Source organism: Colletotrichum tamarilloi, assembly GCF_030869305.1.
Source record: "Colletotrichum tamarilloi strain Tom-12 chromosome Unknown Scaffold_32.1, whole genome shotgun sequence".
In the NCBI taxonomy this organism is placed as follows: domain Eukaryota; kingdom Fungi; phylum Ascomycota; class Sordariomycetes; order Glomerellales; family Glomerellaceae; genus Colletotrichum; species Colletotrichum tamarilloi.
Genome location: NW_026849415.1, coordinates 1 through 269,184, shown reverse-complemented (window position 1 = coordinate 269,184; position 269,184 = coordinate 1). Strand labels below are relative to the sequence as shown.

Below are 269,184 nucleotides of genomic sequence, written 5' to 3'. Positions count from 1 at the left end.
GTGAGTGGAAGAGACAGGTGAACATACACTGACACCGCCGAACTGTTGGCCTTTTGCGCCACCAACCCTCCCGCCACGCCGCCGGCGATACTCCCCGCAAGAACAACTACCAGCGCAATTACCAGGCCCCAGAAGACAGGCACCGTTAGACCGAGAACGCGCCGTCTCTCTGGCGGCGGCGCGTCTGCCGCCGCGGCGGAAGCATACGCCGGGTGATGGGCCTGCGTGATTGTCGTCCACGTCGACTTTTCCAACGGGCTCTGGAACTCGGCGGGGTCATACGGGATCGGCGCGGTGGAGTACCGGCTCGGTGCCGCTTCGAGGCCCGGCTGGTCTGGCGCCGTCGCCTCCGCGTGGGGACGGTGTTGGATTCGATCGGCCATTCCTAAAATACTCTGTCGTTTTCCCTCCTTTTTTTCTTCTTTTGCTCCGATATCCTGCCAGGAGAGTAGAAAGAGACGAGGCGAAAGGCCAACGCGCACGACGATCACAGATTGAACGGAAAGAATGGCATCAAGATCAAAAGGAAACCAAGAGCAAAAATGAGATCGGGCTGCCAGCCGAGTACTTGAATAAGAGCTCAGCTCGCAAGGGTGAACACACCGTCAGACCCCGGCTACGATGGTACTGTAAGCGGCAACCGAGCTTACCATGCAGCGCGCCACCTGGGGGGTTCGCTTTTCACACGATGCCTCATTGAGCTGAGAAACCCATGTACGAACAAGCTTGTTTTGGGGATTGGAGACAGCACGAGCCTTACCTTCCCTTCTCCTGAGACAATTCTCTGTCTGCCTCCCTCGTGGTAAGCGCAAACGCGACCGCCCGGCGACGCCACGTTCCATCCCATGCAATTTAGCCTCAGCCCTAAAGCGCGAACAGTGAGAAGGGGGACGAGAGGAGGGGGGCCAAGCGTATGATGAACGCTTCATGTGCAAGCTGTCGCGACGGCAGGAATCCGTCTACGGATACTAACGAACCCTTTTCGAAACGGCGCCCGATGGCGATGGTGGTGAGGGCGGGTGAGCGGTGGTTGGCTGGCCTTGGGGTCGTAGCCGCCGGGGCGCCTGCATGTGCTTCGCCTCGTTGGCGCGTCAACCGAAATAACTCTTGTCTAGCCTGCGTCTGAGCTGAATCGCAACTGCAGCTGTGTAGAAGTCTGATTTGGTTGGAAGGGATTCTCGTGGTCGAGTTGTACTTCGCGGTAATTCGGGATTTCCGAGGTTGAAATGACGGGCGACGATGAAGAGATCTAACTTTCCTAAGGGAGTTACAATGACCCGAGCAGCAGGCATCTCATCTTGAATAATCATCACCCTATATGGAAGCAAGACGACTGATTACAACGACCGCGCCGATTTGGCTACCAACGATGTCCTTGGACATGAGATTGAAGCTCACGATGAGATTTGATTCACAATAGTGTCTTTTGCATCTTCTCAGCCACCTTTGAGGGCTTCAGACTTACTCAATAATGGTATAACTTGAGAGTCGCTATGTACCATGGTCTTCAAGAACATATCTTAGTTTCCATCCACCGAACCCTACCAGGTGTCAGATTCGACAAAATTGGATGACGTGACAGACTAAATCATGTATCTTGAGCGGTAGTGATCTGGGAACATGGGAGGTGGCCTATCGGCCAAGAGGATCCAGTGCACGATATCGAAGAGAACTACAGATTCATGGATTTCATAGCTATGGCTACGTAGATAATCTTCCAGTCTCAGAGTCTGCGGAACCCATTCATACTCGAATATTCACACTACCAACCCCTCCAGCCACCATCAAGCCTCGAACATCAAGAAAGCTCATGTCTCCTATCATGGTTACTAGACATCTCATTCGGCACAGGCTGTCCATGCATTTCAACCGGCACATATGCCGTCCGCTCGGACTTGGCCCATGGCGACGACGGCCCCGTTCCGGAAGAATCCACCTGGCTCGACAGCGCCGCCCTCGTCTTCCTCTTCTCACGCAACAACATGACGGTCAGCGCCGCGATCGCCAGCGCCAGCGGGGTGCCGATGCCCAGCCCGATTCCCGCCGCCGCGCCCGTCGAGATCCCGTTGCTACTACTGGACTCTGCCGCGGTCGCGGAACACGTGGCGGCGGCCCCGGTGCTTTGTCCTGCTACTGCCGCGGTCGCGGTCACCGTCGTCGTCGCGAGGTCGCCGAGGTCTGATTTCAGATACTCGTTGAGCAGCATCCGGCCCGCGGGAACGCCAAAGGTGTAGTTTGCGCAGTTGCCGGAGTTTTGACATGCGAATTTCTTGTCGCCGCATAACGCGACACCGCAATGCCGGCCGGGGACTATCGTAAAGGTCAGTCCATACCAACCAAAGGCACAGAACTCCCCCAAAACAAGAGAAGAATCTCTTCCCCGTCTTCCTACCAAGAAGTGAGTTTCTTACCTCCGCCGGTAATCTCCTCCTTGTCGCAGTACTTCGGACACCCGCTCCTCGACCAATTCTGATCCGTACACGCGCCGCGGTAGAAGCTCAGCTCCGTCTGCGAGAAGCAGAGGCCGTTGCTCATGCAATAATGATTCTGGAAGCAGCACGCCGCGACCTCGGTACCGCCGGCGACGGGACAGGCTACCGCCTGCGTCGCCTCGACGCCGTTGGGCCAGTAACACGTCTGGCCCGCCACCGCCGTGACCAGCGGCACCGTTGCAAGGAGAAGCCGCCATTGCAGCAGGGGCAGATGCATTGTCAACGATGGGTGCTGCGCCGAGCAATCTTGGAGAAAGGTAAGAGCGAGCTTCGGCACGACGGGAAGGGAACGCGAGGAAAAGTCTTGGGTTGGTGCGGGACGGAACGCCGCGATTAATAAATTTCACTCCATGCTAGGCACAATGGCTATGCTTCAAGTTCCTATGCCCAAGCTGGGCATTCAAAGTCACCTTGAAGCCAGGGTTCTAGAGACATGCAGCGCTTGGCGAGTGATTTTGGGGTCGAGGGATTCGAATCCCTGACCAACTTTAGACGCCTTGAACGAATCACGCCGCACACTGGCTTGGCTAGATGGGTTTCGCGCCGCATGGAAATGACCGCAATACAAGACTCTCCAGCCCAGTTGCCATTCACTTATATAGTGTAAGGACTGCCAAAACTGTTTCGTAGAGGAGCGCTATGTGAAAGGTCTGCTGCAAACACCTGCAGGTCCCTCTCCACCAGCTCCACGGACACCAAGGGTTAATTTTGTTGCCTTGCGGCCCTTGCCGGAATGGCTGCGATCGTCATCGATCCCCTCATCAGAAAGAGACGGCTTTCACAGGGGTCGTCTTTTACGAAACGCAAATTGGGAATAGCTCAACAAGGGGGAAAAAAAGCATAGAGATAAGCTTGTTGCAAATCATAGTCAACCATCTCGCTACGCTAAGTGACGTGCTCATTATAATCAACCCCTTCTCCATCTCGTCGCCCGGACTATCATACAGCTCTCGCTCTGTTTACAAATTTCCATTCCATAAAACAAGCCGCAATGGCCGAAACGGCAGCCAATGGAATCGCAGCAGTAAATGCCACGCGGAGAGCATCATTATACACAGAAACCATCATCGGGAGCGCCTCAGCCGGCACAACCGTGCGGAACGCCGTCACCCCGGCCCCGATCACTGCCGGGATATCTACCCCGGGAGCCGAAGCCCGCAGCAAGTGATTCTGAAACAGCGCATTCCCGATAGACACAAAAACGGCTCCGCCCAGCGCCTGCGACGCCACGACCGCCGCCGTCCCGACGGGCACCTCATCCGGCGGCAGGACGGCCTGCACGGCGGTGAATACCTGCTGAATCGCCATCCCGAAACCCGCCGCCACGAGAATCTCGAACCCGATCCAGTGCGGCGTCGGCGTGTCGGACGAGAGCGCAAGGAGCTTGCCGCACCCGGCTGTCGCGATCATGCCTCCGATTATGGCCGGGGCTGGGGGGCGACCCACGACGGAGACGAAGATGCCTGCCAGGAGGGAGAGAAGGGCTATCGCCGCGACGTAGGGGAGCATGTCCACGCCGGAGGATACGGCGCCCTCGCCGCGGACCGCTTGGAACCAGATTGGGAGGAAGTAGAGGTGGACGAGGAGAGCCCCGTACGTGGCGAAGGCTGCGACGCAGGAGGCGGCTACAGTTCGTTGGGTGATGATGGCTGGTGGGAAGAGCGCGCCGTCCTGTTTCCACCACTGCCATGCCATGAAGACGATGGCCGTTGCGCCGGTGCCTGAGAGGAGGCCGATGATTTTTGTGCTTGACAAGGCTTCGCCTTGGGTGATGTACTGGAGGGCTAGGAAGAGCATTACGCAGGCTCCGAGGAGGAGTACGTTGCCTATCAGGTCTAGGTCAAGAATCTTGTTGAGGAAGGTTTTTTGGTGTTGCGGTTCCTGCCGAGGGTGGAAGAAAAAGAGAAAGACGATGAGGGTGAAGCCTGCGATGGGGAGGTTGATGAAGAAACACCATCGCCACGTCTGGGAAGGGGGTCAGTCACTTTCTCTTTTTTTTTTTTTTTCCTTTTTCTTTTGCGGACATTCGGAACTGCGGGATCACTCACGACAAGGTCAGTGAAGGTACCTCCGAGCAGAGGACCGACCGTGGCGCCGAGGCCGAAGCTGTCGTTGCATAAGCGTCAATACGTCTTGAACTTCCCTCTCTTTGGATGGAGGTTTCTTACATCAATCCGACGATGGCCGTACAAACCGGCCGCACTCTCACGGGGACCGCCGTTGCGATAATAACAAAACTCCCAGTGAGGACCCCAGCGCTTCCAAAGCCAGCCACGGCACGGCCAACGATGAGCGCAAGAGAATCGGGGGCGAGGCCACAGATGAGCGATCCAGCAAGGAACATGACTATGGCTAGGACGTATGCCCATTTCACGGAGAAAAGCGAAAAGACTCTGCCAAATACAGGCTGGAAGGCGCATATCGTGAGGAGCTGAGCTGAGCCGTACCAGCCGATGTCTGCGGTGGATTGAAAATCTGATGTGATCTGCGGTATGGCCTGGTACTGTCAGTTTGGGAGGTTCGTCAAACGAAATGGCCACTTACGGTTGTGAGAAGAGTTCGATCTGCCGAGATGGACAACACCGCGAGACAAATCCCAACTACCAGAACCGCAAGCCGCCATCCTTCTACCCATTGCTCCCCTTCAACCTGGTCGCTCAAAGACGGCGACATCACGGCGCCATGCTTCTCCGCCCTCGCCATATCGAGATACGTCACTTGGCGCTGGTAGTCCCCGCCATCAACATCGTCAATACCCGGCTCAAACTGTCTTGTGAAACGGCTGATCCGAGCATCAGTCTTGCCAGGATGTCTCTGTTCCGTGACAGGCGTGAGACCCTGCTGCCCCATCCCCCGCGGCTCACTACTCGATGTGGACCCGTGGAGAGACGGATGGCTCGCGAGGTGCCGGAGCTGCGGGGCGAAGATGGACGAGATGATTGACACGGACTTGGATTGCGGTGATGAGGAGGCGTTTCGTTCTACGTCGTCTGTTCTAGAGAGCGTACGTGAGTCTGAGACGGTGTGTGACGGGACTCTCTTTGTGGCGAAGGGGGACGCGCTTTGGATTTGCGTGGGCGAGATCGAGTCTTCGCTAGGCATCATGCGTACGGCGCCAGGTCGTCGTAGAGATGATATCCGTCGCGGGATCGGTGGCGGTCGTGGCCCGTCGGTTAGGGTAACTGAGGATCTGATGGAATCGTGGCGGCGGCATTGGTTTTCATTGTAGAGGCTCTGATATGCCATCGAGAGTTCGCTGTTCCTCTTGCGTGTCTCTTCGTCTGTCACATCCGTCGCCCTCTTCGCCACGGTTCTAGTGGCAGAGGGATGGTCCTGTGATAGGCGAGCCCTTTCTTCCCATTCTTCCGTCACGGATTGTGGCAGAATGTCCTCCCCATCGTTGTCATTCTCCTCTGAGTAGGATGAACGTAGATTGTCGTCGAGGCCAGGTAGTGGAGTAGCGTGGGAGTGTATGACTGAGATTCGCGAGCGCTCCTCGCCGAGGAACTCTGAGGATGGCCTAGATCCGAGTGAGGGCCTTTTTGTCTTGGGTGCACCGCTTTCAGCTACGGGCTCTCGCTTTCCGGCATCATTTTCCATCTTCTTGTCATCTCGCATGCTGGAAGAGCTTTGGAAGCTAGTGTATCGGACGGCACAATGGTCTGTGTACTTGATGTTTGGGTAGGTTCCGAGTTCAGAAAAGAGGTGCTGTTGGGCATCGCAGGTCGTCCACATATATTAAAGCTGCCGCCTTCTGCTTAAGAGGAGGGGCCAGAAACCACCCACAGTCTCTATTTAGCTTCATCACTAGTTCATACCCTGCAGTTGATTGACTGTCTAGATCATCGGCGGCGCCCGAAAACACTGGTAGAACATCCTCAGCTGCGCGCGAATTGTCATTAGCTCGATTTAGGAATAGCCTCGCGTTGAACGCACTTACTACCGAGGCGTTCTACGGAGTAGCTGAACGTCAGACTCCAAAGTGATGGGCTGAGCTAGCAAGCAAGACTGCCCGATGTCGGTAGGTATGGGTCTGTAGAGAATATCGGTTGTGAGACAGGAGGCAGCATGCCATGTGGCTCACGGGCAAGACTGGCACCGCTTGCCAGATCAAGGACTAGATCGGCCAAGTTTCAGTGCCATTACTAGCACACCATTTCTGACAGCCATCATCTTTTGATGAACCGCGGGGATCCCCCGTTAGAACCATGGGGCTGGTGAGCTGTTGTTGAGGATCGAACAAAGCACAAAGCAGCAGCCGAGGGGGCGCTAGCACATGGTGAGGGGAAGTGTGGCGGAAGAGGGTGCCATTCGCGGCGCCGTCGCCGTGAAATTTCTAACTAGACGGGATTCCGGGGCCGATGTCTTTGTTTGTCGGGACCTAAGACAATGAATTGGGATGGGAACATGAAACATGGAGTCCAGAGAAGGCAGTTGGTGGCCTCGTCATTATCGGAGAGAGATAGGAGTCTGCAAATTCATCGCTTGCTTGGCCTATCCGTGCAGTTGCAGTGCTTTTCGTCCACGGAATGAATCATGGGAGTCTTGTGTATCCGTATGTCGTTTCGGGTCAGCAGTGGGGGTAGACTTCGATGCGGTCCTGGTGATGAATCAGAGTCGAGGACAATGGGTGTTTAAACGAAATATCAGACATGTTCCTTGTGGGTTATAGGGAACATTTAACCAGCTTCTCGTCAGTTACAGAAACAAAAGGGACTTCTGCTCAGAAGCTTAAGATGGTTATACCCCTAATCCTGAAGTGCAGCGCTACCGCTTTCTGTAACTTTTGCCTTCGAGTCCCTATGCAGGCATTTTTTTTTCTCTAAACTCTTTTCATCTTATCACTCCATTGTTGCTTCATCATCGACATTTACCTTGCTTCAGTCAAGTAGCCGACGGATCCCGCTACGCCATCCGTTCATTAGTGGCTGGTATTGTCACGATTGCCCATGTCTCATAAGCCATGGCACCTGCTTGTTTATGCCATATTACTGAATTATTGATCACGATCTTGGTGTGGGAGGTTGAAAGAAGTTCAGGGTTGAAACAAGGGGAGGCTTGCCCGCGCTTCGCCACTTTGATGCTGCCCACCTGGAGCAAGCCGTCCTGCTGCCGGCACTTAGGCCAAGAGCTTCATCGGTTGAACTCATCGCAAATACAACATACGCTTGGCAAGACTGAACATACCTCCAGCATTAATTGCACGTGATGTCCGTCAATTGTCTCACTCCGGACTAAGGCGCACACCACTTCCATGGCTGTGGCATCATGGCAGTATGTCAATAGTCCCGGAGGCACGAGGCAATTAATCATGCCAGTAACACATTTTCCATTCATTCTTAGTGCCACGCATGAGCCAAACTGATGGACAGAAATCCAGCAACTCAAGTGCTCGAGAACGCTTGTTGAGTGAGAGGAAAGGAAGAATGGCCTCGAGAGTCAGCATCTTGGATTTTGGTCGTATTCGTACTAGCGTGATCTGCGGACCAGGATTCCCCAGACGATCCGACCACACACCTTGAAGGCCCGTAATTCTAAATCCATCGACCCGCCTCACTCCGGCAGACCGCAGCCCGCACGACTTCAGATGTTTCCTCCCCATCTCACCCTATCCCACCATCTTTCACCATCAGACATGGCATTTCACTTTTGCATACAGTCAGACATGGGCACACTCTTGCAATAAACTCATGTCATTTGTTCCACAATCCGGAGTAAACTCCCGCCCTGCTTTCGAACCTCAACCAATACTCAAGCCCACCAACATCACCGTCACCGTCACCGCCACCAATAGCACCAACAAGGTATCTCGTCTCCTCTCGTCTCCCCCTCACGCCTTGAAGACTCTGGCCCGAGCACCGGGCCCAATTCAAGGACCACCCGACCAACAATGCTTTCGTGTCTATGGTATTCTATGGGTTCATGCTTTGTCCAAAATAAAAACGCAAAAAGAAGTTAAGCTGAGTTGTGAAACTTTATCAGGTCTCGAGCTCAACCGTGGCGTTTTTACCTCCCAAGGTCACTGCCGCCGCCAAAGTCTGCTTTTCGTTGAAGACGGCGGCCGGGTTGGACTTTTTCGACGCAGATGCGGCCGCCTTGCTGCGACCGCCCTTCTTGTAAGTTGAAATGTAGAACATGATGAAGAGGATCAGGTACGACGTCAGGATGGCGCCGCCGGTCACGGCTGAGTAGAACTCGCCGCCGCACCGGCCGACGTGGGGAAGGATCTCCTTGAAGTACGTGTCTGCGAAGACGTCGTAAAAGCCAAAGTAGACGAAACCTGTCGGCGCAGATTAGCATCGGTATGATCATTATTTGCGTCAATGGCATGTCGAGTGAGCTGGGGGGGGGGGGGGGGGCCGGGTTCGACCCCCAAGGGCCCACCACAAAGGGGGTATTCGGCAAAAGTGTGATCCCCTCTTCCCCCCCCCCTTTGCCCCCCGCCGCGGTCGGGAGGAAAAACAAAAACATGAAAAGGGGGGGGGGGGGGGGGGGGGGGGGGGGGGGGGGGGGGGACCGGTTCGACTCACCAAGGTCCAGCACGAACTGGGTAATCTGCAAGACTGTGATCCACTGCTTCCACCACACCTTGACGCCCCGCGCGGTCTGGAAGTAATACCAATACATGACAACGTGCACCGTCAGGTTGAGCGTGATGGGCACCCAGGATAGCGGGGTGCCTCCGATCAACTGGCTGAAGCAGAGGAGCGCAGTGGCCGGGTGGTGGTAGCAGTGGAGGAAGGTAAGGGGTTTCTTCTTGAGCATCAAGAAGACGGTATCGATGAGCTCGTAGTACTTTGTGAGGTAGTTGATCTGCCAGGAAGAGTTAGCTTATGTTCTTAGTTAGAGGTGGTTTGAAATACTACTCACGTAGTAGAGAACGACTAATTGTTGTGTCCAGCCTGTGGGTCCGCAGATGCATTCGTAGATGCCCTTCTGCCACAGGCTTGGTGCGATCTGTTCGACGAAAAGAACCAGTAGAGCTCCGCTGAGGAGAGACAGGAAAAAGTTGTGGATTTTGAAGAGCGTGTCCAGCTCCAGCGGTTTGCGGTTGCGCATCACCTCCCGGCCGCCAAAAACGACTACGAGATACAGCACCACCAGAGTCATGGCTTCAGTGAAAGTCGAGAGCGGTGTCTGTCCGTAAACGAATTCGAAATCGCTGGCAGGGTAGCCCATGACCGACTTGTAGACCTTGTCGAATGTCGTCCATGGCGAGAGAAGCGCTGCGGATGCATCTTTCACCACCATAAACCCGGAGATGTTGCCGCTGGAGGTGAGATTATCGGGAAACATGATGATAACTGGGGGAGAGAGTTTGAAGAGTCTTGAAGAAAGAAAGAGAAAAGATTCTCACGTAGAGAGAAGGAGAAGAATTGCAATCGATTTATGCTAATGTGGATGAGTACCTCAATGCATGACCAAGACTTTACCATGGGAAAATGGGGCCGCCGCTCTACGCCCCAAGCTCGACCATCTCGATGCCTCCGTTTCAGACCACCAACTCAATTGCTTTAAGCACACCAGCCTATGACGGCATTTCTTTTCTTTACGGTCCTCGCGGGTACCCAATGCATGATGAGCGCGAGCCGCAATTAGATTGTTCATTCCCCGTAGCTACCCAAGCTTTTGCCAGCTCGGTACCAATGCTCCGAAAGCTCGTACCCAGCTTTACGTGGAGCTACGACGGACCTTGACGGACGTGTCTGATACCCGGGTTCGCTTACATCCCACACGGGTTATGCCTTAGCTTTGAGAGGCGTTACGTGGTCCTCTAGCGTGTACCCGATTTTAACCCCTCATCAGAATCAGGCTTTTTCTATTGAAGTTAAAGATGGTATTTGCTTCTCGCTTTCAGACACTAGGGGCAGTGCAAACTAACCAGTGGAAACGACCTTGTTGGTGTAGCTATCACGCCAGATGAGAACAGCGTTGAGAAGGAGATTGAATTGGTACTGCCAGCGTTTGGCCTATGTTAAGTCACCGGCCATCATTCAAGCCAACTCTGCTTTACTCAGCAGTACACTCGATGGGATCTCAACAAAGACATCACTTCAAGATGGAAAGTTATCTCTCTTTAACCGCTGGCACGAAAATGTTGGAAAACCCCTAGCTCTAAGCTCTGGCCCTCTACGATAATGGCTACAGTTGAGGTGGGAACTGCGAAAGTGTGTCGGAGAAACAGCGTCCAGATTAGCATACTTTATGGTTCCTGCATGGTTTCCTTTCATCCGAGTGGAGCTTGGTTCATCTGACTCCCTCTAGTGTCTCAAGAAACGCTTCGTATGCACATCCCTTCACAAGAAACAACGAACATCTCTCTCACGCTATCATGAGTTTTCAGCTCTAAGACAGAGATGATGATATCGGACTCAACGCAACTGACACTTCACTCTCTGGCTCTGCTTGCTACCCTGTATCCAAGGTCTCTTCAGCTTCGACGACTCAACCCCTGTATAATTGGCCCGCCCCTTCAAATGTTGGGGGGTGGTCTATCCATCCACTCCCACCACGCGATTTCTACGTGTAAATACTCAGTATTGAGCTTTCATCATCCACAATGATCCTCATGCGGCGGTGTTTTCGAAGAGACTATAATATCACGCTTCTTCGCAGCCTGTGTGCTCGTCCGCCATCTTTTAAGTCAGTTCAGCATCGCCGTCGCCTTCTCAATCCTTCATATCCATGCTCGGCATCATCTCTTCTTGACTCATGTATCGGGACTTAATGATGCTGACACCATCAGCGAACTCCTCGGAGACAACTCGAGAGCATAGCCTACAGGCGCTGCGAACTCTGCTATTATTTGGACTGGTAGTACGTCCCTGTACGAAGATGGGATCTCGAAGAAAAGCTGTAGCTCTGTTTCAACGTCCGATCAGGCCTTTGAGACCTCCAAGATGCTCAATCTTGACAGTATCGTAAGTTCTCGATGCGGCTGGCTATGCATCAAGATGAGCTGTAGTGTGGATTAGACGCCACATTGCCCAAGCGTGGACCTCGAGGTCTAAGGAGCGATGTGCTAGGTATTTAATAGGCAGAATTTACGACTTACTGGCCCTTTATATCGTTTACACATCCCTTATCTCTTCTTTACACGACAAACCTACCTTATCATGTGGGGCTAAGGGTATATATATCATCCCAACGTCGTTCCTGTCACCATCACAGCGGTGTCCGTTTAGGTCGACGGGTCAGGTCAAGCTGTGTGCCTAGTGTAGTGATCAAACAAATGCTCCAATGAAGTCAAAGTAGAGGTTGTTTGAGGGGCGCGCTGTTCGAGTCCGGACAGGGGCGTGTATAACATGATCAATATTCCCCCTCCTTCCGTCCTAATTTCTTTTTTCTTGTTTTGCCGGAATTTATGTCTGGCTTTCCGAGGTCTGAGAGACTTTAAGGTTATCAACGCCTTTGTGTATTTACTCTGGCAAAGCCAGTACGTGTTAGACATCCTGAATGGTACTTTTCCTGATCAAGTAGATGGCTCAGGAGCGGACGCTTCTTAGATGCAGAAGTAGCGACTGGGTCAGTGACGGGCTGATCACGTCGAGCTGAGCGCTCGTCCAGAAGGCGGTGCTTTTAAGCGGAGGAAGAATGGGATATTTACACGTCGAGACTGATCTTCTGGCCTATCGAAGTGACTTTTGTTGGTCATAGTAGCTTTAAGGTCGGATTTCACTTGGGCAGATAGAACAAGCAAGAGCGGGCAATATCGGAGTGCAGATTACGTCGAAGGCCCTTCTGGTGGCATATATAAGCAACCCTTCTCCTTCTCTTCGGAGTTATTTCCAAGAGGGAGGAGTCATCGTTATAAACATCAAGAAGCGACAATACAGACGTGCTGCATGCTTTGGAAGCTACCGGCTCACACGCTTTGTATTCAAGTGGTTTCCGTTCCGGCAGGCAACATAACTTAAAGCCATCGTTAAATCTACTTTTTCTTAACATGTCAGGTGAGACTAGCCAGCGAGGATCACGAGCTGAGCTTTCATTCCTCCTACGTGCACCATTGCAGGGAAGCCTTTGCCAAATGCTGTGATAGTGAACCATAAGATTCAGTTCGCATTGGCATCGTTGGTCTTCGAGAAGCCAGCTTACGTTGCCCTCACGGTCATCGAAGACAAAGAAGTTGATGGAACTCTTCGCACGGAGTATGCTGTTGCCAATCTCGACGAAGCGTGACATGACTAGTCTTCATCGTGGAACAAGAATACATCCCGGAATACTACACAAGACGCTCTAAGCTGAGTAGGACGCCTCTGAACTATTATCAAATTCAGCAAGAGACGGTCCTTCTGCCCATCTGATAAAGCTTATCAGAGACCCCGATGAATACTTTAGATAGTGCAATTGCTTCAATCAACAATATGCCCTCATCCAATGCGAGACACTTCACGACGTTGGAGGAGATTAGACAGTTCTTTGCATTGATGGACGCTCTTTTATATTGTGAAATCGTGTACTATGCCACTTGGTCAAGACGTTTCTGCTCATAAGTTTCATCAGCAGTCGCATGATACGCAACTTGGTGTTTCAGCAAGACTTTCCGGCTTTGTCCACTCAGCGCCCAAGAATGGTGTCAAAGACGGAGAACAAATTTGGCTTGAGGCCTTCGCTACTCTGCCGTTAGTGTGCAAGCGAGCTAGCGGCTCTGCGCCTGAGATAACGTCAGCTGCAGAGCATCCAGCTAGCGCCTGAGAACGCAACAGGTCTCAAAAGCTAGTCTGTGTCACGACTGGCCCTGTCTTTAACGGCGTCGATCTGGCAGATCGTGGCGCCACGAGTTCCCGTGTTAGCCTGGTGGAGACCATCAACTTTCCACGTGCGAAACGTTCTTCAAGACGAGCGGCGGATTGCAATCTTGGAGAAAACGTCTGCCCATTAGGAAGGGTTTGGGCACATGAAGAGTTGACGATATGAGTCACTCCACCGTGGCATTGAAAGACTCGTCCAGGCTCGGCATTCACTTTGGCATGTTCATTCCGAAGGCGAAGTAGCTAGGGGACCTACCAGAGAAGCAGCTTGTCAGCGAATCGACATCACGTCTAGATATCTCGAGTCCGCTGGTCCCTGATCTGTGCCTAGGGCCTTCTAGCCTTCGCTCCGATGCCCAGGCGTGCCAGGCAAGTCGTCTCTGATAAAGCCAAAGTAAAGAAAGAGGTCAACATTGCGACCAAAGCTCCATATTGTTCCGCATCCACCACTCATGCAAATCACGTATCGATGCATGGCTCTCTCGGAATATCATTGGGCGATGGGGATGACATCAGATAGAAAGCCCGGCAGAGAACAAATTCACATGCGCATGGAGGGAGGCTGCCCCATCTGTTAGGACCAGACTATATCCCATCTACTCATGTCACCCTCCTTGAATCCCAGAGCACTGCCACAGGAGAACACATCGCCAAAAGCCCTGCATAGCTGATCCCGAACTCAAAACTACCCTCCCCAATCACACGAACCCCATAAACCCATGCCTCCGTCACCAGGAATCATAGCTCCAAGAAAGCCGATCTTCAACTTCGGTATGTGTTCCCCAACAAGCTAGAACAATGTCGTCAGCCCCGGACGGCCGCATATCCCTGTCTGAGACGACGTGGTGCCAGCGATGTGTGATGTCAAATCTGACGACGAAAATGTGGAAAGGTGGAAGCTTTGATAGGTGCGATTCACACCCCCGCCTGCCTGATCAGATACCGGTACCTAGGACAGGGGGGGTGGTCCCTGAGCTTTCCATCCCGCACCTGCACCTCTGACGTCACACTGGAACAGCCCAGACGGGAGCTCACATCACCTTCCTTAACCACAAAGCGATCCATCAAATCATTCATAAGAAGGGGCCTCAACCACCTCAACCTCGTTCCCCATCTTATCTGATACTTCTTTTTACAATCAAAGGCAGACGAACCAACCGCATGCCAACCTTCAACAAACAACACAACCAAACCAAAATAAGAGACGTCCCCCTCTTAAACAAACTCGCACCCACCTCCCAACAACACAAACCAATCTTCCCCAAAATGCCCGTCGGAAACAGCGATCAGAACGCAGGCGTCACGGGCGGCGCCAAATTCGTCACATCGGCCCTAGGCAACACCGTCGGCGGCGTGACCCGCACCGTCGGCAACGTCACCGGCGCCGCGACCCAGGGCGTCGGCGACACCATCACCAGCGCGACCGGGTCCGCTGGCCGCCCTGTAGGCGATGGGATTGCCAACCTCGGACAGGGATTGTCGGGCGCGCTGAATTCTGTTGGCAAGGGCGCTGAGGATGCTGGGCAGTGGAAGAGATCCTGAAGAACGATATAGCATCTGGATGGGATGTGATCATGGAAAGGAAAGGAAGACTGAATTAGGATGATGATGACTTGGAAGGTTCTTTTGATTGTGTTATTAGGAGCGTTCACGCCATGGAGTCACCATGATGAATATGGAATACAATAATATCCCCTGATTCAACTGTCCAAATCCTTATAAGTGGTGTTCTATCGCGTCTATCCACACCAGGCGCCCACGGCCGTAGATATTGTTACAGTAAGATGATTTTACAAAATAGTACAGTATGTGACGGTGAACGCGATACCGCCGCAAAATGGAGGAGAGTGAGAGTACCTCAACCTGCTCATTCCTTCTTGCGGAACTGCAGGTTATACGTCAGCAACTGCTCCTTCGTCATCTTGCCCGGCCCGCCAGCAAACTCGTCCACGCCGTTATTATTCTTCGGGAACGCAATCACGTCCCTGACGGAAGACGAGCCGCTCAACACGGCCACGAACCGGTCGAACCCGATGGCGAAGCCCGCGTGCGGCGGACACCCCGCCCTTAGCGCCTTGAGCAGGTGCGAAAACTCTTTAATCTTGTCCTGGCTCATCTTGAGGATGTCGCGGAAGATGAACTCCTGGATCTCGGCAATGTGGATACGCCGGCTGCCGCCGCCGAGCTCCACGCCGTTGAGCACGAGGTCATAGTGGTCGGCCTTGGCCCGGAGCGGGTCCTTGAAGAGCAGCTCAAAGTCCTCCTCGGAGTGCGGGGACGTGAAGGGGTGGTGGGTGGCCGAGAAGCCCGAAGCGCCGCCCTGACCGACGTCGCCTTCTTCTTCCGGGGTGAACATAGGGAAGTCGGTCACCCAGAGGAACTTGAAGGTGTCGTCCCTGTCTAGGAGGCCGGCCTCCACGGCAGCGTGGTATAGGGCGATTCTCGCTTCGCCGAGTTTGGTTGAGCCTCCTTGCTGGGGCTGGTTCTTGCGTGCCTGGAGGAGGACGATGTCTCCGTTCTCGAGCGACGAAAAGCCGGCTTCCTCGGGGATAGAGCCTAGGATGCTGTCTAGGCCTTCGGGTCCAAGGGCGGAGAAGCCGTTGAGCGGTTTGCTGCTGTCGAACATCAAGGCTGTGGGAGCGCCGTCTGGGTTTTGTGATAGGCTTTTGGGCAAATTCTCCATGAACTCCGTCACGAACTTCCACACGTCTCGCCTATCAGCGTCTTCGTGTGGGCTGATCTTCCAGACTTCGACGATTGGTGCGTCGAGATCTGTGATCATGCTGACAAAGTCCTTGTTGAGGCTTTCGTCAACGCGACATATCTGGACGCTGTTAGTCTTGTGATGCTTAGGGGCGTCTATGGGACGCAACTGACCCTGTTGGGAATGCGCAGATCCGGCTTGTCGGATCCGTACAAGTCCATGCAGTCGGTGTACTTCATTCTGAGGAACGACGCAGAAATGGCAGGGTATTCTTGGTAAAGAGGTGCTTTGGCGTCGTCTTTCATACTGTCCTGAACACATTGTTTCCAGTCCTATTCTCTGTCAGCTCTTAACTCTACTTTGCTGCATTAGGAATGGAGAGCGATCGCATACCTCGATTGATGCCTTCCTGACCGGCGCGAATGAGTCTTCTCCCACTTGCATGACGTACTGCTCTCTCACAGCATCCCACGCACGGCCGACGACATATTCTACGTCCTCCATGATGGTCTTGCCCGTAGCAAATGACTTTTCCATATCCAGCTGTCATCATGTTAGCTACCTGTACTCATTAGCAGCACGAGCCACGCACCTGTGTGAATTCGGGTTGACGGTCTGCACGATGATCTTCATCACGGAAGCACCGCGCAAATTGGTAGTAACCCCCCATTCCAGAAGCCATAAGGACCTGCTTATACTGCTGGGGGCTCTGGGGCAGCGCATAGGCATATCTGGGTCGCCGCGTCGGCACGATGAACTCTCTTGCGCCTTCTGAAGTCGACTTGAAGAGGATGGGCGTCTCGACGTCCATGAACTCCCTGTCCACCATCGCCTGCCCCATGGACGACTTGAGCTGCGCACGGAACCGCAGCCTCTCCTTCAGCTCCTTGTGGAAGCGCAGCTGGAGATGACGTTGCTCTGGCGGGAAAACGGTATCGGGACCAACGATGATGTCCTTCGGGAATGGGTTGAGGTATTGTATCGAATCCATGTCAATTTCGAATCGTGTCGCGCCCGATGCGTCTGTCGTTACGCCCTTTGCCAAAACGGCGCTGAAGGGGCGAATCTTTGCTAGTGTAGCCGCATTGTCGCCCTTGGCACAGATTTGACCAATTCGTTCTCCGTTGCGCTCCAGGTGGGCGAATGCCAAGTTCTTGCCGACCTTTCTCGTTCGGCCGATGTGTCCGCTCACGATGATCGAGGAGCCTGGTTTACTCCATGTATCGGGCGACGACATTTGAGGGAGTGCGACTGTTGTTTTCGAAAATTAGCAGAAGCTTCAGGAGTTACATTGGTATTCTTGAACTTGCTCACAGCACTCCTTGAACTCCTCTGACAGCTGTGTGTGTTTTGATTCGTCTTGCGCCTGCTGAGGTTTCGCCGTTGACAGGTGACGAGCCTGACGGCCGGGAAGACTTGTCTGACTACATATTGAGTTTTGAAGAAGAGAGAGACTTCGGCTAAGGGATTGCGATCGTGATGTGCGCGGACGCAGCGCAGCCAACGCTCTACTGCGACAGCATTGGCGAAGCATCGGGAAGGTCTAGCAGGGCTAATTGAAGACAAGCGACCGCGCAAAAGCTTGAGGTAAAATGTGGAAGGTGTGGCGATCAAATTGGAGCTCCGACAGGGCACAATGGCGTGATCAGAAGGAATGATGAGTGGGTTGAGATCAGGTATGATTTTGTGACATTTGAAGCTATCACAGCTTAAAGTCCCTAGCTCACTGCAACAAGACGGTGGAACGATGTCGGAGCCCACCCATCCAATGCGACACAGGTGGGCTGCTGCAGCATGGCGCCTTCCTCAGGTCCCCCAGCCGGCGCTTGCTGGCACCTCAGGCAGAAGGTCCCCACCAAAAAAGTGATTAGCGCGGGGCAGATCCTCGCGTCCGTATAAAAATCTTTCAGAGAGCTCCCAAAAATTTCCTTCCCTTCCTCTTTATGATTTCTCCATTTCAAAAAAGTGTATGTTTGGTCTCCCCCCAATCTCTTTCTCAGCGCAACTGCGCATACTCGAAAAAGGAAAAAAAAAAAAAACGACGAGAATACTAATTGGATATTTTGCAGGTGATGATAGCCACGTGGATAACATGATGCTGCTGCCTCCGTCTGAAGCATCCAAGCTCTCCCCTTCTGGTGGCTTCAGGGCAAAGGTGTCGAGGGCGGAGGGGGCCATGACATAGGCGTTCGACACGACCTTGTTACTAGTATCGGACGCGATGAAAGGCAAATCTGATTTTTCACGAAATGGAAGAATTTTGTGGGCTTGGCGCCTATTTGTTTGTTCGACGACAACCGGGAGCCTCGAGGCTTCGAGTGAGGCCTAGGGGGTTTCTCTGCCTTGGCGTTAACAACATTCTACCCTTGTGATGGCGCAGCTCGTGGTCGGATACGTCGATACGTTCTTCCTGACACGGCTACAGCCAGAGATTTTGCGGTCGGCTGGGAGCGAGAAACATCGGATGGTCTACCGCGTCGGAGAAGCTTTCGGGCTTTGCAGGCGCGGTATGAGAATGGACGAAGTTGAATCGCGACTGGCCGCCGTCGGTGGCGGATGGGATACACCAAATCTTGGACAATCTTTCTGTATGGTAGACTTTTTTTTGACCTCGTCAGTGCATACACATTGACGGGGATGGCGCCCTGAGCGGCTCGCCAGCCATTCCCAGACTGGAATGAATCAATCAAGACCCCGATGACGGGCGAAAGAAGAAAATAAGGGGTCCGAGAACTGACCATCGTGCCGCTACGCTCTACTCCGTACATGTGAAGGAGATGGATGTCTCCGTTTGATGATTCAGCGAACCCCATGTTTCCCCAAAGTGTTTCAATAACTCATGGTGCCGTTCAAAGTTTTGCAGTTGCGCCGAGCACGAGGGGTGAAGATTGAATCAAGAGCGTTCAGTATAAATCGTTGGATAGGAACGTACTGAGGTACACAGCTGAAGGTAGGCTTACTGATGAAGCTATCAAGAAGATCGGATCAGTGAAGCCATCATCAGACCAGATCCATCATCAGCAATGGCGGAATACAATCATGCTTGCTTCTCCAGGCTCGGTCTCTGTTCCCCACACACACCCACAGCCTTCAGGTCGTTGGAAGATCCCGGCTCATTGGGACTGCCAGTGTTCGTCCGTGTCACGGAGCATGGAGCATCGAGGGGGAAAGACGGGACAATGGCAGCATGCACCTCACAGGTCACACATTTCTATAATTCACAGGCTTACAGCTGCATAGCCTCGACGCCGGTGGAGGGTTTAAGGGTGAGATGGCTTGGCCCCTAGGTAAGGGCCAAGGCAGATGGTGTTCGGGATCCCGTTCTGCGGTCCACCTCACACACGCCAAAAGAGGCGCTAAACTGAATCAACTCGCTTTCTGCTGTCTGGCGTCTGCAAGAGTGATGGAATCGATTGAGTGATATGCAGGAGACTGCCTAGGGAGAATGGAATCTGCCCTTGGAGAATCTCTTTAGCGGTCATGTCGCAGTCCCAATCGCACCCATCAACGCCAAGGCCACCTCACTTTGATACGTGCAAGTTATACATTTCATTGTTGCCAGTTGGAACTACCTAGAAGCTGCCACGGGGACGTTTGCCGAGTTGCCAGCAGCATCGCACTTCAATCCGCACTTCAGTACGAACGCAAGGTTCCAGGATTCCCAAAGTAAGGTATCAACCAAGAGGTATCACCGGCCTAACCGAAGGTACGTACCCTTCACCTGCACTTGAGGTGGCTTCCCGTTGGATCAGCAGAACTAAGGTACCCAAGAACTGAAGGTGTCCCAGCACAACTTCACCAGCATCGCGGGCTGTCAAACGGAACTCGCTAGAGACAACGCCGGCCACTCACACCCGAACAAGCGCACGTTGAGCCAGCAGCACGGCCAGCACAGCCAGCGGCGGCACCTCCTCTCTCTCTCTCCCTCCGTCTCTCCATCCTCCCGCCCACCTCCACTACCACGACACAAGTGACCACTGTCCAGCAACCTTACGTAGGCTCAGCCCAGCCCAAGCCCGACCAGCCGACCTCTCCAAATCAAGACCGTGGCCCGTCCTCCTTCGCGGTCCACCCCATCCATCTATCCCACCACTTCCCGACCAACGTGGCCATCGTCAATACTGACGCTGTCCGTCCTTCATTTCCCGGCCTACCCAACGAAGCCAAATCAGGCCTACATTACGATAAACGATATCCAATCCTGTATCCTTAATCCGCTTCCCCATCCGCAGGCCCTCCGACACCTTGTCATGGCCATAGGTCCATACTCCGGATCCGAACTATCCCTCTCGCATTGAAGCTTGCTGGGACCCAATTTCGCCCAGTTGAGGGTTTCCCTGGGCTGCAACCAAACGTCGTCGCGCCCCCGTCACCACCGACGCACCCACACATTCCTCCTCGCTGTCGCCAGCGACCCAATATCACCCTTTGTCGAGCTCGTGGTTTCTGCTTGTTGGATTACCCATTGAAGGGGTCAGCTCTATCAAGGACACTTGATCGAGGCCCGTGACGGCCGGACTCTTCCATCGCCGCTTTCCACTTTCGTGCGACTTTCATCCGATCCGCCAACCACGACTACCCTCCTCTCTGTCGCCAACCTTGTCGACCCTGATTATCACAGAATTTCAACTTGATTGAACTGTTTGACCGAGCGACAAAATGTCGAGCTCATTCGAAAAATCCGTCAAAGGGGCCACCAAGATAAAGGTAGGTCAAAGGGATGCTGAAGCCCACGTCGGGCAGCTCAGCGCGTCTCTCCCAGTCATAGTGCTAATCCCATCTCCTAGGCCGCGCCGCCCAAGACGAAATATATCGAACACATTCTCGTTGCGACACATGCCGGCGAAGCGGGCGTGGGGGAGGTCTTCCGCGCCCTGCAGTTCCGTCTACGAGACTCAACATGGACCGTCGTCTTCAAGAGCTTGATCACCGTCCACCTGATGATCCGTGAAGGCTCGCCCGCTGTCACACTTGCCTATCTGTCGAGGCACCCGAACACGCTTGCTATCAGCAGCTTCACCGACGGTTAGTCATTCCTGCAAAAATCAAGTACTGGCCGAGGTTTGTTGGACTTGTTTTCTAAACTACCCTACAGCCCAGACACAAGGACGGAACATTCGGCATTACGCCGGCTACCTCGCCGCGAGATCCAAAGCCTACCGAGAAACCAAGTGCGATTGGGTGCGGACGAAGGAATCTAGACTGGAGAAGCTCTCGGTCGACAAGGGCCTCCTGCGAGAGACGGAGATTCTTCAGAGTCAGATTTCGGCCCTTTTGAAATGCGATGTTAGTCCCCGACTCGGTTTCGCGAAGCGTCTCCAAGCGCGACAGTTGCTGACGTCACACAGGTTCTCGAGGGCGAAATCGAAAACGAAATTACAGTCACCGTCTTCAGACTGCTGGTGCTCGATGTGCTGGCTCTCTTCCAGGCATTAAACCAGGGAATGATTAACATTCTCGGTAAGGCGACCCATACGCCGTAGCATGTCCTTGTAACTAACATGAAAAGGCACCTTCTTTGAAATGTCCAAGGTCGATGCCGAAAGAGCCATGGCAATCTACCGCACCTTCACCAAGCAGACCGATTTCGTAGTGCAATACCTCAGCGTCGCACGCCAATACGAGCACCAAACAAGGGTCGAGGTTCCTAAGTTGAAGCATGCGCCGGTTAACTTGGGCCGCCAGCTGGAGGAGTACTTGAGCGACCCGGACTTCGAAGTCAACCGGAGACAATACATTGCTGAGCAGCAGGGCAAGAAGAACAAGGTGGGAGGAGCCTCAAAGCCGACTAGCGCATTCGACTCAAAGCCTGCGGCAAACAACCCTTTCCCGAGCAGCACGTTCCCGAGCACGAATGGCCTGTCGCAGCCGAAGACCGAGACCGCCAAGGGTCCTGCCCCCGATCTTATCGACTTCTTCGAGTCTATCGAACAGAACCAGACGACGATGGCGCCGAACGCACAACAGCACCAGCAACAGCAGCAAATGCCGATGCAGACCGGTTTCGCCAACAACAGTCCCTTCCAACCGCAACCCACTGGATTCCAGCAGAATGGCTTTGCGCCTCAGCCGACAGGATTTATGCCGCAACAGACAGGCTTCGCTTCTAACCCGTACCAGCCGCAGAGCACAAATCCGTTCGGCCAGCCTCAGCAGCAACAGCAGCCGCCCCAGCAACCACAGCAGCAGCCAGCGGCTCAGCCATTGCAGCCCAGCTTCACCGGAGCTGGGTTCGGGGGCTTCTCGCCTCAGCCGTATCAGCCAGGCACACTTGGTTCAATACCGCAAGACTCTGTGGCAAGCTTCCCGACAGGCAATACAGGCATGTTAAGCCCTCAGGCCGGCCAGCAAATCACCAATCCTTTCCGGGCATCCATGTTGATGGCCCAGCAAACGGGCATGTCTACAAACACGGCATTTTCGACCCCGGCGAGCCCCAACATGCAGAGGCAGTCTACAAACCCCTTTGCCAGATCCTCACCTCAAGCCCAGCAGCCATTTTCACCGGCTCCTAGTAATTCACCATTCCAGACTCAGCCTCAACCTCAGCAACAAACACAGCAACTTCCCACGATTGCTCCGTTGCAGCCAATGATGACTGGTACCAACCCATTCGCTAAGAACTTCACCGGCTCTCAACTCCAGCAGCAGCGGCCTGCAACCAGCTCTGGAGCCATCGTGCCCCAACCAACAGGCACCACAAACCCCTTCCGCCAGGGCTCCTTTGTCAACCATCAGACCGGCATGGGCTGGCAACATAATCAACAGCCAATGGGTGGCGGACTGGATAATCTCGAGACGACGCCCGTCTTCCCTCGACCCATCCAGCAAAGCCCCTGGCAGACATAATAGCAGTGCTCTCCCAAAAGCTCTAACCAGCTGTTCCCAAATACACCAGCCCAGTCCAACCCCGGGGTCACAATTTCTTCAAATCTCAAATCAAAGCGTGGCGTTCACAAGGGTCTTTTTTCTGCTTTGTACAATCGAACGATGCTTAAGGTAGACGGGCAACAGGGTTATCACACGAAAACTAAAAGCTCCAAAGTTGGGATGGTGGGACCGGCGGAGGCCGGCGACCGTCGCAGTACGAGTCTGAAAAGATGTATTATTTAGTGAGCCATAACTTAGATGTAATTCTTGCATACAGGTACACACTTTCCCGTGGCCACACAACTTGCTTTGCTACCGATTTTGGGTATTTATCGCCCCTTTGACCCGTCTGTTTCTCAGATATTTATCCTGTTTTTGCATGTAGTGCCCCAATGAACCCCAAACGCCATCGCTATGCATCCCAATCCGTTCCAAAGCCAGTAGAATAAGAGGTCAAATGACAGAAGAAAAGTGCAGAAGCTGTCTTCGTATTCTTCAAAAGACGTCGTCCACATCCATCTTCTGTGTCGTCTGGCCCGTACTCGCGACCAGAGCCGCCTCGGCAGTAGCCACCTTTTCAGGCCCCTTTTCATCCTCAATAAACACAGCCAACCCGGAAAAGGCTTCGAACATGGCCCGACCGAGGTACTCGTCGGCGCTGTACCCGCCGACCACGATATCGTCCTTTTTCCTCGCCTCGTCGACCCACTGGTTGCGGTACTCCTCCGACGGCCCCATCTTGTACCTCTCCATGTCGAGCCTGAGCCCGCCAAAGGGGTCGTAGGGCTTGTTGTCCTCGACCACGCGCTTCTTTTGCTGCTTGAGGCCGCGGATCGACAGGCCGCCTGCGCCGGTGGAGGTGGCGTCGGAGAGGGATCCCACGGCGGACTGGAGGCGGTTCTGGCCGCGTTTTTTCAGGAGAACGCGATTGAGCGTCTGCTTGGCCTCGCCGGCGTCGCTGCTCGCTAGGCCGTTGAGCATGTCCTCGCGCATCCGCTGCTCGTTGCGCTTCTCAGCCGCGTCTTCCTGCATCGCCTCGGCGCGACGGAGACGCGCCTCTTCTTTTTCGGCTTCGAAGCGCGCGACGCGGTCTGCTTCGGATTCTTTTGCGAGTCTGCGGTTCCGCTCGATTTCGGCGCGGTGGGCCTGCTCCCACTCCATCAACCTCGCCTCGGCCGCCTTCTTCTCCGCGTCGGTTCCCGAGATGAGGTCAAACGTGAGCGTCTCGACCCATTCCAGGTACTCGTTGTAGTCGGCCAGCGTCTCGAAATCGTCTTCGACCTTGTTGAGGACGGCGGCGACGCGGCGGCGGATGTCGACCTCGCGCTCGACGGTGAGGTCGCCAAAGTAGGCCGACTTGAAGCCCTTTTTGCGGAGGGTCTTGTGGCAGCCGGCGTAGGGGCACTGGTTGGGACCGTCGGAGAAGATGCGGGCGACGCAGTTTGCGCACATTGGGTGGTAGCATTCTGGGTTGATGAGGAATTCGAGGTCTTTGTTGAGGTAGCGCATTGTTTTGCAGACGGGGCAGATGTCGTTTGTTGAGGAGGGGGCTGGGGCCGCTGTTGCGGAGGTTGATGCGCGGCGGGTGGCCATTTTTGGAGGACGGTGGTGATGTGTCGTCTGGGAGGAGGGTTCTTCGTGAACGGTGGCCGGGGAGATGTGGTCTCCCGGGGAGGAGATGGAGGAAGAGAGTCCGGGCAATTGAGGCCTATCTCAAGGTGGCATCGGACATCAAATTCGATTAATCCGATCTTTTCAACGGCAGGAAGGAAGATGTGGCAGGTGTCGAGAAATGGAGCCTCTTGCTCGAGCAAAGACGATGATGCTTTGTCTGCAACCGCGATAAAACTGAACGACAAGTTGACGTGCAAGGCTGACGGGGAAGGATATATTAAGCCGAGGTGATTGGTTGGAGCTTCTAGGTAGACCACAGCAGGGGTGGGAGGGGCAGGGGTCTCACAGCTAGCAGCTACCCCTCCAAATATTCCATCAGCCTTTCTTGCGCTTGCGTTCCACTGCCTTCGACTGTCAACACCACTTCAAAGAATTGCAACAAGATGGCTGACAACGACAAGCCAGGTACGTTTCTGCTTACTAGAACATATTTTATCAGATATTCAAACTCGAAAACAAATCATCGTTACGAATTCCGTGCTGACAAATGCTGTTCAAACAGAGCTCACACCCGCCGAGGAGGCCGCTGCCCGCGCCAAGGAGACGGAGGAGCAGAATGCGCTGCCGTACAAGTGGCAACAGACCATTGCCGACGTCGACATCACCTTCAGCGTCCCCGGTAACTACAAGAGCAGAGACCTCGTCATCGACATCAAGAAGACCAAGCTCTCTGCCGGTGTGAAGGGCCAAGAGCCCATCGTCAGCGTACGCCACAGTTCCTTCGTCCTTTCTTCTCTCCATCTTCCCTTGTGCCTACGTAGCTACAGCAAGTACGATGCATGATAGATAAGTTCGCTTACACAACGATAAAATCACAGGGCGACCTCTCCCACCCCATCCTCGTCGACGATTCGACCTGGACCTTATCCTCGGCGCCCGACGGCACAAAGACGGTCGAGATCCACCTCGACAAGGTCAACAAGATGGAGTGGTGGGCGCACGTCGTCACCACGGCGCCCAAGATTGACGTCTCCAAGATCACCCCCGACACGAGCAAGCTGTCCGACCTCGATGGCGAGACCCGCGGCATGGTGGAGAAGATGATGTTTGACCAGCGCCAAAAGGAGCAAGGGCTACCCACCTCGGACGAGCAGAAGAAGTTTGACATTCTCAAGAAGTTCCAGGCCGAGCACCCGGAGATGGACTTCAGCAATGCCAAGATTAGCTAGACATTAAGAGATCCCGCTTTTTCACGAGAAATGAGTCTAAATCAATAAAAGTACACACATGTTCATGACAGGCTGATGTAGGGAAAGATGTATGCTTTGAACCGCGATGATCTTGTATTGAGTCATATCTAAATGCTTTTCTGAGCTGAATAGCTATGTCAGGGGTGAAACGAAGAGCCAAAACCACCGAATGGCGAAAGCCATAGGTTACGGCATCAGAGAGCCCATGCGTAGACCATTGCTCTTGGATCCGCTAGTAATGGTGAAGCAGATTGATTGCTGCGACCCATCAATTGTCAGATTGATAAGCGGTCCGTTTCGCAAACTAGACCAATTTCCTCCCAATCGATGCACGCTAGTTGGGGGGAAGACGCGCAACAAGTTTGCCCACGACATCACAAGAAACCAACACTGTAAGAATTAGTGGATAGTAGCAAAGTATGAGAAGCAAGACACGACAGGATTCATGAACTACAGAATCGCTGATCGCGTGGGGAGACCCAAAGTAAGATCTCTATCAATCCAATTTGCTATCCGTTCTATCCACCTCTCCGCGTCCGAATGGATGGCGTTGCAGGGTCAGATCTGGACGGGAACAATGGATTGGGGGACAATCAGTCAGTGTGATCACTGGATTCGGGAACTGCAACGTTTCGTTTGTTAGCCGTGACTCTTAACGATGAAGTGAAGTGCAAACAACAACGAAGTAGCAATAGCATCGAGATCAGAAATTAGAACCATATCCACACATTGGAATTGAGATAGGGATAACTGTATTAAAAATTGTCTTGGTCATCAGGTCGAGGGGACGGAAATGAAAGCTAGTAGATATTCGTCTTACCTAGCATGATGTGTTACGGCGAGCTGAGCTTAGGACATCCAAGGAGGTACGAATGGTGAAGCTGGCGTATCCTGTGGTAACTTTGCGTCTTGTTAGCCAGATTCCTTGGACAAGATCGTCAAACGTGAGTAGCAGAAAGAAGGAAATCAGAAATTAGAACCGTATCCACATAATGTTATTGAGATAGGGATAACTGTATAAATAATTGTCTTGGTCATCATTTTGGGGAGGGAGTTGAGGTTAAGAAAACAATCAGCCACATACCTATTCTTCTTGGGTCCGACCAGATCACTGCTTAGAGAGACGTGCAGCTTTGAACTTGCTGATACGCTGACCACCATCAGCTTCATCAAGAGGCCGGACCACGGACGTATCCTCTTGGAGGAAGCCACCCTGTTTCTGGATGAAGTTCCGACGTTGTCGGTGATACTCGTCGGCGAGATCCTGGTCGATGAAGTCCTCGTCAAAAGCGTTCTCGTTCTGAGGTTTGCTCTCCTTCTCGACGACTGCGTCTGCCAGTGTCTTCCCCTCAGGTCCCGTCGGGGCGGTGGGCCTGTCTTGGTCGATGAAGCGTGACGGCACATCGCGCGGGCCCATGGGAACGAAGCCATCATCAACGACCGTCGGCGCTGCCTTCTGCTTCTTGAACCGAGACACCTTGCGGGTTGACTTGGCCTCCGCTTGTCTGGCGGGGCCGGTACGCTCTACAATGTCGCTGAGAGGCTCCACGATGGGCTCTGGCGGTGGTTGAGGAACAGTCGGCGGCGCGGCAGCGATGTCCGGAACGCTATCTGGGGCGACATCCAGGCTCTGTGCGAACCGGACGCTCTTCTTGCTCTCGTCCGCGTCCGTCGGGGAAGAGGTCCTCAGGATGGACGTCGTAGGGACAGGCGACGGCTTGGCAGCTTCGACCGCCTTGCCCTTGTCACCTGAGTTAACGATGATGCGACCAATGCCCTGTTGGTCTTCGTCTGACTCCTGGTCATCTGCTTCTGACTTCTGAGTGAACCGAGACTTGACCCCGAGTCGCTTTTCGAGCTCTAACATCCGCTGATGATACCCGTCGTCTAAGACGCTGGAAGTAGACCGACCAAACTTGTCTTCTTCATCGTCGTCCTCGAGATCAGAGTACTCATACTCCCAGTCCTCGTCATCATCGGCAGAGCCATCGCCATCCTCAAGGTTGAGTTCAGCCACGACTTGGCCCACCTCTTCCATGCCGTATTTCAGCATCTCTCGGCGGAGAAAGGCATCTTCCTCAGACTCGTCTTCGGGAATGACGGGCGCTTCGCGGCTGATGTTTTCCTGGCTCCTGGCGGTTTGCATGATCTCTTCAACTCGTTGAGCGTTCCTCGACACCTGTTGCTCTGCAGAGGGCTTGGTGTCTTGGGCGAATGAGACGGACTTCTTGGCTGGCACAGAGTCGTCAACCTCTGCTTCGGGTAGCGACTCCTTTACAGATTGCGCGGGATCCGGGGCTGGTGATGTTGACTCGGATGCCTCAGCCAGAGGCTCGTCGGTGACGTCTTCCACGATGGGCTCTGTCTTCTCCGTCTGCGAGGGTTGGCCGGCCGGGATGCCCTTGACGCCTGCCTTCTCCAGGATCTCCCTGATCTGAGCGCTCGAGTCGCCAGGCTGCTGCAATCGGCTGGAGAGCACATTACCCTCTTCGTCGAGCTCCTCGATGATCTCCGTTATAGGCAAGCCATCCTCATCCCGTACGTCAGGGTTGCTGAGAACGCTGGCGGCAGCGTGCTTCTCTTCCGCAGTCTCGAGCTGCTTCTCAAGAGTGGCGATGTTCTTGGAAACATAGTCGATGCGACGCGAAAGCAGGTTGACAATTTGGTCGGCAGGCTTCAGATCAATGCGCCCAAAAAGGTCGTTGATCTCTTTCTTGTCGACAACCTCGCCCTCGAAGTCTCTGCGAATGCGCGCAAGAGCCTCCCGACTGGCAGGCTGGGGAACCGACTCGATTTCCTCTCTCAAGGACTCGTATTCAGCGTCCCATTTTTGCCAGTGCTGCAAAGCCTTCTGCAGCTTAGCAACAGAGTCTTCAAGCTGCAGGCGATGCTTTTCCAGGTCCAGGAAACTGTCTCTGACTGCTGCCATGGTGAAGGAAAAAGAAGGGGAGAGAAGGGAAATTGAGAAGTTCTTGGAAGCAAGATCAGGAAAAGGAAAAAAATTCCCTGTCGGAAGGTAGGGGTTCGGAGCTCTAAGAAAATTAGGTAATCTTCTCAAGTGCAGGTTGTTACGTAAGGCCCACTTAGCTTTCCAGCAACGCGCCCCTGTACATACGCATACCCGTAAGGTACTTTGGATAGGGGCCCTCACCTCCCCTGCAAAAGGCAGTGCCGCAGCTCTTACTGTTACCCGTTGATTCTCGGCGGCGATAGATACCTCACAATTCACTAACGTATTCAGTTCTTATGAAACAAACACGCTCAGCTATAGGAGAACCTTGCCTTTATTATACCGTGAACGCGCCAAAAGGTCGAGATTGAAGTCAAAACGGTTCAGACTTTCATTCTCACCTGCTTGAGCCATTCATGATGAGTGGATGGATTCGCGCCTACTGATATCAGGGACTAAGATAAAGAAAATGTGTTACATCAAACGACTATAATATCATCATTTCGATTCATATGGAAGGCTTTGGTATTCCGAATCAGAATGCTAAGATCTAGGTCTGATGCCAATCATGTACTTTCCCGCTTTCAGATGAAGGACTGTGAAATGAACAAGTTCATGAGACTGATTGGGGATTAGAGACAGGTCGTACCGCCGAAGTAGAGACACAAGGGTGAGCCGCAGCTCCGTCCACGCGAATCTTCTCACTTGATTAGTACCAGGCTGAAAATGAGAGCCATCGGGCGACTTACTGTTTTCCAATACAGTTCCGCGATCCCGCAGAAAAGGGGTAGTATGCCGTTCTTTCGTTGGCGGCCGTGCCCTTGTAGTCAGACAGCCATCTCTCGGGAACGAACTTCTCTGCGTCAGGCCACTGCTTCTCATCCCAGTGCAGTACGGTGGTGTTTGCAGTCACTCTAGTCTGTTCGATGTCAGTCAAGCTCTGGGAAAGATGGACTTTGACTTAAGTGTCTCGTAGGAAAGGCGGCTTACCCCAGCTGGGATCAAGTGATCAGACAGAATCACATCTTCATCAGTCTGTCTTTGAAGCCCTGATAAACTGTCAGTAAATCATACGTTCAGACTTTAGGAAAGAGGGATCCTACCGCCAGTTGCCGGAGGAGCAAGCCTCATTGTCTCTTTCAAAACAGCGTGCAAGAACGGCAAGTCCGTCATTTGGTCGTCTGAAACCGGCGAATTCGATAACGGAAACCTCCCCCGAATCTCGTTGACAAGGTTCTGGTAGGAAGGAGGGTCATTGAGCAAGAACATCATTGCGAATGTGAGCGTGCTAGCGGTCGTCTCGCTGCCCGCTAGCCAAAAGACGAGCATCTCGGAAAACACCTCGATACGCGACAATGTCTCTGGGTTCTTTTCATGCGTGTCGAGGAGAAGCTGTAGCAGGTCAGGCTTGGCCAGCTTGTCGGTCGACGCTTGCCTCTTTTCGATGATATCACTGATGAGTTGAGCAAGTTCGGGATCCCGAAATTTGGGTAGGAAGGGGATATACTTCAAGAAGGGCAGGAGTTGATACTTTTCCCCGCCAATCGTTAGCCATTTCGTCTCGCCACCAACTGGAGTGACACTTACAATTGTGCCCCTCTTAAAGCTCTCAGAGAACTTCTTGCGGATAGGATGCTCTCCATTCTTCACCAACTCAAACGAGCCCCCAAACGCAGTTGCGCTCATGATGTCGGACGCCAGGCGGCCCATGAGGTTCCAAGCATCAATGACGGTTTCGCCTCCATCCCGGGCGCACTGATTGTCGATGAACTCCTCGAGCGCCTCGATACAACTCAGCTTCAGCGGCTCAAGGCCCTTGAGGTAACTGATGGAGAAGCCATGAGAGAAGAGCCTTCGCCGGGTGCGGTACTGCGACCGATCTCGCATGGTGAAGAGCGTGACGCCGTCTTCGTTTTGGCTGAACTTTTCATACAGGACGCTCTTTCGGAGGTCCATTCCTACTAGAATCTGGTGGACGGACTTTTCGTCGGAGACGAGAACGAGATCGGGGGCTTTTCAATTAGGTGTCGGCAAAGGTCATCATGTTTAAGAGACGTGTATTACAACTCACCGACTCGGACAATGTCACCGTATTTACGGTTGTAGTTGATCCCCTTCTCAAACGCCTTGCCTCTGACGACTGCCACCATCCAGGGCAGAGCCGTGAACCTATTGAGCCACGGCCCAGGTATCTTGGCCAACGGGCCTGTGAGGCCATTCCATAATGCCTTGAGGACCTTCAATGCTCCGAAGGCAAGTATGAGGAATAGGCATGCTGATAAGAGAGTCTTCACATCCGGGTTGCCCAGCCGCACGACAATCAGTTCGTTGGAAATTCCCATCACAGTGTAGAGCTGGCTTGTAAGGTAGCCGGTGTTGATGTGCAGGAATATCGACAACCTTTCCCTCTTAATCGACTTTTCGAAGCCAATGCTGACTTTGTTCAGTAATCCATAAAAGTTGTTTGAATGAGTTCTTTTAAAGTTTGCGGTTCCCCATCCCATATATACTTATCGAAGGGTTGCTATTAAAAGGCCGGATCTGCTCATGGCTGTAGCTTTCCGCCGCCCCCGCTCCAGACCGGAGGTTCAACATGAGCTGGAATGTCTACGTCCGTGTAAGACAAGGCCAAAGCAGAGCCGATTTATCGACCTGCAGGCATCCTTCGTGGCGTAGACTCCGTAAACACTTGGTTTTCCATCAATAAGCACTAAAACCGGCCTACCATATCTTCTTCCTTCTTTCTACACATGACACAAATGAAGTCATCTCGAAGAAACTCACGAATTTGACAAGTCCAATAGCCCCGATCAGTGGAATGTGTATACTCGTTCCTTCGACGCCCATTGTTTTCGAGGATCGCATCATTTTGCAAATCAAACTGTCGCGCCAAGTCTGTGGTTCAATTCACGTCGTACACGATACCCGAGACAAATCTAAAGATGCCTAAATCGAGTCGCCGAGCATACTTCGCGGCCATGAAGTAGATTGCACCCCCGACCGCCAACATAGAGACGGAGACGAGCCACAGATCCCAGTTCCTAGCCTTCCGCACCGGCATCCGCATGTCTGCCGTCTGAAGGTGCATCGGTCGCAGCGCTCTTCCGCCTACCAAGCGCAACTCGTGATCAAAGATGACCTCCTCGACTATGTCGACAGCAAGTTCCTTACGTCGGGATGCTACGCGCGCTATCCTCTTCATACGCTCAACGTTCCTGCCAAAGGATCCGTCAACGTCGGATACGATTCGGCCGATCTTTTCTGAGATCTCAGTGGTAGTCAAGTCAAACTTGTCCAGGGCGAGACCGACTCCTGCTTTGACGAGTCAGGCGCTGTTGGCGAGCTGGTCGAAGAAGAAGCCCAGCATCAGAGTGGGAGTTCCGTGAAATAGGGTCTCATTTGCGCTGGAACCGCCTCCGTGAGTAAGATAGAGCCTGGTGTTGGGATGATCGAGAACGGCTCGCTGGGGAGCGAAAGATGGGACTCGGATATCGGCGTGCTTCTCATCCATGATATCACCGACTGGAAGCTTGTCACCGTTGGGTGATTTGACATGTGCTGATCTGTCGAAATTCTGCCTTGCTGACTTCCCAGTGGACCATATGACGCCGTTGGTATGCCCTGCATCTATAGCCATGACAAGACCGGTGAGTATCTTCAGGAGTTCTGCTGGTGGAAGTACAATATGGATGCCTAGAGCGACATACACCGTCTTATCATAAGACTCTAGAAACGCTCGGTAGCTTTCATCGAGCGGAGGGTACTCATCCCCCAAGATCGGCCCAACCACTTGCATAAGTGGTGGCAAGTCTTTGGCCGGCTCAAGTCCAAAGAACCAGTTGACAAACACAAGGTGGTTCGGTTTAGGCGCCACTGGAACCGAATGCTTCACGACTTGTCGTTTCCGCATCTCCCGTGTCCAGCTGATCCACGCAAAAACATGCGGCAGCGCCCAGAACAAGACAATCTCATTCCTGATACGGAACCAAATCGAAGCCTTCTCCGACGTGGGCGTGAAATCGACCTGGAAGCCCGGCTGGCCGGGGATATAACTCACAGGCGCCAGGAGATACGGCATCTGCGGCCGCATGACGGCAATGGGGACGTCAAACTCAATCATCATATCTTTGGCCGCGGCCTCGACAAAAAAGTCTGCGATAATCATGTCAGGCTTGATTTCTGTGTCGAGCATGAGTTCGCGTAAATGGAACCAAGTGTCCGGCCAGTAGCAGTCAAAGAGATACTTGGATTCCATGATGGATCCGACGCCGTCGCTGGGCCGCCACTGTATCATGTGCGCGTAGTGCGCTTCGGCGTCGGCGTCTGGCATGGCTGGACCGAAGCTGTGGACGCGGGTGATGGATGGATAGTCTGACGCCCAGTGCTCCTGGCCGGAGTTGGTTCCGAAGTGGACTTCGTGGCCGCGGGCTGCGAGTACAGCGCCGAGCTCGAGGACCGGGGCGGCGTGGGTGAACCCGCCGACAGTCGAGCATAGCAGGATACGCCGCTTGAAGGAGCAGTCTGGTTGTTACATGACTGTGGATATAGTTTCGTTCATATATAGAGGAGTTCATACTGTTTCTAAATAGACACAGCTTCTGGGTAGCAAAGCGTTTTTCTATGTCTCGACGAAGTCATTGTAAAGTGGGCTGATTGTTGGTAAGATCGAGCTTATTGTGCTGCAATGCTTCGATATCCCTCTTTCCGATTTGTTGTCCCTGGAGCAGCATGGAAAAATAAAGCTACATGAGTAGTCAGGATCCATTTCAATTTCAGTTTGAGGTAGGTGTCATTAGCAGCTTGACCAAATTGCTGGTCGGTATAGTTGATAGCGAGTCATCATATTGCGCGAGGAGTATCTCAAGAATTGAAAACCACAGGAGTACACAGAGTCTTCGGTTCCAGGTGAAAGTGGTCTCACTGCTTATCATGCCCATTTAGGCCAAAAAAAAAAGCATGATTGTGAGACGATCCTGTGGTTTGGTCCAGTTGATGTGACTTATAACCGGCTGTGGTCAAACGCTGTGCCTCGGCTGGCACCAGCGATGTTCGCCTTTGGCCAGAATGGAGATCCTTCTTGGTACATCCTACCAACGTGCTGTGTTATGCATCCTCTATTGAAACCTTGCCGAAATTTTAATGTTATTTTCTTGCATTATGTCTCTGTTGACATAGCATCCGTTGGCTGCCGGAAGCCGGACTGTGTAAGTAGTCTCCGAATACGGACGGCACTCTCTCTAGGCAACAGTTATTGATACCACCGAGTCGACCTTTTTCGCGTCAATCTTTTACTTCTCTCTTCAACAGATGGTCCAGGGTGACAATAACCCACCTATTATCACTGAGACAAAGTTGTAGGCTCAGAGTCGTTCATGAGGCTCAATTGACTACCAAGTACTTGTTGCACGGCGTCGGCTACTGCTGATATTATCTAATAACTTGGTCCAACTTTGGCCATGAATGACTATTAACAGCAGATAATCGAGCCAATCGACGACATGAGACCGGTCTTCAAGAGATACAGAGCAGTATTCCTCGTCTCGACCGCCTCACAGGAACTCAGCCAAATCAACACCGAAACCGAATTAGCGTTAGGAGAATCACGTCTCCCAAGTACCTTACGTATCAATACTCCTCCTTTGGACGGTTTGAAGTAGACTTTCCGTAAGTTGTTGATATCTACGTGACCAGAGTACCAAGTCCAACACCTCTGCGACCCCGAACGATACGGGGTCTCTTCAAATCTCACGGCGTTTTCGAGGAGGGTCCTGTGCTTCCTCATGACCAGGCTTTGCCTTGATCCCCGTCACCATCTTGTCTCTCTCCCGCTTCAGGCCTCTTGGCTGATCGATGGTGATTTGCTGACCAACTGAAATCGCGGGGAATGTCTGCTGGAGTCCGTGTTGTATGATACCAAGATGCATAGGCATCTGTGTTTGGCCGTTCTCACCGTGGACGTTGAGGTCCAGTACCCTCGGTAAGACTGCCGAAGGCGAAGGAAGCCCTTTTCTTAAATTGGCCATGTCAGATTGTATGTTCCCGGAGATGGCCTGGCCTTGAGTCTGCTGCGCAGCCGAAAGTCCCGTATTTGAGGGCTTCAGATTGTGCTCCTGGAGTAGCATCTGCGTCAGTCGAGTCTGTTGGGGAGCCTCCTTTCTCCAGAACTGACAGCCCGATGATGTCCACGTTACGCCCAATTCCTGCGGGCATCCCAGGAAATGTCGTGGCCATTTGTACTGATCACCTCCAACTTCGTACGAGAGTACGCCAAGACCCAAGTACAGGGCCCTGTTACCACCGGTTATGCCATATTTAGCCTCCGCCATCTCCTGGAACTCTTTAACTAATCTTGGAGTGTACGCCTCGAATCCAGGTGCCTTGGAGACATTTTGATGCTGACACCAACCCCCAAGTCGAGCGGCTTCCAGGCGTGTGAGAAGCATTACCAGCTTTGGGCTGTCTTCCCATGGCGATAGGGTCTTCTCTTTCCACGCAAAATGCTTGAGATACTCCTCATTCACCCAGTGACAGAGAAATGTGTCCGGCTTGGATGGCTGAATAATGTCAGCGAAGCACTTCGCCATAGCGGCATCGGTGAGCATTGTTTTGAGTGGCCAGGCCAGGAAGACGTAGTGCTTGGGCTCTGCGTACATATCCCGCGTCTCGATTTCGTTGAGAAATTCCAAGTTAGTTTTCGAAGAGCTCGGTTTTGTTTCCATTTTTTATGGATTTTTTGATAAAGAATAGAATATGACTCAAGTAATGGCTTCCGTTGTTTTTCTTACAGATCTCACTGCTTCTCGATTGCTATTCTGGAGTGTCTGGCACGAAGTATTGCGAGAGCGGATGATCTTTAACCACTGCGCAATGCTTTCTCCGGTAACTCTACGAATGTTCATACCCCAATGGCATTGGAGATACAGATTCCCAGACATTGCTTCTCAAGGTAGCGAAGGTTCATGTCCGAACAACTAGCTAGCTATTTCGACCTCATAACTGCGGTTTCAACCTTGATGTCCCTATACCATTGACTGGCGACCCCATAGTCACGATTCGCCGGCGCATTGTATAGCAAAAGAAAAAAGGCTTTCCAAGGCAGCCGCTAGGCTCCAGATTCATAGTCTTGTAAGAAGCTCATAACACTTTTTGCCGGACTCATATCTCAACTCGTAGACTACTGTCAGTTCCCTGAGTCAACATTACTTCAACGGTTTGTCATTGTATTCAGAAAACAGTGAGTAGCCCGGGGAGTACCCCACAAGCCGGTGAACCCAGCAGTTTCTACTCACCTCCAAGGAGAAGAATCCCTAGCCAGCTAGAAGCCCCAATGGTTTGCTGCAAGTCGATGGAGCTCACAAGGGCAATTTCAGCGACTATTTTATCCAATCAGTATCTGTAGAGGCAGCACATTCAGGTATAACTGTGAGGTCGCGACAAGCAATTCACTTACACGCTGGCGGGCGCTTCTTCGGCGATCGACAACCCCATGGGACGATGTGAGATGGGGAGAGCCGCGCCGTCTGCGTCAACTCCGCCAGACTCCGCACATTTCCCCAACTTCTGGCGCCATTCCGTCACCACATACACCAACATTCCACCACATTAGCTTCCTCTCCCATCCCACATCAACCGCTTCGCGATTAAGTTCGCACAAACTCAGGCCCTACGGCCAACCGTGGCTTCCTCTCTTTACCCCAGAGAACGATCTTTCCTCGGGGCTAACCGTCATTCCATCTCTCTCCCCCATCTTTACCCCCGGCATTCGTCTCTCCCCTCCGCATTAGTCTGTGCGGGGAAGCTTAAGCTACACCGCAGTCTGGCCGACGATTTTCTTCTCACGATGATGATTCGTTTTCTTTCTTCCTGTAAGACCAATTGAAGCAGGTATTCGTTTGGTAATCAATTGACTGCGACTACAACGCTACACTACTCTCACTATCGGTAGAAAAATGACGCTCATCGACTGGATGGACTGGGGAGGATGGAGGGGTATAAGAACGGCGGCGAACGCCTTTGTCTCGACGACTACACTTTGTTGGATCGCCGCCTTCCTCATCTTCTCTCAGTGTCTCTGGATGCTCTACACCCGCCGCTCAAAGCAATACCCGAGCGAGAAAGGAGAGAAACGACACGACACACAGCGCAACAACGGCAACATGTTCACCCGCGTGCCCTTTCTCCTGTCGGCAGTCGCCATCATGGCGCTCTGTGCGATGGCGAGGGTCGCGGAATTCGGGAAGCCGTTTGCACGGCAGTACCTGGCCTCTACCACGATCAGTAGCGGCCACTCGCAGTTCACCGTCCCCGCGTCGGCAGACGAGGGAGCGCATCTCATTCCCAACATTGAGGACCCGGAGGCCAAGGACCCGCAGAGCGTATGCCCGGGATACACGGCTTCCAACGTCCAGACGACATCACACGGATTCACCGCCAACCTCGACCTCGCCGGCTCAGCTTGCAATTTGTACGGGAACGACGTCGAGGCTTTGACACTCGTTGTCGACTACCTCGCAACGGACCGTCTTCACGTACAGGTGCTGCCGCGGTACCTGGGTGCTGAGAACAACACTTGGTTCATTCTTCCTGAAGAGTTCGTCCCGAAACCCGCTGCAGACGGGAAGGCGAGCTCTGATGGCTCAGACAGCGATTTGGAGTTCAAGTGGGCAAACGAGCCCACTTTCGGCTTCAACGTGTCCAGGAAGAGTACTGGAGATGTTTTGTTCACGACCACAGGAACTAAGCTTGTATTTGAAGATCAATTCTTCGAGTTTGCTTCGCCGCTTCCTGAGAATTACAACCTGTATGGACTTGGTGAAGTTATCCATGGCTTCAAGCTGAACAACAATCTGACTCGTAAGTAACCGCTGTACAGGACCAAGGCGTACCAAAACTCACAGGAATAGGCACACTCTACGCGGCTGATGCCGGTGACCCAATCGATGGAAACATCTATGGCTCTCACCCGGTCTATCTCGATACCCGCTACTACCAAGTCGATGCCGATACCAAGTCGGCCGTCTACGTCGCTAATGCCACGGACAAGAATGCCGACTACAAATCCTACACCCACGGAGTTTTCCTCCGTAACGCTCACGCCCAGGAAATCTTGCTTCGGGAGTCGAACATCACCTGGAGAGGCCTGGGTGGCACCATTGACCTCTACTTCTACGCTGGACCGACTGCTGACGCCGTGATGAAGTCCTACCAGAAGACCACCGTCGGCTTGCCTGCCATGCAGCAGTACTGGACTTTCGGCTTCCACCAGTGCAGATGGGGCTATACCAGCTGGGACAACCTGCAGGAGATTGCAGATGACTTTGCCAAGTTTGAGATTCCTCTGGAAACTCTCTGGGGTGAGTTAACCCGTCTCAAAGTCGCCCACAATTCAGAACTAACTACTCCCAGCCGATATTGACTACATGAACCAATACCGCGACTTCGAAGACGACCAAAACTCCTGGGGCTACGAAGATGCTGCCCGTGTCCTCGGTAACCTGCACAAGAACGGCCAACACTTTGTCCCCATCGTCGATTCCGCCATCTACGCCCCCAACCCAGAAAATGCCAGCGATGCCTACCCAACATACGACCGCGGCGTCGAAGCCGACGCCTTCATGCTCAACCCAGACGGATCTCTCTACGTCGGCGCTGTCTGGCCCGGCTACACCGTCTTCCCAGACTGGGTCGGCGCCGTCTTTGGCCGCAGTAAGACGTTTGAGTGGTGGACCACCGAAATGGTGACCTGGTTCCAAAAGGTCGCCTTTGATGGCATCTGGATCGACATGTCCGAAGTCTCCTCCTTCTGCGTCGGAAGCTGCGGCAGTGGGAACCTCACCCTCAATCCCGTCCACCCTCCCTTCTCGCTCCCCGGCGAACCGGGCAACGAAGTCCTCCAGTACCCCGAAGGCTTCAACAAGACCAACGGCACCGAGGCCGCCTCCGTCTCCGCCCTCTCTGCCTCACTGGCAGCCGCCCAATCCACCTCCTCAACCGCAGCAACCTCAGCATCTGCCACTCCCACAACGACATCAACAACCTCATACCTCCGCACCAAGCCCACACCAGGCGTCCGCAACGTGAACCACCCCCCCTACGTAATCGACAACATCCAAGGCGACCTCGCCGTCCACGCCGTCTCCCCCAACGCAACCCACCATGGCGGCACCCAAGAATACGACTTCCACAACCTCTTCGGCCACCAGATCCTCAACGCCACCTACAACGCCCTCCTCTCCGTCTTCCCCGGCAAACGCCCCTTCATCATCGGCCGCTCCACCTTCGCCGGCTCCGGCAAATGGGCCGGTCACTGGGGCGGCGACAACGCCTCCCTCTGGGCCTACATGTTCTTCTCCATCCCGCAGGCCCTGTCCTTCAGCATCTTCGGCGTGCCCATGTTCGGCGTCGACACGTGCGGCTTCAACGGCAACACCGACATGGAGCTCTGCGCCCGCTGGATGCAGCTCAGCGCCTTCTTCCCCTTTTACCGCAACCACAACGTCCTCGCCGCCATCCCGCAGGAGCCCTACCGCTGGTCCGCCGTCGCCGAGGCCTCGCGCTCCGCCATGGCCATCCGCTACGCGCTGCTGCCGTACATGTACACGGCCTTCTACAAGGCGCACACCCTCGGCGACACCGTCATGCGCGCGCTGGCGTGGGAGTTCTCCGACGAGCCCTGGCTCGCGGGCGCGGATCGGCAGTTTCTCCTCGGCCCGGCAGTCATGGTCACCCCCTGCCTTGAGCAAGGCGCCAGCACCGTCGGCGGTGTATTCCCCGGCGTCGGTAAGGGCACCGTTTGGTATGACTGGTATAACCAGTCCGCCGTCACCGGCGTCTCACCCGGACAGAACGTGACGATCGATGCGCCGCTGGGTCATATTCCGGTCTACCTCCGTGGCGGATACGTTATCCCGACGCAAGAGCCCGCCTTGACGACAACTGAGAGCCGGGCGAACCCTTGGGGTCTACTTGTTGCGCTGGACGGCGAGGGTGCTGCTGCGGGTAGCCTCTATGTTGACGACGGCGAGAGCTTGGAGCAAGAGGCTACTCTGACTGTAGAGGTAATGATTTTCCCCCTTCCATCACAATTCAAAAACAAAGAGGTCAAAGTAGGCGCTAACATGATAAACAGCTCTCCTCTTCCGACAAGTCGCTCAAGGCCACTCCATCTGGCGAGTTCAAGGACTCGAACCCGCTCGGAAACGTCACCGTTCTGGGAGTCCAGAGCGACGTTTCTTCGGTATCTCTTAACGGAAAGGCCCTGGACGGAGCGAATTGGTCCTTTGACTCGTCTTCTCGCGTTCTCCACGTCACTGGTCTGCAGTCTTTCACATCTGCCGGTGCATGGTCCTCTTCGTGGGAGCTTACTTGGTCCTAGAGGCCTTGAGGTAGAAAAGAACACACCTCGGGCTCGGATCTTTGGTGTGTTGAAGAGTATCTAGATAATGTTGTGGTGTGTAGGAGCGAATGAGCAGCGGACGTCACACCAAAAAAGGGGGGTTAACTGTACCCAAAGAAGACTGCAGATATCAAGAAGCAGCCGAAAGGAAGAAAAGAGATGCTCGCCCCTTTAGCAAGATGAAACCATCTAAACGCTCAGAGGCCCTGGATTTACTGTATTGTTCAGTATCAAATGAAAACAAGTTGTATGCGCTTGTGATATTTGGGATCAGCGCAAATGCACCTGCTACCCAGCGGCATTGAGTGAACAATTCTTAAGATCCCTGAATCTAGGGCAGTATGATCAATGTGAATAATAAATTTGGTATCATTGAATCCGTTGTGGCCCAGCATCCGAGCAATGCTGCCACGTTCAGCCAGCTATCCCATAGCGGCCCCCAAGCCCTCGCAGACTTCCCTGGACCTCGCAATCCTAGTCGAAGCAGCAAAGTCGCACGTCCAGACATGCCCCCATCACCTCGTCCATCAAAGCCTCTCTCAGTGGCCACCACGTCCACGGTATCTCTTATTCCCGCCGCCGCGCCACCGGCCTCCACGACCACCATGCCTCCGATCTCCACCGTGCCCCCGATCATCATGCATATCCCGCTGCCTGTCCCCCCGATGCTGCTGAAACATCTCGCCATCCTCCCTCTCCCCATCCTTCTTGATCTCCCCTTCCTCGCCCTCAACCTTGGCACTCGGCTTCTCCAAATCCGTCCTCCACCGCGGGTGCGCACCATACTTGCACCCGGGACCCTCGGGACAGAACCCGACGAGGTAATACACACATAACTTTCTCCTCACGTGCTTCTTGCTACACCGCGGACCGAGCGGACAGAAGCCCTTGTCGTAGTGCGGGCACGGCGGCAGCTTGGACTGCGGGTCAATGTGCAGATACAAACACTCCTCGCCGTTGGAGCAGTAGCCGTTGCGCATGAAGAAGTTGCACTCGGGCATCTTGCGGAGGTTGTACTCGTGCAGGAACTCGCACGACTCGCCCTTTTTGCAGAGGCCGCGGAGCCAGTGCTTGCAGACCAGGGACGGCCCGCCCGTGGGGTTCGAGGAGCTGGAGGAGGCATGGCGGTCCGGGCAGGCGGCGCCGAGGGGGCAGTGGCCCGCGAGGAAGGGCTTGCATTGCGGGCGGTCCGAGGAGAGCTCGTGGCGGTAGGTTTGGCGGAGGAAGGGGGTGAAGGCGAAGGAGGTTGCTGTCGCGGCGTGGGTGAGGATGTGGTTTGTTTCTGGACGGGGGGCGACGGCTGTCATGGTGGGCGGGTTGCTGGACGCCCCGGAGAGCTGCAGGGTCGGTGGTTGAGCTTGAGGATTGTGTCGCTGTCTAGGCTTGTGGAAAGTCGCGAGAAAGTAAGGTGTTCGTTCAAATCGCGTTGTCGCTGAGGTGTGGTTTGCGAATCGGATTGAACTATAAGTGCTGGGTCGTATGGGGGCTCCGTGGAATTATCGCAGCTGGGTGATGTAGCGTAGGTGTTGTGATTGGATAAATGACGAAGAGCGTCAGCAGCTTTGGAAGAGTTGTGCTTGATAGCTTGAATTGAAATGCGACACAATCAAGAGGAAGCTTGCTGGAAGCTTCAATCGATTGAGGACCCATATAATTAGTCAGCTGGCTCTGTGGTGGGGCATGTGTCTTTCGGGTCCGAGTGGGCCCGGCCTCCGGCGAGGTAACTCGGCTTCCCGTCCCGCATGTAGACTCATTCCGTCTTCTGACAACCTCGGAAGTTAACAATCATTTATGCCTGCTTTAGTTTTTTTTGAAAGTGACTGCAGCGATAGTCTTATGCCTATTCTGCAGATACGGAGTCTCGGAGAAATGTATGAAAACGATACCTACGCTATCTGGCTTAAGCCGATTACCTCTGGCCTCCTTTAGGTTTACAATCCACCTCGTCACATTGATCCGAATGCAAGCTGGCCACGGTTCATTTGTAGGACTAGTAGTGTTTCCTTTGAAGTCTTCTTCTAATTAAGAGAAGTTGAGCTGCTACATCGGCATCTGGTGCCCTCAAAAAATCAAACAGATACGCATAACATATATCAAAGACATGTCATCAATGCATGCCACCCAACCCTTTCAAGCGTCATCCTCACCCGAAGAGCCTGCGCCAGCATCATGCTCGGGAGCGTCTTCAGGCTTTTGCGCGTACCAGAAGTAAAAGTTGAGGTACCGGTGCTTAGTCCTGTCCTCAAGCTCCTTCTTGGCCGTCGCTTGCCACACTTGACTCTCGACATTCGAGATGCCGTGAGCCTCAAAGGGTTTACCGGCGAAGGCCGGGATAGCATCGGCAACGACGCCCTTCATGTATTGCCCAATGAGCCGCATGGTCTTGTCCTTGGGCCAGGTCCCGACAGGGATCTTCTTCACCTCACAGTGGATATCCTTGAATCCTGCAGCCTCGAGATGGGGCCGCAGGTCTCGTGCAATGTGAAACATGATGCCGAGGCCAGCAAAGGCTTCGACGGTAAGCTCGTAAAATTCCTTGAGCTTGTCATCTTCAGGCATGGTACCGTCGTCGCAGTGGACTTGGCCGTGAAGCTCTTGGAACTCGATCCAAGCACCGGGCTTCATGTGCCTGTCATTTCTGTGAATATGATGTCAGGAAGAGTTTTGGTACTAGACTTACTCATATGCCTGGGTCAAGACACGGTCTAGCTTTCTGAGCGCGGGGGCTACAGAACGCAGGTGGACGTAATCAAAGTCATCCCCGTTGAGCCATTCATCCTCGGCATCGTCGACAAGGAATTTTACATTCGGGGGGATCCAAGTAGGTTGAATTGGAGACAAATCGATCCCAAGAACTTCAGCGGCAGGGAAAAGGTCGGCAACTTCAAAGCCCGTATTAGGGGCCATCATTGGTAGTTCAGATAAGAAGGTTCCGGCATACCTTGAATTGCCCAAGTTCCTAAGTAACATATTAGTCAGGATTCGGAGACCGTGGTGACTTGTGGAGCTTACCAGTTCCAGTTCCGATGTCGATGATTCTCTGAGGGGTCTCGCCAATGGGTGCGTAGATCAACTTTCCATCCTGGGTATCTATCGTCAGCTATGGGAGGATCACCAGACGAGCGGCAGGGCGTAACTAACGGTCAGCTCGAGCAACATGGTATGTTTCATGTCCTCGCGACTTTGCTCTGTCTCGTCATTGGGCATGGGATAGCGCCCATGGCGATAGCTGTGGTAGCGACGACCATTTTCGTACTCGTGCGCGTAGACGCTGGAGCTGAGCGAGACAGAGTCGACCGAGGACGCATCCCAGTTAACAGGCTCGAATTCACTCTCGTCAGCTGGTCCATCGGCCGCCTCAATAGCAGCAGCGGGGTGCTGGGAAGCTGGATCGTCGTTGCTGGACATGGCTTCAGGTACCTCCACGGATCCACGATTTCTTTCTGGAAGCTAGAAAAACAGTGGAGTTAGCAAGGGGGTCCCAGTCGCGAGTCAGAAGGCATCACGAAATCTTACCGCTAATGCACGGCGTAGAGCAATCAGTTCTTGGCTATCTCACTGCAGTGGCCAAAAGCATAGATTTCTTGTAGGATTTTGGCGTCGTCGCAAAATCAAAGTTGTTGTAGCAAGCACACGTGGTCAAAGTGCCAACGCTCGTCTCAACGTGACAGAAAATGAGACGTCGGAAGGGTGGGAGAGCCGAGAGTATCCTGAAGAATTACATTTGATCGGTTGGTTCCATTTCGCTCGGGTGTGCTCCATTTTACTGCGTGAGGAGACAGCAATATCAGGCAATGCTCCAACGGACGAAACAACTCAATTGGTTGCTGGCCGAGGTCCTCGAGACCAATCGAGAGCACAGATTGGAAGGGGAACAAGTCGATAGCAGGGGGTCTTTGCTCCGCTTCGAAAAGCGGCACAGTTCAATGTTTGTCCCAAGCTGACAGGCCTGTTGGCCCGAACTGATATCCATCTGGGCTACATGCCCAGGAATAAGATGGAGTTGGGCTCGCGGCGATCCGGCGAGGTGCAGCTTCCAGCGCTGGAGAAGAGCAGCATACTAACTTCCCTTGCGAACAAAGTGTGTGCAAGGCGACGGTTTCATAGGTTCCAACTCTTTCGATCAGCAGCATTTTGATAGCGTGGAAATGTGTGAAGCGGTCCGCAGGGAACATAATACCCACTTCTGTCTGACTGGCCATGTTCTCATTACGGAGACAGTGTTGGCGACGGAGAGTTGTGCAGTGGCTCAGCAGAAAGAAATCGATTGTTCTAGGACAAGGAGACAACAACGATCGCCAAGATCTAATCGGCTGCAGGCAATGGAGGGCCAGAATACAATAAATATGCCATTACCCGAGGACATGCCAGAGCCAGAGGATAATGCGATTGGGAGGCGGCATTGCTGTCGTGGATTTTGAAATTACCCCTCCTGTTCTTCAGCAGCCGGCCCGGCGGGATCACGCAATGAGATGGGTGCAACCTTAGGAATTAGGTTTTCTCCTGCTGCTTGAATGGAAGCGGCCGGCAAAGCAACGGTAAGGAACGGATGCTGAGTGAGGTAAACGGCAGCAAACGGCAGTAGGATTGATACCTAAGGATGGACCGTTTTAATGGTGGGATCTACATAGGCATGGAAAGATCGGAACCTGGTGAGGACCTGCCAAATGCTGATGAAGAAAAAGAGTTTGAAGTGGGATGGAAGGAACGAACAACCTTTGGAACACTTCCAATTTAGTCAAGTAGGGAGGACCCACCTTCTTCGGCCGTCCTTTCCTCCAAAGCTCCAAATGTTCCCAGGCCGGGGTTCAAAATCGATCCATCACGGACGGCTTAGCTCCAGGACGTTGACCCGTGCATAATGACATGCGCCTTCCTTTTTCTCTTCTTCTTCTTTTCTTTCTTCTCTTGCATTCGACTCCATCGCCGGCTCCTCTGTCCCAGTCTGTCCCAGATGGAGGAGGGGCTCTGCTTGCCGATGGTTCCTCATTGTGTCCAAAAGGTAAGGTACCTTCAGTGAGGTGTATCGAGTTTCTTTCCATCTTTTACCCAATCGCTTGACTTGCTTCAGTATACAGGTATCTTCATTAGGTAACTAAGGTAAGTTGAGGAAGGCGAGGCGAGGCAGGTACCTGCCGGTCCTGCCCACCTGCCCACCTGTCTGAGAACTCGAGACAGAGATGGACCCAGCCTGCGGTACTTACACCTTCCCAACTTTCTTTCCTCCGAAATCCAAACTCCAACCTCCTCCTTCCTGCAGCTGCAGGTGTGGAAAGTCACACCTTACAGGCAGGCGGAGACAAACCGGACCCTTGGTCTCCTTCCACAGTACTCCGTACTTGCCTACGGAATACTGTGCCTCCAGGTTCTGGCATTTGGGACATGGAATGAAGTGGGAGCAAATCCTGACCCCGCCCCCTTTGCCCTTTGGCCGATGAAATGTTTGCTCCAACAAAGCCACAAATCCAACGACATCGTTTTTGTCGCTCTCTTCTCTTGCTTCCTTCGGTCACGCCCCCGTCTCCTCTGCCTCCTTTCAAAAGCGATTCCAATCAATAGCTTACCTAATCACTCTTCAGAGCATTTCTCCCGTCGCCTTACCCCCTCATTTCCACTCGCAGGCACCAGTTGTTATAGCGCGCTTCTGCCATGTTTTCATCTGCCATACCGCCAAGTTTAGAGGCGTGCGCCTTGCAATCGTTTAAACCAGGCCAGAATCGTCTTGGCGTCTTCTCAACCTCGAGTCTCTGACATGCTTCGCTCCGATACGGAGGAGACAGAACGCACAATACGATGCCTTCTTCAGGCCCTGACTAGAGGTTGCCCGGGATCCATCGACTTGTGCCCTCATGGCATCCAATGGCTGAAGCCGACTACTGCGACTGACTTACATATGGAGCCCTGCCCGCATATCTTCGTACGTACAGACACCAAAGACAGGGTGCTGCGTGGGCACACGAAATGCCTACGGTAGGGTCACGGAACCACATCACGGATCAACGTTTGAGACCTCTATTTCACTCTTGATCTGCATGCCAGAGACAGTATGGGCACACACAATACAGACGTCCTCTTATAGCACTGTGTCTTTCGTGGGCCCATACGACTTGCCCGGCGACGCAACTCGACAAGACACGACCAGTGCGCCGGACGCACATCAAAGACAGCACCTCCATGTCCGCTTCGTCGTCGACTTGCCATTGGCCCCGAATGGCACCAACAATGGGCAAACAAGACAACAATCCGCCCTCGCATATCAGTCACACCATGCAACTGTCACCTATTCATCGATACCCAACTCGGCCATCCCTCATGCAATGACCTCATTTATCCAAATCGTCGGATTTCCCAACAGTCAGGGCCGCTTCCAATGTTCCGTCATGTGCTGCCAGCGTGGCATGCAGTCCTTCTGCACCCATCCTCCACCTCAACCCTTCGACTCTGTCGGCTGTTTCCATCGTTTGGTGGGGCACATCACGCAGCCAAGCTGCTGCTACATGTCCCCCTCGACGACCCCTCCCCTGCCCATCAACTCTCGCAACTATGCTACTGGTCAAATCGCACACAGAGACGGCCGTCCTGAGAGACACAATTCCAGTTTGTCACTTATGCTCAAACCTCGACGCAGACGCTCCCTCTGCCCAGCCCGGCTTGCTCGACGCTCAACTTCACCGCCTGAAGTTGATTCTCCTTGCGTGTCCGTGTGTGATTCACTGACCAGCCCCCGGCCTACCGGCGCAGGAGCTGGGATCTACCCACTTCAAAAATAACAGACACCGCCGTGCCGCCCGAAGGTTTCAGTGCATATCGATTCGCCAGTCGATCCACTCTTTGCACGTCAGTGTGATGACCACTGTCTGTAATGGCTCAATTCAGTCCATAGCGAATTCGGCCCTCACTCATCCGGCCACGGGCAGCAACTGACCCTGGGAGATCGGGAGCGAGTGCGGGATACACTCCTCGGAAACGTCGGTGGGAGCGTGGCACAGCATGCTACTCGGCTCATCGCAGGGAAGCAGGTTGTTTTAGAGTTTTGGTACACCACAGCAGAAATACCGCCTCGCTGTCTTGCCGCACGTCTCGTCGTCTTAGCCTGGCAACGCCTCGTGGATTCTCCAGCCATGCTTTCTTTTTTCCAGGCCGGTTTCCCTGCTTAGTTGCCTACAACTAATACGGTACTCCTAACCATGGATTCGATCAGTTCTACAGCTCGAAGCCACATCCAGGGACTGGGGTATTTTCCCCAGCCTCGGCATCCTGGCTTCAAAGGCTTCTCACCTTTAAGCGAAAATCTCCCCCAGGTTACCAGAAATATCAAATGACCGAGGAATGACCATCGGGTTCCAATGTCGCTTCGTGGCTGACGGTGGCGCTTTCCAGAGCTAGTCGGAAATAACAAGCATGTCTCGAATCTGGTTCCAAGTCTTCTGCCAGTTTCATGCCGAAATTAGTCTTGCTGCAAGTGTTCATTCACATCGCTTCTTTCCGTGGTTCGGCAACCTGATCCGGTTACGGCAATATCAACGTCCGTGTGCAAGAGCCGAACGAACTTCCTACGCAACGAGGCTGGATGGCCGGCCGTGGAGCACTCAAGATCCTCCTAGAGCGTACCTAGTTTGCTGACCAGCCCGACGTCTGATTGTCAGAGAAACAGGCACCACAACTGCTGAGCCCATCATTGCAGCTCGCTAGACCAAAGCTCTCCCCCGCTATTGCCCTGCCGCCCTGCCGTGGGCACAACGGCGATGTTCGCATTGGCGACCGAGAGTAACCACGGCAGGAATGCGGCTGTTCACTACTCTGCTCGCGCCTGAACAATAACACAACAAGGCACGGACATGGGCGTCGAGAACTTTTGGGGCGCTGGCCTGGTTCCCTAGGACCTAGGTACATCACAGCTAAGACCCGCATGCAAGGCCGGGCGAGCGTGGAGAATCCAGCTGGAAGACGCAGAAGAAGTGGACGAACAAAAATGAGGAGGAAGAGGAAGAAGGACCAAAGTAGCGGTGCGATGCGCAGGGATCATTCCTGTTCGTTGCAACCCTGATCGTCAACTGCCGCCAAGGGTCGGTGGTCGTGGCCGAAGGCCGGCTTTGAACTGAGGGAACAGACTCGCGCTGGTGCTAACTCACAGACATAGAGAAGAGAGAGTCAGGACGCCGACGAGCGAGCGAACTAATCAAAACAACGGCGCCAGTGGCCGGGCATGGCCGCCCTACTATTACGGTGCCTTGCAATTTGGCTTTGGCAGCCATCTCCTCATCCTTCTCCGCCTCTTCGTCTCTGGTACATGGACGTTTCTCTCACTCGTCCAGATCTCTCATATATGACTTGACAAAAAGTCTCAACACCATCCATCCCCCTGCAAGCGCAAATGCATCCAAGTACTCACTCCCTTCGCACCCCCCCATGATCCATCCTTCACCCCCAACCCAATTATGTCATGCATCATGGCTTCAAAGTATCCTGGACCCTCTTGTAATTTTGATACCCGTCCCTTGGTCTCCACCGCCTCGAACAAGGCCTTATACTACCTTGCCCGTCCCGCGTTCGCTCACCGTCGCATTTGGCTTGTCACTCCCGTGCTGCGGTGTCTAGCTAGATATATAGACACTTCTCCATGCTGTTTGGAGCCACAGAGGTTCGCGCTTGCTGCCTGACCGAACAGCTCATTGCTCAAACATGCAGCTTTGGGTTCAAGTCCTTTTCTTCATATACTGTCCTTACTACCGTTCCCTTGTCACATTGACTGCCAGAGTTGCTTTTCTTTCCGACTTTTCGAACCCTGCCTCTCTTTCTTGAACAGTCTTATGGCAACCAGAGTCAAGATGAGTTCTTCATCGTCTTCGCGCAAGTCGCGCAGAACAACTAGCATCTCCAACGTCATGTACACCAACGCGGTCTACTTCCCCAACGAACGGATATACCAAGGCGACACGCCGGGCGCCATGAACTATGGCTGCATCAACCATGTGTATTACGCCTTTGCCAATATCTCGCCTGATGGAGGTGTTTTCGTGAGTATACCCGGTTCCGCTGTTCGTATGAGTTGACTAACTAACCCTTCGATAAGCTGAGCGACGAGTGGGCCGATGCCCGCGCACCAGTCGATGGCGTCCAGGGTGGCCTAGGGTCTCTCATGCACCTCAAGCAAAAGCATCCCCATTTGCAAGTGATTCTATCCATCGGGGGCGGCAATTCCAGTGCCGTGTTCCCCGTGATAGCTGCGAACACACTCTACAGAGACAACTTTGCCCGGTCTGCGAGAGGCCTGGTCGACGCGTCGGGCTTGGATGGCATTGATAGTGAGTTTGCTCGATTCTTCCTGCCTCTGCATTAGTGTTTTGTTAGCTCACATCGTCGATCAGTTATGTGGGAGTATCCTTGTGATTCTCAGCAGGGCCACCATTTCCTGGCTCTGTTGGCGGCTGTTCGCCTTCATATGCCCGAAAGTCATTATCTCCTTACTGCTGCGTTACCTGCCAGCCGAGCGATCTTGCAATACATCGATCTGCAACGAACGGCCGACTACGTCGACTACCTCAACCTCATGGCGTACGACTTCGCCGGCACGTGGACACACAGAAGCGGCCATCACGCGCAATTGTATGCAATGAGCAAGGACGAAACCTCGGGTGCATCAACCGTGCAGTATCTGGTCTCGCAAGGCTTTCCCTCGCAAAAGATCCTCCTCGGCATTCCCCTCTACGGTCGCAGCTTTCTTCATGCCACTGGGCCGGGACAGAAGTTCAAGGGAAGTGGCGGGAGCAATGGGACATTCGAGTACAACCAACTTCCCCGTCGGGGGACGAAGGAAGTCATTGACAAGAAGTCTATCGGGGCCCAATGCGTCGGAGCAGATGGCGGCTTCGTCACTTATGATAACCCCGATACGGTGAAGATGAAGGCTGCATTTTGCAAACAGAAGAGCCTAGGAGTATGTTTTGCCCCAATCATACCATGCAATGATACATGTGCTAACGAGTTGATAGGGACTATTCTACTGGAGTGGACCAGCAGATGCAAAGGAGAGCTCACGGAGTCTCATAGCCACCGGATTCAGAGCTCTGCATAGTTCCTGATGGGCTAATTTTCCTCAGAATGGATCACCTAGAGTGCGTCCAAGACATTCAGCAACAGTCCGCCGACACGTGTCGGCAAACCTCGGCCTCACGGGCCGGAAGGCAGTGACAGACAGACGATAATTGCATTTGCGCGGAGTAAGGGGATCGACAGCATCTGACAAGGGGGGCGACATGGCGTTCTTTTTTTTCCCTTTTAATTCGGCGACCTGCATCACGGTCTTGTTTCTTACTCGATTTTCGACATTTGCTCAGTTTTTACGAATGATTCCCCCTTGGATCTTTTTGATCGACGCATCACCAGGCGGCGGCGGCATGACTGGATTTTTGGGGGCGGGGAAAGGACACTTAAAAATTGGGGGCGGCTGATGATATCCCACGCGTGGACCAGGGGTGGCGGTGTAGCTGACTTTGCATGGCATCATATGGCTTCTCACGATTTCTCTACCCTCACGACGGTTTTGCATCATGACTCACATTATAGAAGAGAGCGAGATGAGGAGGGTGTGGCATTGGGCGGAAATATCTGGTGGATGGGAAACCAATTTGTATTTCTTGGTAGGCGTCTGGGCGCGTGGGACGCCGTTGACTCGCGTGGGCGACTCTGGTCTCTCAGTCTCTCACGGGCTCTTACGACGATAAAGCCGGAGGCCTGGAGCAAATTCAATGGAGCACACAGAGACCTTTTTTTTGGTTCAGAATTTCTGCCCCTCCTTTCACCATCGTGAGATTTTTTGTGTGTGGTGGGTTGTGGGTTGCAGTGCTGCAGTATTGCACCCACGCACGGCATTGTAGGCTCGTAGCAGTGGGCGGTCGTCCCTCATGGAGGGGTCTTTGAGGGGCACAAGGGCACCGAGGGGAAGTCCCCCTCGGATGGGCCAAGAAGGAGTGGTGTGGAGGGTCTTGATGTGAGGTGGGTGTGTGGGTAATCATTTTCTTCTGCGGGCAACCATTTTTGCGTGGGTGTGCGAGTGAGGCAACCCACGCAGATCGGCGCGGGGCAATGATATTCTTACTGTACGTACGTCCGCAGTACATACTGTCGCGATGCCTCCAAGTGGGAATTGGGAGAAGTTGCTCCAAGGGTGAAAATGGAAGGGCAACAAGGGATACGATACCCATACCGGTACCACTTGGAGGGGGTCGGATCATGGATGGGGGTGAAGGGGGGCGGCAGCAGGGCAGACTTCGCAAAAGGGAAACAGCCGGGGTGGGGAAAGCCCGCTGGATCGGAGCCCACTCCGAGATACGGGAGACGGAAGCGATTCGGTAAGCCGTGTCTGGGCTGGGGGTCTGCGCAACCGCAGGCATACTGCGTACCGTTACCGTACCGGGTGAGGTGGGAGGGAAGGGAGGGGGGGGGGGGGAGTGCAAGGGCCAATCCAGGGTTTCTTGTTTGTCGATCAACAACCGGGATATTGTACGGGATGTGTGTGTGTGACCGTGACGGTTGACAGAGTGTGAGAGCCACCATTGCTATTCTGGAGTTTAAGCGTGGATTTCGCTCTAAGGTAATGGAATTGGAGGACGCTGGCAAGCTGAGTGCTACGGCATGCGATGTACGTTAGGGTGGGGGGACTACCGTGCAGGTATATCCATCCAATGGAGGGTTGTGGTGGTGGGATGGAGAACCATGCAGGTCGACCGATTCGGAATATGATTCCATCATTTTCAGCCCGTTCGTCGTGCCCGTTTCTGCGACCTCTTGTTGTTTACGGGCGTTGTAAGAACGCTCACTTCCCTTTTTTGAGATGCAGCGTGTTGCTAACTAAGGTAGTTGGTAGGTCTATTTGGTAGAGGGGTTTTACTCTTTTGGTATCTTTCGTATTCATTCCATGTAACATCCAATCCAATGGCAGTACAGAAAGGTCAGTCAGATGTTTTGATACCGAAAGGTGAATGCGAACCAAGTAAAAAAGTGGGTGGTGTGTCTGAGCTGGTAATTCTTCGGTATTTCTTGCTCCCGACTTCGTGTGGCTTTTTGTCGTGTTGTGACCACACACATACACACATACACACACCCTGGCCTGTTTGTTGGCCTAGCTTGGCTTGCTGTCACAGATGGCTGAGTTTCTTTTTCTAATTGATTCAGCTGTGTTGGTTCGACATGATTTTGAATGGGAATTAGATCAATTGTACTTTTCCTGCACATTCAGGACAACTATGTAGGAGAGAGTCATGGTCCTGCATATGAGGCGCGCATCAACACTTCTTTATTCGACGGGGTGTCAAGAGAGCCCTGCTGTGCTGTAGGATGTGTTGGGACGTTAAATGCGTGCGCATGCGTGTCTTTCGCGGTGATGAATCTGCAATACCCATTCGGGATCACCCAAATGGGGTTAAATGTGAGAGGTTGGATTTCGGGGGGAGAAGAGGGGTGTGGGCGTCGAGTGGTACCCAATGGGAGAATGCAAGCCAGGCTGCTCTGTCGATCGGAGATACAAGAGATTGATAAGATTGGTTGCTATTCGGGGGTTTTCTTTTCCAAGTTTTCATCTTGTTGTCGTACTTCTGTCCTATTTTGCCCGTAAGGATGGTGTGCTTATTCTATTTGCCCGATTGAGGACGTCGACCAAGTAGGTATGCGTTGTACCTTACCATATGTAGTCGCCGCCAAAGTCACAACCAGGGGTTGGGTTACAACACATTAGAAGAGAAAGTTCCATCAGTATTTTTTCTTAAAAGTGACTTATCCCAATGCTGTTCCAACGCAACAGTTGAAATCTGACCAGAGACACACCATGGTGGGTGATACAAAGACTGCGGGCTGCTGCATCGGGATGGTGTGTAATGGCTTGACAGGGGGCATGGTTCACTTTCAGGTTCGGATTTTGAGTGCACAGCAGGCTCCGGATGGGATTCTTGGAAACGAAGGGGGGGTAGCAGAGATGACGGCAGAAAGTGGGTGTGCTGCACACGTGGGTTCACATCACGGGAACAGGTACGGGGTCGTGCTGAACCAGACAGTCCACGGTCGATGACGATGGACTATCGCCTCGTGAATTCGTGGTCCCGAATAACATGGGTGTCGGTGAAGGGATGAGGTGAGATGAGGTGAGATTCCTCGACGAGAATCAATGTTGCGGTGTATTTTGCGGTCTGGATCATGCTTCATGTCCAGAGTTGTGGTGTGGTGTATCGGCGACGGAGTAGTCGGGACGCTGGGGCACTTGGGGTGTCGGTGTGTGCTCATTAGTGTGCCTCGTGGGAAAACTTGTTCGTGGCTCGGTTTCTGCTCTTAGTCACGGCTACCATCTTCAGAGGTCTTTCTAGCCTTTTGGGCCGGTCCCAGGCGCAATTGTCTTACGTGCTAGTTTGTCGATGGCGTCGTCTTAGGTCCAGGGGGATTGAGGAGCCGTGACGACGACGGTATGTTTGAGGCCGGATATAGCACTCGGGCTCTGACGCGCGCCTCCGCCCGGGAAACTTGGTCAAGGGACGCCTCGTTTCTGTCCGTCGTGCTTTTCAGGCCCATCAATCCGTACTGCCCAGGGTGGCTTCCTTCAGCTCCTGACGCTCTTCTTCTGCGTGAGGCTGCCTGGCTCCCCACTAGCCTCGACGAAAGCACCGCCTTGAATTCATCAAGGGTATGGAAGGCACCCAGCATGCCCGCCTAGCACGAGAGCGGGAAGCCGATGCGGCGCACTGACTCGAGAGAAGGCGGGTTAAGTTAGATGGCCTCGATTGTGTTTTGCTTTTTTCCACGTGGGAGAAGGGCGGGCCGCCTTGGTCTGGCAGCGGTGCAGAATCTCTGGTTTCTTTTTTCTTCCCGAGATGCGACGGCGCGCTTTTTTGGTTTGGTAGTATCGTGGTAGAAGTGGAGAGCGTCCGCGTCCGTCATGGCCGCCCGGCAGGCAAAGTGCGGTGTGTTGTAGAAAGTGGTTGAGTGGGCATCTTTGGACGTCGGGCGTTGGCCGCCCGGCCGATTGCGGGATGGCGGGGATGAGGGATGAGAGGAGGGGGAGACCACAGGATCTACGGTGCTTCTCGGGGTTACGAGGGTATGAGAGGCCCAAGAAAGAATGGGAGGGGGGCGAGGAGGGGCGGATTTGCCCAGATTTACATGACTCGGTTATCGGGGTTGAGCCTTGACGGGATGATGTGCTTTTTGCTGAAGAATTTCCTCGGGAAGACCAACCCGGAATGCTTAAAACGACGTATGCGTGACGGGGACGTGGCAGGTGATATGGCAGGTGACAATAATGGGGCGATATAGGACAGGGGAAATGCTGACTTGCGGCACAATGGAACCTGTTGGAGCAACAAGTCCATTGTCAGATGTGAGGAGCTGGATGCCTGCAACAAAGGTAACTAGTGCCTGTTTCCATGTTTGCGCCGGCTTGCAAGCAAGCCTGAAAGTGCAGTGAAATGCCTCGTAACCGAGGTACTTTGTGCTGACTGCTGTGTAATCTGTTTCTAGGCTCCCGTTCGTCTCCGGAGTGACGACGCCAGGAGGGTCGGATCGGAAATATCGGGGGTCACGGGGGGCGGCGGGGATGTTGGGTTGTGCCGAGCAGAACCGGGCGTGGGGGCCCTTCTCGAGGATATCGGGAGGCTGGGCTGCTCGGTCTCGAGAGACACGCTTGCCGCAAAGACCGAGATGGTGTCGAAATGAAACGGAGTGCATGTGAACGCCTCGCTCTGACAGAGTTCTGACAAGTCAGACAAATGTGTTCGTCACCAGTCGTTCTAAACTGGTGCCATAAGCGGCCGCATGAGCGAGTGTCCCCAAGCATCCTTCCTGGCTGACGACTCTAGCCAGGCGACAAAGTTGACGTTGAATAGGTGGTGGTGTCCGACTGTCATCCGTCGTCTGATGTTAGCCTCCATGGTTGGTCAGTTATCAGATCGAGACATCCCTGAAATGGTGGGCAGAAACTTTTACTATCGGAACATGCGTTGGTCCGTTGTTTGGAGGTCCGTGGCTTGAGTCGGGATATCCAAGCACCAGGCAATACGGCAAATGGTGAGCCGCGTTATCTGGTGGCTGTGGTCTCCAACCGATTTGTGTGGCAAGGAAGGGGTGTTGCATTTTATCGTCTTTCCTGTTGGCTACTCATGCGAGTAGAGACTGATGCGACACGGGCCTTTGCAAGTGGCTGGAGAGCTCCAATGTGTTGGCAGAGTAGCACCTCATCTCCCAGGAACCCCCACCATGACATGAGTTGGAAGACATGGCGCACCCCAGTCTATAGGTTGTGGCGTTGCTTCCAGCAATGCGGATTTCGGTCGATAGAGTTCCAATTGCCCTTTGTCGCGATGACATGGAGGTACTTGCAATGGATTCGACATGGATTGCAGGATGTATTCGAGAAGTTTGCCATATTGGCTCATATTGGCTTCCGAGTCGTCAGCGATTATAGCATCTGTTTCCTCTGTCGAACCTTATCCGTGAGGGTTGGACTGGAATGACGATAAGCCCATGATCAATTTCTTCGACGTGGCAGCGAAACAGTGCGGATGAGTCTCGCTTTAGTTAAGATGAGCTTGACGCACTCTCAAGAAAGCTGTTCGACTGCCTCCTAGGTTAAGCCAACGCAACGGCCCGCTTGGAGGTAGTTCAAATTACCGTCTGACGAGATACCGTATTACGGAAAGCCCTAGAAACATACCAATTCGTCAATGTGGCGTGTTCCTGAAGGTTGGGCCGCTGGTTTGGTGGCACAGAAATTCGTCGCACGCCGAGTTTGTTGTGGATAAACATTCTGTGGTCGTTTGTTTTGATAGTGTGCAGACCAGGGCATATCGTCATTGAAACGGCGTGGAGGTGGCGAGAAGGAGACATAGACTGAGTGCGTAGTACTTCGTTCTCATCTGCCCAGGATAGCAAGCAATGCATGCTCATCACCAAAGAAACGGTGCACGAGAAGCATGACGGAGAAACCTCGTGGGTCAAAGATTGTAAGAGGAAGTGTGCTTGTTGCAGAAGTGAAGAAGAGAAATTGCTGCGGCCAGTACGTATTGCACGCGCCAATGGCCGATGTTATCCCAATATGACTACACAGTTAGGTACTACTAGGTAGGTAGGTACCTTAGGTAAAGTAAGGCAGGCATCATGCAAGGGGTAAGGTAGGTAGGAGCGATCCATGTCTACCCGACCTTGGTCCTTTCCGCATCTGAACGTCGTCTTTAGGTTTGCTTGAAGAAGGGAACAAAAGTCGACCTTTCTTTCCCCAGACTTTCTCGAGGTGGGCCGATCCAGAAAAAAAGGGACTGCACAGCGTCTGGCGCCTGCCGCCTGCGTCCAGAACCTGAGGAGCTTCTCGGAGCGTATTCCGATTGGTCACGGTAGGTCCCGTCGCAGATCCCCCTGCGTCCTGTCCTAACACGTGACGCCATTTCGACTCGGAGCTCCCAAGACACGCAGCTCAACTCTTCAGGGAATCTGACACATGCAGCAAACTGTCCCGTCCAATCCCGCCAGATCACCATCTTCTCACGCAGACCAAGTCAACACGGGTGTTCAGCATGAACGGGACATCATTTAGCGGGAAAACATCACTCGATGCTGGTACGAATTCCACTCCCGCTCTCGCTAGGCGCAGCTCATATCTGACCCTGAGGCAGCCGACTATGATCCTATCGAGCACCTAAACCACCTCTTTCCACATCCCTCAACCGTAACCTCAATCAGTCGCGTTTCCGATACACTACAGACCCATAAAAATGATCTCGCCGTCGAAATCTCCAGCCTTGAGGTCGCCCAGGCATACGGTCCCGATTCGAGCCTCGAGCGCATGCAGTCTGCCCAAGCCGAACTCGCCCAGCTCTTCCGCAAGATCGAGACCGTGCGATCCCGAGCAATCCAAACCGAGCAGAACATCACTTCCATGACGGCCGATATAAAACGATTGGATGGCACGAAACGGAACCTCACATTGAGCATGACCGCGCTGAAACGACTGCAAATGTTGACGACGGCATACGAACAGCTGAGAGGTTTGGCCAAGACGAGGCAATACCGAGACTGCGCGAGCCTGCTACAAGCTGTGCTGCAGCTTATGAAGCACTTCAACAGCTACCGGAGCATTGAACAGATCGCCACGCTGAGCCGAGGCGTTTCGGAGCTGCAGCGGGAATTGTTGGAGCAGGTCTGCGAAGATTTCGAGATTGCGTTTGCTAAGGGAGAGGTCGCACAGCGCAGGGGTACACTGGTAGAGGCCTGTCTGGTCATGGATGCCTTGGGCGACATGGCTCGGACGCGACTGATGAACTGGTACGTCAATACGGAACTACGCGAGTACCGCCAGGTGTTCAGGGGCAACGACGAGGCCGGGAACCTGGACAATATCGGTCGCAGGTATGCATGGTTTAAACGCATGCTCAAGACTCATGAGGATGAGCACGCTGTTATTTTCCCGGCCCATTGGCGCGCGAACGAATTACTGGCCATGGCTTTCTGTGACGGCACTCGAGACGACTTCAAGGGCATCCTCGAAAGAAGCATGCGCAAGACGGATGGGCAGAAGATTGACGTAAACCTTCTTCTGAGCTGCTTACAGGAGACGTTGGACTTTGAGCATGGCCTAGAGAGGCGGTTTGCCAACGAACCGCGCGCCAGTATCGATACCCTGAGCTCATCCGACGACAGAGCATCGAATTTCCATGGTTCGATATCAACTGCTTTCGAACCGTATTTGAGCTTGTGGGTGGAGTCGCAAGACAAGCAACTTGCTACAATGATACCAAAATACCGAAATCAGCCTCTGCTTCCGGAAGACGAAGAATTTTCTACGCAAGCCGTCATTTCCTCAGCCATTGAACTGTTCCACTTCTACAAACTCACATTATCACAATGCGCCAAATTGTCTACGAGTGACAGATTATTGGACCTTTCCAAAACGCTGGCAAAGTACCTCGACGAATACGCACAACAAGTTCTTCTGCACATTTTGCAAAGGGCTGGACCTCAAGGTCCGCCAATTCAAGACGTCATTTTGGTGTTGAACACGGCAGATTTCTGGTCTACGAATACTACCCAGTTGGAGGAAAACATCAAAAAGCGCATCGACAATGATCTTATTGGAAAAGTTGACCTATCATCACAAGCCGACGCCTTTCTTGGCGTGGCCAGCGCTGCGGTGCTGACGTTAGTACGTAACGTTGAGATCGCCTGCGAGGGATCTTGGCGTGAGATGCGTAACACAGGCTGGAGCACCATGGAGACTGTGGGCGATCAAAGCTCATATGTTGGTGAGCTTCTATCTTCCGTGAACGGTAAAGCCGAGGAGATCCTAGGCCTTTTAGTCAAGCAGCAATACGCCAGGGCATTTTGCGATAATTTGGTGGACCATCTCGTCAACGCCTACATTAGCAACATTGTACAATGTCGCCCAGTTTCCGAGGTCGGCGCTGAACAGGTATGCTCCAACCACACACGAGTCCTCACACACATACTGACCCCCATTTAGATGTTGCTCGACAAGTACGTTTTGACAAAAGCATTCGAAAATCTGCTGTCATATCACAACAAGTCTTCTTCAACACCGCACGCGGCTCCAGCGGGCTATGTAAAACGAGTGAACCAGACAATGAACCGCATAGACCCTCTCCTCAAGACGCTGCAAGTCCGCCCTTCGCCACCAGAGGGCTTGGTCCAAGCATACTTGATCCACATTGCCGATCGCTCCGATACCAACTTTAGAAAGATTCTCGACCTCAAGGGCGTCCGCAAAGCCGATCAGGGCCACCTTGTGGAACTATTCGGCATCCACCGCGAGGGCAACCTCAGCGACAAACTCGTCCAACAATCTCCGCTGCTCACGCCGTTGATGGCAACCACAGGACTCGGCAGTTCCGGTCTTGGGGCCATCAACGCGAGTACCGCTCTCACGAGCGCCAGCAGCGCCATGCCGGGGTTGCCGAGCAAGTTTGACGCGACCTCGTTGGGTGAGAAGCTTCTGAGCGCGGCGAGGGACCTGGGGCAGGGAACCGGTCCGGGCGGCATCGCGGGTACGGAGAAGGCGACCATGAATGAGAATCTCAAGAACTTTGGCAAATTCTTCCGGAGGGACATTGGAGGTTTCGGCGCCAGGTTTGGGAAGAGGGACGATAGTGCTGACGGCCAGCGGTGATGTGATTAAGGATCAACGGATAAGCAATCCGAGTCGGATAGATGGTTGAACAGAATGATCCCAACTGCCACAGCCACTGTGAGGTCCTCTTCGTCGTGACATTGGTTCCCCTGATATATCCCACTCTCGTCATCATCACAACCCATCTCATTCGTTCCTTTCTCCCCCCCTGTCAATGGCCCTCAATCCACCCACCCACCTCATATAAATCCTCCTCAACCTCGCGCAGCAGCTCCGAATACCTCTCAAGGCAACGGTGATTAATGCCATCGACTCCCTCGGCACCGGGGAGAAGCCCTTGGGCTCTGGGGTTCACCCAGCGAACAAACGTCTCGTTGTCTTACTATGTCAGCTAAGGTCCATTACCCCACAAACGACCCCCATTCTCTGTCACGCACGTTCATCGTGCAAACATCGTCAACGAATACGAGTAGGCAAGCATGCGGTTCTAAGGAACAGGACTGCCTTTAGGTTGTGAAGAACGTGAACACCCGGCCCTGTAATTTTGCCACCGTGTGGCAGGCAACGGGCGGACAATGAGCCATTCTAGTCTCTTCTACCTTATGCCTTCATTTCTTAGCCCTCCAAAGCATAAGGTCGCTTATCTCCCTGTCTCTGGTTCGTCTTGAAAGTACATGACACTACGTAGTATAAAAACGCCTAGCCTCACGCAGCCGTTTTGAACATTCCCCAAGGTGATTAATGCTATCGACTCCCTCAACCCCTCAGCATGTTCTTTCAAAAGGGTTTAAAAGCTAGCAAGTCCCGTCGAGCAAACAGCTCTTTGTCTTAATATACGGTTCAAGGTCCATAATATGTCAACGCCCATTGTTCTCCGTGACGTACGTTCATCGTGCAAATATCGTTAACGAATACGAGCGAGCGGGCGGGAAATGGTCCAGAGGACATGATCCTTCCAATTTCGAGTTTAGTGGACGGCCTTGATGAGACGGTCTTGATGATAATGATCTCTCACTCTGACGAACCCCCTCTTCTCGAACTCCTCAATAGGAATTCAATTGAGGTGGCGTCATGTCGGGCGCGTTGTCTAATGATGAGAGGCCTTTGTCGGGTTGCTTGTGTCCCGTCTCTCATAATCACGAGGCAGTTGAGCACGACTGTTGACTATCCCATGCCGTTTCCCGATGGCTCGCACAAGGCCGTCAGCCTTTGCCCCTTCTCCTGTTGGTCCAGAATCTACCAGACCTACCTGCACTGATATAAATACCGCCCAACCTCACGTAAACATTCAAAAGAATTCCCAAGGCAAACCGGCGATTAATGCCATCAACTCCTTTGCTCAAGCCTTGTGATTCCATGTCCTGTCTGACCGATAGTGAGAATTTGCCATATTCATGTCGCTGTTCCCAGAGATCATTCTAGCGACAACTATCTCTTTATCTTAAAATAACCACCGTCATCTTTCAGACACGTTCATCAATTCAGCAATCGTTGACAAATACGAGCGGGGATATAAAGCCTGATGAATAGGGATGCTAAATGTGACGAACGAGAATAGAAAGCATGATAAATAAGAATGGAAAGCGTGATAAATGGGGACACGAAGTATGACGAATGGGGATGTAAAGCATAACGAACGGGGACATAAAGCGAAACGAATGAGGGTACGAAGCGTGACGAATGAGAACACAAAGCTTGAAAAAGTGTTATGGTTCCTTCAGGCAAACCACCTCTATTATTTCAACATACAAATGCTTCTCTCATTATCTGTCCTGTATGTCTATCATCATGATCAACATTAGCAAATATGGACGGGGTCACAAAGCATGAATAGCACGTTTTTCATCAAAGCTTTCCATCCCCTTTACTCAACTGCTGTGCGTATGCGAGTCATGAGAGACTTGTAAAAGATACTGAAATAAGCTCCTTTAAACGCTTCCGAAGGATCAGCTACCCTTCCCTAGGAACCAGCTTATCACGTCTTTGCAAGAAGTACTAGATAACGCCTCCTGGAAGAATGGCACATTTAAGAGATAAATCATTTCATCATCAGCCCATTCGGGAACAAGCAAGAAGGAACCTGGGCAACGCAGAACATTCATGATGAAATTAACCTTAGGAGGCCGAAGTTCCTCCTAACACAGTTGACACAGAAAACAATCACAGAGGCTAAGATATAGGAGTAATTTGAGAGAAGGGGTGTAGAGAGCCGCAGGCTCAACCACGATACAACGTTGAATTACTATCATGATTATGTACGCTTAATCCAACGAGTAGTGATACGGATGTCATTCCATTTGGATACGAGTGGAGTTCGTCAATCATAAGCCTTTTGTGAGCAAAGTCTCGGTTTCGCTCGCTGACGCAGGCTAGATTGCTCATAACGCTGTCGCCTAAGCGCGTCTCTCAATAGCCCGAATCGTCGGCCATGATCAGCCGGCTAGGCCATTAGCCCCTATGCCTAGTTAAGCATCTTGTCATTCAATCGGTTTCTTGCACCCTCTGTGAAGGTACTTCCCGATGTGATGCAAGAGACGCTAGCCAAGACCAAGTCCTTCTAAGACGACTTCCACACGTTGCTATCCAACTTCTCATCAGGCACAGCGACAAAATCCTGGCCCTCGTCGTTGTCACTACCGTCGAGCGACCCATCATAAGAGCTGGTCTGCCACGCCGACAGCTCGTCCACGCGGCGGATGCCCATCATCCACGAGACGAGACCGCGAGGCACCCAGCGGCCGACGAAGCCGTAGACGCTGGCGCCGAGACCGACGCGGACGGTGCCGCTGGTGATGGACCCGTCAATGACGTCAAAGACTGCGTTGTGGAGGTGGCGGAGGGAGCTGCCCTTCAGACCGCGGATGCGGCCGGCCGAGATGGCGGAGGTGCTCTGCATGACAAAGTTGCGTCCGTAGGCGTGGCGGGCGTTCTCGGGCCACATGAGGGTCTCTGTGGCGTCGGCGTCGATGCCGGGTCCGCCTTCGAGGAGACCTCTCTGGGAAGGGTGGGTGTGCTTGGCGGGTTGGAAGCCGGTGAAGTCGAAGGTGCCCAGTTGCATGTGGGTCACGGGGATGCCGAGGGGTCGCAGCTCTGCCGTCAAGACCTCGGTGAAAGCTGATAGGGCGGAGGAGACGGTTGCCTCGGGGGCGTGGAAGGGGGGGTTGACGGAGGAGATGATGGACGGCGTGAAGACGAGAACCTTTGGCGGCGTCCACTTCTCTCCAGGCGGGCTTAGGCGAGTCGTCAAGAGCGGCAGGAAGGCTTGGATGGTCAGGATGGGGTGGAGCAGGTGGGTGTTGAAGAGGTCTGCAAAGCTGGAGGGCGGGATAGTGGCGATGGGTGACGTTTGGTAGTTGAGCGACGGGATGAGGATGACGGACTTGAGCTGGAGATGGTTGGGCCTCGTCCGCGGTACCGGGGCGTGTGGTGATTGAAGGTACTGCGCGAAGCTGTCGATGGCAGCGCCAGCTCTGGGAGGCTATTACATACGTCAGTGAAGGCCTAAACTGCATACCGACTCTGCTCACATCCGTTGTGTCAATGGTCAAAGGCAGAATGTCGGGCCTTGCCAAGCTGTGCACCATGCTCTCATCCTCCTCGGCGTTGCAGACAATGTAAACAATGAATCCTCTCCTCTCGAAATCGAGTGATAGCGACCTTGTCAAAGGTAGTGTCGGTGAACCAGCGATAACGACAACCTCGAGACGGCCGCCGTTCCTAGCCCGTTTCGCCCGGCGCGTCTTCTTGCAGAACCTGCTACTCCTGTATGATCGGTATGCCACGACTCCCACGACGGCGACGATGGCACCGGTGAGCAGCTTGTGTTCCTTTACCCAACCGTGCAACCTCTCGTACCGGCTCATAGCTATCACCTCAATAGGAATATGGCGGACGGGGGGCTTCGGCCGCACCGAGTCGGGCAGCCATTCTGAGGAGGAGAGCGTCTCTCGTACGGCCTGTGCAGCCTTATCGACGGTAGGGTTGATGAGGTTGGCGAGGTCGTCGGAGTAGCCCCGGATCTTGTTGGGCAGCGAGGACAGCTGTGGGAACAAGAGGGCGGTGTCAGTAGAGAGCTCTCGTGATCACAAGCTTGGAGGTGTTTGGTGTGGGGGCGGATGATGCTTACAACGTCCAAAAACTGCTGGTCGTCCGCTGACATCTTGTCGGTTTCAACCCAGTTAACAAGCCAAGAAGTACTGCTGGAGAGAGGGGAGTGTTGAAAATTCCTGATCTTTGACGTCCAACAGCTTCTGGGGAGATGGGGGTCAGATAGCTCGACTCTCAAGACGAGGTCAGGTAAGGTAGGTCAGAAAGTGGACTCGCGTCGGCGGCAAAGAAAAAAAGGTCAACGACAGACCGCAAAGAGGCAAAGCACTCGAGACCAGCGCAGCAGTGCAGCTTCTTTCCACCCAAAAACGACGTGGGGAAAAGCCTCCGCCGTGTGTGGATCCACCCGTTGGCGTTTCACTGGCTGCAGCAGCACCGAAGGGTCCGGGCTTGATCCGGCCGTCAGCGGTGATTGGTCGACGTCATCACCGAGCCCACCCGTTATCGACCGGTGCCCGTGTACCGTGTACGTACCTCGAGCTTTGTTTTGTTTCCCGCCGGCTTGCAACGTCACTGCCGATGCCGTCCACACCGATGCATGAAATCCCATTTCAATATCAATACCCATCTTCAAGCAAACCCCCTTTTGCGCCCCTTTCCACATCGATGTCAGTTTTCAGGGCATAACAACAACATAGCCCATCATTCTTACTCCGTACTGAGAAGATTGATTCGCGGTTGCAACAGTTGTCCATATTTTGTACCAACTTCAATTTATGCATTCATCATTTACTTCATATATCTATCTCCTCAGCCCCCATTTGATGCTCACCAACTTGATTTAGTCAATCAAGTCATACACAGCTCATGAACTGACAGGTCTTTCTGCCAGAGCCCAGATACAGCCGGCTCTTAGAACACAAGACCCTTGGTCTGCTTCATCTCCTTCAAGTTGTAATTCTTAATCATGAAAATAGCAATGAACCCGAACACCATCACCGAAGTTCCAGCGGCAAGCATCCGCGTCTGAGCATATCCGTATGCGTTCTGGATAGCGAGTCGCTCATCGCTGCCCACGGGATAGCTCAGCTGCGTATCGAGATCCGCATAGATATCCGCCAGACTCTCCAGCGCAGACTCGGGAAGGTTCCGCTCCAGAGCCTTCTCAAACGTGTTGGTCCAGATGGCCGCAGAGATGGTGTTCCCCACAGAGCCGCCAATGTTGCCGCAGACGCTCAGGAGCGCGAGCGCGGCGGCGACGTGCTGGTGGTCCACGGCCGCCAGGATGGCGACCTGCATGCACAGGATAAAGACGCTGCCACCAATGGACGTGAAGATCTGGCACATGACCAGGTATCCGACGCTCTGACCCGGCTGGCGGAAGTAAATCATGAGCCCCTGGCCAAAGGTATACAGCGGCACGCCGACCATCAGGAGCCAGCGGAAGCGGCCCGTCTTGGAGATGGAGAAGCCGACGATGAAGAGGAGCACGCCCGAGACGACGTCGAAAGTGTTGCCGACGTAGCCCGCGTTGGAGACGGAGAGATCGTTGACGACTTGCAAAAAGGAGGTGAAGTAGCTGTTCCAGCAGTAGTAGGCGACCTGGTACGTGATGTCGAGGACGCAGACGCCGATGACGGTCCTGTCGGAGAAGAACTCGAACTTGAGGAAGGGCTTGGGCGCAAGGTAGAGCTCGTTGAGGAGGAAGAGGGCGAGGACGACGAAGCCTGTGACGATCATGGCGATGATGTATGCTGATTTCCAGCCGTCCGGGGCGGTGCTTGCGAGGGAAAAGGGGAGCAGGAAGGTGACGAGACCGCAGGCGAAGAGGACAATTCCCAGGACTGAGTGAAGCTAATCAGCAATGTCCTCGAGGCTTGAGCAATGGCGGGAAAGAAGCCCTCATTCAAAGGGGAAGAAAAAAGCATACCATCAAACTCGATCAGACCCCACCAAACATTCTGCACAAAGTTACGGCCGCTAGGCTCGCGCACCAGCGTACCGCGCTTCTTGGCCTTGTGAATGTTCCACTTCAGGATGCTGTACATGGGCACGGCAACGACGGGCAAGACAATGGAGAAGCAGCCAAAGCCCCAACGCCAGTTGACGTTGTTGAGAAAGCCCTCGGCGGCCTTGGGGCCGGCGAACGCCGTGATGATGTAGGGCGAGGAGGTGAAGGCGAACGCCAGGCCTCGGTTCTTGACGTGGGTCGAGTCCGCCGTGATCACGTCGATGCTGTACGTGAGACCGGACCAGCCGACTTGCCAAAAGACCTACAGATTTCTTGCATGAGTATTTTGGTTGTTTTCTCCTTCTTTGCGTGGATTTGGCGATCAAAGTGCGGGAAGGAGTTAAAAAACTTACGGTAGCGGCACAGTACGTGGCAAGGTTCTGGCTGGCGGCCAACATAATCATACCCAGCGTCGCGAAGAGCACCATGAGCAAGAACCCCTCCGCTCGGCCCCAAAGATCCAGAATCTTGGCCAGCGGGATGTACACCGAAGCCGTCATGGCGCTGGACACAATGTCGATGACGGGGAGGAGCGAGTGCGACTCAAAGTCGCTGGCGGCATACGGCGTCAAGCTAGACAGCACGGAACTCTGGAATCCGTTGGTGAGGTACAGAAACCACATGCTGCACAGGGGAGCAAATCCCCCTAATATCAGTCATGCCGTTTCTCATGATGCGAGTCTCGCCAGGGTATGCGAGAGGTTCGAGGGAAAGAGTCCTTACAAGATGAAGATGGCAATCAGCGAGTTCTTGCCCCACGTCAAGGTCAAAGCCTGCGCCAACTTGACACCATGCTGAACCTCCTGGCTGACCCTCTGCTCCTCGCCCGGCTTCTCGTCGTCAGGCGGGATCTCACCCAGTTCTTTGTCATCGATGTTGTTGGCGGTTTCCGGCGCCGTGGTGATGGTCATGGGTGAGTGGTCGACCGGGGCCGGCTTGCGGCCTAGGGCCTCACGAAGCTGCGAAATCACTGCCATGATGCGCTTTACACCAAAGACAAACAAAGCGGAAAGCGGCAGAAAGAGGTTAATGACCAAATATAGAGTAAGAAGAGAAAAGCGGCCGATGGTTTGGGGGGAGGTTCGCCTTGTAGTTAAAGACCCTTCCAGAGGAGGGCGCAAATACGTGCCGCCTTTCTAGCGTGCCACTTTTTGCGACCTCGCTAAGTTCTACACCATCCCATCACGAAGTTAGCGGCCGGAAGGATTCACCTTTGACCCACGCACACCACGTCCCCCTTTCAACAGCAGGCTGTGATCTGATAAGATGCGGCTACTCGTCCATACTTGCAGAGATCAGAGTGGAATAACGGGCACACACCACCACCACCAGCGCGCAGGAGACCGAAGCCGGGGCCGCTTAGTGTGCTTTCTTGCGCCCAGGAACCGAGAGGTCGGGAGGCGACCCATGATGGCGGCGGATGAGGGGCCAGATAGATCACAGGATGGATGGTGTTGGGGTGGGAAGACAAGACGGGACGGAAGAGCCCTGGAGGGGACTTTTTGCGAAGGATCCTGCGAAAAGCACAAAGCAGCTGCGGGCTTGGCGAGAGCAGACCCGTAGTGCCGGGTTCCCGACACCATTTCAGTGGGATGGGTGGGTGAAGGATACTCGGGATGGTGTTATCTGATTGATTAGATTAGATGGGCCAGACTGCAGACTTGGCCGGACTTGGCTTTGCGGGCCGGGGCGCTATCGCGGAAGGGGTCTGGCGCGGGGAGCTATTGGTAAGAGGGTATCCGAGCAGGAGGCAACAGAATTTTTTTAAAGTCTCATCTTTGAGTTGCGCGGTTGCTTGGCGAGCTAGAGTCTAGAGGGAGCCTGACTGCTGGGTCTTTTCCGAGGTTAGCTCACCGGACGTCTCCCAATAACATCTCTTCTTCTCAGTGATTTAGCAGCTGCCCTCGAACCTGGATGCGCCTGACGACCCGGTCTCGGCCTCACGACTTGGGACTGGGAAACAAAGTCGGCCCCGGAGAAAGGTTTCCGGGAGGGAATAATCGATATCTGATTTCTGACTCGCACGAGATTCTCCCAAGCAGGGCCAACATGCCCCGGCCACATCTGGATGAACTCTTGGCTTCCCAGCCCTACGAGCTTTTGGCCCCCAGTTCTTGCATGGCAAGTCAAAGCTTCTTGGCAGATGGAGACCCAGGACCACGCGCAGCAATGACCGTAGAGGACTTCCTCCTCTGAGATAACTCTTCAAAGGAAGCAGGCATGTGAGTCGTGAGTTGGCGGCAGAGAATTTGCCGGAAGATTACGGGCTCATAAGGAATGGGCTGCCAGCGGGTCCTGCTCCAAGCGAATGTGATACTTCCCTCTAGTAGGCACCCATTACGTGATAAGTCCGAGAGAGCGATCTCCTAGTCTCACTCTTTCCTGAGGCCGGCCTTGAAGAGTTTTTGCCTCTGGGGAGTGCCGGTCGGTGTATTCGGTATTGCTTTCCGGTGAAGGCCTCCTAAAGGCGCCAGTACCTGAAGTTAGTATCTTTGCTCTCTATGTAGCGATGTTTGATATGTCGAAAAAATAATCCAAATCCCAAATTTATTGACTGATTCAACAAGATTTTCGGGTCGTCTTCGGAACGTGGGGTTTGTAGTTCCGCCCAGGTGGCGTGATCTGATCATTTGGTGCACTGGGATCCCGCTCCTTCAAGAATGTCAGCATTCACCACGTCCGAGGTTGGCAAGCTGATTGTTGAGCGCAGGATCGGGGAGATGCTCTTGGTTTCGTTTATTCGTATAATAAATCAAGTAGACAATAAGACGAGGGGCAAGCTATTTCCAGCAGATGTATCTTGGGTGTTTACTGGCTAGGAGTTCGAAGCAATGAGATGATAGGTGGCTACATGTCTCCATGCTCCTCGAGAATGCCATTGTATCCATTCTTCTTCGTCTTATTTACTTTACAAAACTCTGTCAGAGCAACCCTGACTACGGTTCCTTCTCTCTACATAAGCCTGAAAACTGGAGGCAGGCTGAATAACCCTTCCAGGCTTGAGTGTGGTCCCTTGATCTCGACACCCAGTCGAGGCCATGTCCTAGACGTGTAGTCAATGATGCCGAATCATAGATTCTCAAGACACCCAAGCCCTTTGAGTTTAATTGTGAGAAGGGTAATGTTATCTGGTCCGAGAATGGGCGAATGACCGACTTGGGGTACTATTCTGGACAGATACTCCGAGATCAGTTATCAACTCGTAAATCACCGTAGGAGTAGGTCACTTAGGGAATCCCAGCGTCTTAGAAGGGACATGAGATGTTGGTGAAGTGGCAAAGGGGTATAGACATTCTGGCTTCTTATCTCTCACAAATCTAGGTCCCCTCGCTTGGTGTATGGGTCGGCTTCCAATTTGCTATAGCTCGTCTTGCGAATAATTTGCGTGGTCTGATACCCAAAAGCTTGACCACCTGAATTCTCATGACCTCTCACCTTTTACATGTACCTTCGTTTGCTTCCACGCCTCTTGGATAGTTTTCCCCTTAAGACCCGTTCTAGTTCGCCCTGAACCTTGTCTCTATTCGATGCGAAACGACGAACCGTCATTTGTACATGAACTACCCAGCATTAAGCTTTATATCTGAGTCCATGAGGTGTAGTGTGCTTGAAGTTAATAAGTTCTAATCAAATCTCCACAAGTGAGCCTCTTCCGTGTGAATATTTTTCTCATTTGTCTTTGGATGGTCATAGCAAAACGCTGACCTCGGGTCATCTTGATTCACCAGAATCTGGATTGAGCATTCTCAAAGAAGCATCAAATCGGTCGTTGCAACACTCGCAGAGCTTCCGGTCAAAGTGCTACAACATAGACTTGCAGATTGTTGGGTGCAATGATACTGGGGATAGGATTGCACTTCTTCAGGCCTACCCGTACATTACAATCACGCTGACATGATCATGTCGGCTAACCATGTTGATCATCTTGGATGCTAGCCTCGTAGAAGCCTCTATGGCTACTTTCTGTGGCATTTGTCACTTAGTACGAAGGTATGCCCCATGGAACCTTTGTAGGTACGCGGCTGCCGTCATTTGTTTGTCTCAAAAGACTCTCTCCAGACACGCGTATCCGAACTCACAAGAGAAGCCGTCAGATCACTAATGATCTAACCAAAACATGCAGCCATGGGCAATCATCACCAAATCTGGGCGCATATCTGGCGGCCAGGGGCATGGGCAGAACCAGACATCTGGCTATTGCCAGGAAATAGGAGCGGCGGTTTGGTCATGTACCTTTCAAGTATGTTTTAGGAAGTTGCGCTGGAACAAGCACTCTGGAATTCATCATCTGCTGAAGTCTGCTTTCATGCCTCCACGGACATTCGCCTCCCCATATCTAGCATCGAATACCCTCAAGGAAAAGCCATTCCCAAGACACACCTTTGCACCAAGCAGCTTTCTTGGTGTCATATTCTTCCAAGACGACGATCAGGACTAGTTTACGTCTCTTTAGGTATGATCTGGCTACTACGTAGTATCTGTTCAGTCCCGATATCTAAATACGCAAAGAAAGACGTCGTCGCGCTTCAGCGAAGTCAATCTATCGAGTCACCTTCCTGTACTCTGCATTTCTTTGCGCAATGTCAATGCTCCGTGATAGTATTTAGCAATCAAGAGCGGTACACCATTGCCTACTCGCAGATATCAAGGTGTCTTCCTTCGGGGTCTGCCGCGGACATCAACAACGTCTCCTGGTCCTTGACCTTTTACAATCAAACGTCTCCGACAATTCAGAGTATGAGCGTTGAGTCTGAAAGGTTTCTCTCTCGTAACTTGAAGATCTCAACGGCAAACGGGAACGACGGCATAGCACTTTCTCCTAGTGCCATCCCGCCTACTCGAGAGAACCACAACAAATAGGAGGCCAAACTCGACGAGGCCAATGGCACATCTTCCCAAGTCGAGAATCATTCAGACAGATTGCGTCGCCATATATATTCAACTTGAAATTATCAACTTGTCTGAACTGAATTTCACCAATTATCAACGTAGGAGTAATGCTCAAGCGGTCCAACCCGGTCTCGACGTCAAGAAGAAGGCCATGACGTTGACCCACACATCCTCCGTTCTACCGTCTTATCCAAGCATCGATATGCTCTTCTTCTCCGCCCGAGGACACGGAAACAATCGGCGCCGGGACTCGATCAGGTTCATACCCCAATCGAAGAAAGGCGGCACAAGCAACCCTCCCATCCAAACCCTCCTCAAATACTTTGAAACCTCCTTAACTCTCCAGCTTCACACGATCCATGGGTTTATTGCCCCTTAACCACAGGCCGTTTTCTATTCCACGGATATGAATGCAAGCAAGTACCTACCACCACGAGCGAAAAGACGGTTTAGAACCTGGTCAGTTTCCTTCCAAAGCAATCACAGGCGACGCTGGTCCATGTCGACGGTAGACCCGTGCATGGTAATGTGCCTTGGCCAGGCACCCTGATACAGCGTGGGACAACGTGAAGAGCGTCCCGTCGAACAGCAAAGTCATCTCTAAAGCGAAAAGGACAAGAGTCTGCAGCTCATAACAAACGCCAGAACCTGATGCCGGCTCGCCATTCGAGCCATGGGCTCCCCTGAACGTAGTCACCAATCGCCTTCCCACAGATGCCGTTCCCTCTTTGAAGGCGCAGGCACTCCAATAAGATCAGACGAACGGGGACCGAAACCATGTGGAGAATACGGCATACAACATCGATCATCTCATCTCACGCGCGTCAACCCGTAAAACGGTCCAGCACGGCTCTCCTCCAACAACGAATATCCCCGTCCCGCAAAGCCTCCCGACCTCTCAAGATCCAAGGCCCGAGAAAAACGACTACATTGAAAAAGACTATCGTCCGGGATCCCCCCAACCCTTCTCGCCGTTACGCTCCAGCCGCCCCGGGTGGATTTTACTTCTGGATCTCGCATCATGCCTACGATGTCCCGAATGTGACTCACCACCACCATTCAAATCCACCCACATCGCCACACATATTCAAGACGCAAAAACCCAAGCTCTAATTCACAACCAAAAAACCAGTCGGTCGTCAATGAAAAGGTCCAGGCCGAAAGACATAGGATCACCCGAAGCGCAACATCCCGCACCACAAGGCCAACGCATCAAACATTCAGAGTTGTCCCTTGCTTCCCCCCCCCCCCCCCCCCCCCCCCCCCCCCCCCACCCACCACACCACCCCCCCCCCCCCCACCCCCCCCCCCCGCCACCACCCCCACCCCACAAGCCACCCCCCCCCCAAACCCCCATTCGCCCCCCCCCCCCCCCCCCCCCCCCCCCAACCCCCAACCCCCATTGCATAAAACCCGTCAATGCGCAAACACAACCCCGCTCTCCTCCCTCCATCGTCGCAAGGCAAGCCCAGATGAAGTGAAGGCAAAAAGGGAGGAGGTTGGAAACCTTGGAAGGCTAGAATACCGCAATCCATCAACTGTATCAGTAATCGAACCGCTATTCTCTAGTAGGGCTTCATCTGAGTCCAACACTGGCAAGAAGGTAAAAAAAAAAAAAAAACCAGTCCCCAGTGATGCTAGAATCGTGAAAACTTCTCAATAATTAAAAAATAATTCCACAACAACAAAAAACAACACCCACAAACCGAAAACACACCCAACAACAACAAAAAATAACCCGCAAAAAGGAAAAAAAAAAAAAAAAACCCGTCTCCAGTGATCACTAAACCATGAAAACTTCTCAATCATTCGAAAATATTTCAATCATCCCTCTTTCCCCCCCCCCCCCGGCGGACATCCCCTCGAGGGCCTTAATGCTGCCTATTCAATCTTTATTTCAGCAGGCCTCAACCAAACCCTTTTCAAAAAGAAAACGCTTACCGACAGAAAAGAAAAGTCCTCCCTGAGACGTGCGCACCTCACAACCGTTACACAAAAGGGAGAGAGACAACACCACCACCACTTACCAAACTGACCCTGACAACAAACCCAGCTTGAATCCCACGCATCCCAAATCTCCAACCTCCCCCCTTACCTCTACCTCAAATACCGAACCCAGAATAAGCCAATCCAGCAAAACAATCTCACAAGACATCAGAAGCCAGCAAAAAACCATGCCCCATGCCCAAATGCACAGCTCACATCCCGACCCCCGGCCCCCCATCAAATGCTCAAGCCCACAAGTACCTCCGTACCTTCCCGTTTCCCTGCATCGAACGCCTTAGGTAATCCACCAAAAAAAATTACGATTATCCACCCCCTAAACAGGCTTAGCCCCGTCCTCCATGTCTCTAGTAATGTCACTCCCAAGCGAAAAAAAAATATATCACTCCCACATTTTTCAGACGAAGATCAATCAATCAATCAAAAGTAAGCTTTCCCAGCTTCAGATGAACCAGAACACGTCGGGTCCGGGAGGAAGGGATCCAGGAGCTTTTCCGCATACCAATTTTTTTTTTCTTCTCTTCTTTCGTGAGGAAAGCAGAGAAACGATAAAAGCATCTACACAAGGAGGGACGCACCCACTACGTAAGAATGCGTACTCCAACAAGCCAACACACAAGTGACAAGGAACCCCCCATTCAAAATCACTCGCATAATGAAGTGACATACCTTATCCAACGCATAAACCTACATCATAACAAAAAAAAGTCCAATAGTAGGCCTCCCGCCGCTCCATCCCGCGTCACTAATGCAACAGCTATGATTAGCCCGGGGAGGAGGGGGGCAGGGGGATGGACGTGGGTGGGCAATTCATTTCCCGTGTGGGCTTTTCAAGGAGCTCGACCCTCCCCCTTGTGTGTAACCATCACGGACCATGTCACACAGAGGCCCAGCACCAGGCTACCAGCCAAACCATATTCATCATTGAGAGACTTCATCACAGGACACAAACACAAAGACATGGCACACAATAATAGAGGGACCAGAAGATATGACGAAAAAGTAGCAGAGAATTTTTACTCTTTTTTTGTGCCTTTGTACAACTACCTTACACGTAAGGGAGTCCAAATGCGGGTATACGAAAGTCTCGAGGGCTCTCGCCCCGGCTGGGTAGGGAGATACCGTCTCATGGTCGTCCCCCCATTTCCTTCTCTCCATCCAGAAATTTCCTTCTGGTCATCGAAAGAGAACGAATCCAGCCTTGTCTCCAAAAGTAACGTGCGGACCAGAAACTGATTCCTTTGGTATCCCTTTGCATCCATTGTCGGCCAATTAGGGGATATCCGGCCTTCAATGATCAAAGAAAAAGGAAACAATCTGTCCACCACTCTCGAAATGGTTGGCTCCAAGGTGCGAAAAAAGTAAACCGGCCAGGAGGTGTTCGTGTGCTCAGTGGCCGCATGTTTCCCTTCCTTGAGCGAGTCCAAGAGTCCTTTTCCCTAGGGTTAAAGTCCATCGAGGTCCCACCAATCCGTCGAAAAAAATTCACTGTGCTTCTTTTTTTTCCTCCTTCAAGAATTCCCATTCGGGTCGAATCTCATCCTGAGACCCTACAATCTGACCTTCGCTGGTGTCCCTTCATTGGTGTGTTGTGAATGATGGGTCGGGGGTGTCGATATCTCGTCGCCTGGATCCCAACTTCAAATTACCGTGAAGGATGACCGCTGTGATTCCAATCCTTCACCCGTCCTGGGGTGACCATCTCGCGAACGTAAAAACTCTTCGTTGAGGTGTGTTGTGTATGTAATAAAAAGCCGCTGAATGCTGTTGAGAAAAAATAACTCGGGGGTTGTTTGGGGTATGATCCGTATTCCTTTTTTTGGGACACTTCTGCTGAGTGAAAATGGACTTTGTTGCATAAAAATCAAATCGCTCGATGCCATGACGTGTTGATGAAAAAAACCATTCTGTATGCATGCGGCAAACAATCTTTTTTTCCTTTTTAATCCACTTCCTGGGAGATCGCTCAATTGCCCTGCCACGGGTATAATGAGGGGAAAGCTTCGATTGCCCGTATCGCAGCGTTGGTTCGCTGTGTGGGACTCCGCGGGGGGTTCGACCCGTGTTAGTCGACGTTTAGGCCATGTGGTGACCCGTCGTATGTTGGTGTACAAAGGGGGCGTATTGCTGCTGCACTTGTTGTTGCGCGTACGCCGCTGTGTTGGGTTGCGGTGTCGGGGTGACCGGACATCTCGGCGGCATGGGGTATGCGTCCTTGTTCACGGTTCCATATGCGGCGCCATCAGGGGTGATGGGCGGGGTCATGTATCCTTCTACTACTCCTGCGACAGCTCCGTGGCCTTTATGGGGGGTGCTGTAGATGTTTGAGTGTTTTGAGGCGGACTCAGAAGGCGGACTCGGAGGGACCCCCGACTGGGCTCGCGCGATGCTAGCTTGGTGAGCCATGAAAGACGCAAGCTTCTTCGCGACGCCGGAGAAGTGTGATGATGAGTACTTCCTCGCGAGGGCGACGGAGGGGCTGTGCAGGTGTTGAGAGAGAGTCAGCAGGGTGACGTTCTCAACGTGGTCCCACTCTCCATCGTTGATCTCGGGCTCGCCAAGGATCGCTCTTGCCAAGGCGAGGGATGAGCGAGCCATGATGGAAGGCTTGGTGGAGACGAAGTCGCGGTGGTACAGGGCGATCTCGCAGATGTAGGCAGCCATGTGCTCAACCTCAACCTTGTCGTGCTCCTCAGCGACGATGAGCTGGGTGAAGAAGTCGACAGTGGGGTGGCCAATGGTCCACTCGAGGGTGTTGAGGACGTGCATCTCCATCTGGGTGAACATGCCGGCGTCGTACAAGCCACAGCACATGTTGTTGAGTTCGTGGATCTGGGGCACGCGGTCCTTCTTGTCACCATACTTGGCGGCGATCAGGAGAGCGGCACAACCGACGAGCTGGTAGTGTTGCTTGTAGACGACACGCTTTGAGCAGTACCGGTCGAGGAGGTTGACAGTGAGGAAAAGAGTCTCGGGGAGGAGGGCGAAGGCAGCATGGGCTTCGATGAGAAAGTCGATGAGGTAGGGTCTCATGTACCATTGAATCTCTCTTTGCATGTCGATGAGATTGGCATCAGGCATCGTCTCATCCTGAAGTCGGGTGTCAGTAAAGCCGATCCAACTGAGGCCAGTGGCTGCTCCTTCCTCTCATTCTTACCTCCATGTGCCTCATGTGCTTCATGATATCCTCCAAGTACTCGTCACCAGCTATCCGGGAAAGCTCGCTGGCGATAATCTCCTGCCGTTGCCTCGCAATCATCTTGGCGGCGTCCCGAGTGCCCATTCGCGGCCGTTGGGGTTCGTCGTGGTCCTCTGTGAAGAAGGTAGGATCGGAGTGCTGCTGTTGTTGTTGTTGGTAGTACGCCATTTTGAATTGTGATGTAGTGAGTCGAGGGCGGGTATGAGGGGGGTTGGCTGACGGTCGAAGTTCCGAAACGGGAAAGAATGACGATTAAGTTCTCCAGGAAGCTTTTTTGGTGGTCGGAGACGGAAGGACGTGAAAAAAGAAACGGTAAAAAAAGTCTTCAGAATCGGTGCTGTGAAAGAGTGGAATGGTGCAACCGAGAGATTAGAATATTAGTATTAGAATGAGCGTGTTGAAAGCGAACAGGGTCCGGCAAAAGAGTGACTGTGGCTGGATGAGAAGCCGAAATGATGCGAGACCGAGTTCCTCGTGTGAGATTGACGGACGGAAAGGTGGCCGGGAAACTGGCCGTTTATGAGAGAGGTCGAGTGGATGGCTCTAGAAGAAGAGAAAAGATTGGGTTAGCTCGCGGTTCGTTTAGACGATTGCAGGCGCTCGAGGGAGCCTAGAGTAGTGGACGAAGTGAGACAAGCAGCTGTTTGAAGGTTGACGACGGGCGCGATGAAGGAGCAACCGGCTTCTGTAAATACCGCTTGGTGCCGATCTAAAGGGGGAAGATCTCGAACTCAGATAGAGTCGCCCTGATTCGACCAGTGGGTGGTGGGGAGACGGATTGGCACGAGGGGAGATGGAGAATCATCTAGACTGGCGTCTCTTGACTGGGGGGCTAGGCAGTGAGAGGACCGTAGGGGCAGAAGGGAGCGAGTAGAGGGCAGAGGCTCAGGAACTGGGAAGGGAAAAGGGCTGGAGTGTGAAGTGATGGCGAGGCTTACCGCCACGGTTGTTGTGCAACTTTGACTGTCAAGACAGACGAAATTGAGACAATTCCTGAGGATGGGATTGGGGGAGCGACGAATGAACGTATCCCCTCGAGCTATCCTAACCTCGGACTGGTGGTGGTTTTGGTTTCTTGGTAAAATGTGGGGGGAAACTTTGTGTACGTGGATCGCCGAGTAGAAATACTACAACGGCACGCAAAAGCTCTGGAGGGAGGGAAGATGTGAAGTTTAGACACCGGGCTCTTAACAGATGCGGTAACGTGAAGGGGATGATGAGTGCTTGTAGTGGAGATGGTGGTGAACGGAGAAAGCTCTGGGTAGGGGAAGGTTTGGAAGATGGAGACGAAGGTTCATCCCGTCATCAGGCTGGACTGGTCAGGGCAGGTGGATTGATGGTGGTGAATAGGTAGGCCAGGCGCACATCTTCATCTGAATTACATTGTTGTAGTAAAAAACGTACCTTTTCACAGATGGTGCCCGAAGGACAAAAAGGGATGATCTATAATCCTGGTGGGATCATGTATGAGGTATTCTCGATGGTCTGACAAGCCTTGAGAGAAAGCAATGGTGAACCAAAAAAAGATTCTCCTGTAAATTTCTTTCCTTGTCGAGGGAACCTGAGATTGGGAATCCACGGGGATGAAGAATCGGGCTTCTGGAGAACGGGGTTGCTCGAGAAGCTTTGGGGCCGACACAATCCAAGATCGCAAAGGGGCTCTTGGAAGGAATGAGGGCGGGATGGCAGGCCGGCGGAACGAAAGGGAGCTTTCGTGGTAGTCGTCGGAGGGCCGAGGATGGGTGTGTGGGTTTTGTTGCGTCGTGGAAGTTGCACGTCTGAGTCGAGTTCCTTTGGTCGTCGTGGAGGCGAGGAATTCTTCAGGGGGTGATGGGTTGGTCGGATTGGTCGTCGCGGGAAGGGCGGACGGTCGGGAGAGGGATGCAAGGAACGGGAGGGACGTGGGAGTCTTTTTTTCTTGTCTTGTCTGATGAAAGAGCAGTGTAGAAAATACCAATCAAGGTCTTCTTCACTATATCTTTAAATCGAGTTCCAGTCTCTTTCTCTTTGTTGCGGTGGTCCTGCTCTCTTGTGGCTTTTCCGGTCACACTCTGCAAGCTCGAAAACCTGGGAATTGGCGAACCGTTTCCAACTGTCGAGGATTGTCGGGGAGTTGATGGGAGAAGAAGGGGGGCGTGTGCAAGATGAAGCTGGTTCGACCTTGACAGCTTTGGGCGTGGTTGGTGGTGGTGGTGGTGAGTTGGGAGTCGAGGGAGACGAGTCGGTTCAGTCAGGGAGGGGACGTCGCCAGATTAAGTCTTCTCTCTTTCTCCTACCTTCCTCTTTTTTCCTATTCTCAATTGGGGGGGTAGAGGAGTAGAGAATGGAAAGACCCTTTATTCGTTTTCGGCGAGCAAAGGAGTCAGGAAGGACTGTCTTCGGGGAGAGAGGAAGAGGAGGGAATGAATGGATGGGGAGGGACGAGGAGGAGGAGAGAAGGGGGAGGTGAGGGTAGGTAAAGGGTTGGAGGAGGGCCGAGGAGATGAAAAAGGATTGGAAGAGAACCAAGGTGTTTTAACAGGCCGGCCGGCTCGAGTACTGCGGTACGTCTGGGACTCCTCCTTTGCAGTAAGTTGGGAGGGAAAAAAGGTACTTTGGGGCCCGCTGCTGGATGGGTACAAGGACCAAGTACCTACGTAAAGGTACAGCTTTGGCCCTTTTTCTGAGGATGTGTGTGTGTGGGCGGGAGGTGCGAATGTCTGGCTGCGGTAGGTGTGTATTTCGTGCCTGCCTAGGTATTCCCTGACGATTATTACCTTCCTGTCTACTGCATAGTATGTGTGAGAGAGAAGGAGCAGGAGAGAGGGTGGGTGGGGCGGATGAACGAGGGAGGCACGGGAAGGAAAGAGAGAGATAGAGAGACAGAGAGACAGAGCGAGAGGAGAAGGGGGAACGGGAAGGGTGAGGTGGAGAGGGAGGACGGAGGGGAGGGGAGGGGTGTGTGAGAGAGCAGGTGCGAATGAGCAGGTGGTCCTGGTGCGAATACTTGGAAAGGTACGAAATACTTGCTGCTGGTGCTGGCGCTGGTGCTGGTTTTGGTGTCGACCAAAGTGCAAGTGCAAAGTCCCCCCCAGGTGGATCCCAAGAAACGGCGCGGTACTTTCTATTGCCGCCGCTCTCGCATATACAGCCAAAGTATCTTGTTGTGATATCGACAGGGAAGAGCCCAGGCTAGGCACAGGGAAGGGGAGAGACTGGGGGAAGCGTGAATGACCGAGAGGTAGTTCCGCACCTAATGCACAGCATAAAGATACATGGAATCGACGTGTCTCTTCTCCAAGACCGCCTGTCCTACCTTACCTTAGTATGACTTTGTACGTAGTAAGGTAGATAGCTTCCTGCCTGCTGAAGTTACTATTGCTGTTGGGCTGATGCGCCTTTTGTTACTTTTGATGCTGGCTGATGGATACAATCAGGAAATCCAGCAGACGACTACTGTACAAACACCTCAGGTCAGCAATTACCACTCCATACGAAGCACAAAGTCACGAAACTGAGGCTGCCCTATGCGTCTGTTCTGTAGCCCGCGCACTGGGTGGTATTACTTGCCTGTATGGAATCCGCATACGTTACGGATACCGAGGAACGGACTGGACTAGATGGAGACGCTGGACTCACTTTACTTGCAGTGAGCTGACCCTCTTTCTTCCTTGCAGATGTGCCCTGCAAGTGCAGCTGCGCGAAGCAGGCTGAGTGAGCTAGGTTCCTTGCCGACCAGCAGTAGCACCACAATGCTGTCTCTCTTCTGTCTCTGCTTCGTCTGCCTGTCGCCGTGATGGATGCCTTGGTACGGGGTACCTAATAATGAAGCCCGCAGCGAGGGAAGAAGCGAGGGATGAGGATGACTGCGTCGACGCAGCAGGTATACAATCCAATTGTCGACACCGCTCGCCGCTCGCCTGCCTGCCTGCTTTGCTTGTTCTGTCGACTGCCTCTTCTCTGACGATTGTCTGATTGTCTTGTCTGCCTTGTCCAAGCACGTTTAACAAGTACGGTACGATCTCCTGCTGCTCGCCGTGCCTTTCGTCGTGTCTCCTGTCTTGTCTCCCGGTCGTCTGCGCGCGCCACCCCCAGCAAGCCGAATGCCTGTCGACAGCGCCGCCCGCCGAGAAAGAGTGAGCGCTGAGCAGTACCTTTTTGCTCAAGTGGATCGTCAGAAAGTGTGAAAATGAGCGAACTGGTCTTCGATTGGATACGTCTGGTGGTGCTTGTGGTGCGCACCAAGTAGTGGTGGTGCGCAGCAGCAGCAGCTCCTGACGAGCTTTGGTCCTAGTTTGGCCTGGCCCACCCCCGCGAGACCTTTGACACCCTTTCTCTTCCCCGAATAATACAGGGCAACGGGGGCAAGCTAGGTACCGTACAGATACAGAGTTCCAGTGGCAGTGGTGGTGGTAATCCGTAACCGTAGGCTGGCTGGCTGGTAGCAATGCCAATCCGAAATATCAAATGTCCGGTTTTGTGCAGCAGCTCCGCGCGCGTTTTCCTTGTTCTCGAATAATGCTTGGGCTTAGCGCAACTCGGTACCAATGTGCCTTTGGTTTATCCTCAACTTGAGTCTTTTCTGTCTCTGCCTCTGTTTCTTTGTGTGTCCGAGAATATGGTACGTTTCCACGTAAGGTATCACCCGTAAGATACGGCCCGCAAGAGGAAGCAGTAGCTTGTACAGGACAAGGTTGGGCAGGAGGCGTCAAGACTTCAAACGAACAAAGCCAACGGATCGAGGTTCTGAAGTGAGAGGGGAAGGGGATTGGGAGGCAATGGGGCAATGTCATTCGACGGCGCCGACCAAGTTCGATCAAAGGAACGGCCTGATGGACGGGGTGGACTGGGCCGGTCGAGGAAACCAACACCAAACAATACTGATGCTGATGCTGATGCTAGTGCTAATTGCTGCGGCAGTTCAGGAGTGAAGCATGCCAAATGCAACCAGCGCCCGTCTTTGTTCGTTTCGTAGAAGCCGGTTCTGGGGCCGTTCCGTTGAAGGAACTCTAGAAGCCCGAGATGGAGCTTCGGTAACGTTCTCTTTCAGGGCTTACGGATTACCCAGAGCGAACGGAGTACAAGGCCAATTCGCTGGATGTCAGAGTCAGACTTGGCCCAGGCTGAGGCAGTGGCAGACTGGCAGCAGGGTGGTAGTCGCGCTCGGGACGGATGATTGGTGCGTATGGAATCGCCTGTTGAACAAGGTAGTTGGTTACTGCGTTGTTCCCACTGGACCAGTGGACGTCACGGAATTGAGTTGTGCTGTGCCGTTGTTGGTATGAGGTGGGAGGTTGAGGAGTGAGGACTGTGCCAATGCGTGCCGAGCGGGTGTCAGGTAGTACGATGAAGACCCGTATGAAGTACACTCAAGCAGGGAGAGTTACGTGAGCGGTGTATGGTGTGTGTGGACTGCGGGCGAGTGGACGGACGGTGGCTCTCGGGACCAGGTCCAATTCAGTCTCTTTCTTGGCGTAGAAAGAGATAACCCTGGGATATGAAAAGCAACACTGGAGCCGCTTCTTCCTCAGATTCTATCTACACCAAGCTTCTGCGTGTAATGGGTCGTGTTTGTGCCAGGCAAGGCGAGGCATGGATAGGTGATGGAAAGCCAGTGATACCACGCAGAGGCGTGTGTGCGTGGTGTTGGGAGCAGGGATTAACGGGAAGGATAGAACGCCCCGCTGGGATTGGCTCACGACGCGGTACGGATTCAGATGGTTTTTGCAGGGTTTCCTGGTTCGTGTGTTCAGTGTGGTGTGGCGTTCGAATTTGCTTTCACGGCGTAACCCGTGGGCTTGGGACCAAGGTACCACGGTATCCGTACACTTTGCAGCGTCGCCGGTGGATAACACGCAGCAATGGTGGGAATACTTCGTGGGACCGCCCCAGCACTGGTTTTTGGCGATATGAAGCGTTGGAAAATGACGACGATATGCCGTCTATGTGGTCCACTTCTCGAAGCCCGGGTGTACGCAGTATGTATGAAGTACTGTGCAATAGGACCAGGCGTGGATCACTTTGTGGGTTTAGTTTAGTTGAACTATTCGGAATCGACAAAGTGAGGTACGAGGTACGGAGACGCAGCTGAGAAAACGAGAAATGGAAATAAGAGTGGCTTGTGTGTCTCGCTCGTGCATCCGGGATCGTGTCAGGCGTGTCGTGCAACGGGATGCGCAAGGTACGGAGTACGGATACAGTATTCGTAATGTGCAATAATGAAATGGGTGACATGAGCTTTCGAGGATAATTCGCATGGCATGTCTGGATCCGATGCCCTGGACGGCGATTGATATAATGTCCGTCATTCCACATAGCCCTTCAACGTGGCCTCCTTTCCCAGGGCCCGGGTCGTGGTCGAGCCGGCCATGCTGTTGTTATCTTGGTGGGTCGTGAGACTGTTTGTTGTTTATTATTTGTTATCGACATCTCGGACATTGCGAGAAAAGAAAGCCACATTAGATCCAGGCGGTGTGTGTATGTTTGTTATGCACGTCTGTCAAATCCTCGTGCGTTGTGCATCGTGCGCATAAATTTCAAGCGCGGGCCTTGGTCGGGACGGGCCTCCATCAGAGAGAAATTGATGGGAATTGATTGAACTGAAGACATAACTAGGTATCCGTTACGTGAGATGAGGTGGTCTGCCGTAAGAAACGCGAGGTGGACAACGGAGAAGGCAGACCCAATCAAGGCTGCAGTTGTCGTCAAATGTCAACAGCACCCGCACCGGCCGTCATCCACTCAGCGGTCGAGCTTCTAGAAGGAAACACCCAACCCCCCAGCCACACTTTTGCACCTTCCCACAGTTCCCAGTGGTTGGCGGTTTCGGGACGGAGGACGGGCCACGGCGGCCGCGGCCGGGCTGGGAAAGAAGGGATGACGATGTCACGATGTATTTTTCTTTGGTTGTTGCACTTTTTCTTATTTTTTTTTAATGGATTACGCTGACATATCGTCGCCAACCAAACCAGCGATTGTGCAATCATATTGCGTAGGATTGAACTGCCTCGACTGCTTCGGACGCACAATACTCTTGTCTCTATCCACTCAGGCAACCCAGCATTTTTCCTCAGATCACTTACCAGAAACGCAGATGAAGAGACGATCAATGGCAACTCACGGCCGAATCTAATCATCTACACCTGTACCCCGTAACGGAATACTTCCCACCGGGCTCGTGATGACTACTGTGTAAATTTCACCTGCCTTGTCCCGGTCTTGGGCTTGGCTCTCAAGCTTCAAGTAAAACCTACCGCAACCTCCGACTGTCCACCACCACAAGTCATTGAGGTGCATGCATGCTCTTACTACAAAAACGCGAAAACCACACGTCCGTCACGACACTCGGACGTATCGAGATTCGAAAACGGCCCATCGTAAATGGAGTAGGGGTTCGATTAAATGATGCACGGGATTTCTTGTCTGGTGTGTGTGTGCTGTGTGATTCAAGACTACCTAAACCTGGGAAAAGCCAGTGCAAGTGCCAGTGCTGCAGTCTTTCTCACAGTTCAATTACCCATTCTCGGCACGTGCGCCCGGCCTACGCACCCCCAGGAAACTTGATACTTCCGGCCTTTGCAGGAACGGACGCTAAGGGGGCAAAGGGGGGGAAGGATTGCTGAGACTTTGCAACTGTGCAAGAGACCTTTTTTTCCAAGCTTCCATCCTGCTTCCCCTGCTTCATGTCAACGATTGGAAACCGAAAAAGGGCTAGCAGGAGACTTGTCCGGTGTCATCCAACTACCCTTTGATCGATCCATCGTACGGTCTGATCCTCGTCGCGGTATCCATTTTCGGCGAGCGCGTCTTCGGAAATCAATCTCACCACGCTCACTTTCAGCCTTCCAGACTTCAGGGCGTGGAAAGCTGAAGCTTCCCGCAGCGCGCGTCCGACAGAAACCCAACCAAACGCCTAGAGCCGCCAATTCGATACTTTTTCAATCGCGGTTGTGTGGAGCAAAGCGTTGGCTTACCTCATTAATTGGATATGCTTTGGGTTATCCGGATGCAATGGGCGTTTTTATGTTCCTCCCTAATGGCCCCAAGAGGCGCAACCACTTTACCAAGTTGCATGCACAACGATGGGAACGGTTCAAGGCGTACCGGGGGGTGAGAACACAATTGGTCGCCTTGAAGGTTGCCAATTGGTTCTTCGTTGGAGATTGGCTCTGCAGGTCCAGATCCAGCTACAAGAATTGAGGGCTTCTTGTGACTTGTCATACTTGTCCAAGTTGTCCTGGAACTCTCTGGTCCTCTTCCTTTACGGATGCAGTTGAATGCACCGATTGCCTGTACAAAAAAGCAAGAAACCAGATGCATCGTGCATATTCTCTCATTACGCGCCTCTTCTTGCCAGTTAAGAGCATGGAACCTCCCGGCCGTTAGGTACATACGTTGTACGTAGTAGGCATGTCCATCAGTCCATCCTTTTTGCGAGGCTATCCCCTGTCCATGGACCTGTGAAATCCACACATCCTAATCCTAGGGCTGGGCACGCTTACGCCGGAGTGGGATAGTTCCTGGTTCTTCCAGCTGCTACAGCACGGCGCAGTTATGCCGTGAAAATCCACCCGGCGCTAGATACGTTTTCGGGTACCTTCTCCACCTGGTCCTTCAATGTGAGTATGTGTCCCTTTCCTGCCGAATAGAAAGGTGGAAAATGTTCGAGATGAATATTGGTTGTTCGTCAATGCCTCGAGGCCTGGAAGAGTCCCTCAAAGATCTATGCGTTCAGAATTATATGTGTATATATATGGTATATCAGAGTAATATCATATTTCCCACATGGAGGGGGTTTTGCGTAGGGAGAGACACGACTCGTCGCGGAGGGAACGGACAGGAAACGCCCGACTTTGCTTTTTTCTGCTTCTGGTTTCTTTTCTCTTCTCGAGTATCGAAAAGTCTCCACGTCGGAGGATCCTCACGCTTGCAAGCTCGCCAGTGCCTTCCACCAAACTCGGCACCACCACACTTTCGTTACCATTGTCCATCGCGATCGCTTTCCTACAGCGTGAGGTAGTTTCCATACCTTACGGCACTCACTTCCTTAGGCTCTTCCCAAAGCCCAGTTCAATATGCCATGTACCACTCTCACCTACGTAGTAATCTCCAAGCCTCAAAAGACGCCCTGCCCCACGCTTCCACTAAACTAAAAAAGACACGCTTTCCTGGCCCTTACAGGGGAAGGTCTTTCGATGTCCAATCAGCTCCCTCCAATTAAGCCCCACCACGAACCAAGGAAGGGGAAGAAGGAAAGGGCTTCCCGAGCTCTCGGTGGCTCTCGCACTTGCCCACCAGTCACAGCGCGCCTTCCCTACCCCCAGTCGAGCAAGTGCCCCCCACCCCGGATCCAAATCTCCAAAAAAGACTTTTACCCCACACCGCGACAGTCCAATCAGACATGCCAGAAACGCGGGAGCACGCGAACGTCAAAAAAGACGAAAAAGAACGGGCAGACGGGATTTTCTATTAAATATCAATGCGTCGTGTTTCCGTCCAGTCAACGGCCTTCTATCTTTTCTTAGCATCGCCCGTTGAACGCGCGTGGGCACTGACTCTTCTTTTTTTTTTTATTTTTTTTTTATTGTGCCTTCCTTTAATGATACAAACTCACTGACTTTCTGCGGGTTGCAAATCTCGCCTCAGAAAAGGGGACCTGACGATCCTAGGCGGTCAGACTTATTACTGCAAGCGAGATGGAACAATAATTCGTCATGGATGGAAATGGAGGATGGGAACCGAATGTGCCCATATGGAATAATTCCAAAGTTACCGTTGCAGCGAGTGATTCTCCAATTCCATGACTGGGAAAGTCTCAATTCGCAGATAGTACCCGCCATAACGCTACTGAAACCATTCTGGCCAGACAACTGCCCCAAAAAAAAAATGTCATGATTCCTTAATTGCCCTGTTGGCTCCGCAAAGTCAATGACGAAGATACCATTGGAATGATTGAGTTCCTAACCTCCTAACCACCTCCTAGGCCCCGTCCCAGAACTCAATGGTCTGAACACAATCTCAAAACCGAGGAAAAGAACCCGCTCTCGTGCATCGCGTTTGAGCATTCCAGGTTTTCTTCTTCATCAACCTAGACTTTCCCCGCGCGTCAAGATCGTGTGTCGCCGATGGTGACGGGCGATGGCGTTTCGATCCCGTTTCTCGCGAAGAGGCTCCATATAGACCAGCGGATATCACCAAAAAAAAAAAACCACTCAGCCTCTTACTCAGTTGCCTGCATACAGCCCGCGCTCAACCGTCAACGTCACCATCGTGTTCTCTTTTACCCCATCTCAACCCCTCTCACACTGACAGACACCCGTACTCCGTACACCATTCAGCCTTGGCACAAAACCTATTCCCCTTCTTCACAGCCGCATGGCGTAGTCGCAACTTAGCCTTGGTTCCCCCTTATTAAACAACCCCCCCCCCCCGCGCCGGTCCAGCCGACATGGAAACGCTTCTCCCGTTTCGGCGGGTTTGGGCTCTTACTCCTCTGTACGCGTGCCACGGTACATGCCCCCCCCCCTCCACCCCCCCCCAAGCCCCGGGCCCAGGCCCTCGCCAGGTTGGGCACCAAAAAACCGACACAGGGGGGACCCCGGACGCCACAAACAACCCCCCCCCCCGCGGTGCCCCCCGGTTAGGTGCCACGGTACATGCCCCCCCCCCCCACCCACACAATGGCCAGTGCCAGAGTCTCGACAGGTTTGGCAACTAAAAGTCGTAAGACTGTGGCATCTCGGAAGCCAGGAACAGCCCTTCCTGCGCGGATAGCCTATGGTTAGGTACCCTCCAGGAACCACACAGGCACGACACCAGCCAGCCAGCCAGCCATCCGTAAGCAATCGAGGCTAGGAGCGAAACTTCGTTCGTCAACAGGCTCCCAGACCAGATCCGCACAAGCGCTCAGCGCCAAACGAACCCCAAAAAATCGCCAATCCTTTTGAGCTTTGGCGTCACCTATGCAGCAGAGTAGCGATTGTCTCCGTTTCAAAACCCTCAACCCGCAAGAAAGAAAGACGCCACAAAATCTTTCTTCTCATTGTTCCTCTTTTAGAGCATCCATTGATCTTCCCTTTCCCCCTCCCGCGCTTCCCCTGAAATGCCACGAGATCGTCGCTGTTCCTTTCTTTGAGCAACCGTCTCTGTCGGTCCACCGTTCCCCACGCGAGTCGGTCTCTGAGATGGACGTTTCTTCGACTGATCAAGGGCACCGGACAAGCAGCAGTGACCACCAGGAAGCAGTGACCAGTGCCTCGACCTGCGAAAGTTCCCTTAGTCGTCAACTAAAAAGCCATAGCTTCTCTCTCTCTCTCTCTCTCTCCCGCTGCTATTCTCCCCGTTTTCCCGTCCAAGACGTGGTGGTTGCGGACCCTCAGATAGCGTTCAACAAACCTCTCTCTTACTTTGCACTTTCTCCCCGTGGATAGTTGAGAATAGCGGAGACCGGTTCTAAACATGCAGACACTATAAGCCGGCCACCCAGCGGACCGCGAGATAAATGCAGTTCCCTTTCGTAAAAAAGACAAGCTATAACTTCCGGAATGCCGCGCGAGACAACCACACGGCTCATAGTACAGAAAACGAAGAGCCAAGTGCCAAGGCGATTCAAAGGAACAGAGACTCGAACCAATGGTACTGATGAAAAGAAACTTTTTGCAAAACCCCGATCGCAGCCCGTTCCAGCGGCCAGCATTGGTCCATGGAGCACACGTACAATAAAGTTGCTTTTTTCCATCTTTCTCAGATAACCACTCCATCAGAACTACCGCCCCACGCGGGATCGTCACCGCTCCAGGTCTCAGTCCTCCATCGGCCATCAGATTTCCCACTCGTGGAATAGAGAGCAGTCGGTAAAAGAAAAGAGAGAAAAACCGGAGCCACTTGGTTTCCCTGCCACTCGTCGCCCAATGTCTCAACCGAGCAGAAACAACTATTCGAGACCAGCAGCAGCGAGCGAGCGAGCGGCCGGGACAAGCAGCCATTTCCGCGCTGAGCTTGCATCCCAGATGCTCTAGATAGTCAGTCAGTCAGGCATTCGTACAGCCAGAACGTGGTGAATGAACACCATCGTCGTCATCCGAATATCATACCCGCGTCGCCCGACACACCAAACCACATAACCCGGCCCTCCACTGACTCAGCACAGCCAATGCATATTCCATCATCCCATCCCTATCCCGATCCGCGTCTCATCCCCGGTCTCCCCCCTTCCCCTACCGAGTCCTCATCTCGGCTCTCCTGAAGCCAGCAGGCGCCCGTCCACCCCCGATTTATGCAGCAAGCGTGTCCGGCGTCTAGATATGCCGGGTTGCGGCGGCAGTCCCGACACGCGCCTATAGAGCCATACAAATTCTACGGGGGTGATTTCCTCGCATTCCAGAAACATGGAATCATGATACCTATCTCGCCTCCTTTCCCCTACATTGGTTGATTCGGCTGATTTGATGTTGGTTGGCAAAGGTACACACATTCCTCTCTCATCCTTAATACTGGTCATGAAGGGCCAGGTGGGAGCCCTCCTCACCTCCGCGAAGACGAAAAGAATCGGCTGATGATCGAGCAATCTGCCCCGGGCCGTGCTATATTCCGTGTCTACTAATAGGGGCGGCGGCTGACGAACGTGCCTGTCTCACAAAGTTGCAACACCTGAAAAAAGTATCCACTTTCGCCTGTGTCCGATATGAGCATCGTCAAAGCCGTGACCGCAAAAGACTTCAAGTCCGAGATCACTTCCATGTGGCATTCCCCCTTTGACAGTGTCTCGTGATCTAAGAGATTCCAAAATCTCAAATCTACTCTCAATCCTCCCTTTCCCGACTCTCGTTCAAGCTCTAACGCCAACCGCAAAACCCCCCTGACCACCCCCTGAGCCGCGGTTCCGCTTTACCGGCGCCGTTGGAGACGGAGAGCGCACAGAAAAGGCGCCAAGCGTCATCCGCGACTCAGGGCCCGCTCCTCTGTCGACGAAGCGCCTCCCAGTGACCAAAAAATGATCTTCAATGATGCAAGTGGCCGCTGGAATCAAAGACCTATCAAGAACGTAAGCAAGATCGGCTTCAAAGCGTTTTGGCTTCAAACTATACCGAAAATACTTCTAGATCGGTTCTCTCCCTCTCACAGTATTCACACCCGCTTTGTCCCTTTAGAGGCCCCCAAAATGTCAAAGAAAAGCAACAGCCACCTGTAACATCAGACGAACAAAGGTCAGTGCAAGGCCCTTGCTTCTCACCCGTGCCCAATGCCTCCCCGAACTAGGTCTGAATCACCTAAGCCTAGCCCCATCCAAGAAAAAGTTGATGATGCTTCTCATGGCGTGGTCTCTGTTGGCGAATGACCACTTTACGCGGTCCTCGAAATACCCCTCGACGCGATGTCTATCGGCCGCGTTCCCCTCCCCCTCCCTCCCTTTCGCCATTGTCACCAAATCTAGATGTCGATCCGCCATCCCCCAGATTCACACTAGGTAGGCTACGCAACCTTCCCGTCGGCAATGACCTCCCCCTTTGGCCAGAGTGAGAGACCATCCGCGCCCTGAAGATCCCCCAATTTCTCTGGCAGCCTATTTTCAGAGTTGAAAGGAAGAGAAAGTCATGTGTCCAATCATTTGCCCCCAGGCCGTGCCACACAACCGCGGCCGCAATCCAGTCGTCCTGTTCCCCAGGATCTGGCCGTTCTCGAACCGTTCAAACACGAGCAACCGTTCTGTTCCATGGCCGCCAAATACGGTTTGCGTCGCCTCCAGGTCCATCGCCCAACTGCCAATGGAGCCGTCACATGCACTGCACCCATGAAACCTGCCTTCTATCAACTCGACCGGGCTCTCTGCCAACACAGCAGCAGCAGTGGCATCAGTTAGCGAGCTATTCGGTTGCATCAAGTAGCAATAGGTCCTCCCGATTCGGCCAGGCCCAACCGTGGCCTTGTCAGTTCGCGTAAGGTGGCTGGACGAGTAGAAGCGCGCAGACTCCAAATCCCCAGAGACGATGGCGACAAGGACCCCGGTCCGACAAGGGGGCCTCTGTCCTCGTTTACCCCTCACCCGCAGCACCTCTCCCAACCCTGTTAAAGAGAGGCACACACACTTCCACATCTTCAGCTCAGGAACGTCGCGAACCAGCATCAAGCTCCGTACACCACCTCGAGGAAACCGCAAATCAAGGAAAACATGCAATTATTTCCCCGAACCAGCTCACCACCACCACATGCTAGCATGTCCACTGCAACTGGTGCCACGCACACCGAGGCATACCCGGCCAACTGATAGCCCGATACGCCACAATTGGATCAAACTTTCGTGACCGAATTCTGCAAGAATCCCACCTGCTCGTCTATCGCGAACTCTGGGATATAGCGTCTTGTTGGTCGAGAGATAATGCGCTTCGCTCTGCCGTTCCCACTCCACCACTTCGACTTCCCCAAGCTTCCCCCCTCGCGCCATTGGGGAGCCTGGGAGCTCCTTGTATGGCCTCTTTGGTAATTCGAGTCTATTGGCCTTTGATGATTATTTGATTGTTGCATGCGGCTAAAGCAAGACAGGATGATGTGGTGGATTGCGTGATGTTGGATCCGTCTCTCGTTGATCCCTACAGGATACTCTGTGCAAAACGTCGCGGGGTGTGGCCCGGATTGAACGCGGAGTGAAGACATGTTCGAGGTTAATGGGTCCTCAGATGCAGACGCGCCGATACGCGACATTCAAACCACCCCTACGCGATGGGCGACAGCGATCCTCGGACGAGACCTCGCAAGTTGCCGGAGCACCGGGTCCGTGGAACCCCCCGACCCCTCCCCTCAATCAATTCAACGTGGTGACGCTGTGGTGCCGCCCATTACCAATCTGGAGGGGCAGGTAAATCAAGCATCGGTCTTCTGCACGTCTTCAGCCTGGAGAGTTGACAGGCGAGCTGGCCCCATGGTTAACATGTAGTCTCCGTGGATATCAAGGCACGCAATTGACCAGTGTGTCATTTGTGATCAGCAGGGCCGTCATTTTGGGGCTGGTTGGTGAATCCAAGCCTTTGATCTGCAGTTTGCAGAACGTGCCCGCACCCGTGTCGGTCTCCGTGATCTCGCACCGACATAGTTTCGAACCGCCGACGTTGCTACTGCAGCAATAGACCGCGTTTCCAGCCCCAGCAGTTGGTCTTGCAGAAATCTCGCAACTTGCTCCAATGTCCCCCCTCACTTCGCCTCGTCACCATATCTCGCGTATGGGGCTTTTGCTCCCTGTTCTCCTCCCTCGTCCTTGCTTGCATGCGAGCCTTCGATGCATGTACAAGTGGTTGCATGCACCGTCCTCACTGGCGTCAAAATCTTGTCGCCCTGTGTGCCCGCCTCCAAGGTTCCCCGACTCCACGTCCACGGTCATGCAGGTGTGGATCAAGTTCGAAGTTCCAAGGTGTTTGCTAACGCTTGTCCGGGAGCGTTTCTTCTACAATGCGTCCCCGCAGTGGGGCCTGCCAGTATCCATCACGAACTGCAAGTTTTTGAAGCCTCAAACCGGGGCCAAGGACCATGGGCCCGTCGGGAAGGCCTGGACCCTGGATTTTACTTTTGCGGGTTGTTCCAGTATGATGTTGACTTTGAGGCTCTGTCCAAAGAGCTCCATCAATGTATCAATGTGAAGCATGCGTCGTCTTGTCGAGAAAGTCATGGTCTGAGCGAAGTGTCCAACGAAACTATCACGACTCGGGGTAGCAAACGCGGTTGCTCATAAGCCACACATCCCTTCTTCGGCGCCGATCCCCGATTTGCAGGCTGCGATCATCGCGACCCCATTCGGATGTTGGGCAACAACCCCTTCAAACCCTTCTTGGTGCAGAAGTCCCTGAGCCATTTTGGCTTCAATGTCCATCACCGCTGGTTGCCGTAGGCTGCACGTCGTCGGTGACCATGGAAAGAATCTGTTCAGAGACTCCGTTTTTTCAGCCACCCCTCCAGCCCCTCATGGGCTCTTCGCTCTGCTTGGTGCTTCCGCAAGCTTCGGCGATGATCTCGACGCCAACAGGCAATCCCCAGCCTTAACCTCGCAACGACCGGATGCCACCAATAATCATCTGTGATGAACACCGGCGGGATGACTCGTGGAATGACCTCACGCGAGCGTGCACCCCATGGTGACCCGGAGCTTCGGAGGTGCCAGAAAGGAACCGGTGCGCTGCTGCACGACGCCAAAAAAGACTGGGGACAACCCGTGCCGCCGTCACGACCCTGGTCCGCCCCGCGATCGCGTACCGAGTCCCGCATCGTGACACTTTTTTAGCTTCTTTGCTCGCCATCTGCTTCAATATGATTTGTCAATGGCTGACGGCCTGCGGCAGCTGCGGCTCAAGTGTACACTCGAGTTTCCATATCAGAAGAAAATTTCTGCAGTTTTCTCCTCAGTGTTGACCCCATCATTCCACCGTCTCGACAGCAACGACATGCAAGCACTCCGCACAGTCTCTCAGAGATCGGGAACGAAATTTTCTTTGCCTCATGCATATGCGGCGGTTTGACCGCCGTTGTGACTCTTGGAAGTGTTGGAAGGCCCGAGGCTTGTCGGTAACTCGGTGGTCCTCCCCAACCACCTGGACCCTGGTTTTGCCGCAAACTTGTCCACTTGGGCGGCGAAAAGGCAAAAGTCTTAAAAGGCTGGAACGTAGCGGTCAGTCCGTGGGGTCTGGTAAGCCAATATTTCCTGCAATGGTATGCGTGAGGTTGCCTCGAACACCGCTGCGACTGGCCCAGAATGGCGGAGAGAACCGTGTATCCGTAGACGTCACGTCATGAGGGCCTCTGGTTTTGGTACGGTACTTCCCGATACTGTGTTAAGACGTCCACTTCTAGTACCGCTCGCTGGCTGAATGACAATACCGTGGCACGTTTCGCAGAATACAGGATTCTCGGTGGATTCAGGTCTTAGCTGGCGGCTTGAAGTGCACTGATACTTCAAGGTATTTCGCCTAAAATCGTAAATGATAGGTTTGGCGGCAGGCTGCAACTCTCGTTCAAGCTGCCGGCCAAAGTGGGCTGAGACCACAGCAATGTGGCTTGCCGGCTCAATGCCGTGTGGCGCGACGGCCTCGCAGCCCGAAATTGCAGTTTTCTTTTCGCTAGCAATTCGGCGTTGGGCGGTCACGGATATGTATCGGCTGCTCGGAGGAAGGCTTTAGTTGTCAAGGAGGTTTGTTGGGCGATCCGTATCGGGCCCTGGCTCCTAATTCCACTTGGAGCAAAGGGATTGTTGACGTTGAATTCTCACATGGTTTATTCGTGATGGAGCCGGTGTCTTGACTAAGTGCCTTAGACTACGCCCTTGTGGACAGGCAGGTACTGGGTATCCGTAGTACGTAGTAAAACGAAATGATGGGTTTGCCTCAGGGCGTCGTCGAATTGACAAGGTTGCTGCATTCGATAGTGTCTGGAGTTTCGACCTTTTGCCTACAAACGAGAGCGGTGGTGATGGGTCTCCGACATGGCGAGGCGGACGAAAAGAGAGAAATTGACAGGTCTGGATGCAGGGGTTGCATTGCTCGTGGAGTCGGCTAGAAGGTTTATGGAAGGATTGAAAGAATTGTGTATGGACAGGAATGCACTTGCATGGAATCAAGACTGACAAGTGAACGCAGCTGTCAAACAGAGACGAAGCCATGTCGTTGATTTTCCGCCATCCCGTCAGCCACACTTTGAGGCTTCGAGCTGCCATTAGGTAAGCCGTGGAGGAAGTGCCCCGGCGCAGATCCACAGCTACACAAAAGACGCGAGGCTGAACATTAAGGCCTCAGGCGCGCTAAGCAAGGTACAAGTTCCGATTCCCGTCCCCGGTTCCGTCCAATCGGCCGAGCCATCTATCTACTTTCGGACTAGCGCCAGATCTTGTGCACGTTGTGTCCTTCGATCCCTGGATGTCGTGTCTTAGTAATGCAAACCTTATCCTTTGCATAGGGAGCTATGTCTTGTGCAACTAAGACAGCTCTGCACCTGCACAGTAATGTTCTCCACAAAGTACGGATACCAAGCAACCATACGGTCCATCTATCCCATTGAATTCAGCTGTCAAGAACGTTCTCGCCAATGTGAGAATTTCAATTGCTACGGAAACTCTCGTCGTGACAAGCAACTTCCCTACTCTGAACCATTCTCAACTGACCATCATCTGCCCACGGACGTCTACTCCGAGCAGGATCAGCACGGTGTCACTGACAGCTTGTGGTTCATCCCATGACACGCAACACCGAACACCCGACGTCTCCTCTCCCCCTATGCTCTGCTGCGGACCCTGTCCCGGTAGCGCCTTCTCTCGCTGGAGCTCTGACATTGATAGTTGCGTCTCAGGCCAAGAACAGCTTCCATTTCGTTAATCCAGTTGACCCTTCGCGACCCCATCAGAGCAAATCGGATGGCACCGTCACGAAGAGATTTTTGCCCATCGAGCTTCCCCTTGCTGCCGTACCGTCTCTCACAATATCCCACACATCCCGTCTCTGCCGGACATGTCTATCCGGGCCATGCTAGGCTCAACAAGATAGGAGAAAAAGCAACGACCATCGGCGAAAAGACACTTGTAGTATTCCAGCTTGGGCCTCAGCAAGCTTGGATCCTTACTACGGCAGCTATTACTCCGTACTGCCAACGCTCTACCATTACTCCTTCGTCTGGCCTCTCAGCAACCAATCGACAGGCCTGTCATTAACGGAGACTCAATAAAAGTCTAGCTGTACAATCCGCACTTCCAAGTGGTCAGACTTGGAATCAGATTTCTACTATTCCGTAATGAACGACAATCGATACGAGGAAGCAGCAAGGACATACGGATACAGAAACACGCAATTGCGAACTCGTTTGGGCTAGGTAACCGTGGCCGCCGAGACGGACTTCGTCTCAATCTTTTTGTAAGCATCTACCATGCTAGCGACGGTTGGCCCATGAACTCATCGTGCAGAACACTTTCGACAATCAAAGCGTCACACGCTACCACTAGGAATGGGTTCAACGAAACAGCTGCACTTTGACCACCTGCCATCCCATCCATTCGACCCAATGTCAGGTTGTCAACCCAACGTAGGAACCATCTCATTGCACGCTACCCATTTGGAGCAAGCGGCGTATGCATCGTCGCCAGGAACAGGAACAGGAAGAGGAAATGCCCAAAGCTTCTCAGCAATCACCACCACTGGTCGCCCACGCGAGCCTGTAAGGAGAGCCGTGCAAACTTAATTCACCTGCCATCCACATCCAAGTGCCTTGGTCGTATTCGCCGCTGCAACGCCTTGTCTACAATCACAATTACGACTCCATGGCGTTTCAAGTCTGATGGACATTCCAAAACGATTTCGTTAACAGCGAAGAGTTGCACCACCTCCCCATTTCAGATTCTTCCAAGCCGTATCTAGTGTCCATCGGTGCATCAGTTCGCTCATCGACCCATCCATATCACATGCGGAACCCTACGTCGAGCTCGGCACCACATCAATCAATCCGGGAATTCAACATGACTGGATTCCATGGCAGGGAGCCAGAAGCTTGGACCAAAATCGTTAGCATCAGCGAAATGCGAGCTGTCCGAAATGCCGGGTCTCTCAAGTGTTCGTCATCTTCTGATTGACTTTGGGCCTAAATGATCAGACAGATCTCGCAACTATTTCGCGTGGCTTCTTTGTCTGAATCATCACTTTTGCTTTGGGTGAAGCATCTCAATCTACGGGACCATCACCAACCGCCCAAATAGCGACTTACCAACGAACCCTGTCGAGCCTCCTAAGAATGCCTCGAATCATTGGCTAGACATTGCGCTCGGGCTTCACCAGAGAAACTCTCGAGTAGGCTAGCACGGATTGTCTCGCGTGTCACTGGCCATTCCAGCCACAGTGACATATCATCGGCGATGGATGATCAGTCGCCCTTGCAAACTACAACTCGTGATTACTTCCGAAAGTACGAACCAAGCACCGGCAGACACGGTTTCCTTGGCTATCCCAAATTTAACAGATTGTAAAATTCCTCCCTTTCCTCACACAAGCGGTAGCAAAGCCTCACATCGGGCCGTCCAGGGTCTACGACGGGCTACATAGGGCCAGGCGAGTTGCATCGAAGTCCATGTAATGACGCGAGCCTGCATAGAATTTGCGCGAGCAACGACCAGCTGCCGAAGCTCTGAGAAAGCTACAATGAGGTTTCAAAGCAGTTCTTGAATGCGGCCATGCGGATACAGATACGGATGACACTGGGCTTGTTGACCCAGACAGGGCGACACTCAGTCGAACACTTGTTTCGAAGGAGAGACACCTTTGCCTTTGGGGATGCGACACAATTGTACACTTGAGCCACTTGGTCTTCCTTGCTGGACGGCCAACCATGGGGTTCAATCGGGGACGATTGCGAAGCTCCTTAAGCTCCCAAGAGCTATATCCCCAGGACCAGGGCACAGTGGAGAGTTTCCTCGGGGACACCTGCATCCACGCGAGGCGTCAACCCGATTCTTGACCGACCGGCAAACGTTGATAGCCGACACCGTTGCCCCGTGCCAGCGGAAGCGTCGGTAGCGCGCAGCTCTAATATTTCGTACCCATCAATTGCAGCATTTCAAGATGCAGTTCTGACGGTTCGTTATCGCTCCTCGCTTCACCACGGAAACGGTAGATGAGATCTGCATCAAGCTCGCGCGCCGCTCCAGGTGCGGGTGCCGAGCGCACAAACGAACGGCGCCTGATTCAAATCTCCTTCAGCCTTGAGACTCCAGCCACCTTACTTTTGGAAGAACGGACGTCCGCCTCAAAACTTGGTAGTCGCCGTCATCAATCTTGACACCTACTGAGCCAATCATCCGTAGCCAGTGCTCTTCCAGAGGCTCTAAAGACCAACTTTGACACACGTGCATTCATCATCAATTCCTACGAACATGTCACTTGGCACCTAGCTCAGCCCAAAAGGCATGTGCGGTGACATCTCCCAAATTGTTCAGCATGGGGCCCCCGTAGAACAGTCAGGACTTTTCACCTTTCTAGGAGAAACGATTGTCTAATTATGCCTTGGTCTGGTCGCACACGATTACGCTGTCTCAGGCTCCGTAGCAGGCTGTACGGATAGGTAGGCACGAACAGATACCACATCGTTCGCTATGGACCACGGCCCAGTCACGAGATATAGTCTGTCCGTCGACATAGAAGGTTGGCTACCCCTACTTACTCCACGGGAGTTACGAACTGGTTTGAGTCCTCCGAGACTGCCCTCAGCAGCTGGTTTCCGGCCTTGCTCAGCATACAGGAAGAATATGAACCATTGATTTGGCTGCCGACTCTGATCGCCAATTCCTACGACCCTCTTACCCTTTGATCCTGCCTGCCTGTAGGCATCACGCAGGAGTTGTTGCATTTTTACATACCCCTCGGTCCGTGATGGATTTCTCAAGGGCCCGAATCCTGCAATGAAGACAAGCTGCATCCCCGTCGCATCCCCACATACGGGGTACCGGATGCGCCGACCGGCCTGCCTATTCCGGGTCCTTGAGGAGGGTGTCAGCCGGGTCTACAGCGCTATTGTGTAGCCAATGCTGGGGTCATCGCCTAGGCGAATTTGCCTCGGCGGCTGCAAGGAGCAATCAGCGGGCTCAGAGCATGTCTAAAGCACCGAGCATTGCGGGTGCTTGAGCAGCTGAATGGCCTCGAAGGGGCATAAGATTCGCGGCTGACGACTTCGTTCTGGTTCAACTCTAGGGCACGGATTGCGGCACTAGCCAACAAACCGCGCAACCCCCTATCGCGTTGTCGATTGCTTGTTGTCAGAAAGCATATCATCTCGAAACACAAACACGGCCTCTCGCCAGGTCTTATTATGTTTCTTCACCCGTGGCAAGTCAATCACCACTCGTTCGTTGAGCCAGCCATGTTCCGGTGCACGGGGCTGAGACATTCTGATGCCATATCGCTCAGACCAAAGGGGCAATGGAACACTGCTCGGATCTGTTTGCTAGAGAAGGCTACCACGGGCATCGCTTGAGACTAGGGGCATTACGGTGATATCAGCGCTGCGCTGCACAACCGGGACATCGACTTCGGCATCTATCAAAATGGTAATGTTCACGAGCATCCATACAGAGTGATAAAGATCGCTCTGTAGCCTGTGAGGCTGGGGACGTGTCCAGTCAATGCCGTTGCAAACATCGCGACTTTGCTATCTCTGGGTCTGAGAGGCACTCACACTAGCTCATGCTTCTACTGCAAGCAGGCAGTTTGATTGCTTATGTCTGCCAGTTGTTCAATATTCCCAGGGGTCTCCCCTCGAGATCTCGGATGGAAATTAGAACTAGTCCGAAAAGCCCATTCCATTCCTCGCCCGAGTTGCACACCAACCACACGCTAAGTTGGCGACGAACACCCTCCCACAGGGCCACAGGAAAGGACTCAATAGGGAGAACCAAGAGAACAACAAAACCACTTTACGCGTTCCCCCTCCACATCTCCGCGCGACACGGCTCCCACAAGCCGACTAGGCGGCCCCCTTGGACTGACACTGGACGGGGACGCTGAGCTGGAATTGGCAGATTTGCACTCTCGCATCTGCAAGCCACCACGCATCGTCTGGCTCCCCCACCGTAAGCCTGCACGCAAAACAAGATTTCGCGCGAACGGCATGCCTGGTTGTTTGGGAAATACGGCCATAGGGACGCCTGGGACGGGTGCGAAATGCATTGTCCAAGGCCGCTTATTGGCCACTGGGCCATGAACTCAGAACCAGCCCCAGGCCTAGCTCAAATCGCGTCAATCCCTCTTCGCGGCCTACAATCTCCTGCGTCTGGGGCCCTTGGGGGAAAAGACTCCGCCCTAATTCTCCGATTGCGCGATACTTTGGGTGGCCGGGTCTCGGCGAGTGAGGTTCCTAGGCTTCCAGCTCTTTACTTCGGCGTTGGCGGGCTGGTCCAGAGACCAAAAGACGCATTTACTGATACTGGGGAAATTGGGCGGAGTGACAGGACTCGAGTGGATTGGAGTCCGTCTGGCTTACTCAGTCATTGTTCGATTTTCTGTGATCACTAGACCGGGGAACGACTCAGGAGCAAGCAAGGCGGGCGATTCGTATTCGACCAACAGTGTGCAAGTGGGTTTCTTGGGGGGGAGCTTCGAGCGAATCGAGCCTTCGAGGCCGCCTTTCAATTCGGCCGTTGGCGTTGCTGTACTCCCCCCCGGCAGATCGCGATGGGCAGGCCGCAGAGGCATCGATATTCCCATGTCGAAGCCCAGCCCGCCGCCTCGAAAGAAAGAGAACGTCGGACTCGAATCGGGCTGTCATCTCCGTTCCCCCTTCCGAGTCGCCCTATACTAGGAATCCCGTTCCGAACAGCCACCCGCACGCACGAGCAAGTGGCCTAAGGCAGCCGGACGGCCCCAAAAAGCAATTGGTTCTTTGTTGATGCAAGGAGGCATGGCAGAAAGTGTTTTTTTGTTTCTTTCACTGCTTACTGCGTCTGTTTGTCGGTGGATTACGGATATTATCGATGCTATTGATAGCAGAGATAACACGAAGCGAGTGCCTAGCTAGTCACGTTTTGCCAACTCTATTCGTATATCCCTGGAACATCTGTCCCCTTGATTTCTTGACCGCCACGCAGAAGCCTCGTTTTCTTTTCTTTGCCTTACGGACACATCGAATTATCGATAGACTTGTCATTTTTTGGCATTGCGTTTCCACTTTGTTCATGACACGCGGAACTCACAGAGTCACAATCGAACCCCGTGCAGCAACAGGGCGAGGCGAGATGACGGAATACCTATTCGGGGACCCTTGAGGGCGGATGCTGCCGAGATTTGCATGAGAACAGCATCAGGGGGGTTGTCGACACTCGACAATGCTTTCGGGGTAATGATTTGCGGACCCCCCTTTTCTGAGTCCTGACAGCTTCACCGCTGGTTGATGTTGACGATGTGTAATGATGGATATATGAGTGTATGAAGAGTAGTTTATGCTATCGGTATCAGCAGATTGCGGACGTGGTACAGAGTACGGGCATCCACGCAAACTGTGTTATTTATGGAAGTTCAATGTGGACTTTTTCTTCCTCGGGTGTTGGATGTTTTTATGCCACTACCTTGGGAGGCTGGAATCATCCAAGTCTTTTGATGAAAGCAAAAGGTTTGGGAAAAGAGAGTTGGCACGCACTGTCATGAGGGAAGTGAACGGCATGTGGGCATAAAGCTATTACTCAGTATTTAATACTCCATAAGCATCTATCTGATCCATCGTTCACTGTCCCGTCGAAGATCGGGATTGTGAGGATCTATGACCTGACGAGCCTGACGAGCCTGGTTGCGAAGAGCTCGGTGTTGCTAAATCGAACCAAATTGCAGGGTCGACGGGAGGCTCTGCAGTGTTGTAGTCGTCTTGATACTGTTTGTATCTCTTTTGGCATTGGGACTGAAGACTGACTATAGCATCCCATGCTTTCTTTTGACGTTTGAATCTCTCATCTTGTTCGATGCGTTCTGCGTCAGTTCTTAACCGAACGAAACTTTGACAAACCTAATCCTCCTACCCTGATAGAATCCAGACTTCAAGGTCACAGAATAATGGCGCTGTTCTTTAACCACCTACTGAAATAATCTAACTTTCTTACGTTGCTTCTCTCGCTGCGAATCCAATGTCCTAGGCTCAATGACATGCCTCGCCCTGACGCCATTCTCATCCGTGACTGTGACCTCACTCCGTCCCTTCCATCCCTTCTCCTCAACATCAACCAAGCTTACCCCTTTCTCCCCATAACCAGAGATCGCCGCCGCCTTTCCATGTTCCATACGAAGCACCGCAGGCCTCCCGCCATCATCTCGACAGACTGTCTTCCACACTTCCCTTGGATGACCCGGGTCACACACCTTCCCCGTCCCCGGCGCCCACCGCATCTGGCCGGGCATCCGATGCGCACCCAGCACATCACGCCGGTCCTCACCCATCCAAATCGTCCGGAGCCCAGGCGTGCTCTGCACATAACACACTTTGAACGGCAAAAGCCCAGAGAGCCGGCCATAATCGCGGCCCTCGGCCATATCAACCAAACTCGTCGCCTTTTCAAGAAACGTCGTGCCACCCTCCGCCGTCGTCTTGGCCACAGCGTCCATGCCTCCACGAAGCGACGCAAAAGAACCAGTTCCGGTCTTGGATGAGCCGTTTACCATCACCAGCGTGATCCCGCCTAACATAGGCTCCTCCGCCGGCCAGACGGGCGACGACGCCGAGACGAGGGGCTCGCAGGTGACCGTGTCAACGACGGCGACTTCCATCTCGTACAGCCATGTCGCCACCGTGTCCGAGGCCGTCTCGATCGAGATGCGGGAGACGGCGGCGTAGGAGCCGCGCTCGATGCCCAGGGCGCGTGCGTCGCGGTTGTAGAGCATCGGCAGCGTCGCGCCGCTGTCGAGGAGGGTGCGGAAGTGGAGGGTCGGCGCCAAGGGGTCGCGGGCCATGTGTGGGTGGCGCGACGGGCGGTTTCGGCGGAGGGCGGATGGGGGTTTTATACCTGCTCGAGAGGAAGATGATGGTGTGCGCGATTTGGGATTTCTGGTATAGCGAGGAGGGAAGCAAGGCAAGTCCGAGTCTGAAGCTGCGTCGAGATCGTCGTATTCTTCGTTCTCGGCGACGACTGGCCAGTCTTTCAAGTTTGCCATTGCCGCCTCCTCGTCGTTGTCGTTGCACTCCTCGTGCTTCCTTTTCTTGGACACGGCCATGCTTCTCAGTAGCGGCTCCGCGCCGCAGTACGCGAGGGACTTCATCCTGCGGAACGACATGGTGACGCTGTAGTGACCCATGTCGTATGTCGAGTCCGTCTCTGGGAGAAAAGTACTCTTGCGCGCGGAGAAGAAGGGCGAGGGGCCGCCGCCGGCGTCACGGGCCAGAGGCGGCTCGATCCAGAGCCATCCTTCGCCGTGAAGGCGGCTGTAGTGTGCTAGGCGGGTGGCGCGGTCTGCGGTGAAGGAGGCGTAGGTCGGCGCAAAGTCGACGAGGTGGCCCGCGTAGATGAGGGTCCAGTTGGCAGAGTATGGGATGCGGGAGGCGCGGTAGAGGGAGATTGCGGCGGTGATGTTGGCGTGCTCCGGGGGATAGGAGGAGTCTTGGAGGGAGTCTGTGAGGAACTTGATTCTGGAGGCGATGGCTTGGTCCTTGTGTGCTTGGAGCGAGTTGAGGGGTGTCGTTACTGGGTCTTTGTCTAGGAGAGGGATGTGTGTGTCTTCTTCTCCGTGATGCTGTTGTTGGTGGGCTGTGAGAGCATCGAGTTGGGCGCGGGCTTGTATTAGTTCTTCGAGGATGGGGCCGGCAGCGTCTGGGGTCGATGAGAGGGTTGACTCGTGGATTGCTTCCCATTGAGCGACGAGGCGACGCGCGGCTTCTACGACGGTGAGATTCTTGCCCAGCGGTGCGCCGATGACGAGAGGTGGTGTTTGGGATGATGCCTGAGAAGTTTGGGGGTTGTTCCTGGGACTCTCGGCTTGCATTCGGCGACGCCATAGAGCCTCGCGTCCTTGAGCCTCTATCTCTATGCGGATTTGCTCGTCGAGCTCTCGTTCGTGAGCTTCAACTTCTAGACGACGGGCAGCTTCTTCTGGGCTGCACACGTCAGCCTCTTCGCGGCTGCCATCTTCGACATGGGCTGAGTTAGACTCTGGCTGTGACGGGAATTGCGAAACGGCAACAGGCGAGTTGCGAATGTGAGCATCCATGCTGTCGGAGCTAGAATCATCGGAACTCTGCTGACGAGACATTGTTCTTGCCGTGAAGGGAAAGTTCCTATGGCAGAAGAAGGAACGAGTCTTTGCTGCATTGATTTACTTGCAGAAGTCTGCGAAAGCCTTTTCTACTTTTGCTGGAAGCCCATTGCTTGGAGATGACAGGAGAGAACCAAGGTTTCTCCTGTTCGATCCTTAGTACATGCGACCTGTCAACATCCGAATGTCTGGTCTCAAACCTCATGTCATAGTTGCTGGGGTTCGCGGCTTCGCGCCAACATCAGGTAGCCGCTGTTGCGACAATCACAAAACCACACGTCAAAGAAACAGACCGTGTGCTCTGTCGCAAATAGAAAAGCTATTCTAGCGAGAGAGCACGACCGGAACAGGCAATGCAATATCGCGTCCCGAATGCATTGTTGAAACATTGACCATCTATCCCTTTCCTCCCTCTGTCAGTTACCTTTCTTTGTTGTCGCCGTTGTTGGAGGTCTTTGTGGTCGCATGGAAAGACCGCAATGCCTCCTTGTGATGCGCTCTTTACATTGACCATAATGCGACAGATTAAGTCATTGAGAGAATCTATCTGGCTCTTTGAAAATCGTAAAATGGAAGTGTTTCGCAAGTCGGGCGGAAACTCGAGTTCCCTTCAACTTTCTGCTTTCTCAAACTTCCCCGTTCCTTTTGTCAGGTTTTGCTCCCCAATGTCCCTATCTTGCGCAAGGTGACCCTTCTTCTCAAACAGTTGCCTGCAGCGTCACAGCTCCTATTTACCTGGGAGCTTGGGCTTTTCCCTCTCAAGTCTGGCGTTCTGTTCTCTCCCCATCCTGGGTTGTTCCCTTACCTTTACCGTTGTTGATTTCGCAAGTCTAACAAGAGACCTCTGAGCACAAGCAACAGCAGCCAGGATGGCGCAAGCAAGGATGCGTGAGTGTCACCTTAAGCCAAAATCGGGATGTCCACAGTCTAACCGTACTGAAGCTGAACTGGCCGATATGGTCAGAAGGCAATATCACAGGTTCCCTTCCGATACGTGGGAAGCTACACGTCTCGCACTCGATAACCCAGAACCCCATCGCCTCTTCGAACACATAGAGACACTCATCTCCACACGCAAGATCGATGCGATTCTTCATAGTAATGCGGACTTCCGCGGGCTCATGGCAAGTCTGTACGGTCAACGGTACGAGTGGCTTCAAGATGCGGACCTCGGAGACGCTCGTTGGGGGGTGACCCAAGAAGAGGGCGTCGAGGATCTCGCCGCGCAAGCCAAGGCAGCCGAAGACGACGGTCGGAGTTTGGAAAACCGGAAGAGAGATATCATGCTCAGGAAGCTTGTCGAAGGCGGCGACGATCTAGAAAGGTGGGCCAAGGTCCTGGGCTTCGAGGGCACCAGCTTCTCCCGGGCCGAGATCGAAGCCGTCGCAGCAAAGATGAGGACCGAATCTGGATTGGTGGAAGGCGAAGGCCGTCCTGCTTATGGTGTGGGAGAGGAGAGAGAGGGCATCGGCGGCCCGGATACCACTGGGTGTCTGGACGGACCCGAAGGTACGTACGGTCCTTCGACGTACGCAGGTCAGTCGAGCCTCCTCGCCGACGAAGAGCCGGTCCAGCCTGAGTCAGTACCGCGAGCCCCTGCCGAGGGCGGAGAGGCACCCAGGAACCCCTTTACGACGGAGTGGCGTGCCCGCGATAACCCCGGAAACTGGAAGTGGCCGCAGACCCTTGACCCCTATTACAGCAGCAACCATTTCATCAGGAGGTCGACGAAGTACAAGCATCCTGAACGGAACTCTCCACCAGACGATGACGATGATGAAGAGGAAGACGAGGAGGAAGATAACGAGGATGACTCAGCTCAGGAATGGGAAAGAGATGATTCTGAGGGTGAAAGGATGCCCCCGAGTGCGTTAGCTGCCTTGGCCACGACTAGTCGGACTCGGACAAAGTCTAAATTAAAGACAGTAACATCAACTCGAGGCGAGGGTTCTCGCAGCAGTCAAAAAGACAAGGGCCGAAAAGGTTCACGGTTACGTGTAAGTCAGATAGACCCAAGGAGTTGCCCTTGAGAATTAAGCTGACGTAGAGAGGTCAGCCACCAAAGACGAGCCGTCCGACTACCACCGAAAGACTGCCTAGAGGCAGTGAAGATGGACGAGCTTCTGTTCGCTTCTCGGGATTTACGGAGTCGCCTCCAAAGCCTCAAGGTCCTGTGAAATCCCCTTTCGTTTTGGACACTAGGGCAACGCCTCCGCGCGATGATACGACTGCCCCCTATATCACCGTCGCCGACACATCATCATCCACTGGGCATCGTTTACCCGCAAGCCGATCTGGACGCGGCAGTCGTCTCGTGAGAAACTCTGCCCTCGCCCCTCCATCGACACAACCCCCTCGTATCTTCACTCCTGCTAGAGAAATTTATGTTTCCGAATCCGCATCACCCAGCACCGCATCAGAGGCATCCGCCGTCGATATGGTCGACCCCGAATCCGAAGATGCCGATGCTGCTGCTACCACTACCACCAGAAACGACGGCGAGACCTCTGAAGACCTCCGCAGCAGACCCTACGACAGCCAGTGGCTCATCAACTGGTTCAAACAAGACCCCGCCACCACGGAAGAGGACCTGCGCATGATCGACTACAAGGGCTGGCGCGTCCCCGCACCCAAACTCCAGCTCGTCCGCATCAAAAACTTCCTCGCGGACGAGGATATTGACCGCACCCTCGACTGGGAGCGCAAGCGTGCCGAGATTCGCGAGTTCTTGCAGTACTGCATCCGCATGGACGGCGTCACCAAAAAGGACTGGTACGTCGATCTCCGCGAGGCTATCAGCATGCTGCGCACCCACGAGCTGTTCGAAGAGCACCACTACGGCACGAAGAAGCTCGTCGTCGATTTCCCCAAAATGGGCGCCGTCAGCACGCGACTGCCACCCTTACTCGACGGGCGCGACATCGTCGTCGAGAAGAGGGCTAGGGATCCCGTGCGGCCTCGTTACCTCCTACACCGCGTGCCCGAGTCCGTCCAGGACGTCGACTACCAGATCCCCGGACCGCTGCTACGAATGGCATTTCTCAAGTGGTTCCGCGAGGACGGGAACCTCGTGTGGGCCGCGGACCCGAACAGCGACGAGGCGCCCGGCTCGGGAGAGCGCGGGCAGAGGTTCGGGTACGAGCCAGACTTCAACATGGCGCTCACGGAAGACGAGTGGTTCGAAAAATGCATGACGGGAGGGCCCGAGGCGACCTCGGACGAGCTCCACGGCGAGGCCAACTTTTACCTCCTCATGGACGAGTACGTCGGCGGCGAGGTCAACACGTACGAGGACGAGGGCAAGACGCGCAAGTTGCAGAAATTCTACCCCGAGGGCGAGACGCAGCAGCGCTTCGCCCGTTTTCGCGGAGCAAAGCGCGCGGCGCTGCAGCAGTGTCTCTCGCATTTCAACAGCGAGGAGAACGTGGCGCTCGCGAGTCCCTTTCGAAAACTGGTGCTGCCGCTGACCAAGAGGGAGAAGGCGGCTGCGCTGGCTGATGCGAAGCGGGATATCGTGTACAAGCCTCACTCTGTCAAGGCGCCGCCGCCGGGGACGAAGCTTGACCCGCTTGGTATCACATACTGGCATAACCAGATGCAGGCTGCCCATCGCGACCGCGCGTATACATTGTGGAAGAAAACGGTGCGTAGTCACGAGAAGATGCTGGAGGACGTGGGGGTCGACAAGGACACGGTGAGGCTCCCCGAGCAGCTGTACGGTCCCGTCACACCCTGGCATTTCTTGAGGAAGAGCGAGAGGAGGGTGCTCATCGACTTTCATCACCTGCGCATCCTCCGCGAGAAACTCACGAGTGCGTACAATAAAGATCCGCGGGAGATGCTCGAGGGCGTGATCAAGAACATCGAGTACGGGCTCAAGGGGGCGCCCTCGTGGGACGTGGAGGAGGTCCTGGCTGCCCATCGGGAGAAGAACGGCGGACACTGTCGCCCCCTCAAACAATGGGAGGTGGATTGGCTAAAGTTTGTCTGCGGGCCGTCCACGACGGTCAAGGCCCAGCAGTCGGTGCTCCCGAAGCTGGGGCGCGACTTTGACGTGTTTGTCGCGCGGATGCAGGCGCTGCTGAACGAGCCGAGCCAGGTGTGTCTCTTTGCGGGGCAGGATCGCAAGAACACGCTGCCGCGGGTTGCCGGTGCCCTCAACGACGGGATTCGAACGGGCGACTATTTCTTCACTGATGATTTGGTGAATAAGTACAGCAAGGTGCTGGCCGAATATGGAAGACTCACGTAAATCCATTCCTCATCTGATGAAAGTGTAAAAGAAATGATACTAACAAAACGAAACCTCTCAGCTACGAACGCTCAGAAACTGGCGAGGTCTCCATAAGCCGACCCAAAAACGACTGGCACCCAGAACACCGCATGAACTGGGACATAGGCACCGACTGGGCCCAAGAAACGGACCACAACAAGCTCTTGTACCACCGCCTCAACGTTCCAAACCCATTCGTCACGTGGGAATGGCCCTCGGCTTTCGCAAAGTTGGACGAGATCAACCTGACGCGCACGCTGACAAAGGAGCTCCTCTGGACCCTCGGCTACCGCCTCGGCGTCGAGCTCGCCAGGTGTGTCGTGAACCTCCCCATCATCAGCCAGCGCCTTAATCACGGCAACGACTGGGAGTACCGCAAGACGCAGCTGCAGGACGTCCTGGGCATGTGGGGCAGCAGCTTCTCGCGGGACAGGCCCGGCGAGGAGGACACGGTCACGCCGCGGGTGTCGTACAATAGCGTCGTAAAGGCAGGCGAGCCGCAGACGTGGACGGAGGAGATGACGGAGGAAGAAGCGCGCGAGGTCGTCCGGCGGGGCATCATAGACGAGCTCTCGCGGGGCCACGGGACGCTGTGGCCCAGTCGGCCGCGGTGGTTCCACAGGCGCCGGGACGACAAGCGCTTCATGACGCTGCACCGCGAGCGGATCTGGGACTGGGCGTCTCCCGGCGTGTGCGGTAAGAAGAAGCGGCAATTCTTTTCGATGAACCGGTGGCCGGTGCATCTGCAGAGCAGAGAGCGGCAGGAAGAGATTAGGCGGAGCGTGACGGACGAGGGGTTGCGGAAGCAGGTCGAGGCCGACGAGCTGCGGACGAAGATGGCGAGGCTCGCGGAGAGCGTGAGGCCTACTGCGGACGAGATTCGGCAGACGCAGATAGCGCAGATGCTTTCTGTGCCGTATCATGTTGGCGACGATCGGAGGACCGAGTTTTTCCCTGGTGTGACGGAGTACTGGGGTGGCGATACCGAGTCGCAGAGGCGGGATCTTGAGAGGCGTGCGGAGGCGATGATTAATGGTGAGTCCTCCGAATTGCGCCCACACTCATCACCGACACAGAAGTGTGATTTGATTTACTAATTCTTCTATCTTACAGAAGAGCTATTTCCCAACGACGGCATTGCGCCTCGCGGAACGGGATGGATCAGTCGTGAGGCGGTCCAGACGCCCGGCGCTGAAATCCCTGAATTGATAGAAATTGATCCGGACCTGGTGCCGAGAAGCGTTCCGGCCTGGGTCCCCTCGGGGCGAAGGACGTCGTCGGTAGCGGGTGGGGCTAGTGCGGAGGAAACTCAGCCGACGCCGGCGACGGGCCGGCAGTCGCTGTTCCCACCACGGCATCCACCGCGGCAGAGACGAGTGCGATTTAACGTCGCGGCTCAGGAGGGTAGCGATTCGGAGAAGTAGGCCTCATTGGTTGGGTTAAGACGAGAGGGTATCTCTTGTTCGTGGTTTGCTTGAGACGTTTTGGGTGGGAGTTGGTTACATGTGCTTCGTACTTTTAGATCCGTGTTATCATGAACATATCCCTCGTACTTCATTGAAATGTGCACGTTTCAACTGTGCGCTTTGTGATTGGGTGGTGTCAATGTGAATCAGGTATCGAGCGAGTGTTCGTATGCTGCATTATGTACGCAGGGCCTAGATCTATAAACAGAGCCAGATTATCGTTACCTTCCCTCCTAGTATGGCTTGTACCTTCTGTCCCGAGAACTTATATTTTGCCGTACATCCTCAAGGATAGAAAACATGACCAAGTAGGTGTATGTCGAGAAACTCTTCAAGTATCAGCGCAGTAGGTAGAATGATGGTCAATATCTAATGCGCTGTCCCGTGGCCCGTCGACGTCCCTATGTCGCTTGATCAAGGATTTTTGAAACGTTTAGTTGCCGGCGATGCTGCTGCCGAATCATTACTTCGACCCATCCTTTTCGAATCCCAAATTGCTCCGCAGAATGGCGCTTCAACATGATATCACTCGGCCGAGGGGACGTTGTCTGGAAGGTATCGTAAAATTCATGCCCGTACTTATTTTTTGAAAAACCCGTCGGCTGCATTCAATGTTTGATCTTTATTTTCAGATCCGGAGCTAGTTTGCCCTTAGCCTTAATGTCATGCCCTGGCCAACCAACGATGCAGTGTAACACACGCAACTCCATGAAGAAATCCCGAAGCCGACACTTGTTCTTCTCATCTCCTCGCCGCCGACGTTCTCCCCATCATTCGCACATCCTCTAGTACTTCTTGCCCTCACGCAGGGTGTCCGCGTACTCCTCGAGAGGCGATCTGATGAGCTTGGTCTCCTTCCACAGGTTGGGGGTAAGGAAGCCGTAGGTGTTGGAGACGGCGGTGAAGGTGGCCTTGAGGGTGTTCTCGAGGGTCTTGGTGGAACCGGCGGAGGAGGTGTAGGCGTCCTCGACACCAGCGAGCTGGAGGAGACGCTTGACGGCGGGGGAGGCGACAAGGCCGGTACCGCGGGGGGCGGGAATGAGCTGTAGGATTCCATCTAGTCAGTCTTCCCATCTTCGTTTCATACGCAGAGTCGATTTCGGGGTGTACATACACGGACGGTGACGGAACCGCACTTTCCAGACTCCTTGGTGGGCAGGGAGTGGGGGGCACCGAGGTTGGTTCCCCAGTAACCGCGACGGACGGGGATGACGCTAAGCTTGGCGATGATGATGGCAGCGCGAATAGCGGTAGCGACTTCCTTGGAGGTCTTGATTCCGAGACCGACGTGTCCCTCAGAGTCACCGATAAGGACGATGGCCTTGAAACGGGTGCGCTGACCGGCACGGGTCTGCTTCTGGACGGGCTTAATCTGCAATTGGGGAAAAGAAACCACGAATTAGCATTTCCCTCCTTCTCCAAAAACCAGCATTGATATCCCAAATGACGCCCGAGAACCCGAATCTTCATCTGCATTGGCGATTGTTGCGTCGTCGTCTGCGAAAATCGATCTCGGTTCCCGGTCGAATTGGAGTGTTGTGTGTGCGCACCTTCATGACCTCATCCTTGAGCTTGGGCAGGAAGAAGTCGACAATCTGGTACTCCTTGATGGGCAGGGAGTGAAGGTAGATCTCCTCCATGGAGCTGATCTTGCCGGCCTTCACGAGACGACCGAGCTTGGTGACGGGCTGCCACTCCTTCTCCTCGCTCTTGCCGCCGCGACGTCCGCGACCACGGCCACGTCCACGGCCACGGTCACCGCCACGAGCTCCGAAACCACCACCTCCACGGGCGGGGGCGCTTGCACCACGGTCAGCCATTTTGTGTCGTCGGGTAAGGTGTGTTGAGCGCGCGAGTGAAAGAGACTGCTGCTGCGGTTAGTCCGGTTGCGTGGTGTTTCGAAGGGGGAGGAAGTTATTTCGCGATTCGGGTACAACTTTTTTTTGCGGGGGTCTGTGGTGGCTGTCAGGGCCGGCTGAATATTTTGCGATTGTGCTCAAGGCGGGCTCATTGGACGGGTTTGGCGAGCCCTAAGAGGGTGGCCTGAGCTTCGAGGCAGGAATCCAAGGTGAAGGGTGGGGGTCTCCGCCTGGGTGGTTTGCTCACCGAACCACACCGAGTTGAAGCACAGTGTGTCACGCTTGCAAACTCACTGTATTTGGGTGGTCTCGCACTTCAATTGGGTAGGATGTTCTCGGCCATCAAATTGGAGAGAAATTGCAGCTTCGTCAGTTATGAACATACCCATAGTACCGGGACGTACCTTGTCGACACACATTCTTTCTCCTCACTCATATGCGCACTGCAAGGCATCCGAACACACAAATTGTCCATAATCGTGATCCATTACCGTGGCCTGCTATGTACACCAGCCACCTGCGTCCCTCCCCTAAACGACCAAAAGGCTGACGAACCTCTCCCATGCGCAATGCAAACTCCAAAGCTGTGATGTGCCGGATATCGTACATGAAAACCAGAGAAAACCAGAAGTGGGGTAGTGAGGGTATCGCAACTAGACGCAACTCGACGCTGCACTCTCTCGCTCCATCTCTTACTCGTTCTTCCTGATGAGTGAGTCAGAAGGCTTGACCCGCTGTGCCCATTCACTATGAAATATGTCAGCTTATCAAAAGTCCAGGTATTGGTAAGAATTAATAGAACTTACGTCCAGCTTCCATCGTAGACTCTGCGCGTCTCAGGAGAGCCCCATCCAGCCTCCTCGAGAGCGGTCTCAATGACACAGGCGGTTACGCCGGTTCCGCAGCTCGAGACGATGGGCTTCTCAGGGTTGACACCCTTCTCCTGGAAAATCTGCTTGAGCTTCTCCGCGGGATAGAACGTCTTGGTCTCGGGATCCAGGACAGCGGTCATCGGGATGTTAATGGAGCCGGGCATGTGACCAGACGACAGACCAGGCCTGGGTTCCGGATCGGTGCCCGCGAAACGGCCGGGAGACCGCGCATCAAGGATCTGTACACCCTCCGCGCCCTCCTTGTTGTGGTCCAGCGCAATCTCGCGCACCTCCTCGAACTCAGCGACCTTACCCTCATCCAACTTGGGGATGGGGTAGGTACAGCACTCGACATTATAGAGCTCGCCAGACTCGGTAGGAAGACCTTGCTCGACCCAGAGCTTGAAGTTGTTCAGTACGTGGACCTTGGGATGGCCAAAGATCTTGAGGGTCCAGCCGACGCGCGGGGCGCTGAAGATGCCCAGCTCCTTGGTGTCGTAGACGACGACGGTGTCCTCTTTGCGGATGCCCAGCTCGCTCATGGCCGCTGCAAAGTCCTTGGCGGAAGGCAGCATATGGGGGTACTCGCTACGGCGGTCAATGACCTTGTCGAGGTCGAAGAAACGGGCCTTGGGAATCCGCTGTTGACGGTAGACCTCAATGCCGGTGCGGCCATCGTTGGGAAGGAACCAGGAGGCGCAAAGGGGAATGGTGCGCGGTTCGGGACTGATCTTGGAGGGGGGATTCTTCTTGAGGGCCTCGTCGAGCTCCTTGGGGGTGACGAGGTAGGAGGAGAAGGAGCGGCGGGCAGCGAAGGCGGCGGTGGCCTGGAGAGAGCGCGCAGTGAATTGCGACAGCTTTGTGCCGCGCGCGGGTCGTAGGATAGCGATGGTAACCATTTTGACTGTGTCTGGATCAACTGGTTCTGGTATGGGCGGGTGATGTCAGATCAGGTTGGGAGGGATTGCCGGGTCGGGAGGAGCGGTGTCGGTCGATATTAGTCGGTGACGACGGCAGTGGGCGGGAGCCCGGAACGCTGGGCCCTTTACCTTTCGGAAGGGTTAGAGGGAAAGAGGAAAATCACCACAAATGCTTGAGCCGCAGAGGCATTGCATGTGGTGGTTTTCAGTGCGGGGTTGGAGGTAAGGTAATTGGAAGGTAATGTGGAAGAGGGGAAAGCTCTAAATGAGGCTTGCCGTCACTACCGTTTTCTTCCCTTTTGCTGATGGTTGTTTGTTCTGGGCGCCGCGGTCGGTGGTCACTACTGGTGGTGGTGGACTGGTGGTTATGGGTGGTGGTGTCGGACGGGATTTTTTGGAGAAGGAGCAATGTAGCCAGGCCGCAAGGATTGGATGGAATGGGATTGGGGTACCCTCTACCTTGGAGGGATTGTCAGAGTCGCAGGAATTCGGGGGGCGTCCACTGGTTCCCAGTCAGTGATAAGCGGGAGGAGACAGAGGAGGTCGGGGTCCGGCCGGTCACCAGTGACTCCGTTTAAGTGGAGCATCGCGACAAACCGCCTGGGAAAACGAAGCAAAAAGCGACAAGGTGCGGTGGCCGACTGGCTGTACGTACTCCGGAAGTGGGAACGGTTGGCGTGAATGCGGGGAGCTTGGGCCATGTCGCCATCTGGTTTTGACATGATTGACTGGCTGCAGGGCCCTGTTGCCCCGCAGTTTTCACAAGTCCCACCTTCCATGGGCAGTTGCCAGTCCGCCGTGGTCCCGCCTTCCCAACTCCAACAAACAAAAGCCCCAGGGCTAAAATCACGACAACAAGATTACCACTTCATGCAAAGAAACAGAGGGTCTCATTCAAGCATATCACTCTTTCTCGCAACAGTGTTTATCTGAAAACACTGACGACAAACGAATCATATTCCCCAGATATCAAACCCTAGCGACAACAACATCCCTCATGAAGGTCAAGATCACCCGGTGGAACACCGTCGCGACGTGGCGGTGGGATATCCCAGAAGACGATGTCTGTGGTATCTGCCAAGTCCACTTTGACGGCACATGTCCAACCTGCAAATACCCTGGCGATGACTGCAGCATCCGTATGTTCTTTCCAACCTCCCATAACACCATTGCGTAACTAATAACAATTAGTGTCTGGCAAGTGTGGTCACAACTTCCATATGGTAAGTGTTTGTCTTTGCTTATCACCGTATTACCTATGCTGACACAACTCAAAGCATTGCATCCTGGAGTGGATCAAGCAGGACTCAGCAAAGGGCCAATGCCCAATGTGCCGTCAAAGTAGGTTTCATCTCATATGTTTGACAACATTCTCTTTGAATCAATACCCAACTGACATATTCTAGAATTCGAGTTCACTGATCCAAAGAATGAGACAAATGAGAGCTAGGGATTTCTCATGGAAATGATTTGACATGGTTGGCGTTTGGCGAACTGTTTTTAGCGATACCCAAGACCCTTACGAAGGCTCTTTTGGACTGGCGGACAGACTTTCTGGTCCTGTCAGCCGTCCCATCGCGAGCCAAAGAAAAAGACTCCCACTTAGGGTCTCGAATTCTCCTGATCAAGATTGATTAATATTATAGTGTTAGCGGCAGTGACAAGCAAAGACGCTTTCAACAATCACGTCTCGTTCCATTGACCTGAGACCAACGCCTGAGGTGAGAAAAGCATGGCCTTAGCTTGACTGTGCATGCGAAGAAGATGTCAGAGGATCATGAATTGTCGTAGAATATTCTCCTATATATGTCTCTGACACGAGATCACTGTTGAGGGCAATGCAGTTTCCCGATCTTATACCTCTACTTGTTGAACTGATGTTCAAAGTTGGAGGTTCGCAATCACATGCCAGATCAGGCACCCCGCTGTCACGTGGCGATAGCGATAAGCCGTCCCCAGCAACCTGGAACCGCTCCACCATGGCGCCCAACAGCTATCCAGCTAGCTCCCGTGCCACCCTGCAGCTCATCTTCGAGACCACCTCCGACCGCAGCTCCCATACTATCCCAGGAAAAGATGACAGTCAGCGCGACACGAGGGACACTGTCGATACCAACACCTCAACTCCCCGCCGCCCGCCTCGCCGACCCCGACCACCCTGGGAATACATTTCCCCTCGAAAGGATCACGCGACCACGGAGGAACTATACCGTCTGACGATGGCCGACGTCCCGACGTCCCCGCGCCCCGAGGCTGAACAGCCCGCCCAGGCGCCTTTGTCTTCGTCCTTCTCACAAGGCCAGAAGGCCGCCCTTGCCGGCTCACCATCCGACAACAAACTTGGCGCCGATACAACAACGGCCATCATCCCCACGTTGGAAGCAGATGACGCAGCTGAGAACGAGGCCGTCGACGAAGCCACTCTGCCCAAGCTCGATCCCGCCGGTTTCTTTACCCTCGTCTCCAACTCCACGGCCAACACCACCCATCACCCGACCGTCAAGTACATCTTCCTAGACGATGACCCGGATACCCTCACAACCGCCCTCGCAGCACATCACTCCTCGAACCAAATCTCGACCCCCTCGGCCTCGACCTCCAAATCCGGGCCCGGGAAGAACCCGAACCCGAACCCGAACCGAGCCGTCCTCCTCGATGTCGTTCCAGGTGAAGACGGCCAATGGAAGGTTTCCTCCGTCGCTAGCCTTAGCGCAGACTTTGCCGTGACCGACGCCAGCATATCTCGTCAGGAGGGCGAGAAGGAGGGCGGGCTGGTGCTCAAGATTGAGGGCGTCGAAAGCGAGGGCGCAACAATGATGGCTGACAAGGAGAAGGATCGTGCCGAGAGCTTGCCCAGCTCTAATAGCGGCGTGGCCAAGTCTGGGAGCGAGGAGTACGGACCGCTGCTCGAGGATTTCGAGCGCAAGATGAGCGTCCTTCGGCGGGTCGTCAAGGCTGGCGAAGGTCGCGCTGAGAAGGCGCGTGAGACAAGGCCTTCCGATGCTGAGGTTGAACCGGCCGAGGAGTGATGCTGTCATATGTGTATCTTTTGATCGAATTTCGGTCATTTACTAGTTACACAATTGGGCCTCCGACATGGTCCACGAAGAAGTCGAGACTTGTAATATCAAGGTTAAAAGGTAAGAGCCGTTAGCATACGAGCCCCGATCATGAATGCTGATGGGCTACAGAGAAAGACAGTAGATTGGCCTACTGTCAGCTCAGACTGAGGCGACGGCGGTTGAGTTGTTTTACCTTTGTACGATTCACGAGTCACGAATCATGATGGGAATCTGGAGTCCATATGCTTTTCTCTACCAACTACCTTCTGATGGCAGCAAATATGCTCCACTTTTGAGACTGAAGCGATCATAGCTTGCAATATGCCCTTCACAGGCGGACCGAATACAAGACATATAATTGAAAGTGAAACCATGTTACACATGTTCTTGTCCAATTGATACCACAATGGACTTTCTAGAGGCACCGGTATTCCTCCACTCTCCCTATTTTCCAGCTGCTTCCTGATCAAGTCCATGCGTAATCACTTCAGTTTGAATATCAACGCGATTGTGAGTGATGAAGTAAAAGTGGAAAGCGCAGTTGAAGCGTCAGCCAGCCAGAAAGCAAGGAACGCATCTATGGGTAAGTTGTGCTCCTGATCTTTTTCTTAAAAAAAAAGCGACTCATGATGGCCACCGATACTTTGAGATTCTTCTTTTTGGAAAGCTTGCCAGACACATGCGACATTGACTCGTTAGCTGCTTACACTGACGGAGATTCTCCTAAGAGCAAGCGGCGCATTGTTGTTGGCATATGCTTGAATGTTGGGTCGAGCCAAGACGACGGCAATGTGACCATCAGCAGCAGAAGCAGCTATAAAAAAATGTGGCAAAGATTACCAGCCTTTCCAAAGTCTCATGGCTGTTATGCGACCTTCTTCCTTGTCTGGTGCTGACAGCTCCTGCGAATTGTTCTTCATCACACCAGTGATATCTGAGAAGGGCATCGTTTTGCCTGCTATACAGTATCGGTGGCCAAGGTTAAGCACCACCGCACTCAGCCCTCACTGTGACGCATTGCTGTTCGTCGTCTCTGTATTCGCCACAGAGCCTCTAACGCGAGAGTATGACTAGTAGTGAGGGATTAAAGGTCTAGGATAAAGCCAAAGTGATAGAACAATGCACGTTGAGGTGAATAATGCACAGGATCCAGAGGTTTGATCCCTCTTTCTCCCTCCCAGACCCAGAAGTCTAGCTCGACCTCTCTTGTCTTGAGGCCTTCACTATACACAATGGTCTTTGAATTGATGAATGCTCGTGTGTTCGACTTTTCAATATGCTTCAGTACCTATCATCGATACCTCGGGTCTTGGCTATCAGTAGCTCAAGAGCTACCTACTCCCAGAGAAACCCACCATCCCTCCTCCACAACCCAGTAGGATCATACCGCCTCTGCACCTCCCGCAAAAACCGCCCATTCTCCTCGCCATAACTCGCCTGCACAGGCTGATTCAAAAGCGCATAATTCATATACCGCGGATTCGTCCTATAAAACGCCGCCTTCTCCGCAGACACCGCCCGTTCCCCCTCAACAGCATTCGAGCTCCTCATCCCCGGCGCAAAAGACGTCGCCAGCCGGTCCCCGTCCGCACTGATACCCTCGACGAACCCAAACATCCTCTCGTCGTCCTTGGCCTCCGCCCAGGCGAGCGTGTAGTCAACCCACGCGGCGTCCCCGGCGTCCGCATCGAGCCCCATCACGTTCCTGACGCCGCCGCCAGAAGCCACACGATCGCCGGCGCGCGTGACGGCCGCGGGGACGGGAACTAGTGCCATGGAGAATATGCGCGCCTGGTCGCCCGCTGCCGTGGCGTTGGCTTTGTCGCGGAAGTTCTGCCACTGCTGCAGGTAGAGATCCGCGCCCTGCTGCCCTTGGAGGTTGGGAAACGTGTGGCCGCCAATGAGCCAGCGCTTGAGCGGTAGGTTGCCATTGTTGTTGGACGTGATGAGGGCGGAAAAGTTCTGCGTGGCGGTGCTGTCTGCCGTGGGTTTGGCGGCGTAGAAGCCCGCAAAGGGGCTGGCGTCGCCCGCGGGCGGCGAGGAGGCGTTGTAGAAGACGTAGACGTTGAGGAAGTCCAGCTGCGGGTTCGCGCCGCCTCCCATGCTGAGGTAGATGTGCGATTGGGGGTCGTATTTGGCGCTGAAGGCCTGCGTGGCGGTAAAGACTTCCTTGGCCTTGTCGAGCGAGAAGGTCAGGATGCCGGCCCAGACCTGGTTGGCGTGCGAGTAGGCCTTGAGGCTGAAGCGCGTGACGATGCCGAACTGGTTCCCGCCGCCCTTGAGGGCGCGGAAGAGGTCCGGCTCGGAGGTCAGGTTGGCGTTGACAACCGTGCCGTCGGCGAGGACGACCTCGTAGTTGAGCACGTTGTCGCACGCCATGCCGTGGAGTCCACTGAAGTAGCTCATGCCGCCGCCGAGGAGCAGGCCGCCGACGCCAATGGATGCGAAGCGGCCCCCGATGACGGTCACGCCTTGGGGTTCGAGAGTCTTGTACACGTCGACCCAGCGGGCTCCGGAGCCGACGAGAGCGTAGCCCTTGTCTGCTACGTTTTGGGTCTCGTTGATGGCGTCCATGGCGACGAGGACGCCACCGTCGGTGCTGGACCAACTCGGGGACGAGCCGTGGCCGCCGCTCTTGATGGCGAGTCGGACATCGTTGCCGCAGGTCGAGAGCACTTTGACGATGGACGCCACCTCCTCGGTGGTCCTAGGACGTGTGATGCAGGCCGGGCTCAGGCCTCCGGCGGTTTGGCTCCAGTAGCCGTCCCGAACCGACTGATAGTCTGTCGTGTTCGGTGCCGTGAACACTTCAGGCGGCAGCGTGGAGGCGAGGATCAGGCATGCTTCGGCGGGCGAGGAGCACGAGTAGCCTTCTACTGCGAGGGGGGAGATCGATAAGAGGCCGCCCAATAGGGCCCTGGTGAACTGCTGCATCGAGTAAGAGCTATTCAGCATGACCACGAATCAAATGTTGTGTGTGTATGTATGCGAAGAGGAAGATTACGTGAGACAGTGTTGATCGCTCACATGTGTTTACAGATTGTGCGACTACGGCGAGAAGCTTTTAAGTACTGCATCTTCACCGGCTGCCTCGGTCGTCCAGAAAGACTCCTTTGCTAGAATAGAGTTCAGCATGTAAGATTGCCCAGTGTGACATTGGGTCGGCACTTAATTGGAGGTATCCCACCGGCTTTCTTCAACGGTGTCGCTTACACCCGACAGAGTACGAGGCATTCGCAATGACGTTGACGATTCGGAACAGGACAGCTTCGAAGACCTGTACTATATAAAAACTTTGTCGCGACTGAATGTATTGAGTCTGTTTTCAGCGAATTACTATAATTGTATAGTCGACCTAGCGATGCTCAGTTTATAGGACAACCAGGACGAGCTGGCTATGATGATCTGCTCGAGGGCCAAAGGCTAGAGCCCCAACTGCTTGTCTAGGTAAGTAGTGTAAAAAGTTAGAGACATGTAGCCAAGTGAACATCAAAATTGAATTCATCGAGCAAGCTCCGATTGGCCCAGAGTTACCGACATGCAAGTCGTCTTCTATTTTAACATTGCTGAGGTCTTGGTAAACCCTGCCTAGGAACACACTGAATTGTGGACGTAGTGCAGGAGTAGATTGTCAGCTCTCTGAAGCACCTTGCCGACATAATCAGTTGCTTGGCTCCGACTATGAAATTGGAGCCCGGATACTTTGTCACCAATGTTATCAACATCAATTCAATGCTCTAGACACAAGTTGGCGACATCTGCTGGTAACTGCCAGATTCCCTGGGATCAGTCTCTTTGGTGAATTTAATGGAAGACAGCGGATACTCCATTTATGACCAGTATATTGTTTGCTCCTCTGATATTGTCACGAGATATGGATGTGGGCAGCATTAACCACATCCATATCTCGTGACAGATACCTATGACTTAGCCTATGTGCGAATATTAAGCTATGCGGTTTCCATCTCGCCGTGAACACAGTCCACTCTGCTAAATCTCTAGTTCTCGGGCACATCCGCCTCAGCCATCTCAGCCAGGCAACCTCAAATCAACTCCAACGGGTTCGTCCTATTCGCCGGCGGCGCAACCTGCAACGCATCCCAATGCTCAGCAACACATCCCCCCTCGAACCGCCAAATATCAACAGCAACAGTATACCGCCCCATCCCGGGGCCCTCAACCTTAACATGGCTCCACCCGACGTTATCCGCGAACCCGGTGTTGGTAATAGTCACATTCCACTCGGCAATGAGGGGTGCAATCCAGGCCAGGCTGGCGTCGCGGTCGCCGTTGACGTTGGGGTTGTGGTTGATTGCGTTGGGCAGGATGTGCTCCCTTCCCGCGCGGTAGACGTCCTTTTCGATGTAAAACTTGCGGAGGAAGTTTGTGAAGATTATGGATTGCTCGGCGGAGGAGACGGGGTAGCCGGGGTTGCAGGTAAAGAACGGGACCGTGGTGGGCGCGGAAGCATTGTTGTTTGGGTCGGTTTGGGCCTGGGCCGCGGGGAGGGAGAGAAGCTGGAGGGCTGTGAGGGCGGAGAGCTTGGTGAAGAGCATGTTGGGCGATGAGGTTGAGGTTGAGTTAGGAGTTTGATTATGGATAGAGAGAAGGAAGATGTGGTGAACGATGAGATGAATGGTAGACTGACTGAAGGTGTTGGCCTGAAGAATGAGACTTCCGAGACGCGAGAATCATGGAGCTTATAACTTGAAGCCTTCTTTGCAACTTACAAGCCTACAAGTCACGATAGCTTCAACTCTTGGCAATTTGTTCAAGTTTGTAAGCCCATTGTAATCCAGTAAAGAGGAACCCACGTTGCTTTGAAATCCATGTGATTATGGAACAATAAGCCTCTAGCGTGATCGTATCTCGTGATCACCATCAAGTATCCTGACAACAGAAATATGCCATTCAGCCGTGAGCTTCGCGTTCTGGTCTTGGCATGTCTACGAGGTAGGCTGGTTAAGTAAAGTTGACAAATGTGGCTTGGCTATTACGCATCTCGCTATTAGATAGTATCAATGTTCAAAGTCTAATGAATAACGTTGCAGTTTTCATGGCCTCCAGATCTCTCCCAGGGAAGTTGAGGCATATAAGTCGTGGCGAAGCAACCGCGCGGGTGACACAACGTATAAGAAAGTGAAATTGTGGGCCAAATCTTGAGTGTCGACATCCAGAGTTGAATCGTTCAGCGCCATATCATAGTTGCTATTCATAAATCACGTAATTTCTTTGGATTCCGGAAACATGGCCTACCTATCCCATTTTCGACTAAAGATGAGAATTTTATAGCAGAAACAACATGCATGTTACAGACAATGGATACAAAACCTAGTCCGTGGGAATATCTCACTTACACCACAAATTGGGCAGTTCACTTAGTTCCACAACGCAAAGAATGTCGATAATCTCAAGCTCGAAGTATATTGAGTATATATCATGTCGGACATTTCCAACTGGCCGGGCTGGTGTGCGAGAACCACCTTCGTCGAACAAAAAGGTTGAACTCAAGCAGCAACGACTTGATCGACACATCGAAAAGATGGTAAATTCAAAGCGTCTCCAGCCGACACATGCCTTTGTTACTTACACGATACCCGCGCGGCGTTAAAGTGGCAGGGCGTACGGATACCGCTACGCATTACGAACACCCTGTAGATGGAGAAACGAACTCATCTAGTTCTGCGCTAGCTACGGTTTGTCTCTAGAGTTGACCACGCACAGGCCAACAGAGACGAGTGTCGACCAGTCAGCGCAAGCCATTTTGTAAACTATCCCACCGGGCCGCCAACCTCCACTCGCCTTCTAAACTTCTTCGAGGGCTGTCGAATTTAACAGCTTGACCGAGCGGCGTTAGACGAACAGTTGGGAGTTTTTGTATTTGTGTTCTGTGGTTAAATCAAAGAGCTGTTTCAAAAGCGTGTGCCTTTGTAATTTTTTTCCCTAAAAAATAAGATGGAGACTCGCTGGTTGTACATGAATGCCCTTGGGCCCCCTTCTTCAGCAGTGAAGGCTTTCAAAAAAGGCTTGTTTCCAGTGAAGACCAAGGGCTAGATAATGGACTCGATTTGGGTTCTCGGCATAGAGTCATAAAATTTGAGAAGCGTTGAAATTATTAGGACTGAGAAAATAAGTAGTATGACAAAAGCCACTTTAATTCGATACCAAACGCTGGTGAACATAACGGTAGATGGAGGAAGTCGGAACAATAGTCTAGTTCAGATACAAATGGAATTACAAAGCTGGTTTTTCTTGCCTCGTATACAGTGTTCGCGTATCGAGGTTCATGAGTACGTCGAATGACTTCATCCCAAGCACATGTGTCTCATTAGCGACAAGAAAACCGAGAAGTAATACCAAAGCCCTCTGGTAAGTGTACATAACTCGGATGCTCCGTCGCTGTGACTCATCTTGAGAAGGCCATCACATCCTCATTCAGCTCGTACATACGGGCAACCTCACAAATAGCACACTCATAGTTGACCACAGTTTTGCGGAACTACGACAACGACATCCCGTGAAGACATCACTAAATACTCAAGTATTAAAAGCGTCAAGTTTGAAAAGGTGACTATATTTACGAACCACTCATGCCAACGCCCCTGATGCAACAAATAAAACTGTAAAAAAGGAGCACACAACGATCAGAGTCGCAGGCAAAAGGTAAGCTAGCTAGAAAACGCCCGCACAAGTGTGTTCGATAGTTTTTGCCTCCTCTCGAAGAATCCGAAAAAAAGGAGAACCTTCCGAATCCAAGACGCAACACAAGAAAAGAGGAAGCACGGATGGTTTTGGTTGAACAAGTAAAGAAAGTCTGGTTATGGGTATACAAAAACACCCTACGAGATAAGTTTGTGGTCCTTTTTAGCTTTGGGCTCCACAGGACTCTTTCTCCCCTCATTTTTCGTGTTTGGTTTGCCCCTTACCCAGCAGCAAAAAGAGATATGAAATTAACCTTCCATATAATCCGTCCGTCTATAAAAAGCGGCGAGAAGCTCTTAATGAGTAATGGTAGTGAGAAATCAATCCAGACGTCGAGTCGGAGGGACGGTATACTGGTGGTGTTGGAGAAGCCTCGAGTGTGTTATGAGGCGGTGGATAAAGGCGGTATGGTATGATGGGTATTTTGTACAGAGTCGGGAATAATACGATGGACCGTTTAGTTGCGGACAGCAGGCATGTCGACCTTGCCGCCGAAGCGGGCGACGACGGCGGAGTCTTGCACAGTGGCGGTCGGCTCCCAGGTAGCTCCCTGCTGAACCATGCGGCGCATGATGCGGCTCGTCGTCTTCAGAATCTGAGGGTGCGCGGCGCCAGTATCGACAGGGACCGTGTTCGAGAAGTCGGGCAGCTCGAGCATGCCAATGTTGCGCTTCGCGCGGGCGGTGGTGGCGGGAGCCGGAGCAGCCTGACCGGGCTTGATAATGGCGAAGTAAATGGCAACGATGACAGCGATGATAATGATAATAAGGACTGTAGACAATTAGCAAGATATCCCGAGCACTCTACAGCAAACGCAGACTTACCGCAGATACCCAGGCACCACCACTTCTTCCTCTTGGTCGCCTTGGCGGTGGTAATTGCAGTTCCGATTTCTTGGTTGCCCTTGTCGAGGTTCTCAACGACCTCCTCGCCCTTCTGCTCGATCTGCGTAACGGCGGCCTCTTGCTGCACAATCAACGTATCCATATCCTGGAACAGCTGTGCGAGCTCATTCAGCTGTTGCTCGATCTTCAGGAGGGCAGCTTGGCGGTCCTGCACGGCGTTGAGCACGGCATTGGCCTGGGCCTGGCGACCACTCTGCATCACGGCCTGCTGGAAAATCTGGGCACCGGCACCAGCATCCTCAACTGCCTCGCGGACTTCGCGCTCGTCGGCGTCGGGTCGAACGATGCGGTACTGGCGGGCCATCTGGTCCTGGGTGCGCTTGCGGAAAGCCGACTCGACCTGCTGATACTGCTGAATAGCACCCTTCAGGCGGCGATCGATACGGCCGACCTGCGGCGAGTTTCTGGCAGACTGGCCATCGGGCGAGGACTTGACTTGGCGCACGCGATCGGTAAGTCCGCGGTACAGGGTCATCGTCTCGGAGGAGAGGGCGTCGAGCTGGCGGACCGTCGATGAGTTTGCTGATGTGTCGGCATCGGTCAGGGTACGCTCCTGCAGCATGCGCAGCTGGTTCAGGTTGGCCTCAATCTCGTCGATTCCTTGGTCGATGGATCGGCACTCGTTCAGGATGGCGTTAGGATCCGACGACTGGCCGAAGCCGCTGGCGTTTTGAGCGAGGGATTCCATCTCGACGTTGGCGCCTGGTCGGACAGACAAATGTCAGCAAAAGAGCACGTACGACCGTCGCGGTCAGGTCGTACCATATTGGTCCCTACCCATAGCTGGTCCCTGGTTGTATCCTCTGTTTCCACCACCGCCGTAGGGAGAAGGTCCCGAGCCGAAGCCCTGCTGAGGAGGACCTCTGGCAGGAGCTCCTCCTCCGTATCCTCCACCGGGACCATCGTCCCGCTGGTCAAAGGGGTTTTGACGACCACCGTATCTATGCTCGTCTGTCAGTATTCCGCGTTCGGAGAGGTCGTACTCGTCGTCGTGTGTCCCGTCAGCTCCATGGGAGAGAGAAACATACCCGTACTGCGCCATTATGTTAGTTTTCTTCGACGAATATCGGTGGCAGGAAGAACGGTCGGGTCAATTAGGTTAGGTGAGGTAGGATGGATGAAAGGGTAAAAAGAAAGACGTCAATCGTCAACAAGGAAGAGCAGTCGAAATGGGCAAATGCAACGCAACCAGGCTGAAGCAAGTATGATGATGTGCAAAGAAGGTTGGTGATCGCAGGAAGTCAAAGTTTGCGATGTTGCGGCTTTGCGAAGAGTGTGCGGACAAGGCAACGGGAACGGGATCGGGAACGGGTGGACTTTCTCGACTTCGAGAAGGGAAGGCCAACGCAGCAACGTGCGATTGACAAGAGGACGACAGGACGTAATGCAACGTTGGTAGGGCAGGGCAGCGTGCAGAGTGAGGGTTGAACAAGGCGAGGACGGGCGGGCGAAACACCGGAAGTGCGAGGGTTGGGGTGAAACACTGACACTCATGTTGCTTCTGCGAAGCGCGAAGGCTTCTTCCTTGCGCGACGATGATGCGAGGTTGGTAGACGCTCAGGGGCGAATGCAATGTATTGTAGTATTGCTTTGTTGGATGAACGTCGGGGTGGTCTCGCGCGCGATGGCTTTGGTAGGTAGGAAGATGTGTAAGGCCTTTTGATTTGATGTTTTGTTGATTGTGGCAGAAAAAGAAGCAAGTTGAGTACGGGTAGAAAGGGCGAAGGAGAAGAAGGGGGGGCGGCGGCGGATGAGATGAATTGGCGTTGTGGTTGTAGCGTCGAGAGTGACGGTGTGGTCCAGGTCCAAGTCCAGGTCCAAGTACGACTTTCACACAGAGTCGCTCTCAGGCTTGGACGACAGAAGTCTCAGGCTCGTTTTTTCTGGGTCAATGGTCGTCGACTGGGGGGCGATGAAGCGAGACGAGGCGAATGGGCCACAATCCACAATTGCACAGGGCCTTGGATGCAGGAACGTGGGCGTTAAGCGTGTGGCTTGAAGCGCTTCTTTGTAGCAGAAATTCGAATTGTCTGTTCGGAACGGGGGCGCGCTGCTTGGGGTGCCCCTGGCTTGCGGAACGATCGCCGTTTAGGTAGCTTTCTGGCTCCAGTAGGAGAGATGATTGGAGGGGCCCCGGCTTATTGGCAACAACCACACTATGGAGTAGAGAGCTTGTGTGCGTGAGTGTGCTCAGTTGTTTTTTTATTTAAACTGGGTTGACGAAAGGGCCGTTCCTTTTTTAGTGTTTTTCTCGCCTGGGGTGAGTGTGTGTCTGTGAGATTATAATTTCGTGGTTCGTTAACGGCGTCGTCGTCTCAGAGTCGGATGAGTAAGCTACAATATACACTCTTCCGAAAGAATGAGTGAGCGATGAGAGTGAGAGTGAGAATGAGATTTGAGTGTGAGTGTATTCGTGGATGGGCGGGCTTGGCGAGGTACCTGCATGCGACGAAAAAGGTCCCAATCGAGGCAGGGGCCGACGATGTAACGCGAGGGAAAGGGGGGGACGTCGTTGTCTGTCACTCTCTCACCCACTGTTGGCTGTGGTGACACTGGTGAGGTGAGAAAACCTGAAAAAAAAAACGCTGTTTTCAGGGCTGTGTGAGACTACCTCAATGGCGTGTGAGAATGTGAGAATGTGAGAACGTGAGTGAGCCTGGGCTGTCTCGACTCAGGCGGGCGCGGTCGGTGGCAGGTGATTGGTCGAGGAGTGTCGAGGACTGGACCCTGAAGCTTGGACTTTTGCCTTCTCTTCTTCGGGTGCGCTGTAACTGTAACAAGCGGCGGGCGATGAATGGAGGCGAATAAACTTGAGGCGCTGGCGGGAGATGGTCCAATGCCGGCGTCCTAAAATTAATGCGACTTTCTTCAAGATTGTCTGATGTTGGTGGTATTGGCTCGATGGATGCTTCGATCAAGTGTTCGCTGGCCGGTCGGTGCTGCTGACTGAAGCAATACCTCCTTTCTTCACCCTTCTTATTCTGGAATTGGCTTCCAACGTGCAACTTGCTCCCTGATGCTTGCAAAGTGTCGCTGACTGTCCGTTCGTGCCACTGTCGGGACTCTTCAAAAAAGGCTAACCTTGAATTTAGTGAAGAGGGCTGCCTCTTCTGATGATGCGGCGGGCCTCGTCCTGGTGACTTGTGACGACCCGTTCAGAGGCGATTACGATGGAGGTGTCGAAGGCGAAGAGGTCGACAGGGATGTTGACGACGGGAATCGTGAGCCAATCGAAATGGTTCCCTCAAAGTTCAAGAGAGTCCACACAAATGTGTGTCTTGTCTCCTCTTTCTCTTGATAGTGGTGGTGGCAGTGGTTTCAACTGCACCCAGCTCGACGGCGTTTCGTTGGCTGGTAAGAATAGAAGCAGCCGAAGCCAGATGGGTAGCGGCAGGCTTAGCTACTGTAGCTAAATCTCACAGTCGCTGCTCTTCGTCGTGCGTGGCGACGTCAGTTTGTGAGGTTGCAGCGCAAAGGTTGCGAAATGCCAATCAAGCGTTCGACGATCCAGATCTCTCCACTCGTTTGGGAACCGGACACCTCGTGTTTCTTTCGCTGCCGTCTTCCCGTTTCTCGTTTTCCCGCTTTTTCTGTTCAGTCTCCGCGAACACGGGATTTTCTTGTGGGTTGCAGTCGAATAAACCTGCTGGAGCAGCAATGCCGATCAATTCCACAGCAGCCGTTCTGAACCTGTCGCTAGGGTCACAGGCAATTGTGTCTGCGGCTGGTCGAAGCAATGACGCCTATGATCGAGTTTAGTGGTGTTTAGGTACTTTTTTGGTGCGATGACGCCTGTGAGGAGGTCGATGCGCCTTTCGTACGGATGATGAGGTATCAAAAAACAAGCAACACCAAGCAATAGAATTGGAAAATTGCGAGGAAACGTTCACGACCACGACCGCGAACCGGCAGACGGGGACTTCAGCCTCTTAAACAACCAATCCAAACAAGCTCCCCAATCATCCCATCGCCCATCAACTCTAGGGAATTATCGATCCTTCCGGCCACTTTCAACACCACCCCGCTCGCTCGCTTCTCAGCTTACGGTCTCGGAAGCGCGAAACTAACACATGCAACTGCAAGCCTCTTTCCCCTCCCTCTCCCCTTCCTGTCTACGGCTGAGCTGTTTAGTCTCGCCTAGCGAGGGAGAAAGGAAAACGGGCTTCGGACTGCCTCGGGCTACCTACTCATTCACCTCAATTTTTGCTTGCGGATCTGCGGCGTGGAATCGTGTCAGGAACACTCACTCAACCCAAAGCTGGCCCATCCCCCCGGCAAGGCCTCATCTTCCTTCGCCCCAATTAGACTCGGTTCCATGCAAGCCGTAAGCTCGCCATCAGGCTATCGGCAGGCTGGTTAGTTCAGCTTACAGCCAACCCACTTTCCTCAAAGCCTTCTCATTCCTTCAAGGAATCAAGGAAACCACTATCGGCGGGCAGTAGGGAAAACATAGCTGCCTAACAGCTTACTATGGAGAATTCCAGCAAGAACAACTTTGGCAAAGGGCCAAGACGCAATCCACCGCCTCAAACAGAGACATGATATCCATGAGTTATAGACACAGAAAGAGGGGGAAAACAAGCCTCACTCAGCTCGCCAAGGAACCCAGCTGTAGAAAACCCTCCCAAGCAAGCAATCTACTTAGTTTACACTTTTCGGCAAACCCCATCGTGTTGCCATCAACACAGCCTTCTCCTGCGATCCGTGAGCCATCCCGCCGCCGGCTCATTTTCTCTGGACCAATCCGCATTCTACAGCACCTTCAGCCCCAGGATGACCGTCCTCCGTCCTCCCTTGGTCCTTTTTCGGTTGATCAACCCCCCCAACTAGAGTCTAGTCGAGATCTGGCTTCCGCAAGAAACTCTCCTCACCGTCATCAACGGGGAATATCCTTCTCACTCCATCACGGGCCGCCCAGAATACCATAAGGTCAAAAAGCCATTACTTCTTCCAGTCATTTCTTGGCTTCACAAGCAAATAACCGTATCGCGCGCGGGGTTCATATCCAAAGACAAACCTGGACATCACTCGGCAACCTTGCCGAACGACAGCTTGGAATAGAAACCCCCTCCTCAAGCTGAACAACAAGCTTTTGGCCCTTCACATTCCTGCAGCAACACCGACCTAGCCTGAAGAGTCGCTGCGCTGGCACTTACGGTAAGTAACACAAGCTGCCACGGCTGCCCAAAAGATCCGCAATGCGTTCCGCTTTGGGCGGAAGCTGACACCGCACCCACATCCCCAAATCCACCGCCTCTGCCTCCCTTAGCGCCGCACCGCCAGCCGGTTCCAGGAAGACCGTAGGGCTGTGCTACCGAACGGCCCCAGGATTGTCCTTCTTTCTCTCGCTGAAGTCTCAGTACCGGTATCCGCACCTACATCATCCCGAATCGGGCGGGGGTGGAAGGGGAGGGGGAGAGGGAAATCGAGACAAACGGCGGCCCTCCCTTCCGCTTCTTCGGTCCGCTCAAGATTCATGCTTTCGTTCGCTCGTCAGCAACATCAGACCTCGAGGATTTATGCATACCTACCTACTGATGTCTCCCCCTCCCCAGGCATTACTCATCCAGCATTGAAGCCATCTGGTCACCTGGCTTCTGGGCCCGTGTCTGTGACCTCCGGCACTTGGGACGGTGTTGCCAATGATCTCCAATTCTAGAGCTACCAGAAGCTGAAGAGGCTTCTTTGCTTAATATGTCTACCTCTGCTTTAGGAAATGATATGAAACCTGCGTCTAAGCCATCAAAACTCCTCTTGTCACGCCCAAACCTTTCCAGTCTTCGCCCGGCTGCCATGAAATTGGTACAGAAAACGTCTTCTCCCTCCTCGTCCTCCCTTCCCTTACTAACGCCGTTCCCAACCTTCTGCGTTCATACCACTGCGTAAGCCGAAACGTAGCTCACGCTGGAGTCCCTCGGGCGCGTCACGAGGGTGCTGCGATTGTATTGGATGAACGTGAACCGGTGGTCGCCCAGCTCTTCGAGCGCCGCCATTGTCACTCCGATCGGGTGTCTTCCGCACACCGTGTTCTTGGTCTGCTTGAGGTTGTCGTAGAAGCTGCTGTGTTTTCCCGTCTTTATGGCCTCGATCGCCAGGTCATCCACCATCTTGATAGTCTCGTGGATAGGCGGTCCGTCGGGCTTGGGGCCATACTCGTAGAGCCTCTCCTTGCTATCGAGCGTCCCGTCTGGACAGTAGATTGTGTAGTCGAAGTGTCCACCCCAGTGACAAAAGTCGGAGCTGACGATGAAGGCGTTCTCGGGGTCCTTGATGTACTCGGCGAGCCACTTGCCCACCTCCTTCTCTTCGGCCTTGTTGTTATCGCCGATGAGGATCGGTACGACGGGCGGGAAATTCTCGGGCGAACCGAATGTCTGCTCTAGGCGGACCCAAAGGTACGGCAAGTGCATCTCTAGCGAGTGTTCCTTTCTATCGTTGGATCTCGGGATACCGGGGATTTCGCGCTCGTCGATGAGACGGCCCGTGACTTCCTCGTCCACCTTGAGATCTCCCCATGGTGTTCCGTAGTTCTGATATGTGCTGACTGCGCAGCCTGCGAGGTAGAAGGTATGAGAGGGTCCAAGAAGGAATACGCGTTTGGCTTTGCTGAGGTCGAGAGCCTTATACGCCCAGGCTGCCGTAGCACCTGAGTATGTGTAGCCGGCATGGCTATAATGGCATTACACTTTAGTAAACATGTCCTCGTAGATTACAATCCATCGTAGGCAGGAAAGACCGGGATGTTGGACTCACGGGGCAATGATGACTCGAGCGCCAGGGACAGGCAAGCCATTATCCTCTATCTGATCGGGCACGTCGGAGAGAAAGTCATCGAGCTGCTCTCTCAGACTTGAAGGGTCGCCCAAGTACCACTCTCCCTGTTTGCCCGGCGGGCGGGTGTCTCCGGACGCCATAGCTTTAGATAAGCTGCCGTGGCTAGCAGGGCACGAGAGAATCAGAGCAGAGATCGAGACGGATAATTGGCGGGCTTGATGAGTGATGCCGGATCTTGTGTCTTTGGATAAGGCTGGAGCTAGGAGAGGTTGAAGTGAGCCGATCTGCCCCGCACTGGGACGACTTGGGAGCTTGGAACCTTGGGGTGCACGAGGATGACGAAGACGCGGGGTGAGCTCCTGTCCGCCTGCGCATCTTAGTGGGGTGTTGTGGTGGGGCCGAGCAAGTCCCGGCCGGCAGCCGCGACTGCGGGCCTTTCCGCGCGGTAAATTCCCGGCGACTAAGTGGCCATCGATCCGGTTTGCAGGTTCGAGGAAGCACGTTGGGTATCGATGCGAGTATCAAAAGTGGCAAGTGGATGCATCGAGATCTCGTTGGATCTCTTTAGTCAATCCAACTACCCGGCATAACGACCCGAGGTGACTCCACAACCCTCCAAAACTCACCAGCAAACGCCTCGACCTCAACGACCCAGTGAACCCTCCAATCATCGACGTCTGGACCGTAGTCGAGACTGATGATCCGCACTGGTTTCCAGTATCGATCACTCCTATCAAAGGCTCTTTCCACCTTCGTCATCCACCCGGGCTCACTACACGCTTGTAGCGGATTCCTGACCACTTTGCGGGAAAGGTTGATGGCATCGCTGTCAAAAGCCCCCTTCACTTCAGGATGTGCGGTCCTCATTGTCTCAGATTCTTGCTCCCCGTACGTAAGTAGATCAACGCCCGCAGATACTAGGTCTCGGAGCCATTGTTTGAGTACAGCTTGGAACACATCGTCCCATTCTTCCAAAGGTAAGTGAGGCGATACTCGGCATAAGGCGCCACCGAGAAGGGATATTAAGGGAGTAGCTTTCCAGACAGGTACGACGAACCAATCCCACGGGACGACAGTCTCGACGTGACATAGACTCATTGTGTTGGGCAAGCTTCGTAAGGTCTTGATGATAACGTCACTCCAGGCCGATGTGTAAGTGCGCTGCCGTAAGATCCGCCGGTCAAACTGCAGTTCGTCCGCGAGTCTTATCCCGGTGGCTATTGCTGCGGAATGCAACAGCGAGAAGCCGTATTCGTCGCTCTTCTCAACATCGCTTGGTGATATGGTGTGATCGGAGGATAGGAGATTGAGATACGTTGTATCCTCGCGCACGATGAAAGCGGCAAGCCTCACTGCCTCGAGACGGTCGCTCAAAGAGAAGCGCGTTTGGTAATCGGTGAGAAATTTGAAATAGTATACTCGGATGTACTCATCGCCGTAGGTGTACTCCGCCATGAAGGTAAACAGGCGTTCGAGGGTTAGTGTGAGGGTGCTTTGGGCGGCATTGCGGAAAAGGGAAACGATGGCCCGGTGGTTGGCATCATCTTTCCGTTTGAAATTGGTTCGAGATCGTACGATGACATCTATTGGGGTTCTTCAGAACATCCAAATCATGGTTAGTTGCAGTTTAAGTGAAAGAAGGGATTATGGATAGGGATGCCGAACCCGCCGTAGCTTTCTCGTTCATCGTCGGCAAGTACGCCTTGCTGTATGAGGACTTGGCAGACCTCAAGTCTCTCGTATTTAGCCGCTACCTGGATTTCTCGTGAGCCACTCGCAACAAAGATCCGGCGGAAAAGTTTGAAGCATTCGGATTGCTTACATATAGAAGTGATTTACCGGATTCGTTCCTATCGAATGGGGTTGCTTCACCCGTCTTGAAAAGGTTTACCAGCCGCCTTAGATCTCCATTTTTAACAGTCTCAAAGACTGCAGATGAGTCTGATCTGATGTTGTAAGAGTGAAAACGATACTGCCACCCTGTCCATCTCAGTTCTCTCACGCACTGAGACCACGGTATCTGCAATGAAGCGGTCCATCCGTCGTTGCTCCTGGAGCGTTGGAATGAGTATCGCCCAAATGCTCCAGATTTCATGACCATGGTTGGTTTTCGCTTTGGGGGCGCAGGAAGCACCTTTTCAGACCCTGCGTCAACGACTTTGGTGTCTACTTCCTCCCGAATCTTGATCATATTGGCGACAGCTTGCGCCGTCTTTTTCACCACATCCTCCTGGCACGCTATGCTATACTCTCTGATTCGATCCGAGGTCTGTTTGATCACAAGCTGCTCAGATATCTCGCTCTTCGCCCTGATTCAAGTAACGATCAGTGGATCATCAGGCAGACACAGGGGAAATATAACTTGCATGTGGAAGTAAGTGATGGCAAGCTGCAAAGATTCCATGGCCCAAGCAAGCTCACTCTCCAGCATGGAAATCTCCTCTTTCTTCAGCGTTATGATCTTCAACGAGTTGACCCGCTTTCTAAAGTTGCTGCTAGGCCTCTGGATCTTCCCCTCGAGTTTCTCTACGTGAGACTTCATGGTAGCTTCGACTTCCATCGCATAGGCGAGACATTGCTGGGCGGTTGGGTGAAAGCGTAGTTCCGGGTACTTTGCAAAGTCGGATTCGATATGACGCAGCATGGGCTCGAGGGATTCCAGCCTCTTGAGTCGGGCTCTGAGGTCGTTGGGGAGCTGCTTGACCTGCTCCCACATTCGAATGGCTCTGACGATGGCCTTTCCCGTGCCGACCCCAGCCTGAACGAAGGCGATACTGCTTGCTGCGATCTCCATGGCTGTCGATGGCCGAGCATTCCCGAACGTCGACGGCGAAGCGGCCAGAGTAATAGTCTGCAGGCGCTCAGCTCTTAAGTGCCAGCATTACGGCAGCGAAGGAGACCAGTTATACAAGAAACCTACCCTGTCATTGTCTTGCGGCGCAGTCATTAATATGCAGCGGGACGGGCCTGCTGCCTCGGCGGCAAAACTGCATGATTTGACATGGGTGGTAGGTTGCCAGCCAATGCTGGCTAGGAATCCGCAAAGCGGCCGGGTTCAAGACCCAACCAACAGGATCTAGAGACTATTGGAAATCAAACACCAACATCTACCTAGTCAATGATTCGATTACATGCAGAAGTCACTCCTTGTATAAAATCGCAACAGCCTCAGGTATCATTTTGCTGTCGAGTGTACGAAAAGATGAGCGTGAGCTGTGTGATGCAGAAGCGAACTGGGCTGAAGTGTTCTCTGCATTTTTCAAGTGTATACTTGTACTTAGACATGTTGCCAGTCCCATATGTCGCACAGCCCGTCGCATCTTGCTTACAATCCCGCGGCATTTTGCGTGCTGGTCCAAGTCACTCTCTGTTCAGGCACGAACTCAATAGACAATAATGGTAGCGTTTAGCTCTCTCATGTGTATGCCGTGCCATGTGATTTCTATTCGGAGCTCGGGCTCATTCGTTTTGATTCCTTAAGCTAGTAAAGTCGGGGAGTATACCATTCTTATACTCAGAGCGGTGCTTTTAACTCCCGATGTTCAGACCATACTAACGGCATGTACTCCTCGAAGTACAATTCCCCTCTTGGTCTCTCCTCCCGATAGGGGCTATAATGATCATAATCGCACTCGTCTACCCAGCTGCCAGGGACTTTCACGTCCAGATCCACCTGATGAACCATCCCCCAAAAGTCGCCTACAAAATGCTCATATTCGGCAACCCACCAAAACCTCCAATCATCTTTCGATTTTCCATAAGTAATACCAAGGAGACGTTTCCGATGCGACAGGTGAGAAATTTTGTAACACGTATGCTGAAGTACCAGGCCTTCATCATGAAGCCGTCTTTCTTTGCGCCCATATTCTAAGAGATCAGTTCCATTCAAGGTCAAAACATCCAGCCAAGCTGACATTCCCCTCTGCATACGTTGGAAAAATGAGGGCCATCGACCTCTTGGTGAAAAATCAAACAAATCAAGGGCATTATCAATTAGAAATGAGAACGGGGTTTGAATTCTGTCAATTGCGTAATCGGGGAACTCGGGGTTTTCAAGATGAGAAAGACCAACGGGGTCAAGTTGGAGGCAGGTTCTGAGAAGTCCGCACCATTGTATCTGTGGCATCGGTTCTTGGTCGATCTCGTACGACTTAGCAGACTGGCGGACTAATCCATAAGCCAATGAGTGAAAGAGGGAGCAATAACCCATTGATCGTGTTGACACGAGATCATCAATGGTGAGATTCTTAATCTCTGGCAGTAGGAAATGTAACTCATCCAAAGATAACTGACGATCTGGGGCCCTCCAGACTATTGTCCGGAAATGTTGCAGCCTTTTTCTGAATGGAAAAGATTGGTAACGACGGCGACCCGCATATTCCAACAAAATTTGAAGCCCTGAGATCGCTGGGAACGTTTGGAAATAGATGTCAAAAACTTCAGGGCCCTCTAGAAAATCATCCAGGCCATATTTCGAAAGTTCGACAAGCGCTGCATGTATTTTCCCACAGCTTACTTTCTCATTAAACCAGAGGCATGTCAACGAGTCGATAATCCATGGATAGCTATCAATTGTCAGAGGATCGAAGTGAGAAAAAGAGAAGGTTGTCTTCACCTGTTATTGTATCTTGAAGACTCTAGCACACACGATCCTAGACCGCAATCTAGTAGCTTTTTGACTATTTTCAAAGAACCCAGTCGAAACGCAATCTGCCAAGAATGTCGGGTCAGAATCTTCGTCTCAATCAGGAGGATGAAAGCAAGCAAGAAGTATACCTCGAGCAAATTTGAACCATCATCTGCCCGAACGAACGGTGACATATTTTGATCATGCAATCGTTTGAACAGTGCAGGGCAGTCATCATTCAGGATGTCTGTGTAGAATTTGCGGTCAAGACATTCCACGACTTCGTAAGATCTGAGGCTCAGTTGCCAGCCCCATAAGCTTTTCTGCGCCAGGACGGAATATACTGATCCCGTAAGCCAACTAGGTGGCTGCGCGTGCAGTTTGTAGCCGACGTCTGATTTCCAAGATAGGCCGATTCTGCCAATCATGGTTCGTCTGTGGGAAAAGCTCGCCATTGCTGGCGCTTTAACAACAAGGGATTGGTTGGTGTTCGTGCCGCAGTCAACCGAGGTGTCCTCAGCTTGACCTCGACTAGCGACTCGTCCAGGGGACATCTGGATAGACTTAATATCAGACGACTGCTGTAATTGAAGCATCACAGAGTATGACATCAGTGATCTTGGTAAAGACAGTCAGCTTTCTAGTAGAGTGATTGGTGAAAGAATTCACATGCGTCAAATACTGCTCGCGAGCTAGCTTGAAAAGGTCCAACGCCAAATTGAGCTTCGAGTCCAAAGCAGAAAGGTCCTCCTTTCGAAGAACGGCCTTTGTCGACGCCAGATTTCTCTTGAACTTTCGTGGATCTGTGACCCGGGCGTACAGCTGATCGACCATCTGCTGCAGGTCCTTCAACGCAGTCCGGGTTCTGGAGATATACTTTTGCAAGAGAGCACTGTTCCAAGCTCGTTGGGGCATAGGACTATCGGCAGCCTGGCTCTCTGTCTCCAGAAGAAAGTCTTCAAAGTCTCTGAGCCGCTCGGCCTTCTCAAGCAGCGTATCTGGGACATGTTTGATCTCTTTCCATAGGTTGACGAGCTTGATCGAGGCTCCTGCGACCTTTGCTGTCAAGTCGACGACAGCGATGACGCTTGAAGCTACCCCGAGGGCTTCAGCCATCGCGAGTGATGCCTCTGTTTCTGAGAAATTTGTTGGTTGTGTGAAATAGGAGCGAGTTTTGGCTGTTGAGTCGTGAGAGGAGAAGAAAGACAAAGATTGGTAAAAAGTTGGGCTGGGGGTGAGAACGCAATGGCAAGAAATGAGGGGAACATCCGAGGGGCTACGATCTTCGTGTTTATGGGGCTGTGCCGTAACTATTGGTTGGAGCTGGGCGGTTATCCTATGCGGCCGGTTGGTCTGGATGCTGCTCATGTTGGTTTGCCCGTTGGTTGCCTGCATGATGGCTAAAGCTGACTGGCGGTGGTTCGGGATACATGCAGAGCATACCTTGTCATGCTATGCGCACGAGAAATCGCTTGCAGTACGGATAATCCAAGAATATTTCCACCGTAGGCAACGTAAGGTCAGGTAGGTTGACGTTACCTTTGGCGTCCGGACCGACTCCCCGTGGAGTGCCGCTTCATCCGAAAGTACCCCGGACTCGGGTACTCCACAGCGGCCCGGGTGGACCCTCCCCGCAGGATACTATCGGCGTGAGTCACCCCGCACTTGAGCCCGAAAACGGCATCTCTTCGGCCTTGCCGCGCCAGCTCATTTTCCTCAAATACCTTGGCATTTGACATCCAATCCCGTCCCATACCAAAATCTCATCTCGTAACGAGTACTGATACAGAAGTCAGTTCCTGTGATAATCAGGCGGAATTACATTTAATGTCTGTTCCAGCCCCAACCATGGAAACCGCCATAGAGAGTTCCCAAATCGACAACCCAGTCAACACGCCCTCAAATATAATCGCAACAACATACCACTCTGTAATCGAGTCCACGACATACAAAAAACTCCCAGCAGTCATCAAAAAATTCACCTTCCCCGACAACCCAAGAACCCACGACCGCTGGCGCAAAGAAGTCGAAGCTCTCAACCTCGCCAGAGGTCACGTACGTACCATTTACACCTACCTACCTACCTACCTACCTACCTACCATACACCCATACCTTCCCGCTTCCACCTCCCCAAAACATAGCCTACTTCCACCTAAAGTCACTTCCGTTCCAACTTACACTCCCAAACAGCCAAACACATCCCGAATCCTCCACTCCTCCCCCTCCCCACCAACAATTACCCTCCGCCACGAAGCCGGCCACAGCCTAGAAAAATACATCAACCCAAAAACCTCAATCTGCACCCTCTCCCACTCCGACGCCCTCACAATCTGGTCCCAAATCGCATCAGCCCTATCCCACTTACACTCCAACTGCAACATAATCCACGACGACGTCAAACCAGAAAACATAATCTTCTTCTCCCCCTCTCTCCACTCTACTCAAAGAGAAGAACACCCGCAACCCCACGCCGTCCTCCTCGACTTCGGCGCCGCCCTCCCCCTCCCCTCGTCATCAACCTCCCCCTCCCCTTCCCTCAACATCTGGTCTCCCTCCGGCACACCCCCCTACGCACCCCCCGAATTCCTCCACCGGCACAAATCCCACGCCTCCGATATCTGGGGACTAGGCGTCACCCTCCTCTTCTGCTTGGGATACGTCCCTCTACCCACGGGCTCCTGGATCCTGCCCCACGTATTTGAAGACGAAGCCGTCAAGCAAGAAATGGAGGCGTGGTTGGATGAGATCGAGGAGTTGAGGACGCCGTTGAGCGGTAGTGGGGATGCCGAGAAAGAATTGCTTGGGAGGATGTTGGAGAGGGATCCGGCGGCGAGGATCGGGAGTAGTGAGATTGTGAGGCTTCTTGGGTCGTGATGGTAGGAGGAAGTGAGTCGTGATGAGGGCGAAGAACAAGATCAGACCTGAACATATCATCCTCACGATACATCGATGAATGTATCGCCATAAACCACACAACCCGCTCGAGTCACTCCACGGCACGCACCACCGCCCATCTCCCCATCCACACTCACACTCACTCACATCCATCCACCCATCCGCCCACACAAAGCACACCGACCCAACCCTCCGGAACCCCCCATCCCAGAAATCCAAATCCATTCTTTTCATCCCCAACTCTAAACCCCCCTTCCTACATATTCGCACTCACACACCCCGACTCGAAAAGGCAGGCCCAATCCCAGAGTACCCTTCACGATCCACCCCAGCACAGCCCTGCAAACGTTCAAAGACTCCAACGCCAAGCCCCAGATCTCGGAAAACTCTAATAAACAAAAAGAGAAAAATCACCCCCATACCTACATATGTACACCATACTCTGTTCACCATACAACACCCAATGCCCCCCCCCCCTGCCGCAGGCGTTGACGAGAACCCCTAATCCATGCTCACCGGATCAGACTCCGAACTTCCCCTCCATCCCCCCTCCTCCCAAATTCATCATCCCATCCACGGCACGCTCGGATACCCAACCCTCCACTATCAACTAAAAAAGTCTAGATCTGATCCAACACAAACTCTCACTCGGTTTCGCTTCGTTTCCCTGGGTGGACAGACAATCAGACATCCCATGGAAAAAAAAAAAAAACATCGAGACAAAAGAAATAACGACAGCGCCTCCCAAGGACCCTACACCTTCACACCTAGCAAATCCAGGGGACCGTTACACATCTCAAAAACAAGACATGATAAAGAGGAAAGAACTTCATTGCTATCAAGTTTCGATTTCGATTTCTGTCATTATCGACTAGAATTGTACCAAAATAAAAGAACAAACCTGGGCTCGTAAGCAGCAGGCAGACAGAATCTCATCAAGAAACCCCTCGACTCCCGTGCCCCCCAATTCTATCGGTTTCCGAGTATGTATAACCACAAACCACGTCGCTCACATTTTTGTGTTTTCAGGAGTTCCGGTTCTTCCCATTGCTTCGTCAAAATCCAACCCATCCCTATACGCCGATCGAAATGCCAAGATGCAACGTGACCTGTTCGCGTTCCCCTCCCCCTCCCCAGAGCTCCCCAATCTTTCGTCCTTCCCGATTTCTCTGTTTCCATATGTACAACCCTCTTGTGTGTTACGTTTGTAAGCATAAAAACAGTGACCGGGCGCGTCATGCACCTCGCTGTGTGGTAGTGAGTGTCTTCCCCCTTGGAAAGCACTTGAAAAAAAAGTAGGATGCTGTGAGAACTCCCCAATGTCTATGACCTCCGCTTGTGTTCTTCCTTTTCCAACTTTTCCACGTTTTCCTCCGTCAAGGAATCCCCGGCCACCACCGTCTGGAAGGATTCTCCCCGTCGCGGAAGCTTCTTTCCGCCGGCGGCCTCCATAAGCTTGCCCTGCTGTGCTTGCAAAGCAAGCTCATCAGTCTCGGAGCGCCTTATTGGCTTGATAGATTCCGCTACGTTTGGGGAGTCGAATGGTGACGGCTCATACGAGTTGTTCCTGGTAAGAGGCCTGGGTGTCACCGGATCGCCCCGACTTTCACGATCCATCTCCTGGCGTTGCTCTCGTTCGCGGCTCGAAGGCGCCACGGCTTCTGTTGAGTCGGGAGGCGTAGGATCTGGGTGATCATGTGCTACGCCAGGGATATCGGCGTTGCTGCAGTGCGCAGCGGTGTCTGAGCAATCAGACATGGACCCATCTGATTCCCTGTATGTTGTTTGTTGCGACCTCTTCATCAAGCTCCATCGGACAAGCATCCTTTCCAACGTCTTGCTCTTGACTGGCTTGGCAAGATAATCGTCCATTCCTGCTCGGGTGCACTTCTCCTTGTCGCCTTGAATCGCCGATGCCGTCATCGCCACAATTGGTACATCTTGTACGTAGGCCTTGTACGGTAGGTGGTGGCGCAGGAGATGCGTACACTTGTAGCCATCAATGACTGGCATTTGGACGTCCATCAGTATGATATCCGGCTTGCTGTGCTTGCCTTGTTGGGCTGCCGCCATGTATTCGAGGGCGTCTTTTCCGTTCCATGCTGCTGTCACCGTAAAGCCAAGTTTCATAATCGTCTTGGTTGCAATTTGCTGGTTAATCGCACTGGGAAATGGTCAGCATAGACCGTAACGTGGCCAATAGAAATCAACACTCACTTATCCTCGACGACAAGGACGCGGATTTTGGCACGTTCAGCATGTGGCAACAACTCCTCGTCCGAAGCCGGCGGTGTCCGCACCGAGAGTCGTCGGGATGGGGATTTGTGTTTGTCGGTTAGGAATTGCGAGGACTCTCCAGAGGCGGGCGGCGTGTTCAGAAGCTGTTCAAACTCGGAACTGTGGCAAGAGACGCTCATTTCAGACTGCAGCCTGTCCGGAAGAGAACCAATCTCGACAAGCGGTGCCCTTTGGTTTTGGGGCTTGCTGAAGGGAACCCAGAATGTTGCCACTGTTCCGTTGCCCAGGGCGGATTCTAGCGTCATTTCTCCATGCATCAACTCGAGAAGGTTCTTGCAAATCGTCAGACCCAAGCCCGTGCCACCAAACTTTCTCGCTGTCGAAGCATCCCCCTGGCTGAAGGGTTGAAATAGTTTCTTCCGTACCTCCTCCTCGATTCCGATACCGCTATCCTCAACGATAAATTTGACGACAATGCTGTCCGACGTCTCCTTCTCCTTCTGCACCGAAAACTTGACGTAACCTTGGTTGGTGAATTTGATACTGTTAGTCAAAAGATTCGTAATGATCTGGCGTACACGACCGGGGTCACCAATAACAACCAGATCCCTCTCGATTTCTTTCGATATGTCGGATCGGAAGTCCAGATTCTTTCGCTCCGCAGCAAAACTCAGCATCTTACTGACGTCCGTGACAATGACTGAGAGGGAAAACTGAACTTCTTCGATATCGAGACGTCCGGATTCGACCTTTGAGAAATCGAGGATATCGTTGATGACCGTCAAGAGAGCATTCGCCGACCTCTGGATATTTTCGACGTATTCGGTCTGCTCGCCGTCAAGTTCCATATCCCTCAACAACTCGGCCATTCCGATGACGCCAGTAATAGGAGTTCGGATCTCGTGTGACATCTATCAACTGATTAGTCCCTGCTTTCATGGACTGCCATACCGCACTTTACTTACGTTGGCGAGGAATTGGCTCTTGAGCCTGTTTGCTTCCTTTGCGGCCGCCTCGTTCGCCATCGCCTGCTTCTTCTCACGAGATTCCTCTTCCAAATCTTCAGCCTTTTCCTTTAGCTCACTCACGTCCATAATGACTCCGATGACGCCTTCAATGCGTGTCTCGTTGCTCACGATAGCATCCTTCGTCTTTTTGCCGAGAATAGGCAAGAATCTCGTCCGGTACCAGTGTCCATCCATGCCGTGCTCCGCCACCTCCTCCGTCTTTCCGCCTGCCAAGATATCTTCGACGGGGCGGAGGAATTTGGGGCGTTCCCCAGTCTTGAGCTGTGGGTTGAGTCGGTTGAAGACCTCGTACATGTTTTGGCCGAGGAACCAGGTCGATTGGTTTGCGGCGCTGTCATCCCCATTGCTGTCCCACATCAACGCACCTTCCAACATGGTGAGTTTCAAGTTAGTGTCGACGGTAAAGATGGTGACTTGGGAATGCGCAAGAACGCTCAGTAGCTGCTGTCGGGTACTCCTAGCAGCGAGTTTGGCCTCGATGCTTTCGTTGACGTCGGTGCAAGTTCCAAACCACTTTTCTATCTCGCCTGTCTCTTTGTTCCTCTGCGGTAGAGCTCTGCCCAACATCCACCTCCATTCGCCGGTCTTGCTGCGGCATCGGTACTCCGTCACGTAAGGGTTGCCGGTTTCCAAAGAATGCTTCCATCGCCTAGCACTTTCCGGTATATCGTCCGGGTGAAATGGATGCTTCCATCCCAAGCCCATTGACTCCTCGGGAGTGAGGCCCGTGTATGAGTACCACCTAGTGTTGAAAAAGTCGTGATAACCATCTGGTTTAGTCGTCCAGACAAGCTGGGGCATGGTATCGCATATCAGCTTGAAGCGTTCCTCGTCTCTCTCCTTGATCTCGACGATTTCTTCCTTCATCTTGGTGATATCTCTGAAGGTGACGACGCCGGCCAGAAATTCTCCGGTGCTGTCATCTCGGATGGCCTCCCCGAGTGCGTCGTAGACAATCTTGTTATTCATATGGTCAATCATACCAACGCGCATGTTGGTGAAAGGCGTCTCTGTTCTGAGCAGTACCGAAATGGGATACTCGCTCACATCCAACTCTCTCTCAAAGTCCTGGTCCCAAACTGTCCAACCCGGTAGCAAATCGAACCCGTCTGATGATTTTTCCAGGTCGCTTTCTTGCCGTAGTAGTATTCGAGCGGCGCGATTCGGGAATGTCACGCTGCCATCCTTCCACATCGCAAGGATGGGCATTTCCGTATTGTCGAGCAAGGCGTCTTTCATAAGAATCATCTTCTGCAGAATCGAGGGCGAGCTCGCATGGACGGCAGTAGAAGGCGGACCCATCGGCGGGAACGGACTCGATGAGAGCGACACAGCGCTCGGGCTAACGCGGAAAGATGGTGAGCTCGAGTCGTGGCTGGAACTGACGGAGGGTGGGTTCGAATTGGATATCGTTTTGCGGTCTGCTTGCTCCAGCATATTGGGTCGCGCGACCGCCTTGCGGCTCAGTGCTGACTGAGAAGGCGGGGAGTTTGTGCTGGTGAAAGTCAGGGTGAAGTAGACTTGGTGATCCTCAATCTCCCATATCGTAACAATCATTTTGGCGTAAACTTGATGATCCGACCCCCAACCCTTGACCCGGGGGTCAAATCCCGGCTTCCCAAACTCTTTGCGGGAGATAATGACATCCACCACGGCATCTTTAACCAAGCATGGGCCCGTTGGATGGTCCGGTAATGGCGGGGCGAGCGAATCCGGGGTCGGCGTCGCCTCTCCACCCTGACCTTGGCCGAACATATCCGCGGCGTCCTTTGACGTCTGATTTGCGCCCATTTCGAGAACGAGGGAATCCAAAAACGCCTCCCATCCCACCCAAACTGGACGACCTTCCTGGATCATATCGATACCAACCTGTGATAAGGACTGCCCTCTCAACCTCTCAGCAATGTACGAGTTGTCTTCGGCTGAGTCGTTTGTCATTCCAAGCATCCTCCCCATAGCTTCGTTGGCGAGGACCACAGTCTTGAGATTATTCAGTACCAGTATCGGAACTGGCAAATACTGCATGGCGGAAAATGCGAGCTGCCCGGGCGTGATAAAAGGCATCGATATGCGAAAGGGACTAGCTGAATGTGACCGTTTGCCTTCACCGGACCCCATTTTGAAATTCTCGCGAAAGAAGCGGCCGCTGCTGGTCGTACTCGGGGCGCCATCGCTGCGTATAGGTCCGGAATCTTCTGGTGGTGACGGTGATGCGTCAAAGTTGAAACCGCTCTCTCCGGTAGAAGGCCGTGATTCCGGGGGACTGGGTTTGTGGGATGGTACTGCAGTTTTGAGAGGTGAAACTACTGGACCGCTGTCTCGAGCATGACTGCTGGTGATAACAGGTTCGGGAGGTGGCATTTCGGCGGTGGCCCACGCATGGGAAGCTGCGGCTCGCAGGTGAACCTCGGTGCAGAAGCGTGGTATAGGTTAGGTTAGGTTTACAGAGTTGAAATTCGGACCGCGGGTGGGTGATGAAGTTGCAACCCCCGTCGTCAGGTGCCCACGGAGCCGGAGGAGTTGGAAGCAGGTTTGTCGGTGTGAGCAAGTCAGGCAGTGACAAAGACGTAACAAGCGGCGACGGCGGCGGCGGCAGAATGCTAGAGAATCGTGGGGGATCAGGAGGCGGAGCAGAGCATGGCGCGGCGCCTTGTCTGCGTGGAGGGCGTGCGTTCTGGACCGCCGGAGTAAGGACCCGTCTCCGGATGGACGCTTCGCTGGGGAATGTGCTCTAATTGTGAGCAGTCGAGGCGCAGTTCGGCACTGAGGGACGATGAAGAAAAAGCTCAAGCGCCCTGCTTCTTCTTCTTCGTGTTGTCCGTTAGCTCACAAGCCTTCCCAATTTCGTGCGGGAAGAAAAGCGGCAGCTACAAGCAGTAGTAGTGGCAGTGGCAAGAGGTAGAAGCGACAACGGCGGCTGGGGCTGGCCGGGCTTGATCAAGGCGCAAACAGGGCCAGGAAGCTACCTAGATAACGAGGAACTGGGGCACCGGGCAAGGCGAAGGAAAATAGGATATTGGGGCGCAGGTGTAGAGATTCCCGCTCGGTTTGAATTCGACTGCAAACGGCGGCTTCGAAAAAGAGGCGGCAGAGATGAAGGTCGGAGGTGGGGAAGGAAGGTGGAAGTGCAACAACAAGCAATAGCGGCCGGGGCTTACTAAGATGGGGCCTGAGAGAGAGGGTGTGAGATTGAGTGTACATACGTGTGTGCGTGAGTGTGTGTGTGTGTGTGTGTCTCGTGTAGTAAGGTAGGTAGTCTCGGATGGATAGATGAGCGGACAAGAGAGACAGAGAATGAGATGGTCGGATGGCGGCTTGGATTCCGGAAGTGGTGTGGGGAGAGGTCTAGAACATAGCACAGAAGCTGGTGAGAAAGGGCTAATGAAGCTGCTTTGAAACGCCACAGTGAGATGGGAATGGGAATGGCAAATGAAGATACAAAACGTAAGTAATTAACAAAAGTATGTAGAAAAGCAGGTGCGAAGTGACGACGAGTTGAGGTTGAGGAAGCGAAGCGAGGGGAACAATTGCCGCTCGTTAGCTACAGACGCCAGTGTGCAGTAGTTTGCAGGAGTCGTGTGCGCCCTGGGTCGTCTTGGCTCCGAAGGGGGCACACGGAATTGGAAGAGAGAGAAAAAGAGCAAAAGCGAGTAGTACCTTAGGTAGGTGCAGATACTGGAACTAGGGTAGGTATCTGGATGACGGAGGGAGGGGTTCTGGGGAAGGAGAAACAACTAAAGAAGGGACGGGGGGAGGGGGATTCAAGCTCACTCACGATGGATGGACACTGCTTGGACAGAGAGGATAGATGCGGAGAGATGAGCAGAGCAGACCTGAAGAGATCGGATAGACAAACAAACGGTACAGTAGGATGGAAGACGGGAATTCAATGGGAAAAGACAGGAACCGAGCTGACTGTAGGTACGACATGGGCAGTGAATGGAAGCGTGTGTATCCCGTAGGTAGTACTTCGTAGTCAAGGTTGGCAGGAAAGGACAAGGGATGGGGGCCGTCATAGTCCAAACTTTGTTTGAGTGAATATGAATGGTTCCCCTTACCCTGCCCAGTGGTGTCGTCGGTGATCAAGCATCAAGACGCAGGAGGAGTGGTGGTCGAACCCATGCAACGTCTGGGGGGGGCCTTGTAAGGCAGGTAGCAAACGCAGTAGGTAGCTTAACAGTGCTTAGTTGCTTAGGCGGGTATCCGTAAGGTAACTCGGAGGGGAGAACATGGAGGAGGAACATGGGCACCAAAGCTGAGGCCCGGGGGAACAAGCCTGTAAGCTACAGTAAGATGGGACCGCGACCGGGACTGGGGGGGATGAAAGGGGAGCATTATCCCAAGAGGTGGCAGCAGTGGGATGAGCGGTGGGACAAATTGGGCCAGAACCGGACTGGACCTGAGTTGTGTGGATCGATGATTGAGCTCGTGGGTTTTGTTCATGAACGGACCGGGACAGTACCTACCTACCTACCTGCTCTGGACAATGAGGGAGTGACCACCTACTTTACACTACGGATAGAAGCACACGAGGACAAACGAGCAGACCAAAACAGAGGAGGGGAAAGGTTCAGGGAGGGGACAAACGTGGAGGCAAATTCGGACTGGGCAATGTTTCTGCTGGATGCGAATCATACCTTACCTTGGAGCTCCCCCCCCGGCGCCGCCTCTTCCTCGCTCTCGTCTTCTAGGTACTTAGTGACTGCTGCCGTTGGGCATTCAAGTCTCGCGAGTTCTGTGCCGGTGGGCGGGGAAGCGGGAGGCGACTAGTCAGAAAAACTCTCACTGCCCGTTCCTCTGTTGGACTGATTCCAATGCGCTTGGCCGGCGTTCCAGACAGCGTGCGCGACAAGTTAGGTGCCCACGGAGAGAAAGCGATCGTCATGCTGTGACAGCGGCGGTGGCCAGACGCCAGAGGGGGGAACGAACGGGACTGTGGGATTGGATGCGAGAAACGGGGTGCAACTTAACATACCTACCTACCTTAGGTACGGACGGGACTTGAACGGTACGAGAACTTGTGCCCTTCTTTGCTGCATATCATGTCACGCATCCTAGGTTACTCTCGGTTTGCTGGATATCCTCGCACCCAGACCCGCCAGGTACAGAGATACTTCTGACCTACAGCAGGCTTTTTAGTTGGCCATGAGGTGGATGGGAAAGTGGATGGTGGATGCACAAGTTCAATCAGGAAGCCATCGAAATCTAATTTCGACAACAGGTACGTATCCCCAAGTATCTTACTTAATCCTGGCTACCAAGTACCCGCTAGGTACTTTACCACCGCAATACGCAGTACAAGGCCATCTCGATGAACGGGGACAGGCACAGTGAGCGGTCTGCCCACCCATGACGCCCTCCATGTCCACTATCCTCCAGTGGGCCGTCCCCAACACCTGCCCGCTGGGATTCTGGAAATGGCGGTACCTATCCATCGCATACGGAGTACGCAGTAGTCGAGTGGGTAGGCAAGGCACTTCGCAGGTACAGAGTGGATCGCTCGCTCGCCCTGCGGTCCGCCCACAGCTGAGGCACCGGCCATGGCAGCGATGCTCCTTTCTGCCCAGCCCGTCAAACTCGTCATGCCCTGTCGCTCTGCCTTCTTTTCCCACTTCTTGCTGATTAAAATCGCCCGACATTTCCAACATTCAACTGCTCTCCGTGAGGGATTCCCCTTGGACAAGGAGCTGCTCGAGACACCAGGCACCGCGAGCGCCGACCTGCTTCCATGTTTCAACTCTGTCCAGACCCTTCCCGCGTGGGGATCTTCCCGTTCGTCTCTGCGGCCCAATCCATGCCATTCGTCCGTCAATCACATACCTCATCCGAGTGAGGCCGCAGATTATCATTGCCCTTTTTTTTTTTCGTGGTTTGGTACTCCGTGCCTTCCAAGTACTCGCCAAATGTCGGTTTTCGTGTAACATCAGAGTACACCCACATTATGCACTAAACCGCCTCACATCTTCTGCACCTCCCCCTTCCATGCGCATGGCACCATCTCCTCCCGTCTTGTTGCCGGCGTACGCCCACAAACATCCACAATGTTAATCAAGCCCGGACGACGGATTGAGGCTCCGGCCCGGTTCGTGTACGGCGTCGTCGATGTGTTGTTCAGCTGCTTCTCCACCGTAGAGAGGCCAATATCGGACTGTGATGGATATCATAATCCACTGCTGCTCTGCTGTCGTGCTTCCCAAACCGAGGCCTCCAAATGCGACAGAACTACGCGCCGGACCAATATTCGCCTTGCTGCTGCTGCGTGGGCCGTAAAACCACGACGATGACGGCAGAAGAGGATCCCTCAACGGACGAGGCAAACCTCGAATATGGGACATGATGGGGTCCGGATGGGTCAACTCGAAAGAGCTAGCAAGAATGGAATATTGCCCCAAGTGAAGTAAAGATAGGCGCCCCATGCCGCTGTAGAGAAGGACCCTGACCTACTGTGTAAGAGAGGCACAGCACACACCACCACCACCACCACAACCACCTGCTTCCTGGTCGACCTTCGGGACATTCTTTTCTGTGAGCGACATTCTCGTGTGCTGATCCCTTCTTTGTCTTGCTACGATCCGCGTGTCTGGCCGGGTCCGTCAGGTGTGTCGCTCGGCACCCCCAACCGTCGAGAAATTGGTTCAGCCACTGGTTACTTCCGCCAATGTCTCAGTCTTTTCTTAATTGCCAAAACAGAATGTTGCGCTTGTTCCTGTCAGTCTCAGTCTGATTTCTAGAACTGATCCACGGTCAAATTAAGTCGACTCTCATAATCGAGATACGTCAGGCCCTTCGTCCCTTCGCATTGGGGTTCGACCAGGGGCCAGAAGTTGGTGAACAGGCATCGACAGCTGATGGAAAACGTCTGGCGCTAGCTAAAGCCTGGGGATTCAGGTCCGTGTACCAATTCGTAGACCCTGAGGGAGACGCAGCTTGGTAGCGAGCTTGCAGTTAAGCGTGGTCTTGCTCATCAACCTTGTCGCAAGCTGATCTCTTTCTCGCCAATAATCGACTGGTGGCAGATCGATTGTCGAGGCTGTCGCGCCGTTGAAACTCCTTTCGCTGTTCCCATCTGCCGCAGAAATATGAGGCCATAATGACAGACAAGGAGCTGACTGCCTCAACCCTCTCTATACCCGTCGCGTACCCGGGCGATCCCGTCAGTTCGGTTTGACGCGTGTGACGTTCGCCTGTCCTCGTCCATACATCGAATTGTAGACTGTAGTTGGGTGTCCTCTGTTGAGAAGCGATCATGCTGTGTAGCCGGCGATGCTCTCCAATTGCATATTCGAGGCCATTCGGTCTTCGCTTCATCCCCCGTGGATGCGGCACAGATCATCGTTCGGTGAGTCTTTTTCCCGCATTGGCTCATCCACTCATAAGCTCTCGATACTTGGAAGTGATGTCTACTACGCTGGATTCGGATAAACGCAAGGACTTGGGCTTTGACTATCTCCGACTGGCGTTGTCGGTGACAAATTTGCCCTGCGTCTAGACCTCACGGTCTCCCCATCGATCGTAGATCTACAGCTCGAACGGGTCTAGCCCGCAGGCACTCAAGACGTCTAGACCGGGATGACCACAGACTCGACCAGGGCCCTGGTCGTCTTCTCCATATCGGTGCGCCTTCAGTGCCACCAGAGACTCTAAAGCTGCGTGGTACAACGCAGATCATCTGACCCTGCCCTTGGTGGTGAGAACCAATCATCCTGGTGCAGCACCACCCTTGTTTTTGATAGAGCTTTGCTGCCCGAGCGTGTCTGCGTGCTTGCCCTGCCCGTTGTTGACGTCATCCTGGCATAAGCAGTCTTGATTGGTCGTCGGCCTCTCTCCCGAATCCTCAGAACGCAACCAAACGTCGTTCAACCTCGTAGACAGAAGCAGAGTAGCTCGAGTGTAGCTCGAGTGTAGCTCGAGGGTAGCTCGTTCGTGCCACTGAAAGATTCCATATCATGGCGCATCTTTGTCTTAACATGTGCTGGGTGCATGCCACCCGTGTGCAATCCACACAATGACTCGATTCCTCCCCGTTTACTTTGCTTGTAAGTTGTCAGCCATGTCAGCGTACCTAGCACTGGGTCACAATAGGTTGTGGGTTGCGTCTCGTTTTTCGATGTCGCGGGATATTATGTCATTCCGTCTCGATTTCGTAACGCAGCCTTACATCTCTCGCTCAAAGCAACAGACGACATGATGCAGTACAGGCATAGCAAAATCCCTTCGCTTGCAAGGGTATCATCGGCCATTTCGTCATTTGGACCCTGAGGACCCAGAGAAAGGACCCCTTCACGTGCTCATGTGCCCTCCTCGTTCCATTGCCGCCGGAGTTCATCCATGTAATTCGCCTCTTCCCCGCTCGCTCAGACTGAATTGTCTTTCATCACTCCACACGTTGAACATGTCCACCACTGCCTTTCCATCATCGTCCCACAATACGAACATTGCCAGGTTAGGGGTTTCACTGGCTCGGGGCGTTGACTGGTGCTACCAGGCTTTCTACTGCTACTGGCTCTGGGCGGGCTACTTGTGAGATCGATAGTGGCAGGCTGTGTCGTGCTCTTCGTCGTTGCGGCCATTGATGCCCTTTGGCGTTCACGTTCGCGCTTTTCAGCATTTGGTGTCCACACTTGACGCTGAGGATCCTGACCTCGTTCTGTGCCGCACGCATCGCAGCACAAAAAACTGGAAGGATTATGGAGGGTAAAGACTCCGCATGTCCAGCCCCGTTGCGGAGCTGGGAGGGGCACCGGCGCAGACACAACTGGTGGCCGAGTCTCTGGCCTTGGTATTGATGGAGGTCTCGTTCCTGGTCCTGGGATCGGCGGAGGAACACTACTGCTCCTGTTTTCGTTATCTCCCATGACGGATCCTCCACCGTTACCAGTAGGGTTTTGCGCAGTTGGCGGAATAAAGTAACCACCGTACCGTTGGCGCTCTTCTTCTTGTACCAGTTCCCAGAGAGCTTGCGCAATTGCAGCTTCATTAGCCGCGTCTTCTTCGGCCTGCGTACGGAAGCCGTTCTTCGTAGCTGTCTCGGAGATTTGTTGAATCTCCCTATCATTGTGATTCGTATTACCGCATCCCTGCAGCGTGGTGTTTCTGCGCTCTATTGCGCCCACGATGGTTCGCCGGATATCTGAACCGATGCTGGGTCTAGAGCCACCAAGGCGCTGGCCTGACCCCTTTGTCAGGGTGCGACGCTTTTCAGCTGATGCTCTAGCAAGTCGTCTAGCTTCATGCATAGGTATCCGGCCGCCTCCCAGGCGATGTCCATCTGATAAGAATCCTTCACCCGTATATCCCTTTCGAATAAGCGACTCGTGTTCGTCTCGAAGTTGGTTCCATAGCGCATGGAAGTTGCCATCGTGTGGTCCAAATACAATGTGTGAAAGTTCGTGAAGCATCGTATCAACTACGTGCTCTATAGGTAGGAAGAGTGATCGGTCATTGGGATAACGTAAACGGACGAGGATTCTTTGACCTCTGTTGATATTCAAACCTGAATACACCATAATTAGTAGATTGATGGAACTTTCAGGAGATTGACATACCGAGGAGGTTTGCTTGATCTGGATAAAACTCAGCTAGCTCTCGCACCTTCCACCCTCTAACTCGCATGATGGGCTTGACCAAGGAGGCCACCTTCTTCAGCGTTTGGAGAGCATCGGGAGCGCGCGGAAAATCCGGTAAATGTGAGAATGATAGAATAAGAGCATCGTGTTCTGGCATTTTATCGTCGTGTATCGTTGTATGTAGTCATGTAGTCGTTGCGTGGTTATAAATGCGAAAGAGGGAAGTAATCAAGCCCCTAAATCATCACTAGGAAGGAAAAGAGAGAAACGAAAAAAAACGGCAGGAAGTCAACGAGTGACGGGGTATTGAAGAAAATCGCAGGTAGGAGCGACTCATAGATGGAGTTTAGTAGAACAACGTGGAAAGGAAGTCATTCACATCGTAAGCAGTGGCTGACACGTACGAAGACGCGTAAGGGGACCTGATGCCTTTCGGTGATAGGGGGGCAATGTTCGGGCGGTGAGTCTTTGTGAGTTGTTGGACTGTCACTGCCTCTTGGCAGATTTCAGAAATTCAAGCAGGCAAGTGGGGTAGCGGGGTATGTTGTGGTGACTAAGCAGCATCCTGGCAGTGCCTGGCTCGGGAATCTACTTCCACCTTGAGCTTTCCACCTTTTGAAGATTTGGGCAGCTGTCAAGCCACCATTCATTTCACCTTACCCATGAACACATACACACGCGCACATTCTCTCATCGCTTCTTCGATCCCTGAATCATCGGAATTCCGATGAAATGGTATTGGCCAGTCAACCGAGAGCTTGATGATGGATGGCCAATACCTGGCAAGATGAATGTGTCCCAACAGGATCTCGGACGGAAAATCAAGGCAACGACGCCTTGGAGAGATTAGCTTGCAGAGATCGACCTCGCCAAGTGATGGCGCTATCCTTCGCTCGGTTCCTATACCAATACGTTTGACGATGCCTCTTTGATACGCCTTATCAACGGGCTGACTTCTGCAAGTATCTCTAGTCGCAAACTCAAGCCGGGCTTATAAGCCATCGGAACCCGGCTGTCCCGACGTCAAGGAACGGACAACTTCTCCTACTGTCCGATCAGTATTGCATCAACCGGCTTTTTTCCTTCGGAACAAGCATTGTCTCTCCGTGATGTCAAATACTCACAACCGTCGCACATGTCCGGGGATTCGCCCGACGACTCAAGTGGAGTCGTCCAAGTCACAACAGCTGTCAACAGAAGGATGGAGAGCGGTTTCAGTTTTGCATGAATCTCGTCACAGCTATGCCACACCTTCTCCGACTCCCTTGTTCTTCTCGTCTCTGTATTAGACTTTGACCGTCAAGATACGTCGCAATCTATTTCTCCCGCTCTTTTCATCGCATGTCTCTGAGCAACTTCAGATGATTGATCATTAATTTTTCGCTTTCCCACATTACGGATGCCCTCGTTCAACATCACAAGTAAAGTCTTGACCTAGCTGGATGCGCTGCGGCTACAAACAGGGGTCTGGGAACCCAACAAATCGTCACGGGAGTTCGGCATCGCGACTTGGTTGACCTTGCGGACAGGGGTCGCATGCCTGACTTACAGTGTTTCGGAAGCCAAGCATACGGCCATAGAGGCCGCCTCACGAGTCCGGCGTACAGTGTCCGCGAGGAACCACGCTTTGAGTTGAGCTGAATGATCGACTGTCGCAGGTCATCTACGGATGCGCCTCTTTGGGAGACTGTCGACTCGTTGATGGCAGGCAGACTTGAACGATTCAGCCCCTGGCGCCTACATCAGGTCCTCGTCGCCAGGCCCGGAAAGTGGAATTTCCTCCTTCTGTCTCGCGATTCGTCATTGCCTGGATGGCGATCCAACTGGTGACTAGGTATTCGAGCATTTCGAAACGGCTGAGAAGGTCGATCTATGCGTTGCTACAATGGGAAGCGAACTTGGCAAAAGCTTGTGTGCTTATCTCTCCAGGACGCTCCGCGCTTCCAAGCCTTTTGTTTTCCTTGTGTCACTATCTCCATACTGTTCTTCTTCTAAGATCATTATTTGCTGAAAGCTCTGTGAGCTTCTCATCTGGCTTCACTCCTTCGCCAGACCTTTCATCTACCCCAAGTGGCCATGCGTTTCACCAAACCAGCTGCAGTGGCAGCATTCGTTCCCTTTGCTTCTCATCTAGTAGATGCGGCACCTCGAAAATTAGAAATTTCCACTCTAGGCGGCGCGGCCTTCCGAATCGAGCAGGCTCCCAATCCCGACTTTTACTATGGAAACAGGCGAGGGCCCATCGCACTGGCCAGAGCTTATTCCAAGTTCGGGCAGCAGATTCCCGACGATCTACTAGGGCTCATTGATCAAATCCTCGGAGAGCTTGGGTTGCTGAACGGAGGCAAAGGCAATGGCGGTCGTAAAGGGGGTAAGGGTGGCGGCAAAGGAAAGGGTAAGGGAGGGAAAGGAGGCAATGCTGGTGCTGGTGGTTCCAAGGGCAATGGTACAACCACCACTCCCGGAGGTGGAGGTAACAAAGGCAATGGCACGAAGACACCTCCAGGTGGTAAGTTGATATGTCGGCTTCTTGGGATTAAGCTCACAGTCCTGAAGGAGAGGTTGCGGCGATTCCCGCCGAGTTCGACAGCCAGTATCTCTGCCCTGTCCAGATCGGCACACCGCCCCAGACTATCCCGCTCAACTTCGATACCGGGTCCTCGGATCTATGGGTCTTCAGTAGCGAGACACCCATAACCCAAGTCGCGGGGCAGACGGTGTATAACATCAACGCCAGTACAAGTGCCAAAGTCCTCCAGGGTGCTTCTTGGTCAATCTCCTATGGCGACGGTAGCTCGTCCCAAGGTAATGTTTTCATGGACACTGTCACGATCGGCGGCGTGACTGTAGAGAGCCAAGCAGTCGAGTCTGCTACTCAAGTGTCTTCGTCATTTTCCCGAAACAAGAACCAGTCTGGTCTTGTCGGACTTGCCTTTGGCAACATCAACACCGTCAAGCCTGCCAAGCAGAAAACCTTTTTCGAGAATGCAATGAACAATCTCGCCATGCCACTGTTCACAGCAAACCTCAAGAAGGCAGCTGGTAAGTCTCAAATTCTCACGTCAAGGCCCCTTCGGAACTATTCACTAATTTCGCAATCACAAGCTGGAAACTACAACTTTGGCTTCCTCGACTCGACAGAGTACACGGGCGACATCACCTTCGTCCCCGCCAACACGACGCAAGGCTTCTGGCAATTCACAGCCCAAGGCTTCGCCGTCGGCTCCAACGGCAGCGCGCCCACCTCGGCCCCTCACGCCGCCATCGCGGACACGGGCACGACGCTCATGCTGCTGCCTGACGCCATCGTCTCGGCGTACTACCAACGCATCGCGAGCGCAAAGTACGACGCGACCAACGGAGGCTTCGTCTTCAACTGCAAGGACACGATACCGTCCTTCACGGTCGACATGGGCAAGTACCAGGCCGTCGTCCCGGGTGACTTTATGAAGTTTGCTCCCGTCGACGGGCAGACGGTTGAGACTTCGACGACGTGCTTTGGGGGTATACAGAGCTCTGCGGGTTTGCCCTTTGCGATTTACGGGGACGTTTTCCTAAAGTCGCAGTTTGTGGTGTTTCATGGCGGAAATAAGGAGTTGGGGTTCGCGAATAAGCCCCTTTAATGAGTAAAGGTAGACAGACGCTGGACGTTATCTGTTTTTGTAATGATGCTTGAGGTGAAAGGTAGCGCAAGGCTGGATGGCTCCCAGCAGCGGCCATCATAGACGGCATGTTCATTTGCTTATTTGGTAGAACAGATTCGAAAAATAGAAAGTAATTTCTATCCTTTGGTGCCTCGGCCCCAGTAACCTGCTCATCAAGAAGGTATCCAGCCGTCTTTCTTGGAACTTCAGGCTCCCCACCCACACATTCACCACTCCCAGTGCCGCCCCCCCCCCCCCCCCCCCCCCCCCCCCCCCCCCCCCCCCCCCACCCCCCCCCCCCCCACCCCCCCCCCCCCCCCCTTTTCCCCTCCCCCCCCCCCCCCCCCCCCTCCCCCCCCCCCGTGCCCCCCCCCCCCCCCCCCCCCTTTTCTCATCCCAACATTCAAGCCACCCTCACCCGGACGGTCAACCCTTCATCTACAACATTTTTCTTCATACGAATACCTGCCCCGGGGGACGCCCCGGGAACGCATTAGCCGAGCGGTAAAATACCGAGCAGAAAATTCCCCTAGGGGGGTGGGGTTTTCATAGGGTCGGGGTTCAACACCCCTTCTCCGAACTTTTAGGAGAAATTTTCTAGAGATTTTTTTCTTTTTGGGTGGCTGAATTTTGAGTGCATGGTATCAGGAGTGGATAGAGATGGTATATATGTAGTTGTTTTTGTGGTTCGAGAAAGGTTGCTGATGGTGATGGTGGTGATGGTGACGTGTGTTGTTGTTTACTGGGTTGTTGTGGTGGTTGCGAGGGAAGGCGCGCGGCGTGTGAGGTAGGTAGACAATATCGACTTCGCTCCTGCCTTGAACAGATCTGAGGACTAAGGCGAGGAGAAATATGGCCAAGCATCTTTCGTGTATTCCACCTTTCAGGTAAATCTGGAATTTAGAATGTAAGCGATGCCTTCTCGCGCCTGGGGACCATATACCCATCTCCTTACGTTTCCTCGACCAAGTATACTGGCCCTATAGATGACCTTGATATTCCCCTAGTAAATATACCAAATATCCGAATGCTTGCGCAAAGGGAGAGATCTCTTATGAGCGATAGGGTCTCGCCCCTACCTCCTACTCCGGTTCGAGATCATGAGGGAGAGTACTACTGGTGAAGTGATTGGATACAAACTCGTCCCAATCCCCAGCACCAGCATTCGAAGGACGACTGAACACCGGAAGACAGAAGCCGTTCCCAAAATCGTGATACTCAATCCTTCCGGTTTGTTATAAGAGAGAAATAATACTAATTTATGTATCTAGAACTGGGTACTTTGTTCAGCCAACAAAGGAGATGGTTATTTGGCTATCGCATATCGGTTATCCATGTTCAGCATCACGCCCAGCCGCCCTTCTAGCCGTTCGATGCCCCCCACCCGGCTCTCCTCCCTTGTGTAGGTCATTTGGGTCAAGGTATCCGGACCGCAGGACTTGGAAGCAATCGCTCAAACCAGCTGTGCCACGCGCACGGGGGCTCGATGGAGACAGAGGACGCTCCTGCTTATCTGTCCATCATGCGATACTTGATCATGACGACCCTCAAGTTGTACACATCACCACTGTTTGGTGGATTCTAAGACCCTCTAATGTATCGTACAAGCCAAACAAATCACTAAGGCGGAGAAGAATTAGACGGAAATCAAGATCGACCTACATGTGCGCGCGAAGACAGCGTTTCGGTAAAAAAAAAAAAACTCACGATTCTTTACTTTAGGCTCAGTCTTGTATAACGATGCACGAATAACCCAACAAATGTCCTATATCACGGTTCGCTGGCGTGACGTATCTTGCACCTGTGCTACTACACCACCGCGGCTTCGATGAATATACACCTGCCATATCAGGGTGTCTGCCTACTACTTTGCCCATTATCCTTCGCCGTCCACTAACAGGCCGACTCAGAGGAATTCGTGCAAAAAGTTTGCAAAGGACTCAACAGAGTCAGAGTAAGATCTCAGTCCCCTCTGCCATTGATCTGACATTTTCGTCTTTGATTTCGACTTCACATGGATGAACCCCCTTACCCCCCTCCTGTGCCAGGTCAGTCTATCCACGCCCACGGCAATGAAATGCCAAAACTACGGCCGGAATTTCTTAGGCAAGTCTGTATTAGTTTTACCGGAAGCGACAGGTTATTCCAAACCTCCGACGGTAGATACGCTCGTGAAAATCCGGAGCATTCATCACGAGGAAATAAGTCACAGGATATCATGTCATATATCAAGCCAACTAGCAAGTAAAGCTGCGAGCCATTGCACACGGAGTACTCGGACGAGATTGCCTTCGCATGGAATCTGGACAGATATCCGAGTGAGCAGCTTCGCGCCGGAGGGGGGGGGGGGGCTTATTCCAACCTCGCTAACATTCATATCCCCATCTCAGATACTCTCCCGTCGTCAATCTCACGCCCCTTCAAATCCACGCCCCTTCGAATCGTAGTGCCTCATGAGACTCTGATGACTCATGCCGTGCCGGAGAATCGCCGTGACCAGCATTATACAAGAAAGGTCCAAACTACCGGCGCACGAACGCGGTTGATCTTTCATCAACTATGAGTAGGGCGACTATCATCAAGAGTAGAAGCGGACCCTGATTGCAACTGTACACTGATATAGCGAGTAGACGTCGCCTGTCCAAGGAGCAAGTATGGAGATTACATTGCCACTACTGTGTTACATCCATGTTACATCAGCTATGGCCACTGAGTGACCGATACGTCGAAACGCACGGCTGTATTGTTGATACCCAAGGTAAGGTTGCATCCTGATTATCAAGTTGAACCGTTATATTTGTAGTTTCTCTTACCTTTCGTTGGTTAAGCAGTATCCGAGGTAGTACCAACCCGAGACGCATTCAGCTCAGGCAACATGGTATCTTCAAGGACCCTGGTACTTCGCTCACTGCTCACTTGATCTGGTCCATCATTCGAAACAGCAATTCCATCTCATGGTCTACTACTGCCTTGGGGCACTTGGGAACTCTAATTATTGTGAACAGCAGGTTATCCGTAGTCATTTTTGAGCTACCGGTGGATACCTGACGAACAAGGATTACTGTAAGGGGTATATCAGTCTGTTGGTGTACGATATGATATGTCATGTTTCGGCAAGGGACCCTAAAGAGGGAGATATATGCAGCATGCTGTAAATTTCCATATTATTCCTTGCCCGTCTCACATGCTAATGATCTCAGGGAAATACGGAAACAACCAAGGGCATTCTCGAGACTGTGGTTGATAATCACATGTGAAGATATATCACGAGGAGATCACATGGTCTATTAGGCTGATGTCCACAAATGATGACCGTGTGAATAGGGACAATTGAGCTATATTCAGGAGTAACTCTGGAAGAACTCAGCCAGTATATCACAACCAGCCGATGGTATACTCTTGTGACTGAGTCAATGTCAAGAGTGGCGTCCGCTCTAAATTAGGTGAGCAATCACCAAGGTCTGGGACCGCAGGCGACTCGGTCAGGTGAGAGTTGAGCCGCAAACTTACTAGGGCTAGTGACAACGATTCACCGGCTACTTGGTACGCGAACCTGTGTGTCACCTCCGCAATGGTAGCAAAGGCGGGTAACCAGTATAAGAAGTCCCGCATTTTGCAGCAACTGCCGAGGCTTGTCTTACGTCCTGAAGCAACATTCAATAGCCACCCCCATTCAAAGTGTGCCAGGTGACTGAGGCTGAGGGCGTGGTCCATCAAGTCGGCTAGACGCCGGGCGCCGACCGCTTCAGAGGCCGTTCGCGCCCGCGTTGCCGCCCATTGTCACACCTCGTTGAAGCGGCTTCGGTCGGCGGGAGGTTCCCGAGTCAGTCCTAAAGCGGAATGGGGCGATATCGGAGGCTGGCCAATCCCACTGGCCGCTGGTGGAACCATCGTCTGGCGTCTGCCATCCGCCAGCCTGCCGTTCCTTCACCGTGCGGGATTTGACATCTTACTTCATCATTGCCCAATCTTCGGCGATGGGCAGATGGGCCTCAAGGTCAGCCAGTGAGCTTCTGGCCCCGGCTCTGGTCCCATCTATTCAATGGCCGGAGGAATGCAGACCGAGATAAGTGATGAGCTCGGAGGGGTGGGGACATTGAGCTCACCGGGTCCCGACGATGAGATGGATGTGGCACCCGCTGCCCGCTCCCGCCACCTCTTTTTTCATGTTGTGCAAGGACGGCAGGCGCCATGGACAAAGGTGGTTCGGTCCGATCCTGATGATGTGCTGAACAGTCGCGCTGGTTGGACTATTCCAAAAGTCCAAACCGACATTTTGAGAAGGCGAATTTCAATGTCCGGGGCGGTAGAGAATCCATAGCTGAGAGAGGTTCGGCTGTAAATGTTGATGTTGTTTTTCCTGCACATGCCATGCAGGCCGACAAGAACAGACGGCGCGACGGCTATCTGAAGCGCGAATCCCACCAGTATGTACGCACGTCTTTCGTGCATATGCCGCTAATCATAGACACACCTTGACTGTGCCAGGTCGTCGACACGGCAGGAGAGGTCTGGAAGGACGAATACAGGCATACCGTAGAAGTGGATATTTGCCGGCTGGATGGTCAGTGGTGTTTTGACGCCGGCCCTTTGTCGATGGGAATGCCGGAGTTGCAACGTTGATACACACAATAGAGGCATAGCCACGGTGTAACTGGCAAAGGGTGGCTGGCAATTCGAAATGCGACTATCAATACTGCCGCCTTTGCCAGCCAAGGCATCTCAAGAAGCAACGACGCGATGAACACAGCGTCTTTCACCCGTGATCCTTGCAACTGGCAAACTTAACAAGGAAAAGCATGTTTTGACTTGGGCCGTTGCATCGCATGGCCATCTGAGTAGACAAAAGCATTGCAAAACATGCAGCAAAACGTTGCGGCCTTCATCTCGTTCGAGGGGAAGCGCAGATGCAGCGGGATTGTGAGGTGGATGATGATTCGTGAATCAGGCCAAAAGAAAGAAAGACTCAAGTGCTAGTGTGGGGGGATGAGCGGAGACCTATCGGAAAGGGAGTTGCGGTGAGGCTGGCGGTATTTTCCGGTGAAGTCAGACTCATTGGTTGAACAAGTGGGCGAAAGGAGTGAGAAAGTGAGAGGATGGATGGACGCAGCATTCGGTTCTTGTTCGTGGGGCAAAAATCGGTGGATGTGACCGACTCACAGGCAGCGCGCAGCGGATGGGATATCGTGAGTGAGTAGGAGAGGTATCGACTCTGTCGAGGGACAGCTTCAGGCTGGATTGGGGCAAGTTAGCCTAGCGAGCCCAAGCAAGGTAGATGCCGACCTCAAGTCCAATCTTGCACATCCTTGAGGATAGACCAATGGGTTGTTGAGGTATTGCGTAACGAGATAGTGCTCTGATCTCGAGTCTGTAGGTTTCCAATGAATCATATTGTTCATTGTTCTCTCTGCATTGGGCTGTTGTTGATGTCCGACTAGAGCGCGGATAATTAGAAGAGGAACCGAGCCATTGGCCCATGGCTGTGGGGGTTGACAGCCCCCGCTTGGATGCATTGGAAGTGCAGTAAAGGGTTTGGTGGTCAGTTGTTAACTTGTTGGAGACTTGCAGTTGCAGGCTTGCAGCCCGAAGCCTGAAGGTGAACCAGCGACTCAGCTAGCCGATCTTGCTACTCGGTGGGCGGAAGAGCAGGGAGCGGGCGGGCGGGACGAGACCTGACCATGAGACGAGAAGGCACAGCGTATCCGTACAGCGAAAAGTGAAGGAGACGGTGACAGGGACAGGACAGGGTCCACGTGGTGCGCATGACATGTCTTTCTCTGCCAGGCCCGGTTGGTGTTGCATCGCCAGAGTTGCTTCCCCATTGTCCTTCTCGTCATGATTTGCTCTATGGATGCGGGTGTTTTGATATCGTTCCTCGCTTCCATCAGTCAGGCAGTGAAGAGGCAGGTTTAGGCAATAAGCGCAAAACGGCTGGCTGTATGGAAGGGGATGGAATCTCGTGAAGTGTAGTTTTGCAGCGACAGAGGTCATTGACTTGGGTCTCAGCTGCTGCTTGGTTTCCGAGCTTCTCCGTAGTCAAGCCGCACATGCCAAGCGGACAGGACATGGCTAGACGCCCCCTAGCCGAGACACCGAGAACAGACGTTCACACCATTCCTCGGTCGGTGAGCATATTGGCTCGTTGAAGATCATCGGCCGGGCCGCGCGACTCAATTGATGGGCTGGGCTGGGCTGGGCTTTATTGACTGGGCTGCGAATCCTGCGCGAACGCCTGGATGTCTTTGAATATCGGGCGCATCTGTTGAATCTTCGGGTCTAAGTGAGGCCATGCCAGATCGTAATGCGAGAAGTTGTCCTTGTGAATGTGTGCGTACGGATATGTGTGCATGCCTAAGACAACGGATCTTTCAGTGTCCTGGACATTTCTGCCCTGCCCTCTCCGATCCCATGCAATGGTAGTTCTACCTTGCCTTTTGACTTGGAGCTGAAGGTGTGGACACTGTCGCAGTGATGGCTGGGAGTCTGGGACGCTTCAGCAATGACCCCATAATTCTACTCGATTCAAGCATCTCGTTAAGATCTAAGGTGGATCGCGGGGGAGAAGGGTGAGCAGACAAGAACTGGCTGGCCAAGGTAACAGGTCAAGGTACGGATGCTCTGTGTGGTGGTGATACCTAGGCTGACGGTTGGTGGTAGACTGGATTAGGTGAGGTGGTCAGGTATTAAGGTAGGCGGACGAGACAAGACGAGAAAACGCCGATGGGAGAAAAAAAAAAAGACTAGAGGTTCGGAGCAGAGAGCGGCGGTTTAGCGGTTTAGCGGTTTGGCGGCAAGAGCAACCGTCGTATTTCCTCTCTCACCTGCCAACCCGAGACAGGTCTCCCGTCCTCCATGCGTGCCATGGAAGCTCACCGTCGGGCAAAGTCACTTCCCTGCCAAAATGACGGCACGGAGTACCTTGAGGTCTTGGATAGGGAAGGTGTCCCCGCCACGGCGCAGCAAACTGCCCGTGGCCCATCGCTCCATCCCACTTCACACCTCGCACCTTCCCACCTTTTGCAGAATCTGGTGCGTGCGCGTGTGGAGGTGAAGGGTCACCACCCCCCAGTGGCCCCCCTGGACCCTTCCTTTGACGTGCCAGGCGCTGTTTCCCCCTCCTTCCCCTCCAAGGGTTAAGGAAAAAAAAATTAAAACGGTGCCGGGTCAAGCGCTCCGCGAAGCCTGACAAGTGAGGTTGTCGACTTTCCATTTGCTACCTTACCTATTCCTGGATGTCAGGTAAGGTAAGGTAGGTAGGTAATGGGAAAGAACGCTGGAACAATAACTACCTCAATATGCAGTGGCTGGTACAAATGCGGGTGCGGCTTCCTTTCCGAGATGTTCCAAGGTCGGGTTAGTTGAGGTGAGTTGGAAAGAGTGCACCTCAGTTCCTTCCTTCCATTAGGTTGAGTGACTGAGTCCAAGTGACTTGAAAGAAATAGCATGAGGCAAAGTACCTGCCTTGGGTATATCAGCAGCCACCACGGAGACGAGGTACTTCATGAGTACATACCTTTCTCTACCTAAGGTAGGTAGCCCAGAATGCAGATGCAGATGGCGATGTAGACAAACCTGAGGTGCACCATGGGGTAGCAGGTGAGGTGGGCTGGCCAGATCGAATGGAAGCTGACTTGGAGGTTAAGACTGGCACGACTAGGCTCGGCTGGGCTGTGTCGTGCGACTTACTACTGCGCACCTGCCTTTCTCTGCTCTGTACGAATGAATACCCGACGACTGCTTCCTTGAGCCCATTCTTCTCTCTCTCTCTCTCGTGCTCTGCCATAGTTTCTTATTCATTTCTTGTTCAACTTGCAAGTGCCTATCATCCTACATCCATCTCCCCGAAAAAACGATTGAGCCATTCAGACCTCAAAGCTTGCATTGCATTGAATCTCGCATGGACGTAGTCACCTAAGGTGCAACGGAGAGTTGAGGTGAGCGAAAACCTTGTGTGAAGAAGAAAATATGATGATGTTCACACTCATCCACGAATGGAGACTTTGGTGAAGCGTGGTGCTGGAAAAGAAGAGGAACCCGGTCCTCTTGTTCTTGAGATATCCACACCTGCCAGTGCAACGACTCAGAAAACTTGAGGAAAGGACCGGGGGCCTCGACTCTGCGGGGATTTCTTTACCTTACCTACCACGCGTCTTGGCTTGTGTACTCTGTCTCTCTGTGTGTCTCGCTCTCTAACTCCCTTTCTTAGCAAGCAGAGAGTAAAGACGGACGGAAACGAAGCAGCAAACATCTTCAGATACCTTGAACCATAAGACCCGGTGAACGGAACATAGAAAGAAGGCCGACTACCTACAGAGCATCATCAAAGAACCAGAGTAAAACCGCTCAGCGTCGGCAAGCAGCAGCAACACAAGAAAAACATCAGACCGAAACCCGGACCCAGACCCGCTCGATAAAAGTCACAACCCTCACCTGGATCAATCACTCAGCACCAAAGCCCAAGCATCGAAACTCTGTGAACCCAAAATCCACAACATCCACGATCCCTGTCGCAGGGTTGTCTCGTTTCTCAGTCTCGTCCCTCTCCTTCCTACCTTGCCTTGTGCTACACCTCTGCAAGTCACTCGGTTCACCTCAGTCGACGATACTCGCTCGTTACCTACCAATAAGGGCTTTTTAACCGCCGTATCTGTTTTCCGTGTATCTCTGACTGCAAGAAACTCGGAGAGAGGTTTAGTTGTACCGGCCCGGTCAACAGATTTCCATCCATCCATCCATCGATCCATCCAGACTGTAAGTATGTATGTCTCTCTTTCCACCTACGTAGGCCCAACTTCCCCCGTCCCCTTCACCCGTTCCCATCCCCATCCCCATCCCGGCCTGAACTGATCGGTACCTTGCCAGAAGTATCCATACCTCGTCGCTTTTTCTCTTCTCCCACCACAACAACAACATCCAAATCCACGCAATCGACATATTGGAGAAGGTTTTGCACCAGCCAGAGGTACCACCAGCGACCAAACCATAGTCCACTGCCACCTCCACCACAACCAGCCCACCACCACCACACTACTGCGTACGGGCACTACCAGAGGTTCAGTACCACCTCACCTCCCGATCTCAATTCCCAGCGCCGTACCTTACCGGGGGTCCTGGTCCGTGCTTTCTTCGCTCTTTCCCTCTCCGGTGCTCGGTGCACGTACCCTTAAATCCTGACCGACCGACCTTATTTTTATTCGTGCACCTTGGCCTCGGCCCTCATCCTCCCACCTTCACACACCTCGAATTGAGACGGTCGTCCACCGAAACCAAGTCTGATTGTCCTTCTTTTATTCTCGACCGTCCCTGCGGTGGTTTCTTCCGGTTTCCGGGTCTCAATTGGCATCATTTGCCCTCGGCGCATTCTCTGTTTGGCTGCTCCCCGCCTCCGAGGACCCGTTTCTTTTACCCCTCACTTTTCTCTGGTCGCTCTTTCGCGTCGGTGAATCTCGGTGGGGCACCACCACACAATCTGCCCAACTTCAAAGAAAAGGCGCGACAGCCAGACAGAGCCAAGTGCGTGTGTGTATGAGAAGAGAAGGGGCGCGGGAATTCCACTAGCCACCCTCTCTTCTTCTCGAACCTCTTTTCTTCTTCTCTCTTCTCTCTCATCTTTTCCGCCACATACAATTACACCAACGTACACCGAGGATGGGTCAAGGGTAGTTGCTGCTGTGACAAAGGGAATAAGACAACACAACTTGCAAGCATGCATCCGGCTCCGAGTCTGTTAGAGGCGCCTCCGAAGAATGGCAGCGAGGAGTCTGGAAACAGACCCCAAACTGGCTCACCTTCAATGTCTCATCATGAGCTGCCTCAATCGCAACAGTCTCCGCTCCAACAACAGCAGTCATTGCCAGCGCAGCATCAACCGCAGCAGCAGCAAACGACTCCTCAGCACCAGTCCCAGCAACCTCCTCCCACCCCCGGTCAGTCGGCTTCTCCTCCGCTGAGGAAGGACACCAACTCGTCCATATCAACTCAGGCCACGGCGGCATCCGCTGCCACCAATATGTCCGTGGACACAAGCAACACATCGTACAGTGCCGACACCTCTCCTAACTTAACATCCATATTCCATGTAAAGGATGGCTCCGACGTCTCTAACCGGGTCCGCGCGAGCAGGAGGCGAACCGGTCCTTTGTCCCAGCAACAGAGAGAGAAAGCCGCACTCATCAGAAAGCTGGGCGCCTGTAATGACTGCCGCAGAAGGAGAGTTGCAGTAAGTCACCCGTGACCCCTTCACGTCTTTATTATCAAAAAGTGCTCACCCCTGCTGACAATCCTGCCCTTGCCAAGTGCCATCCTAGCCATCACAACATGACATGGGAGGATGCCGTCAGGAAATATCATAGGTCTCACAGTCCCAGCATCCAGGATATCGCCCCGTCTATGGCTGGCCAGCGGCCCCTCAGCCCAGCGCCGGCCCTGAACAACAACAATGTGAAGTCAATGTTCACGCAGGACCCCGAGGAGATGGAGATAGACTCCCCAACGCCTCCTGGTGGTCACCGGCTCAGCGAGTCTCGCATTCGCACGCCACTCCCGACCGGCCCCAGGCTCGACAAGCCTCCAATTTTGCCTGGTATTGATAGTCTTAAATCTGACTTACAGACCAATGTTTCGAGAATTCTGTCTACTCCCAGTCGGAGCCGCTACTCAAGTGCGCAGGCCTTGCTTCTGTACTGGCAGGACGACCCTGATTTCAGCGTTGGAAGCTCCGTCAAAGAACTAGGAGAAGTTTTCGACCAGTATTACCGATATACGTTTTCGATCACAACTATTCCGTCTGCTTCAGAGGCCTGCAAAAGCCCGTGGAGATGGCTCTCGCGCAAGATTACCGACTTTGTGGAGGACCGTGATCAACGGGACGTTCTAAAGATTGTCTACTACAATGGTCATTCCTACTTAGACGGCAACCGGGAAATGGTGCTCGCCAGGTGAGTACTTCTCAAGTAGCCTTCTCAGGAGGCTTGTAACCTAACGTCTTGCCAGCTCAAAAGACAAGGACAAGGCCGAGACTATCCGGTGGAGTGGTATTCAGCAGGTGCTTGAGGAGGCCTGTTCAGACACTCTGATTGTGATGGACGCCGCATTCTTTCCATCTTCCAAGATGCACCGCCAGCAAGGTGTCTTGGAACTGGTGGCTGCTGCTGTATCCGAGGAGCACTTCGATGCCCTGGATCGATGCACGTTTACCAAAGTTCTCACCGAGCACCTAAAAACACGCGCTTCACAACGATTCACGAGCCCCTTCTCTGCCGCAGAGCTTCACTCAAAACTACTGTCCAATTATCCTTCTCTCGTTCAGGATAGGAACCCTGAAAAGGAAACGATCACCAGCTTTCCGTCTCCGCTCCATATGCAAATGTCCGGAAACGCTCGACTACCCTCAATTCTTCTCGCACCTCTTAACATTGGTCCCTTGAGGACGAGCCTTCCGTTCGGTACAGAAGGTCAGCAACTGGTACTGTCATTCCGGATAGGAGACGAACCGATCGACATTGACAACTGGACCGAATGGCTGAGAATGATGCCCGAGGGTGTCAAGGATGTGAGGGTTGACGGCCCTTTTCGACCATCTAGATAGGTTTCTGGTGGATTGAGACATCCAAGAGACGGGAAGCTGGGTCACTCGAGACGGGCGTCGAAATAACCTGACGGTGCTTTGCCGCCGCATTATACGTTTTATCAATTCTCTTAGTCCTACTTCGACAGAGGACATCATCAGGGGGAAACGACGAGGCTACGGAACAGACCAGACGCTGCGTAGGTTAAAACTTCACTGTCAGGCGCCACAGTTTGAGTTACTCAATGAGTGATCAAACCGACCCGTCTCCGCCGAAACCCCTGTTCCTCTCAGAGCCCTTTGCTGGGCCTGCTTTTACGCGTTAATGACTGATTTTCACGACATTGCATCATTCATACCTCCTCGTTAGGTCTGGGAGGCGAACGGTCGGAGTCGGGAGAGTCATACATATTATTTTTCCACAGCAAACAACCGGGCGTCCTGGTCAATCTACACAGGATTTGGGAGGAGGTCCGGTATTGGGGGCGAGAGATTTCACACAGCCTAGCCAGGAGTAGAGCGTGTGGTATGCTCGGCGTGGGAAATATCACAGGAAGACGGGAGGAGCACAGGAGCCGTGGTTCTTCAAATGGCATTACATGCAGCCTGTTGATGCAGTCATGTTTTACATGGAAGGACGTTTGCATTAGTGAATATCCCCAAATTCGCCTTTTTAAAGACTACGCATCTCTCTCTTCTCTCTCACACACACTCACATTCCTCTCATGAGTTTTGCAAACAGAAGTCTTGCTTCTTCTCCAACGTCTCTGGTTTTAACACCCCCCCCCCCCCGGTGTAATGAATATGTCCGTGATCCTAATGCTGACCAACTCCAGAGCAGTATCCTGTTTTCCTGCTCTCAAGGGAGCGACGGTGGTGAAGAAGGGTCCAAACATGCCCTTCTTATCCTCAGAGGAACAATGTAGTTTCAGAAGAAAAAAAATGAAACCAATGCCAGCCGTGATGTTCCGTAATGTTGTATCAAAGAAGAGGCCGTTAATGCGCAAAATTTCAAGATGAAAACCAAACTCTTAGATCACCAGCACCAGCGCCGCCGCCGCCGCACTCAACACCCCAGTCGCAAAACTGACACCGGTCCTCGCGGCGGGACTATTGGCCTCAATGTTGCCGATCGCAAAGGTGGGGTTATAGTCCACCTCGCGGGTATCGAGCGTACCGTTCCAGCAGTACCGCGAGAAGCACTGCGCGCAGGCGTCGGGCACGGTCTCGCGGGAGCGCGTCATGCTGCGAGAAAGCACGGCGCAGGCGACGCAGACGGGCCACTGGGCGTCGAGGGTCGCGTTGCCCTGGGTGGCCGAGTCGTAGCCGTTTTGGATGATTGCGTCGCGCTGGTCGAGCTCGTAGCTGGGATCGAAAGTCGAGACGTTGGAGTGTGCGACATAGGGAGCGTTGGGGAGGTAAACAACCAAGGGAGGCACGCGCTGGTTGCCCGAGAGGGTGAAGTTTGAGGCGTTGCAGCCAAAGAACGTCGGGCGGCGGTTGAGGCCTAGGTTAATGAAGGTGTTTGCGTCCGGGACGGGGGGGAAGAGGGTGCCGTTTGCGATGGGCTGGGCGACGCGGTCGTAGGTTGCGCGGAGGGCTGTGCCGTTCGGCCAGTTGTAGTTTGTGTCGGCGGAGGAGTCGACAGCGAAGATGACGTCGACGGCGCGGTTGGGTTGGATCAGGGGGTGGAGGGGGATATTTTGGAGGTCTTCGCCGCCGTCGACGAGGGAGAGCTGGGTCTGGTTTGCGTTTACGTTTGTGCGCGGGTTGTAGCCGTAAAAGGGGTTGGGCACGTATTGGGCGATGTCGTTGTTGTCCTGGTCCAGGACGTTGAGGATGGTGGTCAGCGCGGACTGGATGAAATCGGGCAGGCCGGCGGAGGAGAGGTTCTGGAGCATGAATTGGTTGAAGAGGGAGGAAGAGGTGCCCATGACGAAGCCGGCCTGGTCGAAGCCGCGGACGCAGGAGCCGTTGTCCGGGATGCGGCCGGCGGAGAAGTTGGAGGCGAGGTAGCGGAGGGGAGCGAAGCCGTAGGCCGTGTTGTCCCAGGTGCCGAGCTCAAAGGGGTTGAACTCGTAGACGGTAGCGTTGAGAGAGATGATGCGCTCGTTGGGGGCGCGGCCGTCGGCGACGAGGATAGGGAAGGGCTGCTGGCCGGACTGGAAGTCGGGCTCGTCGGCGATGGACGAGAAGGTGTAGGCCGGCCCGCCGTCAGTGGCGTTGATGAGCTGGTAGGAGAGAGCGCGGCCCCAGTAGTCCGTGATGGAAACCTCGAAGCCTTGATCCTTGGTATCGACTTGCTTGGCAACATCTCTCCAGTACTCGGCTGTGTTGAGGATGGAGAGGCCGGATTCTTTGGGGCCCGAGAAGATAGACCGATCGAATTTCCAGACAGCGGATCCCTTTGAGCCGCGCTGCAGGTCGACCACGGAGGAGAAGTTGTTCGTGAAGATGGAGCCGACGAGCCATCCACCACCAGAAAGACCGGCAACGTAAGTGGCGGACTGGAGGAGGCCACCGATCTGGCCAGATGATGTCGAGTTGGGGGTCCGGCTGTCTGCGGCAGCAAGGAAGCCGGCGCCGTTCATGAGGGCCCGGTACCCACCACCTGACACGGCAAGGGCGATGTTGGGCAATTGCGATGATGATGAGCTTACACGGTCAATATAGGCACCGGCATCAAAGTTGGGAATGCTGACGCGAGTTAGGAACTCGCGCATGGGTTCGACTGTGGCGTTGCGGCGAAGGGGGAGCCATGCTGTCTCGTTCGGCGACAGGGCCGATGCGGACCGGATTGTAGGACGGGCGGACGGGCAGTCGACGATCGCGGGTGCGTAGCCTCCCGAAGGCGAGTTCGGGAGGGCGCGGGGATCCAGGGCCTCCATGATGAGCCCGGCCGCCATTGGCTTCACGGGATCAACCGCCCACACCGGGGCAACGGCAGCTGCCACTACCAATAGGGATGAGAGCATCATTGTATGTGAATCCTCCTTTGGTCCTAGGCCTATTGGAATAGTCGAACCAGAGGCGGTGGGTTTGTAAGTGGGCGAACAGAAGGGAAGCTTGAAAGGGGGTATCAAAAAGAGGATGGGGTTGTGAAAGATATACGGATAACCCAGACTCCAAAATAGAAAAAGGATGGATCGGAAGGGACGGTAGAGATGGGCGACGGATGGACACTACTAGTAATAGGATCCAGCGATTGTCGACCTTGTGGGCATGGCCCAGCGGCTGTGCGGTGCGGCGACTTTGACGGGGATGAGGAAGCTTCGGCCTTTTTCACGGACCCGTCGAGCTAAAGAAGGTTTTCGCCTGGTGTCGGCCGGTATGACGTCGAATTGGAGAGTTTTTGAGTGTGAGCGCGGTCCTTCTTTTTAATCGGACTGAGACGTCGGGATGCCGTGGTCTTTTTTTCTTGCTACAAGAGGGCCCCTTGTTGGCCAATGCTTGGTTGCTAATGGAGGAGCGATGCGATTTGACGGGAGGATCAGTTCCTGCGTTATCCAAAGTGGGTGTTGGGATGAGTTGTCAATGGTGAGAGCTAGGATTAGTAGCTGAGCTCCCAATGACCGTTCCCAGACGTGACGACGTTCTGCGAGAACGAAGTGGACTTAAGGTTCGGGAGACAGGCAGATATTCAATCTCAGGGTACTCAAGCGAAAAGAGAGCGTGATCCAGCGGCTATTAAAAGGGATTGCCAACGGCGGAGCATTCCACGATACGACAGTGGAGTCTGAGTCTGTCCGTGAACCTGGACAAGGTCTTTGATTGAGGTGATCTTTGATCTGACCCTGTGTGCCGTATCCGTAAAGTTTCATGTGTGGACTGACGAATAAGAGGGAGATGAGTACTGTGTAACCCGCAGAGCCTAATAAGCTGGGCGTGCTGGGCAGCTGAGGCGGGATGAGATGAGTACGCGGAAATTGTGGCTATGGAGCGAATGGGAAGATCCGGATCACCCGGCTTGGCTAGTGATGATGTGAGGTCAGGATCCAAAGGAGTCTTAGTACTCCGTACAGAGTTGTGGTCTGGTGCCCCAAAGAGGGAATTTGTAAAAGGCAAAAAAGGCGGCCTCTTTTTCTGGGGCGATCAGAAGCCCATTGGAAACAATGTGGAGCCTTAGGGATACGCGGGTGCCGAAGATGAGAGAGGATCCGTAAAAGAGTACGATAGGGCAGAATTCGGTCCAAGATGCCGACGGGGAGATGAGAAGACAGTGAGCGCCCGGATCCGGATGATGCAAGGAGACGACAAACCCTGTGAGAGATTAGTACAAAACGAGAGAGAAGGGCGAGAGAGCACGGTAGCCCAGGGCGCGATGAGGTCAAGTGCCGCAGTGCTGAAGCGGCGGGTTCCACGGTCTCGGGTGCGGCGTTTTATGAGATGGAACCTGGTCACTCGGTGTGGCATCTCGCATGCCGCATTCTCTGTTCGTACAAATCATGTGCATCCGTAGAGGGAAAAGTACGAATACGTCGCCTTGCTGTCGTGTGCTCGTGCAAGTGTTGTGCTCGTGCCCGAACTGTCAGACTTGAGCCCTTCCTTGAGGTGGTTAGCCATCAGTCGCAAGCCTCCTGAGGCGTTTGATGCTGATTCCCCTGCCATAGTCTTCCCCAATCCGGACAATATGTGACATTTCTCCCATCCGTGCTGACCGCAATTCCTCGGCATGCCATCGTATACAATACGGCACTCTGCCTCCTGCCTCCTGCCTCCTTTCAAAGCCCCCGCCATCGAGTGGTGGGCGAATGGCAGCGACAGATTTGTGTGGGTGAGACGAGGCATGCGTCGACACAGCAGGGCCAAGAACGGTGCCTGGAATCGATCGGCGGCAACGGAAGAGGCGGAGGCTAACACGGTTGGTGTTGGTGCGATGCGTTGGCCTGCTGTGTGTGTGTGTGTGTGTGTGTGTGTGTGTGTGTGTGCCTGCGCCATCCCATTGCTGACTCTCATGCTCTGCTGCGGCTGTCTTTGCTACTGCTCGCCGAGGTCGCTGCCCAGCCCTGAGAACACACGGCAACGTAACCCCGATGGAAGTCTGTCGGGAAGTATGGAACGATATCCTACTCATGCGGACCTCTGAGTCTGTCCGAGCCCTTTCCAGGCGGAGCGCGCACTATATACGGAGTTTGTGAGGAGACGGCCTGCTTCGTACAGCCCCAGGTATGCAACTATGCTTGAGTTTGCCATGTTCCTTGAGCCTCGGGTTGCCCTATGGCCTGCATGAGCCTCCCGAGGGTCCAATGAAGGGTCGATCCCGAGCCAGCCACTACCGGAGTTTTGCTTAAGGGCCCCATGGCGTCAGAAGGTGCCGCCGCACCGCATTAGCGAGTGCTGGTGCGGGCAGACAAGCCTGTGTCTAGGGTGTGCCTTGTCAGAAGGGGCAGGCCGGAATAGAGTAGGTTGCAGATTGAGTGCGGGGAGAGAGATGCCCTCTATTGCCTGAGATCTCTTGGATACGTCAAAACGGGACGAGGATGAGTACGCCGTGCTTCGGCCAGGCGCGATTGACGATTCTGCGCGAGGTGGAATGTTTCAGCGTGGCCCAGAAGAGTCCACAGCAAGATCCCCTTTGAGCCACCTCGACGTCAGACGGTCGACACGCCGTTTGCTTGAACCAGGAGCAAGCATGGTGAGCGTTGGATAGGTGTAGGTAACAAAGCGATGCTGGTTCTAACGTCGCGACTAGCCAAATTCCATTCGTTAGAGCCTTATCCAATAGGTTAGCGACCTGAGGTCATCGTCACTCGCAAAGTATGTCATTTCTTGTGGATGTCACGGCGAGCGCTCTCTCGGCAGTCTAGGCTTGGCTGTTTGGTGTAGCAGACATGCATCGCTTCTGATGGATGTGGTACAGGTCGCGTGGGAGATGCCGTTGGTAAACGCATGAATTGTATCGTTGTTTATCAACAACACAATCAGGTGTTGATGCACTGCTTGCTAGAGGTCACACTGGCGTGATGGGAGATCCAACATCTTAATTCGATGACGCGGTGTAGACTAGGATCGGGCGTGTTCTCGTTGTCAGCGATGTTGTTTTGACGAGCGAACAGAAGAAAAGTAGTAGACGGCTGGCAGATATCGGGTCGCCAGGTGTCAAGGGTTTCCAGGGTCGAGAACCTGACATTTTGTGGAGTTTTCCCGGGAAAGGGCTGCAGCGTTCCGAAAGTGGACCCCTTTTGGAGGTTGACATGGCAACGGCAATTACGCGAAGCTCCATATCAACAAAACCCTCCGCCCGCTCTTCCCTGACTTTGAGCTTCCAGTTCAACCATCGCAGCATCATGTAAATAAACGACAACATACTCTCGACAACCACAGTGTACTAATCCATCCAGCAAACACAACCAACACCCGTTCTATCTCATCTTTGTTTTTTTGCACTCGCCCTCAAACCCCACGCACACACAAGATGGAGCCTCAATCACCCCCTAAGCGTATTACGCGCTCCAGAGCTGCAAAGACTGCCGATACCACGACCAACACTAGAGCTACCAAGATCGTGACCGCTGCGGCCAAGGCGAAAGCCAGCGTTTCTGCCCCGACGCGATCGACCTCAGCGAAGAGAAAGACACGAGCCGATGATGCTGAGGAGGAAGAGCACACCGAAGAAGCACAGCAATCCGATGCCGCACCTCGTGCCACAAGAGCTACCAGAGGCCGCCCCAAGAAGACAGAAGAGCCTGCTGTACCGGCAACAGCATCCTCATCATCAAGTGGTGTTCCTGGCCGAGCAACTCGTGCACGAGCTGCTGCGCGCCAGGTTTCTGGCACACTTCCCTCAGCTCCCAAAGATGAGCCAGTAAAGCCCACCCGTGGCCGGCCCAGAAAGGTGGCAGCTGAAGAATCTGCCTCTAAGGCAGCGGAGCCGGTGAAGAAGACGACGACGCGTACTCGCGCCGCACCAGTCACAGCAGCAAAGCCCGCCGTCAAGAAGACGGTAACATTCCAAGAACCCGAAAAGGAAAACATCGCTCCTGACGCAAGCAAGAAGACGACCGAGAAGCCCGCAGCTACCACTGGTCTCAGGGGCAGACCAGTACGAAAGCCTCCCGTTCCCAAGGCACCTCGATCGACCAAGTCCGCCGCCGCCGCCGCCGCCTCCACCGCCACGAAGACGGACAAGACTCCTTTGAGCCCTAAGAAGGTTACTCAGGTCCCAATGCCTCGCGACTTCTCCGACGACGAGTTGGCCGGCCCGGACACACCCCCGCGACCAATGATGAAGAGCCCGACAAAGCCGCCCACTGGTGCCCTCGGATCCTCCAAGAAGCTCAACTTGTTGCCTGCCGATAAGACGTCCGACTCAGAGCAGTTCCATGATGACGAAAACTCCACCAAGCCTACGGAGAAAGAGGATGAAGTCACAAATGCTCTTGCTTCTCCCGCCAAGAGACTTCCCAACTCGCCTTACCGGGACTCGATGAAGTCCCCGGCTAAGCGTGCTGAGGGAGTGTCTCTGAAGCCTGCAGCATCACTACAGGCGAGCGGCGAGAATGGTGCCGCATCCTCATTCAAGTCATCTCTGCTTCAGTCGCCGGCCAAGCGTCCGCAGTCCGCCATCAAGCCCTTTGCTCTGCCCTCGACCAATGAGGGCGAGAAGAAGGTTTCCAACTTCAAGGCTTCTCTGCTTCAGTCACCAGCCAAGCGACCCTTGTCTCCTATCAAGGGTATGACCGCAAAGCCCATGGAGCGACTGGAAGAAATGCAATCTCCCGCCACAAAGCCTCTGTTGCTGTCCACACCCACTGCTCTGCGCCCTGTCAAGCGATCTTCCGAGAAGCTCATGGCTGAAGAGTCGCATGCCGATGCCGAGGATGACGAGGAGCTCGATGAAGTCGCCGAGGCCATGCTCAACGAGTCCATTCATTTGGAAGAGCCGATGCAGTTCCCCGGTCGCCTTTCAGCTGTCTTGCCAAGGCATGCCGACCCCGTTCTCAAGAAAAACATGCCTGTTCTGGAAGCCCCCACTGAAGAGCCGAAGCCGGCTGAAGAGGTTGATCATATTCAGCAGTCAGAGGGACCTGCAGAGGATGATGTCTTTGTTGACGAGGCCACTGAGGAGGGTTTGACTTCGGACGGGGAGCCTATGATGGTCGACGACGAGCCTTATTTCCAGCCTCAAGCCGCAGCTGCACCTCAGCTCACTCTTCATGCCCCCAGCGGCATTTTCGGCCTCCGCCAGAAGGATATGGACCCGTACGGCAACATGGAGTCTGACTCTGATGATGAGCTCGCCAACAGCCCCAGAGTTTCTTCAGCTCACAACATGGTTCTTGCCACCCCCGCGAACTCTCGACGAAGCATGGCCAAGTCTCGGGTTTCCAGTGTTGGCTTCACTCCCTTGGCGGACCAACTCAACGCTTGGTCTGCTGCTAGCCCTTCCAAGACACCGAGACGCCCCGTCACTCCTGGACGCTCGGGTGCTGCCACTCCTCGCGCCGAGGATTCTCCCCTCCGAAGCACTTACTTTGAGGATGAGATGACTGTGCGCGCCGATATGGACGCTCAGAATGAGATTGAGGCTGCTATTGAGGCCGAGATTTCCGCCTCTGCTGAAGCCGAAGATCCCGAGTTTGACGACCTCATGGTCACTGAGGAGGACATGGCTCTTGCGGCTGAGGCCAACGAAATGTCTCTGATGGAGCCTGAGGAGATTGATGAGATTGTCAACACGTCCAACAGCTTTGATGACACTCTCTCTGAGGCAAGCCAAGAGTACGGCGACGAGAACGACATGCCCGTTGACCCCGCCATGTTCGGCGGCGATGCGTATGTCCCCCCAGTGACTCCTAACCGCATTCTGGCGCGCGAGTTCTCCACTGTCTCCAAGGTTTCTTTGAAACCTGCCGATGAGTCGACTCCTCGTCCCAAGAAGAAGCGTGCTGCCAGCATTTCCCGACTCCCAGTCAGCCGTCCAAGCCTGAACAGGAGTGCTACCGTCATCTCCTACTCGCCTGGCAAGACTCACAAGGATGAGGACGAGCAGAACGATAACGAGCTCGACTCTGCCCCCGTCACTCCGGCCAAGTCTGATGTCTGGTCGAGCCTCGGAACACCGGCGCGTACTCCCCGCCGGGACCTCAACCCAGGTCTCCTCCGTGGTGCCGTCGTTTTTGTGGATGTGCACACCACCGAGGGTGCGGACGCCAGCGGTATCTTTGTCGAGCTTCTCGGTCAGATGGGAGCGCGATGCGTCAAGACCTGGAACTGGAACCCAAGTGCTGCTGGCAACTCGGATGCCTCAAAGATTGGCATCACCCACGTCGTCTACAAGGATGGCGGCAAGCGCACTATGGAGAAGGTCAGAGAGTCCAATGGTGTTGTGCAGTGTGTCGGCGTGAGCTGGGTTCTTGAGTAAGTGTCTTCTAAGTCCTTTTGAATGGTGTCTGGCTAACCCATCGACACAGCTGTGAGCGTGAGAACGAGTGGCTCGAGGAGGCGCCATACTACATCGACACCTCCATGGTTCCCCGCGGAGGCGCGCGCCGTCGCAAGAGCATGGAGCCCACAGCGCTCGCCAACCAGAACGGCATGCTTGTTCCCACGCCCGTCAAGGCTGGTCGCGATGCCAAAACTGCGCCCAACACGCCCATGAACCGACGTGATAGCACGGTGTGGATGCACACCCCTTCAGACGAGGCTGAGGACGACGACGATGACTGGCAGGGCCTGATCTCTCCGGTTCCCGTCACGCCTGCGCCTGAGGCTCTTGCTCGGTATGCTGCAGAGACGCCTTCGGGGATGACTGAGTATGACTCTTCTCCCACCAAGACTCTGCACATGCAGACCTGCCCTCCTAAGCAGAATACCTTTGTCCAGATGGGCGAGGGCATTCTCAACAGAGACAAGGACGAGAGCGTCATGCAGCGCCTGATGGCGGCTCGCAGAAAGAGCTTGCAGTTTGCGCCCAAGATTGGAAGCCCCTTGGCCAAGGCCTGGCGCTAGATGTTGATTATTTTGCAATTGGTTTGTGGTTCTTTGTCCACTCAGGCCTCGGCCCAGATGCGACGGGATTGGTTTTAGACGGCGTTTACACCGGACATGGGATGCGGATTCCCAAAGGACTGGATCAAGGTGTTTAGGTTATTAGATTGGTTGTACATCAGAACATACGCTGCGCTGCGAGGGCAGCGTTGATTGTCTTTGGAACACAATTTGAAAGGACTCTTTGATTGTTCGTCTTTCACTTTCAGATTTAAAGTCCCCTCCCGTTGGCAAGCTTGACGTGATGCTTGTTTGCAATTGAGGATATCTCAAGTCCCCTGACCCTTGTCCGTATCTGGCAAGGTGACGCATGTTGGCCGCGCGTTCTTTTGATTGGGCCAACCAAAGTCCCGACGTCCCACGTCCTAGAGACCACACGCTTGACTTGACTCGAGGGTGGCATTGACTGATTGATAAGGAAGATCCATCCGACACACATGAGACTCTGAGCTTTGATACCCATTTAGATTGTGGCGAAGATGATAGTCTAGACTTTTTTGCTTCTTTTTCTTTGTTGTGATTGCTCATAAATCTCTATTTGCGCTCTACAGAATCTACTCTGAAGAAGATGCGGTCACTGCGAGCCTTGACGGCGTCGCTGCTCGCGGCTCAGTACGTCGCCGCCGACGCCTTCGCGGCCGATGGGGTACAGAAACCCGTGGGCGTATCATCGTCATCATATCCGACATCGCAAGACGGACCCGGCTCTTCATCGCCCAAGAGCAGCGATGATGGTGGCCCATCGTCATGGTACGCCAGGCTGAACTACTCGTCACCGGCGCCGCACCTGTTCGCTTCGGCGTACGGTCTGCTCCAGCAGTGGAGCAACACCGTGTTCCCCAACGGGCACACGATGGCGGCGGTGGAGGTTCCCGCGTTTACGCTGTTTTATCACGGGCGGATGGACGAGGAGGATGTGCCGAGTCCGGAGTGGCTTGCTTTTGATATGTGAGTTTTTTTTCTTTTTTGTCGGCAGCACTTTCTCCATGTCCGTACGTGGACTCTCATGGCGGTGGTGATTTTGAGTGATGTGGATTGGTGTGTAGTGTGTTCGTGTGGTCGTGATGAGAGTCTCATGGGCGAAAGTAACCTCCTTAAGCTGGGCTCGGCGAGCTGACACGGGAGGATCATTGCAGAGAAATGGCCTATGGCATCATGGGCAGCACACGCCAGAGCTTCATGCTCACGTACCAAACCACGCGGCCCGTGAAAGCGCTCTACTTTGACGGCGAGTCCGCGGCGCTGATGGGGCTGGGCCAGCTCGACACCCAGATGCTGCATTTATACGGCAACGTGTCCGGCCCGGAGAGTAATGGAGGAGGTCCGTGGCGCGGGTTGGAGCCCGAGTACGAGAGGGCTATGGGGCTCTGCGACTGGTTGCTGGAGAAGGGACTACGGGGGCCCGGGTGGGGGTTTGAGGGGGTTGTGAGGATGAATACGGGGTTCGAGATGATTTGGTGTGATTTTGGGGGCGGTGGGAGTTTGAGGTTGGTTGGGAGGGGAAATGTTACTGCGCCGCAGTTGAGGAAGGAGGACGACGATGATGATGGGGAGAAGAGGACGGAGAGGGATGAGGTTGAGGGATCCGTGAAGAAGGTTGGTGAGAGGTTGCGTGGAGAAGAAGGTGTTCCGACGTCGGTGTATCCGCTCCCGCCGCAGCCTACGCTAACAGACCGCCCCGTGAGCCCTTCACGTCCACCGATGCCGCCCAACTGGCGCGGGATCATGGGTCCCGCCGAGCGGGAGCCGTTCCTGCAGACGCAAGGGTGGGGATGGTTCGCCTCCGCGACGTGGCACTACGGATCCAACGGCCTCGGACAGGGTAAAGGGGAGACGCGGGCGCGGGTGCTGGGGTGCGGGATCACGAGCTGGTACGCGGATCGGTTCTGGGGGTCCGTTGCGGAGGAGGAACGGGCGAGGTTGAATCTTACTGCGGAAGGGTATTGGAGTGATAGAAAGAGTGTTGGCAACCGGAGTGAGGCGTTGGCGAAGCTTGGGAGGCGGAGGAGGATGCATCATTTGGAGAATGTGACGGCGGAGGCGGCGGCGGGGATGAGGTGGGAGACGGAGGTGATGTTGAGGGATGCGCTTGTGGGCGAGGGGGGGTGTAGTGGGATGGAGTGGGTGAGTTCCATGGGGGAGATTGTGCAGCGGACGGCTGGGCATTTGATGGTCATGGAGGAGGGTGCAAGGTTCGGCGGCGATGGCAGTGACTGGAGCAATGTGACGGCGGTGAGAGAGTGGTTATACAAGTTGCGTGGGCAGAGCCACATGTTCCTCGTCTCGTTTCTGGAGTATCCGCGCGAGATTGATCGGCAGACGTGGGATGTCCAGGGCGCGCTGTTTGCGGAGACGTATTCGCGGTGTCGGTACCGGTATACAAGGTTGATGGTTGATCTACCGCTGAGCGTGAGGGAGCGGGATCTGAGGGGCGCCGTGGAGGAGGTCATGGGTGGGATCTGCGGGGTGTTGCTTGAAGTTGGTTTCGGTATCGAGAGGGCGTGGTATGATCTCGAGCGAGTCGAGACGTCGGAGCTGAAGGCTGCGAGCGGCGAGTGGGCGGATGGGGTGAGGCGACTCCGGGCGTGGGTCGGTTGGGAAGGGGAGTTCATCCGGTGTCGGGATGTGTGCGGGTGGGATGAGCGGTGCTATATCCCCATGTGGCCGTTGTTGAGGTCCATGTGGGGTGGCAGGAGACCGAGGCCACCGCCGGAGGGTGGATCAGGGAACGGGACGGAGCCTGGATATGGTCGGCCGCCGCCGCCGCCGTATCGGGGTCGGGGACCTGGGTACGGTGGGAACCATACCGGGCCGCCTGGGCGTGGGATGCCGGGGCGGAGTCCGATATGGATGGGCGATGAGACGGATTTGTGGGAGCCGAAGTGCGTCAAGATGGAGGATATCATGCCCAGGACGAGGGGAGACTAGATTTCGTGTCATCAGTGAGTCAATGTGAGTGCTGTTCATGGTTCAGCTTTGTGTATCAATGTCAGTGACGGCAAGAAGCCGACGTTCATTGAGGTGTTAAAGCCGTCAGGGCGTAGTCTGGTTCAAGTCGAATCACGCTGAGCACGCAGTCTTGGTAGAAACGAGGGATGTCCCATGCAGTCCACTTGGGAGGAAGGGCGTCCAATTCTATTTGAAGCTTGAGACTTTGGTCATCTGATCTAAAGACCATAAAAGTTAGCCTTGTCGTAGTAGGGAATTGTGTCGAAAAGCGGACAGAGACGAACCATTGAATAACATGTGTAATCCTGGGCCTCAACAAACATAACCTAAAACTTTTACTCCGAAGTCTATAACCATGCCAGCCATCGGCCGCCTCAATCGTTCATGAGCGCAAGTACGCTTTCATCGCCTTGACAGCGTCTCCGTCGTTGGCCTTGAGCAGCTCCGTCGCCTTGGGCTTGGTGAGCTCCAATTCGTCAACCTATGTCCTTGTCAGCTTGTATTCCTTTGTCTCATTCCCAACTTTCGTCAAGTCTCAACATCGTCTCATGATGGGGGCTCCCATCTCTCGGCCGTCTTCCATCGCGCGTATCAGGTGGGTAGGTTGACTAACCAGCAGGGCAACATCGGCGGCATCGACCTTAACGTTCTTCACCTCCTTCTTGGCAGCGGTGGCGCCACCAAGACCCTTGATCGCCTTCTGGGCGGCATCGACATCGACCTGGCCGCTTCCCGAATCGTCGCCGCCGGCATCGACCTTAACGTTCTTCACCTCCTTCTTGGCAGCGGTGGCGCCACCAAGACCCTTGATCGCCTTCTGGGCGGCATCGACATCGACCTGGCCGCTTCCCGAATCGTCGCCGCCGGCATCGAGGCTGGCGAGGGCGGACGCCGCCTTGCGGTCCTCGGCTGACTTTGCGGGCTGGACCTCCTCCTCGACATCGCCGGCGGTGGCACCCTCGACGACGGTGGGGGGCTGCTTCTCAGACATTTTGTGCAAGGGATTATACCGGCGATTGTATATTCGGTCGATTCGAGGGGCCTTTGGGTCAGGATTCGAGGGGCGAGACTATGATCGTGTGGTTGAAGAGCTGTGACGTTGTGTGGACAGTCGAGCACCACGCAGCGCAGAGACAGCTCTTTCCCGTTGGAATCGAATTTGTGGTGGGGCAGGTTTAGGTGGGGGCGGGGAGGGGGAGCTACCTTATGGTACGTACCTTACCTTCCCACTCCTTTCCGCAGGTGAGGGGAGGTGTGCGGCGTGCCGCTTACACCGATGGTGAGCGTTCGAGGTAGGTCGGTACGCCTCGGCATAGCGTTGCCCTGGAGGAGGACAATGTACAACTTTATTTCTCAGGTTTAGCACCAGACGGCGACGCACACCACAAACTCGACACACAAACACGCAGGGTTTGACGGATGGTCTGGTTCCTGAATTTGCTTTGCTCTCTTCGGTTCCGTCCCTCTCGTTACCATTGGTCAATTTCGAGCAAAGCAAGCACACCGTTGCAGGTGAACAGGCCCTTGCCCGTTATTAAGGATTTTTCTGCTCGCGTTCATCCCACTCACCGGTCGAATTCGCTTCCTAGTAAGGTAGGTACAGCGGAGTATCCAGATTCGATCACTTACTGTACCATGCGCCTTTGAACCAGTCATCCAGTTTGCTGTTGACTCACCAAGGTACATATGCCAGGACTCTTGCCCTCTTGTCATGACTTTCAAGTTGAATCATTTTGAAAGCCGGTGCGAATTCTTCCCCAAGTTGACTTACCTACTCTTTCTCCAGCTTCCCTCTACGTCAGTTTTGGCGACAAACCAGCCCGGCACCACTTGACTGTCCACAACTCCATCTTGAGTCACCAACACAATCACCAACACAACACATCACACCATGTCTTCCTCCGCAGAATGGTCGCCCGACTCCTGGCGCTCAAAACCCATCAAGCAGGCTCCCGCCTACCCAGACGAAGCCGGCTTGAAAAAGTCCGTCAAAGAATTGGGACGGCTACCCCCCATTGTCCACCCAAAGGAGATTGTCGCACTCAAGCAACATCTCCGTGATGTGGCACTCGGCGAGGCTTTCCTGCTCCAGGGCGGTGACTGCGCGGAGCTGTTCGACTACTGCGAGCCCAATGCAATCGAGTCAAAGATCAAGCTGCTGCTGCAGATGAGTCTGGTTCTCGTTTGGGGTGCCGACAAGCGCGTGGTGCGCATTGGCCGTATGGCTGGCCAGTATGCCAAGCCCAGATCGAGCCCTACAGAAATGGTTGACGGTGTGGAGATGCCTTCATTCCGCGGCGACATTCTCAACGGCTTCCACGTTGATGAGCGTGAAATTGACCCGCAGAGACTCGTGAAGTGAGTCATGCAATGAAGACAAATCATGTGTCACCACCAGAGCTAACCAACACCAAAGGGCCTACCAGTATTCTTCGGCAACCCTCAACTACATCAGAGCATGCCTCTCATCAGGCATCGCCGATCTCCACAAGCCGCTGGACTGGGGCCTGGGCCATGTCCGGGACCCGGAGCTCAAGAGGAAGTACTCCGAGGCCGTCCTCTCCCTCACAGACATGCTCCGCTTCCTCCACACCATCGGCGCCGACCGAAGCGACAAGCTGGACACGGTCGACCTCTTCACCAGCCACGAGGGCCTCCTCCTCGAGTACGAGCAGCCGCTGACCCGCCTCCTGGAGACGCCCGTCCCGCGTCCCACAGCAAACGGCAACGGCCCCCGGAACGACAGCAGCAGCGGCCCCACCGAGACTAAGAAGGAGTACTACGACACCTCGGCCCATTTCCTCTGGATCGGCGACCGCACCCGGCAGATCGACGGCGCCCACGTCGAGTTCTTCCGCGGCATCGCCAACCCGATCGGCATCAAAGTCGGACCCACCACGCCCGTGGACGACCTCCTCGCCCTGCTGCGCGCCCTCAACCCGGACAAGGAGCCCGGCAAGATCACCCTCATCACGCGGTACGGCGCCTCGAAAGTGCGCTCGCTGCTGCCGGCGCACATCCGCGCCGTCGAGGACAGCGAGTACCACCGCTGCGTGGTCTGGCAGTGTGACCCCATGCACGGCAACACGGTCTCGACGGGCGGCGGCATCAAGACGCGGCGCTTCCGCGACATCTTTGAGGAGCTGCAGGAGACGCTGCGCATCCACAAGGAGCAGAAGAGTTACCTCGGCGGCGTCCACCTCGAGCTCACTGGTGATGCCGTGACGGAATGTCTGGGTGGTAGCGAAGGGCTGGACGAGGATGATTTGTCGACCAACTACACGAGTTTCTGCGACCCGAGACTCAATGAGAAGCAGGCGCTCGAGTTGGCATTCTTAATTGCGGATCACTACAGGAACGAGAGAAGACCGGTTTTGTAAAGCGGCGGTCTTGGAGTTAGCAGAAGTACATTTAGCAGCGGCATCTGGACATTCGGGAACAAAAATTGATCATGGAAAGTTCTTCTTTCGCACCTGAGATGAATTCATCTTACATTCAACGTAGCTTATGCCACTAATACCAGGCACGCTTGCCTTAAATGACCTGACAGTCATGGCGTAAATCCCGGGGTAAGCCACAAGCACCACCACTCTTTTACATACCTGCGGAAACCCGTGGGACACATGGACCTCTAAATACCACGAACCCACGGAAGAGGAATCGATTTGATAATGAAACATGCAACCGCAGCTGGACTGCGTCTCGGCTCACCTTGGACCCAACATGCGGGGAGGCCCTGGTGTTGTTGGTTGTGGTCCACCGGCTCACCGACGCATTCACTTTCCCAGCAGGGAAGTTTCAGGCGGATATCAGCGGGCCAAAGATAAGGTGGCAGGCGAGGTACCTCTCCTCACCTTAAGGTGCCCTACCCTTAGTAGGCTCTAGAGTCTGTACAGCGCGCCTTACGCCCTTTTACCCCAGCGGCCGATAAGGGGAGCGGGGCTTCCCCGCGACTCCGCCGGCTACCCGTGACCGAGCGTGTAAGTACCTTGACCCCAACGCCGGGCTCTTCTCTTTCTCTCCTCTCCCTTGATAAGTCCCAAGCTCTCATCTTGCATCCATCATCCTTCAACAAACCTTCACACTCTTCTCACTCGACATTGTGGGTTTTCATAGAGTTAAAGCCAGCCTCACCTTTCTCTCATAGTCGTAGTCACAACCTTGCAACACATACCTAGTACTAAGTACGCTCCACACATACAAGATGGTCTATCCATTCGACTATCTCCAACACCGTCGTGACTGGTCTGTCATCCCACCCGTGCCTATAACCGCAAAACCCCCGAGGTTCAACTAACACCAAGAAAACAGCAACTTCAAGCAATCCGAACGCGCGGACAGAATCCGCCGCCTCACGGCCTACAAAGGCCCCTTTTCACAACAAGACCGCCAGATCCTGGACAAACCCATCGAGGAACTGGTCCAAGATGTCCACAAGACCGTTCTCCAGCCCATTGACATTCTCAAAACCTACGGTAAAGTAGCCCTAAAGGCCCACGAGCGCACAAACTGCCTCACCGAGGTCATGCTCGAGTCCGCCGAGAAGTGGGTGGCCGACGGCTCCGTCAACCTCAAGGGCCCGCTGGCCGGCATCCCCGTCAGCCTCAAAGACACAATCGTCGTCGGCGGCTACGACACCACCGTCGGCTTCAGCAGCTTCGTGGGCAACAAGACGGCCGCCGACGGGCCCGTCGTCCGCCTCCTCAAGGACGCCGGCGCCGTCCCCTACGTGAAGACCAACCTGCCCATCACCCTTCTCAGCTTCGAGTCCACAAACGACGTCTGGGGCCGCTGCACGAACCCGCACAATAGCCGCTACTCACCCGGCGGCTCCACGGGCGGCGAGTCCGCCCTCCTCGCCATGGGCGGACGCATCGGCATCGGCAGCGACGTCGCGGGCAGCGTGAGGGCGCCGGCGCACTTTTCGGGGTGCTACAGCCTCCGCTGCTCCACGGGCCGGTGGCCGAAGCTGGGCTTCTGCACGAGCATGCCGGGCCAGGAGGGCGTGCCGTCCGTGTACAGCCCCATGACGAGGACGCTCGACGACCTGCGGTATTTCACGCGCGTTGTGGTGGGGATGAAGCCGTGGGAGTACGACTACAGCGTCCACCCGCTGGCGTGGCGTTCCGAGACGGAAGAGACGTGGCTGTCCGACAAGAAGAAGCTCCGCGTCGGCGTGATGCGCACCGACGGCGTCGTAGACCCCAGCCCGGCATGCCGGCGCGCGCTGGAGATGGTGGAGAATGCGCTGCGCAAGCAGGGCCACGAGATCGTCGAGATTAACCCGCCCTCACCCTACGAGGGCCTCAAGATCGCCGCTCTCGCGCTCAACGCCGACGGGTGCCAGATGTTCAGCACCTTCTTCCGCACGGGGGAGTGGAACGATCCGGGCGCTGCGCAGATGAAGTTCCTGATGAACCTCGCCAGTCCCTTGCGGTATCTCTACTACCTCTGGGTGAAGTATGTTCGCCGCGACGATATCTGGGCGGGCCTCGTCCGGGACTGGCGGCCGCAGTCGGCGTTTGAGAACTGGAAGCTCGTCGCGCGGCGGGAGGCGTACCGCAACCAGTGGTTTGAGTGGTGGAACAAGGCGGATGTGGACTTTTTGATCACGCCGCCTAATGCTACGCCTGCTGTGCCGCATGACGGGATGAAGGATGCGTGTAGTAGCTGCGGGTACACGTTCCTCTTCAACCTGGTGAGTTTATGTCCTTCATTCATTGTCTTCTTCTGAGGAACTGTGAATGGCTAATCAACTATCTAGCTCGACTACACCGCCGGTGTTCTCCCCGTGACACATGTGGACAAGGACTTGGATCAGCTTCCCGCGGACTTCAACATCAAGAAGCTCAATGGCGTGGCGTATGGTGCGTATAAGCTGTACGATGCCAAGGACATGCACGGCCTGCCCGTTGGCGTCCAGGTAGTAGGAAGGAGGTTGGAGGAGGAGAAGGTGTTGTCACTGATGCAGAGGGTTGAGGATGCTTTGGGCGATGAAAAGTACAAGCTTTTGGACATTGACTAAGTTTGTGGGATCGGAGTCTGTGTGATGAGGCAGACAAATCATCGTAGCTAATGATTGTGTCAATTAAAGACAAGAAGAATAAGTCATTTTCCTACGCCGGTTTCGCAACCGACGTATAATGTAAATCAGATCATTGGATAGAACCCAGTCATGAGCCCCCGAATTGGATTCCGGATATAATTCCATGTCATGTTTGTGAGCTGCAATTTTGAACGTCGGATCCCCGTGCCGTGAAGGTTAGTCGTAGGAGGGAGATGCGGGGCAGTGTGCGGCCGTCGAGCAGGTCCGATCTCGGACGGTCGTCGCATCCTCCCAACTTCACTCATCCCACTTAAACTTCAGATTGCGTGTAAGTCGATATAGACATCGAAAGTTATATAAACCAGCATTTCTCACTCTCGCAGATACCAATTTCATCTCAGGCACACACGCTTTTGGGGAGCTCATCAACACCGGTCTTTCAAATCAACGATGGCTGAACAAAAAGAGGATAAATGGTCATCCGAGGTAATCCTTGCCTGCTCACCATCAATGCCTCAAGCATACCGTCCTCAATCGATCTGAGACTAACGTAAACATTCAGGCCTACCAGCACTCCGCTTCCTTCGTGCCCAAGCTGGCGACCAAGGTGGTGCAGTGGCTCGACGTGCAAAAGGACGATGTCATCCTCGACGTCGGGTGCGGTGGTAAGTCCCTTCCACTTGACGTCCATCCATCAGACCCAATGCCAGTACGGCCGCGTAATGGAACATCAGACTGATGATCAAATAGACGGCGTCCTCGACGTCGAGTTCGGCAAGGTCCTCTCCCAAGGGAAAGGCTCCCTCCACGGCATCGACGCCTCCCCAGGCATGATCTCCGCCGCCAAAAACGCCGTGTCAGCAGCTGGCCTCTCAAACTGCGAATTCGAAGGTACAGCTCTACTTACCCCCTCCTCTCTTCATCATACTGCCCAGACATACTGGAGCAACTCGAACGTTGACTAACATATTACCCATACAGTCCTCGACGCAACAAGAATCACAACCTCCTCAACACCAACCCTCCACACCCCAACCTTCACAAAAGCCTTCTCCAATGCAGCACTCCACTGGATCCTCCGGCCCCCCGGGTCCCACATCCCCGTCTTCACCGCCATCCGCGATGCTCTCCTCCCAGGCGCTACCTTCGCCCTTGAAATGGGTGGGCTGGGCAACGTAGCCGAGATGCGCACCGCTATCGTCATGGCCGTCGCGCGGCGCGTAGGCATGGAGAAGGCCGTCGCCGTAGACCCCTGGTTCTTTCCGGACGAAGAGTGGTTGAAGACGGTGCTCGAGAAGGAGGTCGGCGGGTGGGAGGTGTTGAAAGTTGAGCGGGAGTGGAGGCCGACGACGGCTGATAAGGGCGGCGTGGAAGGGTGGGTAAGGTTGATGGGCAAGGAGCTGTTGGATGCGGTGCCGGAGGAAGGCGGACAGAGGGAGGAGACTGTGAAGGAGATTGTGGAGGTGTTGAGACATGTTTGTAAGATTCCGGAGGATGGGGAGATGATTAGCTATGTGAGGTTGAGGTGTCTTGCGAGGAAGCTTTAGACGAGAGGCTGGATGGAGGACATCCAATGTCGCTAGTGAGGGGATGAGACTAGCGAGTATCTACAACTCATAAGATGGCTGATAGCAATCGTTTCCCCAGCTATAAAACGCGTTCAATTCACTTCAGAGATGACAACAACAGGAGCCCATGAGACCACTTGCAATGGTTGCAAGTAGAGCCAGTCTCAGAGGACGTCAAAGGTAAGAGACCAGGGGACAAGGGTGCTAACCTCAAACGTCTCTTTCAGTTATTAAAGCTGTCTAAGGACACTCATCATCTCGTTCGCTTTGCCACGCTTTGGCTCGAACGTATTCGTTACTGACAACCACGACTTTAACGAGGGGTACTTACTAAGGCTGCTTAAGGACGCTTGCTACCTTATTTACTTGACTTTGTTTTAGCTTGAACGTGCTACCTGGATTTGGAAACCTTGCCGGCCGTGATAAACATAGCGCAGTTCGTCGTATTGCTAACTAAGGTGACGGCCTCTTCTTCTTATAACAAGTTCGTCTCCTCACCCTCTTGTATATAGAAAACGCGATGTAGTTCTTTAGACATGGGCGTATTTTAAGGACACAGTTTTATACGTCTATAGGGACGGAAGTCGTTAAAAGTAACTATTTAGTATAAAAGTATTTGTTACGAATAATCGCGACCTAATAAGAGCCGCTTAGTAAAGAACTTTTATAATCTCATTTGCGTCACCTCGCTTCGGCTCGAACGTATTCCCCACGAACATTCACGGCCCAAGTAAGGGTACGTAGTATGGACGTTGATTTTTGCTTGTACCTTCATCGATAGTGCCAAGGCTGCCTCGGTGCCTGCTGGTTCGAATTGGGACCTCCGACAGGAGCCGGTGGCTGAGCTACCACGAGCCCATCTCGGTTGTACTTTATTACTCCGATGTGTTCTGCTTCGTTCGACTCGAATTTATTAAATCCAGGTACGCTTCAATAGAGCTCGCTATTGCAAGTGTTCGCTATAGTCCCCAGGATAGAGATGTATCACTAATTACCATAAGTAGGCTCATAACAGTCTTAATCAGGTGTTCTAGCCTGGCCGCACCACTAGTTGGTTCTAGGCGTCAATGCTCGTCTTTCGGGGCTTCATTCTGTATGTGGCTAGTTGCCGTCGGCCCTTTTATCTTACCTCTCAACCTTAGCCATCTAACCTATTCCAAGGCAGCATGCAATACCCTGTTCACTAACTCCAGTCTCTATCCCACACATCGACGACATGAGTACGTGCGAGAGGAAGTCGAACGATGCAAAAGAGACAAAGACTTAGACATACTCTATCTAATCCGCTTGGCTCGTTCGCACGACGTCCACCAGCATCCGCTGCTCTCACCGTCCCCGTTTCGGGAGTTGAGTATGACCAACGTGGGCCTCTCCATCACTGACTCTTTTCGAACTTTCAAGAACACTTGGCACTCATCCCATCGATATTTCTATTCTTACTCCCCTCATTCCATGTTCAAAATGGCCTTTTTGACCTTAGCCGAGTTGGCATAACTCTTCCCAGACTTGTGCGTCGAGGCAGATCAGAAAGGTTATAGTCTGGCTTGAGCGATAGGATACGGCAGAAGACAAGTCTCTATATGGCTCTTGAGAGCCTGAGATTCCAAAGTCATCGTTGGACTTCAGTCTTACTCCCCAAACAAGGAGTCTTTCTGGGGTGGCAGGACACCTTGACCTCGGTCGCCTTACTCCCTTCCACCTTACTACTTTGAAGACATTGGAAAACGTATAGGCCTCATGTTGAGGACAGGGTCACATCAGAGAGAAGACTCTATATGGCTCTGAAGAGTCTTCAGCAGTCAGGCTACCAATCACTCTGTTCCTGTTTACCTCAATGGATCCTTTGTAGAGACGAAACAACTTGGTCCAAGCCATATTATTGTCGTCTACCCTTGTGCGTTGAGGCAATCGGCACGGCAATATTTACGAAAGTGAGCTTCATGGTAGAAGAAGCCTCGTAAAAACCCATGGAACATTCGGTGTGACTAACCACCCCCCCCCCCCCTTCCTTTTCTTTCCCCTCTCTCCTCATGATTTCTACGTTTGAATCAAGTCTTTGTGTCCAGGAGTCAAAACGATCTATACGGCCCAGGCTATGGATTTCACCGCCAGGGCTCAATAAGTCAATTGGGAGGACCGCCTTTAGACAAGGACATGGAACACCAAGACAACTTTCTTCCTCAAAGAAGTCCTACCATCTCCCAGAAGGTATATCATTTTCTTAAATAAGCTTTGCCTCAATTTCATTGTCGTCCAAATGTAGGTATCACCACCTTTACGCCCACGGAGCTGTAAATACAACCCCATCGAATTAACATATTTTACCGTAATCACAGCCAGGAGGCATAATAACCTCACTCCCGAAGCGTCGTCCGTACCATCATACACGACCCCAATCTCCCGCAAACGCAAACCAAGTATCAGTCTACGTCCTTCGCTAAATTCTAACAAGACTCAGTCTTCATTTCATCATCGGGCAAGCTACTACCCTGGCCGACGCAGACCAGACCATCTGAGATGAAAGCGGGAAAATGGCTAAAAATACCAACCAACGCAACCACGTAAGCTGTTTCGAACAAATTTCTCACGATGTTGGGACGGAATTTCCTCCATAACCACATTGCAAGACTAAAAGACTTCGCACGGTTACATGATCTAAATCCATCCGTCCCAAGAAGACACCTCGAGAGCACGAGCACTAGCACGGGCCCACCTGCCTACCTACTCTGTGCCGATGGGATGATAGAAACCACCCGTATCTCTCAAGTGCGAACTCTGAAGGCCATTTATTTATCCTGAGCCTTCTCACTCAAGAGGTGTTGACTACTCAACAGCATGGCAAAGGAAGAAAGTAACAAACAAAAAACCAGAAGTGGAAAGGAACAAATAAGGGACACGGCTAGCGACACGGAGCCCGTCCGAACTCCACCTAGACCCGGACACCATCCGTATAACCCTCACTTCCACCCGGTCCTTCCGTCCGTCCGTCCGCTCGCCCCACCGTATCCTCCCGAACGACTCGCGGCAGCAATAGTTCTAATCCTATCCATCTCATCTTCCGCTGCCTACCTCGCCCGCCTCAACTCACAGCCAAGTCTCTGCACCCAACCTTTCACGCGACTCACTCGAACCCTCCACCTCCTTCCGGTGGCGACCCCATCGGCCCACGACTAAGCTTCAGTCAAGAAAACACGTCAACGTCAACCCAAAGTGTGCCGTCACATCCTGTCTCAACCCGTCATAGCCGCCGTCCCCAGATTTCCCAAACCTTCTCATGAGCCCCCTATTCCCGCTCTACCAGGAGCTGATTACAACGCAAGTGACCTCATGGGGGACGTAACATACTACCAAAGGCGTTGAAAGCAGCCCAAGTACAATTGAATTTCACTCATATCCATCCCAAGATTAGGACAGCAGCCCAACCATTCGAACCTCTTGGGATATCACACCACCATCACACATACATACACAACAAATTATACACTACTACCGATAACAAGTCGGACTTTCCACTAGGTAGGTAGCCAGTCGTCCAGTCCCACAACAAAGCCACGCAACCACTCACCAGCAGTCCAAAGGGGGGGGGGGGGAACTCAAAACATCAACGGTTTGAAATGCAACCACAACCGTCCACACCAAGCCCTGCACGTACCACACCTACCACAACACAGGAAAAGGTAAGCTGCCGTCCCTCCGTCCCTCCCTACCCTTTACGCGTCTCCACTCGATCCTCAGAGAGGGCGACCCAAGTTCTCACTTGATCACATAGACCACGATCAGGCTCATGCATCAACGCAAATATCACTCAACGGCACCAGCCCAGCGAAGACTCCAGGAGTCTAGACTCTCGCTCAACAACAACAAGACGGCGTACGGCTTAGCCGGCACCGTGAACGCTGAGGCGAGTCGTGGACCGGACGCGCTCCGGTGGGAAGCTTCGCAGGAATGGAATCCCTCCGTCCCAGCTCTTCCCTGGTACTTAATGCCATCTGTATCCTCGTCCCATTGCGAGCATGCCCCCTGCTACGTTGTCACCGCTCAGTAATCGCACCTTTTTCTTGCCAACGGCGTTCACGTCATCTTATGACAGCGGTTCGCACCAGTCAGTGGCAGTGGCTGTGCAAGATCGAATGATATCGTTATCACTTATCCTATCTACCATTCCTAGGCCACATGAACACTTTTTTCCTTACAGATCATGATAAAAAGTTTGAACCCGGAAAATAGAACAAGTTGCCATAGCTGAAAAAATGTGATATATGGACTTTGTATATACGTGAGAGAACATTGACCGCCTGCCAACCCCGCCCATCATAAGAAATAATAAGGTGAGGGCGCGGATGGCGGCAAAAAGTAATGAGATGATGCACATCGCTGAGGGGGTTTCTTAATGCATTCCAGACAACGCCTTTCCGCTCGCCGTTATTCGGCCAGCTCTCCTCTCGGAGCGCTGCTTCCCGCGGTGCCACTGCTGAGAAGCTTCTGGTAGCTGTAGATGTCGTCGTCTCCTGGTGTGAGACTCTCCTCCACGTACAGAACTCGAGGCTTTCGCCAAGGCTCCTCGTTTTTTGACTTTTACTTTTCATTATCTCAGCCATCTCAGAGCTTAGAAGTGCTCCTTCCAGAATCGGAAGTTGACTTCGCGGACGTCGGCATCCTTGCAAGCCTGCTTGATATCGCGAGCTACATGATTCGTTAGCAAGATTATTGAGAGAGATGAGAGTATGATACTTACCAGCTACTGAGGGACCGCAAAAGTAGACACCGACAGTCGTGCGCATACTGCCTTCCAAGCCGTTGAGGTATGTTCTGTCCAGAATACCATCACGCATGGTTGTGAAAAGCTTGGAGAAGTTGGGTCGACCAAAGTTCGTGCGGGACTTGAGCTCAGTCAGAGGGTCGTGGTCTGATCCAACCGAGTTGAGCACAATGTTCTGGGTGGTATCCATGTCCAGCTTCTGAGTAAGATAGGTGTGAATCTTTAAGAACTCAACGCCAGAGCTGCCAGGAACGCGAGCTGCCTCATTGGACTGCTCTTCAAGTGAAGACAGTAGGGTCTGGAACCACTCGAAAGAGCCAGTGTCCTTGCAGACCCAGATGAACTCGACACGGCGAAGACGGGTTGGCGGGTTCGGGCTGTTGCGCAAATGCCAGATGTTCTTGAGAATGGAGGCCCAGGGAGTAACGCCAATACCAGTGCCGATGAGCACAGCGATTTCGTTTTCGAAAACGTCTTCGGCGGGAGCACCGTACGGGCCATCAATGCGGAGATCAGGCATCTGCTGGCCGTTCTGAAGAGCAACCTCGTACATGCCCATGGGATCAACGCCATCGTAAAGCTTTGCCTGAGCGGAACCAGCACCAACAGCGTCACCAAGAGCCCGAGTGAAGTCACCGACCTGGCGAACGTGGACCGAGACATAAGGATCGAACGGGCAAGAGGTAATAGTGAAGGGGTGCCATTGGTAGTTCGAAAGAGAAGGCACTTGGAGGAAGAGCCACTGGCCAGCCTTGTACTTGAACGAGGGCTTATTGAACTGCAGCTCAACGACGTCTGGAAATCATTTAGTATCACGAGTAGTATGAGTGGCACAGCAAAGACTAACCGTAAGGGTGGCGAACAACACGAGTGATCTTGGTGCGGCGGCGAGCGCGGACCTCACGGTAGGTACGCTCCATGAGGTAGAAAGCTCCAGTCCAAAGCTCCCATCTCCAACCGAGGTAACCGATGCAGTGGTCCCAGTAATCCTTTCCGGCAAATGGAGAGTACGGCAAGGCGGTATCGCGCACGAAGCAGCCAGTGGTGTGGGTGTACAGTCCCAAGAAAAAGGGGATGAAGAGGTGGTGAGTGTACCAGAACGTCTCGAATGACTGCTGGCGAATACGAGCGTGTGCAGTGGTGTACATCAGAAGCATGCACAGCAGCATGACATGGCCGGTAACACCACCTGCCTGGGCGTAGTGAATCTGGATAGCCGTGACGGGACGAATCTGAGTTCTCTCGACGTTGAAGAAGCTGCGCACATGTCAGTAAGTGGGTACTGTGCCGTATAAGTTTAAAACCTACTTGATGTAATGCGCAGAGGTGTGCAAGATGGTAAAACCAAGCATGGAATACGCCAATTGTCTGTGCAGCCAGAGGTTCTCGTCGAGAGGCAGGAAGCGAAGCTTAGGTCGAATCCATCGCATGACCGTTCGGCAGACCGGGAGTAGGATAAGCATTCCATCGACACTAAGGACCAAACCAGCACCTCTCGAAATCCAGACCGAGTACTGCAAAGTGTTCAGACCAGCCAGCCTCGCGTCCATTGCCTGCTTCCACCTAGAGAGGGGTTAGTGTCTAGTTGTCGACAGAGTACGTCGTGCGAATGGAGGCTTACCATCCATAGGCGAAAATGCCAAAGTGAAAGGTCCAGAAGAGGAAGTGGAAGGCCAACTTCTGAGCAGTAAACTGCTTCTTGACCAGAACCCCGAAGGTCAGGTCACCCGCCATTTTGCTTCGATTTCGATTGCCCTCCTATTCGTAGCTGTATTAGGGTGTCGACCTGCGACAGTACCGACGAGTTGGCGGTTGGGGTCGGGCCTTGGGTGTATCGGTAGCGGCTCGTGTGGGCGTCGGGCGATGGTGTAGCAAATAATCCCAGCAAATCCAATAACCACGTTCCTATCGATGCCAAAGTCTGTTGGTTCCAATCTCTTTACTTCTCAGTCCCCGTATTAAAAACGTCTCTTATAATACCTAAAGTGGTGCAGTCGACGAGCAAAAGAAGCGAAAATAAAAGACTCCAGCCAAGCAAAGTTGGAAAGGTTAAAAAGAATGATCTGAGCCAGCAGCGAAGGAAAGAAAGGAATCTCGTTGGTCGCAAGGGCTCGGGAATTGACTCTTGACTCTTCGACCTAAGCGAGACTCAACGAAGAAGAAGAAGAGAGAAATGAGGGTGAAGGAGAAGAGGTGGAAGAAGACGAGACGAAGCTTTCGGCGGGTGGGGGGAAAGTCATAAAGAGATGAGGCGAGTCGGGACGGCAGTCGAAGTTCGAGCGATGGCGTCTGTGGACTTGGCACCGCGTGAGGTTCGATTGACCGGGGTTGCACAGGGCGGGAATCGGTTCTTTGGCAAAGAGAAATGCCCGGGATGAACGGGGGAGCCTGGTGCTGTCGGATGGATAGACTTGGATCCGGCGACGAAAAGTGGTGGAGGGGGCTTGACGATGGTGCGGTTCGGTGCAGGATTGGATGGAGGGGTGGGTGATGATGTCGGGACTAATCTTTCGGATGTCAGGTGTCCATGAAACCTCGTCAATAGCCGTTGAACAGGGTACCAGTGTTAGTGTTCGTCCCGCGCAGCGATGTGAATTATGAAAAAAGGGCGATTTGGTGGCGGGGGGGCGAACTGTCGACTGTCGAGGACGGGACAAGGGGTTTGACGATGGTGGACTGGACGATTCGGTAGATCAGACGTTGGAGGGGTTTCGCAGTTGGAGGGAGCTGTATCAGTCCGATCCGAGAGGCGAGACTGATCAGACGGCAGGGCCAGGTGCGACAGGTGGTGGGCGGAGTTGAGACGACTTCTGTTAGAGGCGCTTTGACGAGGGGGCCCCGAGGCTATTCTGACGTTTCGGTTGCAACAGGGGAGGGGCCGTTTTCCCCTTCTCTTGCGCTTTTGTGTGCAGCGTTGCCTGTGTTGTTCCCCTTTGACAATGCGGCTCGAATGCAAAGTGTGGGTATGCGCTATTACGCTACGCTACACAGTGAATACGATGAACAAGGGTCGTTTCTCTTGATCGGTACGGGTTGGCGTCTGTTAAACAAGAGTTGGGTATGGCGGTTGCGCTTAGCTTTGTCTTGTTGGAAAGTTTGTTGGAACCAACGACATTCAGACCGAAAATGGCAATAGGTTACCAGACTGCTGGGAGGAGGATGGAATGTGGATGGATCATGGAGGGAATGGGAAAACAAAGGGAAGAAAGGAAAAACAACCAAACGAGGATGACGAGTCGAGGTCCTCATATCCGCCATCCAATCCCCCCATTCTCCATGCTGGATGGCCTGTCGTCTGGTTCTCCGCTGATGGGCCATTCGGATAGCATGGCATGGCATTGGCAAGGTACTTTAGCTACCTAGCCAGCTGTACGACTACGGAGCAGTATGCACGAATGATGATTTGCGGTCGGGAGGTCGTTGTCCAATTCCTCTCAGCGACGTTGTGTCGGGCACCACAGAAACTCAGATTGACGGTCAAATTGGCCACCACCTGCCTCCTTCTTGCCGCCCGCCTAGAGGAACGGATCTCAAAGTGGACAGATGGGAAGGTGACGGGAGACGCAACGGCGGCCGGTGGTTGGCTGATTTTAATTTTGGAACACGGACGCCAGACCCGTTTCGGCCGGGCCCATGTTGCTGGGCGCTTAACGGTTGCTGAGGGAAGTCGCCGACCACCAGGTGAGGCGAGCACCGCTCCTTCCTCCGTACACCACACCTCACGGGAGAGCTGCGGTGGCTGGATTTTGGTGACACAGGATTCGCTGGTTGCACAACGATGGGGCATTGAGGAACTATTCTTGAATACCATCACAAGGACAACCCGCAAAAAAGACACTATTAAAAACTCCAATGTGATGGCATCGTGCTACCGAGATGCGCTACAGCTGCATGCCGCTGCACTACCGATGCAATTATAGAGTGATCCGGCCACTGAAGGTGAGCTGTTTTCTATCTGGGGATCTTTGCCCAGCTGCCCAGCATGTGGCTAGCAGGGAATATTCGATATTGCATCCCCATCTCGCAAGGAAGATGATAGGAATGTTGCTTTGAATAGGCTCAACCATGATGTGAGGCCAAGCCAGATACATAGTTCTCATTACCCTTTTGCTGCGAATTGCAACTTTGCAACGCAACGACGGGAAGCCATTGGCTACGTGAATAATTTAGAGCTACCCTCATGAGAAAGCATCACCCTCGAAGCTTCCCTGGAGTTGACCTATCACGCACCCACGGCACAAGGGCACCTTCGAAAGTTGAGTTCAAAGGTCCAAACACTCTTCACCGTCTCTTCCATGCCAGATTGAAGGTTCCTTCCGTACGGTATCGACTGACTCTCTCGCCTAACTCTCTTTTCTCCCTTCAAAGATGATCCGGGGAACCCTTTCCGTTTTCCAACCTAAAAGATGCATCGTGTCTTCCCCCGGTTAAGCTCTTGCCCACTCTACCACTCTACGAGACAAGCACGGTAAGGTAAGGTAAGAGCGGTCACCGCACCGCAACAGAAGGCACAGAAAAAATAAAGGACGGAAGGACAGGTGGGAGGAACGGAGGGTGTCAGGGCCCAGGGGTCACCCCCACATTCCCACTAGTCTCTTTCGGGCTTGGCGGCATGGGACAAGAGTTACACATGCGTTGAGGGTGCGGCAGGTCCCCATCAGCATCGCTCCTGCGTTTTTGTACGCAGTACGTACTCCGTACACTACGCCTGTTGACCGAAGCAGCAGGGACAAGCCCCCTTCTCTATCCTCCTTTGGTCATCTTGGCCCGTGCATCACCCGCAAATCTCCAAACTTGTCATCCCAGCACATCGGCCCTTCATCCACACTTTATCCCCGTCATGAAACCTTCAGCACGCTCGCGGCTCGCTCTCTGCCAGCCCGCACTTCACTCTCTCCCTCACAACTTACGCCAGGAACCATAGAACGCCATGCTACCTCTAGCTTGATACACACGCCCGCCCAAACCCTACTCAACAGCGTCAACACCTGTCAGCCTACGTATCTTGATTCCATCCATGACCCAACCCACCTGTCGCCCGAGCAAGGTTCGCACCCAGGCAGCGTCGTTATCCTGCCATCCGCCCCCGTCTCACCCTTCCCCTGTCTATCCCTGAATCCTTCAGATGGATCATGGCTGCTTGATGGCTGTCGATTGCTCTAGCGGGAAGTCTAAGCCATGTGCAGCGCTCTAGTCCAATGGCACCGCGTTCTTGGCCCCGAGTCTCTCTGCTTCCATGTCCTCTCCTCTACGCAGCGTGTCAGACGCTCACACCTCCCAGCAAAGAAGCATTCCATGAGCCCATCCATGCGGTCTTGCACGTCAAAATCGTACGATTATGTTTACAGATCACCTGTCTTTGATTCATCCTACTCAAAATCCCTAATCAACCATATTTCGCTCCCCAGTTCAAGCTTAAAGAGTTCAAGCATCTCGCATTTATCTTCCCGCCATCAGCCCATCTAAATCTTGGCTCAACGTCCTCCTTCCAGCGAGGCTGACGGTTGAGTTCCTGCCTCGTTCTCGTTCTCTCTGGACCACCCACACACCTCGATGCTCCCGACCCCTGGCCCAACATTTGCCTTCCGGCACTCTCGGCATTCGGCACACAATCTCCAACTCTACTCCTTTTCTCACTCAATGCTGACAGACTCGGCATCTACTTTTCACACTTGGATTGACTCGCCCCCAGTTCGACTCGTTCCGCTTCGAGTATCATCGGCGGTCTGAACCCTCCAAGCCCGTCAGCGCTGTCTGGTATCGATGGGGCCTATTGCGAGACGGAAATGACGTGGGCTATCAGCCAGCCTCGCCCGAACCCCCTCGCTTTGCCTGGGTCTCACGATACCGGTAGCGTCGCCAAGCATATTCGAATTGTTTTGCTCCTCCTCTTTGCTGCAGTGGCTGTCGCTCGGAGTTTGACACTACAATGCCAGGTCCGAGTGAAACGAGCAAAGCTGGACATTGGCACGGGTCTCCGCCCTCAAAACGGCTTTCATGCCCGCATGAAGCACCAACCCTACCCACCTGCATGATCGTCACTGACACAGACATTCCAACAACGCCCAAGTCAGCCTCTTCAAGGATCTCGAGTCAATCTCCACATTTTACGCCAAGCTTTACGCCAAGTGGATTGTTTAAGCTTCCTTCGCCGAGCAGGGGTCAACTGACATCAATAAGACCAGCCAGTGAAGAGGTCGATCGCCTGTGTGTGATGCTCGCAACAGCCGGCAACGGGTATCGTACCTAGCAAACACTGCTTCAAACTCAGTTTGCGATCTAAAGTGCCAGCCTTGAAGCAGTTTGAGATCGACAAGAGGAGGGGTTCGCGAGGGGCTTTCAGGAGCCTTGATGGCTCTTGTCGTCGCGGATCCCCTCACTTTCTGATCTTTTTTCTATCATCTGAATCACCGACTCGTGTCGCACTACTAAGCTTGACAATTAGGTCGCTGTGTGGACCGTGTCAGAACGAACTACCCCCAGCTAACGAGGCATCAAGCACAGGTTTGGCAGAAAAACGCATGTGGCTTACCCTGTCACGGGGGGTCCAGATGTATCTGGGGATACGTCAAGCCTGAGATATGGTACACCGTCGAAGCAGGATATCTCTGATTCATCAGATGTGACACCTGCAGCCCGGGTCGCAAAGAGGACCCCACGATGCTCCGCTCTGACCTAGAGAGGCCGGCTCGGAACCTAGATTCATCTGTTGCAGCACTCATCTTGGTCTGATCTCATTTTCTCCAGTGCCCCGCGTCTGTCTGGATTGCCTTCGGACTACGTCCTCCCGCGAGAGTGCTGTTCCTGGATGAAGAGAGATGAAACCAGTGTCCAAGCAGACCCAAGTTTTCGCCTGCATACAGATGCGCAGGAAGCGGATGAATGTCGCAGGACCCTATCGTGTTACTCGTGATGCCGATGCGTACTTACGTTCAGAATGTGAGGGTGCGAGTATGTGAGTGCTGAATTGCACCTCAATCTTAATACCTGCCGATGTCCTTCCTCGGAACTGTGTCAGCGGCTCTGATCCGGATCCGAATTCCAGGATTATGCCATGCGGCATCTCCGCTCCACCCGAGCACTGTGCTGCTGGTTAGACTCTACTGCTAGATCTGAGGAATTGGGAGGCAACCTTATGTGGCCCAGCATAATATCAACGCACGGGTTATCGGAACAAGCTTAACAGCAGCACGCTCACTCGGCGCCAGCGGTCTGGTTTCTTTTCCAACATTGTCCGGTATGATGTGGCGTAAGCTAAGACAATTGCCCAAGAGTATGAGGAAATGAATGATTGTCTTATGAAACTCTCTTCGACAACGTGACGTAGTGACTCAAATGTAGAGGAGTTTCATGTGATTAAGGGGCATGTCTCTAGGCAGTATTGTGATCAAGGTGATTGTAGGAAGAGCGAAGACCTGCTGACTTACAATTCATGCCTCACTACAACTGTCGCCTTGCTAAAAATCATCGAAAGGTGTTGGATTACGAGGCAGAAAAGGGGCCCTATTAGATAGTTAGGTAGGGGTGGTAGGTAGGCAGTTTGGGCCCGTGCAGACGGACCCTTCCACCTACTTACACCCACTGAGGGATCGCGGGCTCTGCCCACGATCTTCCCCTCCTACACACTCAATACGCAATAGACCTATACTGACCTATTGACCTCGTCGCGACCGAAAGGTCTGACCTGCCTACGTGTATACCAACAAAAGGTCCAAAAGTGAGACAGCCAGGTGGACATATATCAAGCCTTATACCCACGACTGCCTAGTGTCTATCACAAAGGCAACACGCACACTGAATGTCCTTTCGATGAGTATTTTGGATTGCTAGACTTCCTCTGTTCTCATGATGGCGGACTTAACGGCCGCGTAGGGACCACATCCTAAGCGATGTGGTTACCAGGATTGTCATTAACTGTAGCCCGCACATTGCACCAATGGCTAAGCATGCCACCACTGTCCCATGGGAGTGGTTCAAATACCCGGAAATCATAGAACTCGATAGCACTGACATTGTTGCCCCCGTGATCCTCCGCCACTTTATCCCTTTTTCAAATTCGAAACGATGTACATGAAAAAGGAAAAAGATGTACATTTGAATTTGAAGTGGTAGAAAAGCAGCAGTGATCAGAACTTTTGCAATGTAATTCTCAAACCCTATGAATGCCGCATTTTCGAGCGTATAGATATTGATGAAGAATGAAGCAAGTATGGAGAATATCGGTGCTGCTATGACGAATAGTAAGGAATCGTTCCATATTTCCTTACGATCGAATTGGGCCTCGTTAAGTAGCTGGGTGATGATGAGTTGCGCTGTAAGGTACGACTGAGCGTTTTCGACCTGGTCAAGGTCATTCTGCCCATGCATGTGGAAAGTAAACGTTTGATTGAAGGGCGGCGGCACGGCATTTGTTTCAGCTTGTTCTAAGATTGTTCAGTTTTTATTACACCTTATGACAAGTTCAAGAATGCGCTTTAACATACGTTGGTCGGACTGAGATATCTCACCAGTTTGGTTGTATACACCATTGCTCTGCGAACCTCCATGGCGGATTCTATCGGAGGCCAGTGGGCCACTAGGACGACTTGTAGTTGATGATGCCAAAATTTCAACGGCTATCATTGTTATTTTAAGCGTCCCGAGAAGAACTTCGCAGGGATTCCTACATGAACCAGGGGTCGAGCCAGGAGTGTCTGGACGAGATACGCGGATGCCCGGTGGTGTTTGTCGACGGGAATTCCAGGGGCGGGCGGTCTTGTACGCCACCTCAAATAGTTGGGTTAAGGGACTAGACAAAAGAACGAGTGAAATCACTTGCCCAAAGGCCCAATCATTATCCTCAGGGTTCCCCATATCGCGCGTACTAGAAATGTTTAGGGTGCCCCAAATCGCAGATACAAAGATTGAGAAGACCTTGAGGTTACAAATTAGACGTTCCGTTCGCAAATTGAAAGTAATAAAGAGGCAATATCACTCACCTCTGCTATCATGGAAGTGTACAACTGCAATAATATACACAATGTGTGGTATAAGGAAGCTTGTAGTGGTACGCACAACGAAGCTATCAAAACGGCGTTTGACGGGGGTTTTGCTGATAATCTTCGCTTCAATGCGCGAAGAAGAGCTTGGTATCTGTGGTCTAGTCTTTCTTCTCCGAACCAGGAAAATATTTCGGGGATCTTTTCAAAGAGCTTGAATACCCTTATGGTATAACCATAAGTGAGTAAAGTAAGTGACACTACTAGAAAAAAGTACGATTCACTCCTAGTGATCATACCCCCACGGAAGAAGCATGTTGCTGGGGATTCGGGAAGAACTCCAGGTGAGCCTGATTTATGTTTTACGTCTCTTTCAGTCCGAAAGTTAAGTGTTACTTTCTGATCTGTATGTGTAGACTGATTAACAGGTTTACCGTCCACGGTACAAGTGTTCAGCCCAAACGTCACGCATGGGCTGCTGCCATGATGGAAGCCTTGGCTGCGTGACAGCCAGCAATGTAAGTCTTCCGGGGTAGAATTCTTGAAATTATCGCAATCGTCTGGGTATATAATGGTTCCGAGGTCGATGCGATCTGGTGTATCGAGAGATAGCCCAGATGAGAACGTATGCTTAGTGATGAAGGTGAAGTGACCTGTAGGGATGAAACCAACTGACAGTGTGGTAGTGAGTAGAGACATGAGCAATATTCGCCATAAACGTGCGGCCGGATGATTGTTAAGGTACGTTCGTAAGAAAGTTAGCGCCGAGAGATGGGTCATGGTTGAGAACCACGCGAGACAAAGCACCATCTGCCAGTGGTAGGCAGAGAGGCCTTGCGTGAGGGCAAAATACCCGCTCAACATGATGGATAAGCCGGTGACCAACTGTGTATCAGCAAGTGTAAGAATACACTAGCATAAGAAAAATAATGCATTAGCAAGTGACCTTCAAAAAGATACCATGACAGTGACGGACTTTGTGGAATGCTTGCTCAACACCACTCGTCTCGTCTGGGTGATATCCAAACCAACCCCTGAGACGCTTTGTGTGTTTGTAGATCATTTGATCGGCAGGGTTGGGTTGTCGTGTTGCTATTGGAACTATTTCCTCGCCCTGATTCGTCATCTTGCGATACGGATTCAGGCTTGGATCAAATCCGAACAGATAGTAAGCGATTAATATTAGGATCGTCGACCATGCTGCAATCGTGAAAGCAAGAACAACCTGAGGGAGTCGTAAGAAGCTGCTGACAGACTCATATTAATCTGAAATCATTCACTTACTCCGAGTCCTGTGATGTCGCCGTATGCTCTGAGGGGCTCGGGAATCTGGCTACAACTATAGTTCGGCATGGCTAAGAAGCGACGAAGGACATGAAGGTTGTGGACCGGATTTCGGCTCTAAAAAAAGGAAATTGTGGCTTCTTGTAGGCAGGAGTATTACGGCTATGTGCGATCTACATGCAGTCAGCTCTGGTTCTGCGCCGCATGACTACACGCAGGGTGGTCAGGATCAGGCTGTCACCAGGAAAAAAGGATAAATAAAGTATTTCCTCGAATAAACGTCGGCTAGCAACTCGACTGCACACTATAAAGAAGAACGAAGTGTCCGAACAATGATACCGTAAGCCTCAGACTTATTTTTGGCTCCTTGAACGCACATTAACATCTAGCTCGAGACAAAGGCCAGCATCTGCCTATATTACCTGTGGCTGTCTAAACACAAAGCTTTAGTCTTTTGGGGTAGGGGTTGGCTGTGGACAATCACTATATCTCGAAGCACTTCAATAGTCATTTGATTCTGTACAACTTATGATTATTATGCCCCTTTCAGCTCGTGAAGTTGCAGATGTGCATGATTTTGTCTCAACATATTCGAGTTCTTTTCCTGTGTTCCTGAAATCCCACGCCTTGTCTTGTAGTGGTTATTTCTTGACAAATATATCAAGATCTTTCCAACGGCCTACTAATGAGTCAACGATTACGGTAGAGCTTATGGTGGAACAAGGACTATTACATCGAAAAGAAAAGTGTTGTAAAGAAATCAACATGATTGACCATTTAACCCGATTCAATTGATTGGATACTGGATATCGACGGAGCGAATAAAACGGTGAGATTTCGACACTTCATTTGTCTCTTCTGAAATTTTGTGTGTGTGCTTTTGAGGTAATTGGGCAATCACTTTCAGAAGCACTCTGAATCACCAGAAGGCTTGCGGCATCGGCTGATTGCCAAGCATGTCATAGTTAACATGGGAACGGCTCTCAAGAGCGGGAAGAGATGGGTCTGCAATTGTCCCAGTGTCACAGTCCGTTTCACCGGAGACGTGGCTGTGCCGCGTAGAATCCTGCTTGGTCACCGCCTTGATCCTGCAGCTATTGAATCGCTTACGTGAAGCAAACAAGTAGCAGGAGTCTTAAAGGAATCGTTTCGGCCAGGAAACGAAAGCCAGAAGCAGGACAACACCCCACATGTTTTGGGAGCTGCGTAGGTGGAAGCGAGAAACAAAAGAAAAAGAGCCCAAGCAACCCGACTGGCCTGGAGCTTTGACAGGTCAGCCCACTCAAGAGTCCAGGCGTTTCTATCCGGCCCACCCCCGGATCTGCACTAGTCCATGATAGGCTAGAGCACAGGCAATACCCGATAACGATAACGATAGGATCATCCTTCGACCCTCTTCTCCATGGATCCCGTCCGGGCTCCCCTCTATCTCGCCGAAACCCAGCCAGAAGTATAATCAACGAGACTACAGAGTACTCGAGAGTTTCTTTCCCAAAACCCCACGGCACAATGGTGTCGTCGGCGCCCCCGAAGAAGCTGGACGAGCTTCCAGACGAGATCCTGTTGCGCGTTCTTTCCTGTGAGTAAGCCTTTCTTATTCTGCCAAGAGGCAGGCGTGCTACCGGAATTCCTAGCTGATGGCTCGGTGCCCCTCAGTCCTAGAGCCCTACGACTTCCCCGGTTTGCAGCTCGTATGCCGAAAGCTCCAGAAGATTTCTCTCGACAACAATCACTGGCGATCGAGAACCTTTGACGAGTCGCCATTTTTAGAGGCTTTGCAAAGACGGCGGCGCATCACTTCCTTTCGCGACGACGACATCACTGACTACCCTATCTTCAGCAACGGTGCCGTACAACTGAGTCAGGAAGAAGATGGTGACACAGAACCGGACCTCCTCTTCTACGATGAGGAGACACAGGAACAGCGCAAGCTACAGCGGTACAAGGACATGGCGAATTGGGACCCCTCGTTTCCGACAGAGCCGGTCTTTTGGTATAACGAGTACATACAGCGGTATGCGCCGATTGCGACAAGTTGGCTACAGCAGCCCAAAATCCGAGACGGGACCGAGGAGGATACGCTGGATGTCCGAGGGATGGCTCTGTACACCCCGAGTCGAGAAACCGACGAATTACTTGTGGTGTCGCCATTGGATGACGGCTCCATGTGCTTGTGGGACGTAAAGGGTACTAGGGGTCAGAAGGGTGCCACCATCGCCAAAAGCTCAGCGGGCATCTTATATCTCGACGGACCACAGACAATGGGTAGATCACGCAAGATCGATACCGGAGTGACAGAATGCGTCAGCGTCGACAACTTCTCCGACAAGGCCTTTGTCGCAGTACAGGGCCACCTGCTAGAGGTGGATCTCAACCGTCTCGAGGTCGTTGGCGAACAGACATTCGAATGGTCCATCACAGCGCTTTCTTCCGCCGCTCCAGGCTTGCCCTTGACCGTAGGAACCTCTTTGGGAATCCATCTCTACGACTACAGGGCGCGAGTCAGGTCGCCGAGTGAGATCATCGACAGGATAGATGTGTTAGCCGTCGATTCGCCAAGTGGGTTCTTCCAACGTAGGCGAGGCAGCGTTTTCGACGATCCGCTGCCGCCTTATGCTCCTTTATCACAACCTACGCCATTGAGCATCCTGCACCTGCCAAATGCTTGCGATGAGTACTCCTTCTCGGACGACATATATGTCGCAGGTCGCTTCTCCAACATCCTGCACTACGACAGACGCACATTCCCTTCAATCATGGGCTCGATTCATTCGGGAGCTCGACTGGCTAGTCTCGCGTCTCTGCCGTACCCATTCTCCACACTCGACAGCGAGACACGTCGTAGGAGCGACTTGACCGTTGAACAAGTGATGGAGTCGAAGACGAGGGAAGGAGGCCGGACTTTGATCGCCGGAGGCGAGTATAACACCAAGGGTTCTTTGGAGTTGTACGGCTTGTGCCCACGGCCAGGAGGTTCGTCTGCAGATCTCGTGCAGAACTCCACCATGAAGAATCGTCAAACGTCCTCCCAGTCCAAGATTCTCTCTGTCGCCAACCAGGGTACTCGCATCGTATTTTCGGATGGGTCGGGACTTCTCAAGTGGTTCGAGCGCGATGGCTTCACTGAGGTGAGACGGCACAAGATCGGACACAGCGAGGTGGATGAGCGTCCATCTCTATTCGCCTCTATGCCTGGTTCTGATGACCTCGCGAGGAAGATCCTGTCGACGCAAACGCGTGGCGGACAAGATAATGTTAACGATGATGACATACTATTCTGGACAGGCGAGAAGTTGGGCCTCGTCAGCTTCTCCGGCAAGCCCGGGTTTACCGCAAGCGACTTTGAACAGCCAGAGCCTAAATCGGAGGAAGAGGCAAGAGTAGAAGAGGCCGAGAAAGAGTATGGCGAGAGGATGAGGATGGCTCTGGAGCGACAGGCCGACGACGTTCGTTTCGTGCGAGGCTTAGGAATGGGGCTAATGGGGTAATGGTGGGCAATGTAAGATGGCACGTATGACGAGCGTTTTCATGACTGGCAATAGGGATATGGGTTAATGAGGATCCGTTATAAGATCCGTTCTGATAAGCCGTAGCGGCTTGACGATAAAGACAGTTGAAGCGGCATCAAGAGACTTTATTCAAGATGTTGCGCAACGCCTAACCCACCAAGCCGCAAAGTAGACTTTTGATTAAGAGTGATGAATATGTGAGTGGACAGCGTGCAGAGCGACTAAGCCGACATCGGCGCGGATCGTCATGACTACCACGAGGTGCTGGTAGTGTACGGAGTAGGTAGTAGGTATTCGGTTCGATGGCGGCTAGAAAACTCTAAGCGTGAAACAAATACTTCAGCGCAGTATTCAGCACAGTCTGGGACGAACCATGTCCAGGCCTTAAATTGACCTTATGCGCTGTACATAGACTCCAAATTTCTGAGATGGCGGGCACCTGAGAAGATTTTATCTTCAGGCAGGTTATGAACGGCACACACACAAAGCGACCCCTCTTTCGCCAATGGGCTGGAGGGGTAAGAAAAGCTATGACCTCAAAGCCGTTATTCAGAACAGGGACACATATCCGGATAGTCTTTTTTTGGGCAGAAGGTTCCAAGATAATCTCCCGCTCTTCTGCGGGATGGACAGGGGACGAGACGGCTCACTGAGGTGGAGGATATGAGGAGTGGAGATTCGCTTAAAGGGCGCTAAAGCAATGTTGGGCATTACGCGGAACCTGGCGCCACCGATTCTCCGGGCTGAGGCTGTGCTTGGTCGTTATGCCGCTTGCGATTGGCTGATTGTACCTTCTAAGCCCCCTCTAGAACTAACGGAGACTGGTCGTCAGGCACCACTTGGACAGAGCAGTCGGCCAACGTTTGGATTTGGATCTCGGGCAAGAACCAGCCACACTGCACCTGCGTAATCCCTCCGTCCGCACCGCAACGTCACCTTTGGTGCGCGCTCTTTCCAGTCTCTCACTCAGCAAGCAAGAAGCCAAACGGAGAAAAAAAAACCTAGGCAGAGAAGCAAACCTTTCGCTCTTTCATCACCAGCGCGCATTCACGAATTGTCCAAAGCTTGCTTGCGCAAACCATCAACAGATACCGGCATTCCCTCCATTGAGAACTGCCCAGCATGGTGAGACGCTTCATGCCCCGCGCGCGCGCACCGCTCCGATTCGGCTGCAGCGACTCCAAAAATCCACGACCAACGACCACGAGAAGGAGAGAGGACTGACCGTTTGCGCTTTCAATATTTCTAGGGTATCTCACGACGTCCCAAGGACAAATCCGCAAAGACTGGCCCCGCCGGACCGTCCGGAGGGGCTGGCGGCGGCAAGCCCAAGAAGGCCACATACGAGGTCACGAAGAAGAAGGAGATTGGCGTTTCGGATCTCACGTTGCTCAGTAAGGTGTCCAACGAAGCCATCAACGACAATCTCAAGAAACGATTCGAAGGCCAAGAGATCTATACCTACATCGGCCATGTATTGGTGTCAGTCAACCCCTTCCGGGACCTAGGTATCTACACCGACCAGGTACTCGACAGCTACAAGGGCAAGAACCGTCTCGAGATGCCCCCGCACGTCTTCGCTATTGCCGAATCTGCGTACTACAACATGAAGGCGTATCAAGATAACCAGTGTGTCATCATTTCCGGAGAGTCTGGTGCTGGCAAGACGGAAGCCGCCAAGCGGATCATGCAGTACATCGCCAACGTTTCAGGAGGAGAATCGGGCGACATCAAGCAGATCAAGGACATGGTGCTGGCAACCAACCCCCTACTGGAGTCTTTCGGCAACGCAAAGACTTTGAGGAATAACAACTCGTCTCGTTTCGGCAAGTATCTGCAGATTCACTTCAATGCGCAGGGCGAACCTGTCGGTGCCGACATCACCAACTACCTTCTCGAGAAGTCAAGAGTTGTCGGCCAGATTACCAATGAGCGAAACTTCCACATTTTCTACCAGTTCACCAAGGGAGCTTCCCAGAACTACCGACAACAGTTCGGCATCCAGACACCCGAGACCTACGTCTATACTAGCAGATCGAAGTGCCTCGAGGTCGACGGAATCGACGATTTGGCCGAGTTCAACGATACGCTCGAGGCTATGAGGATTATTGGTCTTAGCCAAGGCGAACAAGATGAGATCTTCCGCATGCTGTCTGCTATCCTATGGGCTGGCAACATTCAGTTCCACGAAGGCCAGGACGGATACGCCGCAGTTAGCGACCAGTCGGTAGTGGACTTCCTGGCATACCTGTTGGAGGTGACGCCCGAGCAGCTCATAAAGGCTATCACCATTCGCATTCTCACTCCGCGAAACGGCGAGGTTATCGAGTCACCGACGAACCCAGCCCAGGCCGCCGCCACTCGAGACGCTCTTTCCAAGGCCATCTACAGCAACTTGTTCGACTGGATCGTTGAGCGTGTCAACAAGTCCCTTAAAGCCAAGCAGGCCACGAGCAACAATATCGGTATTCTCGATATCTACGGCTTCGAGATTTTCGAGAAAAACAGTTTCGAGCAGCTTTGCATCAACTACGTCAACGAGAAGCTGCAACAGATCTTCATTCAGTTGACGCTGAAGGCCGAGCAGGACGAGTACGCACGCGAACAGATTCAGTGGACACCTATTAAGTACTTCGACAACAAGATCGTGTGTGACCTCATCGAGGGTATCCGCCCTCCTGGCGTCCTCTCCGCCATGAAAGACGCTACCAAGACAGCCCATGCGGATCCTGCTGCATCTGACCGAACCTTCATGCAGAGCATCAACGGCATGTCCAACCCTCACTTGACCCCTCGTCAAGGCAGCTTCATCATCAAGCACTATGCTGGTGACGTAGCTTACACGGTGGACGGAATTACGGACAAGAACAAGGATCTGCTCCTGAAGGGATTGCTCAACCTATTCTCTGGTAGCAGCAACCGCTTCGTCCACACAATCTTCCCCAACCAAGTCGACCAGGATAACCGCAAGCAGCCCCCTTCCGCCGGTGACCGTATTAGGGCCTCCGCGAATGCGCTGGTTGAAACTCTCATGAAGTGCCAGCCTTCTTATATCCGAACCATCAAGCCTAACGAGAATAAGTCGCCCTCCGAGTACAACGTCCCGAACGTCCTTCACCAAGTCAAGTACCTTGGTCTTCAGGAGAACGTTCGCATTCGTCGTGCTGGATTTGCCTACCGTCAAACATTCGAGAAGTTTGTGGATCGTTTCTTCTTGCTTTCTCCTGCGACTTCATACGCCGGCGAGTACACCTGGCAAGGATCGTACCAGGATGCAGCCAAGCAGATTCTCAAGGACACCAGCATTCCCAAGGAAGAATGGCAGATGGGAACGACAAAGGCCTTTATCAAGTCACCCGAGACCCTCTTTGCGCTCGAGCACATGCGAGACCGGTACTGGCACAATATGGCCACCCGCATTCAGCGCATGTGGCGCGCGTACTTGGCCTATAGAGCTGAGTCTGCTACTCGTATCCAGCGTTTCTGGCGTAAGAAGAGAACCGGAGCCGAGTACCTGCAATTGCGTGACCAGGGTCACAGGGTTCTCCAAAACCGCAAGGAGAGAAGGAGATTCAGTCTGCTTGGCTCCCGAAGATTCTTGGGTGATTATATGGGAATCAACGCTTCAATGGGACCTGGCTCGCAAATTCGAAATGCCATCGGCATCTCCAACAACGAGAAGGTTGTCTTCTCTTGCCGCGGAGAGATCCTGGAGGCCAAGTTTGGCCGATCCAGTAAGCCAAGTCCCCGTATCCTGATCGTCACCAGCAGCAAGTTCTACATTGTTGCTCAGATGCTTGTCAATGGCCAGCCTCAAATATCCGTTGAACGCTCGATGCCTCTTGGTGCCATCAAGTTCATTGGAGCTTCCTCGGCTCGTGATGACTGGTTCTCTTTGGGTGTGGGCTCGCCCCAGGAGGCTGATCCTTTGTTGAACTGCGTCTTGAAGACCGAAATGTTCACGCAAATGCAGCGTGTCATGCCTGGTGGCTTTAATCTCAAGATTGGCGAAGTGATTGAGTACGCAAAGAAGCCCGGCAAGATGCAAACGGTCAAGGTCCTCAAAGACTCTCAGCAGGCCGTGGACTTCTACAAGAGCGGAGGTGTACACACTCAACCGGGCGAGTCCCCATCGTCTGTCTCCAAGCCGACACCCAAGGGCAAGCCCGTTGCCGCTCGACCCATTACCCGTGGCAAGCTCATCAAGCCTGGTGGCCCCAACGGTAGACCCTCTCGGCTGACAAACACCAACCGGACTCCTCAGCCTCGACCTGCTGCTTCTTCTGCAAGATCGGTTCCTCAACCTCCTGCTGCCATCAGCTCAGCCAAGACTGGACCATTTGGACGTCAACAACCACAAGCCGCCGCCGCTGCCGCTTCGATTCCTTCACATACCAGACAGCAATCATCAACTTCTGCAGCGACCAGAATGCCTCCTCCTCCGCCTCCCGCTGCGCCCCCCGCCAAGGCCAAGATCATGGCCAAGGTCCTGTACGACTTTGCCGGTCAGAAGGAGAACGAGTTGACGGTCAGAGCCGGTGACCTGATCGAGGTCGTCCAGAAGGAGAACAACGGTAAGCAACTATCTCATTTGAAATTCATCGGAAAAAAAACTAACATTTGTGGTAGGTTGGTGGCTCGCGAAGAACGGTGGCGCTCAAGCCTGGGTTCCTGCTGCCTACGTTGAGGAGCAGGCTCCCGCGCCCGTCGTGGCTCCTCGCCCGCCCCCTCCCCCTCCTTCGGCCAACGGAGCGGCCGCCCGTGGCAAGCCGACTCCTCCTCAGCCGCCCATGAAGCGACCCGCTGCTGGACGCAAGCCGGCCGTTGCTCAGCCGCGCGACTCGGGCTTGAGCCTCAACGGAGCTAGCGGCTCCGACAACAGCCGTAGCAACACCCCGACTCCCAGCTTGGGCAACAGCTTGGCGGATGCTCTGCTCGCTCGCAAGAACGCGATGCAGAAGAAGGACGATGATGACGATTGGTAATCGAATTTTCGTGTGGAAGGGTCAGGGATGAGGTTGGGTCGATAGATCTGGACCCTTGGAATGATGCTTCATGATTGCACGACACGATTGCTCTTTGGACTGATGGTGGAGGAAGGATGGCGGATTGCTTTCTAGAGTGGCAAGCGGTTCACGATCAACAAAGCTGTTTTGAAGTTCTTTCAGCATACAGGATCAGGGCAACCCCGGATGGAAAGGCGGATTTGATCCTGTCTTGTATGCACATTTTTTCTGTTTGGTAGATTCGGGAGTCAAGGGGATTCATGGCCAGCGCAGATGCCGTCTTTGGATGCCCCCTCTTTGTTGGTTTTAGGGCGATTGAAGGTAGTATAGAACCGTGGGCAATAGTCCCCAAAAAGAGAAAATTTCTGTTTACTTTTTTCTTATCGTCTATGACCAGTGATGCTCACTCCTCTCCTCACTCCTCTCCGTCTTTTTGCAGTACTTTTCTGCGACGTAATAGCTCCGCTAGAGGTACATCCTCGTCGTCAGTCATGTCCTCATCCTCGTCTACGCCAAAATCCTGTAACCGCTCGCCGTCCGCATTCGTCCAGCCGGGCTCTCCATCCGCGCCCTCCTCATACCCATCATCTTCAGAGTCGCTGTCAATCATGTCGTAGCCCTCCACCTCCTCCAACTCTTCCATCATTCGCGAGCGGTTACTCTGCCACCGCCGCCGATCCGCATCCTGCCGCGTCCTAAAGGCATCGAGCTCCTCCTCCTTGCTCCTGTATCTCGGCACCACCATATCCTCGGCGTCCCGAGTCGATGGCCAGCCTCCCTGCGCGGCGCGGCGCACTTTGTCCGGGTCCGGCGGCGGCCACATCCCCTCCTTGCGATTCAGCCCGTTCTCGGGCCACTCCCATCCTACGCCGTGACCGTTCTTGCTTATGTGTGGGTTGCTCGCAAAGGGGAACAGCCACAGCAGCGGGTTCGCAGTACCCATCGCCTGCGACAGATTCGCATAAATCCCCACGTCATACGGGAACTCGACCTTTTCGAGCCGGAGCTTCTTCCCGTCCGGTCCCGTCATAGACCAGAACTCACCGGCATCTTTACGGTTGCGATCGCAGATGGCGGCGTGGCGGTCGACTTCCCAGCCTTCGATCATTGTCTCGTTGAGGACCCAGCCGCGGACGGTGGAGAAGAAGAGGATGCCGAGGGCGAGGGAGCTGAAGAAGCATATCAAGGTGTCGAGGGTCAGGAGGACGAGGATGGGGAGGGAAGGGCCGAGGTAGGAGGGGAGGAGGCGGTTGTCCCAGATGGCGGCGAAGCGGGCGTAGAGGAGGCTGGCGAGGTACCAGAGGGAGAAGTTTGTATAGGCGAGGAAGCGGAGGAAGTGTGGGAATGTCGTGAGGGAGACGCAGTTTCCTGTCCAGGGGCAGTGGTGGTCCATGCCTAGCGGGAAGATTTCGTTTGTTAGTGTACTGCATTCTGCTCAAGTTAGACGAGAGAGGGGATATTGTTGCTCACGAGGGATGCAGCGCGCGCAGTGCCGGCAGTGATGCGCGCGAGGCGGTTTCGGGGCGGCGCACTTTTTGCACCAGCGCCTCACGAGGCCGTACTCGTCCGGCTCGGGGACCTCGACGACGGCGGCGTCGGGAAAGGGGTAGCGGCCCGGGTCGACGGTGCAGGACTTGTAGTATGTGTACCAGAGGCAGGCGAGGAGGGCGTTGAAGGTGTACGTCTCGGAGCGGGTGAGTCGCCCGGGTGCAAGGGAGTCGTCGGCGACGTAGAAGAGGATCTGGGAGGAGACGGAGAGGAAGCCCATTAGCGCGCAGGAGCCGGGGACGGCGAGGCGTTTGATGAGGGGGGCTTCGTTGATGCCGGCCATTGTTGCGCCATTTGGGGGGGAGTTGTTGTCGTTGATGTTTCCAGAACTGAGGAGGAGGGTTGCTAGGAGGTGTGGCTAGGTGGTTTGTTCGGCAATCGACGTTGCGGAATTTGAGATTGGGCGGAGGATGGTGGTGGTGTGGGATGTCAGCACATGTCGGTGCCGGGACGGACGGCGGAAAGTTGGGTCGGCGGCGGAGCGGTCGGGATTGAAGTGGAGGGTGGGAGCTTGACGCGGTTCAAGGGGGGCGGTGCTAGGGGGTAACGGGCCAGGAAGGACGCGTCTTTTGCCCTGTTATTTAATTGGATTAGGTAAGAATTCGACAACTCGGCAACCCCTGTGAAGGAAGGACGACGACTGCCTGCCGGGAGGCTTTGTCCATCAATTCCTTCAACGACGGTGAGAAATGCATTGAAATTCCCCTGGTCGGTTGAATTGAAGACGATTCGCTTGGTTCACATTGAACGCATGAAGACACTTGAGGCTGCGTTGTAAAGCGAAAACGACCACCCAGGCTTGGGCTGGTGAAAGTCTCCCTCAATGGCACGCGATGCGCAAATACATCTGACGGCGCTGTGGTAAGAAGATCCTCAATTCTTCCCAATACTACGCACTCTCAATTCTGACATAACTACAGTGTTGTTGGTTCATTTCTCTGGATATCTTCCAACGTTGAGGGACATTCTCTGATCGGTACGGGCTGAGTCTGCCAAGACTTTTATTTATCCCCGTTCACCACGTGGGAAACAGGAAGAAGCTTCTCCCGCTGACGCAATGGTATTCCAGAGTATCCACGTCTCTCATCCGTTCTAATACTTCTGCTATCGGGAGGTTTGACATGGCTGGCGAGCTATCTCGCCGCATGGCTTCCTGGCGCGGACGGAAGATTCGGTATGTTCCGTCGTATACCTTGTGGGAGGATTCCCTGTAGCCGGTGCTGACATCACCTTTCAGATGAGCGTGCGGGCTCCAAGAGCACCTTTGAGCAGACAGTCCCTGCTAGACCGCGGCGATATTTTGCCCCGTTGCTCATCTTTTGCATCTTTCTCCGTCTCGAGGTTTTTCATCGTGTGACCGCCCAGCTACAATGCTCTGTGCCGGGAGTGCAGGTGAGTTGCGAATATGCCTCCATCGTCAGGTGAATGACGAGACTGACACGGCCCAATAGTCGTTCTTGTGTATCTATCTAGTCCTCTATCACATTCTATACTATCAAAGAGCCCGACCACCACCCCCTGAGGAGGACCCATGGGCAAGCATTGGCGACGACATTGCAGTATGGGCAAACGGCTCCCGAACGCTGGCGCTTGGAAGTGCCTGCCTCTTCAGCTACGGCACTTTTGTCGCCATCTCGCAAGATCCCAGGTCAACCTTCTTCTGTTCCGCTCTATCGGACAGCCGGATGACCACTCTTGCTTTCCAACTACTCGGACTGTTCTTGGACGCGGTCATCGTCTCCCTGTTTTGGCGCATTCTGGCTTGGACCAAGACAACGAAGCTGCGTTTGAGGACCCTTGGCACCATTCTGGCCCTCTCGGGAGTCTTTATTAAAGTCTTCCAGATCCTCATCTCACCCCTTGTTTCCACTAGTGAGGGATATCCCACTTCCTTTAGCGGGATTAACTCCCTGTACATCTTTGACATTTTCATCGATAGCTTCGCTTTTGCGGTTCTCGTCACCTCGCTGAGCATCCTTGTCTATGAGACAAATCCCGTAACCCCTACTAGTATCATCACCTTCATTTGCGGCCTCACTGCTGCCACCCAAAACATCATGCACATTGGAAAATGGCAAATGGAATCCAGGCTGAGCGCCATCGGGCCTTTGTACCTTCTGGTCCTCGGCTACAGCATGTTTCTGTACAGCACCAACGTCCGCTCGCTCCTCTTCATACCCAGAGCATTGATCCTCGTGCTCATGGTCTCCATGTTCGTCGGCATGACGATCTACGGGCTCCTCAAGTCGGCAACAGTCAAACAGCACCCACTGAATAGACTCATCTATGATGTTCGAGTGGAATCCGATCGATGGATGCGCCATGCCATGACCAGCGACAACCTGAACGTTGCCGTCGACGTGTACCACGAGCGGCATTACGGGAGAGACCCGCCTCCTAATTTTGACAAATGGTACGAATTCGCAAAGGCTCGGAAATCTGTCATCATCGACCACTTTGAGCAGATGGAGAGCGATATCCTGCCCTTTTGGGGCGTTAAGCCAGAGGCGATCCGGCAAGCCTACAATGAGAGGGTACCAAAAGAGCCTCATATCGCCATGGTTACGATCGAGAACAAGCAGGTTACCCACAACTACGAGGGCAATGACGCAAACAAGAAGGTTCTGGACGAGCTTGTGGCCATGATCGGGGGCTTTGCCGAGCATCTGTCCGACATGAAGTTGCCCATCAACTTGAGCAACCAGCCTCGGGTCCTGACACCGTGGTCTGAGCTCAATAGATATACACTCACGGGAATGAAGCAGAAGTTCAAGCTTCTATCGTCGCGTTCGATGGAGGATGCTTCGGCTGGAGGTTCTGGTGAAATACCATCCCCTGAAGGCAACGTTGAGAGAAACGCAGAGTCGAAGGCCGTGGGAGGCTCACCGGCGATTCCTCAGTCCAAGCAGGCGATGTACGAATCGACCAAAGCATGGCGGGACATGGAAGCCTCCGTGTGCCCGACCAACACCCCAGGAAGGTCAGGGCTCCACTGGAACGTCCGCGACTTCTGCACCTCGTGCGTAAAGTGGCACGAAGACGAGCAGTTCATGTGGAATTATCCACAGTCCAAGAGCCTCTGCGACCAGCAAGACCTGACCCGTCTCCACAGCTTCCACACGTCGGCGCCCCCTATCAAGCCGGCGCAGGAGCTGCTGCCCATCTTTGGCCGATTCAAAGCCGACGGCTTCAACGACATCCTCTTACCGCTGATGCCCCTGACGGAAGACGAGCCGGAGCACAAAAAGGACTTTCGGCAGCGCAAGGACAGCGTGTACTGGCGGGGCAAGATTGGCGAGAAGCCAATCAGCGACGAAGCGCTGCGCGGGAACCACAAGCACCGGCTGGTCCACCTCGTCAACAACGCGACGGCTGCGGAAGACGTCACGATGATGCTCGGCGCGCCGTCAAAGGGCAGCTGGTACGCGTACGAGGTTGTCCGCGCGCGGGAGGCCAACGCCATCCTCCCGTTCGATATAGGCATAGCAGAGTACGCGTGCGACGTCAAGACACCGGGCTGCGGGGCGGCCAGGGCGGAGCTGGGACAGAAGCCCGTCGCCGCTTCCGGGGAAGATCCCCTGGACCACCGCTACGTCATGCTACTGGACGAGGACACGGCGCCGCCGCTGCAGATGCTCCGGACGCTTCGGTCGCCGGGCAGCGTGCCGCTCATGTCTTCGGTGTTTGGGGAGTGGTACTCGGAGCGGCTAATCCCGTGGCTGCACTTTGTGCCCGTGGACACGCGGTTCCACGCCCTCCACAGCACGGTGGCGTACTTTGTCGGGCTCAAGGGCCGCGGCAAGCTCAACGGGCGGGAGGTGGACTTTGAGGCGCGGTGGGAGGACGCCGAGTGGATCGCGACGCAGGGGGCGCGGTGGGTGGACAAGGCTCTGCGAAGGGAGGACATGGAGATTTACCTGTTTCGGTTGCTCCTGGAATGGGGACGGGTGGTGAGGGACGATCGGGATAGTATCGGGTTCAAGGTGCAAAAGTCATGATTTGTTTTTTTTATATGTATTATTCATGTACGCTGTTGGGGGTTATTTCGTTGATAGATATGGGAAAGGGGTTATTCACACGACTATTGCCGCTCGCTCACTGTTCATGTGTTCATCCGTTCGATGTGCCGGCCTTGAATCGTGTTTATCTTTTGGTGGCCTGAACCGGGAGCGAGATAACCTAGCATTCTCGGCTGGTCGGTCAGCAAGGCAATATGCAGCCGAAGCTTAGAAACCCAATTCATCGGGGCCCCTTTCGGTCGGGAATCCTTGATACGGTGATACCCTTACCTCCCTCCTTCTTCATCTCCACAGAAACCAAACGGGAGCTTCGATCATCCACTTTTTGCTTCGTGCAAGTTTCTCTGGGGCCCCTGACGCGTTTCGGCCGAAAAGAACCTTTTGTCTCCAATCATCTTGTTATCGAGGACATACAGGATTGCATCTTGTGTTATTCTCTCAAAAGTAGGTCTTTTCTGTTGAGGCGAGGTGCCCGATAGTCAATATGGGTTGGCCTAGAAGAGGTAGATCGTAAGCAGCGGGCTGGGCTGAACATGATTGAAATTCACGCTTCTCGGATCATTGCGAGGGACAGATTCGGCTACAACCCGAGTGTGCTGCCTCTTTCACGACCTCTATAACTCATACAGAAAGTGTGCAGATATTCGTTTTGTCGTTGTTTGCCGAGGCTTTGACAAAACAGGGGGGGTGGTCGAGGGGAGCTTGGTTGAGGATGAAGCTCGTTTCAGAATGACAGGCGGGACAAGATGGGGGTGTGGTGGCCTCGCGACTATGAGCTCAAGAGTGAAGAATGAGTGAAAGAAAGAGTAGAAAGGGGGCAAATTTGACCCCTTGCTCGGATTCACAAACAAAAGGGAGCTCCAGAGATGCCGCAGCTTGGGGAGATCCGTCGTTTGTGACTGGTTGCAGCTTTTTCCTTCGCAAGAACACCTTCATCCTTCATGCCAGCAGAAGCAGTGAAGTAGTACGGAGTACCTTACCTAAGGTAAAAGAGAGGGAAGAGCTCCTCTGGGGGGGGGGGGGGGGGGGGGGGGGGGTGTTGTTTCTCCTCTTCTGACCAGGCCACCCCCACCCTACACCACAAGAAGAAAGGGTGAGTGAGTGGGGGATCACTAGAGGAAGGAGAAAGGGGGGGGAGGGGGGGGGGGGGGGGGGGGGGGGGGGTGACGATGACAAGTGGGGAAGACATGACGGAATGGGCAACAATTGCCTTACTCCCAGGTCCCCTCCAGCACAGGGCACCCTTTCACGCCCTACAACACGCTAGACAGGGCTGCCCCTCCCCCTCCCCCTCACCCAGCTCCGGGTTGCCCCCCCTCCTCCGTCTCTCACAGGTTCCCCCCTCAGACCTAAGGTAGACGACGCAGACATCCAACGCAGCAAGCTGACCGACCTTCCCCCTCCCCCTCCTCTTCCGCTACCTGAGACTGCTAGCTAAGGTATGTTACTGACCTACCTATGTAAGCATCGTAAGGTACTTTTCCGTGCCTGACTAACATTACCTAGAGACACAGACCCCCCGTTGACATCTGCTTACACACGACTTTTTCTGAATCTGCTGGGACCTTGTCACTGGCAGCCGGCATCCACCCGTTGCCATTGTATCCGATTGTTGCTTGTTGCATTGTACCCAACTTTCCACCAACGCCCAAACTGTTCCTCCCGATCACAACCTCTTCTCCTCCCATCTCGGATAGAACCTCTTGCATATCTACAACTCTCACATCAACCCCGTTGCTCAAGAGTAGCCGCCCCCCGCATCTCCCATAATCTTCATTCCAACAAACGCCTCGAAATCCTACCCCGCGCGAACGTATCTCAGAAGAAGAAGCATCGTCCCATACACACAGCAACGACTCGCCTGCCTCTCTACATCTTCCCAATCACCCAGCCCACCTTCAACCTCCATACCTTCCGCGACACAGCAGCAGCAAACATGGTCGACCGGCCCAACAAGCCCACCGCCCTGGCCACCACGCCCGGCCTCCCGCCCCAGGCCACCGTCGACATCACCCACAACAACACCCGCGTCTCCGCCACCCTCCCCACCGGCGAGTCCGTCGAGGTCCTCCTCCACGGCGCCACCGTCCTCTCGTGGAAATCCGCCGCCGGCGCAGACCGCCTCTGGCTCTCCGAGTCCACCGTCCTCGACGGCTCCAAGCCCGTCCGCGGCGGCATCCCCCTCGTCTTCCCCGTCTTCGGCCCCCCCTCCGACGCCCACCCGCCCACCGCCAAGCTGAGCCAGCACGGCTTCGCGCGCAGCTCGCGCTGGGAGTTCCTCGGGAAATCCACCAGCGAGGGGTCCGCCGGCTCAGAGTCCTCCGTCAAGCTCGACTTTGGCCTGTCCTCGGCCAACCTCGACGCCGAGACCCAGGCCAAGTGGGGGTACAAGTTTGGCGCCATCTACAGCGTGTCGCTCGACCGCGAGACGCTGTCGACGTCGTTGGTCATCACGAACGAGGGCGAGGAGGCCTTTGATTGCCAGGTCCTGATGCACACCTACCTGCGCGTCAACGTACGTCCCACCCCTCCCTTCCTCTATACCAAGCTTCTATCCCCCCATGTCCACAAACTAACAGCAACGGGCCCAAAACAAACAGGACATCACAAAGATCTCAGTGCAAGGCCTCGACGGCGCCGCCTACACCGACAAAGTCGACAACGGCGCCTCAAAGTCCCAATCCGGCGACGTCACCATCACCCAAGAGACGGACCGCATCTACACCCCCACCGGCGGCCCCCGGGCCCCTGTCGCCGTCCTCGAGAGCGGCAAGCCCGTATTCTCCGTCGTCCGCGACAACCTCGACAACGTCGTCGTCTGGAACCCCTGGGTCGACAAGGCGCAAGGCATCGCCGACTTCGCCCCCAAGGACGGCTACAAGAACATGCTGTGCGTGGAGCCCGGCGCCGTCAAAGAGTGGCAGAAGCTCGAGCCCGGCGACGCGTTCGAGGGCGCCCAGGTCATCACGGCGAGCTCGAACTGATGCCAGGGGATGAAGGGGCGGGGCGGGGTGGTGGAGAGGGGAAAGCTGTGAGAAAGAGAGAGAGAGGGAGAGAGGGTCCAAGTCACGTCGACTAGGTGGGGTGCCAAAGGGAACGAGAAAGAGAGGCGGCGGGGAGGGGTCAAGGCAATAACTGGAAAAAAGAATCTCGGGACAAGCCTAACCAAAGGAAGAATTCTGAGCTTAGAAGGGATATTTAGACGGCCAGACGTGGAAGCAGTGAAGGCCGAAAGTTATCATGAACCAGCAGGCGCGCGCGTTAAGGGAAAGCAGGCCCGGAAACTACCCCTTTTGAATACATCACGCTTGATGCGCTTGATGCGGCAAAAAACCACACACGCTCTTACACATACAACCCTTGATCACACGTGCAAAGGATACCCAGTATGCTATGACAGCTCATCATTATCTCTTTTTGCTTTCCTTTTCGTCTCTTTTCATTATCCTGGGCGGCGGTGAACCTCCAGATGCGTTTGCAACAATCTAATACGTGATAAAGTCGAGGATGGTATGTCCCCCCCTTCCCTCCCCTCCTCGTTCCCTTGCCCCTCCTCCCCAACTTCAATCCAGTTTCATGCCATGAATTTTCCCTTATACCCAGTTTCCATACAAGAATAAGCTAACGAGGGAAAAAAAGCCAAAACCAAGTAATGTTTTTTTTTCCTTTCCTTCTTCCGCTTTCTTCGTCTTCAACTCATAAAACCAAAGATCTACGCCAACAATGCATGGCGGGTGTTGCTGACACACCCATCGTCGTCGTGAATGTACATGTATATATGGCGTGGCGGAGGCGTATTGACAGTGTCCTCGCGAGGCCAGTAGGCAAGAAACAAAAGGGAAATGATGACAAGCGGTAGCGGGTCGTTGTCGGATTTTTGCATTCCGCGTCAGTGCCGGTAGTGGTAGTAGAACTCTGGTTAAGCTCGCCCACGAGCCTCGGCGGCGTAGAGCTCTCTCTTGATATCCATGAGCATGTCCTCCATCTTGTACACCTCCTCCCGTGATAGTGCTGCTGAGCGAAGACTGGCGAGAACGCCGCTCAGATTATTAATCATGTTGACATCCTTGGCGGCTTCTTCGACAGGAGCTTCGGGGACTGGGTTTACTTCAGCGACAGTGGTGGCATCGGCGACATCAACATCCATGGAGTCTTCTGCCGTCTCGTGTGCCATGGTTGTTGTCTGCTCCAGCTCCGGCTCCTCGAATGATTGACTCGCCCGGAAGTCCGCCTCCTCTTGCTCATTAACCAGTTGAGAGTTGACTTCGGCATCCAGATCCACGGAGCGTTTCGAAGGGCTGTCGTTAGCATTGATGCGTTGGCTGCGACGACGGCGGGGGGTTTCTTCCCCGAGCACCGGAGACATGGTGATCTGGGACGACTCGACAGTTTCTGAGGGACCAGTAGATTTCCTCTTCTTGTGGCGGGTATCGACGTTGGAAGCACCGCCCCTCTTCCGCTTCCTAGCTGACTTGTCCGGGGATGAAGCAGCTGAACGAGTTACAGGAGTTGAGGGTCGTGCGGGCGAATGGGACTTGCTCTTACGGGCTCTTGTCTGGACCTGTGAAAGAGCAAGCTCCGCTGGCTCGTCTTCCTCCTCTTCTTCGTCGTCCTCCTCTTCGTCATCTTCACCTCGGACCGTGATGCAGTCAAGCACAGGAACCTTTTCTTTCTTAGCGCTGCTGGGACCCTTATTAGATTTTGGAGGAGAAATGGCAGGGTAATCGTTGATCGGGAGTTCGCACCGCCTACGGTCGAGCTCGACGACAAGCCTCAACATGCTGTTTTCGTCTCCGTCACTCATCTCAAAGGAGCGGTCCTTGATGGCAGCTGCGCGCGAGGCAGACCTGGTAAGTACTGTGGGTTGTGGGCTTGAGGGCGCGTCGACAAAGACTTCCTGGCCAGATCTGGGCTCCTCTACGCCAGTCACTCGGTTGTTCTTGGGGGTTGATGGCGCAGGGTCAGGAAGAGTTTCTGCGGACGATTCCGCAATATCATGCTGAGATTGATCGGGCTGCAGCGTCTCTTTTGCGGTCTCGAAGGCAGGCGGTGGGAGCTCCGGCTCCTCCACGGCACTTGAGGGGACCATCTGAAACGAGTCATCTACTGCTGATAGATCCGGGCTACCTGCTCGGGGGACACGTTGGGAGGTTGCGCTGTCGGCCAAGTTGAGATCTGTAGGCTCATCGGTCATGACGGCGGCATCGGGAGATGGAGAGCCAGACACAGGAGAGGAACTAAACTGCCAGTTCTCTAGCTCGCTGCGACTGCTAGAGCGTGACTTGATCTGAGGCAGCAGAGGGAAAGGTCGGGGCTCCAGAGGTGAAGAAGGAGGATCCGTCATCTCCTGATCATTGTCTGCCATGGCCATCGTCTGACCTCGGCGAGGTGTCGGGGTCGAGCTGACAAACTCCTCGTACCTAGCGTTGCGCTTAGGTGTCACATCCTTAGGGGTCTCAACAACCATCTTAGGGGCGGTCGACTTCTCAATGACCTGTGGTTGTTGCTGTTGAGGGCTTGACCGCATTTCTGGGTAAAGGGCCGCGGCATCCTTCTGCCTCTCCCTGATTTCTTTCTGGCGTTCGGTGAGAACTTGAGACTCGGCGTTGACTGCCGGGTTCAAAGGAGACTTCTCAATGGGCGCGAACTGAATCTGAGAGTCGTCATGTCTCAACCGCGCCTTGGCTGCAGTGCTACGCCGGGACCTTTCACGACCCTTCAAAGGTGTAGTGTTGTCCAGCTGCTTCTTCGCAGAGAGCGACAGCTTGACAGAGCTGATAGGCGATGATTGGTTGGACGTGGCCGACTTCTGAGCTCTCTTTCGAGATGAGCGTGTGGAGGATACGGTGAGCATCTCAATGTCGTCCTGCGATTCGACGAACGAGCGATTTTGGTCCGTAGACGCCACACTGGCGATCTCCAAGCCTGGAAGAACGAGGGTCACAACCGGTTGAATGCCCAGTAAGACGGCCTTGAGATGTTCAGGGTACTGGATTTGTTCCGCATTCTCGTAAATCCGATTCCACGCCTCTGCGACAGAGTTAAGAATATGGCGGTGTTTGCTTTCAAAGGCAGCGCTGATGAGTTCCTCGAATGTTTCGAGCTGCACTTCTTCTGGCTTGCCGCTAGGCAAAATGATCTTGGAAACGGTCTCCCAGAGAAGCTTGACCTGCTGTTGGTCAGTAAAGTAGATTTCCCTGTTAGTAGTAAGACTCACAGCTTCAGATGCAGCAGGGCTCTGTCGGGCATTCAAAATGCCCTGCGAGTCCCGGATCCACACGGCAAGCCCACTCTCCAAGTTCGATACAGTTCTGCAAACAAGCTCCGGGTTGCAGCGAGAAAGGAATGAACCGCTCGCCCTGAGAAGCTGAGTGGCAAGTTCGTCCAGATCTCCACGCTCGCCGGCCTCGTAGAGTCGTTCCATCACCTCGTTGACCAGTTTGTAAAAGTTATCAAACGGATCGAAGGAGGATGACCTAGGTCCCGCAACTGCTGTACCCCATAACCTGCGTCGAGCAGCTTCCAATGCCTGTCTGTCCAATGGGTGGCTAGCAACGGAGAGAAGCTCAGTTGTTGCAAGAAGCGTCTTTGTCGACAGCGGCAAGGCATGGTCGGCAGGGATAGACTCCCGGACGACTTTGGCAAGCGGCTCGATAGTGCCTAAAGCGCGGCCAGCTTCGCCAGTCTCCTGGTAAGACCGGGCCGACAACTTCGCGAAGAGCGAACACCAGGGTTCCCAGGGTAGATTGGAAGTCTCTTTCCATCCTCGTTCCAGGAAACGCACCACGGTGCGGTATTCGTGACCGAGTGACGGCTCAACTATTGAGCTAGTTGTTGGAGTGCTGTTTTGGGGTGAGCTGAAGGTCGCCGATAGGCACTCCGCGGCGAAGACCCATGGTGCATAGGGAAGTTGATTGACCGGCGGCGACCAGATTGGAGTGGCCGACAGCATCTCTTGTGCCAGCTCCAAGCGAGAGTTTGCTGACTTCTGGACTAAGAAAGGTGCAAAGAACGTCTTGAAGAACTCGACGTACTCCTCCCCATCGGGGACACCCGGGGGAAGCCGAGAGACCAAGCCGATCAAATGCTGTAGCGGAGTCCGGGCGTCACCAGCGTTCTTCGCCGGCTTATGGGACGGCGTTGACACAGGTGTGAAGGTATGAAGACGACTAAGAGAGATCATCTTCTCGGTGAAAGGCCGAAGACCCAGGGCCTCTACAGCGACTATGATGAGCTCACGAGCGCTGTCCAGGAACTTGGTCGCCATCTCAGGAGTAGGATCTTCAATCTCCGTCAAGCCAGTCTCCCAATGCTTGAGCAAAAGACCGCACACTTGGGAAATGAACGCCGCGGTGTCGACAGAAACTTTGATCTCTTTGGAGGCGGCCGATACGATGGCCCCCACCAAAGTGCGCCACAAGCGATGGATTTGGCTGTTCTTGTCCGAGAGCTCGAGAAAGTGTCTATCCATGATAGGTTCCATAGTCTGAAAAACACGAGCAGCGTTGCGTCGGAGCCACTTGGGATCGATAGCTGGCAGCTCGTTCGGCCGGGCAAGAGTTGTCTCTCTAATACGCTCCTCCCTCCAAATCCGAGGTGTTGTCGAGTCAAAAAGACCGGTGAGAATTAGTGTTATCTGCCGCATATGCTCATCAACAGCGTCGGGGTTCCTTGCTTGCGCTTTGGGTGGCTCTATCAAGGGCTTGACGCAAATGTCCCAGTAGGTGTCGAGAAGAGCACTGTTCGTTCCCGGCTTGAAGGCGTAGTAAAGGAGGTTGCACACACTGCCAAAAACGACCTCTCGTGTGTGTTTGTTTGTGTACTTTGACTTCAACTGGCTGCCTAGTGGCTGGTAAAGTATGGGGAGAAGCTTGACGAAAGACTGGCCTTCGGTATGCATAGACCAGACGAAACGGTTCCATGCAAAATTCGCTTCCTGCTTAGTTTGGGGGTGATCGCTATTGTTGAAGCCCATCTGAATGAGCTGCAGCCATTGGTTGAAGAATTGCCATTTGTCAAGAGGACAGCGCAGTAAACCAATGATGACGCTCCAGATCTTGGGGACTGAAGCCGTGAGTTGCCTGTCGTCCTTGTCCTTTGCCATGGTTTTTAGTTGCTGGTGGTAATACTCTGCGAACTTCATCTCTTCAATGGATGTATCAAAGAGCTCCATCACCTTCCGAGACAGTGACTTTTCTTTCCCGAATATGTAGACCGCTTCCAGACCAAGGAATATCGCAGCAGATCGCAGCTCTTTGACCCTGCTCAGCATGTCCGTGAAAAGGTCGTTCAGCCAATCGGAGTGAAGGACCATCAACTGGCGTGACTGTTGAACCAGGCGTTTATAGATGAGAATTCGAGACATCACAATGCTCTTTCCCTTTAGGTTGTCTTCGATGTTGCGGAGGGCATTCATGAGGCGGCGGACGCGATCCGAGGTCAAGACCTTTGTGGAGAAGTCTTGCGTAGCGACAGCTTGCATTAGATGCCGAGCCACATCTTTCGGTGTTGCAGGATCCTCAAAGGATCGAATGCAGTGATCTATAAAGAAAATGCCGAAATCGCTGGGTATCGTCGAGGCAATGGCGGGGAAATGCAAAAAAGTAGCGAGAAGAGAAATAGCGTTGTTGACAAGAGGCGCATCTGGTCCTCCGTTGGTGGCATTCTTGGAGGTGATGTCTCGTTGGATGAACTGCACAAAGAGGCTCATCTTAGACTGAAGGGCGATTCGGTCCGGGAGGTTGTTGGACGTCTTCAGCGTCATGACCAGTGTTGTGTAGGCATCCCGCTTCGAGTCCCTGTCTGCTCCGGCGAGCTGCTTCACCGTTGACTCCAACATGTCTGATATGTTTGCTGATGTCGTCAAGCTATCTGGCTTGAGACTTGAACTTAGGGGACTCGGCGAAGCGGTTTGTTTGAGGATGCCCTTGACAGGTTTGGGCTGAGTCGAGGCCGACGCCGATAGGGGCGATGATCGGGATTTGGCAACAGCTAGACCTGGGTAGTTTGGTGCTTCGTTGTATTGCGCCTGGGCAGAAAAGCCCACACGTTTCCTTGCTCTTCGTCCGCTCGGGTTCGTGGAGTCAGCTCCGGAAAGTGGTGAGTATACGCTCGGTGGAGTCTGGAGACTTGATCGAGGGTCTGAGGAAGGAGGGAGGACGAGGAGATGCTTCGAAGTGGTGGCATCGGCAGCCAGGCTGGTCTCGCGAGGTGGTGTCGGTGGGCGAGGGGGTAACGACTCTAGTCGGCTCGAGACAACCTCAACAGATCCCATGGTTGCGAAGAGGTTCCCGTCGAGTGGGAAGGGATTACCAGACTCGGGCAAGCTCTGCTCTATGTCGACTGGCGCATAAGTGCGTCGGACTCCAGGCAGGGAAAACGAAGGAAATGACGATGCGTATGCGTAAAACCAAAGGCAATATACAAATCTCGCTCACTATGCAAATGGAAGAGAGTGACGGGAGGAGGTGGGCTTTCCGGCGGAAACGAGAGTGAGGTATGGAGACGGTCGAAGGAGCGAAGCCGTGTACGGACGACTACGGAGTGTGACTTGGGACACGGGGCCGGGGTTGTCTGGTCAGGTATCCGTAGCCAGTTCGCGCAAGTACACGACTTTTTGCACCTCAGCACGACCTTCTCTTCTCGATATAAGGGTGGAGCGGGTTGGTTAATTGGCTAGCGCTTGAGGATGCTTAAACACGTCCACGATTTCACGTAAAAACGCGAGCTGAGCGCGAAAACCACTTAAACAAGTGGCCCGTGCATGTCGTGTACCCCCGTCGTTGGCGCTGCCTGGTTGCCCGGGGGTTGGGCCGCCGACCGTCGAAGAGTGGGGTAGTGGAATGAATGGCATCCACCGCAGTCTCCAAATTCGCATCCATCCGTGCCCTCCAAATGGAAGCGTTCCGCACCATAGCAACATGGAAAGTGCCCCACAGCTTCGAGCATGATGCTTACTAACGTAAGGTCAGACAGGCACTCCTGCCACAGGTGTGGCTTGCGCACCCCGTACTGCGTAAGTGCACGGTCTGCTCGCTCGCGTCAACTGCCAACTGCCTGGCGGGCCACCGAGTGCCCCTCTTCTTGTGTAACGACGGTGGAGGAACGGAAGGAAGGATTGCTGGTGTCTCACGGTCAGTCTTCCATCTGGCTCATTCCCCTTTCTCAGCCAGATACCTCGACATTCCACTACAGCCACATCTTCACTTTAACAAACGACAACACCAACAAATCAACAATATCTTCTACTTTGCACGTTGAACAAGGTCGACTGGGTGTTGGCAAACTTACATCACCTACACGAATCGCAGCTGGACAGATTCAGCTATTTTTGGTGGATGCACTACCGAACCTAAGGTAGGCCGAAATCGTCGAGGTCGGTCAGACATCAAGCCACTTGAATTCGAGATCGAGTGCCACAATCACATCCGTTGAACCGCATATCCTTTTCTCGCCACTACAGGAAGTGGACATCTTCCATCTTGTGATCCCCAAAAGGTAATCCAATTTTGTCTTTGCATCTCACATTCCTTTCTGAAGTGTGCTGCCCATCATGGCATCCAAGTTGAAGAGAATGCTGAGCGTCAAGGAACGTAGGGTCTGCCGCAAATCAAGTGCCCCTAGCTTTGCTCGGCCGGGCTCGCCCAAGCTCCGCTCCGTTGCCGATCCCGACGACAAGCACAGCTCCGCCCGCCGTACCATGTCACAGCCCCTCGCCATGCAGGCCAACCTGGCCGGCCCTGGTAGGTTGCCCGACCAGTTCAGGCCCATGAAGTTGTCTCGCTGACAATTCTTCAGCAAAACTTGAGGCTGTCACTGCTCTTATGAAGAAGTTGGAAGACGACCTGAAAAAACCCACTCTGCTCCCTCATCGTAAGTTTGATCTACGATGCAATACTTCTCTCAGTCATCCAGCTAAAATTACATCTTAGAGCGTGATGCTGCTCTTGAAGAGCTAAAGATCTATGGGCGGGACCCTACCAACGCTGATCCTATCTTTACACCAGAGGTCATCCCATCTGCCTCCTACGAGTGCTGTTGATGCTAACAGACTACAGGGTATCGAGATGCTCACAAGACATGCCTTCGTAAGCCCGTCAAACTCTACGGCAAGGGCAGCTTTGAGAGTTTTGGCCAACACGATGCTATTGAATCCTCAGGCTCGCCAAACATTTGTTGACCTTGGCTACGAGGACCAAGCTTGCAGGAGATTGAAGAATGACAGCTTCGACGATGAATTCCTTGTCTCCAGGGTCTTGTTCCTCACCACCTACGGAACCAAAATCGATCTTCTTGCTCTGATTCAGAAACATAGGTTGGCCGATATCGTGATTGAGAACCTTTCCAAGCACCAAAAGCGCCTGGGAAGTTCTCAGACCCATGTATCAGCCGATCCCATGGAAGACATGGCGCTCAACGAGACTTTGAAGCTGCTTTTCAACGTCTCGCATTTTTGCCCCTCCGAAGTGGCGGCATTTACAGGCGCCATTCCACACATCGTTGCACTACTTTGGAAGCATGATATTCCCTCCAACAAACCGCTCGACCCGCCATTCAATACCCTTGTCAACGCTTTGCTGGATCTCAAGTTAGAGGACAAAGATGTCCAGGGGGCTCTTTATCCGAAGAGTGAACCTGCAAAGGTAGCGGATCGCTTTATTGAGATACTGGACGCGGCTCTGAAGGCATATCCCGATAATGAACTGGAGCAGCTGGTAACGCCGCTGATAGGTGTCTTGCGGCGTGTGCACGATGGCGCTCCTGACGCTGCCAAGACGTCTATTAGGAAGAAGCTTCTTCCTACTGAGCAGGATAGAAAGGAGGTTCTTGGCCGCGGTACTTCATTGACATCACGCTTATTGCGCAACTCTACCAACCCCCTGACCCCCCACCTTCGGGAGGCCATCTCCTATCTTCTCTTCGACATGTCAGACCAGGATGCTTCAAAGTTTGTTGAGAACGTTGGTTACGGCTTTGCATCAGGCTTCCTGTTCCAGAAAAACATTCCCATTCCTGCCAGTGCTGCTGAAGCGTTCAGCACGGGCGAGGAGCAGCGGCCTGTCAATCCCATTACGGGACAGTTCATTGACAAGGAAAAACACGTTGAACTTCCGGAGATGACAGAAGAAGAAAAAGAGAGAGAGGCAGAGAGACTATACGTCCTGTTTGAAAGGCAAGATAGCACTTGCCCCACGACTCGGACACATGCTAACAGATCATTAGGCTCAAGAAGACAGGCGTCGTTGATATTCAGAACCCCGTGGAGCAGGCGGCGAGGTCAGGACAACTTCATGATTTTGGAGATAAGCGAGTGGAGGAGCTCGACGATTAAGATGAAGCATAGCATAGGGACAGGCTTAACTTGTCAAAGAATAGCATACGTGCATCAGACATTGGCGTAGTCATTCAAGGTACCTTAGCTTGAAACAACTTTTGGTGGTCTTGATTCCGTGATGGATTGATATGAGCAAAGGTCCGGCTGGCTTTATTTCTACCTTCTGATGTGACTCCCATCCAACCCTACCTGAGGCTTTCCCAGACCGTTTTCCGCCCCAGCAGGCCTGGCCATGTCAAGTTAAGGTCGCCCCTAGTAGAATTAAAGTTCAGAAGCAAAGGCGCGAGCTGTACTTGATCCCGATTTTCCAGACCTGCGTTGAGAGAGAGGTGAGCACATCTCAGTTGCTTTCGCCCGTTAGTCAGACGACAGTGAGTAGTGAACAGTTGCTCGTGCTCAGTATATTTTCACAAAGATCCCTCAAGATGGTTTCTTTGTTCCCACCCCAGACTTCTTGTTCGCCCTTGCATCTCGCTCCCGCAGGCAAGGTACCTTCTAGTAATAAACACCTGACCAAGACTGGACGGTTCCGGTGCATTGTTGGCATCCTGGTCCTTTGAAGCACGGTATTGAGGTAATAATCAATTGTAGGTACGAGTGGAATTGTCTCGAGGCTGGGGTACTACTGATATGCCCGTTCGCCGTGGCTAGTTAGCTTTTGGCTTGAATTATCCAATTTACTGATTTAAATTCCAACTCGAGCACTTACCAGGTGGCTCAACTGGTCAGCTCACCGGACGGACTTACTTTACATTAACTTAACACCCCAGGCCTGGTGTGAGGGGAAAAAAGAGATGTAGGTATGCGTTCACCTTCCATCAAACTCGCCTGGGAGGATCTTTTTCCCAAGCAACTGCCTTCCTTTTCTGAATTACCCCCCCCCCCCCCTCCGGACCTTCCTCGGCTCAGTCAGGTCGTTGAGGCTCTTTCCTTGGGTAATGGTTTTCCGACTCGGCAACCTCGCCCTGCTTCCAACTTGAGTAGACTGGATGCATAGGAGCTTCTTCCTCCTTCCATCACTACCCAAGCTATCTAACTCAAGATAGACGAAGGTACATGGATTTCTCACTCTGATCCTTCCGGGCAGCTTCGCTATATTCCACCTTCTGTCTAGACAAGGTATCCAACTCAAGAATATCGTCACGACCATCCCCATTTACGATGTCGGTGCCACTGGTCTTCAAGGGCCGAGAGGTTGCAATGACCCAGAACGAGCTTGCCGCTTCCTCGGCTGCAGCGTGAGTTTTCGGCGCCTCTGTTGTTTCCCTCACTAACGCCAAGGTCTATACAGCAAAGCGAACGGCGCCGAGAATCAGGACGAAGATGACCTGATCCCGAAGATCGAGTCCGACTTGGTCGAGCCTGTTGGTGCCTCCGAGAAGTCGGCCAGCAGAAAGCGCCAGTCTAGTCAACCCGCCACCAGCAAAGCTAGCAAGAGACGTAAGTTGCTTGAAGGCCAAAAGCCTCTGGATGGGTCTGCTCAGAGTGTCCGAGCCTCGATCGAGAACAGAGCCGCGCCTGCTACGAAGAAAGGACTTCCTCTAGATGCTTCCGACTCTGATGAGGAAGACGGTCCCGACGATCACGGTCCTAGTGATACTGAGAGAGATGATGGTTCCCCTCCGCCGGTGCAAGCTCCTAAAAAGCGCGGTCGTCCCAGAAAGACTACCAACGCTGTCTCGATCAAGTCCAAGAAACCCACTGGTAAACCGATTCCCGCTGGACCAGTCACCAAAAGTAAGTCTAAGAGTGGATTCACTTGCGTTCTGGTGGTCTTCACCTACTTTTACCCGTTCTAACCTCTCTGATACGTTAGCAACTGCTCTTCGTCGATCTACTCGTGCTTCTACCGTAGAGAAGGCAGTTACTGAGAAAAAGGTAGCAGTACCTTCATGCCTAACTTCAAGACCGCACTGAGATTGACACCCTGACAGGCCGTGACAACATACGGCCGAGGCGTCGCTCGCCCCAAGAAGGCTACCAAGAAGAGCCCTGTAAAAGGCACCTCGAGTTCTCCTACTTATTCTGAGGAGTTCTACGTCGTTGAGAGGATCGTTGGCGCACGCGTTGACCCCAAGACCAAGGTGCAGATGTACATGGTGAAGTGGAAGGGATACGGCTCGAACCAGAATACATGGGAGCCAAAGGGAAACTTAAGCAAGTGCGCTGCTCTCATCAAGAGTTTTAATGCTTCCCAAAAGAAGGAGAAGGGAAAGAAGTGAATAGCTTTCTGTCGTCATCAAGATAGGCGGGTTGTTGCTGGCGTTACTGATACTTATCGGTATTTCGGGTTCATTTGGGTTTCATGGTTTCTAGGCGTTCAGTGGAAACGACATCGGCTTAGAGGAAGCTTTCGACAAGGTATGCAGAGGAATTTCCAACGAAAATCCGACGATTATATCCCAAGTTGGTTCATACGGCGAATTTGGAACTGCTCACTCGCGATTCAATGGGACTTTGACGGACGGACAGTGCTGCGCAGGGATGGCGTGGGGTGGTGTAGCTAGGATTTCACAGGCCTGAGATTGGTCAGCTCCTGCAGCTAAGCTCTCCACTTGAAATTCCCCGACTGGTTTAATTCACTGCCCCCTTACCTCCATCTCAGGGTTCACAGTGACCTCAACCCTTCCTTCAACGTGTCCGCCGGGTGGCTCTCAACATCTGCTGACTTTTTTTTTTTCTTCACTTCACTGCTCTGCTCTCCCCAGTGAATTTGTCGCAACTTCTGCCATATAGCCTGACGACACGACATCCGAAGACGGCCGACGCATAGATTGAGCCAATACCAAGTACAAGCTTGTCCCGTGTTCCCCGTCGTCAGACACCCCAGCCGCAATCATGGACGCCGTCCGCTCCGCCCTCCAGCCTGTCACCCATAACCTCCCGGCCCCGATCCGCGACCTCGGCGTCTCCATCATCGGCGAGCACTGCTACAAGTCACTCCTGCTGGACATCAACGTTGAGGATGTAGACTGCATCAAGCTCGGCCTATCCAAGGGCATCGGCCTCGGCATCGTCGGCGTCTCGAGCATTGTCAAGCTGCCGCAGATCCGCAAGCTCACCTCGTCGCAGTCGGGCGAGGGCATCTCGGTGCTGTCGTACCTCCTCGAGACGGCCTCCTACCTCGTCTCGCTGGCCTACAACTACCGCAACCAGTTCCCCTTCAGCACCTACGGCGAGACGGCGCTCATCATGGGCCAGAATGTCATCATCACCGTCTTGGTGCTCAACTATACCGGCCGCGCGAGCCTGGCTGCCGTGTTTGTGACGGCGTTGGCCGTTGCACTGGGAACGCTGTTTGCCGGGAGCTTGGTCGACATGCAGACGTTGGGATACCTGCAGGCTGGCGCGGGCGTGTTGAGCGTCGCTAGCAAGGTTCCCCAGATCCTGGCGATTTGGTCCGAGGGCGGCACCGGGCAGCTTAGTGCATTCGCTGTAAGTCGATTGCTCCTCGCCCCGTGTGGGAAGACTCGAAGGATTCAGGTGCTAATACGTGTAATCAACAGGTCTTCAACTACCTCGCTGGCTCCCTCTCCCGCATTTTCACCACACTCCAGGAGGTCGACGACAAGCTCATCCTGTACAACTTCATTGCCGGCTTCCTCCTCAACGCCGTCCTCGCGTCCCAGATGGCGTACTATTGGAACGCGCCCTCCAAGAAGGCCAAGGGCAAGCAGAAAGTTCCCATCCCTGCTGCCCCTTCCACCGGTTCCTCGTCGGCTACTTCGACGCCCGCCAAGAAGGGTCCCAGCACCCGCCGTCGCGGTTGAGTGCGTGGTTCTCTCGAAAGGGGTAGGCTTTCCCCTTTGAATGCGGCTAGAGCGTTTAGATACCATGTTGTTGCTTCTATAATACAGTGAGCACATTTAAGAACTTGTTCCACTTGCGTACCCTTCGTGAACAGCCTCTTTATTGACGTTCTTAACCTCGGGTTCCAGAGGGCTCTGTGCCGTTTGCATGTACTCGACACGTGAGGTTGCCACAGCCTTGCTCAATCGGCTGGACTAAGCAAGGTATCGTCAATGTTGTTCGACTTGGTGCAGCCAGCCCGAAGCATTATCAACTCCAGTAGACCGGGTACTCTCGGAACTTCCGTGATGAGAGAGAGAGAGAGCTGCGTCCAAGGTTTGTGTTCCAACCTAAGCAAGGACCCGGAGCCTCGGCCTTTCTATTAAACAAGAGCCCCTCGCCTGTCCAGGTTGTGTATGGTATGCCAGAGCGCCGCTTTACATACTACAGCCTACAGGCCCGCCGAAGATTAATCGATGTGACGATACAGAGGCTGTATCTCATCGCTCGTTGCGCCGCAGCTGTTGACCTGGCTTGTTAACGTTACCGAACTCCCTTGGTTGAGGCGCTTCCATGCGGCTGTTCACGGGCAGATGTGTCACGAAGGGTGTCAAACGAGATATGGAATCGACGGAGTGTGTATTACGAGGCCTCCGGTGAGGTACGAGGTCGTATGGCATTAACGGCGTCGCATTTCCCCCCTGTAGTCAGGGTTCTTCTTCTCCCCCTCGGCCGCCCACCATCGCCATCACCACACAATCCCCGCCCTCCATCTATCTTTTCTCGCGCCCGCCCAAAATAAAGAGAAACAAAACCGTAAAAGACGTTGGCAAAACTAGGTATGCCCTTAGGCAGGGACCCCCCACTTCTCGTGGTATCGTAGTCTGCTATCCAAATTAGAATCCTGTTCACGAGGAGATTGAGTGCTAAGAAAAGGGGCAACTTACATGCTCGCACAAACGACAAAAAAGAAAAGCCGGTCACACTTCGGCGCTCAACCGCGCAGAGAGAGGAACGCGACCAATCCCCCCACGAAAGCCACAACCCACAGCGCCATGCCGACAAGCAGCATGATGCGCAGGTTGCGTCTCTGGTGGAACGAGAGGCCGGTGCACTCTCCGCCGGTGAGGCCCGCCAACACCCGATCCCACGACCAGACGAGGGTGACGGCCCCCACGAACGGCAGCAACAGGGTCGCCCCCATCACCGCGTAGTAGAAGACCGCCTGGCGACGGAGCGCGCCCCGCGAGAGAGGGGTCTGGTCCCGGACAGTCGCCGCCATGTCCGCGAGTTCGGTATCCGTGCCCCGGCCGCCGAGTTGACGGACGGCCTGGAGGGCACGGTACCTCTCCATCACCTCGGAGGAGTAGAGGTGGGGAGAGGCCCGGCGGCCCGCAGACTGGTCGATGGCGAGGGCCTCCGCCGCAGCTTGGTGGCTGATGCTTGCCATCTTGCTGGGGGTGGAGACCCTCTCCCTCGCCGTCGCCTGGTCGGTGGTGGTTTGGGGGCGCGACACCGACGAGTACTGCGTTGGGAAGTACTCGCGGGTCGGCCGCCCAAAGGGCTGTTGTTGGCGATCTGGAAGCAGTTGAGGTTAGCCAGCGAGTTCCTGGGAGCCTAAAATGAAAAGCAAAGGACTTGCTTCGAGCAGGGGGGTTTGCTCCCCCCGAAGTATCTTCGAGCTTTTTTTTCTTCGAACAAAATTCGAACAGAGATTCGAATGGGATATTGGAAGGAGGTGGGAGAGGTTTGGAGTCGAGGTCTTGTTTTGGTTGTTTATAGATTGGGTGACCAACCCTCGGTTTGGAGAGTGTTGTTTATGGGAAGAAGAAGAGGAAAGAAAGCAATAGAGCGAGGGAGGAGGGGAGGGCTTATAGATGTTGAGAGGGCAGTAGGGCATAGACATGCGGAGACTGGATACTTACCAATGAAGATGGTACGGCGATCGATGCCTTGGTTCTCGGTGCGGGAGAAGAATGATCTTGTAGAGTTCTTTCTCAAGGCGGGGCGAGGATAGACGTGGCTATCGCCGTTTGAGGAATAAGGCCGGCCGGGGGAGATGATGTGTCCTGAAAGAGTATGGTCCTCAAGGCCGCTCGCACGACGGAAAGCTTGAAGCTTGGCTGCGTCCTCACGGGGGACCAGGGGAAACGGCAGGTTGGCATACTCGTTGCGGCTGGGCTCGGCTGCCTCTTCATGAACCTGTGCTCGATGGTTCCGGACGCGATCCCAAGAGAAGTCTGGATAGGGAGCTGGCATGGGATCGAGCTCGATCTCCTCCCAGCCGTCTTGTCTTCGCTGTCTATTCTGCAGTGCGCGCGCAGGAGGCGATAGATAGGAAGGAGAGGCAGAATGAGAGGGGATCGACGGTAGAGGGGTCGACGTCTCCCACCATGCTCTCGCCCGGGTGGTGGAGGGCTCGCGGCCTTTGTGGGAAGTAGTGTGGTGAGCGACAGGATGCTGTTGTTGATGCTGAACCAGAAGTGCATCTGATACGTTGGCAATGCTGCTACCAGTCATAACTCTGCCCACAAAGCCTGTAGGGAACTCGCGGTCATCGGTGACAGTTCGCCAGTCTTCATCTCCCTCCAAGCCAGTCCGCTCCTCTCCATCTTCTGAGGCGACTGTGGCCATGCGCGTGTGATCGATGGCGTTGTATGGCTCTGTTGCTTGCATGCCAATCTCATCTCCGGTGAATGGGGCTGGAACAGGAACGGGAACCTTGATACCGGATTGGGTGATCTGCCAGTCGGGCTGAATAGCTGGGGCATGGTAGAAGTCATTCTTTTGCTGATGAGAGCTGCTGTGATAAGGTGACTGACGTGAATTCTGAAGATTGGAATGACGAACACGCCCGATAAGACCACTAGATGGCTGGCTGAGACCAGTAACGTGGTGAAGCGCACGAGAAACTTCTTTCTCAGCATGAGGGCGTAGAAAGACCTTCTCTTTGCCAGGCTCAGACTGCTCGACATTGTGCTCCGAAGCATGGGACGATGCGTTGGAGAAAGCATGGAAGGGGTCCAACAACTTGACTGGAGCCTTTCCTTTGTCCAGGTTGGTGACCTCATCTTCGGAATAGCCAGAGGCGTCTCCATCATACTCGGAATCAGACTCTGATGTTTGCTCGACTGTAGGGACAGGCTGGTCAGCAGGGATCGAGGGAGGGGGTAGAACACCACGATCGATGAAGATAGGTAAGTGGTTGCTCTGGTTGCCAGGCTGTAAGGCTTCGTGATCAAGAAAGATGGGATACTGAGTTCCGTTCAAGCCAGAAAGGTGAGTTGTGTTGAAATAACCAGAAGGAGCCTCTTTCTTGACGACGTCGTCAATGTGGGAAGATTGGTCTGCTTCCTCGGTATGCCATGAGGGACTTGCTGCGACTGGGGGCGAGAGAATAGGGGAAGAGGCCAAAATAGGCGAGGACCTTGGCTCAACCTTGATTTTGTTCATGGAACCGTGGTCAATGGAGGCTAGACTGTAGTCATCACCATCTTCTGGGTAGAATGAGGAGGCATCTGGGTACTCAGTGGCGGCATGCTGGCTGTCGAAAGGATCATCGATGGAATCTTGTCGGTCATGCTGCTCCTTGAACTCATGTAAGGACAAATTCAAATAATCAATGAAGGCGTTCTCATCATCCGACAGGTATGGAGAGGAAGATCTTTGAGGACCATGGTCTGTCGTCTGAGCTTGAGACACGACAGTAGAAGGCGAAGTTTGCTTATCGACCTTGCTCTGCTGGCTAGATGCATTCGGCTCGGCAAGTAGCTCGAGGCTCTTCGGCTCCTTCTGACCCTTAGAGTCTTGAAACTGGCTAGAGGAATTGTTCGAGGCACTTAAAATGTCTTCGACTTGCTCCTCCGTGAGCTGCTCTCCATCGCCTAGCTGTCCATCGAACTCAATGGGGATCTTGGGAGTTGGAGGAGCAATGTGTCGATGAGCTTCATTGAACGAAGCATAAAGGGCCTTGTTCGGGGTGAGAGACCGCTTGGAAGGTCGCTAGACAAGGTTAGTATGATACCCTCAATGTTAAAATTAATGAGCGACAAAGATATCTCACCTCTTTGATCCCTTGATTGTCAGACATCTTTTGCGACGTGAGATCTGCTTTCTGCTGAAAGAGATGGATTGTCTCGGGGCAAGGATGAAAGAAGTGGGATGAAACAGTAGAATCGTGCTTCCAAAAGAGATCGCCGATGAGGCAGGGCAGTTATCGCTGCTGTTCGAGAGTATTCGATTCGCGAGTAACCTCTGTTGTCGTCTGTGATATCGCAGGAAACTCAAGCCTAGACAGGGAGAAGGAAAGCGGTCAAAAATAGTCGTTGGACAAGTGATGGAATGTCAACTTTTCCCAAAGGTCAAGGTGAAGCGACGTGAGTATGCCGAACTGGCGGTACAAACTTGATACCTAGGGCGAATTGTTTCAATGACGCTCCCAATGTAGAAGTGCTCTGGCGAGTCCGTAGATTGCTTGACTGTCTCGCGCCCCGAGACCTTTGACGTACTGAAAAAGTTGCTTGTGCTTGAAATCTTGGAAGTCCTCAAGTGAATGCTTGAAAATCTCAGTAAGTTGGATAAGCAAGGTGAAGGTGCGGATAGTTATGAGTATCTCTGAAATAATTTCAGAAAGGCGCATTTCCTGGGGGAGAAGGGTGAGGAATTTTGCAAGAAGCAGACAAAAGGGTAGCTCATTGACAAAAAGTGATTGGTATCAAGAAAGAAGAGTGAGGAATGCGAGAAGGTTGCATGTGAGATGGATATCGTGCAATGAGAAGGGTTAGAAGGGGACGGGAGAGGAGAAGGATTCAAGGCAAGCTGGTGAAATAGCTGCTGCTGTGTGAGAGAGAAATCCAGCAGCGTGACTTCCTGCGAAGTGGGAAATGAGGAAGAATTTTCCAACGCGGTGCGATTCTGTTTCCTAAGAAAAAAACCAAAAATCCGTTCAGCCGGGCAGACGTGATGCCAAACTCGAGATATCAACAAAGCCCAATGTGTAGAATGGATGTGGGTCCCAACACCTCTTACCTCCTATCAGCAGCTGTAAACTGCCCTTCGAGGCAATCAGGCGACGAGGATGCTTTATCTTTTTTCTTTCCCAAACCTCAAGACAAGGCTTTGAATTTTCATAATTTGGCATTGGCAATAAGATATTTCAGGTTATCATCCGTTTAGCATAGTACACCCCATGGTCCCATACAAGCTGGTCTCGAGGTTTACTACATCGTTTACGCGGATCCGTTTTGTACTTACGTTTTCAGCCAGGAGCAACATTAGCATGACGATGAGAATTCCGAGAAAACAGAATTCATAAGAATGTTGAGTCCACATCACGAACATGGGTAACAAACGGTCTCGAGTGTATCTTCTATGCCATAGTTGAACCACCAGCGTGTGAACGGTATCGAGGAAGGAAAAACGACATTTGAATATGAATGCCGCATATATTCTGGCTTAAAAATATGGCGAGAGGCATGTTACATCTGCACAATTTTGTAGATGCCAGGCTACTCACAAGTACCCATATGGAGAGGACAAAATTCCAAGAAAGAAATGCGCCCAGCCCAGCCGTAACGTGTGCTGCTATCCAGTCATTTGCTTGACTACCGTAAATAGACAGAAGCCACGAAGTTCAATAGAGATTCAGACAGAGAAGCGAAAAAAGATATGTGGGAGGTTTGATGGCGAGTGTGCGAGCATCTGTTGCGCGGGCAACGTGAAGTATCGCGGACTCTTATGCTGTAAGGAGGAACGAGATGTCGTTAGATGAAGCAGGCACGACCGAATCGTTCGCAGATCCACTTATTTTCCGATGGCCTAGACCCAAAACCGTTAGTTCTAAAATCGGTGATAGGTGATAAAGATAAGCGATAAGACAGTGCCCAGGCACCTCATGATGAACCCCCTGTCAATGGACCCTGTTGGACTTCCTCCTTCTGACAAGGCAAGCCAGCCTCCAGATGGCCATTGCTTTGATTCCTTCTTCTATCATCCGTGTGTCGGCATGTCTGGGCCGAATCCACTGCTACCAGCTCATACACCTTGGCATTGATGAAGGTATTCCAGGATATCTGCGACGAGCTGAGCGCCTCAATATTTTCAGGGTCTGTCAGCCTTCAGGGACCATCTAGTGCATCGGCAACGCAGCACCCGAGACCTTGGTATCCCTCCGTCCATCATCTACCATTTTGGGGGTTTCCGAGTCCAACTCACGATGTCCAGTCGAAGCGTGCGTCCCATCGGCTTCAACTTGGCGGAGGAGTGTACGTTGCGATTTCTGCTGATCGTGGAAATCGAGCTGCTAGTGCGCAACCGATCGACGGCAGACGAAACGCACCCCCTCATCGAATTATTAATGTTCTTGGGATGGCATCACAGCATCATCCCCCAAAGTGACGAAGACCTCCAATTTCTCCACTTCTACCAAGAGGGGAAGTCGGGATATAGGTTCCATGGAGTCTCGTCGAAGCCGCAGAGAAGAGTCAAGCAGATAGAGTTCGACCTGCCCGCAGTCTGTGCTCGTCTCGTCCGAGCCTAGAAGACCGAAAAATCAAGATTGACAGGCGCAAGTAGTCAATGTGTTGCGGGCCTCATAAGCCAGCATTGCGAGATTACATCGTTCTTCGGTTGGACTTGGACTTTTGCTTGGTGGACATGGAGAGGCGAACAAGCAAGATCCTGAAAAACACCGGCTGAGACAGCAAAGATCGGCACCGAATTCAATAACCGGGACACATCCCTGACGAAGACAGGGCGAAAAGCATTGTTTCGTCCCCGAGTGTCACGTATGCACCAGCAAATGCCGCTGTCAATCAACTGGACCCTCGTTTCCTGGGTGCTCGCTGTTTTGTTGCTTGATGCATCAACAATATTTTGTCGGAATCCTTGGTGCATCGCAAACACATCGCATAGCATAGCATCGCAGCGCAGCGCGGCGCAGCCAAGGAGTGTTGTCTGGATGCAGTACGCAGGCCCGACTGGACGAGGTGTAGGAGTCAGATTCCCGGTCACGGTCTCCCTTGCCTTCCGACTGGGTTTGCATCGGAGGATGTTCCGTGGGTCTCGCCGAGCCGTCATGGATGATGGACAAGTTGTCAAGTCGGCAACAGCAACAAAGCAGCAAAGGAGCGGCTGGGCGGTTGCTTCAGTGGATGGCAATTTCTTGAAAAACCGAGGGTTGGAAAGCCTCATTAAAAGGAGGCGACGACAGTCGACGTGGGAGGGACAGATGCACGGAGATGAGGCAACCAATGAGCGACTGAGACCGAGGCTGCAGAACCAATCATGGGCGGCAAAATTCCAGCCCCTTTGCCGAATCCAGATCTTGATGAACACCCGCTCCCTCGTCCTCGACTTTTTCGCCTCCTCCTCCCCCGATGGCTTCGCCCACCTGTCACGAACCCCACCGCCCTCGCATGCCTCAACCTGGGATCTTTCTTCCAATCCCGTGTGCAGTCGGCGAACCATCGACTTGGGGCGGACTTGCAATTCCCATTGTTTGGCGGCTACGGATACATACACGCACGCAGAGGGCAATACCTATACTCCGTGTGCATACACTTCCACACCCTCATACCTTGCACCGTGGGTGAGACTGGACGACGAGAAAGAGGAAGCGGTCGAGCTGACCGTCTGTTTAGGTATTGTTGCTGCACACAACTCGAGACAGCAGCATAACCTTACCCTGCCCGCTATATCATCATATGCATGCACGCACTATCAATGTCTTGCCTGACAAGCACCATCTCACAGTTGAGGCGGGCAATAGCAGCGGTGGACAAGGTTGGGAAGTCTATCCGTACCCAGAGCTTACTGTGTAGGTTCGTCGAGTTCCAACGCCAACCCGCCTGGAAACGCCACGTTCCTTGCACCGGTCGGGGGATGGCAGCGATGGACCTCGCACTAAATCTGCGATGCGCAACGCCGCACACGCATATCCGTCTTAGCTCCCTCACACCGCTCGTACGACGGTGTCCGCTGCCCGGCTCCCGTCCACCCAAACCTCTCGGTTGCTTCGAGTCGCCCTCGTCCCGCTGGTTGGGATTCTGCAGATGAGCAAGCCAAGGGGGGCCTAGACGGGCCATGCAACGCTGTCCTGCCCTGAGCTGGGTCTCTCCATGCAGCTATGTCTGTCCAGCAGAACAGACTGGCTCTCAGAAATCGTCCTGCTGTGCCAGTCCCTCGCCTCACTTCGTCGTGCCTCGAAACTGAACCTTTGTTTCGTTTCTTTTACATGGTCCTCCCGAGCTATCCATTCCTCGTTAGTTGCCGTACGCAACTTCCAGCCGCCGGCGCCGGGCATCCTTCTCCACCGGCCTCTTTAATGCGGTTCCGGCGCACATGACACCCATACCAACAGTGGTCGCCCGTATTTCACCTTGAGCCCCCCCCGGCCTGCCACACTTCATCACACCTCCGACCTCCCGAGGTTTGCCCTTTCCCACCATTTTCGCCCTTTCCTTCCATTTTGCAATATCTCAAGAATGTTCAATGGCGTTTTGGGTGGTCGGCGGGGAGGCAAGGCCACTTTCCCAAGGTGATGGCCACGTCCTCAATTCCGATCTCTACGTTGTGGGTGGCAAAAGGAGGATTGGTCACGCTGATGAGCGCGACATCTACGACGGCAACTCTGAGTACGCACACGACGACATGCCCTTCCAGAAAAGGGCCCGTGTATCACATTTCACGTCCGACTTGGATCCTGTTTGTCCACCGCGGGGATCGATTCCCGTTCAGAACCTGTCCTTTTTAGTAATCCGAGAACAAACATCGCCAACGCCCGAGCCGGCTGAAGCCGATGTCACCTCATCGCAAATGGAGCGCACCGCCTCTGGCTTGTCCATCTCGTCCGATACAGACATTTACAGCGCCGCCAGCGAGGACGATCTAAGGCTACTCGACGACGATGTTGCGGCTAGACTTGTCGAAAATCGGTTGCAGCTTGGCCGACGTCGTACCAAGGATTCTCAGCATGAACGAATCCTGAGATCACTCATCCGACCACGATCTCGGCATGCCGAGTTCTCCATCGATAATGATGCGCTGGAAAGCATTTTCTCCGCCGCAAACGAGATCTTCTTTCACAACAGTCTATCACAGCGCGTCACTTGGGATTGGTCCCATGCATCTAGCGCCCAGTACAAGGACCACATCATCGGCACTACAGCCCTTCGACGCTCTAAAATGGGAGGCTTCGAGACTCTTATTGTCTTATCGAACCCAATCTTGAAGGACAAGCAGTACAACCGACGACTTCTCATCTCTACCTTCTTACATGAGCTCATTCATAGCTACCTTTTTATCAAATGCGGCGTTAAGGCTCGTCAATGTGGCGGTCATACCGCTGGCTTTCGACGGATTGCGGAGCTCATTGATCTCTGGGCTGGGCCGGACAACTTGCACCTACGGAACATGGAGGCGGATCTGGACCACTTCCGTGAGGACGAAGACCATGTTCCTGAAGGCGATGTGCACCCTATGGGCAGACCCTGCAGACACAACTTCCCCGCCTTTCAAGAGCACCTCAACCCCCGTCACCACACATACCACGACAACCAGACTTACGAGAGGTCTCGATACAGATCTCAGGAACGATGGGAGTATCACATCAATGACCATCGCGAGTACTTTCCAGTCAGCAGGGAGAGCAGTCCCACATCTACGACCATAACGACGACTGAGGAAGACTACGACGAAGTGGAGCCGCTTGAAGAAGGTGAGATCCGCGAGACACGTGGCCGGCTCTTCTTCCCTGGCAACTATGTTTCCAGCAGGCAGTCATCTGCCCACGAACGAAACTTTTATGACTCATACGACGGGCAATGGGCCCGTATTGATGACCGAGGGGGGATTGTCGTCTTGGGTTACGACAACGCTCCACAGCAGGCCATCCCGTCATACGTTAGGGGATGCCGAAATGCGTCTCCCACATGTGTATAGCACGTTATTCTCTTTGTCTGGATCTTATGGCGAGATGGTCTCATTAGGCGGCGAATCATATTAAGCATGGCGACGGTGTTTTACTATACAATCTTGGGGGGTGTTTCTACCCACGTCAGGTTCCTACAGGTGCATTATCATGGGTCGGCGGAAGGACTATCATAACCCATTGTAATCCATCCTTCTATAACCCTCTTCATCTAGATCTGTTATTTCAAAGCCTTGCCTAGCATGGCAACTTTACCAAGCTGTCACACTATCACTCGTTCGCTGCCGACCAGTCGCGCTGACTGTTGCCCACGCCAGCACGGCTTCGAACACCGCTATGAGGCAGTCTAAACTCCCTTCTCACTCTGCGACATCGCCGACGGTGAGAAAACTGGCTGACCGAGCCCCCGGTTTGAAACCATGCGCCTCTCTTGGTAAACGCTCTGAGGTGAGGGGATGCGTGCTTGGGCCGCGACGGTTGACCGTTGTACCAAACAGACGCACCCAAGCGCCGTCGGGACGGGATGGCGAGTAAGTGTTTACAAAACGAACATGGCAGCGACATGACAGCCCGCTGAGAAATATTTCTTTGAACCGACAAGGAGGAAAGGAAGATTGTCCACCCGCCAACTATGCTACAACTCGACATGGCGGAATCGAAGCGGGCCAGGTTTCTACCACAACAGTGCCAACATCACTCGCGGAAATCGCACAAGGATGATCACTTACCGCAACCACGGTCTTACAACATCAACGACGTTGCAATTACTCTATCCGAATCTATGTTAGGGCCGATCCCATGGTCCGCCTCCGAGAAGTCACTAAAGAACACCGTCGCCCGCGTATTAGTCGACAAGGGCACCGAAACAAGTCCCAAAGTCACTTCGGCAAGCACCGTCTTCTCCATCATGAAAGCAATCGACGATCTCTGCTTCCTAGGCTTGCTCTTCCCGACACCCCAGATCAACCACATATCGCACCCCGTCCTTCTAGAAGTCGGACAAACGCGGGGTAGGGTGGGTTGGACGCAGCCGCTGCGGGCTAGTAGGCCCGGGGCCCCCAGCATCGTCATCCGCCTGAGCACGGTCCGTCACCGCGATGACGGCACCACCACCACCACCACTACCACCGGTACCGGCAAGCCGCTACCACTCAGGGAGATTGTGCAGGTTGCTGTTCACGAAATGGTGCACGCATACCTCTTGTTGCTTTCGTGTCGGAGAGATAAGTGCGATGTGGATTTTGATATTATGCACCGTGACTCTGATGGCGGGGGCCATGGGCTTGCGTTTGTTGCAGTACTCAAGGCTGTGTTGGGGCAGATTCAGAGTTGGGCGCCGGAGTTACGGGACTTTGGGTTAACTGATGAGTCTATTCATCCGTATGAGGACTTTGGGCTGGAGTTGTGGAAGAGGGGGGATAGGATCTCGTCGAGGAGCAAGGGGCAGCGTGTTTGGTGGCTCGCTGCGAAGCCTATGTAATTGGTGAGGTGTGAACAAGCCTTTTGCTTTTGGCGTTGAGTACTGGAAATGGTAGAGCGAGCAATCGCTATTGATCTTGTTCGCTAGCATAGAGTGTCTTTGCGTCACTTACTACATCACCTTTGATAGTCGGACGTCTTGCTTGTAACTTTGGTGTCTTTTCTACGAGATCGTAATGAAGGGAATTGACAATCTACCTCACTCACAGACAAGAATTACAAGATCATATCAAACATCGACATCAGACTCAGCAACTGGTCTTTATTCAACACACCATCTGAATGGACACTGTCTCAGGCTTTATCTTCCATTTACTCAATTCTTACTTCTTCTCAAGAATCATCTCAACCCTGTAACTACTTGGTTGTCATAAGCGACGATCTGAGTGAGATATAACTTACTTGACAAGCTTGAGTTTCGTAATATTACCGGGTATGGAAACCAGTCTAGCCGCTTGACTTGTAATTGCTACTTCTAGTTACTACTTAGTCGATAACCATTGCATCCTATCGCTCAAAAGACTTAGCAGCCATCCCGAAATCCACAGGAACTAAGCGCTTACTGAATTTCCACACTTTGCAAATTAATGGATTGATGTATGCGTGCGAGTGCCTTGGCGAATTGGGATGAGCGGGAGGCCTCAGGTACCAGCCCATCGCAAACGAAGTATCTTGCTTTTGGGCGATCCGAAGGAGCCTGTAGAGGTGGTTGACTCATGGCTTCTTTCCCATTCGTCTCTGAGTCTTTTGACAAAGCCCATCTGAACAAGTCGTAGATCTAAGAAGCAGTCACTCGTTCGTCATCTTCCTACCAACCCGCATTAGGCCATTACACCGCCTCAGAACTTGTCGTCTTTCTCAACCTGCATCTTTATAATCAGCCGCCAGCATATCCCGTTGCAAGTCGCCAATTTAAGCATAGCTCACTTAGCCAATGGAACCACGGACAGGGTGGTCAATTTTCAGCCGACCGCCAAGACATCCGTCTTTGGCAATTTTAGCCAGGGGTTTTTGATGCTAGCGCAATGTCTCATGCATGATCTCCTCCGTCTTACACCTCCAAGGTTCTCACCAATATTTTTATTCTGTTGCCTGTTCAGTGGAGTCCCAAAAAGAAAACAGCACATTCTACAGAATTCATGTATTTGCGACCTTTGGCACCTCATTTTGCTGTGCAAATGCCTCTTTTACAAATGCAAGAGTTGGTTTTCGGTTGGTCAAGATGGAATCACCAGACGCACCGCGTGAACAACGTCCTTTGATTGCAAATCCGGCTCTGGAAGGCACAGACAAGACAAGGAAGACGCTCAAAGAACCCATTGTTCGAGAAACGACGAGTCGCGGCAACTCGATCTACGAGCCATTGCAGAACCCGGATGACGGCAACTCGGCGACGGCCCGTAGCGACAGCGGCAAGGGCAGTGATGCCGCACATGATTTCCAGAAGGTCAGCTGGACGCCGTTCGTGATCCTGGCTGATATCTGTGCGGTCGTACTCCCGGTTGGGTTTCTTATCTTTGCCTTCTTGGTGTTGAGCATCAATGGGCAGGAGACAGACGAGGCCTCTGCTGGACAATATCGCAATGCATTCACCATTGTACGTATTCTTTATCTTACGAGTATCCTGTTTCACAGTTCAATGCTGACATGGACTCTTCTAGCTTGCTACCCTCTTCCCCATAATATTCGCGGCTATCATAGGCCGTCTCATGTCCCAAATCGCCCGTTGGAAACTCGAAAGGGGCGCCACCATGGAAGCGTTGGAGCAATTGATGGGAAGCCGGACTGTCGGTGGCACGCTATTGATTCATATCCAGCTTCGGGCCGTCAACCTCCTGACGCTATCACTCATTCTGATATGGATCTTCTCGCCTCTGGGCGGCCAATCCGTCTTGCGCATGCTCGAAACCCGACCTCGAAGCGTGGTTACTCCTTCAAGTGTCGTCTATTTCGACACTGATGCCCGGTCCCAGTTTGCATCCTGGTCAGATGCTTCGCCGACGAGCTACGCGTATAACATCAATCGGATGTCCATTGTCAATGCCATGTACAATGCTCTGATTCTCAGTCCCGATGCCGTAAAGAGCGATTCCATGGATGTCTGGGGAAACGTCAAGATTCCGGCGCTATCGTCGTACGGTAATTTTGAGACAACAGAATGGCAAGACGTCCCAGCAGATAAAGAGAAGCTAGAGTTTTCATCTCTCGTCGGCGTTCCCATCACGCATGTCGCTGACGGAAACACAACCATCTTGCTGGAATCGAGCTACATGCACTTCGCATGTGACAATATCAGCGTTTCAGCGTTCTCGTACGATACCCAATCCGGCCCTTCGTTCGCCACAGCCGTCATATTCAACGAAACTTCGCTCTGTATGTCCGACCGCTGCAGAACCGTCGCCAACGGGACCTGGCAGGGTTGGAACCTCAACCAGACAACCTCCTCAGACGGCATGTCAGGATGGAACCTCGCGCTTGACAACTTTGTAGATGCGCAGTGGAATGACTACGACTGGTACAGCAAGCGCGGGCTCAGGGTCGAGGATGCCAACCGCCCCAACGTATTTACGAATGAGAAGGGAGTGGTGGCTAACCGGACGACTTTACTCTTCCAAGCGAGGGAGCAGACTAGTTCCCGCGGACCACCAGATTACACGACGTCTCGCTGCGGCGTCACACAGAAATATGTCGAGTCAAGAGTGCGTTGCTCGCGAGACTCTTCTCCTTCCACCGCTCGACAGAGTTGTAGTGTCGCGGCGCAGCGCCCTTCTCAAAAGACCCACGCCGATGAGAATATCTCCCAATTGTCCTTTACACGAGTCTTCCGCTACGTCTCGCGGAAGCTGCCTCAAGCAACAAACCACTTTGGCTCAAGCTACACGTCGGATATCTCCTTGAACTACCTCGAGAACCCATCCTCGATCACCATGACTGGTGCAAATACGCCGCCGGAGCTGGCGAGCATCAATCCAGAGGACTTTGGGTACCGGCTTGCGCAACTTGTCAACTCGTACGTTTTCCTCAGCCAAGCTTTCTCAAACGCCCCCAGTGGAAGCGTAGACGTCAATGCCACATTTGAGCCCAATTTCACTGTTGGCGTCGACGTCGAGACTTTGGTGGAAGTCTTCCACGTTCCTGGTCTATGGATGGGCCTGTATATTCTGTCTTGTGTTATGCTTCTCCTAGGAGGTTTAACAAGTGCTGTTGTCACGCATTTTGTCCACGGGCCGGAGATTCTGGGATATGCGTCGACTGTCGTACGGGATTCCAAATATATGGATATCTCTCCTAAAGCTGGAAGAATGGACGGCATTGATCTCGCTAGGATGTTGAAAAATCGAAGGTTAAGATATGGGTATACTCAAATGGCGGTTGAGGGCACTGCGCTTGTAGGCGTTGGGTCACAGGAGGAAGTGGCAAGAATGAAGCAGAAACATTGAGAGGTCGTGGTGGGGTGTGGAAATGGAGATTTCTATTTTCTAGAAACGTTTGAGAGCATGAACAGCATTTATTTACAGGAGTGTCTGCTTCTATTTGCCGGTGTGATCTAGTAAAGTGTCAAGTAACTCGAATGCGATGGTCCAATTACGAGGTATCTGGGGCATGGGAGGCTCAACTCGAAAAGTCAAAGAGAAAGAACAAATACATAGACACTGAGTCGTCAAATGTGAGCAAGAACGTAGATGACTGAAGCGTATTGTTCGTTCTTTATCTGTTGAGTACATATAGTTTGATACGGCATATACCTCAAGCCCTGGACAAAGAGGCACTTTGTTTCTAGTCTCTAGGCATAGATACCAATTAAGGACTGTACATAGACAGCGTTCGCAACTCAATATGATTAGGCTTCAAGCCCACCGAGCTTATATTACGTCGGCTGTGGTCTCTGCCCGGCTTGTGAGTGGTCTACTTCGACGCCGCCAGAGACTAGAGTACAAAACTGTCGAGACATTGCCTCAAACATGGAGGCCCAACGACCGCGCCCTCCGAATCCTTCTGAACTATGTTCCTGCATTATCCACTGGCATGGACTTGGACCTGAGCTACCAGGTCAGTACGGCACATATCGCCTTCCAGATCTAGTCGCCAACACGATCGAAAACGGGCAAGCCCTGGGCTCCTACACCAACCTAGAACATCACGATGAACTAAAGCATGCACTAATCGAAGGATTCCATGAACTCTATAACAATCGAGACCCAAGTCACTATGCTCACATTATCAGGGTGGCGTCTCTGCTCGACCATTACTTTTTCAGAGGATGGCTTGCGGCGCGTCGACGACGAACGGGCATCGTGCAGTCGCATCTCAAAGTGTGTATTCGGGAGAACAACGAGGTCTGCCAGGAACAAGGCAGCGCTTCGCACGTGGAGGTGGTCAAGGAGCATGCTGGCTCGCTCCCCAGCGTTGACATTGACATTGACTCTGCAGGAATGTGGACGATTGCGCGAATCGTTGAGCTCCTGATCCATGAGATGGCTCACGGATATTTGATCTTGTTTACGTGTCGTGGGGGCTTTGATTACGTGGCTGGCTGCTCCTTTCACCATTCCACTGCGAGAGGCCATCACGGTCTTTACCTGCGAAAGCTGCTGAGGCATGTGTATCAGACTATTCAGGAGTGGGACGATGTGTTGAGCAACTTTGGGACAGATTGTGTACTGAGCTGTCACTGCAATGATTCAGATTCTGCGTTTGAGAGAAGTAGATCAAGCACGCCAATTTAATCAAAACAGTTGGTTGAGACGGGAGAGACTGAAAACTACAAGAGTGTGTTCAAGATCTGTGGGTCCAATCAAGGCCGCAATTCTTTGGAGGAAAAGGTTCAGTTCAGCATGGTTACAGAATATTTTGTTCTCTCCAAGCCTGCAGTTAGTTCCATTCTCCTTGTATCAATTTCGCCGAAAGTTAGAAGAAAAAAATAGATTAAAAACTCCAAAAGATAATAAATTTGCTTAGCACCGTATCTGACACTAGGACAATAGCTGTGTGTTGAATCTCGGATACAACTCCCAAGATTCACATTTCTCAAATAACCGAGTTCGGGCGGACGATATCATCCTTCTAGGTTGGGATATGGCAGATGATCCTATGAATCCTCAGAACTACAGCATGATACGCAGACTCTACATGACAATGCTCGTCTCCCTAATCTCCGTTGCTGGAAAAGATATACGCATTCCCAGTGTACGCCATCCACGCTTTCGCAGAGCCAATGGTCGGGCAGCTCATTGGGAGTTTCGTACCGGCGACGTTGGGATGGCGATGGCTTGAATGGATCATGCTTATCATGGCAGCTATCGTTCTGGTCGTCATTGTCGCGTTCCAGCCAGAGACGTATGCTGGGCTGATACTCTGCTGGAAAGCTTCCATTCTCCGGCATGAGACTGGCGATGCACGATACAAAGCACCAACCGAGGTCAGGCAAGAACGTCTCGGTGTCTGTCTCAAATTATCCATCTATCGACCATTTGCCATGTTCTACTCAGAACTCATCATCGTTTTGGTCTCGCTTTACCTTTCAATTGTCTACATTGTCCTTTTTACCTTTCTCGATGGTTCTTCCTACATTTTTGGCGAAACCTACGGCTTATCCGCCGGCATGACCTCTTTGTGCTGGGCTAGCATGCTCATAGGTATTTCTTTTGTCAGTCACCTGGTACCACATGTCTACGGTCGAACCACGAAACCGTGCAAGTCACAATACCCCAGTGTCATCGTTCCTGAAATGCGACTTTGGTACACCATGCTTGGGGGCGCACCCGCTGTCCCAATCAGCTTTTTCTGGATCGGGTGGACTAGCAATGTGAGTCTACCCCAAATTTTCATGGTCAGCTTGATTTACGTTGTTAAATGAAACATCTAGACTGAGATTTCCATCTGGTCTCCTTTGGTTGTCTCAGCGCTCTTTGTCTTCGGCATTACGACTATCTTTATCGTATCGTACATGTACTTGATCAACTGTTATGATGCCTACTCGGCTTCAGCGCTGGGATTTCTCGTATTTACACGCTACGCCGTTGCTGGTGGTGTTACTATGGCTAGGGCCCCTGTCTACAAGACTCTAGGCGTTCAATACACACTCTCGATCCTGGGCACTGTCAGTGCAGTCATGGCCTTGGTCCCTTATCTGCTTTACAAGTATGGACCAATGATCCGGAAGAATAGTAAACACGCTTTCAATACCGCCAATTGAGGGTGTCAATAGAATGATAGCAATCATAATGCTGTGCCTCGCATGTCCGTCGTGCGAGTTGTGATCGTCATAATTCACGTGTTAAATCTGAAATCTTCGTGGAAGAAATGTTAAGCCGAGCACATCATCCATCACATGCTCCATCATTACCTCAGACCATGTTCGGAGACTGGGCCGCTGTTTTGGTCGTGGCCTATATGTATCGCTGCAGAGCCTCTGTCGCGGTTTCATTAACAGTCGCCTGCGAGGTATTGCGAGAACGGGCAATTTAGATTTCCATGGCTGCAACTCGTTCTCAGGAGAGTGTAACACCTTGGCAGATGCTTGCTGCCACCGGATCGCCTGGTTCCGCATCGAGTCGACTGGCGGCCGCTGCCTGGCGGTGAAGACGCCTGAGGCCAACTGCTCGTGGCGCTTGGCAAGAAGAACTGTCGCCGCCGTATACGCGATTGCATACCTGGGTCTTGACATCGTTACAAACCTTATGACTTGAATGTGAGTGTACAAAGAACAACGAACGACCATGCAAGAATGGACTCTGTTGCTTTTTTGGGGTCAAGGTTCGCGTAATTGGTTTGGAAAATCTTGTGGACTCCTTCACCATGTGCAAGAGCATATTTGCTGACCATGTCATCAGATGGGCATTGCTCGTTGGCTCATCTGAACGGCCATTGTCAATTCTGATCTTCTTGAGGCAGAAGTCTTTGACTCCCTTTTCCACCTGATGCAGAAATTGACTATTACAGTTCAATTGACCTCTTCGTCAAACCACGGTTCGAATTGAGTACCCTGTGATACGGATAACAACAATGTCATTTCAGTGCATAGGCTGGAGATGGTAATATCCTTTCTGCTACGAATAAAGAACATGACTCTCAATCTATGCAGTACGTTATCGTAGCCCTCTTTCATTGAGTGAACCCAATCTACCGACATAGCGTCAGAGGACCAAAAGTGGCAGTGTTTGCATTGCCCACGTAACAACGGTGGATACGATGACGTGGGTTCTTATATCGTCACATTCATTCTCGGCCGCTCCCAACGCTACTTTCAACTTAATGAAGGTGAGTGGCTTGATTCGATCGTTATCGCATTTAGAACGAGATCTGACAACAATTTGAGACTGTATCCCATTGAGTGCAGATGGAGCCTATTTTCGCCAAGGGTGGGGTGAACCCAATGAGATTCATTACCTGGAAGAATCAGGAACATTTGCCCAATGAGATGCTTTTGTATGGGTGTTTTTGGACTAGTAATGGGTGACTGCGGTCTTGGTGAACAGGAGTCCATCCGCACTGATGGGATAGCTCCACTCGAGCAATCAAACTTACCAGGCACAAACGGCTCTCTATTATAGTCAGGTCCTGTAGGCGCTTGGTAACACATTATGGCGACAAAGTACAACCAGTTTTTTGTTGCTGAGATTTTATTCTGGCGCTGCACTTGGTTGCCCCGTAACCTAGTGGCTTCATCAGTCACTCTTTCTGTCACACTGATTGTATATTACATGCCTGACCCCTAAGGGACCGTAAGTTCACACCCGCCCACGGTTTGACCCGGACCCTAACTCGACACGCATCAATTGTGGACGGCGGAAGAAACACTAGCAAGAGATGTGACAGCTAGGAAAAGACGATGATTGTTCGTGTGATGATATTCCATGCAACAACGCGTCAACCCAGCTTTTACGGCACATGGCAGTGATATGCGCGCTTGGACGTAAAGTTTTACTGCGTCGATCAAATTAATGCCTCATCAAATCACATCCTGCGGTTTCGGTCTGTCCCTGATCCAAACATGATAACGTGGCCAGACAAATCCGCAAGTTGAGTTCGTGTAGGCGCTTTCGGCGAATACGAAGTCAATATATCGCACAATTTCAGGGATAACCTTCATGATTTCAAGAAGTGCAATATTCTTCCCAAGGCAAGAACGTGTACCGCCCGAAAACTAGTAGCAGCAAGTTAGTCTATGCCCACCACACTGCCAACAGTAAGACGCAAACGAGAGCCAGTTACTGCGAATGACATCGCTGCTTTTTTTTCAGCACTCATTGTCTTGTCGAGCCATCGCTCAGGCTGGAAAGCATCGGCGTCGGGACCGCTCACTTCTGGGTTTCTGTGGATCGACCAAGCACTAACTCCAACTTGCGTCTGCACAATGTTAGCGCGGTCATCGTGTCTCACTTCAGTTCGTAAGAAACAAACCTTGTGTGGAAAGTAGTGGCCTGCCAAATACTCCCCTTCTTCCGGCACCTCTCGGGGGGAGATTGTAACTATGGAAGGGTGCAACCGTAATGCCTCACTGATTACGGCGTTCAAGTATGGCAATGCTTGTGCCTGACTGAAAGTAATTCGTCCAGGACCCAAAGCATCGATCTCAGAGCGAAGTTTGGCCAACTTGTCAGGGTGGTGATATATGTGCCAGATGGTTGCCGACAGCGCAATGCCCGTAGTGTCGGACCCTGCGACGTAATTCGAACCGCAAGTGTCGATGATAGATCCAGTATCGAGTTTGCCCTCGACAACTAACCCAACTGCCTTGGCAACGAATGGTTCACCCTTGCCACTTACCACCCTTGTGATGCCCTGAGTCGTTTGGTAATGTTCTGCTTTGACTGCAATCATCGTCAAGAGTTTTCGCAAAGGAGTGTTTACATACGGGACGAAATTGCCAATGAAGTTAATTGCGCGCTGCGCACATGTAAATAGGCGAGAGACCGGGGCCATGACGGACGACACGTGAATGATACTTCGAATAGCCGCCAGAATCCCATCGGCAGTCGGGCCCCTGGTCATCAAATCCATACTTTCATCAAACTAAAGGCAAGATATAACTCGAGTCAGAAAATGCTTACTTCATAAACAGATAATGGCTGAAGCAATTGATGCAAGTATGGGCTTGAGATGGGTGGTGGACAAATCATGATAGTTGCTTGGGACTTGAAATCTTCGATATTAACTCACAGTAATTCCTGAAACGACATCAAAAGCATAACATTGTAAGAATTCGGGCAAGTCGAATGGTACACCAAGCTTGTTTCGGGATGTGTCGATCAAAGCTCGTAGCCTATCGAGGCACACGTCTACTACTCGATCCACGCCGGGCTCGTAATGGACTAAAGTTGACATGGAATACAAAGAGCTGATTTGGCGCTTACGCAAAGCATGCTCGGCCTCATTCTTTACGCAGATGAGCGTTGGGTGGGTCGTGTCCGATGCAAAAGCATCATACCAATTTGGCTTATTCCACTTGCCACCGAATCTGTATATTTTCCGCATGTCTTCTGGCCCGTTGAAGCTAAACAGATTCGGGGCTAGTCTCACGACAGATCCTGCCGACAGTGTTAAATCATGGTCCATGCTGATGGGATATGTAATGCGCTTACCATACTTGCGATGCAATGCCAGCAAGCGGTCTTCGTAATTGCCCCGATAGCTGTAGTACACTTCCAGCCAGTTCGTAAATCTAGTTAAAGCTGGTTCCGGCACTTTGCGTAGGGGTGATATTAAATAACTGTGTATGGCTATGCCAACCGTGTATAATAGAACCGTTGCAACGATGCAAGGTACAAGGGCTGATGGAGTTACGCACATCATGACTCGTTGATGTTGATTATGTAGATCTGAATGACAATCTGACGCATTTCCAAAAGTCCAGCTTCAGCAAGTATTTGAATACAATTACATTGATACTGTTAAGTCAAACCGCAATCCAGCTTCCCGCTGGGTCATCGGCACGGCCTGGTTGGCGACGCCGATGGTCCGAAGCTGTTGGCCGGATTAAACTTGGAATACGTCCACCTCTGCATAGTCTGCGCCTCGAGAACTCCGTCTCTTAATGAGACCCTTACGCTAGAATTGTATCATAAACTTCCACAACATTATGGGGGCTTGATGGTCGTAGCGCGGCCTGCTACGACCGAATAGCCCAAGAACTTTCAGGCACAACTGGAATAAGAGACGGCCCACGCCCTACCTGACGGCTTTAGGGCCCTTCCTTATTCACAAAAATCATTATCAAAAGGGTGTAACTCCTTGGGAACAGAGAAGCTATAGTGTCGATTATCTAACCGGAACATATGAGGGGGGGCTCATTGCAGCGCGAGTTCGTGCGAGATTGAGAATTTCTGCCGTCCCAGTTCGAACGGGGTTCTATCTTTTATCTACCAGTCAACACCGGCTTTTGCATGTCACATGCAAGTCTAGCATCCCTTTATTCAGATGCATTCATCAATCCAACAGCGGTGTTGTCAAGTCTTCAGCTGGATGCGTCATGCTTGTTGCAAGAAGTTTCTATTTGTAGATGGAGCGATTGAGGGCACCCCACGGGAATGGTTAGAATGCACTTTCTCATTTAATCGCTCTATCGTGCTACCCAAGAACCCTGCTGAGTCTCAGGCCGGGAAATGAATACGTGCCGTGAAGTTGCATTGCCGTCGCCAATTCAAGCGACAAGTCGTCGATGTTCACGTTCGAATAACAAAGCGATGATGTTGCGTAACGGATAGAGATGGATTCGAGACTTTGTCGAGAATACATCTTGCTAAGTACAGTTTCATTCCATAGCAGGTTTGAAGGTCTTGGCCCATTCAAGAACTTCGTACACGTTCTTGTGCGGTGGAAATACAGGATACCAATATTTCACAATTCGCCCTTTGTATATGGCCAATGTCAGACGTTTGACCAACTGTTTCCCTTCGTACTCGAACAGAGGCAAGCTCAGTGCACGTGCAAATTCAAGTTCAGCGTCAGAGAGAATGTCGTAGGGTATATGACTTCTCTGGCGAAACTCCTCCTGAACCTCAGTGGACTGAGTAGACAGACCAAAAAGTCCATCGATTCCAGCATCGTAAAGCGCTTTAGAGTTATCGCGAAAGGAGCACGCCTGAGGCGTGCACCCTCTTGCCCCTGGAATCGCGTCCCATTCGGGAGGGATTGTTTCGTTGGCGGCAGCCGTGCGTGGATAGCAAAAAACAATTGTCAATCGATCTCGGCTCGAAAGATCAACGGTCGTCGAAATGTTGCCGGCAACCGGCAAGCTGACACTTGGAATCTTCAGATTGAGCAGGTGATCGCAGGCGCCATCGTTAACCGGTGGCGGGAGATTGGTTGGGAGGGTCGGGACTATGTTATGATATCAGTATCCGTCGAGCAGCATTCTGAGGAAATTCTGGAGTTTGTACTTGTCATTGCAGAAACTGTTAGTTGATTGCGGGAGCAACTAGCCATCTGTTGAGATGTCAGGAAATGTTCCAATGTATAGAATCTGGCCTGTTCGCCAACCAGAGCATTGCTTGGTTGGGTTTGCCTAGTTTAGGAGGATGTAGGTGTCAGCTAGTCGTATCGGTAGCGAAATCCGCCCTTCACCGGCCGGAAATGATTTTCCGAGAGGCTAACGAGCACCAGATAGCTACGATTCTCCCCGTCCCCGGTATCTATATTCTCATGGTGTCCACTCATTTGAGCAATCAGCCGACCCTATTCCACTCGACATTTCCTTCCATCTCCACAGGGATGAGGTTGAGCCTGTGTCCTCTGCATCAACGTACATTATGCCTCACAGGGAACTTTCTGACGCGTGCGGAGCACAGTACGGATAAGATGAAGCGAATTGTTCCTAACTTCTAACTGAATGTTGGTTGTTCACTGTGTCCGCCATGACGCACCCAATCTCAGTACCGAGACTACTGAAGCCCTGCATGACCCCTTTTCGATCACCCTCGCTCATTTTCTGGCTCATCTTGACTTTTCCCTCCATCTTGATAACTTCGATCTCAACCCCAATAATTGCCTTTTCAACAGATCGATGTACTTGACAGGAGCATCCGATACCCTCCACGGCCTGGAATTCGATCTTTGCTCATCGAATCCCATCCTTTTTTGCTCGTTAAACTCCGAGAGATCGTGGATTTGCTGGCTGAGAAAGGAGGCCACAGATTAAGACTTGGAATTGATATACACGGTCGCTTTGCCGTACACCTGGACTGCAGAGTAATTCCACGTTGGAACAACCTTCCCATTTACGGGCTTCTTCTCCGTGTAGAATCTCGGCGTGACGTAGTGTTGTACCGGTGAAGTGAAGACGACGAGTACGTTACGCTGCAGGGTTATCACAGCAGTTCCAGATTCGCCACGGGACAGCTCTTCGACGATGTCTTTGCTCTGAGGGTTTGCACGAGCTAAATGACCTCGCAGCCGTCCCAACTCGAAGTCGCTCGACTCATCCTGGGCATCCAGCACAAACGGATTGTGGCTGGACTGTAAGAAATTTGTCACGTAACAGGGATAGTAACCGCACCTCACAAGATGCCCGTCACGTGCTGTATCACGTGTATATCTCAAACATCGTGTATATAGACCTTTTTCTTTTGTCTATTTCCACTTTGATAGGCTAAGCCACTTTACCACACTCCGTATGCCCATTGCTACGTGCCATAACTCGTGACAAAATCATAGCTCGGTGAAACCATGGCGGTAGTGAACTGGCCGAGCGGATTCTGACGAACGATATGTCGAAGAGCGATGAGACTCTTCTCAGCATGTGCTGCTCGAATATACATGGTAAAAGAAGGTGTGGCAACGTGTGGATAAGTCAAGCAGAAGAGAGTGAGGTTCGGCGAATTTGATTCGGTATCACACTGTCGCTCGCAGAAATTCCCCTTTGGGAGAAAAAGGGCCTCAGGCTAAGCCTAATATGTTTCAAATCGTTGTCTCTAGTACAGTACATCAGCGATCAGGATCAGTTGCATAGAGAGGCTGCCGAGGTCGGAACACGTATTGATCCACACAACGGAAAAGCATTCCCGAAGATGAGAGTGTCAAAAGACGGAATTTTATCATGAATGAGCTGCCGCTGACTAATCTGGTGGCGCCTATCTACACACCCGATTCCTAATACAACAGCTGCATGCGAAAGATCGAATTCTCAACCATTTCTCATTCCGCGATTTGCCAACATCTTTTTATCTTGTCATACCAGCAAGCAATTACAAACCGGCTACAAAGCATCGCATCGCGGCCACCATCGAATGCGTATTCTGCTCGCTCTGTTACTGAGCACTCCATGATGGAACTCGATCACGTCACTTCCTATCTTCCTCACGCCAGTTCGGAACAGACACCAGCAACCGCGGACTCTGCTATCTCGATCCCATCCAGAAGTCGATCGGTTGCCATCATCTTCTCCATCACATGTATCACCGGAATCAGCAACCTTTTGGCCGGCTTGTTGACGGTTTGTATACCAGTGATTGCGATAGACTTGGGCATAGAACCTGGAGTTCAGTTATGGCCAGCTTCGGCTTTTGCTCTAGCCTGCGGGTGTACGTTGCTTCTCTGCGCCACGGCTGCGGATTTACTCGGCTGCCGGCGCGTCTGTCTACTAGGCGCTATGCTTCAAGCCGGCAGCGCATTGGGCGCCGCTCTTTCGAGAACTCCAACTCAGCTTATCGCTCTTCGTGCTTTCGCGGGTGTCGCAGCGTCAATGTGCCTACCCAGCGCCACGGGCATTGTGTCGTCAACTTTTCCAACTAATTCCAGGCCGCGCGCGCGGACTGCTGCTTTTTCCGCTATGGGTGGTGGCCAAGCTGTCGGGTTCGGATTAGGTCTTGTCCTAGGCGGTCTTTTCAGCGACACAGTTGGCTGGCGATGGGGCTTCCATGCTACAGCGATTCTCAATGTGCTTGTGCTGGTCATCGCCATTTGGTCGCTGCCAGTAAGCGTTGACGATGCTGCACCCTTAGGCAGGGACACTGCTTTCCGCCTCCGAACCGAGCTAGATTGGCTGGGAGCATTGATCATCAGTACGAGCTTAGCATTCTTGTCGTATGTCCTAGCCGTTGTCACGGACTCTGACGCCAGCTATCGCATGCGACAACCGCTCAATATTGTATTCCTTAGCGTCGGTGTGGTCCTCCTGCCTGTACACGTATTTTGGATGCACCATCAAAAGCTACAGGGTCGACCAGCTCTAATTCCCAATGAACTATGGCAAAGCAAGCCGTTCACATCAGTCTGTATCACAGTCTTCCTTGTTTGGGGGGCTCTCAACGCTAGCGAGCAGCTCACAGCATTATATTTACAGGACGTCCGCGGATTCTCTACGTTGACGTCCTCCCTATACTTCCTTCCTGCGCCAGTATGCGGCATTCTCACGAATATTGCTGTTGCTATCTTCTTGCCGCGTCTGAAGGCGTCATATGCCGTACCCGTCGGTTGTCTCGTTAGTGGACTTGCGCCGCTTTTACTAGCAGCATTATGCAAAGTTCAGGGACCCAGCTATTGGGAGGCCATCTTCCAAGCAATGGCCATCAATCCAATCGGAGCGGACTTGATGTACACTATTGCTATGTTAGTAGTCACAGACGCATTTCCGTTAAAGACGCAAGCGTTAGCGGGTGGTGTATTCAATATGGTTGCTCAGATCGGAAAGAGCGTCGGCATCGCTACGACCGCAATCATAGCGCAACAAGTATCCTTACTTGCAAAAGGCGTCGATACAAGAGAAGTACTTCTTCGAGGGTACCATGCTGGGTGGTGGTACAATTGCGGGCTGAGTTTTGTTTCTGTAGCCGTGAGCCTATGGGGGCTGAGGAGCGTTGGGAGACTGGGTGTGAAGCGTGACTAGAGGACAGGTTGAATAAATAACTGAGAGCGAGCTGTAGATTGGTAGTCAACCTGGGAACGAAACACCGACACTGTCCAGCTTAATACCACTTGCACGCCGTAGAGATTATTAGTGGCGAAGTGCATTGCGTCCGCCCGGGGCTGACAAGCGAAAGCCGTCGTTGCTGTAAGCCTCTGATAGCATCATCGGTGACTAACGAATTGTGGTGAATATTGTAATAAAGTGCTTAGATCTCATAGCGTAACGTTTGTTGAAGCTGGTCGTGATCCCTGACATTTTAGGGGTATGTCTTTATTAACTAGATTGGGCTTGAACCGGAATTCGTTCATTATGTTTTGAGCTAACATACCTCACAAATAACAGTGCTATTAATCTTTTTAAGGTAATTATTGTTGTCGGGCTTAAGCTGCGCTGATAAAATTCGTCCTCCTGAGAATGCTTTTGAGGGATAAAGAGATATTGTCGGATTAAAAGTCTAATTCGACCTCGGCGTACGGCCGACCGCGCAGGGGCTAATTACGGCCTATACTTTCAATTATTATAACTTACTGAAGTTATAATTAAAACCTCTATTTTATGTATGGCCGCCGTTGCTGGTGTGTGAGTGAATCTAAAGATTAAGGCTCACCACCATGTCCCACTTGGCGGCGGCAACAAAGTCGAACTAAGCAGATCTCCAACACTAGGTTGTACGAGTAGCCTTAGCGCAAGCGTGGTAGAGCTAATGTTGTGTAACGTACGGGATGTCATCCTTCGTCGCCCCGTCGACAGGAATGTAGTAGCGATAGGTACTTATCAGTGACAAATGTTGGCCGAGGTAACCCGCTAACAACTAAGTTCCAGGCCGTCTTGCTGATATCAAGCCATCCGAAGCTACAGTTTCAAGCTTCAAGTTGTCTTGGAGAAAGTGATTTCATGGTATTATTACTATCAATGTCTGTTGTGACTCATGGTCTGGTGGTATCCTGATGTGCCCAAACTCCCAATGCTACATTTACCCAAATTTCCCAGCCAGCCCCGGAAGAGATAACCCCAATTTGTTGATGGCGCCTTCCAGAATGCATTATTTCATAAAAGTCGTAGGTTCCCAAAGTCCCATGTTGTTGTACATTGTTATACCATGTGCGCCGGGCTCGGCCGAATCACTTCTTCGCTGCGCTCCGTCTCCACCACGTAGTTACCAAAGCTGCCGGGCTTCTCGTTCGGAGAGTTTATCATGTATGTCTCGACCGCTTTGGGAGTGGGCGAGAGCGGCGCGTTGGACGCCGGGCTGCGGCTGTGTCGGTCGACCGTCGAGGGAACAGTCCTCGAAGTCCCCGTCCTGGTGACAAGCAGGCCCATGCGGGCTGCGAGGGCTTTGAGAGGAGGCAGGCAAAGGCATACCATTGCCGCTGAAAGCTCGCCGAGGGACCACATGGCGGGCTCCACGTTCCAGTAGGTGAAGTCTGAATTGATCTTCAGGAATTGGAGGCGCAAGACGGAAATGCCGACGATGCTAGAAGGAGAAAAAAAAAGTCAGTCAGTCAAAATCGAGCATGACAGTATCGCAATAGCCGAAACACTCACAGGAATCCGAGGCTGAAGATGCCAAGCAGGTACAGCTTCTGAGTCCTCGGAAGTTTGAGCTGGATCAGCGCCGGCAGCGGCAGCAGGAAAATGAGAACGTCCGTCACGATACTGCAGGCCCCGAAGAGGTAGAATAGGACTTGCTGAGGAAGACACTTTGCCGGTACTGAGTGGTCCCAAAATCCCTCAAGGGGAATACACCATATAAAGGAGATAATCACAACGCTAAGCCCCCAAGCCCCTACGAAGATCATGGCTGCGATGTAGTACTTCTTCATATAGTGGGTGACCAGTACGCGATAATACTGGAGCAAGAATGCCATCTTGAATGACAAGTGTCCCAGGCTGTAGAAGAGAACAGATACCCAAAAGCACTAAAGCGGTTGAATTTGTCAGAGCGGGTTTGATACGATTCTGGGGCAAGACTGCTTACTTTCATGAACCCAATCATTTCTCCTGGTGGAACCGTCTGTTGGTGTTTCCCGAGCCCATACCGCGTCACTGTCGTCGATTAGTCTGAAGTGTTCAACTCGCATATTGCAACTTGAAATGGGCCAAAAACTCACTCACTGCCTGCGAAAGACCGACGCCTAATACCGATATCTACCACAGTCAGCTTTTCCGTCAACACACCACGAAGGCTTTGCCACGGTTTGCAACCTTTGGTTCGAACTTACCAACGAGAAAGCGGCAGCCCAGTCGTCGATACCAATTCTCTTGACAATGTGGAAGCGGGTCCAGAGTCGCAGGATCAATATGCCCGTTGATATGAAGAGGCACATTGATATCACTCCCAGGACCAGGGGCGACTTATCCTCCTGCAACTGCTCGGGCGATAACTGTGGTAAAGGATCCATGTTGGGCGTATGGATGGAACGCGCGATCCGCGCTCAAAAAGAGCTTCTTGATATTTGATTTAAGGGCGTGTGTTTCTCTTTCTTTCTCTCTTTCTGTCTCTCTCTTCTCCTGTCTCTCCAAAGACTGGGTCTAGGGGTCCTCTCTCCCTTGGGTTGTGCGACGAGGAAGGGTGTTTAAGGCTCGCGGGGGGTTAGGGGGCTTGTGGGGGGACTAGCCATCCCTTATAAAATAAGATCCAAAGACTATCATCGAAGAAAGCCGGATCTTGACCCCAAAATGTCTCAAAGCACGGTTGGCAGCGAGGCAGACCGATTCGCTTTCCTTGGCATTTGGGCTGAGAAAGAAACAATCACAAGACAGTGGCACCTACCTACATTCTTGGGCGGGCTGTAGCTGTAGCTGTAGCTGTAGCTGACGGCTGGCGGCTGTGGTCGACGATGGACGGTGGCTGCGAGAAGAGGTTGCGCCTTGGACGCATGCAGTCAATGGAGGCGCACGACAAAAGCAAGGGAAATTCCCATCCGTGCCACCCTTTTCTTTTCGATCGATGGGAACGAGTGAGAAGGGCAGCAGGCAACAAATCGGCTCTAGACGTAAGACTTTGGATCAAGCAGTCATTGCTTCTTCTTCCCTCCTTCTCGCGCCGCAAGTGGTAAAGTGTCTCTCGCTTTCGGGAGGGCCTAGAGGCCTAGAGCTGAGACGGCGGCTGGATCATCCCCCCCCCCCCCCCAACATTCCAGAGGGTGCTGGCTTTTGGTGGCGTTAGTCTAGCTCACGGGAAACCGCGACACCGTTTTCAAAGATCAGCTCACCCAGGACCAAAGAATCCTCTTGGTTCGGGAGTATCACGAATAAGAAAAGAGCCCGCTAGATCGAGCGCCTGAAATTGGGGATCGAAACGCCGTTCCCCCGGTCTTTCTCGTATAGTTTAGCACCCAAAGGCAAGAACGCGGGAGGCCTTGTGCCGCGATGACCCTAAGTATCCGCGCCGACATTGCCCAAAGGGAAAGCACATGCGAACATTCATCGACTTGCACCTCGCCGAAGGTCGAACTCGAGAGCCGAAGTCCACGTGGCGTTGTCATCGTGTGGTTCGCATCTGGTAAAGTCTCGCCTCTCACCCGAAAGTCCGAGGTGGCCTACTTTATTCGTCGTGAAGAAGAGCCACAAAGATCATCCCCCGTGATGATTATTCACCATCTTGGCCGTTTGCTGTGCAGAGATGGAAGTTTCCGAGACATCCCTCAGGAGCAGATGTTCTGGAGCTCCCGTGGCTGTGGTATCACGATGCGACGATAGTGGCTCAACCCTTGAAATGGAGTCCTATTGTATATATAGGCCTAGAACGGCCTGAACATTCCTCCATCTTGTCTCTTTTTCGTTTTTCGTGTTTTTTTTTCTGCCCATTCTTTCACTCATTGCATCCGCAGATTAGGATCTCTGATGCTACCTCGGGCCTTGAGTTAGGTTTGCATATGCTCGCCCGCATGTCGTTCAACAAACGAGACATTTTTCGGAGTGATGCAGGAAAAGGCAGGTTGGAGGCTCAAGGCAAGAAAAAAACAAAACAAGACTTTGTACAACCACACTCCCCATGCAGGGTTGCGGCACGGCCGAGGCCGTACCGTACGGATGTACGTGCGTGACAGTACGTGCGTGCGTGCGTGCGTGCGTGCGTGGGGTTCGGTTCGGTTGGTTTGGGATGGTTTGCATTGGATGGGATTGGATTCATGGGATGTTTCCTTCTTCTTCTTTCGTGCCACCGGCCGGCCAAGAGCTGCACGAAAGTCATCAAACTGGGGAAAGATCCCCACTAAACAGTGATCTGAGCGGTTCGCTTCGCAAATCGCAACCCTCTCGCTGTTTCGCTTCTTATGCCACTCTGGTTGATCGGCCACCAATTTCTCTTTGTCATGTTCCGAGCGAACAAGAGGTGCCAAATCCAACCTCACACGCACTTTTGCGGGAGGGGAGGGGAACAAGAAATTGTGGGGTTTGCCGTTGGTGGTCGGATGTTTGGCGCGGCTCGAGTTTTGACGCTACAGTTGCATTTTTGCAATTCGTATCCGTAGAGCCTCAACACTTGGTAACACTCATTTCAATTGCATTAACACACCTTTCTCTCAAAATTCAATTGTCGCACTTCTTGACACGATGCGACACAATTTTGTAACTAGGCCCCCTATTCTTTGCGTCTTTTTCGTAGGAATTGCGACTCGTCAGAACTTGCATGCATACTCGAGTCGTGTCTCGCTGCCACTTGCTGATAATAAATAGCTCGAGCTTTTGGGTGGCTGGCTGGCTGGAGCAGAATCCTGTATGAACAAAAGAACGTATTCGTAGTTGGTCAGGACCATCACAACTCAAGTGTTGTTTGTGACGTTTTATGTGCGCGAGAATTCTCGCATGATCTGATGAGCAAAACCAAAGATATTCTGCCAACTCGCTCGCGGCTTGGTCGCCATGAGGTTGGCGAAGCAGATCAGTCTGTGTCTTTGAACAAGCTAGTTGGCGTTCAATTGTTGACTTCCATCAGTTCGAGCCCTCCTGCTCTGTAACGATCGCAAAGAGCGACTCAGAGAGAAAATATGAAAGATAACAATTACGAAAAATCCTGGGGACGAGAGACTCTCCGGACAATTCGGCTCCAAGAAGGCACCGTCGTTATCGGTTGACAATACTACTCCCGGACCAAACACGTCAATAATTCCGCACCTTCCGGAATATCAACTGAAAGTGACTTTGTAGACAAAAGGTGACTTTGGAGGCAAGTACATGATCGTCGTCAAAGAAACCATCTCCAACCGTCCAACGAAGCAGGGCCAAGTAGTAGCGGTGAAGAATTATCGTATGTGATTGCCACACCAACATGGGCCCCGACAAAGGGAGCAAAAACTCCAACATGGCCAACAGCACACATGTCCAGGTTATGGGGATGGGTTCATGCTGTTGGTTTTGGATGAGTGCGTTGGTGCAGGTTGGATGGCAAGCAAATATAGTTTCAGGTTGGACACGGAATACTGGACGGAATAGAAAGGTGGTGGTGGTGGCGCGTGCCAAACTGTCGGTTCCCTCGGTTAAGCGGTACGTTATTTCGCAACTGCAAGACCGTCAGGGAGAGGGAGAGAGGAGAGGTTGGTTTGTCTTTCTTTGTAAGTTTCGGTCGCTTGGCCGACTTACCTAGGAAAGTTCACGTAGTACGGATATTACTCCGTAAATGTTGGAGTGAGAAAACCTGCATATAAAACCCCGGGCCCCCTGTCCTGTGTACCGTACCCTGCCCGGCTGCACTTTGCTTCTTAAGCGGAATTGCCGCAGGAAAGCTGCATGATGCGCGCGCTGCAGCGATGCAGTACCTAGACGAGCTGCTAATACTGTCCTTTTTGCGTTTCTGCAACGAACAAAATTCCCTCAGTACGTAATCCGCCGGTCAGCAGGTCGCAAATCATGCAGGGCCAGTTCTTCCGGTAACCCTTGCATCTTCGAGTCCTTGGACTCTGATGATTCCATCGATTCCATACAGATACCTGTCCAAAGAAACCAGTCTATTTGGTTGGCGATGCCTGCAGAATGGCCCCTCTCTCATTCTCCAACAAAGAAGGGACAGGCAGAGAGAGGAAACAGCCCCCCCCCCCCCCTTCCTTAGGCCCCCCAGAGTATCACTTATCATCGCACAGGATCCTGCATCACACTATTGGAGACCCAGCAGGAAACCTTCACAAGTTCGCAAATCATTCCTCGCATTTGAGCTGGCCCGCTCTCCAATCTTCATATTTTGCAAAAAAAAAAAAAAAGTCGAATCATTGGGGTCGCACGACATGGAGCCTGGGCGTGAAGTGGGCGGGGGGAGGGGGTTGATGTGATGTGATGCGATGGGTGTGTATTATGCTGGGGCTTCGGGAAACGCTCCAGTTTGACCCCGTTTCGTCCCGTTTCGTCCGAAATTCTTCAATACCACATGGCAAGCGTACCCGCGCATTCCGGACAGTGTTTGTGGGAAGGCGGCTCTTGGTATTTATATCACGACGGAACCGTACGTTTTTTTCGTCTCGTGCGCGCGCATGTGTTTGCGGGAAGAAAGGGAACAAAACGGCCACAAGCAAAACAGAAGAAAGAAAAGAAATAAGTTCAAAGATCCTGCTAAAATGAAGCTAGAAGGAACTTTTGGGTATCCTCGTTACAACGCTAAGCCCTCCTTCCGCGGAATTCCCCTCCCATTACCCCTCAAACCATAAGCCTCCCTTCGGACATGGCTTGGCAGCATTCCAGGCTGGTCTACAACTCCCGCCTGCTACAAGTGAGGTCACTGAGGTGAGTGATAAGCACTTGACCATCCCATACCCGCCTGCTACCTTGCCTCTCTCGCCGGGATCCTACTCAAATCTGGATCAGAACCCCGAACATCGCCAGTATCGATGGCACGCACCCCACGCCAATTACTTGGTGTCGGTGGATCGCGTGGACGAGGTCGCCCGGCTGCTTCCCGTCTCCTTGAGGATCTGGGCCTCCTCTAGTGCCTCTCGCTTTGCAAACTCATCGAGAAGCTTGTGCGCTGTCTCAAGAGGTAACTCGGCTATCATGGCCGATAGGTTCTACGGAAACCGGGTCAGTCGATCGAGATCTCTTCATGCAAAGGTTTACGGCCGTAAGGGGGGCGAAGTAGGTGAGGCGAGCGTTACAGCGCCGGCCGGAGGCTTAGCCTGAAGGCCAAAATTCCAGAAGAACGGTACGGTGAGGTACTTACCGCGGGGAAGATGTCGGACGGATGATACTTAAATTCCTCCATCATGCGGTTCAAGCGAAGTACCTGCTTCCACGGAACAATGGTGTCTCCAATCAAAAAGGTAGGGAACCTTGCCATGGCGAGCTCTTCAAGGATCCAGCGACGTTGAAAGTAGGAGCGGCCCATGAAGTCGTTGGCACCGGCCCAATGTGGCATCAGGAACGGAATTTCGCCGTCGGGACCAGGAGCCCATAGAGACGCAATGGGGACCGCCCACTTGTGAAATGGCGCGTAGTCTTCGGGGTGCTTTTCGCGGTCGCCGGGGTCGCCCCAGTGGGGCGGCATGGCGTCCTCGATCCGCGCGAGAGCGGCCATGGCCTCATCGGTGTCGTCCCTCTTGTCGCCCAGCCACCCGACGACAAGCTCCGCGTTGCGATAGATGTTACGCATGTCCGTGTGCTGCTTGGACTTTTCCACGTCGTCACGTTGGTTGACGCAGAGGAAGTCGCACCACACCCTCAAACACCTCGACTCCAGGTCACTCTGACGTGAGCTACCGAGACCGAAGAGCTGCCTAAGCCATCTCGGGGCGCCGTGAGGCCGCCTGGCCGGCGTCCTTTGGAAGCGCTGCGAGATAGTCGGATAGAAGACGGCGCGGACCTGCTTCAGTGCCTGAGCCAGATGAGCCGTGATAGTGACGGCATGGCCGCCCACGAAGATCTTTTCGGTCTCGGCCGCGTCGCCATAGAGTGACGAGAGGGCGATGTACTCGCGGGACAGCTCATCCGTCAGGCGAACTGTGACGAGCCGACACTCGACTGGATCGCTGAGGCTGCGCGCGGACTGAATCTCAAGCAGGCGGATCTCACGCCTCGAAGGGTCCAGACGCCGATATTGAATGCTCATCTTAACGGCAGCAATGCTCTGGTTCGGTTCGGCGGAGCGAGCGAGCGAGCGAGCGGGATCGGGCGAGAACTCGGCCAAGCAGGAGACAGCAACAAACAGTTGTCTCGATTGTTCACCCCTCACAGATTCTGTGTAAGGTACCGGTATCCGTATGTGCTTTTTTCCTGTCTCTGATATGCCGATTCCTGTGCTCCAGATTCGGTCTCAGGTGAGGGCCTGTTGCTACCGGTATCTCCCTCTCTCTTCTTCTCCAGTTTCTGCAGGTTGAGCTGTAGGAGAGTGGAAAGGGTGGCAGGGCAGGGGTGGGTTTCCAACACTCAGTCTCACACTCAGTTTCCGAGAGTAAGGTAGGTATTACGAAGTATCCGTACGGGTCTGCTGCTGCTGCTGCTGCTGCTGCTGACAGGATTTGACTTGACTTGCGGCGTGTGAGTGTCTGGGTCGCACACCAACAATGCAACGGCAGGGCGAATCTGAAGCGCGTCCAGCGCAGAAGTGAGGACTCCGAACGGGACGCCGGCGTTTATACCAAGAAGGCGCAGATGCGGGCCCAGCGGCTTGGGCAGGGGATCTCTGGGGGCATCGATGCTGTCGGCTGTTCCCAATGCCATGCTCGGGTTGAGATTTTCATAGCACAGGGGTCCAGACTCCAGCCAGACATTCCAGCGAGACAGAGAGAAGCCGAAAAAGACGGGCACAGCGTGCCAATGGGGCGTAAAGGTCGACGAAGTTCGACGGGATACGGCTAGCTTCCCCCTCCTTCAGAAGGAGACGGGCTCACGCTATCCAGGGGTCGCAGGTGGGAAGGTTCAAGGTTCAAGGGGAAGAGGGAGGGGGTGTGTGTCGTAACTAAGTCTTGATGCGTGGTTGTGTGCTTGTGGACTGGTGGTGGTGGTGGAGCGTGGATGCGTGTGGTGGTCGCCATCAGAGACATTCGGGAACATTTCCAAGGAGAGCGGCACGGCAGTCGTACTGGCAGCAGCGTGGCGAGCGGCTGGTCTATCGGTTCGGTCATTGCTTTGAATAGTGACACAATTTGACGAGATGGTGGACGGGGAACAATGAAGCTGGATGACAGATGCACCACGCAACCAGCACGCGAAGTTGAACTTTGTGGTGAGTTGAGCAAAGAGCACATACGTACTGTGCAGTAGACGGCAGCAAAAGGGAAAGAACCCTTGCTTGGCGTTGCTTGCCTGGTTCTGGCTTTGGCTGCCTGCTACGTACCCTATGACCCGGCATGGACCCGGTGGAGAAGGCGACGGCTGAAAACGGCCACTTCTCTGCTGCATTTGTGCAGAGACCCAACGTACCAAGAAGACCTTGTGGATTTCCCTTTTACCTGTGGAGGGCAACGGAACACTTTCGTCAGGACACGACACGCACGCAAAGCCGCAAGTTCGCGTAACGTACGGAGTAAGCAAGGTGGTGGCAGGCTTGCACGCTTGGTAAGGTAGGACAACCAGACCCAGAGCATCGAGTGGGCAGAAAAATAGGTCATGGACCATCCATGGTAATTCAAATGTTCGGCGATCTAAAAGCCAAAGCAAGGTTTTTCCAGGTTTCTCGCTCCGATGCCTCGACCATTCTGCAAACGCAATCTCCCTCCTCCGACTGAGACCCCCTCCGAATGGTGAATCTGCGCCCCCATCCGCCATCCGGCAATTCGCGTGTTCGTGCGCGTGTTCGTCTGATTCGAATGATTCCATACAACGGCCGCAACAGCCACATAGTCACCAAGTGAACAAGCAACTACGCCGTAACTGTCCACAGTTCCAGACCCGTACGGCTCACGGAACGCCGAAGCTGAGACGGGACCAGAGGGAATGGGACGGAACACCTAGCGAAAGCGGCAGCCATCTTGTGTGTATTGGAGCTTTACTGCTCTGGGTTTGGGAGTCTGTGAGTGCAGCGTGCCACCCCCGCCCACCCCAGCACCAAGGCACGAAGCCACGGCATGGCTCCAAGGCATGGCCCGCAGCCACCTACTTGGTCCTTTACGGCTACCGCATTACGGCTCTGATGGGATGGATTTCATGGATGGATTACCTATGGGTAGCCTGTACGGATACTGTGTAAGGATAGGCAAGCTGTTCGTACTACGTACACAGTAGGGGAAGAGCCCCCCTTTTCCACTTGGCAACCGTTGGCGGGCACAATTGGACCCGTCCTGACAGTAAGGTAGGCGCTCCGTACTGGGTTGAATGCTAGGTTTGTGTGCTGGGTACGGAGTGTATGGAGGAGCAATTTGGAGATGATCATGTCATGTTTGGGAAGCCAATGTTCGCACGACCCCAGATGACCCCCACTTCCTTCTTGCGACCTGCGTGTATGGGATGGCAGGTACGGAGTAACACAGGCCCTGACAGACGCTGACGGCTCTTGCGCTCTTGGGTGGGCTCCTTTTTTATCTTCTCTTTTTCTGGGACCCGTTCCTGCCGTCCCACCACCTCCTGACTCGGGGCTACCATGTTCCTTGCTGACTACAAACTCACGTGCGTCGTCATCACCGCACCGCACGCCGCAACTTCGCAACTCCCCCTCCGAAAATATGCCATGCTTCCCGTCTTTGACACTGCCCTAAGCCACCTCTCTTGCGGTCTTACTACGCTGCACATATATCGTCAACCCGGGAATACACCCATTTTAGGCACACTTGGGGAAACCTGGCCGTCAACAGCTTCACATCCATGGTCCATGATGCGATCCGGGAGTTGATGCGGTTTCGGGATGATCTCACAATCAAACCCCCCTCCACGGAGTCGCCTACGGAGCACACACTACCTCACCCACACAATCCCTTACATCCAGCACCATGACAGCACACCACTCTTGTGACCTCAAGTCTGGACTCTGTAGTGTAGTCTGTACCCGAGCCTGCGTATCGGCACTCGACCTTAGTTCACTTGATATTTCCTGGCACCATGATCCATCGTCTACTGCGTGGTTGGTCTCCGTCACGGACCTTCCTCCGTCCACTCTCGCACAAACTTTGTACACCACCACCACCATCTTTCTCTTGCTGCATTGCATGACCACGATCCTTGGGAATGCTTGCCCATTCCCCACTAACAACTTGTCAACCCGGTCCAGCCTGGGTAATGTCCTCCCTAGGGGCCCTGGCTAGACCGCGGTACCAATGCACATTGTAGCGTGTGTACACAAAAGTAGTGTACCTCCAACAACGAAGGACAAACCTGCAGCGTTGTTGAACTAGCAACTGGGACTAAGCCCACTTTGCTCTTAACCCTCTCCACATGCCACACGAGCCAACGGCGAACCGTCAAACGGTTTGGTTTGACCTAGGGATGAGGGAGCGATGGCTGGCGATCGAGGTATCAAATCGCACCGCATTTTCTCTCACTTTGCCCTGATGCCACTATTCCTTACCTCTTCCAGATCGTTGCCTCGCTCACCACCTCACCATTGCCGCCGTAGCCAAACCTGGACCGCCGAATGCCTCCTCCTTCTCCTTCGCCCCGGCACCTCGCTCGAAATGGAAACCTCTCGATGCCCTGCCACCCACATGCCTTTCATCTCGACCTCCCTGTCCATGGGAACATCGCGAGCCCATGTTAGGAATAAAAAGCCCAGGTCTCCCCCGTCAAGAGGTTTCATGGATATGGTCATTAGCTTCTTGTCTGTGCTTCTTCTAGACTAAACTCTACCTACACCGACAATTCATATCCAGTATTAACCGCCCTTACTAACCCACCGCCCTTCCTCTAGAGCTCGCTCCTCTTGAGCTCTCACTTGTTGCCCTTAATGTCCACCTCGCCCAAGATTATGGTCAGCCCTCCCGGTCTCAGCCCTGGAGGAATCAACAGCGCCGCTGTTTCGGTTGCCCAGCCGTGGCTCCGGATGCTCAGCTCCGTGTGGGGAATGTGCGCCCCGAAGCGAATCCGCCTCGAAGATGACCTGGCAAAGGAGCCCAAGCGGCTGGCTGCCCTCTGCAAGCCCATTTGCAAACAGATGCTCGAGGACCTCAAGTACCCCGGCGTCCCACGGGTCAAGCGCGAGTCCGTCGAAGCGCTGCTGAAATATATGCACAAGAGAGCCGTCGAGATCGGATGGCCACTCGATACCCCTCTCTCCCAGAAGGGGTTCCGCCTGGGCTTCTCACTAGCTGCGGTATGTATCCCACCTCCTTACCATTCATGCTACCCTAAAGCGACGTTTTGACGTTTGAATAATACCTCGTTTTTATTTTGGAAATTCTCCATGGATTAAAATGTGATTGTGATAAGTAGCGTGCTGACGGAACACCCGCAACAGATGTGCCATCCCCGTCACCCGATAGAAGTGCAGGGTTATGTTGGGCTCTTCACCTGGCTCGTCGTTCAGTACGACGACATCGTGGGCCAGAATGAAGGCGGAATGGACGAGGCCCAGCACTTCCAGCGGCGCTTCCTCAACGGCGAGACCCAGCCCAACGCCATGCTCGAAGGGCTGGCGGGCCTGCTGCGTCAGGCTCCCGACATTTTTGACCCCGTCATGGCCAGCCTGTTGCAAATCTCGGCTCTCAAATTCATGACTTGCAACCTGCTCGAGCGTCACGATGGCTTCCAGAACATGAAGACCACGCGGGGCTGTCAGGTTGATATTATCCGTGCCTCGGACTGGATCACTGTTTCCTGGAACTACTTCCACGACCACTGGAAGTCATCCCTCGTTGGGAACGATGCCACATTCCGCGATCTCGACTTTGGCCATCTTCA

The 269,184-nt window shown here is 53.3% G+C and overlaps 81 protein-coding genes across 81 annotated transcripts in view; 36 read left to right on the top strand and 45 right to left on the bottom strand.

The window, feature by feature from the left end:
* Positions 1–383, bottom strand: part of CTAM01_08835 (uncharacterized protein) — a gene marked incomplete at both ends in the record, with an annotated part of 991 nt that extends 608 nt beyond the window's left edge. The window contains one exon of the mRNA XM_060524855.1: positions 28–383. Coding sequence (XP_060380546.1) covers positions 28–383 — 356 coding nt within the window. The remainder of the gene's footprint in view (positions 1–27) is intronic.
* Positions 384–1,798: 1,415 nt separating this feature from the next.
* On the bottom strand, positions 1,799–2,709 carry CTAM01_08834 (uncharacterized protein; the record flags this gene model as incomplete). The annotated part of the gene is made up of 2 exons (XM_060524854.1): positions 1,799–2,310; positions 2,412–2,709. The coding sequence occupies 2 exons, from the start codon at positions 2,707–2,709 to the stop codon at positions 1,799–1,801; spliced, it is 810 nt and encodes a 269-aa protein (XP_060380545.1).
* A 722-nt stretch (positions 2,710–3,431) lies between these two features.
* On the bottom strand, positions 3,432–6,110 carry CTAM01_08833 (major facilitator superfamily transporter; the record flags this gene model as incomplete). The annotated part of the gene is made up of 4 exons (XM_060524853.1): positions 3,432–4,457; positions 4,541–4,598; positions 4,661–4,989; positions 5,037–6,110. The coding sequence occupies 4 exons, from the start codon at positions 6,108–6,110 to the stop codon at positions 3,432–3,434; spliced, it is 2,487 nt and encodes an 828-aa protein (XP_060380544.1).
* A 2,360-nt stretch (positions 6,111–8,470) lies between these two features.
* Positions 8,471–9,788, bottom strand: CTAM01_08832 (GNS1/SUR4 family protein; the record flags this gene model as incomplete). Its single annotated transcript, XM_060524852.1, has 3 exons — positions 8,471–8,772; positions 9,023–9,305; positions 9,363–9,788. 3 exons carry the CDS (start codon positions 9,786–9,788, stop codon positions 8,471–8,473), a joined length of 1,011 nt encoding a protein of 336 aa, XP_060380543.1.
* A 4,724-nt stretch (positions 9,789–14,512) lies between these two features.
* Positions 14,513–14,788, top strand: CTAM01_08831 (uncharacterized protein; the record flags this gene model as incomplete). Its single annotated transcript, XM_060524851.1, has 1 exon — positions 14,513–14,788. One exon carries the CDS (start codon positions 14,513–14,515, stop codon positions 14,786–14,788), a length of 276 nt encoding a protein of 91 aa, XP_060380542.1.
* Positions 14,789–15,113: 325 nt separating this feature from the next.
* On the bottom strand, positions 15,114–17,187 carry CTAM01_08830 (tRNA synthetase class II; the record flags this gene model as incomplete). The annotated part of the gene is made up of 4 exons (XM_060524850.1): positions 15,114–16,070; positions 16,124–16,282; positions 16,344–16,493; positions 16,543–17,187. The coding sequence occupies 4 exons, from the start codon at positions 17,185–17,187 to the stop codon at positions 15,114–15,116; spliced, it is 1,911 nt and encodes a 636-aa protein (XP_060380541.1).
* A 3,422-nt stretch (positions 17,188–20,609) lies between these two features.
* Positions 20,610–22,799, top strand: CTAM01_08829 (ANTH domain-containing protein; the record flags this gene model as incomplete). The annotated part of the gene is made up of 5 exons (XM_060524849.1): positions 20,610–20,657; positions 20,738–20,975; positions 21,046–21,236; positions 21,299–21,410; positions 21,460–22,799. The coding sequence occupies 5 exons, from the start codon at positions 20,610–20,612 to the stop codon at positions 22,797–22,799; spliced, it is 1,929 nt and encodes a 642-aa protein (XP_060380540.1).
* A 516-nt stretch (positions 22,800–23,315) lies between these two features.
* CTAM01_08828 (CDK-activating kinase assembly factor MAT1) lies at positions 23,316–24,413 on the bottom strand (the record flags this gene model as incomplete). Its single annotated transcript, XM_060524848.1, has 1 exon — positions 23,316–24,413. One exon carries the CDS (start codon positions 24,411–24,413, stop codon positions 23,316–23,318), a length of 1,098 nt encoding a protein of 365 aa, XP_060380539.1.
* Positions 24,414–24,877: 464 nt separating this feature from the next.
* On the top strand, positions 24,878–25,663 carry CTAM01_08827 (CS domain-containing protein; the record flags this gene model as incomplete). Its single annotated transcript, XM_060524847.1, has 3 exons — positions 24,878–24,899; positions 24,997–25,199; positions 25,313–25,663. The coding sequence occupies 3 exons, from the start codon at positions 24,878–24,880 to the stop codon at positions 25,661–25,663; spliced, it is 576 nt and encodes a 191-aa protein (XP_060380538.1).
* Positions 25,664–26,792: 1,129 nt separating this feature from the next.
* Positions 26,793–28,613, bottom strand: CTAM01_08826 (uncharacterized protein; the record flags this gene model as incomplete). Its single annotated transcript, XM_060524846.1, has 1 exon — positions 26,793–28,613. The coding sequence occupies one exon, from the start codon at positions 28,611–28,613 to the stop codon at positions 26,793–26,795; it is 1,821 nt and encodes a 606-aa protein (XP_060380537.1).
* A 605-nt stretch (positions 28,614–29,218) lies between these two features.
* CTAM01_08825 (uncharacterized protein) lies at positions 29,219–33,399 on the bottom strand (the record flags this gene model as incomplete). Its single annotated transcript, XM_060524845.1, has 9 exons — positions 29,219–29,255; positions 29,384–29,553; positions 29,625–29,683; positions 29,738–30,164; positions 30,222–30,646; positions 30,706–31,067; positions 31,553–31,946; positions 32,046–33,155; positions 33,381–33,399. 9 exons carry the CDS (start codon positions 33,397–33,399, stop codon positions 29,219–29,221), a joined length of 3,003 nt encoding a protein of 1,000 aa, XP_060380536.1.
* Positions 33,400–34,372: 973 nt separating this feature from the next.
* Positions 34,373–35,353, bottom strand: CTAM01_08824 (uncharacterized protein; the record flags this gene model as incomplete). The annotated part of the gene is made up of 1 exon (XM_060524844.1): positions 34,373–35,353. The coding sequence occupies one exon, from the start codon at positions 35,351–35,353 to the stop codon at positions 34,373–34,375; it is 981 nt and encodes a 326-aa protein (XP_060380535.1).
* A 1,230-nt stretch (positions 35,354–36,583) lies between these two features.
* On the top strand, positions 36,584–40,008 carry CTAM01_08823 (glycosyl hydrolase family 31; the record flags this gene model as incomplete). Its single annotated transcript, XM_060524843.1, has 4 exons — positions 36,584–37,487; positions 37,538–37,987; positions 38,040–39,691; positions 39,763–40,008. 4 exons carry the CDS (start codon positions 36,584–36,586, stop codon positions 40,006–40,008), a joined length of 3,252 nt encoding a protein of 1,083 aa, XP_060380534.1.
* A 560-nt stretch (positions 40,009–40,568) lies between these two features.
* On the bottom strand, positions 40,569–41,336 carry CTAM01_08822 (uncharacterized protein; the record flags this gene model as incomplete). The annotated part of the gene is made up of 1 exon (XM_060524842.1): positions 40,569–41,336. The coding sequence occupies one exon, from the start codon at positions 41,334–41,336 to the stop codon at positions 40,569–40,571; it is 768 nt and encodes a 255-aa protein (XP_060380533.1).
* An 823-nt stretch (positions 41,337–42,159) lies between these two features.
* On the bottom strand, positions 42,160–43,437 carry CTAM01_08821 (methyltransferase domain-containing protein; the record flags this gene model as incomplete). Its single annotated transcript, XM_060524841.1, has 5 exons — positions 42,160–42,658; positions 42,710–42,911; positions 42,971–42,988; positions 43,042–43,111; positions 43,171–43,437. The coding sequence occupies 5 exons, from the start codon at positions 43,435–43,437 to the stop codon at positions 42,160–42,162; spliced, it is 1,056 nt and encodes a 351-aa protein (XP_060380532.1).
* Positions 43,438–44,983: 1,546 nt separating this feature from the next.
* Positions 44,984–45,420, top strand: CTAM01_08820 (uncharacterized protein; the record flags this gene model as incomplete). Its single annotated transcript, XM_060524840.1, has 3 exons — positions 44,984–45,045; positions 45,168–45,364; positions 45,395–45,420. 3 exons carry the CDS (start codon positions 44,984–44,986, stop codon positions 45,418–45,420), a joined length of 285 nt encoding a protein of 94 aa, XP_060380531.1.
* Positions 45,421–48,857: 3,437 nt separating this feature from the next.
* Positions 48,858–50,111, top strand: CTAM01_08819 (glycosyl hydrolase family 18; the record flags this gene model as incomplete). The annotated part of the gene is made up of 4 exons (XM_060524839.1): positions 48,858–49,046; positions 49,103–49,334; positions 49,398–49,966; positions 50,022–50,111. 4 exons carry the CDS (start codon positions 48,858–48,860, stop codon positions 50,109–50,111), a joined length of 1,080 nt encoding a protein of 359 aa, XP_060380530.1.
* Positions 50,112–54,258: 4,147 nt separating this feature from the next.
* On the bottom strand, positions 54,259–54,738 carry CTAM01_08818 (uncharacterized protein; the record flags this gene model as incomplete). Its single annotated transcript, XM_060524838.1, has 1 exon — positions 54,259–54,738. One exon carries the CDS (start codon positions 54,736–54,738, stop codon positions 54,259–54,261), a length of 480 nt encoding a protein of 159 aa, XP_060380529.1.
* A 1,841-nt stretch (positions 54,739–56,579) lies between these two features.
* Positions 56,580–59,185, top strand: CTAM01_08817 (uncharacterized protein; the record flags this gene model as incomplete). Its single annotated transcript, XM_060524837.1, has 3 exons — positions 56,580–56,622; positions 56,679–58,471; positions 58,523–59,185. 3 exons carry the CDS (start codon positions 56,580–56,582, stop codon positions 59,183–59,185), a joined length of 2,499 nt encoding a protein of 832 aa, XP_060380528.1.
* A 2,518-nt stretch (positions 59,186–61,703) lies between these two features.
* Positions 61,704–63,305, bottom strand: CTAM01_08816 (uncharacterized protein; the record flags this gene model as incomplete). The annotated part of the gene is made up of 3 exons (XM_060524836.1): positions 61,704–62,624; positions 62,674–63,186; positions 63,273–63,305. The coding sequence occupies 3 exons, from the start codon at positions 63,303–63,305 to the stop codon at positions 61,704–61,706; spliced, it is 1,467 nt and encodes a 488-aa protein (XP_060380527.1).
* Positions 63,306–64,105: 800 nt separating this feature from the next.
* CTAM01_08815 (MFS siderochrome iron transporter MirB) lies at positions 64,106–66,181 on the bottom strand (the record flags this gene model as incomplete). Its single annotated transcript, XM_060524835.1, has 4 exons — positions 64,106–65,037; positions 65,124–65,466; positions 65,558–65,828; positions 65,928–66,181. 4 exons carry the CDS (start codon positions 66,179–66,181, stop codon positions 64,106–64,108), a joined length of 1,800 nt encoding a protein of 599 aa, XP_060380526.1.
* A 318-nt stretch (positions 66,182–66,499) lies between these two features.
* CTAM01_08814 (uncharacterized protein) lies at positions 66,500–66,787 on the bottom strand (the record flags this gene model as incomplete). Its single annotated transcript, XM_060524834.1, has 1 exon — positions 66,500–66,787. The coding sequence occupies one exon, from the start codon at positions 66,785–66,787 to the stop codon at positions 66,500–66,502; it is 288 nt and encodes a 95-aa protein (XP_060380525.1).
* A 1,253-nt stretch (positions 66,788–68,040) lies between these two features.
* CTAM01_08813 (uncharacterized protein) lies at positions 68,041–68,259 on the top strand (the record flags this gene model as incomplete). The annotated part of the gene is made up of 1 exon (XM_060524833.1): positions 68,041–68,259. The coding sequence occupies one exon, from the start codon at positions 68,041–68,043 to the stop codon at positions 68,257–68,259; it is 219 nt and encodes a 72-aa protein (XP_060380524.1).
* A 5,915-nt stretch (positions 68,260–74,174) lies between these two features.
* On the bottom strand, positions 74,175–75,465 carry CTAM01_08812 (cyclin domain-containing protein; the record flags this gene model as incomplete). Its single annotated transcript, XM_060524832.1, has 2 exons — positions 74,175–75,188; positions 75,256–75,465. 2 exons carry the CDS (start codon positions 75,463–75,465, stop codon positions 74,175–74,177), a joined length of 1,224 nt encoding a protein of 407 aa, XP_060380523.1.
* Positions 75,466–99,839: 24,374 nt separating this feature from the next.
* Positions 99,840–102,002, bottom strand: CTAM01_08811 (uncharacterized protein; the record flags this gene model as incomplete). Its single annotated transcript, XM_060524831.1, has 1 exon — positions 99,840–102,002. The coding sequence occupies one exon, from the start codon at positions 102,000–102,002 to the stop codon at positions 99,840–99,842; it is 2,163 nt and encodes a 720-aa protein (XP_060380522.1).
* Positions 102,003–102,874: 872 nt separating this feature from the next.
* Positions 102,875–107,702, top strand: CTAM01_08810 (uncharacterized protein; the record flags this gene model as incomplete). Its single annotated transcript, XM_060524830.1, has 6 exons — positions 102,875–102,893; positions 102,948–103,871; positions 103,932–104,002; positions 104,062–106,253; positions 106,319–107,313; positions 107,392–107,702. The coding sequence occupies 6 exons, from the start codon at positions 102,875–102,877 to the stop codon at positions 107,700–107,702; spliced, it is 4,512 nt and encodes a 1,503-aa protein (XP_060380521.1).
* Positions 107,703–108,529: 827 nt separating this feature from the next.
* Positions 108,530–109,564, bottom strand: CTAM01_08809 (40S ribosomal protein S2; the record flags this gene model as incomplete). Its single annotated transcript, XM_060524829.1, has 3 exons — positions 108,530–108,787; positions 108,859–109,116; positions 109,295–109,564. The coding sequence occupies 3 exons, from the start codon at positions 109,562–109,564 to the stop codon at positions 108,530–108,532; spliced, it is 786 nt and encodes a 261-aa protein (XP_060380520.1).
* Positions 109,565–110,295: 731 nt separating this feature from the next.
* CTAM01_08808 (rhodanese-like domain-containing protein) lies at positions 110,296–111,374 on the bottom strand (the record flags this gene model as incomplete). The annotated part of the gene is made up of 2 exons (XM_060524828.1): positions 110,296–110,350; positions 110,410–111,374. The coding sequence occupies 2 exons, from the start codon at positions 111,372–111,374 to the stop codon at positions 110,296–110,298; spliced, it is 1,020 nt and encodes a 339-aa protein (XP_060380519.1).
* A 1,018-nt stretch (positions 111,375–112,392) lies between these two features.
* On the top strand, positions 112,393–112,845 carry CTAM01_08807 (uncharacterized protein; the record flags this gene model as incomplete). Its single annotated transcript, XM_060524827.1, has 4 exons — positions 112,393–112,534; positions 112,587–112,618; positions 112,673–112,736; positions 112,802–112,845. The coding sequence occupies 4 exons, from the start codon at positions 112,393–112,395 to the stop codon at positions 112,843–112,845; spliced, it is 282 nt and encodes a 93-aa protein (XP_060380518.1).
* A 529-nt stretch (positions 112,846–113,374) lies between these two features.
* Positions 113,375–114,424, top strand: CTAM01_08806 (uncharacterized protein; the record flags this gene model as incomplete). The annotated part of the gene is made up of 1 exon (XM_060524826.1): positions 113,375–114,424. The coding sequence occupies one exon, from the start codon at positions 113,375–113,377 to the stop codon at positions 114,422–114,424; it is 1,050 nt and encodes a 349-aa protein (XP_060380517.1).
* Positions 114,425–115,792: 1,368 nt separating this feature from the next.
* Positions 115,793–117,412, bottom strand: CTAM01_08805 (uncharacterized protein; the record flags this gene model as incomplete). The annotated part of the gene is made up of 1 exon (XM_060524825.1): positions 115,793–117,412. One exon carries the CDS (start codon positions 117,410–117,412, stop codon positions 115,793–115,795), a length of 1,620 nt encoding a protein of 539 aa, XP_060380516.1.
* A 1,088-nt stretch (positions 117,413–118,500) lies between these two features.
* On the bottom strand, positions 118,501–119,013 carry CTAM01_08804 (uncharacterized protein; the record flags this gene model as incomplete). Its single annotated transcript, XM_060524824.1, has 1 exon — positions 118,501–119,013. The coding sequence occupies one exon, from the start codon at positions 119,011–119,013 to the stop codon at positions 118,501–118,503; it is 513 nt and encodes a 170-aa protein (XP_060380515.1).
* Positions 119,014–121,616: 2,603 nt separating this feature from the next.
* CTAM01_08803 (SNARE domain-containing protein) lies at positions 121,617–123,106 on the bottom strand (the record flags this gene model as incomplete). The annotated part of the gene is made up of 3 exons (XM_060524823.1): positions 121,617–121,930; positions 121,984–122,766; positions 122,827–123,106. The coding sequence occupies 3 exons, from the start codon at positions 123,104–123,106 to the stop codon at positions 121,617–121,619; spliced, it is 1,377 nt and encodes a 458-aa protein (XP_060380514.1).
* A 4,828-nt stretch (positions 123,107–127,934) lies between these two features.
* CTAM01_08802 (uncharacterized protein) lies at positions 127,935–131,785 on the bottom strand (the record flags this gene model as incomplete). Its single annotated transcript, XM_060524822.1, has 7 exons — positions 127,935–128,733; positions 128,818–129,205; positions 129,465–130,421; positions 130,678–130,784; positions 130,845–131,107; positions 131,201–131,689; positions 131,759–131,785. 7 exons carry the CDS (start codon positions 131,783–131,785, stop codon positions 127,935–127,937), a joined length of 3,030 nt encoding a protein of 1,009 aa, XP_060380513.1.
* A 567-nt stretch (positions 131,786–132,352) lies between these two features.
* On the bottom strand, positions 132,353–133,318 carry CTAM01_08801 (uncharacterized protein; the record flags this gene model as incomplete). Its single annotated transcript, XM_060524821.1, has 1 exon — positions 132,353–133,318. A coding segment is annotated over one exon (966 nt), but the record flags the coding sequence as incomplete, so codon positions are not given.
* Positions 133,319–134,035: 717 nt separating this feature from the next.
* On the bottom strand, positions 134,036–134,581 carry CTAM01_08800 (uncharacterized protein; the record flags this gene model as incomplete). Its single annotated transcript, XM_060524820.1, has 1 exon — positions 134,036–134,581. One exon carries the CDS (start codon positions 134,579–134,581, stop codon positions 134,036–134,038), a length of 546 nt encoding a protein of 181 aa, XP_060380511.1.
* Positions 134,582–135,292: 711 nt separating this feature from the next.
* Positions 135,293–136,340, top strand: CTAM01_08799 (uncharacterized protein; the record flags this gene model as incomplete). The annotated part of the gene is made up of 2 exons (XM_060524819.1): positions 135,293–135,520; positions 135,657–136,340. 2 exons carry the CDS (start codon positions 135,293–135,295, stop codon positions 136,338–136,340), a joined length of 912 nt encoding a protein of 303 aa, XP_060380510.1.
* A 1,344-nt stretch (positions 136,341–137,684) lies between these two features.
* On the bottom strand, positions 137,685–141,988 carry CTAM01_08798 (hsp90-like protein; the record flags this gene model as incomplete). Its single annotated transcript, XM_060524818.1, has 3 exons — positions 137,685–138,525; positions 138,579–139,510; positions 139,565–141,988. 3 exons carry the CDS (start codon positions 141,986–141,988, stop codon positions 137,685–137,687), a joined length of 4,197 nt encoding a protein of 1,398 aa, XP_060380509.1.
* Positions 141,989–145,167: 3,179 nt separating this feature from the next.
* Positions 145,168–145,548, top strand: CTAM01_08797 (uncharacterized protein; the record flags this gene model as incomplete). The annotated part of the gene is made up of 1 exon (XM_060524817.1): positions 145,168–145,548. The coding sequence occupies one exon, from the start codon at positions 145,168–145,170 to the stop codon at positions 145,546–145,548; it is 381 nt and encodes a 126-aa protein (XP_060380508.1).
* A 2,764-nt stretch (positions 145,549–148,312) lies between these two features.
* CTAM01_08796 (WLM domain-containing protein) lies at positions 148,313–149,350 on the bottom strand (the record flags this gene model as incomplete). The annotated part of the gene is made up of 3 exons (XM_060524816.1): positions 148,313–148,433; positions 148,547–149,042; positions 149,173–149,350. 3 exons carry the CDS (start codon positions 149,348–149,350, stop codon positions 148,313–148,315), a joined length of 795 nt encoding a protein of 264 aa, XP_060380507.1.
* A 1,919-nt stretch (positions 149,351–151,269) lies between these two features.
* CTAM01_08795 (endothiapepsin) lies at positions 151,270–152,816 on the top strand (the record flags this gene model as incomplete). The annotated part of the gene is made up of 3 exons (XM_060524815.1): positions 151,270–151,702; positions 151,750–152,235; positions 152,299–152,816. The coding sequence occupies 3 exons, from the start codon at positions 151,270–151,272 to the stop codon at positions 152,814–152,816; spliced, it is 1,437 nt and encodes a 478-aa protein (XP_060380506.1).
* Positions 152,817–157,001: 4,185 nt separating this feature from the next.
* CTAM01_08794 (uncharacterized protein) lies at positions 157,002–157,289 on the bottom strand (the record flags this gene model as incomplete). The annotated part of the gene is made up of 1 exon (XM_060524814.1): positions 157,002–157,289. One exon carries the CDS (start codon positions 157,287–157,289, stop codon positions 157,002–157,004), a length of 288 nt encoding a protein of 95 aa, XP_060380505.1.
* A 1,161-nt stretch (positions 157,290–158,450) lies between these two features.
* On the bottom strand, positions 158,451–158,828 carry CTAM01_08793 (uncharacterized protein; the record flags this gene model as incomplete). The annotated part of the gene is made up of 1 exon (XM_060524813.1): positions 158,451–158,828. One exon carries the CDS (start codon positions 158,826–158,828, stop codon positions 158,451–158,453), a length of 378 nt encoding a protein of 125 aa, XP_060380504.1.
* A 1,244-nt stretch (positions 158,829–160,072) lies between these two features.
* CTAM01_08792 (uncharacterized protein) lies at positions 160,073–160,282 on the bottom strand (the record flags this gene model as incomplete). The annotated part of the gene is made up of 1 exon (XM_060524812.1): positions 160,073–160,282. One exon carries the CDS (start codon positions 160,280–160,282, stop codon positions 160,073–160,075), a length of 210 nt encoding a protein of 69 aa, XP_060380503.1.
* Positions 160,283–161,174: 892 nt separating this feature from the next.
* On the top strand, positions 161,175–162,004 carry CTAM01_08791 (uncharacterized protein; the record flags this gene model as incomplete). Its single annotated transcript, XM_060524811.1, has 2 exons — positions 161,175–161,592; positions 161,700–162,004. Coding segments are annotated over 2 exons (723 nt in total), but the record flags the coding sequence as incomplete, so codon positions are not given.
* Positions 162,005–162,543: 539 nt separating this feature from the next.
* CTAM01_08790 (uncharacterized protein) lies at positions 162,544–164,424 on the top strand (the record flags this gene model as incomplete). Its single annotated transcript, XM_060524810.1, has 3 exons — positions 162,544–163,056; positions 163,134–163,774; positions 163,830–164,424. The coding sequence occupies 3 exons, from the start codon at positions 162,544–162,546 to the stop codon at positions 164,422–164,424; spliced, it is 1,749 nt and encodes a 582-aa protein (XP_060380501.1).
* Positions 164,425–165,434: 1,010 nt separating this feature from the next.
* On the bottom strand, positions 165,435–167,381 carry CTAM01_08789 (lysophospholipase; the record flags this gene model as incomplete). The annotated part of the gene is made up of 1 exon (XM_060524809.1): positions 165,435–167,381. The coding sequence occupies one exon, from the start codon at positions 167,379–167,381 to the stop codon at positions 165,435–165,437; it is 1,947 nt and encodes a 648-aa protein (XP_060380500.1).
* A 1,144-nt stretch (positions 167,382–168,525) lies between these two features.
* CTAM01_08788 (uncharacterized protein) lies at positions 168,526–169,191 on the bottom strand (the record flags this gene model as incomplete). The annotated part of the gene is made up of 3 exons (XM_060524808.1): positions 168,526–168,796; positions 168,863–169,004; positions 169,134–169,191. The coding sequence occupies 3 exons, from the start codon at positions 169,189–169,191 to the stop codon at positions 168,526–168,528; spliced, it is 471 nt and encodes a 156-aa protein (XP_060380499.1).
* Positions 169,192–170,818: 1,627 nt separating this feature from the next.
* CTAM01_08787 (uncharacterized protein) lies at positions 170,819–174,354 on the top strand (the record flags this gene model as incomplete). Its single annotated transcript, XM_060524807.1, has 2 exons — positions 170,819–173,763; positions 173,817–174,354. 2 exons carry the CDS (start codon positions 170,819–170,821, stop codon positions 174,352–174,354), a joined length of 3,483 nt encoding a protein of 1,160 aa, XP_060380498.1.
* Positions 174,355–174,961: 607 nt separating this feature from the next.
* Positions 174,962–177,321, top strand: CTAM01_08786 (uncharacterized protein; the record flags this gene model as incomplete). Its single annotated transcript, XM_060524806.1, has 2 exons — positions 174,962–175,341; positions 175,530–177,321. The coding sequence occupies 2 exons, from the start codon at positions 174,962–174,964 to the stop codon at positions 177,319–177,321; spliced, it is 2,172 nt and encodes a 723-aa protein (XP_060380497.1).
* An 85-nt stretch (positions 177,322–177,406) lies between these two features.
* Positions 177,407–178,333, bottom strand: CTAM01_08785 (uncharacterized protein; the record flags this gene model as incomplete). Its single annotated transcript, XM_060524805.1, has 3 exons — positions 177,407–177,560; positions 177,741–177,823; positions 177,956–178,333. 3 exons carry the CDS (start codon positions 178,331–178,333, stop codon positions 177,407–177,409), a joined length of 615 nt encoding a protein of 204 aa, XP_060380496.1.
* A 900-nt stretch (positions 178,334–179,233) lies between these two features.
* CTAM01_08784 (3-deoxy-7-phosphoheptulonate synthase) lies at positions 179,234–180,722 on the top strand (the record flags this gene model as incomplete). The annotated part of the gene is made up of 2 exons (XM_060524804.1): positions 179,234–179,700; positions 179,759–180,722. 2 exons carry the CDS (start codon positions 179,234–179,236, stop codon positions 180,720–180,722), a joined length of 1,431 nt encoding a protein of 476 aa, XP_060380495.1.
* Positions 180,723–181,546: 824 nt separating this feature from the next.
* Positions 181,547–183,367, top strand: CTAM01_08783 (amidase; the record flags this gene model as incomplete). Its single annotated transcript, XM_060524803.1, has 3 exons — positions 181,547–181,587; positions 181,654–183,040; positions 183,107–183,367. 3 exons carry the CDS (start codon positions 181,547–181,549, stop codon positions 183,365–183,367), a joined length of 1,689 nt encoding a protein of 562 aa, XP_060380494.1.
* Positions 183,368–183,838: 471 nt separating this feature from the next.
* Positions 183,839–184,935, top strand: CTAM01_08782 (methyltransferase; the record flags this gene model as incomplete). The annotated part of the gene is made up of 4 exons (XM_060524802.1): positions 183,839–183,874; positions 183,951–184,053; positions 184,139–184,279; positions 184,370–184,935. 4 exons carry the CDS (start codon positions 183,839–183,841, stop codon positions 184,933–184,935), a joined length of 846 nt encoding a protein of 281 aa, XP_060380493.1.
* A 4,217-nt stretch (positions 184,936–189,152) lies between these two features.
* On the bottom strand, positions 189,153–189,554 carry CTAM01_08781 (uncharacterized protein; the record flags this gene model as incomplete). The annotated part of the gene is made up of 1 exon (XM_060524801.1): positions 189,153–189,554. The coding sequence occupies one exon, from the start codon at positions 189,552–189,554 to the stop codon at positions 189,153–189,155; it is 402 nt and encodes a 133-aa protein (XP_060380492.1).
* Positions 189,555–189,562: 8 nt separating this feature from the next.
* Positions 189,563–191,449, bottom strand: CTAM01_08780 (ferric reductase like transmembrane component; the record flags this gene model as incomplete). Its single annotated transcript, XM_060524800.1, has 5 exons — positions 189,563–189,639; positions 189,692–190,510; positions 190,563–190,972; positions 191,024–191,278; positions 191,337–191,449. The coding sequence occupies 5 exons, from the start codon at positions 191,447–191,449 to the stop codon at positions 189,563–189,565; spliced, it is 1,674 nt and encodes a 557-aa protein (XP_060380491.1).
* A 1,598-nt stretch (positions 191,450–193,047) lies between these two features.
* On the top strand, positions 193,048–193,635 carry CTAM01_08779 (uncharacterized protein; the record flags this gene model as incomplete). The annotated part of the gene is made up of 1 exon (XM_060524799.1): positions 193,048–193,635. One exon carries the CDS (start codon positions 193,048–193,050, stop codon positions 193,633–193,635), a length of 588 nt encoding a protein of 195 aa, XP_060380490.1.
* A 5,007-nt stretch (positions 193,636–198,642) lies between these two features.
* CTAM01_08778 (uncharacterized protein) lies at positions 198,643–200,046 on the bottom strand (the record flags this gene model as incomplete). The annotated part of the gene is made up of 3 exons (XM_060524798.1): positions 198,643–199,605; positions 199,670–199,918; positions 199,978–200,046. 3 exons carry the CDS (start codon positions 200,044–200,046, stop codon positions 198,643–198,645), a joined length of 1,281 nt encoding a protein of 426 aa, XP_060380489.1.
* Positions 200,047–201,486: 1,440 nt separating this feature from the next.
* Positions 201,487–203,465, top strand: CTAM01_08777 (F-box domain-containing protein; the record flags this gene model as incomplete). Its single annotated transcript, XM_060524797.1, has 2 exons — positions 201,487–201,556; positions 201,634–203,465. The coding sequence occupies 2 exons, from the start codon at positions 201,487–201,489 to the stop codon at positions 203,463–203,465; spliced, it is 1,902 nt and encodes a 633-aa protein (XP_060380488.1).
* Positions 203,466–204,608: 1,143 nt separating this feature from the next.
* CTAM01_08776 (uncharacterized protein) lies at positions 204,609–208,471 on the top strand (the record flags this gene model as incomplete). The annotated part of the gene is made up of 3 exons (XM_060524796.1): positions 204,609–204,611; positions 204,736–208,060; positions 208,116–208,471. 3 exons carry the CDS (start codon positions 204,609–204,611, stop codon positions 208,469–208,471), a joined length of 3,684 nt encoding a protein of 1,227 aa, XP_060380487.1.
* A 436-nt stretch (positions 208,472–208,907) lies between these two features.
* On the bottom strand, positions 208,908–210,323 carry CTAM01_08775 (DHHC zinc finger domain-containing protein; the record flags this gene model as incomplete). The annotated part of the gene is made up of 2 exons (XM_060524795.1): positions 208,908–209,887; positions 209,963–210,323. 2 exons carry the CDS (start codon positions 210,321–210,323, stop codon positions 208,908–208,910), a joined length of 1,341 nt encoding a protein of 446 aa, XP_060380486.1.
* A 540-nt stretch (positions 210,324–210,863) lies between these two features.
* On the top strand, positions 210,864–214,038 carry CTAM01_08774 (capsular associated protein; the record flags this gene model as incomplete). Its single annotated transcript, XM_060524794.1, has 5 exons — positions 210,864–210,901; positions 210,961–211,016; positions 211,110–211,214; positions 211,278–211,432; positions 211,492–214,038. 5 exons carry the CDS (start codon positions 210,864–210,866, stop codon positions 214,036–214,038), a joined length of 2,901 nt encoding a protein of 966 aa, XP_060380485.1.
* Positions 214,039–215,995: 1,957 nt separating this feature from the next.
* CTAM01_08773 (aldose 1-epimerase) lies at positions 215,996–217,043 on the top strand (the record flags this gene model as incomplete). Its single annotated transcript, XM_060524793.1, has 2 exons — positions 215,996–216,574; positions 216,660–217,043. 2 exons carry the CDS (start codon positions 215,996–215,998, stop codon positions 217,041–217,043), a joined length of 963 nt encoding a protein of 320 aa, XP_060380484.1.
* Positions 217,044–217,978: 935 nt separating this feature from the next.
* Positions 217,979–223,333, bottom strand: CTAM01_08772 (uncharacterized protein; the record flags this gene model as incomplete). Its single annotated transcript, XM_060524792.1, has 1 exon — positions 217,979–223,333. One exon carries the CDS (start codon positions 223,331–223,333, stop codon positions 217,979–217,981), a length of 5,355 nt encoding a protein of 1,784 aa, XP_060380483.1.
* A 1,278-nt stretch (positions 223,334–224,611) lies between these two features.
* CTAM01_08771 (guanine nucleotide exchange factor synembryn) lies at positions 224,612–226,390 on the top strand (the record flags this gene model as incomplete). The annotated part of the gene is made up of 5 exons (XM_060524791.1): positions 224,612–224,801; positions 224,857–224,931; positions 224,991–225,067; positions 225,117–226,222; positions 226,282–226,390. 5 exons carry the CDS (start codon positions 224,612–224,614, stop codon positions 226,388–226,390), a joined length of 1,557 nt encoding a protein of 518 aa, XP_060380482.1.
* Positions 226,391–227,554: 1,164 nt separating this feature from the next.
* Positions 227,555–228,422, top strand: CTAM01_08770 (chromo domain-containing protein; the record flags this gene model as incomplete). The annotated part of the gene is made up of 3 exons (XM_060524790.1): positions 227,555–227,631; positions 227,685–228,130; positions 228,328–228,422. The coding sequence occupies 3 exons, from the start codon at positions 227,555–227,557 to the stop codon at positions 228,420–228,422; spliced, it is 618 nt and encodes a 205-aa protein (XP_060380481.1).
* An 809-nt stretch (positions 228,423–229,231) lies between these two features.
* Positions 229,232–230,163, top strand: CTAM01_08769 (uncharacterized protein; the record flags this gene model as incomplete). The annotated part of the gene is made up of 2 exons (XM_060524789.1): positions 229,232–229,828; positions 229,900–230,163. 2 exons carry the CDS (start codon positions 229,232–229,234, stop codon positions 230,161–230,163), a joined length of 861 nt encoding a protein of 286 aa, XP_060380480.1.
* Positions 230,164–231,176: 1,013 nt separating this feature from the next.
* On the bottom strand, positions 231,177–234,272 carry CTAM01_08768 (uncharacterized protein; the record flags this gene model as incomplete). The annotated part of the gene is made up of 3 exons (XM_060524788.1): positions 231,177–231,760; positions 232,108–234,184; positions 234,246–234,272. The coding sequence occupies 3 exons, from the start codon at positions 234,270–234,272 to the stop codon at positions 231,177–231,179; spliced, it is 2,688 nt and encodes an 895-aa protein (XP_060380479.1).
* Positions 234,273–236,981: 2,709 nt separating this feature from the next.
* CTAM01_08767 (uncharacterized protein) lies at positions 236,982–237,917 on the top strand (the record flags this gene model as incomplete). The annotated part of the gene is made up of 1 exon (XM_060524787.1): positions 236,982–237,917. The coding sequence occupies one exon, from the start codon at positions 236,982–236,984 to the stop codon at positions 237,915–237,917; it is 936 nt and encodes a 311-aa protein (XP_060380478.1).
* Positions 237,918–238,672: 755 nt separating this feature from the next.
* CTAM01_08766 (uncharacterized protein) lies at positions 238,673–240,121 on the top strand (the record flags this gene model as incomplete). Its single annotated transcript, XM_060524786.1, has 1 exon — positions 238,673–240,121. The coding sequence occupies one exon, from the start codon at positions 238,673–238,675 to the stop codon at positions 240,119–240,121; it is 1,449 nt and encodes a 482-aa protein (XP_060380477.1).
* Positions 240,122–240,741: 620 nt separating this feature from the next.
* On the top strand, positions 240,742–241,590 carry CTAM01_08765 (uncharacterized protein; the record flags this gene model as incomplete). Its single annotated transcript, XM_060524785.1, has 1 exon — positions 240,742–241,590. The coding sequence occupies one exon, from the start codon at positions 240,742–240,744 to the stop codon at positions 241,588–241,590; it is 849 nt and encodes a 282-aa protein (XP_060380476.1).
* Positions 241,591–242,811: 1,221 nt separating this feature from the next.
* CTAM01_08764 (uncharacterized protein) lies at positions 242,812–248,278 on the top strand (the record flags this gene model as incomplete). The annotated part of the gene is made up of 8 exons (XM_060524784.1): positions 242,812–243,186; positions 243,251–244,846; positions 245,435–245,486; positions 245,640–246,247; positions 246,326–246,460; positions 246,760–247,395; positions 247,456–247,756; positions 248,106–248,278. 8 exons carry the CDS (start codon positions 242,812–242,814, stop codon positions 248,276–248,278), a joined length of 3,876 nt encoding a protein of 1,291 aa, XP_060380475.1.
* Positions 248,279–249,749: 1,471 nt separating this feature from the next.
* CTAM01_08763 (uncharacterized protein) lies at positions 249,750–250,412 on the bottom strand (the record flags this gene model as incomplete). Its single annotated transcript, XM_060524783.1, has 1 exon — positions 249,750–250,412. The coding sequence occupies one exon, from the start codon at positions 250,410–250,412 to the stop codon at positions 249,750–249,752; it is 663 nt and encodes a 220-aa protein (XP_060380474.1).
* A 1,930-nt stretch (positions 250,413–252,342) lies between these two features.
* On the bottom strand, positions 252,343–252,924 carry CTAM01_08762 (AhpC/TSA family protein; the record flags this gene model as incomplete). The annotated part of the gene is made up of 1 exon (XM_060524782.1): positions 252,343–252,924. A coding segment is annotated over one exon (582 nt), but the record flags the coding sequence as incomplete, so codon positions are not given.
* Positions 252,925–253,523: 599 nt separating this feature from the next.
* On the bottom strand, positions 253,524–253,661 carry CTAM01_08761 (uncharacterized protein; the record flags this gene model as incomplete). Its single annotated transcript, XM_060524781.1, has 1 exon — positions 253,524–253,661. One exon carries the CDS (start codon positions 253,659–253,661, stop codon positions 253,524–253,526), a length of 138 nt encoding a protein of 45 aa, XP_060380472.1.
* Positions 253,662–253,724: 63 nt separating this feature from the next.
* Positions 253,725–254,210, bottom strand: CTAM01_08760 (transcriptional regulator; the record flags this gene model as incomplete). The annotated part of the gene is made up of 2 exons (XM_060524780.1): positions 253,725–254,045; positions 254,193–254,210. 2 exons carry the CDS (start codon positions 254,208–254,210, stop codon positions 253,725–253,727), a joined length of 339 nt encoding a protein of 112 aa, XP_060380471.1.
* A 640-nt stretch (positions 254,211–254,850) lies between these two features.
* Positions 254,851–256,413, top strand: CTAM01_08759 (uncharacterized protein; the record flags this gene model as incomplete). Its single annotated transcript, XM_060524779.1, has 1 exon — positions 254,851–256,413. One exon carries the CDS (start codon positions 254,851–254,853, stop codon positions 256,411–256,413), a length of 1,563 nt encoding a protein of 520 aa, XP_060380470.1.
* Positions 256,414–257,526: 1,113 nt separating this feature from the next.
* On the bottom strand, positions 257,527–258,836 carry CTAM01_08758 (uncharacterized protein; the record flags this gene model as incomplete). Its single annotated transcript, XM_060524778.1, has 5 exons — positions 257,527–257,908; positions 257,980–258,353; positions 258,413–258,480; positions 258,546–258,582; positions 258,657–258,836. 5 exons carry the CDS (start codon positions 258,834–258,836, stop codon positions 257,527–257,529), a joined length of 1,041 nt encoding a protein of 346 aa, XP_060380469.1.
* A 1,703-nt stretch (positions 258,837–260,539) lies between these two features.
* On the top strand, positions 260,540–261,395 carry CTAM01_08757 (uncharacterized protein; the record flags this gene model as incomplete). The annotated part of the gene is made up of 2 exons (XM_060524777.1): positions 260,540–261,006; positions 261,374–261,395. The coding sequence occupies 2 exons, from the start codon at positions 260,540–260,542 to the stop codon at positions 261,393–261,395; spliced, it is 489 nt and encodes a 162-aa protein (XP_060380468.1).
* Positions 261,396–263,273: 1,878 nt separating this feature from the next.
* Positions 263,274–265,077, bottom strand: CTAM01_08756 (heterokaryon incompatibility protein; the record flags this gene model as incomplete). Its single annotated transcript, XM_060524776.1, has 3 exons — positions 263,274–263,429; positions 263,582–264,535; positions 264,838–265,077. 3 exons carry the CDS (start codon positions 265,075–265,077, stop codon positions 263,274–263,276), a joined length of 1,350 nt encoding a protein of 449 aa, XP_060380467.1.
* A 3,154-nt stretch (positions 265,078–268,231) lies between these two features.
* CTAM01_08755 (longiborneol synthase) lies at positions 268,232–269,137 on the top strand (the record flags this gene model as incomplete). Its single annotated transcript, XM_060524775.1, has 2 exons — positions 268,232–268,597; positions 268,742–269,137. Coding segments are annotated over 2 exons (762 nt in total), but the record flags the coding sequence as incomplete, so codon positions are not given.
* Between the last annotated feature and the right edge of the window lie 47 nt (positions 269,138–269,184).